The sequence below is a fragment of the Pongo abelii genome, chromosome 12 (genome assembly GCF_028885655.2).
Source record: "Pongo abelii isolate AG06213 chromosome 12, NHGRI_mPonAbe1-v2.0_pri, whole genome shotgun sequence".
NCBI lineage: Eukaryota > Metazoa > Chordata > Mammalia > Primates > Hominidae > Pongo > Pongo abelii.
Genome location: NC_071997.2, coordinates 102,115,938 through 102,354,249, shown reverse-complemented (window position 1 = coordinate 102,354,249; position 238,312 = coordinate 102,115,938). Strand labels below are relative to the sequence as shown.

Here is a 238,312-nt window from a genome sequence, read left to right as displayed (position 1 = left end):
TTTATAAAGGAAAGAGGTTTAACTGGCTCACAGTACTCCATGGCTGGGGAGACCTCAGGAAATTTACAATCATGGTGGAAGGGGAAGCAAACACGTCCTTCTTCACATGGTGCCAGGAAAGAGAAGAAAGACAGTGAAGTGGGTGGGGAGGGAAGTCCCTTATAAAACCATCAGATCTTGTGAGAACTCACTCACTATCACAAGAATAGTATGACAGTAACCGCCCCCATGATTAAATTACCTCCCAGAGGGTCCCTCCCATGACACATGGGGATAATGGGAACTATTAATACAATTCAAGATGAGATTTGGGTGGGGACACAGCCAAACCATATCAAGGTACAATTTAAGTTTTGACCTATGTGTACACCCATGAAACCATCATCCAGTCAAGATAATCCTAACCTTCTCCCCAAAAGTGTTCTACTGCTCCTTTGTAGCCCCTCCGTTTTCCTCCTTCCCACCCCGTTCCCCAGCAACTGCAGGACTGCTTTTGGTCCGTATGCGGTAGGCAGTAATAATGGCCCCCAAACATGTCCATGTCCTAATCCTCTAAATCTGTAAATACGTTACCTTACATGGCAAAAGGGACTTTGCAGGTGAGATTTTCCTCGGTTATTCTAGGCCCAACCTTATAAAGGAAAGAGAGAGGCAGGAGAGTCAGAATTAGTGAAGGCTTGGTGATGACGGAAGCAGAGTTCTCAGTGCAAGATATGAAGATGCGACACAGCTGCCTTCGAAGGCGGAAGAAGGGGCCACACGGCAAGGAACTCAGGTGGCCTCTAGAAGCTGAGACAGGCAAGGAAACGGAATCACCCCTAGAATCTTCAGAAGCAATGCAGCCCTGCAGACACCTTGATTTTAGCCCCGTGAATCCCAGTGCGGGAGGCTGAAGAATAGCTCTCAAAAATATCCAGATCCTAATTCCTAGAACCTATGAATGTTACCATAGATGGCAAAAGGAATTGTGCAATTGTGATTAAATTAAGGATTTTGAGATGGGGAGATTATCCCGGATTATCTGGTGGACCGTAAATGTAATCACAAATGTCCTTCTAAGAGAGAGGCAGAGAGATTTTACTATGGAAGAGGAGAAGGTGAAGTGATGTTGGAAACACAGACTGGAGTGATGTGCTTTACAGATGGTGGAAAAGGCCACAAAACAAGTAGCACTGATACTAGAAGCTGAAAAAGGAAAGGAAATGGATTCTCCCTTTGAATCTCCAGAAGGGACGAATGCTACCAACACCTTGACATTACTCAATAAAACTGATTTTGGACTTTTGACCTCCAGACCTGGAAGATGATGAATTTCTGTTGTTTTGAGCCACTAAATTTATGGTAATTTGTTACAGTAGCAACAGGAAAATAATACACTGAGCCTTGGTTTTACATCTGTAGAATAAGGATAGTATATTATTTCTGGGGTCATAGTAAAATTAAATAACTTAGTTTATAGCATATGGAGTTATTTTCCTACAGTGCCACTTATTTCTTTCTCCTCAACCCTGAAAGAATGTGGTCTTTGGCATAACTTAAGTTATACTTCTAGAGGTGGTGAATATTAGTTGAGAAAGTTTTGTTTGTGCTGTAGAAGCTCTGATGGGAAGACTTTGGGATATATGGGCCCACTCTAGGGAAGGATCGTATTATACAACCAATTGTAGGCTAGGACCAAGATCTCCACAGAGCTGGTCCCTGGGTAGAGACGGCAATGGTTAGAAAACCACCAAGAAAAAGAAGGGGTTTGTTTTTAAAAAATTTTCTTGTTATTCAGGTATGGCGTGGCCAAGAGATGGGGAGATAACTTCCATTGAAAAGATAATTTGTTACAGTCAAGAGGACAGCACATGTCACCCCACGTGGGCCCACAGCGGGGAGCACCAAGGTTGGTCAGAATGCACAAGCAGGCCAAGTGCAGTGGCTCATGCCTGTAATCCCAGTGCTTCTGGAGGCCAAGGCAAGAAGGATTACTTCAGTCCAGGAGTTCGAGACAAGGCTGGGCAACATAGCGAGGTCTCATATCTAAAAATAAAAATTAAAAAAAAAACCTAAAAATACACACAAAGCAGGAGGAAATCATGGGAAAGGTCTTTATTATGGTTTCTATGGGAAGGAATGGGCAAGGCAGGGTACGCAGTCTTAGGATAGGCTAGTTTGATTTCAGCAGGCTCTGAGGTGTAGAAGCTATGCCAAGTTGTCTGGTGCATGGACAGAGGAATATTGGCCTGGAGTGTAAGAACCAGTTAGAGAAGGTGGGGGTTTGTGTGTCTGGATTAGTTGGTTTGCCTATGAAAGGCACACTCCTGGGAGAGTTATTTGCGATCTCAAGAACTTAGCTAACCCTGGTATAGGTAGTTCTTCAAGGAGGCCTCAGATGAGAAAGCATTAAGAACACAGAAAATAAAAAAATACAGCCGGGCGCGGTGGCTCACGCCTATAATTCCAGCACTTTGAGAGGCCAAGGTGGGCGGATCACCTGAGGTTGAGAATTCAAGACCAGCCTGACCAACATGGAGAAATCCTGTCTCTATTAAAAATACAAAATTAGCGGGGGTGGTGGCACATGCCTGAAATCCCAGCTACTTGGGAGGCTGAGGCAGAAGAATTGCTTGAACCTGGGAGGTGGGGGTTGTGGTGAGCCGAGATCGTGCACTGTAGCCTCGGCAACAAGAGCAAAACTCCATCTAAAAAAAAAAAAAGAAAATACGGTCAATATAGGTTTCTGGATGGCCATCTCACAGTGATTATGTGGTCATCAGAGATAATTCAGTGGGGGTCGAAAATAGATGTTGAAGAGATTGGAATTGGGCCTTAAAGGTCGTTACTATTTAGAGAAACAACAGAGAAAAGGTAACGAACATTTCTTTTTTATTTTATTTTATTTTTTTGAGAGGGAGTCTTGCTCTGTTGCCTAGGCTGCAGTGCAGTGGCACGATCTCAGATCACTGCAACTTCCGCCTCCCAGATTCAAGCAAGTCTCCTGCCTCAGCCTTCTGAGTAGCTGGGATTCCAGGCATGCACCATTACAACCAGTTAAGTTTGGTATTTTTAGTAGAGACAGGGTTTCACCATGTTGGCCAGACTGGTCTCGAACTCCTGGCCTCAGGGGATATGCCCGTCTCAGCCTCTTAAAGTGTTGGGATTATAGGTGTGAGCCACTGCGCCTGACCCATTGTTTCTTGCCTTTGGATATGACTGTGTTGTCTGGAGTTGTTGACAACCATCTTGCAGCCATGAGGCAATAAACATAAAAATGTAAGGCCAATATGCTAAGGAAGGCAGGGCAGAAGGAGAGAAAGAACCTGAGTTGGCTGGGTGCTGTGGTTCACGCCTGTAATCCCAAATACTCAAGAAGCGAGAGGATTGCTTGGGGCTGGGAGTTCAAGACCAGTCTGGGCAGCATAGCAATACCCTGTCTCTAAGAAATTAAAAAAGCTTAGCCAGGAGGATCCCTGGGGCCCAGGCTGCAGTGAGCTATCATGAAATCATGCCACTGTACTCTAGCCTGGTCTCAAAAACAAACAAACAACAACAACAAAAAACAAAAAGGAAAAAAAAAGAAATGAAAGAACCTGAGTCCTGGATGTCATCTTTAAGTTAGAGTTAATTCTGAGACTACCTATCTCTACACTTTGAGTTAAGTAACAGTAAATGTTCTTGTGGTTTAAGCCACTGTTAGTTGCACTGTTAGTTGAGTTTGTGATAACTTACAGAGGAAGGTGTTCCTTACTGATACAGAGGGTTTGTATTGAGTAGTAGCAATAGGATAAAATTGTTTTTTTCTGTGTTGGATGAGTGACTCATCACTAGGGTTCTAAACATACTTTCTGGTAGGTGTATCTTTTTAGCCTAAGTGAAATTTTGGTCCATCAATGTTATCAGTTAGGTTTTCACAAGAAACAAGTGACACCCTTGGCACAGAAGGGATGATTAAAGAGAGTTGAAGGCTGACTACAAAAGTACAATCAGGTTTAAGGGAAATTAACAGAGGGCAATGAAGCACCCTGAGGCTAGATACAATAACTTAGGCCATCACACACACTGTGGGCCCTGCCTGAAGGGACAAGGTGGGGAGTGGGTCCCAGAACCCAGTGAGAGCTGGGCTCTAGACAAGGAGCTGTGGCCTTAGGCGAAGTGTTGAAGCCACTGCCACCCTGCAGCCCCACAGGGAGGGAGCCAGGGGAATGCAGCCTTGAGCTGTTTCTCAGCCCACCCTGCAGAGTCCAGCCAGGGCCTCCCATTGGCTAAACCCTGCCAGAGGCAAAAGACCAGGAGTCAGGAGAGGAAAGCAGGACAAGTCAGCATAAAGATGGGGGTGGGGCCGGGCGAGGTGGCTCACGCCTGTAATTCCACCAGTTTGGGAAGCTGAGGAGGGTGGATCACCAGAGGTCAGAAGTTCGAGACCAGCCTGACCAACATGGAGATACTCCGTCTCTACTAAAAATACAAAATTAGCCAGGTGTGGTTAGCACATGCCTGTAATCCCAGTTGCTCGGGAGGATGAGGCGGGAGAATTGCTTGAACCCGGGAGGCGGAGGTTGTGGTGAGCCAGGATGGTGCCATTGCACTCCAGCCTGGGCAACAACAGCGAAACTCTGTCTCAACAACAACAACAAAAAAGATGGGGGTGGGGAACGGGGAAAGGGAGAGATGGAGCAAAAAGAGAATAATCAGAACTATTAATAATTAGACTCCACAGCTGTTTTGTGCTAATGTAAATTTGTCACTACTTCCAAGCTGTACATTCTAGCACTAAAACTCCTCAGCTACCAAAGACATGGCTTACTCCATGTCTCAAGAAATTAAAACATTTAATTTCAAATGCCTTTTGAATTTCAGAATCTCATTGGATGACTGATGATATTAGGTAATGCTAAGTCTCATTCATAGAAATTTTTGCAAAGAGGGAATTGCAAAAGAAATTTTGCAATTCTTGCTTGCAAGCAATAAACTGTAGGCTATAATAAATGGGCCACTCTGGGCCTCCCGTGAAGTATCTGTGGCCTCTGCTGGCACTGGGTTGCATGTTCCTTGTATTCATTACCTTGGGAGAGACTTGCTTCGATTTTATTAGCGGCAATGTACTTGGCTCTTTTCTGAGGTCTGTTATTGAGCACAGATTTTCCCTTATTACTCTCACATTTTGAAGAGGAGGGAGCAATTACATGGGCATAGAGAGTACCCCAATAATGACAAAAGTACAATAAGAACTAGGACTTGAGATTTCCTGTATGTCGTAGTGTGTCCCTGAGCATTACAGAGTGCCCTATTAAATGTGACTATTAAGTCAATGGCTCATGAGGTTCAGCAATTCAGCAGCTGTGATGCTCTGTTATTGGAGTCAGGAAAGATTCAGAAACTTGTCCCTTCGGGACAGTAGAGCACAGATTAACACCACTTTTTAAGTGTTATATACTACAATGTAATAATAATAGAAATAAAGTGCACAATAAATGTAATGTGATTGAATCATCCCGAAATCACCCCCTTCACCCTTCACCCTGTTCATGGAAAAACTGTCTTCCATGAAAGCAGTCCCTGGTGCCAAAAAGGTCGGGGACTACTTCTCTGGATGTCTTGATGAAATACATACATTTCAGACATGGATAAACCCCACAAAAATTCAGGAGCTTGCTACATTGGTGATATTTTAAAATAATTATTTAAAAAACTGGGGGGATAGTTTTAGACTTAGGAGAGATGTAAAGAGAGTACGGAGATTTTTCCATATATTCTTTATCTAGCTTCCCCTTATGTCAACATCTTGTGTAAGCACAGAACATGTATCAAAACAAAGAATGATCCTGGTATAATAGCATTATGTAAACTACACATCATTTTGGATGCTGAAGTGGTCCAATGATCTTGCGCATGTCAAGACATTTTCCCCAGAATGAAAAACATGTTACTACACCTTGCACCTCTGCCAAAAAGAAAGAAGCATGACACTTAGCAGATCTCTCAGAGTTTAGAAATCAGCATATTTTGCCCTTGGGAATTCTGTTCCTATCCCTTTAGCAATTGATGTGGAAGGTGGCTACTGATGAGTAGCTCAGATCAAGAAAGGGCTCAGGGCCGGGCGCGGTGGCTCAAGCCTCTAATCCCAGAGAGGCCGAGGTGGGTGGATAGCTTGAGCTCAGGAGTTCGAGACCAGCCTGGCAACATGGTGAAATCCTGTCTCTACAAAAAACACAAAAATTAGCTGGGCATGGTGGCAGGTGCCTGTAGTTCCAGCTAGTCTGGAGGCTGAGGTGGGAGGATTGCTTGAACCCAGGAGGCAAGGGTTGCAGTGGGCCACAATCATGCATGCCACTGCACTCCAGCCTAGGTGACAGAGCGAGACCCTGTCTCAAAAAAAAAAAAAAAAAAAAAAAGAAAAGAAAAAAGAAAGGGCCCAGCACTGTCCTCTGTGGTTAGGGCGGTTAGGGCAACCTTGCCTCTTGGGCTGTATCACCGGACACACCTCACAACGCTAGAGCTCTCTGCAATGGAGCTGCAGGAGGAACCTCTGGCAAGCCCCCAAAGAACCACAGTAGAGCCCTTGAAGGTTCTGGAGCATAGCCAGGCCAACTCTTAACAACAACAAAAAAGAATTGGGGGATCTTTTATTCCAGTAATCTTATTTTAAAGGTAAAAAGGAGGCCTAAAGTCATAGGCATAATTGGCAGAATTGACTTTTGTTCTGGTGTTTCTCTCTGTAGTCATTCTTCACTTTCTGATGCAATTTTAGCACATCTTAAATACTAAAATGTTTTGGAACAAACTTAGAGAAATTATGAAGCTAATTTAGGAAAAGAGCACAAGAATCTTTGATTTACAGGCAATTTGGGGATATAATTTAGCTATATTGAAGCCATGCAGCCAACATGTAGATGGTCATTATTATTACACCATAAATTTTGTGAGGTCAAGAACCTTGTAATTTTAAAAATATTCACTCCTCTGTGCTTTGTTGAATAAACGGATAAAACGTATAGACATACATGAACTACTGATGAGTGGCTGTGTGTGATGTGTAGCTATGTTTATTATTTTTAAGATTCTTATTGTATTTGTTGAAGGCCAAGTTGAGGAGGGCACTGCTTAAGGGAAATGAAAAGGGGTTTAACCACAGTCCCCACCATTCAGGGGCATGCAATCTAGTAGGTTAGGGGACAGACACACCATGGTAGGTGATCGAGACCTTTTAAGAGCAGTGTGATGAAATTGCTATGGGAACTGGGAGGAAACATTTTCTAGGACTGGGGAAACACTGAGTGTGCTAGAAAAACTCTGTGCTCCTGATCAGGGAACCTGGGTTCTATAACTGCTTTTACTACTGATTTGTCCTGTGACTCGCGCACAAAATTTAGGCTTGTAAATTAAACTCCCAGATTTCTGTTTTCCATTTTGCAGCTCCAGGGGTTGAATGAACCATTAGGTTCCCTCGGACAAACGACCTCCGCTAATTTCCTATTTCGTTGTTTTCTTACCCCTACACCCCACCGTTCCGTGGGTCCCTCCTCTCCAGGAGGCCAGACGAGGAAATAAGCGCGGCCTCTTTAAAGGAGCTCTCAAAGAAAGGTACCCGGGGTATCCCGGGCTGTGGAGCAAGCGCTGGGCGCCGGGGACCCGGGCTTCCCACGCAGCCGGGAACGCCGTTGCGTCACGGCGCCTGCAACCAATCAGGACGTAGCCTTCCGGGACGCATTACTAGGGCGACGGCCGGACGCCTCCGCGTTACGGGATGAATTAACGGCGGGTTTCGCACGGAGGTTGTGACCCCTAGGGAGTCTCAGCTTGCCCACGCACCCCACTCGGCGCCGCGCGGCGTGCCCTGCTTGTCACAGGTGGGAAGCTGGAACTGTCAGGTGGGATTACGGCGCGAGGAAAATGGCGGCGGCCGGGGGCTCTCAGAGGTGCAGGAAGGGGAGCTGCAGCCCAGGCTTTTCCTCCTGAGCCGTGGACCTTCCCCGGGCCGCGACCTCGGGTAACGACCACCGGCCTGGCAGTTGGGGTCCCGGTGCAGGTGGCGGTAGCGTAGCTGGCTCAGGTGGAAGGAGGCACGGGGAGGCGACTCCTGGAGGCTGGCTGAGGCGTCGGGTGCTGACGGGCCGCGCGAGCGGCGAGGGCGAGGTAGCCGCGGGGCGAAGAGTGTCCCGACGGTGTTTACGCTAGGAGCGTCAAAACCTTCCTCCTGCGACCTCAGCGGGTCTGGGAGCTGCACCGTCCCGGAACGCAACCTGAGGTCTGACCCTATCGAATCCCATGCACTAAAACGTCTCAAGTGGTCACCACGTGCAGGGCTTCGACGAGAGCTGTGGAGAGCAGGGGCTGGGGCTGTCTTCCCTGCGAGTCCTGCAGGCGCCGAAGGCCTACCTGTAGGTGCCAGAGTGGCAGTGCCGCGAAAAGAAAGGTAGGCCCTAGCCAGGGCGGATGCCAAACCTGATCTTTAAGGTGTATCTTAGCTTCTAATTGCCCATTTGAAGAAAAGAAGTTGAAAGATAAGGCACTTAGATGTGGTTGTGGAGATGTTTTGCTTTCTTGTACTTCCCTGGTTCAGGTGGCTTCCCTGGAAATATTGCATCTGCCTTTAAAGTTCATTAACTGTGTTTCTTGTGTACATGGCAGTAGATGAGATTAGGGATTGAGAGTCACTTTAAGTCCAAGAAAAGTATTGAAGATATGTGTTGAAGGCATTACCAAGGTGAAATATTCATATCATTAACTTATTTGTTCAAAGAAACGTCATGTCATGAAATATAACTACTTGGGTTAGTTTTCAAAAAACTGACTTGATGAAAGCCCTTTTTGTAAAACATATTTTTTGAGAGTAAGTAAAAATACATCTTATCACCTTTTCGTTTAGGTTTCTGTTGCACATTGTACTTTGATATGCTTGATATGACAGATAAGCATAATCTTAAGTGACTTTTGTTTTTGGTAGTAGGCTTGATTTTATGGAGTAGTGGCTCGTTCTGTAACTGAGAAAAACTTAATAGCGCTTGTGTTTCAGTCATCAATAGCTGCCATCTCTGGAGTGCCAACTATGTGTCAGTTTCTGTGAAAGCTAGGCTTCTTCTACTTTTTAATTTGAACACATGGTCGTCTGCATCTGCCCCCACCAGGTCTTTAGGCTAACTGTTGCTGACAACCAGGAGGAAGCAATGGGGAAAACCCAAAAGATTCTTCCAAACTGGATCCGTGGAGATTTGGTCAGTTTGGCCTGGGGTTGAGGTTATGTGTGGATTCTAGTCCAAACTCTGCCACTTAAAAATATCTTAGGGTAATCATGCAACTTCACTATTGGTGTCTTATCTCTAAAGTGAGTATTTCGTATTCACACAATCTCATTGCACTGTTGGGAGGAAAAAGAAAAGACAGTATGTGTAAAAAGGCTTTAAAAAGTTAAAAAAACAGTGAAAATATTTGAAATTTATTCCTCTTCATTCATGTGCTCTGCCAGGCACTGAATCAGGGGACTTATATGTGCCAACTCAGTCATCTAGCATCACTGTGAGGTGGATACATTTATTATCTTTATTTTGCAGGTGAGGAAACTGAAGCACATTGAAGTTTAAGTAATTTGTCCATATCACACAATTAGCATTGTGTTTCCAGCCTGTGTTCTTACGTCTTACTACCACCATGCATACTATCTTCCTATGACGTACAAATGTGTTATGTATTAAGGGGAAACATTAATTCATGTACAAATTTTTCATTTTTAATATATATATTTTTCTTTTTCAAAGGCTCCAACAATGTCCTAGAATGAACACATATTTCAAGCCAGTAGTTTTGTTTGTGATCTTGTGTATAGATAATAATCATGATTTATTCCATTGGCGTCCAGTAGTGATTTGTGTGGTAACAATTACATTTACCTTGGTTAAGTGGTATATTCTTCTTACTTTTGTTGTCCATTAGTTAAAAAGTTATTTTGAAACAGAGTTATGACTAATTTCTTTTTTTTTTTTTTGAGAGGGAGTTTCGCTCTTGTTGCCAGGGCTGGAGTGCAATGGCACGATCTCGACTCACCACAGCCTCTGCCTCCCGGGTTCAAGTGATTTCTCCTGCCTCAGTCTCCTGAGTAGCTAGGATTACAGACATGTGCCACTACGCCTGGCTAATTTTGTATTGTTAGTAGAGACAGGGTTTCTCCGTGTTGGTCAGGCTGGTCTTGAGCTCCCGACCTCAGGTGATCTGCCTGCCTCAGCCTCCCAAAGTGTTGGGATTACAGGTGTGAGCCACCACGCCTGGCTAGTTATGACTAATTTCTATCAGGAAGCACAAATCAATAATTGGGATTTTTGTTTTTATTACATTTTTTAAAAGAATAATGTGCTGGGGGACTTTTAAAAGAAAACTGATTTTAGTTAAGCTTGTTGTTTTGATATACTTGTGCTAATTTTTCCAGTCTTTATTTATTAAAAAAAATAGGATGAGTAAAAGTGGCTAGGACATTTATTCTTTCATTGAACCTTTATGGAATAGCCCTGCCAAGTCTTTAGGATGTAAATATTAACTCCTGACTCTACCCTTGAGGAGTTCAGGGAGAAGTCCCAGGTCCAGAAGTTTGTAGACAGTTGAGACAAATAAATAAATGATTAACTAATAAAGTGTGATAAGGACTCAAATATAATTGCGGGTACAGAGAGCTGTGAGAGCACATAAAAGGGAACAGTTACTTCTTCTGGGATGGGCCTGGCCAGAAGAGGAAGGGAGCTAACTGGAGGGTAAAGGCATAGGGAGAAACAGAGCAAAGCCAGGACAAGTGAGAGCTCATGGTGTCCAGGGGTCAGACCAGAGTATTGTAGGTGTTGCTGGGAGAGAAGCCAGGAAAGGTTAGAGCCAGGTTGTGAACTCTTAGCTAAGAGAGTGACTTTATCCTGCGAGCAGTGGGAATTGTAGAAGGATTTCAATTAGATGCATAGCCTCAACTTTATGCTACAAAAATGCTAGGATAATGGGTATTAGAATTTTTTTCTTTTTACATTAGGTTTTGAATATATTTGTACAGAAATCATTGTAATATGGAAGTAATCACTGATGATTTCTCTAGTTTTAAAGCTGATCTCCACTTAAACGTGTGTAACACTAAAGTTGTCCAGCACCTCACAACATAACATGAATGCAGTGCAAATAGACTACAAGGTGGGGGGTGCAAATCTTGCAAAAGATGCAGAATTTCATGAAGTCAAAGCAAGGGAGAGAACTGCTGAAACCATAAGCGCAAATAAAGAACTAGTGCCTGGAATAAACAGAGATTCTTAAAAAGGACTCAGAAAGCAATGATCATGAAAATGATTGATAAATTTCTCTTCAGACATCATTAAAATTGGAAACTTCTCTTCATCTGAAGACACCACTAAGAAAATGAAGAGCAAAATATGGACTGGAAGAAGAAATTTGCAATTTATATATCTGACCAGGGACTTATACTGTGTGTGTGTGTGTGTGTGTGTGTGTGTGTGTGTATTTGTGTGTGTGTGTAGCATAAAAAAAATTAATGAGAAAAATCATTTTAAAAATGCTTAGACGTCTTGAACAGGCACTATCTATTAGAGGGTCTCAGAATAGCCAGTATGCACATAAAAAGGTACTTAACATTATTTGTCAGTGGGAAATATAAATTAAAACAATAATGAGATACTGCTATACACCTTCCAGAATAACTAAAATTAAAAAGATGGACAGTGCCAGTGTTGGCAAGGGTGTAGACCAACTAGATCTCTTACATATTGTTGGTGGGGGCCAGTGTTGGCAAGGGTGTAGACCAACTGGATCTCTTACATATTGTTGGTGGGGATGTCAAATGGTACAGTCACTTTGGAAGACTGTGGCTTTGTCTACTCCTACTCATGATCAAATGCTTGCATTCCTAGGTATACTCAAGAGAAACTAATGCATATTAAACTAAAAAACATGTTAACGAATGTTTATAGTGCCTTTATTCATAATCAAAAATTGGATATAACTCAATTGTACATCAGCAGTAGAATGGATGAGTAAATTGTGATATATTTATAAGATGAAACACTGCAGAACCAATTGTACATCAGCAGTAGAATGGATGAGTAAATTGTGATATATTTATAAGATGAAACACTGCAGAACCAGTTGTACATCAGCAGTAGAATGGATGAATAAATTGTGATATATTTATAAGATGAAACACTGCAAAACCAGTAAAAGACAATGAATTATGGATATATATCCATCCATTGTACACTGCATGATTCCATTTAAATGAAGTTCACAAAGAAGTACAATACTTCCCTGGTGACAGAAGTCAGAATAGTGATTACTCTGGGTTGGTGGTGGTGGTGGTAGTGACTGGGAAAGGGCATGAGGGAACCTTCTGGCAACATTTTATATGTTGAGATGTGTGGTGGTTACATGGGTGTATGTATATGTAAAAACTCAGAATATGTAAAAATATGAAGACTTGTGCACTTTATTGTGTATATATACTTTAATAATAAAGAGGCTCTAGTGAGAATATGGCAATGCAAGATCGCTTAACTTTAAATGAGAAAAAACAGCAGGGATAATTATGAAAGAGGTACTTTAAAAGAATTTAAAAGGAGTGTGAGAGGCTCCAGGAGACAAATGATGAAAAGTATAATTTTTTTTTATTTTGCTAAAATGACTTTTATATAATTGTTTTGCAAAAGGCAAATGTGAAATTAAGGCTGTCATATCATGCTGTTTTACAATTTGATCACAAAATTATGCCCCAAGCACTCCACCTATTCATTAGTTTTTGTCCTAAGAATTAATGCACAGTTGCAAAGTGTAATCTAAGTTTTGATCAATACAATACATGATATTTTATGAACATAATAGTTTTTTTGTTTTATTTTTTGGGAAAATTCTAAGCAGGTCTCTTTTTCATCATTATGAAATATGGTCTTTGTTAAAGAGAAATAGCTGTGTGGTCTTCTGCCCGTGAGGCACTAATTGCTATTGGCTAATGAGGACTGCTGTAATTCCTTTGGCTGCAAGATTTTTAATGCAACGAGCTAAGAAAAGCCTTCAATGTGTTCCCTGTGGCTGTGAGGTAATGCCCCAAAAAAGTCTTATAAGTTTTATTCACACCTTTACCTTGTCCTCTCCTTGTGGCAGTAGGGCCATAGGGATCCTACTGTAAAAACTCGGGAGGCAAATGGAAGAGACATATGAGGGGTTGCCATCAGTGAAAGCTGACAACAGAGGATTAGCTGCCTTGTCTGCCGCCTTTCACAGTTGAGTTCTGAAGACTTCAGTTGTTCACTTCCTCAGAGAAAATGGATTACCGTTCTAGGGACAAAGATAAAGGGAAGAGTTATGGTACCCTTAGTTTTTCATCTCAAATAAGAGATCACATCTATTTTATGTAAGTGTATATAGTTAATTCCCTTGGGAGAACTCATGGAGCAGGGGGATAGCATGTTGGTGAGCTGGTGTCTACTGGTGGTGTCATAAAGAGAGGAAATTCTGGATGAAGATAAAAGTAAATGATGAAGAAAGAGGAATGAGTGGTGGCGGCGGTTCTTCCAGCTCTTCCAGCTCCATGTGACTGGGAGCGTGGACTGAGGGGATTGTTTTTAACTCTTGACAGGGACTCTTCCCCCACTGGAATGTTTAGGTATCTTGGGAAAGGCAGCCTTGGCTGTGGCTTTTACCATTTCTGCTTTCATAATGTAAATACTGTCTTAGAATTATTTTTTTCTGTTTGTGTAGCCTTTAAATAAAAATTTACCTGTGTAGAGTTAGGGAGGAAACTGATTGAAAGTTGGGGTGGCTTGAACACCAAAATGTTTCTTGACTAAACTCCATCATTTTTGGACGCACACTGTGAACTTGGTGATGGGGACAGAGTTAAATAAGACACGGTTTCTGTCTTTGAGCTTACTGTGTAGAGGGGGAGATAAACACAAATCAACGCCTTCAGTACAGAGGTCATTGAGATTTCATCATCTGTAGGTTTTCTTTGATTAAAAGTAAACATGACAGCTATGAAACTATTATGAAGATCGTAGGTAGTAATGGTGACCCTCTCTTTTAATAACGTGTGAGTGCCAGGTGTATACTGAGTTCTGTTCTAAGTGCTTTAAGTTTTTAACTCCTTTAACCCTCCCAGCTTCCACTGTGAAGTAAATACAAATACTGTTATTATCCTCATTTTACTTATGAGGAAACAGAAGCCCAAAGAAAGTACGGGGCATGGGTTTGAACCTACGCAGTCTAGTTTCAGAGTCTGTGCTCTTAATTGCTATGCTATAATGCCTGTTTTAATGTACTGTAAATTTAAAATATACTGTACTTGTGTGGCGTTAAGTGTAAGGGATTATTTCAATGAGTATGCCTTGTATTACAAGTTATGTCCAAAGTTTCTGAATATCCATGCTGAATGTAACTTACTGTAGCTACCTAGGGTGAGTCTGTCTATAATGTGGGAGATTTAAATGAGTCATCCTTTTTGCCTTTTCCCCTTTCATGTGTTATAATGATTGTTTTGATAGTCTTGCCTGTTCCATTATATCATTTCGAAATTCAGTAAAATATATTACCAGGTTTATTGTTTGTGTTATAATCATACACATAACGAAATTCTATAATGTAGTGCTCAACCTGGAGAGTTGTGAATTACTGGGTTAACATACTTCTTAATGAGAGTAACTGCAGATTTAAACTTAGGTTTTTTTTATTTTTTATTTTTTATTTTTATTTTTTAATAGAGACAGGGTCTCACTCTGTTGCCCAGGCTGGATTGCAGTAGTCTGATCACAGCTCACTGTAACCTTGAATGTATAGACTCAAGTGATCCTCCCATCTCAAGCTTCCCAGAGTAGCTGGTACTATAGGCATGTGCCACCGCATCTGGCCAATTTTTCTGTTTTTTTTTTTTTTTTTTTGTAGAGATGTTGTTGTGTTGCCTGGGTTGGTCCCGAACTCCTGAGCTCAAGTGATTCTCCCTCTTCGGCCTCCCAAAGTGCTGTGATTACAGGCATGAGCCACTGCACCTGGCCCTGGGTTGTTTACATTTTTAACATGGTGATTCATTAAGACCAGTTGATTAAATTAAACGAAGAATTATGTTTGCTTTGTTCACTAAGAATGGGAAGGCAGTGGAGAAGCAGGATGGAAATAATCTAGAGGACTCCAAGGAGTGCCAGAGTGACCTTATTTTGTTGAATTTATTTATGGTAGTAATGAAACCTATATAATTTAGCTTGTCTTTCCTTCAGAGAATATACTAGAATCAGAGTTAATCAAGATTGAGTCTTCTTTTGCTAGACTACTTGGTAAACAGTTCTTGTCTATTGAGTAGGCTAATCTTCAGGGAACTGAGTATACAGTGGATATAATTGGATCCAGTGGATATAATTGGATATAATTTCTAAAGCTGTATTTATTTCTCTTTTTGTCTATACTTTCTTTAACGGAAAAAAAAATTAGGAGTCTTATATTCTCATTTTGAGTGAGGAACTCTGAAATTGTATCTGATTTTCTCTTTTGCATTTGTACTTCAGACTAGTCAAATATGTATGCCTTTTGCATACATATTTACTTGGAGATGGGGAGATATTTATACTGGTTTCCTGTGGCTGCCATAACAAATTACTGCAGACATGGTGGCTTAAAACGACAGGCATTTATTTCTCAGTGTTCTGGAGGCCAGAATTCTGAAATCAGTATCAGTCAGCCAAGATCACAATGTCAGAGGGCCACGCCACCTCTGGAAGATCTAGGGGAGAATCTGCTCCTTGCCTCTTCTAGCTTCTGGTGGCTGATGGCATTCCTTGGTTTATGGCTACATCATTAATCTCTCCCTCTGTGGTCACATTATGGCCTTCTCCACTTCTGTCTGCAGTTAGATCTCTGTCTTAGGCTGGGTGTGGTGGCCCACGTCTGTAATCCCAGGACTCTGGGAGCCTGAAACCATCCTCTGGGAGGATTGCTTCAGCCCAGAAGTTGAAGACCAGCCTGGGCAACATAGGGAGGCCCTGACTCTATAAAAAAAAATTAAAAAGTTAGCCAGATGTGGTGGCATGCGCCTATAGTCCTAGCTACTTGGGAGGCTGCGGCAGGAGGATCACTTGAGCCTGGGAGGTTGAGGCTGCAGTGAGCTGTGATCATGCCACTGAACTCCAGCCTGGGTGACAGAGTGAGACCCTGTATCAAAAAAAAAAAAAAAAAAAAAAAAAATTGGAAGTGCTCCCTACGCTTCTGTTTTCTGGAAGAGATTGTGTAGAATTGATCTTAGTTCTTCAAACATTGGTAGAATTCTTTAACGAAATGTTCTGGGCCAGATTTCTTTTTTGAAGGCTTTATTCAATTTCTTTAACAGTTATTAGGGCTATTCACATAATCCATTTAATCTTGGCTGAGTTGTGGTAGTTTGTGCTTTTGAGGAACTGATCCATTGACACACAAAGTGGGTGTCCTCATTACTACTGGGCAAGTGTGGGAGTGTCAGCCCCTCTTTAGGACTCTACTGATACCACTGGAAGGGGATGGCCTTCTTACCCCTGGGCGGAGGTGAAAGTTCTGACTCTCTGCTAGGCCTCCTCTGATACCACGCCAGTGGGGATGAGAAGGGGTGTCTTATTACTGCCAGGTGGGAGGAGGAATCCAGGCTCTCCAGGTGGTCTCCACAGATACTCCCTGGCAGGGGAAGGGGGTCTTATTACCACCTGGCAGGGAAGGAAGTCTAGACTTCTCCAATATCACCCCTGAAAGGATAAGGGGTGGAGACACCTGGGAGCCTGAACAACATTGCAGCCTTGTAAGGGTGGAAACTTAGGCTCCCTACATGGCTTTTGCTGTTGTGGGTGGGGGTGGGCCATGGTTTTTTTCTGTGATATTGGCTGGAGGGCATGTTGTTTGTTGCTCAGTTCTTTGGCTTAGGAGAGCAGGGGTTTGTTTTTTGTTTTTTTGTTTTTGTTTTTAAGCTGGTTGTCTGTGGTATATGATGAGGCAAAAAGAAAACCCAGGGAACTCACCACCATATTTTCCATGGGTCCCAAGATCCCTACCTGGTTTGCCTTATCTGTATCTTCAGAGTCCAGAGTCTTCCCATATTTGTTTACGTATAATGGCCAGGATTTTTGGTTGTACTTAGCTAGAGCAGTAGGAAAAACTACATCTACTTGATCTTGCTGGAAGCGAAAGTTGGACAGGGATTACTTCTTTATGGAAGAAAATAACAGGGTGGAAATTGAGATGCATGAATTAGCCAGTAAGACACTGAAGGAGCTAGTTTTGGGTTAGTTACTTGGAAGTGACAGCTTAACTATGTCTTTATTTCTCCAAGAGAATTCTGTGGGTCATTGCTCAGTAAAACCAAACTCTCTTTAGTTTTAGATCTCTTAAGAGGTTTGACAGTATAGTGAATTACTTTATTTCTGAATTGAGATATAAATTAATAATATAATTTCTGGCTTAACACCTGGTAGAGAAAAATTTATCTTTGTGAAAGATTAGTTTTATGGAGGGGATTAACTCCAGTTTTCTCTAGTGGTTGTCAGAGATCTTGGAGCTGTGGATCCTTATCTAAAAGAAAGAAAAGTGTAGCAGTTCAGATCTATGTAAGGAAAATTTGTGAAAGTCTGAAACCTACCAAAAGGATTACTGAATATCTTCAGTGGAACCCAGGTGCTGGCTAGAGCATTTTCATGGTTACTACTCTGGGGTCTGTAGCTTTCATTGTTTTTGATGTATTTTACAACCTTGTAAGTTGTGAATAACAATAATACAAATTATTCTTGCCCTTTTACATGCAAAGGATATTTGTTGGAAGTACAATGGATTTCTTTTTCTCTTTCGTGGAAGAAGCCAGTTTTTTATCTGTTAAGCAAATTCATTTCAGTATTCCCCATTGCCTAAGTATGTGTCTGCTCTTTGGATTCTCATTTAAACCAGTTGGAACATCTTATTTGTTCCCTAATTAGAGTCATAGAGGTGTTGATTTTATATTTGTATGAGAGACACAATGCCACCTTTTTGTTTGTTTTAGTTATCCTTTAACAGCTTGAACTCCAAATTTAGCCTGAGTTTGAATCCCATTTACTGTTGTGATTTGGGTCAGGGAATTTTATTTTTTAACCTAAGCGTGTGTTACTTCCTATAAAAAGGAATTTATAGTATTATCTTCTTTCCATGGTTAGTGTGAGGATTAAAAGAGATGTTGTAAGTTACACACTTCTCATAGTACCTCATATATCATAAGAATTCTTTTTTAAAAACTCTTTATTAGAAGACTGTGGGCAACTAATTTTACCTTCCTGAGACTTCGTTTCATATTCTGTTAAAAAAAAAAAAAAAGAGGCAGCTTTTCACTTGGTTGTTAGGTTGTAAGTTTCACTGGCAATAATTGGAAAGAATAGAGTGTAGTAGCTGACAATAGTTGCCTTTGGAGAAGTAGACATTTCTAATACGCAGTGACCTTGCTGCTCTGAGAAAGGGAAATGTAGAAGTTTTATCTGGTGAGCAGTTAGTTAGAACAGCATCCTGGCAATTCAATTCAGTAAACAGTGGTTGAGAAGACCCTGCTCTATCTGGCTTTGTACTACGAAGAAGCATTAGGGCTGGAAGTGTGCTATGATCTTTTTGCTTTAAAACAGTTTGGAGGGTGGATCTTGATAGATGAAGGCTTTAGTGCTGCCAAGGACCTTGGTAGATTTGGGCATGCTCCTCAGGGAGTAGGAACTGGGAAGGGTTGGATTTTGCCTAATCTAAGAATAGCTGTTGGGAGTTTCAAGAGCAATTTTTGGATGAGTAGGGAGGTAGGGTGATTGAGGAAGAGGGAGGAACTGGAATGATGTCTCAATGATGTTATTTAAATTGACTTTTCCCTCTGACCCTCAGTATTTATTGTTTTCCTTAAGTGTTTTATTGGGAGTAGAGAGTGATGGTGGGTGGGAGTGGAATATACCTGGTGAACTGGTTGAGTCTGAAGAGAGGATACACAGAAACTGAGAATTTAAATTTCCCAAAATCAGTGCTCGTCCAAGGGAAGACCTTGGTCTACTGTGAATAGTGTAATTGGATTGGGTTGGTGGGTCCTTCAAGACAGGGGCATTCCCAGCTACTATGACATTAGGATAATGAAAGTAAGCCTCAATGCAAAGTCTACTGTGTGAATGTAAGAAGCTTACCTATATACCTATAAATGTAGATATGTATATACTTATATTTATAACTGAGTAACATTCATTCTGATATAAGGAAATTACTATAAACAAAAGCAAGAGTTTCTCTACTGCAAATATATTTTAAAGTTTTATGCAAAATAAAATGGTTTTTGTAATTTGGCAGTAGAATCAGGATCCAGGAAATGAGCAGCGTGTGGTCATGCTTGCTTTCGTTCTTTAGGAAGGTCTTTGGGTTCCTCTAGCCATCTTTGAAACTTGAATACCCTATGTGTTACAAAGTGTGGGGGAAAGGAGCTGCCCCTTACCTGTTTCTTCTTGGGTTGGGATCTAGGCTGTGATTTTGCCCTTGCCGTTCACATTCTGGCTCAGGGAGAAGCAGAAGCTCCAAGGACCTGGCCAGTGTTAACATTTCAGCTGCCCTCTCTCTCTGGAACTTTATAGAGGTGGCATGCATATTGGGCTCTCACCTCAGTCTTTTGGCATTCCCTTCCTAAGCACTATGACCCAGCTTCCTGAGTTGCCCTGTGGATTAATCCATTCAGTACTCAGATGTTTCAGGTCCCTGGGCCCGTATTCTGTTTACTCCGTGAACCATCTGATGAGCCCAGTGCACTGTTCCCAAACTCTGCTTTCTCTATTTTCTCCCATTTGTCATGTTCACAGGCTGAAAAACAGAGTGGGTACTGTCTTCTGGGAAGCTGGCAACAAATGGATGATGTGATATATGCATTCCAGGGGAAGGTAAATTGTGATGCTTCTGAACCCATGGTTAAGTTAACGAGGCAGTTTCTAGCTACTGCACATACTTCATAAAGCAGGACTCTAAAAGCTTTGGGTAAGTCTTTGTAATGATTTAGATGCTTGAGGTTTTTGTCTTGCTTCATATATCTGAACACAAAGCTTTTTGAATTGATCATAGTTTGTTCCTGTTTATGTTGTATTGTTGACATATTCTATGCTTGTTCTATAACCTTTTCATTGAAAAATAAGCATTCATTTCTGTTGGAGGGAGATAAATGTCCTTTTATAGAAAATAAAATAACACATTTCTGTGAAAGAACAAACCCAGCATTTCTGTTTGGCATTTGGTTGTGTGATTCTTTTTGGATCTTTATTTTAAAGATTAGTTACCATTTTGTTTAGAGTCGAAAATATTAAATTTTTTGGAGGTTATCCCTTACACTTTCTGCTGCATGCAGTAACTTGATTTTGTTTGACATAGGAGCTTATGTGACACCATTAGCTAGTATCCTCCTTTGGAAACAGTGAGGGTTTGGGGAGTCCAGCGGGGGTTCATCTATGTGGATAACTGACAACTGATTCTGGCCATGTCCTCTCTCATCTCTAGGCTCATAATCTCCATCTGCCCAGTGTTCATCTGTAATCTCTGGCTGCCACCTCAGTCTCAATTTGATTAAAACTAAATTCATTCTCAATCCCATATTCAGTTTCCTGCCAGGTTATGTCTGTCTCTGTTTATTTAATTGTCCAGGCTTGAACCTTCTTAGATAATTTCGACACCCTCCCCCTCAGCCTTTTTCTATTGCTGCTGCTTTTGTAATGCTTTTGATGTTTTTTCTCCTGATCTTTATGCTTGCATTACTTCAGTAGTCTACTAGTCAGTTTCTGGAATAATAGTCTCCATTTCTTGTGTATGTGATATGATGAAGAATCTATTATATCTGGCCTTTGTCTTTGGTTCCTGACAATGAGCTTCAAAAAATCTTGGGATTTCCTTATAGATGTATCTTTTGTTATTCATAACAAGAGTCTCTTTTGACCACACCTGAGTTTATCCTAATAAGGTGACTCTGGGTGGGCCCTTAGATAGTTCAAGAAAGGAGCTGTCCACATCAGAGAGACCTTGGAACTTTTAGCCCCATCCCCTGGTCTCTGGGGAGGGGGCAGTGACTGGATAGCAAAGCCCAGTCATCTGGCTAGTGATTTAATCACTCATGCCTAGGTTATGAAGCCCCATATAAAAACCCTGGAATAGCAGTGAACATGCTGGTTTGCTAGGAGGATGACACCTGGATTTCTTCAGGAGACAGCACGGAAGCTTTGCGTCCCTCTGCCCTCTTGCCTAGACCTTGCCCTTGCTCTGTGCACCTCTTCCATTGGGCTGTTCCTGAGTTGTAGCCTTTATAATGAAACTGTGATTGTTTAAGTATAGTGCTTTCAGTGATTTCTGTGAGAATCGTTGAAACTAAAGGGAGGTTTTGGGAATCTCTGAATTTGTAGCCAAGTTGGACATTAGTGTGGATAGCCTGGAGATAACTGAAGTGAGGGCAGTCTTGTTGGAAACCTTGCTCTTTAACTTGTGGGATCTGATACGAACTCCAGGTAGTGTCAGAATTGAGTTGAATTGTAGGACACCTAGTTGGTGTCAGAGAATTGGTCTCAGAGTGCAGTGTGCTTACCCTTTGACAGGCATTGTGGTATGTGCGCTGCATGCATTATTTCATGTAATGCCCACCATGGTAAGACCTAGGTTTTTTTTTTTATTTGTTTCTAGTTAGTTTTTGGTGTTTTTATTGTTGTTGCTGTTTTGTTTGTTTTTTGAAACGGGGTCTCACTATGTTGCTTCCACTTGTCTTGAACTCCTAGGCTGAAGTGGTCCTCCGGCCTCAGCCTCCTGAGTGGCTGAGACTACAGGTGTGTGCCACCAAGCCTGGCCCACGTCTGATTTTATCATCTTTGTTTTACTGGTAAGGAAAGCCATAACTTGCCCATTGTCACAGAGCAAGGAAGCGTTGGAGAAGTCAGTGCTTTCTGACTTTAAAGCCCTTTACTTAACCCTTTATGTTAGGCCAACTATCTTCCTTGCTGTAGACATTATTACTCTCCTCTAGTCTGGCTGCTGTGGACCACTTTTTCTAAATTAAACTTTTGTCACGTCATTTTTGAACTCAGAACTTTCAGTTACTCTCCATTACTGTAGGATAAAACCCATTATTTGCAGGCAGCCATTCAAGGCCCACTGGAGTCCAATAGGCTCAAATTAATGCTGTCCCAGTCTTTATATACAACAAAAGAAAACAAACACCTATTGTGTTTCTTAGATGGGGCACTCAGTTTGTATCTCCAGTAAGTTGCACTGGAGATGAAACTGTGTATAATTGGAAAGTTAGAGTATATGAAAAGAATGTCTGTATAAAAATAACACATGCTGACCAAGTCAGTAGTACAGGTGATAAGATGCTTCTAGAGTTCAAAAGAGGCACAGCTTCACTGAGCAGGTGTATCTTGAGCTTAGCATTGAAGAGGTGGTAGTATTTTGAGAATTGTGACTGAGGGGAGGACCCTTCTGCTCAGGAAGACCATGAGTGAACTGGAAAGGCAGTGTTGATGACAATGAATACTTAGGGAAACTTCTGAAACCAGGGTCTATTCCTTGTCCCCAGACAAGTTGAAAGTTGCAGCATAGTGTTTTAACTGACAGAGCTTGTGCTAAAGCTTTGTCCTTTGAAGCTAGAGTTGTTTAGAATGAACCAAAATCTATTTCAGGGCTAGCCTACATGATAAGGTTGGGTGATTATGTTATAAGAATTACCTTTTTTTGTGTTACCTGAGCTGATCAAAGGAAATTTTAAACTATAAAAGTTCAAAAATATTTTTGGTAGTAGAACATGAGAATAAACATATTCAAAGTAACCAGTCTGAATAGGGAGCATTCTTCAGCATAGATAAGTTTTGGTAAATAGATAGTTTTAAAAAGTCTTCTTTGTACATGAACTCACATCATTATACCCAATCTCTTGGTATTTTTTAGGGTTAGAATCTCTCCTGACCAGCTACTTGGGAGTGCCAGCTACTTGGGAGGCTGAGGCAGGAGGATTGCTTTAGTTGCTCAGGAGTTCAACACCAGTTTGGGCAACATAGCAACATTGTCTCTCTTAATAAAAAAAAGTCAACTTGAATGCTATATAAGTAATATTTATACATTTATATATTTATACAAATATATATACATTTATATATTTATAAAAAATATATAAAGAACAGATCAGAATTACATTACTCAGAGATAGTTGATAACCATGTTTATTTTTATTGTGCTACTCTTATTTATGTCATTACCTATACAATTTTGTAGCCCACTTTTTTCACTTTATATTATTAGGATTTTCCCGTGTCATAAGATTTTTCGAAAACATGGTTTCTATCAATATACAAACATGTTATCATACATAGAGATTTCTTTTTTTGTTTTCTCCTTTAATTAAAAACAGAGTCATTCATTATTTTGTAAGTTGCTTTCTTCACTTCACTGGTCATGTCTACCTTTCTGAGTGACTGCTTATGTTAATGTATAGTCAGCCCTCTGTATCCACAAGTTTTGCATTCATAGATTCAACCAACCATGGATCAAAAATATTTGAAAAAGAATTGCCTCTGTACTGAACATGTACAGACTTTTTTCTTGTCATTGTTCCCTAAACAGTATAACTATTTATATAGCGGTACATTGTATTAGATATTATGAGTAATTTAGAGATAAAGTATGTTGGAGGATGTGAGCAGGCTATATGCAGATATGATGTCATTTTATATAAGGAACTTGTGCATATGTTGATTTTGATGTCCTCAAGAGGCCCTGGAACAGATCCTCCATGGGTATTGAGATGACTGTGCTTCACTTTTTAAAAACTGGTTGCATAATATTCCAGTTGTATGGCTATGCCCTGATTTAACCATTTCTCTGTTGATGGACATTTATAGTATTTCTAATTTTCACATACAAATAGTGCCTCCGTGAGCATTTTTATCTTGTATTTTCTTACTTTTATGAGTACTTTTGTAGGATAGATTAGAATGAAATTATTGTATAAAAAGGTATATGTGTTTTATAATTTGCCAGCCATGCTGAATTTGCCTTTTAAAAGGGCTCTGTCAGTTGATTCTCTTAGCAATTGTATGTTTGAGGCCTTATTTTCCTATACCCTCACTTTGCTGGATACTATCATTGTCAAATATGAAAAAGTAATTGGAAACATGGTGTCATGTTACATTAGTCTGATTTCTTTCCCTTTTTTTTTAGTGTTCCTTTTGTATGTGACTCTTGATTCTTGGCCCATTTTTCTATTGTAATTCTATAATGTTTTCATATTTTACATGTAACTCTTTAATTCATCTGGAATTTATTTTGATTTTATGGAATGAAACTGCTTGATTCTGGAGGAGATTCAAGGGCTAGTGGGTCTTGAAATTGTGTGTCTGGAAAAATTTAGAGGGTAAAAATAAATTTTGCTGCCTTTGGAAAGTAGTTGTCTCAAATTTATTTAAAAACTTAGTTTATTATTACCCAACTCTATAAAGTATGTTGGGGCAATAAGAAAATCTTGCCAACAAAAAGACCCCTTCTTACCAATATAGAAGAGAAAGAACGCTCTGTTTTTATTTGCATGTCAGATACGTGCAGATAGGTAGTTTGAGACTACAAAATTTGAGCAGAATTTAACTCATACAGTAAAACAGACAAAACTTCTCTTGTATTTTTGGGGTAAATGGATATACCCTGTGATAGTTTCCTGTGCACCTGATGAAATTCCTGAGTTAATTTCAGTGGTGTTTGTTTGCAGTGTCTGGGGTCAGAAGGCCTATGACCTTGTCGTTGTGAATCTGGAGACTAGGATAGTATCTAATTCCTGACGAAAAGGCTTGGCCTATTAGGGTTTTTTTGTTTTTGTTCTTTTTAAATTTTTACTTTTTGTTTGATTTTTTACACAGAGATGGAATTTTGCCATGTTTCCCAGGCTGGTTTCAAACTCCTGAGCTCAAGCAGTCTGCCCACAAAGAGCTGGGATTACAGGCATGAGCCACCATGACTGGCCAGGCCTGTTAGGTTTTAAAGAGATCCTCTGTGGTAGGCTGAAAATGGTTCTCTAAAATATTCAAGTCCTAATCCTGGAACCTGTGAAATGCTACCTTGTATGTTAAAAAAATGGTTTTTGTAATTAAATTGAGGATCTTGATGTCTAGGGCACTTATCCTGGATTATGTGAGTGATCCCTAAAAGCAATCCTGTATATCTTTATCAAAGTGAGGCAGAGGGAGATTATACATACACAGAGGAGGAGGAGGCAGTTGGACCAGGAGGTAGAGATTTGAGTGTTATGGCCACAAGTCAAGGCATTCCCGCAGCCATCAACAGCTGGAATAAGCAAGGAACAGATTCTCCCCTGGAGCCTTTGGAGGGAGTGTGACCTTGCTTTTGTTCTAGTGATACTGCTTTCAGACTTTTTTTGGCCTCTAGGAGTGGAAGAGAATAACTTTCTGTTTTAAGCCACCAAGTAATTTGTTACAGCAGCCATAGGAAACTACTGTACACCCTAAAGACAAAAGGGCTGTGTCCCTTTTATTAAAACAAGAAAAATTCATTCATTATATTTACTGTGTTAATTATTGTGAATGGCACTTAATTCTTATCTACTCTTTGCTAATCACCATTATTTATTGGTTCTCAGTGTTGAATAACAGGCTTAAACACTCTACCAAAATGACATTAAAATGGAAAGTTAACCTCAATAGTAAAGTTAATAGAGAAATATTTTGACTTTTTTTAAGCCTGGAAAGTGAGTAATTTAGAATCATTTATATTATTTTGAGATTTGCTTTTGAATTGAGGACAATAAAGTCTATTTATTTCTCTTATTAGTGAAGTGGCATGAAAGAACAAAAGTCTTCTTTAACAGAAAGAATTTCAAGTCCATTGCATTTTGTTAAAACTTTCCCCCTACTGTACAAATTTTATTTTTTTCAACCAAGTGGTAGATTATATAACTAATGTTACAATTTTTTTCTGATTTTTTAACTGACATATAATTTCTTATATTTTTGATGAAGTAACTCTTTAGAGTTGTCTAGATAAGTTGTATTTTTTCAGTTTGCTGACAAACTTACTATTTTTCTTGCTTTATTAAAAATGATTAATTTCCTAATTCTTCTTTTACCTATTTGATAATTCTTTATTTTATTAGAATTGTTAGGACTTTGTAAAATTTTTCATAAAGAACCAAGCTCATTTTAAAGTTCTGCTGTTTTTTCTGTGTTTTCTTTTTTTCTTTTCTTTCTTTCTTTCTTTTTTTTTTTTGAGACAGGGTCTCACTGCCACCTAGGCTGGGCTCGAGCTCCTGGACTCAAGTGATCCTCCCACCTTGGCTTCCCAAAGTGCTGGGATTGTAAGCATGAGTCAATGTGCCTGACCCTTTCTGTGTGTTGTTATCTAATCAGTCATTTTTACTGTCATCCATATTTCTATTTTTGTTTTTTAATCACACCTTCTATTTTAAAATTTTGACTGCTTGATTTTAAAATTTGGATTGCTTAGTTTTTGTTCTGTTTATTTAAATATTATTTTAGAAAGTATTTCAGTACAGCTTTGTATGAATCCTGTAACTTTTGATATGCGATGTCTTTATGTTTTTTCTAAATATTCTCTTGCACTGGTTCTAAACTTTGGTGAATATCAGTCTCAGCTGGCAGGCTTATTAAAAATGCAGATATTCCAACTCTACTTAACACTCTGGGTATAGGGCCTGAGCTTCTGCATTTTTAACAAGCTCCCCACCCCCCAGTAATCTGGATTAACATCAACATATGGGAACTACAAGTCTTATATATTTTTAATTTTTTCATTAATTCAGCAATTATTTAGGAAGGCTTAAGAATTTCAAATCTTTAGGGTTGTTTGTGTTGAATTACTCTTAGTTTTATTATGTTGTAATCAGAAGCTTGCCCTGCAAAATTTATTTTTTATTTTTTTAAAATTATACTTTAAGTTCTAGGGTACATGTGCACAATGTGCAGGTTTGTTACGTATGTATACATGTGCCATGTTGGTGTGCTGTACCCATTAACTCGTCATTTACATTAGGTATATCTCCTAATGCTGTCCCTCCCCTCTCCCCCGACCCCACAACAGGCCCCGATGTGTGATGTTCCCCTTCCCGTGTCCAAGTGTTCTCATTGTTCAATTCCCACCTATGAGTGAGAATATGTGGTGTTTGGTTTTTTGTCCTTGCGATAGTTTGCTGAGAATGATGGTTTCCAGCTTCATCCATGTCCCTACAAAGGACATGAACTCATCCTTTTTTATGGCTGCATAGTATTCCATGGTGTATATGTGCCACATTTTCTTAATCCGGTTTATCATTGATGGACATTTGGGTTGGTTCCAAGTCTTTGCTATTGTGAATAGTGCCGCAATAAACATACATATGCATGTGTCTTTATAGCAGCATGATTTATAATCCTTTGGGTATATACCCAGTAATGGGATGGCTGGGTCAAATGGTATTTCTAGTTCTAGATCCTTGAGGAATCGCCACACTGTCTTCCACAATGGTTGAACTAGTTTACAGTCCCACCAGCAGTGTAGAAGTGTTCCTGTTTCTCCACATCTTCTCCAGCACCGGTTGTTTCCTGACTTTTTAATGATTGCCATTCTAACAGGTGTGAGATGGTATCTCATTGTGGTTTTGATTTGCATTTCTCTGATGGCCAGTGATGATGAGCGTTTTGTCATGTGTCTTTTGGCTGCATAAATGTCTTCTTTTGAGAAGTGTATGTTCATATCCTTTGCCCACTTTTTGATGGGGTTGTTTGATATTTTTCTTGTAAATTTGTTTGAGTTCTTTGTAGATTCTGGATATTAGCCCTGTGTCAGATGAGTAGATCGCAAAAATTTTCTCCCATTCTGTAGGTTGCCTGTTCACTCTGATGGTAGTTTCTTTTGCTGTGCAGAAGCTCTTTAGTTTAATGAGATCCCATTTGTCAATTTTGGCTTTTGTTGCCATTGCTTTTGGTGTTTTAGACATGAAGTCATTGCCCATGCCTATGTCCCGAATGGTATTGCCTAGGTTTTCTTCTAGGGTTTTTACAGTTTTAGGTCTAACATTTAAGTCTTTAATCCATCTTGAATTAATTTTTGTATAAGGTGTAAGGAAGGGATCCAGTTTCAGCTTTCTACATATGGCTAGCCAGTTTTCCCAGCACCAGCACCATTTATTAAATAGGGAATCCTCTCCCCATTTCTTGTTTTTGTCAGGTTTGTCAAAGATCAGATGGTTGTAGATGTGTGGTATTATTTCTGAGGGCTCTGTTCTGTTCCATTGGTTTCTCTCTCTGTTTTGGTACCAGTACCATGCTGTTTTGGTGACTGTAGCCTTGTAGTATAGTTTGAAGTCAGGTGGCGTGATGCCTCCAGCTTTGTTCTTTTGGCGTAGGATTGACTTGGCAATTGCCCTGCAAAATTAATTGAAATTTCCATGTGGTCATTTGTAAATGACCTCCACTGTGGTTAGTTGGGAACAAATATAGCCATTTGATATATATCTGTTTTTTTTTATTGAGGTGAAATTTACTTTACAAGAAATTAAGCTTCTTAAAGTGGACAAATCAGTGGCATTGCGTACATTCATGTGTTGTGCCACCACCACTGCTGTCTAGTTTCAAAACATTTTTATCACCTCAAAGGAAACTGTGTACCATTAAGCAGTTGCTCCCTTCTCCCCAGCCTCTGGCAACCACCAGTCTGCTTTCATTTCTATGGATTTGCCTATTCTGAATATTTCATATAAATGAAATTATGCAATACGTGACCTTTTGTGTCTTCTTCACTTAGCATAATGTTTTCAAGGTTTATTTAACTCTTTGAGAAACTGCTATTTTACATTCCCACTAGCAATATATGAGGGTTGCAAATTTTCTGCATCCTTACCAATGCTTGTTATTTTCCATTTTTAAAATTGTGCCCGTGCTAGTGGGTATATAGTGATATCTCATTGTGGTTTTGATTTGCATTTCCCCAGTGATGTATGATGTTGAGTAGCTTTTCATATGCTTATCAACCATTTGTATGTTTTCTTTGGAAAAATATCTATTCAAGTCCTTTGCTCATTTAAAAAAGTTATTTGTCTTTTTGTTGTTGAGTTGTAAGAGTTCTTTATATATTCTGGATACCAGACCCTTGACTTGTGAATTTTTCTTCCATTCTGTGGGTTGTCTTTTCATTTTCTTGATGGTGGTCTTTCATGGGCAAAAGTTTTTAATCTGAATGCAGTCCAGTTGATTTTTTTTTTCTTTTGTTGCTCATGTTTCTGGTGTCACATGTAACAATCCCTTGCCAAATCCAAGGTTGTGAAGATTTACCTTTGTTTTCGTATAAGAATTTTATAGTTTAATCTTTTGTGTTTAGGTTGTTGATAGATTTTGAATGAGTTTGAGGACACCTTCATTCTTTTGCCTGTAGCTATCCAGTAGTATCATTTGTTACAGATATTTTTCTCTCTCCATTGAATGGTCTTTGCACCCTTGTTGAAACTCAGTTGGCCATAGATGTGTGGTCATAATTCTGGACTCTCAACTAATTGGGCTACAGATCTCTTCTTTTTTTTTTTTTTTTTTTTTTGAGACGGAGTCTAGCTCTGTCGCCCAGGGTGGAGTGCAGTGGTGTGACCTGGACTCACTACAACCTCCGCCTCTGGGGTTCAAGCGATTCTTCTGCCTCAGTCTGCCGAGTAGCTGGGACTACAGGTGCCCGCCACCACACCCGGCTGAGACTACAGGCACGTGCCACCCGTGCCCAGCTAATTTTTTGTATTTTTAGTAGAGAGCCAGGATGGTCTCGATCTCCTGACCTCATGATCCACCTGCTTTGGCGTCCCAAAGTGCTGAGATTACATGCGTGAGCCACTGCACCTGGCCCTAATTTTTGTATTTTTTAGTAGAGACAGCGTTTCGCTATGTTGGCCAAGCTAGTCTCAAACTTCCGGCCTCAAGTGATCCACCCGCCTCAGCCTCCCAAAGTGCTGGGATTACAGGCATGAGTCACCACGCCCAGCGAGAATCCGCATCTGATTGGTTGGGTCAGGAATGAAATCACATGAGTGTCAAAATGGTCTTGTGTGTCGAGTCAGTTTCGGGTGGGGGTTACAGGGCCAGTTGAGTCAATTTCATGGTATGAGTAACCCAGGTGGCATCAGTTGGTCCACCAGAACACGAGGTCTGAAAAATACCTCAAGAATCAGCCTTGAGTTTTACAATAATGAGGTAATCTATTGGGGTAATCGGGGAAGTTACAAGTCTTATGACCACTGGCTAGTGACTCTTGTCTAGTAAGTAATTACAAAAAAGACAAGTTAGAAAATAGTGTCTTGTTATTATTTAACTATGCTTAAGTCTTAGCAGAATTCAGGCTCCTACTGTAATTCTGACCTTGTGTCCTTTTGTTATTTTTTACGAAGATGGTTTTGGTCTCTAAACAAGGAGGGGGTTAGTTTTGGGAAAGGACTATTATCATATTTGCTTTAAAGTTAAAATATAAACTAAATTCCTCCCATAGTTGGCTTGGCCTATGTGCAGGAATGAGCAAAGACAGCTTATGAGGTTAGAAGCAAGATGGAGTCAGCTACGTTAGGGTTTTCTCACTGTTATAATTTTGCAAAGGCTTAGTACCACACTGTTTTGATTACTGTAGCCTCTTAGTAAGTTTTGAAATTGGGAAGCGTGAGTCCTCCAACTTTGTTCTTTTTCAGTATTGTTTTGGCTACTTGGAACCACTTGCAATTCCATTCATATTTGGTGATTGGCTTTTCCATTTCTGCAAAAGTTATTGGAATTTTGATAGAGATTGAATTGAAACTGTAGATTGCTTTGAGTAGTATTGCCATGTTAACAGTATTGTCTTTTATTTATTTATTCTTTCTTTTTTTTTTTTTTTTTTGAGGCAGAGTTTTGCTCTGTTGCCCAGGCTGGAGTGCAGTGGTGCGATCTTGGCTCACTGCAACCTCTGCCTCCTGGGTTCAGGCAATTCTCTGCCTCAGCCTCCCGAGTAGCTGGGATTACAGGCGCCCACCACCACGCCTGGCTAATTTTTTGTATTTTTAATAGAAACAGAGTTTCACCATTTTGGCCAGGCTGATCTTGAACTCCTGAGCTCGTGATCCACCTGCCTTGGACTCCCAAAGTGCTGGGATTACTGGCACGAGCCACTGCACCTGGCCTATTTATTTATTTTCTAAGACAGAGTCTCACAATGTTGCCCAGGCTGGAGTGCAGTGGTGTGATCTCAGCTCACTGCAACCTCCGCCTCCCAGGTTCAAGCGATTCTTCTGCCTCAGCCTCCTGAGTAGCTGGAACTACAGGTGTGTGCCACCACGCCCGACTAGTTTTTGTATTTTTAGTAGAGACAGGGTTTCGCCATGTTGCCCAGGCTGGCCTTGAACTCCTGACCTCAAGTGATCCACCCGCCTCAGCCTCCCAAAGTGCTGGGATCACAGGCGTGAGCCACTGTGCCTGGCCAGTATTGTCTTTTAATCCCTAAACCTGGTATATCCTTCCATATATTAGATTTTCCTTAATTTGTTAATGTTTTGTGGTTTTCAAAGTGTCTTTTACCTCCTTGGTTAAATTTATTCCTAGGTTTATTCTTTTGATGTTATTGTAAATGGAATTACTCATTTTCCTTTCGGTTTGTTTATTGCTGGTGTATAGAAACATAGTTGATTTTTGTGTGTTGATCTCGTACCTTCAGCTTTGTTGAATTTATTAGCTCTAGTAGTATTTTTGTGGGTTCCTAGGGATTTTCTATACATAGGATCGTGTCACGTGCAGATTCTTCCTTCTGATTTGGATGAATTTTATTTCTTTTTCTTGCCTAATTGTTCTCACTAGAAATTCTAGTACAATGTTGAATAACAATGGTGAAAGCAATCATCCTTGTCTTATTCCTGATTTTAGGGGGAAAGCTTGTAATCACTTTATCCCTGAGTATGAAGTATGAACATCATTGTCATGAACCATTGCTGTGAATTTTTCATACTGCCCTTTTCTTTTAAATCTTTAACATTCTTCTGAGTGGAGTTAACTGGAAAACTTTAAAGAAGCTAATTTAAAATTTTTGCTAGTTTATGGGACATAGTCTCAAAATTGAGAACAGAAGAAGCATCCACATGGTTGTAATTTTTGTCCTTAGGGCTTACATGGGCAAGAATATACAGAAAGCATTTATGGAAAAGGAGTTAAAAGGAGACAGGACTTTCAGAACTCACTGAATAGAAGGTTCCACTTGTTTATTTGGTTTTACTCTCTAAACTGTTGGAGTTGATAATTAAGCCCCTTCTAAGGCTTTACTTTTTGTCACTGGCTTGTAAAACTGGAAAATTTGCCCAGATTAAAACATTAAGCCTTTTAATGTTTTATTTTGTGTTAATTTCTTTCTTGATTTGAGATAAATGTTTATAAACATCAACCAGTTTTTGTTTATGAGGCCTACACTGGAGGAAAGGACTGTAATTACTAATGTTGCATCAGAAGTTGCTCAGACAAATGGAAACTTTTTCTTTTCTTATAAAAGTGGCAGTGCCCCTAGTGTCAGAATGCACATTATTCTTGCATTTGGTAGTGTTCTATTGTCTTTTTGTAGTCATTTTAATGATATTCAGATAGGTTTTATGCAAAATATTTATGATAGGCTGGATCTTAAAAATATTTTTTGCAGGGAGTCAGGAGGTGATTACCTTTCCAGGTAATTTCAGGAATTTTCAGTTTTCCTAAATATTTTTAGGAAGAAACCCAGGTTCTATTAGAATATTTTGTCTCCACAAGTCTTGCCAGTCCCTCCTACCTCCCCCCACAATACCTTGTAATGGGACATTTTGTGCCATGTCTAGCTAATGCATTAGATGAAACTTTTAAGTCACAGTGATGAGGAAGAAAAAAGATTGGCTGTGGATAGTGTGTTGCAACTATTTTTGCATTAAATCATAATTATGCCTTTCTGTCTTCTCTGGAGTTGAAAAAAAAATGATTTGTTGTCTCTGAATATAGTTGATATTTGTGTACCATGTATCCATGGCCTCACCAGTCAGGAGAGAGATTTCCATCTTGGAAAATAGTTTGTCTGGAGTGAATGTTTCTGATTAATTCATTATGTGAGTATGAAAATTACATATGTATGACAATTACATATGGTAGACAATTATATGTGTCTAACTATATTACATATAGAACTACCATATGACAGTTGCATATGCTATATATGAAGACATATATATGTATGTGTGTATACATATATATAAAGTTCTGAACAAGGAGGGCGGGTTGTATGCTTCTTATAGTAAAAGGAATCTGAATCTATTATGATCTTTCTTTTAAGTTAGTGTCCTTGGGATAAGGAGAGCAGGTAGACGGAAGAGAACCTGGTAGGCTTAAAAGCCACCTGATTCTCCTGATTTGGGTCACCCGCATCTGGAACATCCTCTTTAATTTGGTTATCAACATGTTTTTTCATCCCTTTATTTATTCTATAATTCCTTATAATCTTGATAATTTATGAACCTAAACAAAGACTTTTTGTGTTGATTTCTTCAGTGACATAAAAATTAACCTACTTCTGTGGATGGATAGATGAACATGGATGTGTTCTATGGAGCAGAGTCTACCAAAATTATTTTTTTAAATCATCTGAAACAAATTGTGCTATTGGATTGACCATTTTCCTCAGTTGTTTTAACTGTTTACAGGGAATGAATATGAGTGGGCAACAGGTTGTGGTTGCTAGAGTTCATGTCTTCACCATTATCCGCAGTCTGAATATTGGCTCTGAAGGTTCTGAAACCTGGTTTCCTAGTTTTATGCAGTGCAAATTTATACCAGTGAAATTTATAAGGGATTGATTTTCAAAACCCAAAGGCTTGTTGATTAGTTTACATGGGCAGTGGACCTTTCTAGTCCAATTTGCTGTTTGGATTGTTTTTGTGTTGGTATCTGAGTATCAAACAACATGTTACCAATAATAAGAAAACTGTGTAATGTGTTAAAGATAATATAATGACTTATGCAGCTATGAAAATATATGTGTTAAAGAAAAACTCGTAATCAGGGAAGAAGGCAAATGTTATACCTGGTTCAATGGAAAAGTAAAATAACCCACAAATTTATATGGAGTAAAGAAATGTTGAAATGGACCCAAGTGGAGACAAAACTGGTTTGTTGGGGGAGAGGGAGCTGGGGAGAGGCTCAGGAGGACAACTGAACCTGCTCCCTGACAGGATAGAATTTACATGTCCCTCAGTTAACCCATAGTCTACACTGTTGTAAAACAGCTCTCATCAAACAGAATCTGATAAAATGTAGAGGTGTGCTGTATATAAATCATGCCTAGTTTTCCATCAGATTTTTCTCTACATATTACTGTGAATTGCAGTGAGTGGGGGTTAAAAGATTTTTTTTTAATTTAAGAGATAGGGACTTGCTATGTTGCCCAAGCTGGGCTTGAACTCCTTGATCCTCTTGCCTTAGCCTTCTGAGTAGCTGGGAATACAGGCGTGTGCCACAGATATTTGAGTACAGTTCTGGATCCTCTTTGAGCATGATGAGCTTTTAAAATTGTACCATTACCTGGTTAATGCATGAACAGTTTTAATGATTTGGTTTTAAATAATTAAACTTTTTTTTTTTTTTTAAATAGGGCCTCACTCTGTCACCCAGGCTGGAGTGCAATGGCACAATCTTGACTCACAGTAGCCTTGACTTCCTGGGCTCAAGTGATCCTCCTGGCACAGCCTCCTGTGTAGTTGGGACCACAGGTGTGTGCCACCACACACATGGCTAATTTTTAAAAATTTTTTGTAGAGATGAGGTCTCATTTTGTTGCCTAGGCTGGTCTGGAACTCCTAGGCTCAAGCAATTCTCCCCCCTTGTTCTCTCAGAGTGCTAGGATTACAGGCATGAGCCACCACACCTGGCCTTAAATTTGTTAGTTATACGCAGATCCAGGTTCAGATTTACCTTGCTAGTCTTTTTCTGTGTGTGTGAGACAGGGTCTCACTGTTGCCCAGGCTGGAGTGCAGTGGCACAATCATAGCTCATTGTATCCTTGAACTCCTGGGCTCAAGTGATTATTCTGCCTCAGCCTTCCAAGCAGCTGGGATTACAAGCGTGTGCCACCACCACTGGTTAATAAAATTTTTTTTTTTGTAGAGGCAGAGTCTCACTGTGTTGCTCAGGCTGGTCTAGAACTCCTGGGCTCAAGTGATACTTCTGTCTCAGACTCCCACAGTTCTGGGATTACAAAATTGAGTCATGGTCCCTTACTAATCTTATGGAAACTTATAATTTTCTTTTTGGCACTGGATCTTTTTTGGATAGCTGGTGGTGACTTGGCGGCTGGCTGCAAGGGGCAGTATTAAATGTAATCTGGTATTGTATGCTTTTTTTTAATAAACATGTAACCATTAAAATTGCATACAATTATTGGAGGCTATATAATGGGGTTGGAAAGAGTCCCAGCTCTATGATAATCTGGATTACTGACCTGAACAACAACATTTGCAATTACTATGATTTTTGACCTAATTTGTCAGAATCTTCATTTTAATTCATTCTGAACATTTTAATGCATGTTTAAATAGAATAATTTTTTAATTGGCTTGCCTGTTTTATAGAACTCAGCCCAGTATTTTTCTTTTAGCCAGAATAAATGTTGAATGATTCCTTCCTTTTAGCGATTCTTTCTGATACAGTTTCTTCTAATATGTGATGCCCTCTAGTGAATTCAGCCTTTCAGAAATATTTTGAGAAGCAAGATTTTGAGAAGAAGATTTCAGTATAATGAAATCTCAAGGAACATTCTAATAATTAGAACTATTACTTTATGCTTTGTTGAGATGCAAGTTTCTCTCTCTCTAAGTGTTCAAGCAAAGATTTGATAATCCCTTATGAGTCTTATTGTTGAATAGAGTGAAACTTTTCCAGATGACTTCTAAAGTCTTCTTCAGCTTCATGGGTCTAGCTTCCATATAAACCAGTAGTCGTCAGCCAATAAATATTGAACATTCACTGGACCTTAAGCACTGTCCTGGGGGGTTGTGAAGGTTCCAAAGGTAGTACAGGTCATAGATGTGATTTCAAGTAACTAATGCATCAGGAGGATGAAGTAAAGTAGCTAACCTTTATTGAAGATTTACTCTGTTCCTGGAGCTGCTGAAGACAGTTTACTTTGTCATTTAATCCTCACAATAGTCTTTAAGTAGCTACCACTTTTAGTCCAATTTATTTGTGTAGATATCGGGACCCAGAGAGGTTAAATAATTTGCCCAGAGTCACACAGTAAGTGTTGGAATCAGGACCAGTTTATGTAAAATAATAGTGGCTAGGAGGTGAATGGCAGGCCAGTGATCAAAGTTTCATCTGTCTTTACAGCCACTCCACATCACTTGAATTATCTCCTGATTTCCACCTCTGCTCAGATCCGCCACTGCATTCGATTCTTACAGGAACGCAGGCCCTATAACTGTGCATGCAGGGGATCTAGGTTGTGTGTTCCTTAGGAGAATCTAATGCCTGATGATCTGTCACTGTCTCCTGTCACCCCCAGATAGGACCATCTAGTTGCAAGAAAACAAGCTCAGAACGCTTGCCGACTCTACCATTATGGTGAGTTGTATAATTATTTCATTATATATTACAGTGTAGTAGTAATAGTAGAAATAAAGTACACAATAAATGTAATGTGCTTGAATCACCCTGAAACCACCCCTTCCCCTGCCCCTGCCATCCATGGAAAAATTGTCTTCTATGAAACCAGCTCCTGGTGCCAAAAAGGCTGGGGACTGCTGGCTTACAGGCTATCAGCTCTCTGAGGGTGTATTTAGTTGTCTGTATTAAGCTAGCTCAAATTACTTTTGGATACCTCTTTACATTGTCATACTTAAGTGTGTGATTCTCTTATTAGCTTCAGTCACAGAAGTGATAGTTAATAATTTGTACATAAGTTTTGCAGTTCATTTTAATTTTTGGCCCATAAGGTATTTTACTTACTCTAAAGACTTACTTGATAGAATGACACAATCTTACCTTCTTTTTTCTTTAAAACATCCATTCTTTGATGTTTAGTGAATCAACTGCTCATTCCTGTGCCTAAGAATCCTTTGAGGGCATTTATGACCTGTAGGTTTCTTTTGATTTTCAGAGACATTTACCACCCTCTTTATTGGATTTTAAGGCTAGGATAGCTGTTGTCCTTTTCGTTTTTATCACCTACACTAAATAGAAATCGATTTCTCCATTTGTAGGTAAATTAATTTCATCAAATTAGAGCTAGCCTTTTGATGCCTTGGATTGTACCTGTTTGTGTTGTATTCAGGTTAGTGCTTGTTGTATGGAGAAAATATAGAATACATCTTTGGTCTAATTACTGGAAAGATAATGTGAGCCTTAAAGAAGAAAGGAATATTATGTTGTGATATATAAGGTAGATCATTCTCATTTCTGGAAACTTGTTTGGTGTCCATTTATGAAATGGTTTGTTTGCTCCAAAGTATCTGTGTATAGTCTCTAACTGGTATACAACTAAGTCACAGATTGTGACCCTAATGGCCTGAGCACCCCTTAGGCTTCATCTCTCCCTGATTTCACTTCTGCGCGTACCTAAAGACTTGATGTTATCAACATATCACTTTATCTTTCCATTTAGGCTATCCCTGAGTAATGAGAAGGAATGTGAGAAGAAATTAAATTGGAGGCTTTCCTAGTGAAAGGAGAGACACTTAGAGGTGGCCAGCCTAGGATTTTAAGAAGTCTAGAAAGATTGAGCAGGGCTCTCGAGAAGAATATTTTAATGAAAGTAGGAGGTTAGGAAAATCCTACCTGACTCCATGCCCGTTTTGGTAAAAACAGAACAACTTTTTAAGACTTCTTGAAATTTTATGATTTTCCTTCTATTTTTCTAATTGCTCTCTCTCCCCCCTGGAAGTTTTTCTAGCAGTGAAAAATCTCAAAGGTTTACTTAAGGGATAGGAATTAAGGAATTTTGTGGTCTGAATTCTGTGGCCCAGGATTTGGGAACGTAAAGTCAAAAGTGTTAGTGAGGGATTTAAAAAAAAAAAGGCATAAGCCAGTTACAGAAGCATTTGGAACTGGGCCTCCCACAGTTTATGAGTTAACACGAGATTGGGGTGTTAGGAGATAGTTTTATAAATCATTATTTGAAGTTAAGCATTTATTCATAGTGGTTAAAGACTGTGTTGTTATTAGTGCTATTTTCAGGTACATTTTTGTGAAGTTGGCTTTTGTAGGCTGACCTGAAAACCTGATCACTTTGTATAATATAATTTTTATGGGAAAATGCATTCTGAATTCCAAACAGCTGATTTAAATGCAGAGTTTTAGAATGCTACCTGCTCATAAGTTGGGACTGTTTTCTCTGTTCATATTCTGATAGAATTCCCAATTTGGTACATTTCTAATCTGGGAAACAAAATTTTATTTGACTGTAGATGAGGTAAATCGCTATAGAATAGTTATATGTATAAAAATAAGTTACTTCTTAGCTGAGTGTAGTGGTGTGTGCCTATAGTCCTAGTACTTGGGAGGCTGAGACGGGAGGATCACTTGAGCCCAGGAGCGGGAAGCCATGATTGTGCCACTGCACTCCAGCCTGGATGACAGAATGAGAACCTGTCAATAAATAGATAGGTAGGTAGGTAGGTAGGTAGATAGATTTAAAAAACCAGACATAGACACACATACACAAATGAAGTAACTTTCATAACCAGAAACTACAGTAATCTTTGGCATAGTATTTGTAACTTAAGACTTGGTTTTGTATTGTGCAAGATTTTTTAAGATCTTTAGGTTAAGATTCAGATGGACTTGCTGACTTGTGTTACATTGTAAAAGGGGAATCAAGCCTCCTGGGATATACTTGGGTTGCCCAATTGCTGTGTTTCTTTAAGTATTTTTTTCCCTTTTTAGGGCCTTTGTTTCTTCATCTACAAAATAAGAATGTTCATAATGGCATTATTCATATAGCTCAAACTTGAAAAATACACAGATGTCAAAAAGAATAGATAAATACATTTTGGGATATTTATACAGTGAAATACCGTACAGCAATGAACAAGAAGAAGCAATTGTGGCACTTACTTATTTGGGTGAATCTCACAGATTTGTTGAATAAAAGCAGCCAGATGCAGTAGAGTATATACTTGTTTTTTGTTTTTTCTTTTCTTTGGTTTTTTTTGGGACAGGGTCTCATTCAGTCATCCAGGCTGGACTACAATGGTGTGATCATAGCTCTCTGCAGCTTCCAACTCTGGGGTTCAAGTGATCCTCCTGCCTCAGCCTCCCAAGTAGTTGGGACCACAGGCTCATGTCGCCATCCCCATCTATGGAGGATTGCTCAAGCTATCCTCCCATTTTTGTAGAGATGGGATCTCACCATGTTACCCAGGCTGGTCTAGAACTGCTGGACTCAAGCAGTCCTTCTGCCTCAGCCTCCCAAAGTGCTGAGATTATAGGTGTGAGCCACCACGCCTGGCTGTGTATATGTTTGTTAATTCCATTTAGATAAAGTTAAAAGACAGGTAAGACTACTGATGGTCATAGAATTCAAAATTGTGGTTACCAGTGGAGTAGTTAATTATTGGGAAGGGACATGCATGAAGGAGGCTTCTGGGTTGCAGGCAATACTCTGTCTCGATCTGGATACTGACTTTGTAAAAAATTTATTAAGTCATATACTTAGAATTTGTGTATTTTACTGAACACTACAGTTTTAAGAAGGCTGAAAGTATGTACCAAAATGAAACACAAAAAAGGAAAAAGTAAAAGAAACAAAAGATTGACTGGATTGGGAGCCAGGAAAACTGAGTTCGGACCTCAGCTCCACCACTGAACATCTGTGATTTTAGGTAACTCACTGACCTCTTTGCCTTAGTGATTGTATCTCTAAAATGGAAATAATCCCTGCCTTCTGTATTTCAATCAGGTTAAACACTTTCATCCTTTTATACTGTATCTCATTACATCATAGAGATAAACCTTTGAAAGCACATTGGAGGCTATTAAAAATATCCTGGATGTAAAATGACATTATTTTCCTGTTAATACTTTTATATTTGTTGTATTAGTATTCTATTTAATAAAAAGGACCCCATATAAAAGTAGCAAAAGGGCCAAAGACTGATCAGCTGAACTACATTTGTTACACTTACTTTTTTTCTTTTTTCCAGACAGGGTCTTGCTCTGTTGTCCAGGGTGGAGTGCAGTGGCTCGATCTTGGATAGCTCAAGTTATCCTCCCACCTCAGCCTCCTGAGTAGCTGGGACTCAGGTGTACACCACCATGCTTGGCTAATTTTTATATTTTTTCTTTGTAGAGATGGGGTTTTGCCATGTTACCCAGGCTGGTCTCCAACTTGTGAGTTCAAGTAATCTACCTGCCTTGGCTTCCCAAAGTGCCGGGATTACAGATTTGAGCCACTGCGCTGGGCCAATACTAGCTTTTGAATTCCTGGAAAAAATATAAAATGACAGTATCAATTTATCTGACTTTTTCTCTTTTTTATATTAAGCCCTCCATCAAGTAGAAATTGAGCTCTTTCATGCAGGGTATGATGCTTCATGCTTGTAATTCCACCTCTTTGGGAGGCCTAGGTGAGGGGATCAATTGAGGCCTGGAGTTCAAGGCTGCAGTGAGGTGTGATCCCATCACTTCAGTTTTAGCCTGGGCAATAGAGTGAGACCGTTTCTGGGGTCGGGAAAATTCGAGCTCTTTCAAAGTGTGCTGGGGTTTTTTGCTGAGGATGTAATAGTGCACAATATCAATATGGTCCTTACAACTACAGAACTATAGAACTAAGATTCTAGAGGGAATGACAGGTAGAAAACAAGGAAACAGACAAATGAATAAACAACTGCTGGCTGTAATGAGAGCCATAAACGAAGCACTCAGGACTGAGACAGAATCACTATTGAGGGGAACTTGCTTTAAGTAGTGGTCAGCCTTAGTGAGAGCTTGTTTACGGAGTTGACATTAAGTTGATACCTAAAACCTAAAGGAAGAAACAGAGGTAGTGAAACAAAGTCTGAGAAGGTAGCCTGGACAATTTGCACTAAGTCCTGAGGTGGGACGTGGCCTGTTGGAGAACCTGGCAGAAGAGGTTAGTTAGCACGGAGGTAGAAGGGGAGTGGTAATTCGATTTTTACTCTAGGCTCAATGGAAAGCCGTTAAAGGCTTTTAAACTGGGAAATTATGTAACTGGATTTACATTGTAAGATTACACGCAAGTGTTGGGTAAGTAGATGAACCTGTGGGTCTGCAGCTAAGATAATGTGTTGGAGATATTTTGGTAATATCAGCATAAAGATAGCACAAAGGAAGAGGGAGGAGGAAAAGGATAGATAGAAGACAACTGATGTCTGAGTGATAGGAAGCCTCAGCATTTAGAGGTCTGGTAGAGGAGGGGGAGCCAACCAAGCCAACCAGGAGGGAAGGATCACCGATGTCAGAAGAAAACCTGGAGAGTGGTGTCACAAAAGCCAAGAGAGGCTAGCATTTCAAGGAGGAAGTGGCCATGCGTGTGGAATGCTGCCAAGAGGGTAGAGTAAAATGAGGACAGAGAAGCAGCTATTGGATGTGGCTACATGAAAGTGGACTTTTTTGCCAGAGTGGTTTCAGTGGAATGGTAGAGGCAGAAAGCTGACTGAAGAGGGAAGTTGATTGAGGAGGGAATGGGAAGTGAGGAAGCAGAGACTGTGTGTGTAGTTAATGATTCATTTCTCTGGGCAATCAGTTTAGATGTATACTTTGCTACCCCAGAGTATTCAAGGAGTCTTAAAAACCCATTCAGTAAGCCTAGGGGTTTGCATTATCCATAAATGGCTGTAGGAACTTAGTATTGGCCTTTGACTTCCAATAATTTTTCTTTGATTAGCATTTAATTGTTAATTTGAGAGATTCTGAATTTTGTAGGAGGCTTCCATGTATAGTAAAGCTGAGTATTCAATCTGTTAACTTCTAGAGAACTAGTATTATAAATAAATTGAAACTTGGATTATTTACCTTTTCAAGGAAGTAATTATAAGCCTTGAAAGTTATGCAAAAACTATTTCATCTTGAAACACTTAGAAATTCATTTTGGTTTTTGTGATTACAGTGTTCAGTAAGACAGACATCTAAATAGGGCTTGCATTTGGCAGTTATGTACTTGTTCTTGTTCTAAACTAAGCACTGTTTCTGTGGTTTAGATTTTTCCTTTATAAATAGAATTTTAATCAGTGTAGGTTAGATTTTTTTCCAGGCATGTTATAATTAGCACTGGCTACAACTTAATCCTAAAATGTGTATAATAAATCTAATAATATTTTATAAGCACTCCTGCCGTTAAATGAAAGCAGATAGGAATTATTTGAATATTTTTAAAAATCTCTAGTATATATCTTTCCAAAACTGTGTGGAAAGAATGTATGGCTATTTAAAAAAAAAAAAAAAGTTAATACATAACTTGCTTGGTCTTGTCACTGAGAATGCTGTTACTTATATTTTGGAGCCACATGGTCTTATATGCCATGACAGCTCATTCATATATTCTTTTGAATATGCTATGTAGTAATGTAGTTACTGGAAGAAAAAGCATTGCGGTAGGATCTACTTTCCAAATGTCATATGTCTGCCAATTTAAGCCCACTGCTTTAGGAAGCTGAGGCAGGAGTATCGCTTGAGGCTAGTAGTTCAATTAAGAGCAGCCTGGTCAACATTGTGAAACCCTGTCCCTATTAAAAAAAAAAAAGCAAAACCCAAACAAACCTAAGGACAAGCAGTTTGGATTACAGGAAATTATTTAGTAGTATGGTTAAGAAGCACCCTCTCTGGAGTAAGATACACTTGGGGTCCAGTCTCAGCTTTTTAGAATCTTAGATCATCAAAAACAAGGAAAGTCGGAGAAACTGTCATAGCCAAGAGGAGCCAAGGGAGACATGATGGCTAAATGTAATGTGGTATTCTAATGGAACCCTGGTGCAGAAGAACATGAGATAAAAACTAAGCAAATTTAAATAAATTTGGACTTTAGTTAATACAAATGTAATATTGCTTCATTAGTTGTGACAAATGTATCTACTAACGTAAGACATTAATATTAGGGGAAACTGAGCATAGAGTGTATGGAAATTCTGTCCTATCATCACAATTTAAAAATTACTCTAGGCCAAGCACAGTGGCTCACACCTCTAATCCCAGCACTTCAGGAGGCTGAGGTTGGGGGGATCACTTGAGCCCAGGAGTTCGAGACCAGCTTAGGCAACATAGGGATACCCTGTCTCTATAAAAATAAAATAAATAAGATTAAAACTACTCCAAAGTAAAAAAGTTTATTAAGAAAAAGAACATATTTTTATAACCATCTTTAGAAAATACAACCTGCCACGCTTAGTAACTCTCATTATATGATTCAACCTTAGATCTCACTGTCTTTATCTTTAAAGTGAGGATATAATGTGTCTGCCTCCATTGCGTAGTTCTGAGGATTTAATGAAGCACTGCAAGCAAAAGGGCCTGGCAAAGTGTCTGGCATAGTGAATGCTCACCAAATGCTACTGTGATGATGAAAACTCATCTTTAATTTTTTTTTAATGTCTGCATAAGCAAACCCACGTTCATACATTTTGGTTGAGCTATAAGAGATCTGACATTGCAAACCAGACCCAGTTTAGGGCCTAGACCTACCATATCCATTTCCAGTTGTCTTAACTTGAATTTAAAACTAAAACTCCTACTGGATTTTAAAGGCAATTCTACTTTATTCTCAAGCCTTAAATTTTATGGGCAACATAGTGAATGGGAACGAGTACTGAACAGGAATGAGGAGACCTGACTTTTAGGCCCCAGTTTGCCACTAAATAGTTCAGAGATTTGGGGCATTTTTTTTTACCTTTTAGAAACTTCATTTTCTCGTTTGTAAAATGAGAATGTTGAACTGGATGCTATTTAATTTGTGAAATTGAGTTACATTGATATCTGAGAAATGTGCTTCAGAGCAGTCACCTTAGAGGTTTTGTCTTCCCAGGTGGCCTCCCAGGAAAATTAGTCTATTACCCATGTTTACATCTCATTTTGGACCAAATATAGATGGCCCTGCTTGCTGATCCATCATATTCTCTGTATTAGGCCCCATGAGACTCTTTAATTGCTTCAGAAACTCAAATTCGCTTTCAAAGTTCGGAGATTTGTTACCATTCATTGAGGATAATTAATAGAATGTGCTAAAGGTTCTGCAGGGATTTCCCATAAAGGGGTTCTAAAAATATTGTAAGTATTGACAGCATTGTGGGAATAAGTATTGTGGCCTTCCCAAATCAGTCATTTTGAAAGCCACAGGACTCTTTTGGAAATAATTCTGGTATTATTATTATTTTTTAGTGTATTAGCTCAGTGTACCATGTGATTCTAGTTTTGAGACTTTTATTTTAAATTTTTGGGGTTTTCTCAGTTTCATTATAACTTCCTGGCTTTGCCATTAACCAATATTATTTTACTGTAATTTTAAGATAATAGCACTAGAAAAGTACTGTGGGCAAGAGCTATGTTGTGCAGAATAAAATCTCTAATGCAGATCTAGTTTCTGTTTCTTTGTCCAGAGCTTAGAGGAAAGCTTGGCCACACATTCTATAAATGTTAGCCATCAAATTTTAATATGACTAGAACTATTATGATCAGTGTTTAACTGTATGTACATTTGAGAGTGTAACATTTAGTAACATATTTGACAGTTTTAAAAAACTGATTTCATTTTAAAATAAGTTGAACTATTTATCAAATATTTCATTTTCCATATGTGTTTTAAATTGAATTTCAGTGACCTAAAATTCTGTTCGTAGAAATAGCTTTGCACATCTTTTACTATGGTGTGGTGTGGTGTGGTGTGGTGTGGTATGGTATATGTGTGTTAAATTTTTTAAAAACAGTAACTCACTTAAGCAGGAGGGGTGTGGTGTGGTGTGTGTTGTGTGTGGTGTGGTGTGGTGTGGTATGGTATATGTGTGTTAAATTTTTTAAAAACAGTAACTCACTTAAGCAGGAGGTTTATTAAACCCTTACTAATTAAATTATCCAAACATTAACAGACTGCTATATGGTACTAATACTGGTTTTTGTAATATTATTAAGTCACTTAGTGTGATCTTTCATCAGTGAATAATTGCATATTTTCCATGGAAAGCATTGTGATAAGAGATATATACTACTATTAGAAACTATTAACTTTAGAAATTATCAGCAGATGTTTTCCATGCATGGTTGGCTTCATTTGGTTTGGTCCCCGCTTAGCTGAATAGTTTTAACCTGACTAGAAAGATATGTAGCTAACATTTACATGATGTGTTTGGAACTTAATGAAGCACTACACTAGGCTTCCAGTTAATGGAATTTGTACCGTTTTAATTTTTTGGACAGCTTTTTTCTCTATTTTTAAGGCAGTATCGTACAGTGTCATCTTTTTCAATTCTTGCCATTAGTGGTATGTAAGGAAGAAAGGTTGAAGAGGTGATTTTTTTTTATAGAACTATGATTTTATTAGAGGTTAGGAATTAACTTTGTCTTAAATTCACATTTCCATTGTCATAAATAGTTGCTCTTAAGTGTTCATTTTTTTTTAAGATTTAAATTTAACACTTTTATTCCAAATAAAATTTATTTTTATCTCATAGTTGAATGATGACATTTGAATTTCTCTAGCAAAAAGAGCACTTTACTTTCTTCATTGCTATATTTAATGGTAACTAAGCATTTTCCTCTGTAACCTATAGTAAATAGGAAAATAGTAGATTATGCCATTTTTAGGTGAAAAGTAGTTCCTTTAGGAATGGAACTTTGGATTAATGCTATAGGAACATTTGGATTAATGCTATAGCAGATTGTTTTTTAGCATGCTAATTTACTACTTTCTTAAACTCCCTTTTGGGCTTTGTATTTGTCATATATGTTATATGTTTATAGAATAGTTTGAAATTGGGTTCAGAAGAGTCAGATACCTTTCTACTTCAGCATATATTTTGAGTATAGTTTATATATGTGGTCTGGTAAGCCTTTCTGCTCACTCCCTGATAACTCTTGTTTTGTATATTTAAACCCTTATGGCTTTTAGGACTAAATCTTTTCTAATTTCCAAAGCAATACAGGCTTGTTAGAAAATATTAAACCACTAAAAATACATGATAAACTGGAAAGTGACGGTAAGTCCTCATTGCCTATGGGATAAGGATTGACTTTGTTATTGTCAGGAAAGAGCATTATCTTAGAAAGAACTTTTGACAGCCTTAACTGACCTGTTAAAAAAATTTAATATAAGAATTAAAGCATTAAATTTTTATATTATGTTATCACATTATATGTAAGTTACAGAAGTTGAATTATAACATTTAGCATTATTAACAAGATATGAACTTGTATTTATTCTCATTTCATTGTAGAATGGTGGAAAATTTGACATATATTGGGGATTGGTTTTAAGTTTAGCGTTTGAGAACCACTGACCTAACCACCCTTACTTTTCTCTTGCTGCTCCCCAGAATGCAGCCAGACTTGTCCTCTCACTCTTCCAGTGTACTGTTACTTAGCTTTGATTTGCTTGTTTTTGTTCATGTGGTTCCCTCCTTCCCAGTTATGTACCACCCATCCTCCATTCATTTCAAATCATCTGGTGGCAGAGACTACCAAATTCCTACCAGAATTTGTTCTTTTCATCCTGAACCTGGAGCTAGCTAGCTCTTCTGACTGAGTTCTAGCCAATGGAATGTGAGTGGAAAATGATATGTAGTGTTCCTCCACATTCTTTCCTTTCTTGCTGGGTGGATGTGTACCATGATGTGAAACCAGGGAAATGCAGAGCCACAGTGCAAGCAGCCTAGGTCCCTGAATGACTATGTAAGACAATTGCCCCACCAATGTGAGCCTTCCTGCTCCACCCTATGATTATTACATATGCAAGAAGTAAATTACTGTGTTAAACCATTATGTGTTTGGTGCTATTTGTTACTTCAGTTCTACCTACTATAATAACACTACTTTCTCTAGGTAGTTCCTGACTATGCTAGTTCACCTAGATTATCATTTTTTCTCCTAAAATTCTATGATATTTACTAGGTATTGTTAATTCACATTTTTAAGAACCAAAAACAAAGGCAGAAAAAAAGATGGTATGCATTTAATTTGTACATGTCTTGCTCACATAGATGGTAGACCTTTGGAAGAAAGTGACTTTGCCTTATAATTCTTTTGTATTTCCCATGGTACCCAGCTAAGGCACTCAGTAAAGACCTGAAAGAATGCAAAGTTGGGAACCAATCTTTAAAGCATAGATACTGGAGTCTGCAATGGTGGTAAGTTTAGTTAACTTCATTTATTTTAGTTTTCTCTGGTTAGACGTCCTTCATTATAAAGGAGAAAAATGGTATAGAAAATCCATAATTTAATAAATTGAAACAAACATAAAATAGTGACATTTGTAGTAGGGCAGCCATTTCCTTCTTTCCTCTCTCTCCCTTTTTCCCTTCTATAAACATTAAACTTTTACAGTGTGTCATGTTCTGGGCCCTGGGGGGTACAGCAGTTAATAAAACAAACTAAAATCTGCCTTTCAGAGTTAACAGAAAATAAGTAAAACATTTGAAATGCTAAATACAACCAGTTCTGAGAAAAATAAAGTAGAGGTTTAAGGGTGGGTGGGCAGCAATGTGAGTGGTGCTTGAAGTGTGTTAAACGGGGATGAGATGTGTTAGGTGGAGTTGAAGTGTGTTACATGATGCTGGTGTTGTAACTTAAGTTGTACAGTCAGCAAAGTCCTGTCTGAGAGAGTGACTCTTGGGCTAAGTGCCGAACCAGGAGTTGAAGTGTGTTACGTGATGCTGGTGTTATAATTTAAGTTGTACAGTCAGCACAGTCCTGTCTGAGAGGGTGACTCTTGGGCTAAGTGCTGAGCCCAGGTGAACCAGGTAAGGAGAGCAGACCACAAGCACTCCTCAACCCAAGTGAGAGTGATGCAGTGTTCTAAAATTGTGGTGATTATTGCATTCCTCTGAATATACCAAAAACCATGGAGTTGTACACTTTTAAATGTGTGGATTTTATGTTATGTGAATTATGTCTTAATAAAGCTGTTAAAAAGAAAAACCATCAAAGCTTTAAAGGTCTTCAGCATCAACCCAGGGAAAAACCCTGTTTTCCTTACTGCTCTTTTTAGAATGTTTGGCTTTGTAGTAGTTGTAGTTACTACAGTAAATCACATGAATTTTTTTCCAGTTAGGTCTAGAGACTGTGAATCACAGCAATCATTAGGAATATTAGTAAATTTGTATCAGATTACTTTGGCTGTAAGGTTCTAAAATTTCCAACACTAAAATTTGGTCATGTGTGTGCAATCTTCATAGCTTGCTGCTAAAGTAACAGTAGATTATTATCCATTTATAACTTGGAGAAAAAAGGTAATGTTGGCTTCATGCTCAGTAATGACTGATTTGAGATTGAGATTGTGCTGACTTTGCAACCACATCCCTCACCAACATGGCAATTGCCTGATGGCACTGACCTTGGAACTGTCTTTACTTTCTCTTTTCTTTTAATGGTTTATATTCAAAACAGCTTGGTTGTCCCTAGCTCTTGCTTTTTCAGATTAGATATTGACTCTTAGATATTGTCTCTTAGATATTGTCTTTTGTTTTTTCCTCTGGAAATAAATTTTAGCACTCAATAACTCCCACATTCCAGATTCCAGCCACCTAGGCTGCATTGATTTAGACCCCTTTCCCTAGACACTGAGAATTGTAGAGCTAGAGAGGGTCTTGGAGTGCAGAGTTGTGTAACAAGTCAGTGCAAAGCTCGTATTAGGTTCTCAGCAATCCTGAATTCTGTCCTCAATGTCTGTTTCCAATATCATTACTATATTTCCATAAGGAATTAACAAATGATGCTCACTAAAGGCAGTTACCTTGCCCATAAGGAGATTCTTCAGATTCTATTACAATGTTAAAATTATGGACTCTAAATTTGTATAATCTTAAACCATCAAATCATTTCCTCTCTATCTGTAATCATCTTTTGGCCCAGGATCAGTTTTCCATTGTACTGATAGGTTAGCATATGACCTCATCCTGGTTTAGAGTTGAGAATATGCGACTTAGACTATAGATCTAGCCCTAGATCTGCTACAATGTGACCCTGGCAAGTATCTTAATCTTATTACAGACATTTTATATTTCAGGTGTAGTTCTGATAGCATTCCCCTCTCCACCTTTGTACCATACAAGTGAGTGGGCTTGGAGAATACAGTTCTCAAGATGTGAGTACAATGAAAGCATATTTAATGTTATCTTCTTTACCTTCCTAGACTTAGTGGGGAAGAAAGGGAGGAATTTCCACTCCAAGAAGTACAACTTCTTCACAGTTTCTTTCTTTTTTTTTTTTTTTTTTGAGACGGAGTCTCGCTCTGTCACCCAGGCTGGAGTGCAGTGGTGCGATCTCGGCTCACTGCAAGCTCCGCCTCCCGGATTCATGCCATTCTCCTGTCTCAGCCTCCTGGGTAGCTGGGACTACAGGTGCCTGCTGCCACACCCGGCTGATTTTTTGTATTTTTAGTAGAGACGGGGTTTCACCATGTTAGCCAGGATGGTCTCGATCTCCTGACCTCGTGATCTGCCCGCCTCAGCCTCCCAAAGTGCTGGGATTACAGGCGTGAGTCACCGCGCCCGGCCCACAGTTATCTTACTACATAGGCAAGATAAGGTGGGGAAAGAGCCTATTCTGTCCCATCTGGTCAAGGAAGAAAGAGTAATTCTGCTAAGAGGTCTGTGTAAGGCAGGGATCAGGGAGTGCCCTGTGGCCCCACCCCATCCTGAAGAGAGCCAGTCAGGACTCTAGTTGCTTCTGTACAAGCAACCCACCATTACACCATTGCGAAAAACTGGTCACACTCTTAAACTTCATGTGAGACATTTGTGTCTAAATCCAAACTGATGTGTCTTAATCTAGCTATATCAGCTTCCTTTTAATAACTAATAATAACCAGCATTTACTCAGTATGTGTACTCTGCACCAGTTGCTGTTCCAAATACCTTATATGTATTAACTCATCTGATTTTCACAACCCCTTGATTTGTAGGTACTGCTATTATCACCCCTATTTTTTACAACTGAGGAAGTAACAGGTTGGAAATTTCACAGTTATTAAGTGGCCAAGCTAGGATTCAAACCTGGATAGTTTGACCACAGTCTCAGCTAATTTAGGGGCTACTCTGATTTTTTTTTTTTTTTTTTTTTTCTTTTTTTTGAGGCAGAGTCTCACTCTGTTGCCTAGGCTGGAGTGCAGTGGCACAATCTCGGCTCACTGCAAGCTCCGCCTCCCAGGTTCAAGTGATTGTCCTGCCTCAGCCTCCTGAGTAGCTGGGACTACAGGTGCGTGTCACCACGCCTGGCTAATTTTTTGTATTTTTTTTAGTAGAGACTGGGTTTCACCATGTTAGCCAGGATGACCTCATGATCTGCCTGCCTCGGCCTCCCAAAGTGCTGGGATTATAGGCGTGAGCCACTGCACCTGGCCCGGGGCTACCCTGATTTTGAAGAGGAGTTTGATTGTAGGAAGGCCTAGGACTCAAAAAAGGAAATTTTCCTGGTAACTCTTACAATACACTAAATTACTTTACTTCTCTGGGTTTCTTCATCTGTAAAGTAGAGTTTTGAGAAACTAGGCACTTTAAATGCTTCCTGTTGGAGAAGTCTAAGATTTTGAACTCACAAATTATAATACCAAATTGTTACTTGTTTTCAACAAATTTAATACAGCATGGAAATTTTAAAGATTTAATTTTGTAGTCATCAGTATGCAGTATACACACCTATGCGCAGAAGTATATTAAGCAGCACTGTCCAACATGGCATCTACTAGACTAATACATAGCACTGACTATTTGTGATGTGGCTAATCAAATTGAGATGTGTTGTAAGTGTAAAATACACACCAGATTTCAAAGACTTAGTATGAAAAAATAAATGTGCAGTATCTTGTTAATTATTTTGGATTGATTACATGTTGAAATGTTAACATTTTAGACATACTAGGTTAAATACATTATTTACTTTTAAAAAATGTGGGTACTAGAGGAATTAAAATTACAGTTGTGGCTTACATTATATTTCTATTGGGTATTGCTATTGTAGAAAGTCCTAAATGAGAAAGAAGGTATAGTTTATATGGGTAGGAAACTCATCTGGTGAAATAGACAGAAGACAGTATGTATCTGGTAAACCCAAGTACATCTGTAAATATATTGGCCATGGATAAAGTATATGTTTGATAAAATATATTAATTGAAACAATAGATATATTAGTGCCATGTGTAATTCAGTAGTATATTTATTGAGCACTTACCATATACCAGCCACTCTTCTAAGCACTTTACATATATTAACTCAATACTTATCCTAAGGTAGGTACAGTTGTTACTCATGGAGGCACAGTGAGGTTGTTAACTTGCTTTTAAGGCTACACTGTTAGTAGAGTGAATAATGGAGTTAGACAGGGTCTGTATAGTTTGCCTCCAGAGCCTGTTCTGTTAACCATTGTGTGGTATTGCCTCATTAAACTAGGTGGCCTTATGATTTGCTGTATTTCTGACTGTCATGATTTTGTGTGGTAGTATGTGCATAGATAACCCACTAGAATTTAAAAGCTTAAAGCAGGTGGCCTTAGTACCAGCTTGTACTTATATTTTGCTTGTAGATTTATTTTTAATTTCCCAAGAGTGAATATTTATTTATAGCTACCACTTCTAAGGCTGGTTGTTTATGCCTTAATTTTAGCCTATTAATTGCATTTGTGGTAGTACTCCACAACTTTTGTAAGTTATATGTAGATGGTGTAACTGGACTTTCAGGGGGAAATGTACATGGTGAAATAATAACTGATAAACTAATTATAATTTAAATTAGTGATAAGAAAAAGGAATATAGGAATTTGCTGTTGGATTTACTCTGCTTAGAAGCTTTAATTGCAAAAAAGATAAAATGTGTGTTTTAAACGTTTTTATTCCTAAAGGGAAACTGTAATACTGTGTCTAGGTTGAGCATACATTAGGCATTTATATATCATGTCATATGTATCCATACATATATTTAAGTGTCGTCTTATTTAACTTGTAGCCTAAAATTTTAAAAAATACACATTTTCTGGCTACCCACTAGGTGAGGATGATACAAGAATAGACGTAACAGGTCTCTGACATGTTGAAATAAGACATACGTGAAAAAAAGTGAGATAAATATCAGTTTAACACAATAACACTATGTACATTATGAATAGTTAAGTCTTATACTTCTAGGGAAGGAAGGAGACTTTTTTGAACTGATAGTTTGGGTAGGGTTATTGTAGGAGGAGAGAATTGAGCTGGACTTGTAGGATGGGGTTGAATTTCCTTGAGAGGAGTAAAGGGGGTATATGAGCAAATGCTTAGACATGAGGTATAAATTGAGCTTGGGCAATAGAAAGAATTCAGCTGTGGCTTGAGTAGAGTGTGGAAGCTGAATAGTTAGAGGAAATTTCAAAAATTAACTTGGGGCCAGACTGTAGAAGACCTTGAATTTTAACAGTAGGAGTTTGGACTCTAAGAAGTTAAGAGTTGGGGCAGAAAAAAAAAAAAAACCTTTGGGTATATGATACTTTATTCTTGAGTTACTGCTTATGTGATGGACATCACTAATAACTTATGTTCTTGACCTAAAATGCTAGATATTTTTAGTTCTTGGTAATAAGCAATATGAAAGAGCTTGCTTTCTTTGTTACTAGTAAAATCTAGTGCATGAAATTGGCTTGTTAGCATAATCTCAGATTTCTTGGTTGGAAGAATTTTTATCACATAGCAAATAACTTGACAGTTGTTTATTTTTAGAGATGACAAATCAGTATTTTGCACTGACTCTGTGAATTTCATTTATACATTTCCATATACTGTAAATTTATACCCTTATTTTTGGGGCACACTAAAATTAGCCCTTTTTAAAAAAGCTCTGGCTTATTTTGGCACCGCTACCTTATTAGCCCAGACCCGTGGGCTACATTGTTTAACCTGCTGAACCCCGTGTTTTTTCTTTGTAAAATTGGAAAGGCACCTCCCTCCCAGGGGTGGTGAGATTGTCTGGTGAAGCAAGACAGTTGCAGTAATGTCTGGCACACATGTGGAGGTAGATACTCAGTAAATTTTGTCTCCCTCCCTCCTAAGATCCAAATGGTTGTGAGCAGAGACTTAAAATAGACTTTCTTATTATTTAATGTAGACTTTCATATAGTGAAACTCAAGGAAATTTGTAAGGCAGTAACTTTTGTAAAGTCTGACTTTGTTATAACTTGGATTTTTAAAATGTTGATATATCAATATAACTTAGTGATGTTTTTAAAAATAAATTGGCAACTGTTTCATGAGAATGTACATAAAAAAATGAACAATCAAAGGACTGAAGTATTTCTACAAAGTCATTTTATTTCATGAGCTAAAAACTGTGGCATTGAAAGCAAATGAAGTCCAGGAGGAATATTGTTATACCAAGCATGTTCCAGATCATGCTGTTAAAGAAGTGCAGTTAAATTTTTTTAACTGACTTTTTTTTCTTTTGGCATACATCAGTAAATGTTAATATATGTGTAGTTGTGTAACCCCCAACTGTAGTCAAGATACAGAACAGCTCTGTCACGCTAGAAAACTCCTTGTGCTACCCCTTTACTGTCGCATTCTCTCCCTAACCCCTGGCAACCACTGATCTTTTTTCTATTTCTTCCTTTGTGGACTAGAATAATGGGGGCTATCAAATCAGATGAATATCTTAAATATGATACCAATATAAAGATAAAATATTGAAATATCAAATAAGGTAGTGGTCATGAAAGTTCTTAGTACATAGAGGCATTAGTTATTTAAAAAATAGTTTTGACTGGGCGAAGTGGCTCATGCCTATAACCCAACACTTTGAGAGGCCGAGGTGGTAGGATCTCTTGAGGTCAGGCGTTCAAGACCAGCCTGGTCAACATAGTGAGAGCCTCCCTTCTCTACAGTCAGTCCAATAACTAAATAACCAACTAAGTAATTAAAAATAAATAAATAATAAAATAGAAGAATAAAAAAATAATTGGCCAGGTTATGATGGTGTGTGCCTGTTGTCACAGCTGTTCAGGATGATGAGGCAGGAGGATCACTTGAGTCCAGGAGTTTGAGGTTGCAGTAAGCTATGACTGCGCCACTGCACTCCAGCCTGGGCGACAGAGTGAGACCCTGCCTTAAAACCAAAAAACAAAAAGACCAAAACCAAAAACAAAATAGTTTCATATATAATATTAAGTCAGTGGGTGAAGTTTAGCAGAACTCTTCCACAAAGTCAAGTTTGTGTAAACTTCGACAGCTTTTTTCTTCAGAGGCTTTTAGGCTTATTTTTGAAAGACTTGTTTCACATGGTCCCGATAGCTGGAAATCCCTCTGTTGTCTTTTAACTTCATATTCTTTGTAAGTGAAAGTGGACAATAATATCTACCTTGAAAGGTTATGATTATTAAATTCTATTATATACAAAAATATAAACCTATATTTTTGCATACATACATGCATACACACATGCATACGTGCATACACACATACATGCATATGTGCATACATGTACACATGCACACGTATACGCATGTACATGCATGTATGTATACACGTACGTATGCATACATGTATGCATGCACATATGTGTGTATGCATACATGTATGTGTGTGTATGGGGATGCCTAACCTATAGTAGGCATTCTATTACTTTTTTTTTTTTTTAAACGTCTGCAGTAGCTTTGGAATGTTGGCTTGCTCAAGGGATGCCATGTCTTCTTAATTTCTGTATGCTCTCCCCTGCTCATGGAAAAATTGATCAGTTGATCCTCAAAGCTTCATCTTTCTGTTTTAATCATTTTTAATTTTTTTTTGAAATGTATCACTGATTTCTCTGTTTAGGGGGTGGAGGGAAGTATAGTAAATCTATATATTTATCTTAATGATTCCAGGTTTGTTTCACGATATAACCATTTCATGAAGTGTGATTTTTTTTTTTTTTTTTTTTTTGAAATTGATCATTGGGACATATGGGCTGAATCTTTGCCAATCCCAGAGCTTCCTTTTGAACTTGTGTTTGTCAGTTCCTATTATAAGATCGATTTTGCTTTTGACACTTTAATCTTTTCTTAAAAGTAAAGTACACAGTGTTCTGATATATAACATTTTAGGCAGTAAGATGTAATTGCTTTCCTGTGAATTTAATTATTTAATCAAGTGCAGAAACAGATTTAGGATTTTTTGTTCTTGCCCACAAATCATTATGTACATTCTGTTTATCAGTGTTCTTTGTCTCATGATTTGTGTTCAAAATATTCATAGAATCAGTAAATTATGGAACTGGAAAGAACCTTCAAGATCATCTAGTCTATTAATGTTTAATTCTCTCCAATCCAAAGCCCCCCTTTCATAATAAATATTTCTAATACTCTCCTTAGTGTCCTGAAATGAAATTCCTAATGAAAATTTTTACCCCATAAGTAAAATGAATCGATATAGTAACAATTCTCTAATTGCAATATAAAGGAAAAATAAAAGGAGTATAATTTAAAATACAGTATAAGGTATGATTATGCTAGAAGATTAAAAAAAAAAAAGAAGAAGAAAGAAAAAGCACCAACAGATTTCCAAAATGCTCTTAGAGGGGTCGTGCCATTTTGTTGAGAACCACCAACGGAGCCCCAATCTTCTCATTTCATAGGTAAAGAAAGTAAGGGTGGGGGTGAAAGGGCAGAGGAGAGGGTGTTGGATGGATTACACAGGTGTGGTTGTTAGTAGAGTGTGAGTCCTGGAGTGTAAGTCTGAGCAGTCAGTAGGTATCAAACTTCTTTGCCTCATGGTTTTTCTAAAGATTTACATGAAAACATTTTTTGTTTTTTGATGAGGTAGGTGGTTATGTATTATTCTTGACTTGTTTGATGTGGAGATACAGATAATATATTGGGGTCTGTGTTAGTCTGTTCTTGCATTGCTACAAAGAACTATCTGAGACTGGGTAGTTTATAAAGAAAAGAGGTTTAATTGGCTCATGGTGCCACAGGCTGTACAGGAAGCTTGGCTGGGGAGGCCTCAGGAAGCTTACAATGGTGGCAGAAGGCAAAGGGGAAGCTGGATTGTCTTACATGGCTAGAGCAGGAGGAAGAGAGAGAAAGGGGGAAGTGCTACACATTTTTGTAAACAACAAGATCTCATGAGAACTTACTCACTATTATGAGAACAGCAAGGGGGATATCTGCCTTCATGATCCAGTCACCTCCTACCAGGCCCCTCTTCCAACATTGGGGATTGCAATTCAACATGAGATTTGGGTGGGGACACAGACCCAAACCATATCAGAATCCCTCTTTCTGAATTAGTTGGTTGCGGGAATCCTGTAGGGTAGTGCCAGCTCACTGTACCTTTCGCCTCTGATTCTCCCCTTGGCACAGAGTAGCCTCTCAGTTAGTGGAGTTTCTTGGGGTCTTTCTTCCAGGTACTGTATAGGTGGTGGACATGTGGACATGCGTATGATAACTAGAGGACGTTCAGTAGGATCAGAGATATCTCCAGTGCTTCCATTATCTGGCTTTATGACCTTGGGCACAAACCCATTTTTTCATCTGTAAAATTCCTACCTTTTCTTATAGGTTGCCACAAAGGTCAAATGAGAGTGTAATGGAAAGTGATTTGTAAACTCTGTGTAATGTGTCATATGCAAATGCAATAGATTAGTGTTAAGCCTAGCATCCTCCCTCTCTAGAGTTATAAAGATATTATGGTCCTATTTTTTATTATTAAAAATACTTATCTGAATCTCATTTCAGTTCCTTAAACCTAACAAACACCTACCTGCCCAGGGATGTGGGATACCATATACCCTCTGCTTTCTTCAGTCCTGTCTCCACCTAGGCAGCGCCCAGCAAACCCACAAACAAAAGCCCAAAACCAAAACAAAACTTCTCTACTTTAGCTCTGCTACTGTTATTAATTCTGGCCTTTCTAGAAGAGCATACAACTCTTGTTATAGCTTTCATAGCCTTTATTACAATGTCACTGTTTACTTATTTCAGAATTAGATTCCCCTGCTAAGTTTCATGAGACTTTTATGATCTACTTTATGTGCTTGTGTATAAAGGTAAAAGTATTCTTTCCAAAATATAGTAAAATTGATACTTAGGGAAGATGTCCTATGTATATACCCTCTAGACTCAACATTTTCTGATATAAACCAGAAGTGCTTGGAGTAAACACAATACAAGGCAACCCTAATACCAGCTCAAGTTCCTTTTTACTTTCATCCCACTAACTCATTTAATTTCTTGGAGAAGTGCCATCCCCAATAACTTCTAGAATGTTGCTTTTGTAATTATTAATTATGTGGAATTTTAGTAGCTTAACTTTATAAATATTTTTTAGCCTTTACACTGAATTGTTTTTTTATCAGGATTCTAGGTATAATCAAGGATAAAAATCTTTTAGAGAAAAACTGAGTTTTTATTAAAAATGGTAGACTTTGCATTAATAACTATTTTTGTGCCATTTTGTTAAATATCTGAAAAACATTTTACTCTTTTGTAAATAATTTTTGTTGTAAATAAATTGTAATTTACTCATTTGTAGCAGCCTCTGACAAATTTTTTTCTCATTCACTTTTGGACTTAATGCTTTTGCTTAAGTTTAGTGATTCAATTTCTCATTGTTGATTCTCTGAATAGTTATTTTTAAAACTTTTTTTACATTCATAATCTAGGCCTCATTAATTTAAACTGAGCTTTGCTTTGTTGGTCTTCTTGTTACTTTGTTTCTTCTTATTTTTTAATGCATTGTCAGCCATACTCTTCATCACCTCATTTCAGCGATGCCAATAACTTAGGGTATTCATATTAGTAGATAACTGTCACTCTGATACTATTTTGAACAATATATGGTATTTTTCTCTGCCTGCACCATGGAGTCCTCCTTTCTTACATAGCCTGGAATTTGCTCCACAAATGTAAAGTTGTTTATTGGAAACAGTTCAGGATTTGGAGTTAAATGGATGTAGGTTTAAATCCTGACTCTGCTGCTTGCCAGTTATATGGTCTAGATGAAGCAGTCTTTTTTGAGGTGTTACCCAGAGTTCTTTGTCTCACGACCAAGAAAATTAAGGAGCATGGACACTAAGGGTGAGGTTGGAGCAAAAGTTTAATAAGCGAAAGAGAAAAACTCTCTGCAACTGAGAGGGGGCCTGAAAGAGGGTTGCCAGCTATGAGGCTGAGTCCAGGGATTTTATGGACTGGAAAGACAAGGAATGTGCTGACTGGTCTGCAGGCTGTTTTGGAGAAAGCACCACTTAGAGGTATGTTAGTGTAAAGAATTGGAGGCAGAGGTGGAGGCTAGGCCCAGGACCTTGGCCTGGGACCAATCAGGGGCTGAAGTGATGATTCACCCTATATAAATGAAGACGTAGCCCGTGGCTACTTACAGAAAAGTAGACATATGTCAAATAGGTGAAAAGTAAGAGACTAAGGCATGCCAAGGAGAGAGAAATGTATCCAAAGGGTTTTGGGTTCACAGAGTAAGCATTTCCATTGAAGGACATGGGCTCTTTCTTATCTGGGGCCTGCAGTTTGATTTTCAGGCTTCTTTGTTTGAAGGAGTTTTACCAAGGACTCACCCCAATTGCCTGTCTTACGGGTGTCTTACTTTATCCTCTCTCATGGTTTCTTACTTTATCCTCTCTCATGGGCATGTTTGAATGTTTCTGAGCTCACTTTCTGCAGCTGTAAAATGGATATGTGGTTAACCACCTTATAGAGTTGTGAGGATTGGAATATTGTTTGTAAAGTTCTTTATACGGTATTTCTCTTTTGTTCCATGTCTTTTAATGATTTCTGAAAAAATACTCATTTTTAATGCAACCAATTTTAAATACAGGTAGAGTAGACTGGAGAGACCAGACTGAGAGTGGGAAGCCTGCCCTTAGACTCCTTCTATCTCTAAAGTTATATGTTTGTGACTAACTTTAAATGTAGATTATATAAGGTGTAAATCAACTACCAGGCAGTCTGGATAAAAATTTTCTTAGCAGTAAGGAAAATAAACTGTCAAAAGTGAATCTGATCTCTGTTACCTCATCTAGAATAGAAAGGGTTTAGCTGGGCCACTGATTTCGGATGATATTCTTTAACACCTCTAAGAAGGAGAGGTCCTGATAGAGGTGAGGAGTGCGGTTGGGCTCTGAAATAGAGCAGCTGTGTTTTGTTGTTGTTGTTGTTGTTTTTGGAGACGGAGTTTCGCCTTATCACCTAGGCTGGAGTGAAGTGGCGCAGTCTCGGCCCACTGCAAACCTCCGCCTCCTGGGTTTAAGTGATTCTCCTGCCTCAGCCTCCCGAGTAGCTGGGATTACAGGTGCTTGCCATCGCGCCCGGCTAATTTTTTGTATTTTTAGTAGAGACAGGGTTTTGCCATGTTGGCCAGGCTTGTCTCGAACTCCTGACCTCAGGTGATCCACCCACCTCGGCCTCCCAAAGTGCTGGGATTACAGGAGTGAGCCACTGCGCCCAGCATGCTGCTGTGTTTTTATTTGTTGTATATGAGACTTCTTGGGATTTTTGGATAAAGAGTTTTGTGGTCCAGAAGTTTGCAAGCCAGTGGAGTAAGTTATCTCTAAAGCCTATTTGAACTCTGAATTTCCATGATATGTGATTGTATAGGCAATGTGGCTTTTAGATTGATCAGATTTTCAAGGATGTCTTCCGTGGTATTTTAATGATTATACTGTTCTGAAAATAGTCTCTTTTTGTCCATAAAAAAGTTCCATCTGTATATCCTATAAATAATTTTAAAAACATCCTGCGAGTACCAATTGCCTTTGTTAAGCCTTCCTGATATTTTATTACCAAATAAAGTCTTTTTTTGTCACATTAACTACGTTTTTATTTATTAATGGTAAGAATGTGCTACATGAAACACTTTAAGATAAATAGAGTTCTATGGTCATTCTCCATCTGTTACTTACTTTGATTTTTGTAAATCTAGAGAATAAAAGGGTCAGCATTTTAATAGCCAAGCAGATGTTTGAGTAATTGACCCTGTTATTATTTGTACAAAATATACTTTTATATAAAGCCATTGTCTTTGAGAATAAGTGAAAAAAAAACACCCATTTTATTAACATTAGTAACATTTACACAGAATTCCATGCTTGATAGAATTCAATCAGAAATGCTTTGAATAAAAAATTATTTGATTCCATTCATATTATGAGGTGTTAATCATGAAAATATCACAAGTATTTAATAAACAAAACCTAATGCCTATAAGTAGAAACAAAATAATATTACCTATAATATATACATAAGAAATAGATCTCTTATTTCTACCTTTTCTTCAGTACTTCATGGTTTTTTGACTCTCAGGTTAGAATTGTTTTGTAGAATAGTGACTATATATGCTTTATCTGTGGCTCTACCTAGATAAGCTTGTTTCATGAATGAAAATTACACAATATAGTTTTATGAGAGTTAAGCACTTCTCTAGAATTTGTTTCCAGCAGAAGACTATCTTTGGCTGCTGCTGAATTATTTTTCTAAAGCAATAGTGCCTTAACTCTTTCTAGTTACAAAATGTTAGGGAATTTCAAGTTCCCTTGAAAAATGTTAGGGATCCTCTCTGCAGAAAAATACTTATACATAGCAGATAGATTTAGGGGGCTGAACCCTTGAATACATTTCATGAGTCATTGTGGGTAAACTACCCTTTGCTGTGTGAATAACCGATTGTAAGAGGGAAACTGATTTAAATATTTTCATCATTTTGCTTGTATCTATTAAAAGAAAAAATAATATGAATGACAGATGTGAAACTAGCCCACTTGTCCCATAGAACTGACTTTATAATTTCTTTTGAATAAACGTAGAAATTGATCCCCCCAGGCTTAAAACCTGAGACAGTTACTGTTGTCTTATCTGAGTTCCTTTTTCAGGATACCAACCATCAGGCCTCACAGATAGTATCAAGAGAACTGAAACTTACCAAATCATCGTATCTGGACAATGAGACACCAGCCCCTTCACCCATCGTGATTGCCCGACCCAACCACCTGCTGCCTGTTGACCAACTCCTCTTCCTTACCACTCCCTAATTCCGTTTTTTGTTTTGTTTTGTTCCGTGTGTGTGTGTGTGTGTGTGTGTGTGTAGTTACATTTCTTTCCTGCTTATAAAATCCTGATTCTAGTTGGGCAAGAAGGTGAATTTGAGACTGATCTCCCATCTCCTTTGCTGGACACCCAGTTAAAGCCTTTTTCTCTGGCAATACTCATCTCAGTGATTGGCTTTCTGTGCTGCAAGCAGCAGGGACCTAGACCAAACCCCCAGTGCTTTGGTAACAAATGCCTCTGTTTTATTTGACAAAATGGTGGTGTGTTCATTCAGTTTGCATTAATCTGTAACTTTAAAAAAGTCTTTTATTAAAGATAATGATGTAACTATAGATTTTGTAAAGAATATGAGCAGTTTGTGTTTTAAAAATCTGATTGTAGGCTGAATGCGGTGGTCAACATGGTGAAACCTTGTCTCTATCAAAAAATACAAAAAAAAAAATTAGCTGGGCATGGTGCCCCACGCCTGTGGTCCCAGCTACTTGGGAGGCTCAGGTGGGAGGATCAGTTGAACCCGGGAGGTGGAGGTTGCAGTGAGCCAAGATCATACCACTGCCCTCCAACCTGGGTGACAGAGTGAGACTCTGTCTCAAGAAAAAAAATAATTGATACAATATGAAACATGAAGGAAAGCATTTTATTACTTGTCCAGTCAAATCACTTGTTGGATGCCCTCCCCTGAAACAGTGGTATTTTATGCCTTCCAATGAATATCAGTAATTTTATATTAGAAAAAAAGATTAATGTCTGAATATCAACTTTTATATGTATGAAAAACATTGGACCAGTTTAACATTGTATAATTCAAATTTTATACTTTATGTTAGTGGCTGATGCTACCCTCAGTGATATGTATATCAGTGATGGACTTTTGTCCAGTTCTTTAACGTAAGAAATCCCAGCTTCTGATTTTTCTCTTCGAAACAGATGTTGCTGGGATATTTTTTGTTAATATGTAAAAATTATACTAGTTGCACACAATTTGGAAAATAAAAGTAAGGGAGGGAGGAAAAAACCATAGTCTCACTATGCAGGGACAGCCATTGGTAACATTTTGATGTACTTCTGTCTAGTGTTTTTTTGTTCAGTGATTTCACTCTCTAGTTTTTGGTCCCCTTTTGTTCTCTTGCTTTGCTTGTGTTTGTTCTTCTTTCTGATTTGTAAGGTGATAGGTATCCTTACAATTTCTCTTTTTCCTTTGGCATTCATGACTTCCAGGGCAGAAGTGGTTAGTTATTCATGTCTTGATAATCTCTCAGCTAAGTAACATATTATTTTTTTGTTTTGAAATATAATTCACATCTACAATTCACTCATTTAAACTGTACAAGTCAATTGTTTTTAGACTGTTCACAGAGCTGTGCAACCATCACCACTGTCTAATTTTAGAACCCCCCCTTCATAAGCTTTGTACTAATTAGTAGTCACCTCACGTTCCCACTGTCCCCAGCCCCAGCCCTAGGGAACCACTGGTCTGCTCTCTGTCTCTGTAGCTTTGTCTGGTCTGGGCATTTCATGTGAATGAAATCATATACTATGTGGCCATTAGTGATTGGCTTTTTTCACTTAGCATAGTGTTTTCAAAGTCCATCTATGTTGTAGCATGTGTCAGTACCTCATCTCTCTCTCTATTTTTTTTAGTATAATATCTACTGATAGATATACCACTTTGGTTTATCCATTCAACAAGTGAAGGCTATTTGAGTTGTTTCCTCCTTTATTATGAATAGTACTGCTATTGATGCGGACAGGTGAGCCCCCAAATTGGGGCTTAACCCAGGAGGATTCTTGGCTTTACCCAGGAAAGAATTTAAGGGTGAGCCAGTGACAGCAATCATTTATTGAGCAGTACTGTTCCTTGCAGAACAGGGCTAACCCATAGGTAGTGGGCCCAGAGTAGGCAACGTATGGTCTCTTGGCAGCTGCATTTATACTTACTTATACCTACTTTCAATTACATGCAAATTAAGGGGCAGGTTATTTAGAACTTCTAGGAAAGGGGCAGTAACTTCCAGGCCCTTGCCAAGGAGGGGGTTGGTAACATCCAGGTCATTGCCATGGCATTTATAAACTGTCGTGGCACTGGTGGGAGTGTCTTATGCTAATGGACAATGAGGGCAGCTAGGGATTGCTTTCCTTGCCATCTTTAGATGCCTGCCTGTTTTTTCACTTCATCCTATCTGGGCTAGATCCTGTTTTGGCCAGTAGGGTTGTGACCAGAAAACAAGTCCTGCGGGTCTCCTATCTCACTATGAACATTTATGTGCCTGTTTTTGTGTGGACATATGTTTTCATTTCACTTGGATTTGTATATCTAGGACTGGGCTTGCTGGATCATATTGTAACTATGTTTAACATTTTGAGGACTATAGTAAGTAATTTGAAAAGTAGTCCCTTAAATAACAGCTAGGTGGAGTATACTAGAGTTACCCTAATCATTCTGAAATGACTTCACATAGTAGAGTTCCACTAAGTGTGGGTGTATGTGGTTTTAACTTTTACATCTTGAAAGGAAACTTTGTGTAGTAACAGGAAATTGTTGAAATATAGTGTACTTGCTGTTTGAGAAGAAAAAAATGGTGATATTTTTAAAAGTTTGCTGCTAATAATTCAGATTGTTTGAAACAGTTTGGAGGAAACAAAACCAAACAGAAATCTGAAACCATGGAAAAACTTCGTTGTGACTAAACCAATCACTGTGCAGTGTGTACCACAAAAAATAATGTCAGGAAGTCCGCTTCTTTATGTCTTTGCATTTTGTCCTAGCTTGACTGAGCACTGTTCTCCCTCAAGACTCAGGCCTTGGTTGTATCTTAATTTCTTTACTGTGTTTTAGTTGATTTTCCTTAGCCTTCTAAGATTCCCTTCTAATGGAAAGAACGCTTAGCTGGTCACAGGAGATGTGAGGTCTTAGCCTGACTGTCACAACTGGCCTCTATGAGTTGTGAGCAGAGAAAATTTCTGCTAGAACTTTCTTCATGCTTAAGGGACTTACACGTGTGTGTGTGTGTGTGTGTTTATATATGTGTGTGTATATATAAACACATATATATTACACATATATACACAACATAAACATATATACAACATATTACACATAATGTGCATTACATATATAACATATTACATAACATATATAACATATATTACATGTAACATGTATTTATGGGCTCATATTTTGTGTAGATGGATTTAATTTCAGTAAACCTGCTTTCTGACAGTCTATATGCCTTCATCACTTAGTTCTTTTATTATATATTTTTCTGGCTGTGTCTCATGAAGGGAAAACAAAACATGAGCTTAAACTTCAAGTGGGCAGAGATAAATGCTACTCAGTAAACCAAATGATGGTTTTATTAGGCTCAGGATCTTTGGTGGTGCCAATGTACTTTTAGTTTACTAAATACTTTCATCATTCCTATCTCAATTTATGTATTCAGTCTTTCTAACTTGTTTTTGAAAATTTCCTTTGGGCTTAATGTATGGCAAGCAATCATCCGCCTAAGGGGTATGGGTTGTTTCTACCTTAACATTAATCATTTTTGCTTTGATTATGGGATCATGGAAAAATAGCAGTTACTGACAGGCAACTTACTTTGGCTACGGCTAAGCTACTTCTTTTTCCTCTCCCCTTCCTTTTCTCTATCCCCTCTTTCCTTTTTACCCTATAAGTAACAAATGGAAATGTTCTCTATGAAACATTAGAGAAAGGTTTAATTCCCTTTGACCACCATCCTCAGTCACAGCTGTCCCATCCCATAGGGGCAACCGCATGTGTCATTGGCAGGTATTCTTCTAGACAGATCTCTGTGCATTTGTAATTATTTATATAAACCATATGGCATTGAGCCTTTTTGGGGGAGAGTGTGGTTTCCTTCCTTCCAAAAATGGTATTGCATTTTCTCTTAGCAGTACATCTTGGAGAGCAGATCAATTTAGAAAATACAGCTTGACTGCATTCTTTCCAGCTGCTGCATATTGTGTCATAGTATTTGGATGTACCATAGTTAATTTAGCTCTCTCCCCATCAGTGGACATTAATGTTTCTCCTTTTTCTGTTACAGACAATGCTGCAAGGAAACATCTTTGTACATTCAGTTGAATATTTCTCTAGGGTAAATACTAAGAGGGAATTAATGATATTCAGAATAGCAATAGCTACTTATCAGTTTGCCCTCTAAATTGGGTATACCACTTGATACTCCCTCCAGCTGTGAAGGCAAGGACATCAACAATGATTTTTAGAATATCAGGGGCAAAACTTTTTTGTTTGTTTGTTTAACAATCTGCAGGAGAGGGGAATGGAGTTTTATTGTTTTAATTTGCATTTTCTTGAAAATAGTGAAGTTGAACATTTCTTTGTATATTTATTGACCATTTGTATTTTCTTCCTATAAACTGCGTATGTCTAATTAGATGATTTATAAAATATTCAGGTTAAATTATTTTATACAAGTAACATTTTTGGGTGAATATTGTCATAATATAACATACATATAGAGAAGTACATAAATCACAAATTTCAGTTCTAATAAAGTGAATGCACCCTGTGTAACCAGCAACCAGTTAAAGAAACAGTATTACCAAAATCTTAAAAGCTCCCTGGTGCTTTCAGTTCCTATACCTGCTCCACACCTCCCAAGGATAACCATTACTGGTACTTGTAACGTTATAATGTAGCTTATCTGTTTTTGAACTTCAGATAAGAAGAACCATACAGCATATACTCGGCTTCTATGTATTATCTTGAATTTTAAGCAAGATAATTATATCAGGGTTTAGAGAACTGTGAATATTTAATTCACACTAAACCTTTCAGTAAACCTCAAGAGGTAAGTAATAAGAGATAAGTTATGTCATTTTGAGATAATCCTAAACCACCTTTATTCCGGTTTAAGAACTCTCAGAATAGACTCCCCGCAGGGAATTACCAGGCTTGTTTATTAAATCCATTAATGGTTCAGAGTCCTTCCTTGCTTCATTTTGGGTACATATAACTGAAGTTTGACCCCATTCTGCTCTTTAACTCTCCTGTTGTGTTTGCTCAGAATTGGTGAACTGGGCTTTTATTTCTCCTAAGTTCTCCCTAACTAAAAAGCTTGTTATCTTGTAACTTCTTTTTGTTCCTAAGAAAGTATTATTCTTTTGTACTGTTTCCAGAAGAATGAAACTGTGTAGTTTGTTCCTTTCCTGTTATCTGTTTGTTTTTTCCAAACAGATAAAGGTTTTTTCTTTTGATGATTTGTTTATTAAAGGAATATACTTTTCTGTCTTTGGAATATTTTTAACATAAATTTTTAAATATTTCTAATGGTTTCTCAAAATCGTACTATAATAGAGACAATGTTTTAAAATTAATAAGTAAAGATGAGTAAAGTCACTAATGGTGACATTCTATTTATTTTTAATTAATAGTCGCTTCCTAAAGGAATTTAAAGTTTTTTATAATAAAAGACACATGTGATAATGCTATTAAGAATACAAATAAAAGATTGAAAGAGGAGAAAGAGGTAGTAATAGCCATAATCTTTCTTCCTGGAATTGAATGTTAAATTTAGCTATGAGCCTTTGAGATTCAAAAGGAAAACAAATACAGTTCTCATTGGGTGAATAAAGAAGCATACCATTTCTTCAGGCAGGACAGTTTATGTTACTAAGTTCTGAAAGAAAATTTCATGGATCCTTGTAGATTGCACAGAAAGGCTTGCATACACTCTTTAACAGCAGTTAGAAAATGCAGACATGTTCATCAGAATGAGGCTGTGCAAATTAGCATCTATCCATAGATTTAAAAGAAATTAATTAGCTCATAAATATTTCACTAATGTTTATGGAAAAAAACAATCAGTTTGACTGTGGTTGTGAAGCTTACAAGAAGAGTGGTGCATAAATAATAAACATATTTCAGTTCCTTCAGATTGCAGAATAATCTCAGTAATCGGGTTCTGATTATTTTAGCTGTCTTTTAAAATATTTCTATTTTTATTGCTAATGATAATTGTAATAATGACTGTTATTGTATATGCATATACTATATATGCAATAATTGACGTTAGTGTTCACTTTAATTTTATGTATTTGATTTTGTCATTTGAATCAAAATCAATATGTTGCTTATAGTTGTCTTGGAAAAATTATAAAGTTGTCTGATATATTTGTTTTAACTGACTCCCAAGGATTGCTTTTCTAGTAGAGTATTTGATTAGAGATTATAACAAAAAATAATTCTAGCAGGGATTAACTGATGTCTTTTCAAATTTTTTATTAAACATTTTTATTTAAGTTCAGGTTTACATGTGCAAGTTTGTCATGTAGGTAAACTTGTGTCATGGGGATTTGTTAAACAGATTATTTTGTCACCCAGATATTAAGCCTAGTACCTGTTATTTTTCCTGATTCACTCTCACCCTCTACCCTTCAATAGGCCCCAGTGTCTCCTCTGTGTGTCAATGTGTTCTTAGCCTTTAGCTCCCACTCATAAATGAGAGCATGTGGTATTTGGATTTCTGTTTCTGCGTTAGTTTGCTTAGGATAGTGGCCTCCAGCTCCATCCATGTTCCTGCAAAGGACATGATCTTATTCTTTTTTTATGGCTGCATAGTATTCCCTGGTGTATTTGTACCACATTTTCTTTATCCAGTCTACCATTGATGGGCATTTAGGTTGATTCCATGTGTTTGCTATTGTGAATAGCTGCAGTGAACATACACATGCATGTGTCTTTATGATAGAACAATTTATATTTCTTTGGGTATATATCCAGTAAGGGGTTCTGTGGGTTTTTAGGTCTTTGCAGAATTGCCACACCGTTTAACACAATGGTTGAACTAATTTACACTCCCACCAGTAGCATATAAGCATTCATTTTTCTCTGCAACCTCGCCAGCACCTGTTATTTTTTCTTTTTAGTAATAGCCATTCTGACTGGTGTGAAATGGTATCTAATTGTGGTTTTGATTTGCATTTCTGTAATGATCAGTGATGTTCAGCTTTTTCCTCATATGCTCGTTGGCCACATGTATGTCTTCTTTTGAAAAGTGTCTGTTCATGTCTTTTGCCCACTTTTTAATGGGTTTTTTTGCTTGTAAGTTTAAGTTTTTTATAGATGCTGGATATTAGACCTTTGTTAGATGCATAGTTTGAAAAAATTTTTTCCCTTTCCATTAGTTGTCTGTTCACTCTGTTGATAATTTCTTTTGCTGTGCAGAAGTTTTTAGTTTTCTGAAATCCTGTTTGTCAGTTCTTGCTTTTGTTGCAGTTACTTTTGGTATCTTCGTCATGAAATCTTTGCCAGTTCCTATGTCCAGAATAGTATTGCCTTCCAGGTTTTTATAGTTTTGAGTTTTATATTTAAGTGTCTAATCCATCTACACGAAGGGGTCCAGTTTCAATCTTCTTCCAGAACCATTTATTGAATAGGGAGTCCTTTCCCCATTGCTTGTTTTTGTCAGCTTTGTTGAAGATCAGATAGTTGTAGGTGTGATGCCTTATTTCTGGGTTCTCTATTCTGTTCCATTGGTCTGTGTGTCTATTTTTGTACCAGTACCATGCTGTTTTGGTTACTGTAGCCCTGTAATATAGTTTTAAGTTGGGTAGCATGATGTTTCCAACTTTGTTCTTTTTGCTTAGGATTGCCTAAGCAAAAAGCAAAGAGCTCTTTGGGCTCTTTTTTGGTTCCATATGATTTTTAAAATAGTTTTTTTCTAGTTCTGTGAAGAATGTCATTGGTTGTTTAATAGGAATAGCATTGAATCTATAAATTACTTTGTGTAGTATGGCCATTTTAATGATATTGATTCTTTCTATCCATGAGCATGAAATGTTTTTCCATTTGTTTGTGTCATCTCTGATTTCTTTGAGCAGTGTTTTGTAGTTCTCCTTGTAGAACTCTTTTCACCTTAATGATTAACTGTATTCCTAGTTATTTTGTTCTTTTTGTGGCAATTGTGAATGGGATTGTGTTTTTTTATTTGACTTTTGGCTTGACTATTGTTGGTGTATAGGAATATTAGTGATTTTTATACATTGATTTTGTATCCTGAGACTTTGCTAAAGTTGTTTATCAGCTTAAGGAGTTTTTGGGCCAAGACTTTGGGTTTTCTAGATATAGGTTCATGTCGTCTGCAAACAGGGTAGTTTGACTTCCTCTCTTCCTTTTTGGATGTTCTTTATTTCTTTCTCTTGCCTGATTGTTCAGCCAGGATTTCCAATTCTATGTTGAATAGGAGTAGTGAGAGAGGATCTTTGTTTTGTGCCAGTTATCAAGGGGAATGCCTTCACTTTCGTCCATTCAGTATGATACTGGCTGTGGTTTTTGTCATAGACGGTTCTTATTATTTTGAGGTATGTTCCTTCAAAGCCCAGTTATTGAGAGTTTTCAACATGAATGGGGTGTTGAATAGTATAGCTGTCCAGTGGGAATATATTTTGTTTCTAAATTCACCATGTGTTGTCTCCATATTTCAGGATTAGGTCAAAGCAGAATACTGTTCTTTGTTTTTTTTCTTTTTCTTTTTAAGGCAGAGTCTCATTGTGTCCCCCAGGCTGGAGTGCAGTGGCCTGATCACTGCAACCTCCGCCTCCTGGGTTCAAATGATTCTCCTGCCTCAGCTTCCCGAGTAGCTGGGACTATAGATGTGTGCCATCATGCCTGGCTAATTTTTGTATTTTTAGTAGAGCGGGGTTTTGCATGTTGGGCAGGCTGGTCTCAAACTCCTGACCTCGAATGATCCACCCGCCTTGGCCTTTCAAAGTGCTGGGATTCCAGGCATAAGCCACCACGCCCAACAAAGCAGAGTGCTATATGACAGATAAAATCAGTGTCATCAGCTGATGTGGAAGCCAAATGTGGCAGGGAGAGCAGGAATTTTATTAGCACATGGTCAAGAAGACAAGTACAGATTAGGATTTGTGCCAGGTTCACCTGGATGCTCTATTCTTGACTCAAAACAGATGGCTTGTTTAGTAGCAAGGATTTTGGTGATACAACTTTCAGAGAGTCTTCCTCTTGTGCCATCCTCTCAGAATTTGGACTGAATGCCTTCTCTATCTAATGTATAGTTGTCACCCTGAAATCTCCCTTTCAGGATCATCTTTCTTGACCTCTCATCTATGATGATCTCTTACTTGCTGTATTTCAAATCTCCCTTAGTCTTTGTTTACTTCTTTTAGTAGAGCCCATTTTCCAGTAGCTTCTTTTTAAAAGATTGTATGGGAAGTCACTTTTACACCTGACATGTCTGACAGTGTTTTTCTACTAACTACTCTAACACTTTCTACAGGGACGGGTTGGAAATAATTTTCTTTAGAATCTTAAAGTTTTTGTTCTGTTTTTGTCTTGCTCCTGGTATTGGCTGCTGAGATGTTCAAAGCTGGTCTAATTTTTAATCCTTTGTATGTGACCTGTTTTTTCCTCTCTAGAAGGTTTGTGGAACGTTCTTTGTCTCCACTGTTCTGTAAGTTACAGTGGTGTTCCTTGGTGAACATCTGTTTTCATCCATTATCTTTGCTTTTAGTAGGCTCTGTTAATGTGGAATGTCATTTTCTCCGGTTCCGGGGAATTTTTTTTGAGATTGTTGTTGCTGATTTCCCCCTCTCCAATTTCTCACAACTCTTTTTGGCCCTTGTATTACTGGCATATGGGACCTCGTGTCTTGGCCTTTTCATATATTCTTTCTACTTTCCATCTCTTTATCTTCTGCTGGGCTTTTTGGGAGATTTTTTCTCAAGTTTATTTTCTAACTCTTTGGTCGTGTATAGTTTTTGCTAATCATTTTTGCTGTTTTAAACTTTCAGTAGATCTTTTATTCTCTGGATATTTCCTTTCTTCATTTTATTTTCCCACAAGAGCATGTTACTGTTTCCTGATTGCAGTATTTATTGTTTTTTAAAAAATGTTAAAGATAGTTTTCTTTGAAGTTTTCTTTTCCCCTGAATAGTTTGTTTCCTTCAAGTATACTTTTTTTTTCTGTTTAATTTAGTCTCTAATGTCATGTTAGAGTGTTTGCTCAGGAGTCTCATTATCTGTTCCTAATAAAAAATGGGTGATTTAGAAAGCCAGTAGAGGTTTGCACGTAGGTGAGGCTTGTGAACTTTGGGCTTTACTGAGGGGTGATTTATATGGGCTGTTTATTAGGGAATCCCTCAATGTTTCTGTATTTTCGAACTCCTGACCTCAAGTGATCTGACCGCTTCGGCCTCCCAAAGTGCTAGGATTACAGGCATGAGTCGCCGTGCCTGGCCTGTTTCTGTATTTTTGTCTTTCCTCATAGCCTGGTCAGACATCCCAGAGAGTACACTCCTGTCTTCTGCCTAGGACTGTGCTGCTCAATACTGTGGCCACTACCCACATGTAGCTATTTAAATTGAAATATAATTAAGTTAAAAATTCATTTCTTCAATGGCACTAGCCACATTTCAGATGCTCAATAGCTACATGTAGCTAATGGCTGCAGTTTTGGACAGCATAACTAGGGAACATTTCCATCATTGCAGAATATTCTATAGGACAACTGGCATAGGACCCAAAGATCTTGTTGCCAGCCATCTGAGAGCTCATCCAGGGAAGATGGTCTGAGGTTTTAGCATTCAGGATTCAGCGTGTATATGGTCACTTAATCCCACTGTTCTTAGAGTGGTGACCATGCCCTAAACTGTGCATTTCCTAATTGGGAAACTCTGTTTTACCTTCTCTAGAGAATAGACATGCAAGTTTATGCTGGGGTAGGGGAGGGACAGTTACCCAGAGGTGCAGAGAGAGAAGGGTATCTAGGAATCCACCTGCCCCTCACTCATTACCTAATCCTCTTTATTTTGGCAAACTGCCATTCATCTCCATTTGCATCCAGCAGTACCTGATGCTTCCGCTTCCTAGGCCTTAGGAGGATTCTGTGGGTTTGTTTTCAACTTTTTCCTCTGCTAGCTTACACTTTGTCTTTTCAGGTCTGCCAGGATAGTCAACATTTGGCTTTCTGCTTTCCAGCCTTTAAAATGTTGTTCTTTTTTTGATTATTCTTCGTAGGTGTGGGATTTTTAGTGTGTGTTTTGAGAGAGCACAATTAGATATTTCATCTTAATGTGAAACTCTTCAGACCTTTTTAGTTTTGTTTTTAGTTTTTTGGAATTCTTATTTTATTTCATGACACATTTATTTTTGTCAAAATTAACAAATTCATGTAAGCAAAAATATAAAAAATTAACCACTATATAATGTATGTATAAAAGGTTATCATATTCTAGATAATGCTTTGTAACTCCTCATTTTCCTTATGTTCTTATTGTTCTGCTGGATGTCTTCTCTTTGCCCTCTGGACACGCTCTCCATTCTTTTCTTTTGTCTGCCTCAAGAGACCCAGGGGGTGCACTTTTCCCTTATTTCCAGTTGGGTGGGGTCAAGGGGAAGGAAGCCCTCGCAGGAGATAAAAGGGTGGATGGAGATAAAGGAGAGGATGTTTATCTCCAGATAACCTCTTTGTGGCATGATCTTGAGCTTACTATGCCCCTCTGTTGAAATCAGACCTATTAATACACCTAGAAATACATGTACTCACATATACAAATATACATAGATGTACACATTTTAAAAAAATTTGGCTTAAGGCAAAAATGGGATCATGCCATCTATTATATTTTGCAATCGGTTTTATTTACTGAATGTCAAGGATACCCTGTCATATCAGATGATGTGAGTTTCCTTATTCTCTTGAATGCCTGCTTAGTATTTCATAATAAATGTTAAAATAAATGTTCCCCCTTCTCTTATTGGTAGGCTTTATTATTGCCCACTGTTTATTATTACAAATTATACTTACATGAACAATGTTGTACCCATTTCTTTGTGTACTCCTATAAATATTTCTGCATTATAGAGTTCTTGAAATATAATTATTAATTAAAAATGCACATTTCTGTCTTGACAAGTACTGCCTTATTACTAACTTAAAGGGTGGTACTTAATTTACAGTCTTAGTAGCAGGATAGAAAAATACATTTGTATCTATAGCCCTGCTAATGTTAAATATTGTGAATATTTTCAGTTTTTCTAATGAGATAGAAGGAAAATGGTACTTTAATTTATATTTTACTGATTACTAATGAACATATTTCACAAAAGATGTGTTAGGGTTTTTCATTGGAAAATTTGTTGAATCTAAACTGAGTTTAGATTAATTATTAATGTGTAGTTATATATAAATATACAGTTTGCTACATTTAACTATATGTATTTAAATACATAAATATCAATAAATATATGTGTATGTAAGTCAGCACAAGTTAATTTTCATTTTCCTACATTTTTGGAAAAAATGGGGAATTTCTAGGGTTCCCTAGTTACTAGAGTAAAAAATGCAAGAAGTGCAACTTTAGTATAATGTAGTTGGGTGGTTTTGTGTGTACTTTATTGACTCCTAGTCTCATGAATAAATGAGTTTGCATTTGCTTAAACAATATGCTTAATTCATTATGTGCTTTTATTATTCATTATTTACTTTTTGGCCTTTAAACTCTCTGCAGTTTTGGATTCTTTTCTCTGTGAAAGGAAAATATCTTGGGCCCCCCAAATCACTAAGCTAAAGGAAGAAGTCAAGCTGGGAACTGCTTAGAGCAAACCTGCTTCCCATTCTATTCATAGTTGCCCCTCTGCTAACTGAGATAAATACATATCTGATTGCCTCCTGTGGAGGGGCTAATCAGAAACTCAAAAGAATGCAACCATTTGTCTCTTATCTACCTATGACCTGGAAGCCCCCTCTGTGCTTCGAGTTGTCCCACCTTTCCAGATAGAACCAAATGTTCATCTTACATATGTTGATTGATGTCTCATGTCTCTCTGAAATGTATAAAACCAAACTGTGGTCTGACCACCTTGGACACATGCCATCAGGACCTCCTTAGGCTGTGTCACGGGTGCCTGTTCTCAACCTTGGTAAAATAAACTTTCTAAATTAACTGAGACCTGTCTCAAATTTTTGGGGCTCACAACTGTATTTTCTGAGAATCTCCTTGGTTATAGGTTCTCTTACCTCTCTCAATATAAACAGTGTCAGGGACTCGTTAATGGAACTAAATCTTTCATTCCTTTACCTGTAAATACTACTGATAAATCAGCAACTTGCTTTTGAGGCTTTTGTTTGGATGAGGTGAGAATGTGAAGTGCCTATTTTAGGACATACTTGACATTGTCAAGGGACATAACAAGGTCCTTTTGAACCTTCACATTTACAAATCTGTTGTAGCATATCACTTCCCCCAAGAAGTGCATATGAAGTAAGTAGAACAGAATAAAGGCTTTTTGAGATTAGGATACTAGACAGTTGGCCAGAGTCATTAATTACTACCTAAATGGTTTGTTTTTTGACATCAGCCTTGCAGTGTTCACAATTCAGCTTTGAGTTTCAGCAGATTACTTCCATGTTATGACCTTTGGATTATTCATGAATAGTTGAATCTCTAGATGTTAAATATGTAAATACCAAGAGCCCTCTGTAAAGTTCCTGATAAGTATTCGGTGGTCAAAAGGTAGCCTATATTTAGAATTTCTGTGTTAGTAGAGGCCCCAGAGAGGTTTTTCCCTAACCTCCTAACTTTATAAGTGAGGTGTCCAGGTTAAGTAATGTGGTTGTGATCCTTCTGGCTATTGAGTGTTGGAGCTGCATCACAGACCTCTGTGATACCAGCGTCTGTCAGTCCTGGGATTTTTGCCAACAAGTCCCATGCACTCTCTGTTTAGATCCAGAGCAGGCTCTTAACAAAATCAATCTGTATACTGATTGAGTTCATGTTTATATACATTTCACTTTTGAAACATTTATATACATTTCACTTTTAACATTTATCCTAAAACATGACTCATATGCCTTAGATATTTTTCCTCCACCCCTAGTGACCTGGCAAATGTGGTTTTCTTGGCTATCCTGGCCTGAGTGTGTGTACTTTCTCCTTCAGGCCTATGTTCTTGTAACCCTCGCTCCCCCCCGCCCCCATTGTGTACCCTGTACCTCAGTAATATGAGTTTAAAAAGTTTTCTGATTAAGCCATGCTGTTTCAAATTTCTGTGACTCTGTAGGTTATTGCCTGGAGTATTCTCTCCCCTCCCACAACCACTTTTCCTCCAGGAGTCTAAAGCCTTCTTTAATCCCTGTTAGCAGAGTTCATCTTGTCTACTTTGATTTACCCTTAACACCTGTTGCATACCTCCTATCCCTCTATTATAGCATGTATCACAGTGAATTGCAATCATTTATTTTTGTACTTAGCTTCCCCATTAGACTCTGAAAGTAACGCTAGTTTCTAACACTTGACTTGTTATGTGAATAAAATAGCTAAGGAGATTCTATGAAAATGTTTCCTTCCTGATCAAGGAACTATAGGTATCCTTAATGGAGTCCATTAATCTTTGTCAGGGAGTGTCCTCCCACATTGTCGTATGTTAACTTAAAGAATAACATACGCAGTTATTAGTGAGGTTATTAAGATTGTTAATTCACTGAAAGGAAAGTGGTCATTTGGGAAAACTTGTTAGGTTACACTTGAAGTAGGCATAGTTTTTCAGGATTATCTACAGTTCACTTCTCTATCTCTGTTATATCTATCTCTGTTATTTGTCAATAAAATGTTATATGCCCTTTTAAAACTGCACTTAGTTTTCAAATGTCTTTTTTAAAACGGTATCGGTATTATACAAAGAATGCACAAAACATACTAAATTGCAGTGTTTTTAATTACTTTTCAATCATGGCCTTTTTTATTTTAAAGAGTTTTTAAAGATTAAATATTTAATTTGTCAGTTATTTAACCCAATTTTCTTCCAGCAGAAGCTGGCAACTCCCATTCCTTGCCCTTCCCCAAGTTTTGGTGTACTATACATTACATTAGGTATTGAGGGATAGTAATGAGAGACAGGACTAGCTGGATTTCCTAGGCCGACTAAGAATTCCTAACCCGAGCTGGGGAAGGTGACTGCATCCACCTTTAAATACGGGGCTTGTAACTCAGCTCACACCCGACCAATCAGGTAACAAAGAGAGCTCACTAAAATACACATTAAGCTAAAAGCAGGAGGTAAGGAAATAGTCATCTATCTCCTGAGAGCACAGGGGGAGGGACAACGATCAGGATATAAACCTAGGTATTCGAACTGGCAGTGGCAACCACCTTTGGATCCCCTCCCGTTGTATGGGAGCTTTGTTTTCACTCTATTAAATCTTGCAGCTGCACACTCTTCTGGTCTGTGTTTGTTAGGGCTCAAGCTGAGCTTTCACTCGCCTTCCACTACTGTTGAGCGTCGCTGTCGCAGACCCGCCATTGACTTTCACTCCTCTGGATCTGGCAAGGTGTCTGCTGCGCTTCTGATCCAGCAAGGCGCCCACTGCCGCTCCTGATCAGGCTAGAGGTTTGCCATTGTTTCTGCACGGCTGAGTGCATGCATTCATGCTAATCGAGCTGAACACGAGTCGCTGGGTTCCACAGTTCTCTTCTGTGACCCACGGCTTCTAACAGAGCTATAACACTCACCTCATGGCCCAAGGTTTCATTCCTTGGAATCCATGAGGCCAAGAACCCCAGGTCAGAGAGCAAAAGGCTTGCTGCCATCTTGGGAGCAGCCTGCCATCATCTTGGGAGCTCTAAGAACAAAGACCCACCAGTAACATCTGGTGGCCTGTACAGGGATTCTCCAAAGCCCTAAGTAATATTGGACCACTTTCACTTGCTGTTCTGTCCTATCCTTCCTTAGAATCGGAGGAAAATACTGGGCACCTGTCGGCCATTTAAAAATGATTAGCGTGGCTGCTGGACTTAAGACTCAGGTGTGAGGCTTTCTAGGAAAAGGCTAACAGCTCCCATCTGGGTTGGGAGCATTGGTCTGCCTGGAACCAGCTTCTGCTTTTACAATTTTCCTGGGGAAGCCAAGGGCCGACTAGAGGCAGAAAACTGTCATCCTGAATTCCCGGCATTGGCCAGTCAAGATCATGGTGCAGCCAGAAGTCTCTACTCCACAGTCGCCCATGCATGCACCCCTACCTCTCCTTCTGACCCATACCTCCTGGGTCCCGACTACCACTTTCTTGAAAGTGTAGCCCCAGAATTCTCCTTACCTCTGAATCTACTTCCTCCAGTCCCTGCCTCCTAGGTACTAATGCTTCAGACTTTCACTCCCTCTCCCAAGTATTAGAGCAAGTTGTATCTCCAAAGGGATCTAGGGAAGCTCTACACTGCATCCTTAGGCACCTAGGCTATGAACCCAGGGAGTCTTGCCCCTGGTGCCTCTCCCAATTTAGGTATACAGCCCTCGACATGGGTAGTTATGTGGGACCCGTTCCCCACCACCCTTGCCAGGGCCCCAAATTTGTAAATGGCTAGGAGGATTGCTCTCCCATTGTGTAAGATGCTCTCCTCCCCCAATTTCTACCCAGCTTACCCCTGCCTGAAATACAATCTCCAAGCCTAGGCTCCTTGGCCAGGGCCTTAGAACTGATAACCCAGTACTTTAACAACTGGAACTGGGTCTATGACAACATAATGGATCAGGATGAAAGCGAATTGAATAAATTAAAGGGAGGAGCATATTCCTATAGTGGCAAATGGGGGAATGAGCGAATGTCCTTCCGCTGTGTTCCCAAAATCCATCTACCAAAGGGAAGGGAGAAAGAGAGGGGAAAAAGAGAGAAAGAGGTAGAGAGACAAAGGAAGTCAGAGAGAGAGACAGAAAGTCAAAGAGAGAGAAAGAAAGAGAAGTAGTAAAGAAAAAAGTGTACCCTATTCCTTTAAAAGCCAGAGTAAATTTAAAACCTATAATTGATAATTGAAGATCTTCTCCGTGACCCTGTAACACTCCAATACCGCCTTGTTATCAGTGTAAACAAGGGTGTAGCCAAAAGCTCTGAGGCCACTGACAACCCGTAGCCTTCCTATCAAAAATCCTTAACCCAATAACCCGCAGATGGCTCAAATGCATTCAATCTGTAGCAGCAACTGCTTTGATAGCAGAAGAAAGTAGAAGAATAACTTTAGAGGAAACCTCATTATGAGCATACCTCACCAGTTCAGAAATATCTTAAGTAAAAAAGGCAAAAAGGTAGCTTACTAACTCAAAAATCTTAAAGTATCGGGCTATTCTTTAGAAAAAGATGATTTAACATTAACCACTGAAAATTCCCTTAACCCAGCAGATTTCCTAACGGGATTTAAATCTTAATTACTATACAAAGTTCCAACCAGACCTAGGAGGAACTTCCTTGAGGACAGGACAATAAATGCTTCCTCCCGGGTGATTGAGGGAAAAAAACACAATGGGTATTCAGTAATTGATAGGGAAACTCTTGCAGAAGCAGAGTTAGAAAAATTGTCTAATAATTGGTCTGCTCAAACGTGTGAGCTGTTTGCACTCAGCCAAGCCTTAAAGTACTTACAGAACCAGGAAGGAACCATCTATACCAATTCTAAGTTAATTTAGACTAAACAAAGTCTTATTAATAGCAAAGGATAATTGAAATTCCAGACTTAAAAGGTTTTCAACAAAAGTAAAGTTGTTAAAAGTTAATAGTGTAACACGTATTATCCTAACTTCTAATCTTGTGGCCTTAGACAGTCTAGTCCACAGACATGAAGGAAGTTTGCTTTGGAGAAAAATGGTTATCATCATCAAAAAAAAAAAAAAAAAAAAAAAAACAAAAAAAACTATCTCAATCCTGACTCAAAAGGTTATCTACACCCTCTCTGAAACGAAATTTGCATAGGAACTGTTGTTTATGGGAATGCACTTTGATGGGGCAACTGGTTTGTTATGAAATACTCAGGAACCCAGCCCAGCTGTAGAACTCGCCCCTGAGCACAAAGGCAATGTTGGGCACTCTGGTAAAGGACCGTTGGAATCCAGCAGCCCGGACGCCTTTCTGTGTGGTCAAGAAAGGCGGGAAAACAGGTGCAGGACTGCTACATCAGTGAGCGTAATTAATCTAATAAGCAGAGGTCCATGGGTGGTTATGCATTAGGACCATAGAGGACGCTGTCAGACTAATGCTTATCGGAAAATGACTAGGGGTGCTGGCATCCCTATGTTCTTTTTCCAGATGGGAAATGTTTCCCCCAATGCAAAAACGCCCCTAAGGTGTATTCTGGAGAATTGGGACCAATTTGACCCTCAAACACTAAGAGAGAAATGACTTACATTCTTCTGCAGTACCGCCTAGCCACAATATCCTCTTCAAGGGGGAGAAACCTGGCCTCCTGAGGGAACTATAAATTATAACACCGTCTTACAGCTGGACCTCTTTTGTAGAAAAGAGGGCAAATGGATTGAAGTGCCATATGTGCAAACTTTCTTTTCATTAAGAGACAACTCGCAGTTATGTAAAAAGTGTAATTTATGCCCTACAGGAAGCCCCCAGAGTCTACCTCCCTACCCCGGCGTCCCCCTGGCTCCTTCCCCAACTAATAAGGACCTCCCTTCAACCCAAACGGTCCAAAAGGAGGTAGACAAAGGGGTAAACAATGAACCAAAGAGTGCCAGTATTCCCTGATTATGCTCCCTCCAAGCAGTGGGAGGAGGAGAATTCGGCCCAGCCAGCACGCGTGTACCTTTTTCCCTCTCAGACTTGAAGCAAATTAAAAGAGACCTAGGTAAATTCTCAGATAACCCTGATGGCTATACTGACATTTTACAAGGGTTAGGACAATCCTTTGATCTGACATGCAGAGATATAATGTTACTGCTAGATCAGACACTAACCCCAAATGAGAGTTTGGCAATCTCTGGTATCTCAGTCAGGTCAATGATAGGATGACAACAGAGGAAAGAGAACGATTCCCCACAGGCCAGCAGGCAGTTCCCAGTGTAGACCCTCACTGGGACACAGAATCAGAGCATGGAGATTCGTGCCGCAGACATTTGCTAACTTGCATGCTAGGACTAAGGAAAACTAGAAGAAGCCTATGAATTATTCAGTGATGTCCACTATAACACAGGGAAAGGAAGAAGATCCTATTGCCTTTCTGGAGAGACTAAGGGAGGCATTGAGGAAGCATACCTCTCTGTCACCTGATTCTGTTGAAGGCCAACTAATCTTAAAGGATAAGTTTATCACTCAGTTAGCTGCAGACATTAGAAAAAAACTTCAAAAGTCCGCCTTAGGCCCAGAGCAAAACTTAGAAACCCTATTGAACTTGGCAACCTCAGTTTTTTTTGTAATAGTGATGAGGAAGAGCAGGCAGAACGGGACAAATGGGATTAAAAAAGGCCACCACTTTAGTCATGGCCCTCAGGCAAGTGGACTTTGGAGGCTCTGGAAAAGGGAAAGGCTGGGCAAATCGAATGCCTGACAGGGCTTGCTTCCAGTGCGGTCTACAAGGACACTTTAAGAAAGATTGTCCGAATAGAAATAAGCCGCCTCCTTGTCCATGCCCCTTATGTCAGGGGAATCACTGGAAGGCCCACTGCCCCAGGGGACGAAGGTCTTCTGAATCAGAAGCCACTAACCAGATGATCCAGCAGCAGGACTGAGGGTGCCTGGGGCAAGCGCCAGCCCATGCCATCACCCTCACAGAGCCCCAGGTATGCTTGACCATTGAGGGCCAGGACGTTAACTGTCTCCTGGACACTGGCACGGCCTTCTCATTCTTACTCTCTTGTCCCAGACAACTGTCCTCCAGACCTGTCACTATCTGAGGAGTCCTAGGACAGGCAGCCACTAGATACTTCTCCTAGCCACTAAGTTGCGACTGGGTAACCTTACTCTTTTCACATGCCTTTCTAATTATGCCTGGAAGCGCCACTCCCTTGTGAGGGAGAAACATCCTAGCAAAAGCAGGGGCCATTATACACCTGAACATAGGAGAAGGAACACCCGTTTGTTGTCCCCTACTCGAGGAAGGAATTAATCCTGAAGTGTGGGCAACAGAAGGACAATATGGACGAGTGAAGAATGCCCATCCCATTCAAATTAAACTAAAGGATTCTGCCTCCTTTGCCTACCAAAGGCAGTACGCCCTTAGACCTGAGGCCCAACAAAGACTCCAGAAGATTGTTAAGGACCTAAAAGCCCAAGGCCATGCAATAGCCCCTGCAGTACTCCAATTTTAGGAGTACAGAAGCCCAACGGACAGTGGAGGTTAGTGCAAGATCTCAGGATTATCAATGAGGCCGTTGTCCCTCTATACCCAGCTGTACCTAACCCTTATACTCTACTTTCCCAAATACCAGAGGAAGCAGACTGGTTTACAGTCCTGGACCTTAAGGATGCCTTTTTCTGTATCCCTGTACATCCTGACTCTCAATTCTTATTTGCCTTTGACGATCCTTCGAACCAATGTCTCAACTCACCTAGACTGTTTTACCCCAAGGGTTCAGGGCTAGCCCCCATCTATTTGGCCAGGCATTAGCCCAAGACTTGAGCCAGTTCTCATACTTGGACACTCTTGTCCTTTGGTATGTGGGTGATTTAGTTTTAGCTGCCTGTTCAGAAACCTTGTGCCATTAAGCCACCCAAACACTCTTAAAGTTCCTCGCCGCCTGTGGCTACAAGGTTTCCAAACCAAAGGCTCACCTCTACTCACAGCAGGTTAAATACTTAGGGCTAAAATTATCCAAAGGCACCTGGGCCCTCAGTGAAGAACACATCCAGCTTATACTGGCTTATGCTCATCCCAAAACCCTGTTAACTGTTGGATGTGCCTCACCCTGCACTTCAGGCCATACATTTCAATCCCTGTGTCTTTAACCTCCTTGTTAAGTTTGTCTCTTCCAGAATTGATGCTGTAAAACTACAAATGGTTCTTTAAATGGAGCCCCAGACGCAGTCCATGACTAACATCTACCGTGGACCCCTGGACCGTCCTGCTAGCCTATGCTCTGATGTTGATGACATCAAAGGCTCCCCTACTGAGGAAATCTCAACTGCACAACCCCTACTATGCCCGAGTTCAGCAGGAAGCAGTTAGAGTGGTCATCAGCCAACCTCCCCAAACAGCACTTGGGTTTTCCTGTTGAGAGGCGGGACCGAGAGACAGGACTAGCTGGATTTCCTAGGCCGACTAAGAATTCCTAAGCCTAGCTGAGGAAGGTGACCTCACCCACCTTTAAACATGGGGCTTGTAACTCAGCTCACACCTGACCAGTCAGGTAGTAAAGAGAGCTCACTAAAATACCCATTAGGCCATTAGGCTAAAAGCAGGAGGTAAAGAAATAGTCAATCATCTATCACCTGAGAGCACCCGAGGAGGGACAATGATCAGGATATAAACCCAGGCATTCGAACTGGCAGTGGCAAGCACCTTTGGGTCCCCTCCCGTTGTATGGGAGCTTTGTTTTCACTCTATTAAATCTTGGAACCGCACACTCTTCTGGTCCATGTTTGTTACTGCTCGAGCTGAGCTTTTGCTCACCATCCACCACTGCTGAATGCCACCTTCTCAGACTGGCCGTTGACTTTCACCCCTCTGGATCTGGCACCGTGTCCGCTGCGCTTCTGATCCAGGGAGGTGCCCATTGCCGCTCCCGATCAGGTAGAGGCTCGCCATTGTTTCTGCGTGGCTAAGCGCACGGGTTTGTCCTAATTGAGCTGAGCACTTGTCTCTGGGTTCCACAGTTCTCTTCCGGGACCCATGGCTTCTAATGGAGTTGTAACACTCACCGCATGGCCCAAGGTTCCATTCCTTGGAATCCGTGAGGCCAAGAACCCCCCAGGTCAGAGAGCAAAAGGCTTGCTACCATCTTGGGAGTGGCCCACCACCATCTTGGGAGCTCTAAGAACAAAGACCTGCCGGTAACAGTAAGATAAGAAAGACATAAGGCTTTCTCACTAAGTTTGTATAAATTCTAAAATTCAGAATAAGTTTTGTATGAGGTATTAAAAATTTAGTTTATAATTGTAACATCTTTATTTTATAGGCTATATAAAAATAGGTGTATATTTAACTACAGATGTAATACATTCTTGAAAAGGGAGCGTAGTGTAACATTTTAGACTGAGTGTGGACTCTGACACCAAGTTACCTGGCTTAAAGTTCCAGGTTTGCTATTTACTAGCTGTGTAGCCTTAAGTAAGTTCCTTAACCCCTTGCTGCCTCAATATCGTTATATGTAAAAGTAAGGTAATGAAAATACCTACATTATGAGATTGCTGTGACTGGTGAACAGGTCGGCATGTAAAATATATGAAACACTGCCTGACATATTTTAAAAGTTAGATACGTTTTAGGTGTTACTATAGTTGAAATAATCCAGAAAATTAGAATTCCCTGTATTATAAGAGAATAGTAAATATTGTCAGGTTTTTATATACATAGCATAATTTTTAAAAAATTTATTTAAAAATCTACAAACAGTAAAGTTCACTTTTTAAAAAAATATACTTTCTATGGATTTTCACAAATGTGTATAGTCTTGTGACTGTCAGAGATGTGTGAACTGGAACAAACCCATCTTAAATAGGAGCTGGGTAAAATGAGGCTGAAACCTACTGGGCTGCATTTTCAGACAGTTAAGGCATTCTAAGTCACAGGATGAGATAGGAGGTCACCACAAATTTCAGGTCATAACGACCTTGCTGATAAAACAGGTTGCAGTTAAGGAGCTGGCCAAAACCCACCAAAACCAAGATGGCGACAAGAGTGACCTTTGGTGGTCCTCACTGCTACACTCCCACCAGCACCATGACAGTTTACAAATGCCAGGGCAACGTCAAGAAGTTACCCTATAAGGTCTAAAAAGGGAATGCATGAATAATCCATCCCTTGTTTAGCATATCATCAAGAAATAACCATAAAAATGGGCAACCAGCAGCCCTCAGGGCTGCTCTGTCTGTGGAGTAGCCATTCTTTTATTCCTTTACTTTCTTAATAAACTTGGTTTCAGGTTGCACCGTGGACTCACCCTGAATTCTTTCTTGGGCGAGATCCAAGAACTCTCTCTTGGGGTCTGGATCAGGACAGCTTTCCTGTAATGTGACCTAACTAGGAAGTAGAACAGTTTCCTCAACCCCCTAAACTTCTTCTTTTTTTTTTTTTTGAGAAGGAGTCTCACTCTGTCACCAGGCTGGAGTGCAGTGGCGCCATCTTGGCTCACTGCAACCTCCGACTCCAGGTTCAAGCGATTCTCCTACCTCACCCTCCCTAGTAGCTGGGATTACAGGCACGCGTCACCACACCCAGCTAATTTTTGTATTTTTAGTAGAGATGGGGTTTCATCATGTTGGCCAGGATGGTCTCGATCTCCTGACCTCGTGATCTGCTCCCCTTGGCCTCCCGAAGTGCTGGGATTACAGGCATGAGCCACCGCGCCCGACCAACCCCCTAAACTTATATTGTGTTGTTTCTTTGTAGTCAAACCATCTCCCTACTTCTAATCTTTGCCAATCACTGATCTGTTTCCTTATCCTTTGGGTTTGCCTTGTCTGGAATGTCATATAAATGAAATAATCCAGTAAAAGATTTTAAAATCGTATCTTTTGAGTCTGGCCTCTTTCATTCAGCATAATGCATTTGAGATTAACTCAACATGTTGCATGGATCAATAGTTTGTCATTATTCTGAGTAGTATGCCATTGTGTGGATGTACTACAGTTTTGTTTATCCATTCTCCCCCACTGACATTTGGGTGGTTTCCAGTTTTTGGTAATTATGAATAATGCTGCTGTAAATAATTACATATAGGTTTTTGTGTGAATATACATTTTCATTTGTCTTGGATATTCAGTAGAATTTCTGGGTTTTATTGTAAGTGTATATTTAGCATTTTGAGGAACTACCAAACTTTTCCAAAGTGGCCATCCCATTTTGGATTCCCACCAGCAATGTTTGCAAGTTCTGGTTGCTGCATATCCTTGTCAGCTCCTGGTATTGTCAGTGGTTTTATTGTTTTTTAAATTTTTTTTTTTTAGCTATTCCAAATAAGTATATAGCTAGCATAATTTGGAACCAAGTTTGTCCATCAAACTCTTGAGACTTGGAAGAAGATACAGAATAGGGCTAGATTAAATGCAGAGCCACATAGGAGCTCATAAGGAAGAGATGGAGAGACCATTAGATTTGTGAGAGCTTTGCAATTTCTGTCATATTCACTGTTGTAATCCCCAGATGACTAACATAGTGTCTGGCACACAGTAATTGGGATATCTTTGTATGTGTATTGAATCATTGAAAATCAACAAATAATTGAAAGGGAAGGAATAGAAGTAGGATGGAAGTAATTTTGGATTAGATTTGGTCTGAGTAATCCCAATATATTCATGTGACACACACCTTTCTACCTGTTTAAGTCTGAGTTTAGAGACATATTTCAGGGCTAATTTCTGGCCCCTTTGCAGGAGAAAGAGAGCATGATATAGCAGAAGAAGCAGTAAGCAGAAAAGATTTGATGCTACTAATTTGTTGTGTGGATTTAGGAAAGTCTTCTTAACTCTCCTGAGCCTCAGCTTCATCACTGCATAATGAAAATATTTTATTATATGATAGCTAAGTTACTTTATTTTTTTTTCTGTTAATCACATCAAATCAGAAATTGGTGAGGAAGAAGCATGCCAGAGCCTTGATAAGGGAAGCATTATATGTGGATACAACGTTAAGTGTAGCTCTGCAGGGAGTTGAGGGGTGAGTGTTAAACATAGAGCTAGCTAATCACTAATTGGCAGAAAAAAAAACAGTAGATAGAAAAAGGTAGTTACAGGGTTTCAAATAGAGCAGCAGCGTTGCAGGACTGGGGGGCAGGGTGGGTGTATAAAAGGAAGTAGGCATTGACAATACCAAATTAAGATGTTTGTAGGTTTTTTTTGTTTTTTTTTTTCTGGGGAGAAGCTAGCTATAGTGTCATCAATGCAAAGAGGAGGACCTGAGCCTCAGAGAAAGCAAAGTTGAGGATAGGTGGTATCACAGACCACTCCAGGCCCCATGTGTGAGCTCTAGGAATTGTTCAGCCTGCTGCTTTGCAGTGGCCTTTTTCTCTACCATTATTACTCTGTTACCCCACTTCTTTAAAGTTTAGGTCTAGAGTTTAGCAAAAAGCCAGCTCTTAGTTGATATTTATTCAGTTTGTACTTTGAAGGATTTTGTACACGTACTGTCAAGTATCAGTAGAAATTTAAAAATAGTAGTTGGCTGGGCACAGTGGCTTACGCCTGTAATCCCAGCATTTTGGGAGGCTGAGGCGAGCGGATCATGAGATCAAGAGAACCAGACCACCCTGGCCAACATGGTGAAACCCTGTCTTTACTAAAAATACAAAAATCAGATGAGCGTGGTGGCGCGCGTCTGTAATCCTGGCTACTCCAGAGGCTGAGGCAGGGGAATCGCTCGAACCCAGGAGGCAGAGCTTGCAGTGAGCCCAGATCGCACCACTGTACTTCAGCCTGGCGACAGAGTGAGACGCCATCTCAAAACAAACAAACAAACAAAAACTTAGTAGTCATTCTTGATTGTGTGTTTTAAGGGATTTGACCTGTTTTATTGTCTGTCTGACATTTTTCAAAAGCACCATGACGTTTGAAAATGTATTCTGTTTCCTGTTGTGATTCTTTTAAAATATTCAGAGGTCTTGATCTCTCGGATACCTTTTTGCTATATAGATTATAAGGCTATTTTTTTTCATCGTTTTAATGTTTCTAAAAATTTTATTCTGAGGCAAAACACAGTTTTTCTCTAACATAGTTTAGGTTGTAAAATCAAATGTTTATTCATTTTAGACTGTGTGTTTCCAACAAGCATTTATTTTAAAACATCAGTATGTTGTTCTGGTTATGAGGACCCCCTACAGTAATCCTTTGGAAATAGCCAGTGAAGAGTTTAAGTTCTACTTAACCCTTCAACTCATAAAGAGTCAATTAAAGACCAAGTACCCAAGATGTTATTTTCAGATTCTAATATAAAGAATTAATATTTATGGATTTTAAAAAATTTCAATGTACTCTGCTAACTTTACATTGTTTTTAGGTGTATAGTAGTCCCCTCCTTACCCACAGTTTTGCTTTCCGCTGTTTGAGTTACCCAAAGTCAACTGTGGTCTGAATGTTATATGGAAAATTCCAGAAATAAACAACTGATGGGTTTTAAATTTGTGTGCCATTCTGAGTAGCAGGATAAAATCTGATGCCATGCCTCTCTCGTCGCATCCAGGACGTGAATTATCACTTTGTCCAGTGCGTTGATGCAATATATGCTGTGCTACCTGCCTCTTAGTCCCTTAATAGCAGTTTCGGTAATCAGATTGACTGTCGAGGTATAGCAGTGCTTGTGTTCAAGGAACCTTTATTTTACTTAATAATACTTTATTAATAATAGTTATTAATCTCTCACCACGCCTAATTTGTAAGTTAAACTTCATCATGGTATGTGTGTAATGTATATGTAGGGTTTAGTACTATCTGTGATTCAGGCATCTACTGGGGGTCTTGGAATGGATCCAAAGTGGGGACCGTTGTACTCAACTTAGGAAACTCATCTGTAGTTTTTAGTCAATTGCTTCTACTTCTGGGTAGGAAAAAACTCTGGAATATTTTATGAGTTTGTGTTAGATAACACCTTAGAAAAGAAAATACATGGTTTTATGTTAAAAAAAAAAAAAGGCTTCTTAAACTAGATAACTCTTTTTGGAGGTCAGATATTTGCTCTGTTGAGAGTATCAGTTTCTTTTTTTTGAAACAGTCTTACTGTCATCCCAGCTGGAGTGCAGTGGTGCGATCTCGGCTCACTGTAACATCTACCTCAGCCTCCCACGTAGCTGGGATTACAGGCACACTACCACAGCTGGCTAAGTTTTGTATTTTTAGTAGAGATGGGGTTTCACCATGTTGGCCAGGCTGGTCTCGAACTCCTGGCCTCAAGTGATCCACCTGCTTCAGCCTCCTAAAATGCTGGGATTGCAGCGTGAGTCGCTGCACCCGACCAGAGAATATCAATTTCTAATGTACTGGCAACTTGTTAGACCAGTAGAGCATGTAGGAGGGTCACCTCTTTGAAATTCAGGCTCTTATATTGTTTCTTAGAGCCTTTCTGTAGCCCTAAAATTAGTGATCATTTTATGCTCCAACATCCTGAAATTGAATTCGAGCCATTAAATGTATAGTAACAAAATATATCCTTTTTTATATCTTTCAGAATCATGGTGTCATGGAAAGGGATTTACTTTATACTGACTCTGTTTTGGGGAAGCTTTTTTGGAAGCATTTTCATGCTGGGTCCCTTTTTACCTTTGATGTTTGTAAACCCATCTTGGTATCGCTGGATCAACAACCGCCTTGTGGCAACATGGCTCACCCTACCTGTGGTAAGTTACACACCAGAGGAGACTGTCTGCTTGTACTAGAGTGCCCCCCACCCCGATAGATACCTAAATCCATGGATGTTCAAGTCCCTACAGTATTTGCACATATCCTATGCACATCCTTCTGTATGCTTTAAATAATCTCCAGATTGCTTATAATACCGAATACAACGTAAATGCTATGTAAATAGTTATTATTGTTAGGGAATTGTATTGCTTAGGTAATAATGACAGGAAAAAAAAATCTGTGCATCCTCAGTACAGGCTCAACCATCCTTTCTTCCCATGAATATATTTGATCCATGATTGGTGGAATTCACAAATGCAGAATGCAGGGATGTGGAGGGCTGAATGTATTTTGCTGTGTTCCATTGGGCTTCTTAGATATATAGGTTGGTTGGTTTTTATATTTTTTTAACTGGGAAATTTTAGACCATTATTTTTTTCACATTTTTTTCTGTCTTATTCTCTCTCTCCTCATTTTGGGACTACAATTATATGTATGTTAGATTGATTATCTTGTCACGTATGTCACAAAGGTTCTCTTCCTTTTTTCTTCCCCTGTATTTTTTCCCTGTATTTTTCATATTGAATGATTTCTGTGTATCTGTTTTCAAGCTTAATGACCCTTTCTTCTATCATCTTTAATCTGCTGTTTTGTTCATCTAGTGAATTTTTATTTAAAATACTGTAAGTTCTGGAATTTATTTTGGGTTCTTTATTGGTTCTGTTACTTTCTTGAGATTTCTCATCTATTTATTAATTATATAATAATTATTTAAGTCAGCTGGATGATGTCTAGTACCTTTTACTCTGTCAGGGCCAGTCTTTTAGGCAAAATTTCTTCTTCCTTTTTTAATATAAGTATGCTTTGTTTTGTGATTGGATTGCAAGAGTAGTTGGCAGGATCTCTTAATGTTCATCCAGCAATTTTTTATTGTCTACCATGTACCTAGCATTTTGCTAGGATGCAGTGATGAACAGGACAGATATGATCTCTGTCCTTGAGGAGATAATAGTCCTCTACCTAAAATATCTTATCCTAATTGTAGATTTACAGAGCTTGACTAATTTCTTTTCTGGCTTTCATTTGACTAAAAGTCTTTTTCATTTTTTAGAGGACAGAAGTTGACTTCCCAGACCATTAATTTTTAGAGTTACATTTTTAAATTAGCTTAAAAGATATGAAGCCCAGTGTTTCATTGCAACCCTAAACATACCATTTACCATAAAATACTCATTTTTTGTTGTTGCTTAACCACTATCACTCTCTATTTACAAGGTGGGTATTTCTCTATATATGTATATTAAGTAAAATAAAAATACTGTTCAGTTTACATAATATTAATCATCACAGGTAGATACTTCTAAAATGTCATCTACAAACTGTATGTTAAGTAATTTTGCTGTCATAAAATCAGAGACATTTCCTATGGAAACATTTGACTGTTTTCATGTCATTTATGTAACTATTTTTAGTGTTTGTTTCATCATCTGTAAAATAAAGAAATTGGAGTAAATGATCTTTGAGATCTATTCTGGATTCAGAATTATATATCTGATTGTAAAGCAAACATTCAGAGGTAAATGATTTTTTCTAACAGTCATGTGTTGTTACTGTACTCCATTTTCTAAATGTCATCAGTTTTCTATAGTATATAATCTTTTAATTATGAACCACACATTTTTGTTGAATCTTTCTGCCAAAACCTTGAGAGTTCTGAGAATTGGTAAAAATTACTACAATTGTAATGCTTTACAGTGTCTAGTCACTAATTTTTGGAGAGCGAGCATAAGCAGAGTGCTTATTTTCACAGACATTGCAGACAGATATTTGGTTTCACTATTGGCCTTCCCACTTACTAGTCATTTGAACTTGGCTAAGCTCCTTAGCCTCGCTGTAAGCTTTTGTTTCTTCATCTCTATAAAAAGGAGTCTTAATACTACCTACCTACATCAGAAAGTCATTGTAATGACTAAATGAGGTAATAAATATATAGCCTTTTTAGTATAATGCTTGCCATTTGGTAAGTGCATGGTAAATATTTGGTATTATATTAATTTTAGTTTTAGTTTTAGTTTTGCTTTTATATTAATTTTAGGCTAAACTGGTGTTTTGAAGAAAATTCAAAATATAGTGGCTCCAATACGGTAGAACTATATTGACTTACAGGTCCAGGCTGGCAAGGTCCCTACGGTGCCTGATATCATCAAAGGGTTCAGATGTCTTCTATCCTGTTAATCCACCTAGGTTGGCCTCCAGCCTGGTATAATGTCCTCTTGTATTTGGTCAAGACTGGGTCACTGCCACTTCTTTGCCCCGCTCTGGAGGAAGTCCAGAGCAAATGCTTTCTTTCTATACCAGTGACTCACGTGTCTAGTACATAGCAAGTTGCATATATCACTTTTGCTTACTCTATTGGTAAGATCAGCTAAAAGCTGTAATAGAATCTGGGAAATGTCTTTTTTTTCTGGGCAGCCATGCGCACAGTTAAAATTCTTAATCTGGAAGAAATGCTGGTATTTATAGGACAAGTTACCAAACAAATTCTGCAATAGCTATTTCTGCTATTATTACTACTAGTAGCATTACTATTACTGCAGAATTACATTATACACCTACAGTATTTGTACAGTTTCAATTACATGCACTAAGATAGGTAAGGGAAGAGTGGGTAGAGAAGAGAATGAATTTTTTTCTGCTTCATGTGAGATGAAATGGGAAATATGAGTGGTTCTCTGCTGAGTGTGATTCTTGTGTTTAAAGATAGATATTTTTAAACAATATACAAACCAATCACTTTGTCTGATGGTCAGGTAGGGTAATATCAATATAGTACAATTTTGGGAGAAGATTGGCCGAGCTGGACTTACTGATAGTGTGATCTTTTGAGATGCACCATCCTATGAGATTTTCAAAGATAATTTCACCTATTCCTAACTTTTGTCTTATTAGCTGTTTGGACAGTTTAACACATAGGTAAGATTTAACTACCACAGTACTAGTAAAAAATTAGTATACATTTGGAAAACTGCTGTCACTCAGCTGTTTAGTTTACTAGTTACAGCATATCAGACAGAGAAAGTTTTTTTAGTTAAGAAATCTATAGATGTTGAATTCCTTATAGCTAGGTTACAGAAAAATTGATATTCTAGTTTTGAGATAGTGAACATCTCTGTTGAAAGAAACAGAGAAGAACTATCAAGGGTGTCTTTAATCACCTTTTATCTCATACTTGTACAAGGAGCTAAAGGAGTTTTTATTTTTAAGCAATAATAAAATATATTCTTTTAAAATTCAGAGTGAATTTAATCTAAAATTTATTCTTCTATCCCTTATTGATGTACTTTATTTTAAGCAATTCCAAACAGTTAAAAATAATTTTCCACTAAAAATAAATTAGGATAAATGCACTTAAACTAATTATTGCTTCACAAAAATAGTCACAAAATGATCTTCTCTTTCATTAAGTTTCTCTTGTGGATTAAAATGATTTTGTTGGCAAGATTTTTCTTGTCTTACTATTTTTAAGGAGCACATTTTCTGTGCTAAAAGAGGCATAGCAGTGAAATGTTTTAGAATCTTAGATGAGACTTAGAGGTCACTTTGTCTAACCTAACTCTGTGGGCAAGAATCCGTTCTAGAACAATCTGCAGGGTGACTATTCAGTCTTTCTTTGAATGTTTCTATAATTCGGAGTGCATGTCTTTGTTCCTTTTATTTTTGGACCATTCTGTTCAACATAATCAATATTGTAAGGGTCAAACTCAGCATGTGCTCAGAACAGTTTTTGCTTCTCAAAATTCTAACTCTAACCAACAGTCTGATTACTACCTGGGATTATGAAAATTACTTGGAGTTCTGTCCTTTCACCATAAATCATGCCTTAGGAATTTAGAGGTCATTTTCTAACTGTCTACCCAGGGCACAAGTTTCTTCCACAGCCTTCTGATACCATTCCAGTCCTAGCACAAAACAGGTGTTGAATAAACATAGATTGCTGAATGTGATTTTTGTCTACACTGTTGGTCTTAACAAAGTGGGTGCTCAGTGTTTTGAAGAATGAGTTGGGATTGCAAAGCCTCAAGTAGCTAGGGATTTGGAGAACCAGACCTAATCTGAGCCTGAAAAGCAAAAGCAGACGTGGAGATGAGTTGCTATTACCTCAGACTAAGTAAAGATCCATCAGAATGATAAATGAGAGTGAGAGCAGCGGGCATGATGGTAAAACTTTCTCTGTGATCTTGAGAGGAACCACTCTCATCTTTGTGTTTTTATACACAATGGAACACTTGGACATAGTAAGTAGTGGTATATAAAAGATCCTTGGAAAATGCTTCCGTATTTCTATTAAATAATACACAGAGAAATCTTTGACAATTAGGTAAAAATTATCAGAATTGTTACTCTTCAATATAAGAAACAATGCATTATAAAATTTTGTAAGATTTATTACTGTTGACACAATTATCTCCTATGCTAGCAATAAAATAAACATGAGAAATGTGAGAATAGTGTCTTTTTTCCCAGTCTTTTAGTCTGGATTAATTGAATTCTGGAGTTCTGTATAGATATTACAGCTTTATTTCTGTGTAGTATATTTGTTTTTCTGCCTTTGCAGGAGCTGTAAATAAGGTTGACTGGATATGTCTCATCTGGTATTACAACCGATTAATGTGGACTTGAGATCTTGGCTGCCCAAAGGTTATTTATAACTTTCAGGCATATTCTGGTAGAATGCTGGATGTCAAGGGAGAGGATGTCATGTTATATGAGATGTTCCTGGACATACGGTCTTGGTTTTTGTTGTTGTTGCTTTTTTGGAGACGACACTCTTGCCCGGCTGGAGTGTAGTGGTGCAGTCAGATCTCACTGTAACCTGAAATTCCTGGACTCGAGTAATCCTTCTGCCTCAGCCTCCTGTGTAGCTAAGGCTCTGGGCATGTTCCACAATGCCCGGCTTTTAAAAATTTTTTGTAGAGCTGGAGTCTTGCTATGTTGCCTAGGCTAGTTTCGAACTCCTGGCTTCAAGCGATCTTCCTGCCTTAGCCTCCCAAAGTGCTGGGATTACATATGTGAGCCACCACACCCATCCCAGTCTTGGATTTTTTATGTTATTTTTCATAATGAAAAGCAAAGGATTGTTTGGGATCTATAGGTATCATATATTAGAGATTGCATATATAGGGTTAGATTTGAGGTTTGGGATTTATAGGCTTAAGATTTTTAACTCTTGGCCAGGCACGGTGGCTCATGCCTGTAATCCCAGCACTTTGGGAGGCCGAGGCGGGCGAGTCACAAGTTCAGGAGTTCAAGACCAGCCTGGCCAACGTGGTGAAATCCTGTCTCTACTGAAAATACAAAATATTAGCTGGGTGTGGTGGCGGGCACCTGTAATTCCAGCTACTCGGGAGGCTGAGGCAGGAGAATCACTTGAACCCGGGAGGCGGAGGTTGCAGTGAGCCGAGATTGCGCCACTACACTCCAGCCTGGGCGACAGAGTGAGACTCCATCTCAAAAGAAAAAAAAGAAAAAGGGACATTTTTTGCTGTGGATCCACGCCTGTAGGACTCTGCCATGATCCTTTTTACCAGGAGGTCTTCCATGTAGGTATTTCACTTTCAGGGGACTTTTTGGAGTAGGGGTTATAATTAGTTCAGCAGTTATGGACCCTTTTGAAAATTTGATGAAAACTGCAAGCATTTTACCTAGCAAAGTATGTGTACACATTGACATATCTTTATATACAGCTTAAGAGGAATACATTTTTATTGACCTCTTGGAGGCCATCATTCTAGGACATAATAGATACTGGATTAAATACCCATGCTGAAAGTGAACCTCAGGTTTGGGAAAGTAACTTAATGAGGACCTATGGGATATCTGTAGCTACTTAGCCCGAATGATTTTGTATCAGGATGTTAACACTTTGACTCTGTAACAATTTGTACATATAACTTTTCTAACTTCTTTTTACTTTCTAGTATATTTCTTTAGCTAATATTATTTTGAACCTATGTTTTATTGATCCTGTTATGTTTTTCAAAGTCTTACTGTTTCATATTGCTTTTTTTTAAAAATGCTTTTTTGTTTTGAAGTATAGCAAACATACCGAAAAGTTATTAAAACACAAATGTACAATTTAATGAAAAATTTTGCGTGTAACCGTCAACCAGATCAAGAAATACAGCATTGTCAGTTCTCCGGCAAGCTACCTAGACTTCCAATGAAAACACCCTCCTTTTGGTAGAAGTAGTCATTAATCTGACTTTTAAGATAGTTATTTTCTTCTTCTTCTTTATAATTTTAGCATCTATGTAATCATCTTTAAAATATCTTAATCTTTTAGAAAGTCTTATACATTGACATTTATTGTATATATTTTTGTTTGTTTTGCTGTCTCTCAAAATTATGCTTCTGTGTATCTTTCATGTTGCTGTAGGTACTTGTAGTTCATCTGCTTTCATTGTTGTATCATTTTTCCATTATATGAGTATACCACAGTTTGTCTATTGGCTATACCTTGTTCAAGATTATCATGATATTCGCCAAGAGAACTTTTGATTCTGTATCGTATATTTGCCTTTAGATCAATTTCTCTCTTTATTAATAAGTCAAATATTAACTAGTAAATTTGTTACATGTAAATTGAGAATTCAAAGAAGAGTTTGAAATCAATAATCAGCTTTTATTGTAATCTGTTATTTTACTTTCAAGAACTCATAAGTCTATAATATATTGTTTTTCTAAATACTTCATATGTATTGTATACCTGGCCCATCAGAAAAGTGAATTAAGGAAATTCAGCAATTATTTGAACCTTACTATGTTCTAGGTACTAAGGCTTGTAGTATTTTAGTAGATGTATAGTTAATTTATTCTTTACATAGTGTCAAAATAAATAAGATCTATGTTTTTGTTTTTAAAACATCATAGTACAGGAAGCTATAAAGTGAACAGTTTACCTTTCTGGGATTTTTTTTCCCCCTGTACCCAGTGCTAATTCTTTGACTGTTCTTTCTAGAAAAAAAGGTAATAATGTTACATATCTATATCCTTAAAATATTACACAGTAGAATATTGATATTCACCTTTTATACTTTTTACTTAATAAGATATCTTGATTTCAAGGACAATTAGCATTTTTTAATTAGGACATCACAGAAGCTTAAAATAGAAATAGTGCTTGATATTCTCATTCTTCTAGATAACCTCACCACTCAATTTTTTATTATAGAAGCAAAGATCATGGGAAATACTAACTTTTGCATGTTAGAAATCATAAGATTTATTTATAGGGCATGATAAAATTTACCTATGGAAAATCATAACTTTAATTTGCTCTATATCTGTATTGTTTTCTTAGGCATTATTGGAGACCATGTTTGGTGTAAAAGTGATTATAACTGGGGATGCATTTGTTCCTGGAGAAAGAAGTGTCATTATCATGAACCATCGGACAAGAATGGACTGGATGTTCCTGTGGAATTGTCTGATGCGATATAGCTACCTCAGATTGGAGAAAATTTGCCTCAAAGCCAGTCTCAAAGGTGTTCCTGGATTTGGTAGGTTATTCACACATTATTTTAAGTGGTTCATTCATTTTAGATGTAATGCACCCACTGTAAAACTGACTTAAGCATTAAAGCGATTCCATTTTTTTCCTCATTGGGCCAAAAACAATCTCTGGTTCTTTTGTCTTTAGTGGATCTGCTATGGCAGATGACTTTATTTTAATCTGTTTTTAAAAAATATTACTCTGAAAGAGAAAATAAACTGTTCTCAAGGAAATGGATATATAGTATCTGAGGACCACAACATTGAAGGATATGAATTAATAGTTTAGTAACTTTTTATTGCAGGTAGTACTTGTGATTTCAGCCAGAAACTGGTCTGTGCTGATAAAGTACTTGACATTGACTGATTCATTCATACTCATGTAGTAAATATTAATTGAATATGTAGGTTCGAAGCATTCATTATGCTAGGTGCTGGTACTTTCTGAACTTCCCCAATCTATAACTTTTTTAAAAAAATGTTTTTATTGCGCTTGTATAATATAATATTAAAGTTCCTGGAAATGTTTATTTTAAATGGGTAGGAATACAACATGTTCATTGTGTGTTGGAGAAGTAGGGATATTTCAGCATTGCATGTTAAAAATAAATGGCCTCCTTTCTCAACTTGCTGCTTAATGTGAAATAAGGGAGGGGAAAGATTATAAATATATTCAAACCAGTTATTCACATGGGTATATGAAGTACCCACTATATCCTCCTGACAGCCTCATTAATTACATTTATACTTCTGTGGTTTACCTAGGTAACATTTCTTACTTAAACTATGTACCCTCTTAAACCATTCCTCTGTTAGTGTACTGACATGGTTTATGATTTGTGAGGGCAAAGGGCAGGCCCTCACAGGATAGACTAGTAAGGATAGACTAGCAAGGGTGTTTGTAGTTGATTTACTGTTTGTGTGTGTGTGTGTGTGTGTGTGTGTGTGTGTGTGTTTGGGAGACGGAGTCGCTCTCTGTTGCTCAGGCTGGAGTGCAGTGGTGCAATCTGGGCTCACTGCAAGCTCTGGCTCACTGCAAGCTCCACCTCGCAGGTTCACACTATTCTCCTGGCTTAGCCTCCCAAGTAGCTGGGACCACAGGCGCCAGCCACCATGCCTGGCTAATTTTTTTGTATTTTTAGTAGAGACGGGGTTTCACCATGTTAGCCAGGATGGTCTTGATCTCCTGACCTCGTAAGCCGCCTGCGTTGGCCTCCCAAAGTGCTGGAACAGGCGTGAGCCACTGCGCCCGGCCAACTGTTTGTGTTTTAATTGCCTTTGTACTTATAGCTTTATCTTTCTCTTTGCCGCTTTTCCAATATAGTGATCTCAGGGTAGTCAGATTTCTTACATGGCAGCTGGCTTTCCTTAGAGAACACTTTTACTTGAGAACCAGCAAGAAGCTGCAAGGTATTTTATGACCTAGCCTTAGAATTCAAACAGTATCACTCCTACCATATGTTATTGGTGGAAGCAGTTACCATCCTCAAAGATTCTAGAGGAGGGAGCATAGCCCCACAGATTGAAGATGTGTCTAAGATCTCAGTATTTAAAAAACTGCCACATCCCTAAGAGGACTGATAAATAAAAGAGAAGGCACATATTACCAGTAGCAAGATTGATTCTACATGAGATATACTAACAGGATATTAAGAATAACATTATACAAATGACTTTAAAAGTGTATATGAGATTTAAAAAATACAGAAAAATACAACTGACAAAATCTGACGTTAACAGAAAATGAAAAAGCCACAGTTATGTGTCTAATAGAGATTGAATCCATAATTAAAAGTCTTCTTACAGAGGTTTTTGTAGGACAATGGCAGCTGTGTATTTTTCTTCACCCTAATTTTAAAAAAATTATGAAATCAAGCAGGAGAGGAAAGAAAACCATGTATCACCCATCTCTTTTAGTATGAGAGGACAAATAATGCCATAAGCGTTCAATTGATTTATGAAGAGAAATAAATTCCAAAACATTCCCTTCTGCCCTCCTGTCTTTACGAATTTAAGAGTACTAAGGGTAGGGAGAAGAAGATTAAGAGTAGAATGACATGCATCTGGGGCTTGCTGGCAATTCTGTCCCTTCTAATGGTAGAGCATTGTGTGCACATGTGTGTTCGTTCACCCCCCAGGGTCAAAAAAGACTTGCCTTCCCAGCGTTCTTGCTTCCAGTAAAGCCACACCACAGCATCCACAAACAGCTGCAGCCTAGGCCAGTGAGGCACTCAGTAGACACCACTGATGTTGATAAAAGCTGAAGAAGTCATATGGAGTCTATATTACTGTTCTTACCCAACTGAGACTATATGATATATCTACAGGAAAAAGTTTTTCCCTATGAAAGCTGTATCATAAAATTGGAAAAAGTGGCTGTTCCATCATATGCACAGATACCAGTGTAGGAACACAGGAAATGTGAAAAGGCAAGGAAACTTGATACCTCCAAAGGAACACAAGAATTCTCCAGTTAATATACCCCAAAGTAAAGGAAGCCTATCAAATGCCTGAAAAGGAATTCAAAATAAAGATCTTAAGGAAACTCAGCAAAATACAAGAGAACACAGATAAAGGATTCAACACCATCAGGAAACAATTCATGATCTCAATGAGAAATTCAGGAAAATGGTAGATATCATAAAAAAGAATCAAATCTCAAAACTGAAAAATTCAGTAAATGAAATAAAAATAAAATCAAGAGCTTCAACAATAAACTAGATCAAGCAGAAGAATTTCTGAACCTGTAAAACACATGTTTTCAAATAACCCAGCCAGATCAAAAGAAAGAATGAAGAAAGCTTACAGAACATGTGGAACATTATTAAGTGATCAATTTTTGCGTTATGGGAGTTGGAGAAGAAGAGGTGAAAAAAGGCATTGAAACCTACTTAATGAAATAATAGCTGAAAACTTTCCAAGTCTTGGGAGTAATATGGACATCCAGACACAGGAAGCCCAATGATCTTCAAATAGGTTGAACCTGAAAAGGCCTTCTCCAAGGCACTTTATGGTCAAACTCTCAAAAGTCAAGAGAGAATTCTATAAACAGCTAGAGAAAGGTGTCAAATCACATAAAAGGGAATCCCCATCAGACTAATGGCAGATTTCTTAGCAGAAACTTTACAGGCCAGGAGAGAATGGGATGATATATTCAACGTGCTGAAAGAAAAAACTCAGCCGAGGATACTATAACTGGCAATGCTGTTCTTTAGAAATAAAGGAGACATAGTCTTTCCAGACAAGTGAAAGTGAGGGAATTCATCATCACTAGACTGGCCCTAAGAGAAATGATTAATTACTTCTGCATCTGCAGTAAAAAAGTGATGTCTAAGCATTATGAAAACATGCAGATAAAACACACTAATAGAACAGATATATAGATGAAAAAGAGAAGGGACTCAAACGTTAACACTACAGAAAAGTCACCAAATGGCATAGATAAACAATAAGACAGGAAGAAAGATACAAAAGATATACAAAATAACCAGAAATCAATTTAAAAGTAGTGGGGATAAGTCCTCACCTATTAATAACCTTGAATGCAAAGCATTTAAATTCCCCAATTAAATTCCCCAATTGGGGAATTAAAATTAAATTCCCCAATTAAATTCCCCAATTAAAATAAATTCCCCAATGGCTGAATGAATTTTTTAAAAATACAAAGCAGGACCCAACTATATGCTGCCTACAAGAAACTGACTTCACCCATGAAGATACACATCGACTGAAAATGAAGGAATTGAGAGAGAAATTCTATGCACTTGGAAACCAAACATGAGCAGGAGTAGGTATAGTGTATCAGATAAGATAGACTTCAAGTTAAAAAAAAGAAAAAAACCCCACAACATAAAAAGTGACAAAGAAGGCAATTATTAATATATAGTGATAAAGGGATCAATTCAGCAAGAGGATATAACAATTGTAAATATATATATATACACACACACGCACACCAAACACTGGAGCACCCAGATATATAAAGCAAATACTGTTAGATCTAAAGGGAGCGTTAGACCCCAATATAGTAATAGTTGAGGACTTCAGCACCTCACTCTCAGCAACAGATAGATGATCCAGACAGAAAATCAACCAAGACATATACTGGATTTAAACTGCATTATAGACCAAGTGGACCTAACAGATATTTAAATAATATTTCATTTAACAGCCACAGAATATACATTATTTTCATCAATTCATGGAACATTCTCCAGGACAGATCATGTGTTAGGCCACAAAACAAGTCTCAGCAAATTTTAAAAAATTGAAATTATGTTAAGTATCCTGTCAGACCACAATGAAATAAAGTTAGAAATTAATAACAAAAGGAAATTTGGAAACTGTACCAATACTTGGAAATTAAACATGCTTCTGAATGACCAATGAATGGGTCAATGAAGAAATTAAGAAGGAAATAAAAAAAAAATTGAAGCAAATGAAAATAGAAACATAACATACCGAAACCTATAGGATACAGCAAAAGCAGTAGTAAGAGCGCAGCTTATAGCAGTAAATGCCTACATCAAAAAAGTAAAAAGATTTCAAATAAATAACCTAATGCACCTCTATGAGCTAGGAAAGCAAGAACAAACCAAACTGAAAATTAGCAAAAGGAAAGATATAAGAAAGATTAGAGCAGAACTAAACAAAATAGAGACTAAAAAATACAAAGGGTCAATGAAATGGAATGTTGATTTTTTTGGAAAGATAAATAAAACTGATAAACCATTAGTTAGACTAAGTAACAAAAGAGAGAAGATGAAAAAGAAAATTAGGCCAGGTGCAGTAGCTCATGGCTTTAGCACTTTGGGAGGCCAAGGCAGGTGGATCACCTGAGTCAGGAGTTGGAGACCAGCCTGGCCAACATGATGAAACCCCATATCTACTAAAATACAAAGATTAGGCGGGCGTGGTGGTGGGCACCTGTAATCCCAGCTCCTTGGGAGGCTGAGGCAGGAGGATCGCTTGAACCCAGGCGGTGGAGGTTGCAGTGAGCCAAGGTTACGCCACTGCACTGTAGCGTGGGTGACAGAGCCAGACTCCATCTCAAAAAAAAATAAAAAATAAAAAAATTAGAACTGTAATAAAAAAATTAGAAATGTAATATGAGATATTACAACTGATACCACAGAAATACAAAAGATCATTAGAGAATATTACGAATTACTATATGCCAGCCAATTGGAAAACATAGCAGAAATTGATAAATTGCTGAACATACAAACTATCAAGATTGAAATAGGGAAAAACAGAAAACCCAAACAGACCAATAACAAGTAATGAGATTAAATCAATAATTTTAAAAATCTCCCAGCAAAGAAAAGCTCAGGACCAGATAGATGGCTTCACTACTGAATTCTACCAACTTCCCCCAATGTTTTTTTTTTTTTTTTTGAGATGGAGTCTGGCTCTGTCACCCAGGCTGGAGTGCAGTGGTGTGATCTTGGCTCACTCCAACCTCCACCTACCTGGTTCAAGCGATTCTCCTGCCTCAGCCTCTGGAGTAGCTGGGACTACAGGCGCACGCCACCACGCCCAGCTAATTTTTGTATTTTTAGTAGAGATGGGGTTTCACCATTTTGACCAGGATCTCTTGACCTCGTGATCCGCCCACTTCGGCCTCCCAAAGTGCTGGGATTACAGGCTTGAGCCACCGCGCCAGGCCTTTTTTTTTTTTTCTTCTTAGACAGGGTCTCATTCTCACACATGCTAGAGTACAGTGGCATGATCCTAGCTCACTGCAATCTTGAACTGGGCTCAAGTGGTCCTTCCACGTCACCCTCCTCCTGAGTAGCTAAAACTATTAATCCAAGCTCGCACAATGATGCCTGGCTAATTTTTTTAAAAAATGAAACTTTAGAGCCAAGCATGTTTAGTCAGGATCTAGACACCACTAAATGTTCTCTTTTAATGTTATATATACTGTTTTAACAGGCTTGGCTGGTCTACCTTCAACTTATTTAAGAACATGTATTATAAAACTATATAAACAAAAACCTTAGATTACCATGTATGGATCATGCTAAAGTAAACTGTCCGCTAATCATTTTAAGGAATCTTCTCTTGGATAAATGGATTGTACTTCTTAATCATGGTCCATCTTAAATTAGAGATGTCAAAAAAATTTTCAACTTGGGTATAATTTCAGGAGAAGGAAAAGGTAAAAGAATCTCTAATAATTTGTTATTATGTGCTGTGTACAGAATACTGTGTAAGGGACTTTATATACATTATCTTATTTAAAGGTCACAACTGCATATCATAACATAATCCTCTTAAAGAAAATGGAGTTTAAGAATGTTAAATAATTTGCCTTGTTCCACATAGATACTATGGGGTGAATAAATTATGAAACCGGGTCTGTTTAATTCTAGAGTCAAGGCATAAAAATATTTAATTTTAAATACAATGTCTAATTACTTAAATTTTTATGTATTGTAACTAACAGGTACATTGTACAAAATCAAAAGCTACAAAGAGTTGTATATAGAAAATACATTTTTGTCTCATCCTGGCTCTGTAGTCACTCAGTTTCCCCAAAACAGTCCTTAACAGTTGTTTTCAGAGCTATTCCATGCATGGACAAGCAGATTGTTTTCTTGCACTCAATTTTGTTAAATAGCAATGGGTGTAACAAAATATATACACTGTTCTTCATATTTTTAAAAAAGTATTTAGCAATATATGTTGGAGATTATTCCATGTCAGTGTATCTATTGCTGTATTATTTTTAAATGATATCGTAGTATTTAATGATACATGGTATTTTTAACCCATCCACTGTTTAAATTTTTCCAATCTTCAGCAGTTACTAATAATGTTGCAGTGATTTTCTTTGTCTGTGCAGTATTTCACATAAAACTGAATTTATCAGTAAGAGTTGAAACGTAGATCGGAGTATGAGAGGTATTGTCCATATCCATCCATAGGAATTAAATCAATTTATATTTGAAACAACAATATATATGCTGTTTCATTACACTCTCAAAAACATGTTGCTATGAAATACCTGGGTCTTTGTCAAACTTATAGTTAGATAAAGAAGATATTTCAATGTAGGTTTATATTTATTTTTCTTTCTTTTCCTTTCTTTTTTTTGTTGAGACAAAGTCTCCCTCTTGTCCCCCAGGCTAGAGTGCAGTGGCGCAATCTCAGCTCACTGCAATGTCTGCCTCCCGGGTTCAAGCGATTCTCCTGCCTCAGCCTCCCGAGTAGCTGGGATTACAGGCACCTGCCATCACGCCCGGCTACTTTTTGTATTTTAAGTAGAGACAGGGTTTCACCATGTTGGCCAAGCTGGTCTTGAACTCCTGACCTTGTGATTCACCTGCCTTAGCCTGCCAAAGTGCTGAGATTACAGGTGTGAGCCACCACGCCTGGCCACATTTATTTTTCTTAAAGGTGATGAGGCTGGACATTTTTCTATTGGAATGTTAGTCTTTATCCTTTTGGGTTATACAAATTCTTAGTAGAAATATTAACATTTTTTGGGGGGTGAGTTGCTAATATTTTCTCTGTCTTTTGTCCATTTTCTGTGTTTAGGTTATTTTTTTTCTAGTGGAACTACTGTTTTTATACAGTCAAACTGATTAATCTTTTATGTCATCTGGATTTTATAGCAAACTTAGCTTTTCCATCATGCTTTTATGGTTTCACTTGTCATGCTTACTCTGGTCTAAGCTAGGAGAGCTGGGCATGGTAATTCCAGCTTTTTGGTTGGCTGAGGAGTTGAGCCCAGGAGTTTAAGGCTACATTGAGCTATGATTGCACCACTGCCCTCAGCCTGGGTAGCAGAGTGCGACTGTGTCTCTTAAAAAAGAAAAAAAAATTATTAAACAAAAAATCTAGGAGAAAGGGACTTCTTGTTTATCCCCCCAAATAGCTACTAAGCCCAGTACTCTTTTCTGAATAATTAATCTTTTATTGATTAGTTTGAAATGTCACATTTTATCAGGTTTTATTTTATTCTGAATTTCCATTTGTTATAGGGTCTGTTCCCAGACTTCCTGTTCTCTTCTGTTGATCTAATTATGCATAAGTACCATGCTGTTTTATTTACCATACCTTTATATTACTTTTAATGTATTACTTACATTCAATAAAATTAACCAGTTTTAAATTGCATACCGTCATGTAACTCACAACAGTCAAGTTAGTTGTATCCTTGTGCCCTTTTGCACCCAAACCCCTGGATAATATGGTAAATGTGTGTGTAACTTTGTAACTTACTTCCATACAATTTTTCCCCTTTTACATTTTTACCAGTGGTGTAAGAGAGAGTTCCAGGTGTCCCATATCCTTGTCAGCATTAGGTATTATCAGTCTTTCTAACTTCAGCTATTTTTGTGGCTTTGTTGTGGCAACTTACTGTGGTTTCAATTTTCATTTCTCTTAAGACTAGGGATTTTGATCCTCTTCTCCTGTGCTCATTGGCCATTCATATAGCTTGTTTTATGATGTTTCTAGTCATATCTTTTCTCCTTTATTTATGGGTTGTTTCTTCTCTAACTATTGCTCTATAAGAGTTCTTCAAAAATTCTGGATATAGGCTCTTTATAGATATGATTTTTGCAGTTTTTTACCCCAGACTGTGGTTTACCTTTCTACTTTTTTTAAACCTGTCTTTCAAAGAGCAAACTTTATCTTCATGAGGTCTTTTTAAACCATTTCTTCTTATTGTTCTTTCTTTGTCTAACCTTGTGTCACAAATATTTTCCCCTCCCAAGAAGTTTAATGGTCTTACTTAACTTTATATATGACCCATTTTGATTCAGTTTTTATTGTGAGGCAGGGTCAATGTTTATTTTTTTCCTATACAGCTTTCCAGTTTTCCAGCAGCTTTTATTAAAAAGTCTACCCACTGTCCACTCAACTAACTTAACGCCTTTTTTGAAAATTATTTGTCCGGTAAGTGTTATTTCATCAATGTCACTCTGTCATGATACTGTAATTTTATAGCAAGAATTGAAATCATCAATGTCACTCTGTCATGATACTGTAATTTTATAGCAAGAATTGAAATCAGAAGTTCTTTTAAATTTTTTTCAACTATTTGAGTATTTTTCCTCTCCATTAAAATTTTAAAATAAGCTTGGTAATTTCTTCAAAAAATCCTCAGGATTTTTATTGTGATTTCATTCAATCTAATTTCCCTTTGCAGTACTTGTAGTTTTTCATATAAAGGTCTTTCACAACTTGCATTTGATTTGTTTCTGAATATTTTTGATTGATGCTATTTTGGAGTTGTTCTAAATTTTTACCTTCCAATTGTTTGCTGCCAGTTTATAGAAATGCAGTTGGTTTTTGTATCTTGCAACTTTTCTAAATTCAACTATTCTACATGCTTTGTGGGTTCCATAGGGTTTCTGTATACATAATCACATTGCTTGTATGTAAATATTATTTTAATTTTAATATTCAACTTTTATGGCTTTTTTTTTTTGCGTTATTGCCGTGGCTATTCTTTTAGTATAATGTTAAGTAGAAGTGTTGAGGGCAGACATCCTTGCCATGTTCCTGATGTTAGGTAGAAAGCTTTGAGCCTTTCACTGTTGAGTATAATGCTAACTGTAGATTTTTCACAGATACTCTTAATTAGGTTGAGGAGTTCCCTTCTATTCCTGATTTGCTGTGACTTTTATCATAAAATGGTGTCAAATTTGGTTTTAATGCTTTTTCTGTACCTATTAAAATGATAAGATGAATTTTCTCCCTTGTTCTATTAATATGTTAAATTGCGTTGGTTAATCTCTGATGGTAAACTAACCTTACATTTCTAGGATTATCTCCACTTAACCTTTTTTATATATTTTTGGATTCAATATGCTAATAGCTTTAAAGGGTTTTTATATCTGTGTTCATTAGGGATTTTGTTCTTTTTTCTTGTGAGATATTTATCTGTTTGTGACCTCATAAAATGAGATGGTCAGTGTTCTCTCCTTGCATGTTTTCTGTTAAGAGTTTGTATAGGACTGATGTTATTTCCTCTTTAAATGATTAAAGGAATTCACCAGTGAAGCCATCTAAGCATGGAGTTTTCTTTAGTGGGTGTCTTTTTAATTACAAACTCAATTTTTTGAGTTGATATTGAATTCTTTAGTTCATCTGTTTCTTGTAATTTTTCAAGAAATTGTGTTATCTAAGTTGTCAAACTGAGGCATCAAATTGTAATAATATTTTGTTAATTTTTTAATGCTTAAAGAGTCTGTAGTTAATCCCTTCTTTTATTTCTCACTTTTCTTGTTCAATCTGGCTGGAGTTTTGTCAGTTTTATTGATTTGCCCCTCTCCCCTAAAATAATCAGCTTTTGGTTTCATTGATTTCTTTCCCTCCCCTCATCAATCTGTGTTTTTAGTTTTACTGATTTCTATTCTTATCTTTATTATTTCCTAACTTTTATGTTCTTTGGCCTTAATTTGCTTTTTTAAAAATTTTTTAGTTTCTTAACATAGAAGCTTAAGCCATTAATCTAATACCATGTTCCTTTTTTAACACAGGTGTTTAGGACTACATTTTCTTTCAGCACTGCTGTAGTTGTGTGTTGTATTCACATATTTTTCTGTGGACTGCCTTTAGCCTGAGGCTGAAAGCTTTGGAGAAGGGAACATACTCTTAGAGCTTTCCATCTCCCTTCCCACAAGTGAACATGAGCTCCCACCAGTCTGTCTGCTTCTGCTCCCTCTCTAGTACCTTCTGATGATTATCTTATGTCCAAATTTTGTCATTGTTTTCTACAGGGATGATTTGACCGATAGGGTCTTAACTCCATCATGCTAGAAAATGGAAACTGCTTAAGGACTTTTTTTCCTTTTTAACTATTAAGAGAAAGATTCCTGAAGCATAGGATTTTAGAGTTGGCATAGAATTTAGAGATTACTTAGTTTCTCTTTATGCAATACAGGAATCATCCCTGACTCATTCTTTCTTCAATTAGTTACCAAATCCTAGTTTTTCTCAAAATATAAAAATATTCTGTTTCCAATTATGCTGTTAGTAGCTTCCAGGTTGCAGCTGAGCTCCTGATCACTTGGTCCTTTGAATTATCCTTTCTTTCCTTCAGTCCCATCCTTAAAAACCCAGTAGGGCTAGAGTCCTTCTCAACTTCCCCTCTGTGTGTTACTTCTTTCAGCTTTGAATACCTGATGTGTGTCCTGTGCCTAAGGGATTATTCTTGTTTATCCTGAGGCCCACTTTGGATATTGGTTTATGAAGGTGGATACACCCTCCTACCCCTTACCTTACAGAAATCCGTATTAGACTTAAGGTCCATAATCTTTTTCCTTCACCACTGAGTGTTTATTTCTCCTACTCTTTACTGCTATAGTCATTTTTATCATTCCAAACCTGTCCTTCTGCAAGACAAGAGGAAAATTCATCTTGAGCCCCTATTTAAGTATTTCATTCTTAACTTTTCCATTTGTTTATTTTCTTTTCCTTCCTGAGTTATAAGCTACTTATAGAGTATCTTACCCATTGTAGGCTCTTAACTATTTGTAAGCTTGATAGGATTTCATGAAAATGCAAACTACTAATGGGAACAGATTTTGGACTGGAGAAAAAAAGATTTTAGAACTTTGAAAGCAAACAAATACAGAGTAATTTAAGCCAGGCATAAGTGTAAGCAGCAAACAAAACAGCATGTTTGCCAATGAGAGTTAAAAAGGGAATTAAAGTTGGAGTTTGCAGGAGGAAATGATAGGGAAAAGAATGGATGCATCGTAGTGGTCAACTATATACTGTTTGAGACTATACCAGTTTTAGCTTGTTGACAATTTGGTGTAATTTTAGGGAGTATTTAAGATTGCTATGCACATTTTTTTCCAAATAAATGTTTGCTTACCAGATGTTTAGAATATAATTATCTGGTCTATTTAATTCTTGTACAACTGACTAAAGGAAAACACTGTATCTGTAGTGCCAGGTTGGGAAATGGATGAGAGTTTAGAATAGAAAGTTCTTTTCTTAAAGTATAAAAGCAACAGACCTACATAACAGGGTAGGAAATAAATCATTATAAGTATTTAGATTTCAGGTCAAGTTATAAAGAGTTTTGTTAAATTAACTAAACTGTTTAGAATTTATTAAGATATGCAGAATAGATTTTAAGAAAAAATGTTTCATAGAGTTCAGCTGTCTCTGATGGTGGTGCATATGTAGATTTTTACTTTTAGCCAATTTTATGACCACTTAACTAGTGAAATGAAATATTAAACTTAAAACTATCGTAAAGAGTCCATTTGCCTAGTGATTTTGTGCCAGGAAATGCATGTGCCAATTGTACGTACCCAACTCATGGCTTCTTGGTTTCTCTGGATCATGAATCACTCTAGAGTGAGAAAAGAGTTTGAGCCTTTTAGAAAGCATGAAAAGGAGAGTAATATTAAAGAGATAGTGATTTAAAACCTGGCCAAGTCATGGATTAAGCCAGAAATTTTCCTGATATGACCTCATGATTTCATATTAAATTGTTATATAATTCTGGAATTCTAAAGCATTACATTCTGCAATGTAGTGTAGTGGTGAAAACTAGGAAAGGCACACATTGTGATATATCTAGATTATTCAGAGTGAGATCAGCAAGAAGCCAGCAGAAACAGCATGGCCTCTGATGAATGCTTTCATCCATTCTCAGTTTTTCAAGACATACGAAGACCGTTATTGGATATGTAGAAGTTCTTGTAGTGGTCTGCTTTCACAGGATAATGGAAACTGGATAGGAAGCTGTTCAGAAGTTCAGCCTCCCAGAATATAAACTGCCAAATATTAAATAATTTTTTCAGTCAAATCTGATGAAATGATTAGAATTTATTTTACATGCTGTTAGTATTTTTACATATGCATTTTTCTTTTTAAAGATCATGAATAAAAACAACTCAGTTACAATGTGTTGTTTACCTTTTTAGTACACTATAGGAACATGATTATAATGCATGCTGCTGTTAACATGAAAGTGGTTCAATACAGTGATATGGGAATTGGAAAGGCTCATGTGGTCAGATTTTCAGTTTGATCTGTAGTTTATTGATGTATTTATAAACATTACAATTAATTTGTGTAAATAAATGTGCCATTGCTAACACAGTTTTAAGAATTACTAAATTTACTGAAGTCACCTTAATTTTATTTACTATCGCATGTTAACCACAAAGAGTAGATGTCTATTTGACATATTTAAAATTTATAATGCCTAACTTTACCTCCTGTGAGAAGGAAAACTCCCCCTTTCTTACCCAGCTTCCTCCTACTTAAAACAGACATTCACTAAAATTAGAACAAAGTCATGAATATTTTTGACTCTATCCAGTTTGGTGGGTTCTTTTTTTATTTCAACACAATTTCATGCTGCCCTCCTGCTCATAACAAGAAGAATAAGATGAATGGATTCATCTTATTGATGAATCTATTAAGATGAATAGATTCATCTTATTGGTGATTTTGTGCCAGGAAACTCACATGCTAGTTGTCCCTTCCCAAACTGTAGAAGACACCCCACAGGACTCAGTAACACTCCACTCCTGCCAGTTCCTTTAGTGCAATCATAGGCATTAGTTTTGCTACCTACATTAGGTAAATGTGCCTTATTACCCAAAAGTAACAACAGCTCGAGCCTTCCTGGAATGAATCTCTGCAGCTAGTGTGTTTGAAGCTCCACCTGTGACTCTTTCTTCAAAGGGGGCTTCTAGTTGAGGATTCCTGGCTACTTATTAACTATGCTATAGCTATTACTGTCACAGCAAACTTTCTGATGTCCTGGCCTTCTTTATTATATTGATTGGATTATGGTATCCTATTAACTAATCATATAAAGCTTCACAACAGCCTTCTTCCTCTGTGTTATTCCACATATTACTTAATAACTAAAGGCCAGAAGTAGTATTTTACTAATCTTAACAGTGAACCACTGTGATGCACACATCCTATAACAGAGAATGAAAATACCAGATACTGGCTGGAGGTCCTCAGACATCAGGAGGATGGCATAGTAGAGTGGGAGATCCTGGCTCCTGAACCAGCGTTGGGGCCAGACTTTATTTTATGTGAGAAGCGTAAACCCAAATTGTTTATATGACTTTTAGATTGGTATTCTGTTATTTATAGCCAAAAGCATCCTGATGTAACTTGCTTTCCCCTATTTCACCAAGCCATAAGAAATGTATCCATTGTTTGATTTGCTTGTTCAGTAAATTTTATTAATGCTAGTCATGAATGAAAATTTTTATGAAAACCATCAAATAAAGTAGAATATATTAAACATATTTTAGTTCTGTTGCCTGGAAGACACACATACATCTCTGCTTATTTTTAGATATATAACAAATTATTTCATTTTAGCAATTCTATTGGTATTTGAAACATAAAGTTTTGGTAATTGTTGATTTTGTAGTTTTGGTTGCCAGCATTGCTTGGCCGAGATGAGTTTTGATGCATGGCCGGGAGGGTGGTAAGTAGTGGGGATATACTTTTGTTGACGAAAAGAGTCAAACTCTGTAAAATATTTGAAGAGATTTATTCTGAGCCAAATGTGATTGACCATGGCCCATAACACAGCCCTCAAGAAATCCTGAGAACATGTGCCCAAAGTGGTCGGGGTACAGCTTGGGTTTATAATTTTAGGGAGCCATGGGACATCAATCAAATACATTTAAGAAATACATTGGTTTGGTTCGGAAAGGTGGGACAACTTAAAGCAGGGGCTTCCAGGCTATAGGTAAATTTAAACATTTACTGGTTTACAATTGGCCGAGTTTATGTGAAGACCTGGGATTAATGGAAAGGATTGTTTAGGTTAAGGTAAAGGATTGCGGAGACCGGTTTTTTTGTGCAGAGGAATCTCTCAGATAGCAAACTTCAGAGAGAGAGCAGGTTGTAAAATGTTTCTTATCAGATTTAAAAGGGTGCCTGGCGCTTAGCTGATTATCTCCTAGATCTGGAAAGAAAGGAAGGAAAACAAAGGGAGAAGGGGATTCTCTGTAGAATGTGGATTTTTCCCACAAAAAACTTTGCAAGGCAATTTCAAAGTATGGCAAGGTAATATATTTTTATTTTTTCCCTTGTTATGCCTGAGTAAGACTGGAAAGTAAGTCACAATATACAGGGTTAAACAAAGCTCATGTGATGAGAATTTATGGTTTGTAGGGCATGACTCCCTAGATCCCTTAGAAAGGAATTTGGGCAAGATAAAAAATTAGAGCTTAGTCTTCACTTTCTTCCATTGGGAAGAAAAGAAAGGTTCAATTCATTTAAATCATCTGCCAGGCAGTTTACCAGGATTACCCTTCTTTCTAGAATGACATTGAGAACTAAGTAATTTTTTAGGATGGCACTGAAATCTAAGTAACTTAAATGAAGCTTTTGTTTTGAATGTGTTAGCTGACTTCTGAACAGAGCTGAAGCCCTGAGCTGTGTGAAGTTGACAGTTTCTTTGGCCAGGAGAAATGGCTGGGAGCTTTAAGGTTATCTAATCAATCACTTACTGACATTAATGCAATTGGTTACCTAAATTGGATATCCTGTTGATGTGTACTGTTTCTAATACCTCAGCAAATTTACATTGCGTTAGGCTGCTAGATATCCCAGATGTGAGCTAGGAAGTGAATTTCACCTCTAGTACTTTCAGTACCCTTAGGTCTGCTGAAAATTGAGGAATTCCTTTGCTTAAATTAATAATTACATTCTAAAATTATCTAAAAGTTATACTTCTATAATGGTAGCTTCAGTAGAAAGAAATACAGAATTTGGAGGGAGCTTTAGGGTTTTGAATCTGCTTTGTATTTGGTGGAAAAGCACAAATGAAATAAATCACATAATAATCAGTTTTGAACTAACTTTGAAATGGCACTTTGCAATAATAATAGAAAAGATATGCAAGATGAACCCTCTGTATCTCATAGTTGGTAACTTTAATAGATAATTTGACTTCCGTGCCTTCAGTTGTTCTTTGTCTTGGGGCTAAGTATCTGTAAATTGTGCAGGTATTTTAAAAGAGAAAGGCAACATTGTAAGACCTGGGGGAAAATGAATTAGCTGTTGTATTTATTATATATGTCATTTAAAAAAATACGGCTTTTCCCCATTTACTTCTTATAACAAATCTTACAGAAAATATTTTCCTTATGCTTGAAGTCAGATGTTTCTGAGTGTTACACTGTTGTGTAATGAATACCAGGCAGGGACATATTATGTAGCCAAGAATTAAAAATGTTCTTCCACAATGAAAATAATGTCAAAACTATATCTTTAGAAATGCTGTTACTGATAATCTTCAATTATTACAACCAAGTAATATGGTATAGTAAGCGAATTCCAAGTAAGATTATTTAGGCCTTGATTTTGAATGGAAAATGGCCATTATTTGTGTATTTTTTTAGTCAAACAGAAGTTTGCATCAACAAATAGATGTTCTAAAGTAAACTTTTTATATGGAATCATTTTAGATTTATTGAAAATTTGTAATAACAGTACAGAGAATTTTCCTATCTTTTTCACCCAACTTCTCTGATGTTAACATCTTATATGGTATATCTGTCAAAACAAGAGGTTAATTTTGGTACAATACTATTAACAATGGACTTTACTCAGACTTCACCAATTTTCCCACTAATGTCCTTTTGTGGTTCTAGGATCCAATTGAGAATACCACCTTGCTTTTTAGTCATTGTATCTTCGTAGTCTTCCTTCATTTTGTGATAGTCTTTTCTTGCTTTTCATGGTGCCTTTGAAAAGTACTGGTTGGACATTTTGTAGAATGTTCCTCAGTTTAGGTTTGTCTGATGTTTTCTTGTGATTAGACTAGAGCTGTAGGCTTGGGGGAAGAATACTGCAGAGGTGGAGTACCCTTCTCATATCAGAGGTTCATGATATCAGCATGGCTTATCACTGGTGATGTTAATCTTAATCACTTAGTTAAGGTGGTATCTGTCAGGTTTCTTTACTGCAAAGATGCTGTTTTCCCCTTTACATTTACATACTCAATCCAGTAAGCACAGCCCACACTCAAAGGCTGGCTGTTGGGGGAAAGGAATGAAGCTCCACTTCCTGGAGTACAGAGTATTTATATATATTATTCATACTTCTGTGGAAAAAATTTGCCCCTACTCCCCATTTATTTAATTAGTAATTTAATTATATCAATATGGACTCATTGATATTTATTTTATTTTTTGGATTATAATCTGGTACTATCATTATTTTGCTGCTGAAAGTAATGGCCAGCTTTGGCCATTGGGAGTTTTCTTTTCTTGAGACAGGGTCTTGCTCTGTCATCCAGGTTGGTGTGCGGTGGTGCGTTCACAGCTTACTGCATCCTTGACCTCCTGGGCTCAAGCAATCCTTCCGCCTCAGCCTCCTTAATAGCTGGGACTATAGGTACATGCCACCTTGCCTGGCTAATTTAAAATAAATTTAAAAAGACAACAACTTTATTTTTGTAGAGAAGTGGGGGGTCTCGCTATGTTGCCCAGGTTGGTCTTGAACTCCTGTGCTCAAGCCATCCTCCTGCCTTGGCTTCCCAAAGTGCCGAGATTATAGGCATGAATGAGCCACTGCGCCCAGCCTGGGAGTTCCTGAAGGTTGGCTCTTATGTCCTTTTGACATACTACCATCTTTTTTCTTTTAACCACTTATTTTTTTGGCACTTTAAATTCTCCAGGTTCATCTTGTATTTTTCCTTGCCCCATCCCTAGACTCAGCATTTCTCTAAGGAGCCGTAGATCCCTTTTTTTTTTGAAGAATGATGTGAGAAACTAAAATCTAGGCACTTACTATGCTCTGTATGAGTTTCCTATTGCGGCTTATACTACAAATATAGAGTGGTTTAAAGGACACAAATTTATTATATGACAGTTTTAGAGGTTTGATGTGGGTTCTACTGGGCTGAAATCAAGGCATTGGCAGGACTGGTTTCTTCCTGTAGGATTGGTATGGGATCTTTTTCCTAGCCTTTTCTAGCTTCTAATGGATGCCTGCATTCCTTGGCTTGTGGCGCCTTCTTCTGTCTTCAAAGCCAGCATTGGCTGGTTGAGTCCTTCTCACATCAATACTAAGTCATGTTGTGCCTCCCTCTTCCACTTAAAAAAAATTTATTTTTAATTTTCATAGGTACATAGTAGGTATATATTTATGGGGTTTCTCTCCCACCTTTAATGACACTTACGATTACATTGGGCCCACCAGAATAATTGAGGCTAATCTCACTACCTTAAATTCGTCTGATTAGCAATCTTAATTCCCCTTTGCTGTATAACACGGTGCATTCACAGTTCCAGGAATTAAGATGTGGACATCTTTTGGGGGTTGATTATTCTGCCTACCATATGTTAATTGCTACTGGGATGTCTTTGATTATAGGTCCTCTCAGTGTGCAAAGCTAGGAATGTACTTAGGAATCAGTTTTGCAACAGGAAGAAATATCTCAGATAATAGCTCATTTAGAAAATTGGTCAAACTTCCAGTCTCATATAATATGAAAGATGAGTTTGGTCTTTCTCATGTTAACGTGAGCCCCCAAATTGTAACACGACCAAGAAGCCTCAGTGTCAAGCAAGAATTTTTACTGTCTGCATGTGTATATGATTATGTTTGTGGAGTCTAGTGAAATTTGTAGTACAAGTGGTTTCTCCATTTTTCTCCACTTTTTGGTGTGTCAAGTTTGAAATTATATTTAGAATTAAATTTGTTAGAATGTTATGTAATTATTACTTGCTCATATTTTATACTTTGATTTCTATCTTGTATTTTCAGCACAGTCACATTTGAAACCTAATGATACAGGCATACTACAACAGGATTGTTGCTGCAAAAATGTCATAAAATTACCTGTCATCAGAGTTTTTAAAAGCCTTCGTGGAAATTAATCATCTTAGAAGAGGGATGTGGAGAGCATTACCCAGTTTGTAATGTGAGTTCAGAAAAGATAGATCTTCCTTAACTTTATCTATCCAGCATTTAGCACCCTAATAAAAGTTGAAATTCTGAAAAGTATAACTACTTGTTACTTAACTCCCTGATTTATTTGTATAACTACTATTAATTATGGACAGATCCACACTCAGTAAATACAGTGTTTTCTTATGATCTTTGTGATAAAAGTTTATATAAAATTTGCATCTGTTCCTATTGTTCATTCTCATTTAATAGAGGCCTATGGGTAGCATTTCCGTGGTTGCATCCACATCCTTTATTCAGGATTGAAAATAATGTCGAAGGAGCAGTTGTCTATCTTTCTTCCGCCCTGCTTTTTGCTTCTGGTGTCATATTCATAGTGCCATAGTAGATGCCATATTGAGTTACTGCAAGGACAACAGTGATATATTTTACCCTATTGTTGAGATTGAGTTATTAGAGCATTAGGTGAGTAGTGCTGATGTTTTCATTACTCCCTTAACTATATTCATCTACACTGAAATGAAAAAAAAAAGTTGTGAAAAGGCTTACTTTTTATTAAGAATGCATAATGCCAAAATACACATTCAAATAAATGGTTATTTTTTTCTCCCCCTAGGCAACGCTAAAACTTGGTAAAAGGGAATGTAAGTCAAAACTAGGTTCTAAAATGATGAGATAGGTTTGGACAATAGAGTATGCCGAGGGATTATTTACAACTGCTTTGAGAAGGCAATGCTGATAATGTAAGGTAGTGGAGCTATGCCAGTATATATAGATTCTATCTTTATAAACCTGCCAGACTCCCAGCTCTCGTCTGAGAAATTCAGGTTAAAGACAGAATATCCTGCAGTGGAAAAGTATGAAAAAGACAAATTATCTATACTAATTTTAAAGATACAGGTTGCGCTATCATTAGCTCATAGAAATATGAAATAAATGTCATAAAAATGTGTTTTTTGAGGCTCTTAACATTAAGAAAAATTGAGTAACACTTTAAACATGGATACAATTTGCATCGATGACAATGAAATAGAAAAAAACCCAAAACCCTTGCCAGGTATTCCTGTGTTTTTTTAATAGGGAAAAAAAGAGAAAAACATTTAAGCTAAAGGAAGTAAAAAAGATTTAGAAACATTGGCTTGGAGTTTCTAGAAGATATATAACAAAATATTAGAAAAGTTTTATAGCAAAACCTCATGGATATTGCTACCACTTCCATCCCACATGGGGAGCAAGAGGTATTCTCACTTGCAATGCAGAAATACATTTGACCTGTCAGTATTGTTCAGTCTAGAACATCCTTTACAAATACGAGACTCTGCAGAATTAGTAAACATTTAAGGAAAATATTAAACAGTATCTAGTACTAAAAAATGGAAAATCTAGTCTCTGACGAATAAATAATTATCTGAGGAGAATATAAACTATGTGTAATTAATACCTGTGGAAAGATTCAAGTATCTATGCAGAGAGGTTGTTTAGTACAGTGATTTAAAAATATCAAGTCTGGTGTCAGACTGCCTGTGTTTAAAATCTGGTTTTACCACTTGCCATGTCTTTAGCCCTCATGTCTCTCAGTTTCCTCATCCATAAAATAGGGATAATAATTTTACTTAATTCATAAGGTTGTCTTGAGAATGAATTGAATTAATGAAAAATGCTTGGAACAATATTGGACATATAGTAAGCACACAGTAAACCTCAATTTTTCTTTTTTTTTTTTTTTTTGAGATGGAATCTCGCTCTGTCGCCCAGGCTGGAGTGCACTGGCGCGATCTGGGCTCACTGCAAGCTCTGCCTCCTCGTTTCATGCCATTCTCCTGCCTCAGCCTCTGCAATAGCTGGGGCAATAGAGACGGGGTTTCATCGTGTTAGCCAGGATGGTCTCGATCTCCTGACCTTGTGATCCGCCCACCTCAGCCTCCCAAAGTGCTGGGATTTATAGGCGTGAGCCACCGTGACCGGCAACAAATTATTTCTGTAAGGGACTAAGTAAATATTTTAGGTTGTGGTCCATACTATCTCTGTTGTACCTATTTCCTCTGTCATTGTAACAGTGAAGCAGCCATGGGCAATATACATAAACAAATGAGTATGGCTGAGTGCCAATAAAACCTTATTTATAAATAAACACTGAAATTTTAATTTCATGTAATTTTTTCATATCATAAAACATTCTTCTTGTGGGCCATATATACAAAGACAGGCAGCAGAGTGGATTTGGTCCATGGGCCATAGCTTGCTCCTTTCCACATTAGAGAACAAAGGGAGGGAACAAAGGAAATTAATTTCAATTAAGACAGAAAATGGGAGAAAAATGGACCAGGGTAAGGGGAGCAAAAAACCACAAGGGAGTATAACAAACAGGAAACATAAAATGAGATATCAGGAAAAGAAAAAAAAATCCCAATAAATGTGAACAGCATAAACTTTTATCATAAAGACAAGAAATTCTCAGGGTGTAGCCTAAATGATAACAGGGTATTAGATAATCAGGGTGTATCTCTACTGTAGAGCAGTGCTATTAAAGTATGATTTGTATAACAATACCAGTCAGCAAACTGTTAATATTCCTCAATAAGATAAGAACAGAACAGAAATAGAGTAAGTATTTAGAAAGTCTTTTGTTTTTTTGAGACGGAGTTTCACTCTTGTTGCCCAGGCTGGAGTGCAGTGGCACCATCTCGGCTCACTGCAACCTCCGCCTCCTGGGTTCAAGTGATCTCCTGCCTCAGCCTCCCAAATAGTTGGGATTACAGGCATGCCCCACCACGCCCGGCTAATTTTGTATTTTTAGTAGAGATGGGGTTTCTCCATATTGGTCAGGCTGGTCTCGAACTCCCAACCTCATGTGATCTGCCTGTCTCGGCCTCCCAAAGTGCTGGAATTACAGGCATGAGCCACCATGCCCAGCCTAGAAACTCTTATAATAATGTGACATTGTTACCACATCCGTGTGTGAGATTATTTTTCTACTAACTCATTGTATTTCACAAAACTCAGTTCATGCAAGTTTGGAAAATTAAAAAGAGAAAACTGGTTTGAGAATTGCTACTAGAGAATACAATGCAGTTATTTATAAAATGAAGTAATTCCCTATGTATAGACATGGTCAATGAAATAAACACATTGTAGGACAGTGTAGAAGGTATGGTCATGTGTGTGTGTGTGTATGTGTGTGTGTGTGTGTGTGTGTGTGTGTGTACGACCAGTCTTAACTGGAACTAACATGTTTTTTAAAAGCACCAATCATATATGTAACAAATTTTCAAGGAGTGGAAAAATTCACATCAATTTTCTTTTTTTTTGAGGCAAAGTTTCACTCTTGTCGCCCAGCCTGGAGTGCAATGGCAATCTCGGCTCACTGCAACCTCTGCCTCCCAGATTCAAGCGATTCTCCTGCCTCAACCTCCTGAGAAGCTGGGATTACAGGCGTGCACCACCATGCCTGGCTAATTTTTATATTTTTAGTAGAGACGGGGTTTCACCATGTTGGCCAGGCTGGTCTCGAACTCCTGACCTCAGGTGATCCACCTGCCTTGGCCTCCCAAAGTGCTGGGATTACAGGCGTAAGCCACTGTGCCCTGCCCACATCAAATTTTTAATCATGATTACAAATAAGAGATTATGACTGGTAGAGTAGGATTGAGGGAAGTGGTGATAAAGGAGTATTTTTATGTTTTAGTCTACTTAAATTTGTATTATTTGACTTTTTTTTTTTTTTTACAGTACATGTATTTCTTTTATAATGCTTTTAAAATGTTTTATTTAAATTAATAATCTCTTGGCCTTTCAAATAATTGTCACTGGTCAATTGAATATCCATTCGGAAAACAAACAATTTTAACCTCTGCTTCACATAATCCACAAAAATTCATTTGAAATGGATCAGTCATAAACTAGTGAAAGTTATAACAGTAAAGCTAATAGAAGAACACATGGAATAACGTCCTAATGAGTTTGGGATAGGCAGAGATTCCTTAAGCGGGACACAGAAAACACCAAGTACATGGAGAAGATTATATATTTATATTCTGTATATGTGTAAGTGTGTGTCTGTGTTTATACCTGATGGACTTTATATCCTAAAAACTAAGAAAAAGACAAATCAATTAAAAAAATAAACAAAAGGTTTGAAGAGGTACTTTACAATGAAGAAATCTGAATGACTAATTTGAATATGAAAAGGTGCTCATTTGGCCAGGTGTGGTGGCTCATGCCTGTAATCCCAGCACTTTGGGAGGCCTAAGCAGGTGGATCACCTGAGGTCAGGAGTTTGAGACCAGCCTGGCCAACATGGCAAAACCCCATCTCTACTAAAAATACAAAAATTAGCCGCGCATGGTGGCACGTGCCTGTAGTCCCAGCTACTCGGGAGGCTGAGGCTGGAGAATTGCTTGAACCCAGGAGATGGAGGTTGCAGTGAGCCGAGATCACACCACTGCACTCCAGCTTGGGTGACAGAGTGAGACTTCGTCTCAAAAAAAAAAAAAAAAAGGTGTTCAGCATTATTGTATAGGAAATGTGAATCAGAACTACTACACATGAATTCGAATGGCTAAAATGAAAAGAACTCGTAAGATTAAGTGTTGGGGAAAATATAAATAGAGCAATTGGAACGATCATACATTTCCAGTGGGAGTGTCAATTGGTATAATCACTTTGAAGAACTGGTGCTATCTACTGAAGCTGAACAGACATAAACCCTATGAGGCAGCAGTTTCACTGCTGGTTATCTGCTCAACAGAATTGGGTGCTCATGTTCAACGAAAGACAGGTACAAGATTATCTGTATTAACTTTATTCCTAATAGACAAGGAATCTTCATAAGAAGTATAAATAAACTGTGTATTGGTCTACAGTGGTATGTTTATATAATTGACACCAACAATTATATCGATACTGGCATTGCAAAGAAGAAAATACTGCCACACAACATAGATGAATCTCATAGACAAAATATTAGCATAAGAAGCAAAATACATAAGAATATATACTGTGTGATTCTACTTGTATGATTTGTGGTGTTAGAAGTTGGAGTATTGGTTTTCTTTTGGGAGGGGAAGTATTGACTGGGAATGGGACACATGGAAGCATTTGAGTATTTTAGAAATGTTCAATATCTTAATTGGGTGATAGCCAGGCATATATGTATATGTGACAATTTTTTAAGCTCTATACCTATATATACTTACTGTCTGCACACTTCACTGTAAGTTATACCTCTATAAAAATGTTTAAAAAACACCAACTCAGTCATTACCCACTTATCTGAAATACTGTCATTATTATATACCAAATCCTTAACATATTCAAGGACTTTTATCTAAGTCTTGCATTCATTTCCATTCACCTATTTTTGCAGGTGTACTTTTGATTTAATCATTGTTGCTTCATAATACACTTGTTTAATGGTTCATGTCTTTCCTGCTTATTATTCTATTGCAAAGTTATCTTGAATATTCTCACCTTTTTATTATTATAGATAATCTATAGCTTTATTTAATTTTTGGCTTTGTCAGCCAAATTCTCACACACCCTCGTGCTATTGAAATTTTCACTGGAGATCATTGGCATCACTGGTTGAGTTCAAAAACATTGTATAATCTCTCCATCTCTTTCTAGTTAAGTAATTGTTTTCATGTGGCTCTTGCAAGTTAATTAGGTTTATTTCTGCACATTTTGGTTTTGCTGTTGTGAATAGGAACTCTTTTGCTACATTTTACAATCCTTGATGTAATATTCTTGATATTATTGTAACTTGTTAATTATAACAACAATAGCTACCCGTTGAACACTCTGTGCTAAATAATCTTATTTGTTTCTCTCATCAATCCCCCTCAGGTAAATACTGTTGCATTGTGCTCATTTTATATTTGGGTCTGAAGGGTGAACAGCTGGCTTGTAGTGGTTTCACTCCAGAGCTATACTACTTACACACACTGCTCTGTGGGCCTAAGTGTCCTCAGATGAAGGACAGATGTGTGGGAGCGGGCAGTGTGGGGTCATGTCCAATATTGGTGGATGAGACTGACATTATAGTGAGTAGTAACTGGATGCTTATCAGCAAGACCTATACACTGAAGTGAATTTTTTTGTACATGCTTATTTATATATGTAAAATACAGTATTCTAGTTTGGACTTACCCAGGCCAAATAAAGTGTGGTGTGTGTGTGTGTGTGTGTGTGTGTATTTATTTATTTTGACACGAAGTCTTGCTCCATTGCCCAACTATGTTGTTGTATGGCTGGAGTGCAATGATACGATCTCAGCTCACTGCAACCTCTGCCTCCCAGGTTCAAGCAGTTCTCCCCGCTCAGCCTCCCGAGTAGCTGGGATTACAGGCAGCCGCCATCATGCCTGGCTAATTTTTGTATTTTTGTAGAGATGGGGTTTCACCATGTTGGCCAGGCTGGTCTTGAACTCCTGACCTCAGGTGATCCATAGCCTCGGCCCCTCAAAGTGCTGGGATTATAGGCATGAGCCACCATGCCCGGCTATGTGTGTATTTAATCACTGGTAAATAATTTAATGATTATGTATATGTATTCTCAGGGTACTGCTGTATTTACCAAATGATGATAGCTGTTGTCTTAGTTGCGTTCTTTGTTTGCAAGGAACTGCCAGCTGAAATAATAAGAGTATTATTCCTCTATTCCTGCATGGCAGGAAGAGAGGTGGATTCTCATGGATATCCAAGAGGTGGATCCGTAGACTGGCGAGGACTTGTGGAGATTGAAACTGTCTTTTGTTATGAATCATAGTCAGCTTTAGGGGGCTTTTGCCCTTCACTCTCATATGCTTTTATTTATTCTTTTTGAGATGGAGTTTGCTCTTGTTGCCCAGGCTGGAGTGCAATGGTGCAATCTCAGCTTACTGCAACCTCTGCCTCCTGGGTTCAAGCGATTCTCCTGCCTCAGCCTCCTGAGTAGCTGGGATTACAGGCACCTGCTACCACACCTGGCTAATTTTTTGTATTTTTAGTAGAGATAGGGTTTCACCATGTTGGCCAGGCTGGTCTCGAACTCCTGAACTCAGGTGATTCACCCGTCTCAGCCTCCCAAAGTGCTGGGATTACAGGCATGAGCCACCACACGCGGCCTCTTGTATGCTATTTTTATCCTGCCTCAGCCCCTCTGCTCTTTGGTCTGTCCATTTGACTGTATCCAACTTGTCTGGTTTCTCTGTGGTCCTAGGTGAAATTTCTGAGGGGGAACATTTGGTTGGCCTAGGTATTTACTGTGTTTGTCCAGGCTCTTCATGCTTTGTGGGCTATTGGACAGACTATTGGATTGATTGTCTCAGTTAGGTATCTACTGTAGTAGTCTGGTCATTGTGGCCGGGGGAGATGGCTGGTCATCTAAAATATGGCACATCTAGGGCTCCCTCTTCAAAGAGCAAGGGTGATTTGCCCTAAAGAAAAGGAATGTAGTCACAGTGTACACTCTGATTAATGTGTTTAGTACCATTGCACAATTTCCCTTTTCTTTTCAATGACATAGAAAGTGGCTAACATTGAAAATAGCAGTTGGATTTAGAGACTTGAGTAGTATCAGAAGGGAAATGTTACAGAGAATGCTTATATACTTGACGACAGTCTTTTGCTTTCTGCTCTGTAAGCTGTCAGTACATATTCTTTTATCTCCTGTAGATATCTTGGTTAAAATATCTGTTAGTTAGGATTGTTAAAATTTTGGATAAGTTAGTGATAAATACTAAAGAAAAATTCTTTCCTTAATATTTTAATAGCTAGTTTTCACTTGAAAAGATAGTTTTGAGAATTTTGCAAACCTCAGGATTACCAAATCTCTTTTAGGATATTCTCTTATATATATGTTAGTTATTTAACCCAAGATCAGTGCTGAATTTATGGTATATCATGAAATGTTTATGATAATAAGTAATTTATAGTAAAACCAGAAAACTGAAATATTGTATTCAATAATATGTGGATATTGGCAATAAAATTATAGGTAAATTTTATTGTTAAATTGATTCTAGGTTGGGCCATGCAGGCTGCTGCCTATATCTTCATTCATAGGAAATGGAAGGATGACAAGAGCCATTTCGAAGACATGATTGATTACTTTTGTGATATTCACGAACCACTTCAACTCCTCATATTCCCAGAAGGGACTGATCTCACAGGTAAGGTAGCCTGGGTTTGGCAAAGTTAGAAATCATGTAGTCTAAACTTCTCATTTCTCAGATGAAGTAACTGAACATCAACAAGAATAAAGGCTCTTCCAGGTGTGGTGGTCCATGCCTGGAATCCTAGCTACTCAGGAGGCTGAGACTGGAAGATGGATTGAGTCCAGAAGTTTGAGACCAGCCTGAGCTACATAGTGAGACTTCATCTCAAAAAAACAAAACAAAGCAAAACAAAAAAATTAATGGCTCATCCCTAAGGTCACTCAGTTAATCAATAGCATGTCAGGACTCAGAACTCTTGGTTTCTAGCCCATTGAATTTATAGTAGGCAACCCAAGAGATCATATTATTCATACTTGCCATCTTTGAACTTTATATTTTAAGCCTTAGAATATATTTTAATATATCAGGCTTTTATCTTTATGTAAGTGTAATTTTAAAATCATGTTTTAGGTTAATGTTTATCCTCCCCTACCTGTTGTTTATATTCTCTTATCCTCTTCTAAGGTATTTATCCATTAGACCATTCCTACTCCTCAGCGTCTTCCTCATAAGAAAAAGATCTGATAGTAACTAATTTCAGTTATTGTTGATTTACGTTAATAGGTTACCTTTCTCCTGATATTTAAGCCCTATCCTTGCTACAAGCAGGAATAGCTTTGCCCTTCTTCAAGAAAACTCAGCTATCATTGAGTTGTAGCGAGGACACAGGAAGACATGTTTATAACTTTTAGGCCTTCCTAAATATTAAACTTTTTTTTTTCTTTTTTGAGCCTGTCGCCTAGGCTGGAGTGCAGTGGCATGATCATAGTTCACTACAGCCTTGAACTCCTGGGCTCAAGCTTATAGTATCTGGGACTCCACCAGATGCTACCACCACACCTGGCTACCAGATTTTAAACCATATAGGCCAGGAATTGCCAATGGGTTTCAAGAAAGTCTTAAAAAGACTGAAAACAAAATACTCAACAGTCTGTCATCCTTACTAAATCAGTAGTTTTCACACTTTTTAAACCATGGATTATTTTTGCAGATGAAGCCTTCTATCAAGGATATTAGATAATAAGATGGATAAAAGCAGAACTGCTCTGGTTGATACTGGGAGGGGTGACGGTGGGGGCATAGCTTAGACAGAAAGTACTTCTGTAGAATCTTTGGACTCAAAAGACTAAAATTTACCTTTGATAGTCTCGATAACTTCAAGAAAAATACAGCAGAATTTGAGAAGGATTCAGTGGATCTTACAGCTCTGCTGTATAAGGGAAGACAGGCTGAAGCAGGAGAGAACTGAAGTCTAAAATCTGAAGTAGTATGGGCAGGTAGAACATGAACTTAACTTTCACATTTTTGGTAATAGACTAAGAAGGGCAACCCTTACAATTTAAGAGAGGAGAACAGGTAAATGAACATACTATTCACACTGTGCACATAATAATTTATGGAACTCATTATTACAAAAGAGAGTTCAAGATGAAAAATAGACATTACATACATATTTAAGCAAGTGAATAGGTGACTGAGCCATAATAGGTTGTTAAGGGAAATTAAGGTATTTTAGGATTTACTATAGGTAGCAATGAAGAGATCTTTGACACATCTATTGCAGATGGAACTGAGCTAAATGAACAGGGGCACTTTTTTTTATACTAGTCATATCTCTAAAATGTATGCCAACTGTGTAGTATATTTTTGATTTTTTACAGTTGAGATTCTAAAAGTGGTTGGATCACAGAGGATAATACTGAAGATAATAATGGCTGCTTGTTGAAGCTTGAAAATATATTATTGTAAGTTGTAAGTTGATTTCCAGAACTAAATTATCATTAGGAAATTATAAGGGACAGGTGGCCATATTTAAATTTTATAATATTTAGAATGTATAATACCTAAATTTCGATATTGAAATATCAGCTTTATTTAATAGAGTATAGAAAGCCATTCACTGAAATGATAGATTATATTTGTGAATGCAAAAATGTATACCAAAGAATGCCAACTTTGAAAGTTATTTGGTAAATAAAAACCAATGAAAGAAAGGTCATATGTTACTGCTACGTTAGTGTTAATATGTTCATACATTAGACTTTCAGAGTCATAAAATGTATATGTAAAACTTTTTTCATTCTATATTTGTTCTCAGGTTTCTTTTTATAGGTGATGAACTCTACATCTAGTTGCATAATTTTGGAGTCCATAGTGCTCACCATTACATGATGTAGTTGCATATATATTTTAAATGCAAATGATATTTACCTTTGAAGCTAGACTTTGCCAAGGAGAAAAAACAGACTGATCCTGAAGCTTTTAAACATTTTTTTAACAGTATAATACAGATAATTTTATTGAGTTGGTAAAAAAATCATTTTAAAAAATAGGCTAACAAAATATCTCCAGTTTGGAAAAAGTATCTGTTAATTAAAAGGTGTTTAGTTACTACCATACTTAACTTAAACTGGGTTTTTCAGCCCAGTGAGACTGTTTTATAATTTAAGTTCTGAATCTAGCTTGCATGTGCATTTAAATTAGTGCATTTAAATCTAACTTTACATATATTCTATCTTCATATTTTATTGTTGGTTATAACTTTTTAATGGAAGCAATATATGTTAATTTGGGAAAATTTGGAAACATGGAAGTATGCACAAAACTTGCTATAATCCCACTGCCCATAAGTGAACACTACTTTAATTTTGGTCCATTTATTTTGAGTCATTTGGTCACACACAGACATATGTGCACTCATACGTATGTCTTCTTTATTGTTGGGTTAGGGAGTTCTATATTGTATTGGCATATTAGTTAGGGTTCTCTAGAGAAAGAGAACCACTAGGATGTGTATATATAGAAAGAGGTTGAGATTTATTTTAAGGAATTGGCTCTTACAGTTGTGGAGGCTTGGTAAGTCCACGATCTGTAGGGTAGGGTGGCAGAGTGGAGATCTCAGGAAGTAGTTGAAGTTCAAGGCCAAAGGCAGTCTAGAGGCAGAATTCTTTCTTCCTTGTTGGGGAGAGGAGGGCACCTCTGTCTTTTTCTGTTAAGGTCTTCATTCACCTGATTTGATGGGGCCCACTCCCATTGTGGAGGGTCATCTGCTGTACTCAGTCTACTAATTTAAATATTAGTCTCTTCTAAAAAATACCTTCCCAGAAACATCTAGAATAATATTTGACGAGATACCTGAGTATCATGGCCTATTCAAGTTGACATATAAAATTAGCCATCACAATTAGTATATGATAATTTTGAGTTCCATTTCCCTGATTTGGAAAGATTCTAACAATTATGTTATTGCATATAACATAACACCTATATACATAAAACTTATTCTTTTTAATACGTATATGATTGCCTGGATCTTTATCCCTACTTTCATGAAGTTTACGTTCTTTGAGGAAAGACAGATGATAAACTAATAAGTTAATAAAAATATGTCAGTCATAAGTGCTATGCAGAAAAATAAGACAGGATAAGGAGATAGAGAGTCATAGAAGGGGTGTAGGGTGCTGTTTTGTTTAAGGTGGTTAGGGAAAGCCTCTCTGTTAAGTTTCTATTTAAGTAGGGACTAAATGAACAAAGCAGAAAACCATGCAGCTGTATGGGTGAAAGGCATTCTGGGTGAAGGGAGGAGCAGCAACTGCATGGATCCTGAGGTGGGAATATGCCCAGCTGGTTTGAGAATAGCTGCTAGTAGTCCCATGGGTGGAAGGAGTGTAGGAGTGGGAGAGTTACAGGGAGTAACATGACAAGACAGGAGTCAGACAAGACAAGACAAGACAAGCTGTGGTCAGAAAGTGGGATGCTTGTGCAATAACAGAGTCTGGGGATGGGTAGATGAAGTAGGGGGGGTAGATGGAAAAGTCTGCATCTCTAATCTCTCTGTATTTCTGATCATTTTTACCGTCCCACATTGTGACTGTTTGTTTTAGAGCTGTTTATACTTGGACTCACATTCTACAACAGTTCAGTTTTGCTTTCAGAATCCCCAGAGTTTTATAAACTGAAAGACCAAACTAAAAGGTAGTTACTACTCATCTTTGTGGTATCTGTGGGATTCCTAATCCCATTTAAGGTCCTGTCAGCTGTCTATAATATAAATATTGTTTTGTAGCCCCATGCCTAGGATATCCTCAAATGAATGTGAGAGGAACTTACTACTCTTCATGTGTAGGGCCTTTACTTTTGACTTGCCTGGCTCAATTCCTTTATCATAAAATGATGTAATACCCTCTATAGGAGTGTTCTTTGAATATTTCAGTGTTGTGGAAGGCGTCTATGGTTTTTGGAGACTGAGGACTCCGTGATCTTAAATTTACTCCTAGTAAAGTTGTGTCGATATAGGTATTTTTCTTGTGACTTGGAATAATAGTTTATAAATTTCGGAATGCAGCTGAGAATTGCGGGTTCTAACATCTGCTGTCATCAGAAAGTATTTCATGATCTCTCCCAGCAGTTGAGGCCAAATTTCTGAACACTTTACTTTTTCCAAATGTATTTGCTGAATAATGGGTTTGGTTCTTCTTGGAACTTGTAAAGTTACCTCATGGAATGGAAAAAGAAGGTTTTGCCAACAACTGGAACATGTACTTGACTCCGTAACTATATTCAGCCAAACCATGTTCAGATATTTGTACATGATGTGCTAATCATGTGCCCATTTTGTTATGGAGCGGTTTGGGTTAGTAATATTAGCATACTCTGTGCCTGAGCAAGGCAGATATTTCAGTTTACATTGAAGGCCTAAATTATTGGGTTTTAAAGAATGTTGATCTGATATATTTGATTGCTAGTTATTTCTTCTAGATGTCTAGGTCATTATATTTTGTTAGTGTCTTAGTTTTGTTTTATTAGCATTTTATATTTTAATATTTCGATTTTGTTATATAGGGATTGTTTTATAAAAAATTTAGTTATTAGCATTTTAGTTTTCATTGAATGTTGACTTTTATGAAATCTTTTAAAGAAATTAAAAGATTTGAATATGAATTTCAGAAAATGTATAAAAATCTATTTATGCCTTTGTTATAATTTTTTTTAATTCCAGTAAGTATAACCGAGCATCTCAGCTTTGAAATGCATTTTAACACTTTTTTTCTTTAGTCTTAGAATATAGCCTCGAAATGTACTTTGAAACTCTGTTTTCCTTCTGTTTCCACTAGCCACTTCCTTGCACCATGTATGCTTATCTACTATATGCTTGCTTAGAAATTCCAGGGGCTAATTTTGAAACAAACCAGGCATGGAGGCCCTGTGGAATCCTCCCACTTGGGGGAGTCGTGAACAATTAGTCCACTACCATCAGGCTGAAGTCAAAGTAATGCCAAGTGGACCTCCGGATGGCCAGTTACCCAAGATAGCCATCAGAACAAGACACACAGACCCTGTGCCATTCACACATCTCCTATAGCAAGTTTCCTTTTAAAAACACTATGATAAATTTTAAAACTTAAGATGGGACTTTAGAACACTAGTTCACTATCTTCTTAGTTTGCTGGCTCTCTGTTTAAAACCTGCTTTCCCTCCCACCAAACTTGGCCTCTTGTGTTTGGCTTTCGAGCAGCAAATAGCCAAACCTGGGTCTGGTTACATAAGTAGGTCTGGGATCTTGATAATGGACCATCTGCAATGTTTGTGTCTTCTCATTTGACTCAGTATTCAGTAATTATAGAATAATTAACGGCTGTTTTTATCAAAAAAATTCTGCACTTCTTTCCTTACCTCATTTATTTCCCTTTAGTTTATGATTTATAATGGTCCATTGTTTTGTTTAGAAAACAGCAAGTCTCGAAGTAATGCATTTGCTGAAAAAAATGGACTTCAGAAATATGAATATGTTTTACATCCAAGAACTACAGGCTTTACTTTTGTGGTAGACCGTCTAAGAGAAGGTAAGCACCCATTTCAAAATGTACTTTTTAATAAAAGTGGCAAAAATTGCTAAGCTTTATATATAGCCCTTTAGAGTTTATAAAGGATTTTTTACTACTTTATCTCAAGAAATGAGATATTGTATTTTTATTCCAAGTTGACCTACGTACCAAAATGTTTTGCCGTGTATTCATTAGAGATATAGAAGAGATCTCTGTAAAAAATTCTTTCCCCTTTTTTGGAACAGACATACTCTATATTACATATATATATGTTTGTATATAGAGAGTTAGGCTATAATTCCATTTTAGGATGTTTCTCCAAGTGGCAAAAATCTCTTTTTTTTTTTTTTTTTTTTGAGATGGAGTCTTGCTCTGTTGCCCAGGCTGGAGTGCAGTGGTGCTATCTCGGCTCACTGCAAGCTTCGCCTCCCAGGTTCGCCTCAGCCTCCCAAGTAGCTGGGACTACAGGTGCCCACCACCACGCCCAGCTAATTTTTTGTATTTTCAGTAGAGACGGGGTTTCAACATGTTAGCCAGGATGGTCTCGATCTCCTGACCTCGTGATCCACCAGCCTCGGCCTCCCAAACTGCTGGAATTACAGGCGTGAGCCACCGCACCTGGCCAAAAATGTCTTAAGTGTATCTTATCACTTAATCCATTTCTCTAGTACTCATGAATAGCAAAAAAAAAAAAAAAAGAGAGAAAAAAAATCTTATCACTTAAACTAACCATATGTTTGGCTCTTAGGGTTTGAGAATATATCATTCTCTTACTATTTTAAGCTATAGAGAAGTATAACAATCTGAAAAATAATTTTACTTTAATTATTTCACTCAGTCCACCAAGTAACTGGTTGGTAGGAAGGCAAGTGCCACTGCCTCTACTATTTTATAGTTAAATAGAACTGGCATCCAGTGTGGTAAGTACATTTTCACAGGTTACTTGAGTCAGGGATAGAACCTTCTTCTGCTTCCTAATTTGTGGCTCATATCACACTTCTTTCAAACTGTGTCTATTCAGGGGCATATATGAGCAGAAAGTGATTCCGTTGATGATATCGCGCCCATTTAAATGCTTAGGTTTTGATGTAAATAAAAACCAATTGTACTTTTTAATTATAGTTCTGCATATATATGTATACACATTTGTACATACAAATAACACACATATGAAGAAAAGGTAACTATTCGGAAACATACTGAAGTGTTAATTTTATAACAGTTCAAAGCCCACAGTCACCTAACAGAAGAAGTGTGTTTGCACATTTCTGCTCTTCACTCTGATTTCCAGTAAGCCATATTGTGTAATGGTGATCTCTGTGACAAACTGTCACCTTCATCTGGTAACTGATATATTTTCATAAAACTGCTGTGCATAACATGAAAAGTCTTGAACCATTATGTAAGAAAAGGTATGAAGTTCTTCTTTCCCTAAATGGCATCACTGTTGTTCACTTTAGGATTTAATAGACTTTAAGATAAAAAGTATAACCTGCCAAGATGAAGAATATTTATAACCAAGTACCCATGATTTAAAGAAAGGTTCACAATCAATTCAAAATCACATGGTATGGTAAACCAAAAATGTTATTCATATTACTTTGGTTTGCTTTTGCAATTCTGTGATTACAACTAATATAACATGGACTTGTGGAGTTGACATTCATGTTGTATGTGATTAGTGAGTGCCCATCTACCCATAGAAGTTCATGGAGAATACAGTTCTTCATGCCTGTGGAATGGGGTGTAGAGGCACGAAGACATTCAAGCAGTGATGCTTTTTTTTTTTTTTAATTTGATACCATTTACTATGGCATGTAACTTAGACTCACCCTTCTCATTCAACAGTGTTTTTCTATTTTACAGTATTTAATGATTTCTTTAAAGGTATTTCTGACATCATAGAACAATCTATAGAGCTCTCTTTTGAAATCTGCAAAATATTTTGGTAGCAAACTGATTTATAACTTTGGTGAATGTGTATTAGTTATTACTCCAAGCACTAGTCAACAACCACAATATGTAATTTTTCCTGCCAGTTGTGACAGCTGGTCTCCCCAACATCCCTCCTGTATCAGTAAAAAGAAACATAGATGATTCCATTTATTTCAGTTAGAAAACAACAGTTAGATGATTTTATTTATTTGTTAGAAATATAAAATGGGACTTGTATACTATAATAATAAAAATTAAAAATATGAGGATAACTATAATAGTATAGCAGCTAACGTTAACTGAGCATTTACTAGGTACCTGGCATCATGCTCTATGTGTTTTATGCCCATGATCAATTCATCTTCACAACAACTGTACATGGTAGTTATCCTTATAAATGTTTATCTCATTGTGCAAAACTGAAGCAGAAATTGAGGTAAAGAACCTCATCAAAATTATTGGAATAAAGTTTGTCTAACTGAATAGCTTCTTGTTCTTTCTACTGTAACTAGTTGCTGCTTGTGTTTATAGTATGATTTTAGTTAACAAAATCTACAGATCATTAAGCATCCTTCCAACACTAGTGAGCTGGAATATTTTCTTTAAGAAAGAGTTAAATAGGAAAAGAATTTAAAAAGAGGCTAAATGGCCAGAACATGGAGAGATGGTAGTCACCAGGCAGGTGGTTGTGTTGCTGCCTGAGATAACGGGGGAGCAGAGCAGGCAGAGGCTAAGGAAGCATCAGTTGGGGAGTTGAGGGCAACTCTCATTTCTGGGGGTTCAAGTGAATAAAGAGAGAAAAAGTTTCATTAGTGATCGGAGGTGAGGAGGATCTTAGAGGTCATCTAGTCCAGAGTTCCTTTTAGAATGGGAATCTAAGACTCAGAAAGGGGCCCAGCCTGGCTTTCTGATTTTTAAGCTCATGCATTATTAAGACTTGAGATCATCATATAGATTTATTTGAGTTTTAGGTTTGAAATACTTGTTTTTGAATTCAAAGAAAGCAGTTTGTATTTCAATCCATACTTAGCTCATATGCTTAAATTCTAAATATAAAGGAATGAAGGATGTAATCTTTCCACTATTACTCTAGGGGGATACAGGGTTAACCACAAAATAGAAATTAAATTCCCACTGGGTAATTTGGATCAGCACACCTGAACCAAATTCTTCAGTTTGTATTCAGGGAGAGAGAATTGCTGACTTAACATGCAGGTTACATATATAGTGTCAATAGTCTTGTTTGTGGGACTCTCATGTTTGTCTACAATAGTTCTCATGTGCTCTGAGAGTTAATAGCTACCTCGGAAATAAAAGCAGTATACCAATCATAGACAACTTAGTCTTCAGTAGCATTGTTCGACTATTTTAATTTCTTAGATTTTTGCTTAATGCACAACTAGCTAACAGTCCAGTCTGTCTATTGCCTACAGTGGAGGACTAAAGGTGACCAAGAGAAACCCATCTCTGGCTCACATTGCATTTATAATAGTCAGCAAGCCTCTCCCAGGGTGGCATTTCAGTTACCCCTTTGAACAGCCAGCATGTTTTAGGAGGCAAGGAAGAAAGACAGACAAATTATTGAAATATTGGGTGCATTATATATCATGCACTCTGACCTTTTCATACAGCCTTTTATTGCTGGAAACTATGAAATTGGATAAGACCTTCTGTTATGTTAAATAAGATGTGGTTGTACAGTAGACTTTTGACATTTGCTAGAATATTTTCTGAGACAATTTCCATTTCCTCAATTTTGGAAATATTTTTGTAGATTAGTAGCTGACTTTCTTTTGAGGCCATTTTACAAGGAACATGATAGAGTGCAACAAAACCTAAATGAGATTTGTACACTGATGAGTGGATAAGCACCTGGATCACCTAAGTGACCTGGTGACCTGCACATCATGAAGCAGAAATTATTCAAATTTGCCTCAGGAGAAGTACGCATGACCGCATGTCAGAGACCTTTGATGTCTCTTCATGTTGAATTTTCAAATGCCATGGTATCGCTTTAGACCATAAAGGGAATTCATATTGTTTCTTTGTTCCTTTTAGTCACTGCCCACCTCGCCCCCTTTCCCTCCAGCGAAAAATCTGCGCTGCTCATTTAGGACGGATCTTCTTGTGTTTAGTGAAAAAAGTCATGATAGCCTTAATGAAAAAGGATAGAAGCCCTATCTATGTACTTAGAAACAACTATCTAACACTTATCAAGTTCTTCGTATGTGCCAGGTATTGAGTTGTGCACGTTTCTTTTCCTTGCCCATGCAGTAGAATCAACCATAGAGCTTTTTAAAAATACAGATACTGAGGTCCAAGCTCAGACCTATTGAATCAATCTGGTGATGGGGACGTAGACTCATAGCTACTTCTTTCACCATTCATACGTATCCCCTAATTCTCCTAAGAATTAGGAGAATTAAGCTAAGCTAGGTGGTAGTTTGCTTTGTGCTGCACCTGTGGAGCCTGGCTCCGTTTAGCAACTTTCACAGGAGCATACTGCTGCTGAGCAGAGGAACTTTAAACTCAAGTCTTTTTGATTCCAGTGCTCATGTTCTTTCCACTGTATAATAAGCTTACAGTTTTTCAAATGCTAAAAAAAGTTATTCTTTGTAGGTTTTTTTTTCTATTTCCAAGATTTCTCCCTAATATCCTTGGCTCTACTGTGAGTTCTGTTTAAATGAAAAAATATATATAAAGGATTTTCTTTTTGTAAGCCTCTTTTATTTTTCTGATTCCTGCCTTTACCAGTTCCTCCTCCATTTCTCTAATCTTTAAAAAAAACAAAACAAAACATGACATTCAAACTATCTGTCCTTTCAAATTGTGATTTCATTCTCTGGCAGAGCCTGGGTTGAAAGAGGGGAAAAAAAATTGTGGTTCAATCGTTTTCTTTCTTTTTGCCATCAAGTTGCAGAAATAGCTTGATGACTTGATTTTCTCAACACTGGTTCATTTTTTATTAAAAATAGATAATAGTTTTTTAATTGTAAAAACAGAACATCCTTACTGTTAAAAATTGGAAAGTTAATAAAGAAGAAACTGTTGCGCAAGCCAGAAACCTGGGAGTCATTGTTGGCTCACCCCCCTCTGCTTTTCACATGCTGTGAAATCCCAAACAAGGCCTTTTGATTCTACCCCTTAAGGATCTCTCAAATTAATTCTTTTCATTTGCAGTGCCATACTGGTTTGGGCCTTCATTGTATGTTCCCTGAATTATCATACAGCTGCTCAGCTGGTCTTTCTAGCTCTGGTCTTGACTTAACCAGTCCTTTCTCCACTTTGTAGCCAGAGAGTCAAGCCTTTTTCTAAATGAGGGTGGCAGCACACTGAGGTAGATGTCCAGGCACTGGAGTCAGGTCTCAGAATTCCAAGGTTAAATCTACTCTAACATGATTTACCCAGGCCTTCTGTGACCTACCTCCCTGGCTGTATCTCCTGTCTCCCTAGTTGTACCATTTGTTCTAGCCTTACTGAACCACACTTCTTTCCCAGAGTGCACAGTGTGCTGAGCCTTCCCCCACGGTATCCTCTTAAGATGTCACCTTAGATAACAGTTCACCCAGGAAGCCTTCCTGATTTTCTTTGGCTTGGTCGGGTACCTTGCTTTATGTTCCCTATATGAATGCTTTTCCTACTAGCTAATGTAAATTTTTCTTACTGTAGTATCACTTGTTTAGTTGTTTATCTTCTTCACTGTTTTTTCTCAAGCCTTCAGCACAGGGCCTGGCATATAATAGATACCCTTCAAATTTTTTGAGCCAATCAATTAATTGGTCAATGTAATTTTATACCCTGTGTTCCAATAAAGATTTAAAACGGCTAACGTAAATTTGTATCATATAATAATAGCAGTGCCCCAGCCTGGTCAAGATGGCGAAACCCTATCTCTACTAAAAATACGAAAATTAGCCAAGCATTGTGGCACACACCTCTTAATCCCAGATATTTGGGAGGCTGAGGCACGGGAATCGCTTGAACCTGGGAGGTGGAGGTAGCAGTGAGCTGAGATTGCACCACTATACTCCAACCTGGGTGACAGAGCCAAGACTCTGTCTCAAAAAAAAAATAATAATAATAATAATAATAGCACCAAAAGTAAGAGAAGAAATCAAGGTAAGGGAAAATAGGGGTAAATTTTTTTAAAACTAGATGTGAAGTCACATTAAAAAACATGTTATAAGTTTCTACATTCCTATATAATGTGAGTCCAGACATTGGCCCTGAGCTTTCTGTACCTTTTATACAAGGAAACCGAAGTATCATTGACAATGTTTATAAGATCAAAGCAAGCCAGATGATTAGAAGAAGCATTTTTGAAAGACTCGAAATATCTCCCATGGCTCTTCACAAAGAGCACATTGTACATTTCATGACCAAGATCCTGAACAGCATCCTTATGGGAAATATAATGAAATTTTTAGAACTACTCCACATAGCCGCCTCATGGTTGTCCATGTTGGCTAATGGAATAAACACATTCCATTACATGACAAAGAGCAGTCTCATAAAAGCTCAAAACACTCAGACTTTTTATGGATTTAGAGTGTCTCAACTCTAAAGGTATGGATAGACTGCATGTCCTTCAGACGATTCTCCATAAAAAGTCTGTCACTCACTGAGGATTGGATGACAATTAGTTCACACTGAGTTTGATTATTCTTTGTAAGGCATCTGTTCTACAGATACTTTGTGTCATGAAGCACTGCAGAGTCAAGAGCTATAGTAGTAAGTGGATCTAGGAGTTGGACTAAGGGAAATTAAAGAGCTTACTGAGATTTCACACATGAATTGAAGGCCTCCTTCCAAACTGAGGTCTGCCAGCATGTCCTTAGAAAACAATGAGGTGTATGTGTTTTTCGTATCCTCTGCAATGCTTGCACGTAGTAAGTGGACCATTGTTGAAAGCTGAGGTCCTGGTCTGTGTGGCTCTTTTGGTCTTGTTTATTGCTGTGACTTCATGCCCTCTCTTCACTCCAGTCATGTGGGACACATGACTGTGTCTTCTCCCAAACTGTTCCCATTCATCTGGCTAGTTCCCATTGGTTCCTCCAGACAGCTTAAGTGTCTTTTCCACTTCAAACAGTTTTCTGACCTCTCCAGGTTATTGGAGTTCCCTCTTCTTACTCTCATCATACTCTATACGTTTCTGTTAATAACCAATAGTTTTTTGGTGGCCTTTTTTTTTTTTTTGTCCATCTCTCTCATTGGACTTGAGCTCCTTTAGGATAGAGATACTGTGCTGTATTTGTTTTTATATCTGAAGTCCTAATACCATGCCAAGAATATTATAGGTACTCAATAAATTTATAGTTTGGTACAAATTTTTAAAGATGACCTAATTTTAGCATCTCTCTCATACACACATATGCACATCTGATTAGCAATTCTTCCCACCCCCTTCAGTCTAGTGATCAGACACTTACAGATTTTAATTTATATGGAGTCCTTTCATTGCAACAGAGATGAGATTTATGGCAGTGCCAGAGGGCCACCTGAGGCAGATGCACAGCAGATAAAAACTACCTTAAGACACTCTTCTTTTTTTGACTACCGGAGGATAAAAGAGTACATTTTTTTTCTAGATTATGTATACTACTAGAAGAGAATTACAGAAACACGTTATTAGTAACTTAAATGAATAAGGTCTTGGCATGTGATCATGTAAAATTTAATATGGAAATGCGGTTCTTAATTAAATGTTTCCTTTATTTGTATCTCAATGAGTTTCAGATTCTAATATGGTGTTAAACAGATAGTTATTGCAACCTTGTGTCTCTCTATACCACTTGACTTCAATAGGAGAAAAATTTTGCCCTGGGTTTATTATATACTATTTCTCTAACACTAGCCAGCTATAAAAATGCCTACTATTGTGAAAGGTAGGTCGGGTTATAATTACTGCGTGTCTTATGGCACCATTAATAAAAAATTTTGAAAATATATGTTCTTTATTAGATGATTATCATTTTCATAGATGAGTGAAAATTATATACAGTTGTATTTTACTCATTCATAAGGCATGTCTGTGCCTAAATATTGGTGCCCTGTATAATGTTTAATATATTTTTTTAAGAATGACACACTGAAAAATGCTGATAACTGTGACCTTTACAAAATGTGTTTATTTCAAAATTCAGAATTTTGGAAGCAGCTTTTGTGAGTAAAATTTGTGGAATTGCCTTTGAGTGATGACTTTCTGTAGACTTTACACTAACCATAAAGAATATTGTTACATACATTGAAATATTTTTGTCGGTTTCACATTGGAGGGCAAAAGTGAGAGATAGAAAACAACTTCTGAAGGTGTGAGTAGCTGTGTCAATACTATTTACTCACTATGTGGAGATGGGCACTACATGTTTATGTACTTAGAATCTTGTTTGCAGTAAAATAGAGAAGTTTCAGTGAGTATGCAAAATGTATGTAACAATACACTTTAGCTTCCTGTTCATATGAAAATCAAAATTCTCAGCAAAGGTGAGATTTTGACCTGAGTCTAAACCCTGTGGACCTTTGAATCCAGAAATTCATCTTAACAGGAGCTTATGCCTGCCTTTTGGTTTTATATAGTATGCAGTTTCATTGTGAATGCATATGCTTCTTTTTTGGGTTTGTCCAAAAAAGGTTTACCTTGTTTCTTCTTTATTGTTGACATGTATCCATTTCATTATTTATAAAGTCTGTGCCTTTTCTTTTAGCTTTATAGATTTTTTCTTCCTTATTCAAAATATTCTGTCTGCATTTTTCTAATTATTAGAACTTTTTTTTGCGTTTTTTCATAGTTGATATTTGTGTTGAGTATTGCAAAATAATATTAAAACAGTACTCACTTGCTGGAGTATATGTGTGTACAGATGCAAAACCAAATTCATATACCTCACTTGTAAAAAATATGAAACTAAATACAGAAATTTACTTATTAATGTTGAAAATTATTTGCACAGCTCTCTAAATGAAAGTAGTTTTCTCCATTTTATTTTGCATAGGTTATATTTTTATGTTATATAAAATTATATTAATATATCATGTAACAATATCTTATTATATATATTTTGTCACATAGGCTCCCTATACGTATCTGACTGCTAAAAAGCATGCAAACTCACCTTGCCATAGAATCTGGGCTGAGCAAAACTAGTCCAGGTTCATTTATCATAAGTTGGCTACTTGGCACTGCATAAAGTGTAAGACGTTGAAAGAATGTCAGTAACTTCTAAATCAGCAGCCTTCCCCTAATGAAGTTATGTAGGAGAATAAAGCTTAAGTGTTCTCAGAGGCTTTCACTCCCTCCGCACGAGAGTATTGCATTTGGCCACATGGGGTAAATTCCAAGGATTATCCTACTTGGTAAGATTACTGATGTTGAGAATCTATCAGAAGTGCATATGTACACAAAATGCATATTTTTAAGTGTTTTATTTTGTGATAATTAATAACTTAATCCACATAATTTCATTGTGGTTCACTCATCTCTTTTTCATAGGAAATGGTAATTGAAAGGGAAATTAAAATGAAACCACTGATTTACATTTGTTTCTCAATTTTTGTTTTATGAAGTACCTTTTCCAGTGATAGTCTGATTTGATTATAATACACTAACAGACAGTAATCTACAATGTGTTGCATCTTTTCATTTTAATATTTTTCCTTGGGGAAAAAATCACTGTCTTTACTCTCTTGACAGCTAGCTTCATATTTGTGCAATTCTTCTTCTTCTTCTTCTTTGTCTTTGACCATGGCCATTACTGTTGTTCATGCTACCTGCCTGATTTTGATGGCCGAAATGTTTTTCACTAAGAAATATCTGAGTATTGTTAAGTAAACATCTGTCTGTGATTCCTTATTATTTACTATATATAACATTTTTAAATAATCTACATACACTACATGGGTATTTGTAAACTTTTAAACACTTTGCCTTTGAAAGTGTGAGGCTGCCACACAATTTCTTAGACATTAAATGTGAGAAATTTATGTTGATAGTTGTTTGTCTTATCTCTAGGTTCACAACCACTTTCTTTGAAGTGACAGATTTCCTCTCCAAAAACTTTGAATGCTTTGGATTAATTTTGCATTGTATAAATGTAGTCTGAAAGTAATTTGGGGTTCCATGTAGAAATTCTGATAACTTATGAGACTGCAGTACCAAAGTTTTAAATTCCTATTGTATATTCATAGTTTATTTATGACTTAGATCTTCCTTGTTTCATCATAGAATTTTAAATGGCCTTTAGCAGAAGATAAATAAGTGAAATGTGGCCCAGTGTGCCAAAGTTAGGTAATAAAGTATGTGTGTGCATAGGGCTTGAAGGGAAGGCATGTTACCCAAGCTAAGGAAAGCTGCTCCTAGTCAAACATGAGCCTTAGCACTGATCTCCTTAGAAGTCAAGGCAAAACGGTCTTTCCTGTATTTTTCTCATTGCATTAAGTTCTTGGTGACTTACAGTGGTAATGAGCTAACTTACAGTAGAAGAAGTGTTAGTCAGTGCCTTTTCTAGGCACAGTTATCACTCATTGGTAGCAGATCTACGTTCAGTTAACCAGCACCTCTCAAAGCTAAAAAACAAACATTCCTATTTTTGCGGACTGATCTTAGATGTCATTATTATAGAAGATCTACCAACTTGACCATGATATGTTTCAGGAGAGGAACTTCATACTGTTCCTTATGTGAGTACATAGAAATTACTCATAATCTGTAATCCATAGTGCCTAAAAAGAATTGAACACTTTTTGTCTAGCTCATAAGATTTACTTGTTTTCATTCACATTAGTGTCTTAATGACCACAACAGGTTCATAATGTTAAATCCAAATGAAGTTACCAAATAATTTACCAGTTAATTTTAGTTATGGAAATTATTAATAACCTTTTGGATCAGTAAAAAGCATCTTTACCATGTTGGTTCCATTATTCATTCATTCATATTTATTATTTATTTATTTAAATTCATTAGAAAGGGTCTCTCTTGCCACGGCTTCTGGCCTGTTCCTTTTGTAATTCAAGGAGACAGTAGCCATTCTTATATGCCTAGATTAGTTTTAATGAAAGCTTATATTTTAAAACTTTAGGGATGGACATTGGTAAGAACTGAAATTAAGAAAGACTTGACAGGAAATACTGTGACTTTTGTTTAGACTTGATAGATGAATAGAGTTTAGGCAAAGGAGAAACATGTTACAAGAAGCTTGCCCTGTACATATTATCTTTAAAGTTGTATTTATTAAAGGTGTTTATATTTAAGTATTTTTAAGAAAATGTCTTTGTTGTAAATGCATATAATCTGAATCTTCAGTAAGTCCTATGTGTTGTAGTTAATATCATGTGATTAAGGCATACTAGTGACAGTATCAGAATAAAAATGTATAACGAACACATCCTTATGCATAAATTTGGGAGGTTAGTATATGATCCAGTGTCACAGAAACAGCATACAATTGCAGAGTAGAAAACAGTTGTGGTGGCTGGCAGAGTAAGAGAATTTAGGGAATAGGACTTTGAATTTGATCTGGAGGAATGGCAGGATTTGAATTGGTAAAGAAATTGGGAGAGTTTAGTCAGGGTTAGATACTCAGCAGTGGAGACCAGCCTTTTTATGTGGCAAGAACTAAGTTAGAGAAGTAGTCTTAGTTGTCATGAAGTCTCACTTCTAACAAACTGTATAGAAAAGAAAGGGAATTAGAAAGAGTGGGAACTGTGAAAGTTCTAGTATTTATGACTTTATAAATACTCCAAACCTGGTGAGTACATTGTTCCCTTCTTAGTATTCTAAGACAGTTTATTATCTTCCTAAGCAGTTTACTACTTGTTCTAAGATAAAATAAGACCTTTAGAATAAGACTTTAGCATCATCATAGTTATCCCAAAATAGTATCTTATTTTGAGACTTCTGCATGAATTATGTTCAGTTAAAAGAGACTCAGTAAAAGTAATTATACCTCATGTTTTTTACATCTCCTTTGATCCATGAGTGAGGTATTTACAGACTATATGATAGCATATAGTAGGAAAAGGCTATGATTCATCCCAATTACAAAGATGTTTCCTAGGAAAGAAACTCTGGAGAAATGTCTGTGTCTTTACTAATGGTTTTAAGACTTAAACAAATAAATCTTGTCTTTTCTGTGTATGGTTGTAAATGGTCATAATTTTATACTTGCAAATATCAATTTGATCTGAATCAAACTTTTCCAGCGTAGTTGGCCTATTTGTAACGTTGGCTATCCACAGGCTGAAATGGATATATGCTGTCTAAGATATCAGTGGTTTATCTGGATTTTAGGTACTAGTAACGTCTTTGAACGTAAAATCTGAGAAGTATCCTTTGGGTGCAGCAACTATAATGTATTTGGTGACCTTAGAGAGGGGATAGTTTCACAGGAATGGAGGCAACAGGAGCCAGATGTAAGTGAAGAGTGATATAAGTGGAGATAGCTAGTTTAGAAGACTGCTACAGGGAGTTTCCTGATGAAGCGGAGAGGGCTGGGGTGTAGACAACAGAAAGGGGAAGCTGCATCAAGGATGAATAGAAGAGTTTAGCATTTTTAAATGCTGAGAAGATTATGTAGAAGAACAGCTGAACATGAAAGGATTAACAATGGAGCAGTTTTCTGAGAAATCAGGAGAGGATAGGATCAGAAATCAGGTTAAGAGGGACTCCTCATTTTGTAAGGCAGGAGGCAAGGTTCAGCATGAATATATATTTTTGTTTGACTTTATAAATACTCCAAGCCTGGTGAGTAAATTGTTCCCTTCTTAGTATTCTAAGAGAGTTTATTATCTTCCTAAGCAGTTTACTACTTGTTCTAAGATACAATAAGACCTGTTGTAAGCTTTAGCATCATCATAGTTACCCCAAAATAGTATCTTATGGTTGGGAGTAGGTGGTGAGAAGGTGAGGGATGCTTTGCTGGAAGGCCCTGTGCTCTCTGTCAGATCAGAGGTTAGGTAATCTGATGGTGGGGTACAAGGGGATGGAGGTGATTAATGAGAGTTTGGAATAGTTGTTGCGGTAAATGAGAAAAGGAAGCTGACCAAAACCAAGTTAAGAGCATTGCTGAGCTCTCAAACCTCAGGCTACAGAGCCAGTCTGGGCTCTTGCCTCTACTTCAGTTCCATCCAAAGTGGTGACTTCACATGCCTCACAGTGGTCCACTCCTTCCCACCACCTGCAGTACTACCATCTCTTCTGCCTTTGATCAGATACCCCTGTTCCTTTATGCCTATCTCAGGAAGATCATTCTTGATCTCTTCAGCTGGAAGTCCTATCAGTCCCCCTCCAGTCTTCTACAACAGTTGAACCCATCTTAAGACTCACACAGTTTCTGGGTGATTAGGAAATTAGTATGTTGAAGAGACATCTGCACTTCCATGTTAATTGTAGCCCTATTAATAATAGCCAGGATATGCAATCCACCTAAGTGTTCATAATCAGATGAATGGATAAAGAAAATGTGGTGTGTAAATATATACAATGGCGTTCTATTCAGCCATAAAAAAGAATGAAATCTCATCATTACCAGCAACATGGATGACCCTGGAGCACATAATGTTGAGTAAAATAAACCAGGCACAGAAAGATAAATTCTGCATGGTCTCACTTATATGTGGAAGCTTTAAAAGTTGATCTCATAGGAGTAGAGAGTAGAATAGTGGTTACTAGAGGCTGGAAAAGTGAAGGGAAATAGCCAAAGGTTGGTTAATGGATACAACAGCACAGCTAGATAGGAAGAATAAATTATAGTGTTCTATAACACTGTGGGGTGACTATAATTAACAATAATTGATTGTATACTTGTAAATAGCCAAAAGAGCAGCTTTTCAGTGTTCTCAACACAGGAAGTAAGTGTTTGAGGTAATGGATATGCCAGTTACTGATCTGATCATTACACATTGCATACATATCTTAAAATAGCACACTACCTCATAAATAGGTACAATTATTTGTCAATTAAAAATACTAAAAAGCAAGAATAATCACGTAATTAGAAAATATATTTTTTCCTCTTTACTAGAGTGTAAGCTCCTTTGGGTCAAGGAGCTTCTAAAACCAAAGTAAAAGCATTGAATCAGTCAGCCTCTGTTTCTCCTTTTCTCCCTTTCCCCCTCTCCTCACCCCTGCCCCTGCCCCCCTCCCAGGGCAATGGTGCTAAATTGTTCAATAAATATTGAATGAATACATTAATGAATGTAACATATACTACAATCAAATTGTATATGAGATCAGTGAACTTCTACAGGAATATGTCAGAATTGTTTATGAGGCTAATAATCCACAGGCACCACCTTGAAGAATATTATTTTATGAGGATATATAACTCCTCTTCACGATGGCAGTGAAATATATTATATTTGTAAGTGATTATCCTAACTTGGTGGCTCAGGATATTTTGTATTTGGCTTATTTGCTCTCTCCTAGCCGTAAGCAGCTTATGCCAAGCACAATCTCTGTTGTCCAACTTGGCTTATTATGCAGCTTTTACAGCAACTTTTCTAATAGTTTGGATGTAAATGCCATAATGTATCATAAGCCCAGATTCCTTTTAAAAATTTCATCCCCATAGCCTTCCTTTTAAATTTTATTTTAGTTTATTTCTCACTCACTGACTCACTGTGCTATGTTGAAGGAACTTTGTGTACCAAGTGCAACATCATATTCTATTGGCCCTACAAGGTTTGGCTAGGAGAGGAAAATTCAGGATGAAAACATCAAAGAGGCAGCAATTACAGAAAATGGGAATGTTAGATGTCACAGAGTATGATGGAATATGCCTGAGAATTCTCACCTTTTATGCAGCCTTAAGTTCCATTGGCTAATAGCTTGTAACATTTACATAAATTGAAGCAGATTGCTATTCTTTTATAAAGGTCATCTTCTTTTATGACTTCAGAACTTTTAATAATTCAGATCTTTGTATTCTGCTGACCATTTTTCCGCACTATAAACCAGTTCATTTTATTTTATACTCTAGCTCTTTATTTAAAGTGTTTTTATTTAAAGTGTTGGCACACAAGTTTAAGATAAGCTAAATTAGCCAACAGATAGCAACTAGCTATTGGGTATTAATCAAAAGGATGATAGTATGGCTTATTGTTAAAATAAAACTTGGTATATTTAGATCTTAATTTGCAATTTGAGGAGCTAAACCAGAAGTTTCTCAGATGCGTCTGTTGCCTCTTTTGCTATCTTGGGAATAGAGATAGGTAGCAATTACAACTCAAATTTCATTTCTGTAAACTTTAAGATCATTGGTTTCATTAAAGTGCCATCCAAAAATAGTGTTCTACATCACCACAATAGCAGTGTTGTCCTCTGGCTGCCATTGTCCTTACCCAAGGCCTAAAAAGCACATACTTGATTTTTTTTTCTGTTTCAGTATTTTAGTTCATCCACTTGTAAAGAGATTTCCCACCACAACCCCCAATGCAGTTTCTGTCTGGCAAGATAATGCTGAAACATTATACTCTCACCTTGGGGAAGGGTGGTTGGAAAAGATAAAACCCTTAGCTTCCAGGTCCATCTGCTGAAATTGTCCAAATTTGGCGAGTGTATTATATCAAGTGATAGCAAATGGAGAGAAAAGAAGAAAATGAATCTTGACGAATGAGCTGCCATCATTTCTGTGGCAGTCTTTACCAATACTGTTAAATTTCTACCCATGGGATTTTTCAGGCTCCTAATTATTGGTATGTATATTATATGTGGTGTTTGTATAGCCACTCAGGATTTTAAATTTGCTTTGGTTTAGTTTTTTTCCTGTTGAATTAGGTGGGAATGTTTGAAATAAACAAGAAGATAAGGGAAGGGCTCTTTTCTTTCCTTTTAAGTTCCAGGATACCTATGCAGAACGTGCAGGTTTGTTACTTAGGGATACGTGTGCCAAGGTGGTTTGCTGCACCTGTTGACCCTTCCTCTAAGTTCCCTCCCCTCGCCCCCCACCTCTCAGCAGGCCCTGGTGTGTGTTGTTCCCCTCCCTGTGTCCATGTGTTCTCATTGTTCAACTCCCACCTATGAGTGAGAACATGCAGTGTTTGTTTTTATTTCTATTTGTGGCCATCTACCCCGTGAAACTTTCTTGGATCCCATCAGCCAAACTGGTCTTTTCTTTTTCTGAATCCCTGTAGCAGTTTAACTATACATCTATTAAGATTCCTCAGTGTTGTAGTTACATACATGAACCTCTCTTCTCTGCCCTGTTAGCCTGTTGACTACCCTGTTCTTGCTTCCTTTTTTTACCCGCACTCAATGCATCTAGCCAAAAATAGCTTTGTTGTTGTTTCAGTTGTTCTTGTTATTAACTGTTCTGACTGGCTAGAATGGCTTTAATAATAAGGAAGGCTTCTTGTTGACTTTGGTGAATTCATTCAAGATATAATGTGTATGGTAGGTACAGATGTCACAGTCTTAAAGAGGGTTAAAGAATATCACTGCTTTGTATGGTATAGAGCTTGATGGTGTATGGCCACACTCTGACAATATCCGGAAGGTTCTCTGGATTTCTTGCTGTAATTCTTTCTAGTTTATTGTCTGTGTATAATTAGACAGTGCTTTCTAAGTAGCAAAACTTGGTTGTAGATACTGATGCAGCTTAGCAAAAAATGTTCTATGATGGCAGTTAGTCCAACTTTTATCTTCTTCAGGGCCATCAGGCCTCTGTAATAATTAGAATCCGTAAAAACTGGCTATATTCTAGACTAAAAGTTTTATGTTCTTCAGTGATGTCTCAAGCACATCATAAAGCATCAGTGATCTTTCCAACAATGTTCCTTTGTGCCGGTGATTTGGGTGATCGGAAAAGTTTGCCAGTGGAAGAACCACTTGCTGCCCTGATTAGGAACCAATATTACTATATTTCAAAAAAAAAAAAAAAAAACCCTCTAGGCTTACCTAAAGGACATGAGTAGAGGTAAGATTTTATATATCAGAGTGATGTTGTAGCCAGGTTACAGTCTCTATGGGGTAAATGAGAAATAATCTTGATCATCAGGATGATGGGCTCATTTTCCAAACTACTTCTGTGTTGACCATGCTATCTGCCTTATTGCCTTCATTAAAACATAGCTGTCTTCTGACTCCATACCTCTTCCTTGTTTCCCTCTCAAGTAAGAGCTGTTCATTTTCTCATATCTCACTACCATATAATGTTCTTAATTTACCTCTGATTTATCCATCCTGGAGTTAAAAAAAAAAATACCCTGAGTCAAAAAACATATTTTTGGGCCTTTTGTCTCATCTAAATATAGCAACTTTTACCTCTCTCAGATATCAGTCAACCCTTCACTACATCCTCTGTTTCAGCCTTCATTTCACTGGAGAGGGGAGACTTAGCACCTGGCTCAGTCTTCCATTCCCTCCCTAGTCTAGCCACACTCTTAGGTAAGTTCACCGTCTGCATGATAACTCATGCCAGTTCCATGTTCTCCTCATTATTCACACTACTTCATACCTTGGATCTTGTCTTCAGGAATTGCTCCACCTGTTAAACGTTAAATTGCAACATCTCACTCTCTAGGCTGTTTTTACTCTCATTAAGATCTCTCTTCCCTTAATACCCTTATGCTTTTTCCCTATCCATAATCATCCTTCTGTGTTCATGCTTTTCTCTGTTCTCGGTTATACTCTGTGGTCCATTGTTTAAACCAAACTCTTGCTAGTATTTGAACACCTTAGCCCTGTTGCTCTTGGGTGGCACACAGTCGGCAGAAGTGCATTCCTGGGTCTTGCCTGCTGCTTGCCTTCTCTATACCTGTACTGGCTTTTAGCTCTGCTGGAGAAAATCCCCTAAACCATGCAGATTACTGCCAAAATAAACTCTTGGTTGCTGTATTAATTTTCTAGGGTTGCTGTAACAAATTATCATAAACTAGGTTGCTTAAAACAGTAGGAATGGCCGGGCACAGTGGCTCACGCCTGTAATTTGGGAGGCTGAGGCAGGCGGATCACGAGGTCAGGAGATCGAGACCATCCTGGCTAACACGTGAAACCCCATCTCTAATAAAAAAAATACAAAAAATTAGCCAGACGTGATGGCGGGCGTCTGTAGTCCCAGCTACTCCTGAGGCTGAGGCAGGGGAATGGCGTCAACCCGGGAGGCGGAGCTTGCAGTGAGCCGAGATTGCACCACTGCACTCCAGCCTGGGTGACAGAGCAAGACTCCGTCTCAAAAAAAAAAAAACCAGTAGGAATTTATTCTCTCACAGTTTGTAAGCTAGAAACCTGAAATCAAGGTATTGGCAGAGCCACGCTCCCTCTGAAGGCTTTGGGGAAGTCCTTGCCTCTTCTTGGTTGCCATCAGTCTTTGGCATTCCTTGATTTATGGCAGCATGACTCCAGTCTTTATATGGCCTCCATCTTTGTATGGTCTTCTGCCCTGTGACTTCCCACTTCTTTTAAGGATACCACTCATGATACCCACCATAATCTACTATAACATCATTGTGACTTAACTAATTATTTAGAAATAGGTTCTTTGCAGATGTAAAGTCACATTCTGGGGTTCCAGTAAACATTAAATTGGGAGACACTCTTCAACACAGTACGGTTGCTGACTTCAATGCTGGCTGACCATTTTTCTGTTTCCCTAGTCAACCATTCCATTCTCTGCAATAGCAATTTCAAGCGTCCTCTGCCCATCCTCAACACTCTTGCCCCTGTGTCTCTTGTCTTTAAGCTCTAACTTACTAATCCTTCCTTATCGTCAGCATTTAATATTGTTCAAATGTCTTTAGTCTTTAAAAAGGAAAAAAAAGACTTAAAAAAAAAACATATGCAACTACATGGACACTTTTTATAACCCCCTCACCATGCACCCCTACTCCAAGCTTCTACACTACATCTTTCTTTGCTTCAGATATAAGCTTCTTGGAAGAGCTGTTGATGAACTGTCACCACACCCTTATTCCCTAATAACTTCAAAACTTTTTGTGATCAGTCTTTTACCTCTTAGATTCCACTAAACCTGAACACTCTCAAATGACCACCTTGTGGTAAATCCCAGACCTTGTCCTTTCTTGCTCTGTCACTAACACTTGATCCTAATGGACACCCCCTTCCTCTAGAAACATTTCTCTGCCTTGAGACCAGCTTAGGGAGAACTAGTGAAGAGGACAGAACTAGAAGACTTCTGAGATCTCTTTTAATTCTAATATTTGATCATTTTCTGAGATTTCAAGAATCTTCTGTTCTCTTTTTTAATAGAACTTCTAGGCATTTGTGGTTATTTAAACATGGTAGGTTTTTTTTATGATGTTGAGACTGTGGGATGCAACATCTTTCTCATGTGGTTACTGTAATTTCAAAGGGATTATTTTTGGTAACTATTTGTTATTGTTAAATTTCTCAGAAATAGAAAAGCACTCTAGGGAAACTTTAAATAGACATGAGCTCTACTGAATTTAAAATCCTAAGATCTGAAGATATAGACTTTGATGCATTAAATTAGTCTTTTGAAGTTCTGAAGTCTGAGAAGTCCTCTTGTAACATTATAAGGTTTTTATATTTATAAAAATAGGCTTATTATCTAATTTGATTTTTCAAAGACAACAGGATGGTGAAGTTGTAATATAAGAGAAAGAAGAAACTGAACATTGTAAAAGTTAAGCAAAACTTGAATTGTTAATAATTTCCTCTTTCCTAACAATATCTTTAGTATGAATAACTCATTTGTTTATGGTACCTTTTTTTTTTTTTTTAAGAGCTCTCCTCTTAGACAAATAGTTGAACTCTATTGGAAGTAGAACAATTTGATTTTTATCCAGGATCAATGATTAAAAGATAATTGACCAGTCTTTAAGTGTTGTAGTAATTCCAAATGTCCCCAAGTCTTCCTAGCCTAAAGATACAGATGTGATTATAATAATACCAAAAAGTCCTGTCTGGAAGCCTTCTTCAGCCTAGCTGCCAAACTTCAGCATCTCTCCCCAAATATCCAACAATAATTTCCAAGTATTTCTGTCTCCTGAGCTCTGACCCTCCGGTAGAAGCCTTCCTTGCAAAATCCATGTGAGGAAGCCACCTTGATCAGGTCACCTTATAGCTGGCTATATAGGCCAGAAACATTTCTTCGCTGCCTAGGTCATGGCTCTGTGTGCTCCTGACGTTTTCAACCCTCCAAGGGCCAAGTGGTTCTGGCCTCTCTCTGTCCTGAAGGAGATCCCTCCTGGGAAGCACTTCTTCACTTCCTTCAGCTTTTAATTCAAATCTTTCTCTAGGACTCAGACCATATCCTTGGGGATAAACACCTTGCTCTCCTCTCCTGTCCTTTTTACCAGTTTCTGCTCATGTGGCTGTGCCCCCAAACATCCTCTTCAGAGGCCTCTTCCTCACTGCCATATCATTCATGCACATACATGGGGATGAGGAGAGTGGATGAAAATTTATATTGCAGATATCGTTAGAGCAGTTAGGAGCCAAAATTCCTAATCAGACTCTGAGGCCTCAGACTCTCCTCTTCTCTTTGTGCCTTAGTTTGTTTTTGTTATTTTTGTTGTTGTTGTTTTGTTTTTTTGTTTTTTTGAGACGGAATTTCACTATTGTTGCCCAGGCTGGAGTACAATGGCACTATCTCAGCTCACTGCAACCTCCGTCTCCCGGGTTCAAACAATTCTCCTGCCTCAGCCTCCCGAGTAGCTGGGATTACAGGCACGTGCCACCACACCTGGCTAATTTTGTGTTTTTAGTCAAGACAGGGTTTCTTCATGTTGATCAGGCTGATCTTGAACTCCCTACCTCAGGTGATCCACCCGTCTCGGTCTCCTAGAGTGCTGGCATTACAGGCGTGAGCCACAGCGCCCTGCCACTTTCTGCCCTGGTTTTGTTCAGCTGTAATGAAATCCAGTCAAATAAAATTGCAGAAAACTTCAAAGGTTATTGAAAAAAATCTTAACATTATGAATTGCTATAAACTTGATAGACAAGATTTTGGTAAAGAGTACATTTTGTAAATTCTGCAAATTGGTTATTTGGCATTGACCCATTAGCAAATTGGCCTGCTTTCCAGTTCATCAGATATTAAATTCCAGTTAGGTTCACTTGGGACTTCCTACAGCCATAGTTCTTTCATGACAGTAAACTTCACAAAACATTTTTTTAAATATTAAATAATGTCTTCCAGTTGAAATATTGTTCCATGTTTAGTTTTATTGAGAACAAAATGTGTCCTCTTTGGTAGGGGAGTTGTATACAACACAATTACAATAGTTCCTCTAGGATGTTGTGTTAGAGTACTGTCCAACATAGCTGGATGCTGACTTTATTTTCAATTGGATGAATTGAGAAAAAGGTGGATAACGAATATGTTTATCCTAAATCAGGAGAGTGACTGAAGGATGTCATGTTGAGGGGGAAAAAAAAAGGAGAGAAACAGGACAGTGTATTGCTGTCATCCAGAGAGACACTTGCCTACTGAAAATGTAAATTAGACATACAACAGAATAAGAATGTCTTTCTCCTGTTCATCTGATTCCTAAGTTGTAAAACTGTTGATGAGGTGTCTTTAAGCACTAGTGTTATTGGAGTGAATTGAATGTACTTAGTACATAGGGTATCTTCTTGAAAAGCAAATGAAAAACACAAATGTGTATACACACAGATAGCTTTTATTTATAATGTTGTGTATTTTATCTTTGATATTCAAAGCATACTAAAGTATCCAATTATGAGTGGTGAACTTTTACCTACTAATCTTTGAGTTCGTTTTCTTTGGGTCTGCTGCTGCTCCTACTCATGTCTTTGACCAATGTTTAGTAATAGGCCAGGACTTTTTTTCCATTCATCCAGTGTTTGAAAAGGGTAAATCAAAGCATCCAAGAGGTGATTTAGACTAAGTTTTTCTTCCTTCTTTATGGCATTTTAAATTCTATTTTATGGAATTTTGAAAGAGGTGATAATCATGTCTCCTTACTCAAGGACATCTGTCTGCCTTCAGTGTTGCCTTTCTGGTACATTTCATTTTCATTTACATGATCATTCTACTCAGACTTTATCTAGAGAAGTTTTTTAGAATCTGTTATGTCCATAAGAATTCTGGATCCTTCTGCTTAGGAAAGGCCTTCATTTAAATAAACGCCTAGTGATTTCAGAACATTTGTGAGTGAAGGTGTGTCTTGAAATATCACTTAAAAATAATTTTTCCCAGCTATTTAAACTTCCATCATTGACTTTAAAATACTCTAACTAGGGCTTCTGATAGATTTTTTTTTTTGAAATAGGAAACAATAGTTGATTAGTTATTCCCTGGCTGAAACAACTTTATAGATGGCAGGGAAATCACTTGATTTATAAAAAGAAGTGAAGAATTAATTAGAAGGAATAAAAGATTTTATTTACCCTACCAAAAGGCAGTAAACCTATTTATTACCCATTCTTATGTGAAGGTGGACATATAATATATATATATAATATGTATATATATTATTATATTCTGGGAGTGATGAGGCATGGCTTTTACAGGGAGGACGGAAATGAAGAAGCAAATTACATATTTACTTTGGAATGGAAACTTGACATTAAAACAGATCATCTTATGTTTCACTGTTTGAAACTCAGTAAGAGTTTCAGAAACTAATTATTTAGCAACAGATAGTGGCATGGAAATATATTAAATATACATAGAAAACTCTGATACTTGAGCATGGAAAAGGGCCAGGTTACTTTATTTTTACACAAATAAAACAAAGTTCAAAGGCACTAAATATCATTAAAATAAATACTAAGTACTAATAACCAGCAAAGAAATGCCTAGCCAAGACTAGATATCACAAATGAAATACACCGCATGATTTGTAACATCAAAGCTGTTCTGATGTCCTAAATGTTCCCTCTTTTCAATCCTTCAACTTCGAGGTAAAATTGGAGAGCTGATACATGTATTGTGACTTTTGCAGTTTAGGGCATTAGAAAAACAGTTTGTACAACTGAAATTGGAACTAAATGATATAGCTATTGAGGAAAATAATGTTACTTTCCAAACTAGAGTATAGTGATCAACTTGCTAAACTACCCCATCACATCTGTAAAATGAAGATACCTGCTTCGGGATTACTGTCATGAACAAATGACTTCTGCGTGAAGAGCCTAGCTCAGTACCAAGACTACCCTAGTAGTGTTCCATACATCACCAAAATTATTACTAATGAACTGTTTAAGGATAATTTTCAGCTGCTGAGCTTTGAGTTTAGCATTGGCCTTAAGTACAATATTTATGTTGCATCCTTTAAGGTCAACAAATGAAAGAGTGCTTTTAGAATTTATTTTTTTGACTTTAAGTAGTATGTTTAATTTTTAAATTATTGTCTCCAACTCTTAGAAACAACTGTTCTATACATTCATGTTATGTGTGTTACATTACTGATAGAATAATCATTCCTACAAAGTTTTATTGACCACCTGCTGTAACCAGGCTCTGAAAAAACCAAAGTTAATAAAACATAGACATGTCTTCCCTAATAGACTAGAGCCCACAGTCTATTAAGGGAGACAGACATGTGAACAGTTAATAACACCCTGCACACTATTTCAGCTTTCTTTGCTTATCCCTTTGCCTCAAATACTATCTAGTCCAGAGCTGAATACCTATACACCTTGAAAATTGGCTTGGTTATTGCCCTTCTTAGAAACTTTCTTGCCTCACCCCTTCTACCATAGTTAGTCACTCCTTCCTTTGAATGTTCCTATATCTTCTACATTTTTACATTGTTGTCCTCATCACATAGTATAATAATTTGTTTATTTACAAGCTTACCTCCCCTACCAGACTGTTAATGTCATGAGAGGTATTGTTCATCTTTGTGATCCCAGCCCTAGCGCAGGACTTGGTACTTACTAAGCACTCCATAAATGTGAATGAATGGATAGTGTCAACCTTTTTGCCCTCTTCAATCTGTTTCCCATATTCCAACATGCACCTTTGAAGGACACTGACAGAACATCAAAGAAATGAACCAAAACTCGAGCATGGAAAGGAAAATTGAAAAACCAATTCACTTGATAGGAAAGCATATTTTTCTTTCCTAACTTAGATTCATCCAAACTGGGCAACATAGGGAGACCCTGTCTCTACAAATAATAAAATATTAGCCAGGCATGGTGGCACATGCCTGTAATCCCAGCTACACGGGAGGTTGAGGTGAGAGGATGGCTTGAGCTTGCTCGGGAGGTCGAGGCTGCAGTGAGCCGCGATTGCACCACCATACTCCAGCCTGGGTGACAGAGCAAGACCCTGTCTAAAGAAAAAAAAGAGATATATTAATATATAGTAAAGTCCTATTAATGTCAGTTTCTCGATTGAAAATGAATTATGTTGTTTATAAAACTGAACTGAGATATCATATCATTTCAAAGACAGAGTTGCTAAGCAGAGTAACAATTTGATTAAAACTGCTGAAGACTGTTTAATCCATTACATACATTTTAGTAGCATCTATTTAAATATATTTAGTTATACATTGATTACAAATAATCATCTACTTATTAAAGTAGGTCCAATAGGACCTGTTATTCACCAATCTGCTACTAACACTTTTTAAAAATTATTATTGATATGTAACAGTTGTATGTATTTTTGGGGGCACATGTGATATTTTGATAACTGTATACAGTGTAACAATCAACTCAGAATAATTGGACTGTCACCTTAAACATTTATCTTTTCGCATTAGAAACATTTATTAATAATTCTTGCCTTCTAGCTATTTTAAATATATGCAATACATTATTAACTATAATTTCCCTACCATACTAGAACTTACTCCTTCTAACTATTTTTGTACATCTTAACCAACTTCTCTACATCCCTCCTGACCTTCCCCTTCCCTTGCCAGCCTCTGGTAACCATAATTCTGCTCTCTGCCTCCATGAGATCCACCTTTTTAGCACCCACATACAAGTAAGAATGTGAGATATTTTGTCTCTCTGTGCTTGACTTATTTTAATATGATTACTTCCAGTTCCATCTATGTTGCTGCAAATGACAGAATTCCATTCTTTTTTATGGCTGAATAATATTTCATTATATATATGGAATACATTTTCTTTACCCATTCATCCGTTGATAGACAGGTTAAGTCCGTATCTTGGCTGTTGTGAATAGTGCTGCAATAAACATGAGAGTGCAGTCATCTCTTTGACATACTGATTGATCTATGCATCTGTTTTTCTACCAGTACCATGTTGTTTGGGTTACTCTAGCTTTGCAGCATAATTTGAAATCAAGCAGTGTGGTGCCTCCAGCTTTGTTCTTTTTGCTTAGGATTGCTTAGCTATGCAGGGTCTTTTGTGATTCCATACAAATTTTAGTATTGTGTTTTCTATTTCTGTGAAGAATGTTATTTGTATTTTGATAGGGATTATATTAACCTGCAAATTGCTTTGGGTAATACTACTAGCACTTTTCTTTAATAAACTATACTTGAAGTAACATAGATTCTTGTAAAAGTATGAACTGGAAAATAGTTTCTCTTCTTTCTAATTAATCCATTTAAAGAGCTTTTAAATGTCCTATTCTTGGTATTGAATGGCCATAGATTAAAGGTTTAATTAGTAGTCCCTACTACTTGGGAGGCTGAAGCAGGAGGATTGCTTGAGCCCGGGAGGTGGAGGCTGCAGTGAGCTGTGATTGCGCCACTGCACTCCACCTCGAGCAACAGAGAGAGATCCTGTCTCAAAAAAAACAAAAAAAAAGACATGTAAAATTCTAATTCTAAAATTTTATCATTCCACTGACTCCCCAATTCATTTTATTCCATCTATACACTAAAAAAATTACATAAGAAATGTAATATAGGTTTTATGTTTTAATAAAGTTTTCATAGTTTTACACTTGTTTTTAGGGCCTGGAAACTCAGAGATGTGCTAGGAGCCTTTTCTTTTTCATTATAAGCTTTATTGTGCTGTTTGACCTTTTAATCTATGTTATTTTTAGTCTGTATGTTATTCTAATAAAAATTTTTAAAAATCAAGTTTCATAAACTTGTTCCTGCCAGAATACATGTTTTTCTCCATATTCAATTCTACTGATTCATATAGTTTTTTCCGATACTTTAATGGGAAAATTTTCAAACATATAGCAAAGTTCAAAGAGGCTTACAGCAAACACCCATACACCCACCACCTAGAGTCTCCTCCAAGCATTTATTCTACTTCCTTTATCAAGTATCTGTTTCTGTTAGAGAATTGATTAGATGAGTGTGATCCTTGATTAGAGATCTTTTATGAATTCCTTCTTTTTTGGCTTGTTTTCTTAATTTGCATCAAGTTTTATTGCTGTTTCATTTAGCTCTGCGTGACTAAGATTCCTTTAATTGTGTGTATGTGCATGTGTATGTGTGTATACACACATCTTCACAACCAGAGTTTCCAGGTGTTTACACCAAAGTGGCCAGTTACCACTATTGGATTAAGTATTATGTAGGAGGGTCTCTTATATCTCAGCACAATGTATAAAATTGTAGTCTTTTTTTCTCTTCTCCTCTCAGGAGTTCCACGTTAATTTAAATGAAACAATGCATAATTAATACTTCTCTAGGTAACAACAACCAAGCAGATTTTATTGGATATTTTTAAAGGCATCTACAAAGTTTATGCTACATTTAAATCTTGCTGTATAACCCTCAAATATTTTACTAAAGTATAAAATAAGCATTATTTTAATATATACCTATATTTTCCCAGTAAATCATATGCCTAAAGCCTATCCCATTCAGTTATGCTGGTCTCCAGAAATAATTGCCTATTGACTTTATTGGTTTTGTCTTTACCCTTTTCCTTCTCATTTATGTTTTTTAAACATTAATTTTAATCATAGCCTTTTTGTGAATAAGAGATTTATTATGTATCCTTTATTCGTTGAAACTTGAATCAGTTTTCCCTGTGTTGTCTGGTACATACCCGTTTCTTAACACTGAAACTCACTCTCTAGTCTCTTACCTCTTTTCTTTCTAGGGACTGCTCTGTAATATGTTATTACTGGTTTAAAGCAGCCCTCCTGACCACTATCCTTTGTGGGGTTTTTTTTTTTTCCCCCATTCCATGTCTTTATCTTAGATCTGCCCTCTTTTTGATTTTTATAGTGGACCCAGACGTTTTCTTCTCTTAGGCTTTAGTAATTCATTCAAATCACTAATGTCTTGAGTGTAATTATGTGCCAAGCATTATTGAGCTATCAAGACGCCTCCACCTTATTCCTATTCTGCTCAACTTGGATTCTTAGTGCCTCCTGAACACATTATGGCCATTCCCAACCAGAACCTGTGCTCTGGTTTGCAATGCCTTTCTCACCCATTCCTCCCTGTTTCATTCTTAACCAGTATCCTTCAGCACCTAGCTGCTTTGAGCTTTTGCTGAACTTAATAGATACATTGAAAATGTGAGGTTTCTTTATATCAGGGTAATTTTATTTTAAGTTCCAGGGTACATGTGCAGGGTGTGCAGGTTTGTTACATAGGAAAATGTGTGCCATGGTGGTTTGCTGCACCTATCAACCCATCACCTAAGTATTAAGCCCAGCATGCATTAGCTGTTTTTCCTGATGCTTTCCCCACTCCCACCCACGACAGGCCCCAGTGTGTGTTGTGTGTTGTTCCCCTGTGTCCATACGTTCTCGTTGTTCAGCTCCCACTTACAAGTGAGAACATGTAGTGTTTTCTGTTCCTGTGTTAGTTTGCTGAGGATAATGGCTTCCAGCTGTATCCATGTCCCTGCAAAGGACATGATCTCACTCCTATTTATGACAACATAGTATTCCATGGTGTATATTTACCACATTTTCTTTAGTCTATCATTGATGGGAATTTAGGCTGATTCTGTGTCTTTGCTATTGTGACTAGTGCTGCAGTAAATATATGCGTGCATGTATCTTTATAATAGAATGATTTATGGCCCATTGGGTCTATATCGAGTAGTGGGATTGCTGGGTCAAATGGCATTTCTGGTTCTAGGTCTTTGAGGAATCGCCACACTGCCTTCCACAATGGTTGAACTAATTTACATTCCCACCAACAATGTAAAAGCATTCCTCTCACTCCACAGCCCTTGCCAGCATCTGTTGTTTCATGACTTTTAAATAATTGCCATTTGGACTGGTGTGAGATGGTATCTCATTGTGGTTTTGATTTGCATTTCTCTGATGATCAGTGATGTTGAGCTTTTTTTCATAAGTTTATTAGCCATATGAATGTCTTCTTTTGAGAAGTGTCTGTTCATGTCCCTTGCCCACTTTTTTAATGGGTTTTTTTTTTCTTGTAAATTTGTATAAGTTTCTTGTTGACTCTGAATATTAGACCTTTGTCAGATGGATAGATCGCAAAAATTTTCTCCCATTCTGTAGAATGTCTGTTTGCTCTGATGATAGTTTCTTTTGCTGTACAGAAGCCCTTTAGTTTAATCAGATCCCATTTGTCAATTTCTGCTTTTGTTGCAATTGCTTTTGTCATCTTCATCATGAAATCTTTGCCCATGCTTATGTCCTGAATGATATTGCCTAGATTTTTTTCTAGGGGTTTTTATAGTTTTGGGTTTTTCATTTAAGTCTTTAATCCATCTTGAGTTAATTTTTGTATAAGGTGTAAGGAAGGGGTCCAGTTTCAGTTTTCTGCATATGGCTAGCCAGTTCTCCCAGCACCATTTATTAAATAGGGAATCCTTTCCCCATTGCTTGTTTTTGTCAGGTTTGTCAAAGATCAGATGGCTGTAGTTGCGCGGACTTATTCCTGAGTTCTCTATTCTGTTCCATTGGTCTATGTGTCTGTTTTTGTAACAGTACCATGCTATTTTGGTTACTGTAGCCCTGTAGTATAGTTTGAAGTCAGGTAATGTGATGCCTCCAGCTTTGTTCTTTTTGCTTAAGATTGTCTTGGCTATATGGGCTCTTTGTTGGTTCCATATGAATTTTAAAAGAGTTTTTTCTAATTCTATGAAGAATGTCCATGGCAGTTTAATGGGAATAGCATTGAATCTGTAAATTGCTTTGGGCAGTATGGCCATTTTCACAATATTGATTCTTTCAGTCCATGAGCATGGAATGTTTTTCCATTTGTTTGTGTCCTCTCTGATTTCCTTGAGCAGTGATTTGTAGTTCTCCTTGAAGTGATCCTTTACTTCCCTCGCTGGCTGTATTCCTAGGTATTTTGTTCTCTTTGTTATCAGTCGTGAATGGGAATTCATTTATGATTTGGCTCTCTGCTTGTCTATTGTTGGTGTATAGGAATGCTTGTGACTTTTGCACATTGATTTTGTATCCTGAGACTTTGCTGAAGTTGCTTAACAGCTTAAGAAGCTTTTGGGCTGAGGCAGTGGGGTTTTCTAGATACAGGATGATGTCATCTGCAAACAAAGACAATTTGGCTTCCTCTCTTCCTATGTAGATACCCTTTGTTTCTTTCTCTTGCCTGATTGCCTTGGTCAGAACTTCCATTACTAGGTTGAATAGGAGTGGTGAGAGAGGGCATCCTTGTTTATGCTGGTTTTTCAAGGGGAATGCTTCCAGCTTTTGCCTATTCAGTGTAATACTGGCTGTGAGTTTGTCATAAACAGCTATTATTATTTTGAGGTACATTCCTTATCTAGTTTATTGAGAGTTTTGAACATGAAGGAATGTTGAATTTTATCAAAGGCCTTCTCTGAATCTATTGAGATAACTATTTGTCCTTAGTTCTGTTTATGTGATGAATTACATTTGTTGATTTGCATTATGTTGAACCAACCTTGCATCCTGGGGATGAAGTCAACTTGATCATGGTGGATAAGTTTTTTGATAGGCTGCTGGTTTCAGTTTGCCAGTATTTTATTGAGGATTTCTGCATCGATGTTCATCAGGGATATTGGCCTGAAGTTTTCTTTTTTTGATATATCTCTGCCCAGTTTTGGTATCAGGATAATACTGACCTCATAAAATGAGTTAGGGAGGGGTCCCTCCTTTTCAATTATTTGGAATAGTTTTGGAAGAAATGGTACCCAGCTCCTCTTTGTATCTCTGGTAGAATTCAGCTGTAAATCTGTCTGGTCCTGGGTTTTTTTTGGTTGGTAGGTTATTTATTTCTGCCTCAATTTCAGAACTCGTTATTGGTCTATTCAGGGATTCAACTTCTTTCTGGTTCAGTCTTGGGAGGGTGTATGTGTCCAAGAATTTATCCATTTCTTCTAGATTTTCTTTCTTTTTTTTTTTTTTTTAATTTGCAGAGGTGTTTATAGTATTCTCTGATGGTTGTATTTCAGTGGGGTCAGTGGTGATATCCCTGTATCATTTTGTATTGTGTCTATTTGATTCTTCTCGTTTTTCTTCTTGATTAGTCTAGCTAGCAGTCTATTTTATTAACTTTTTCAAAAAACCAGCTTGTGGATTCATTGATTTGTTTTTATTTTTGAAGTGTTTTTCATATCTCTGTGTCCTTCACTTCCGCTCTGATCTTGGCTATTTCTTGTCTTCTGCTAGCTTTGGAGTTTGTTTGCTCTTGGTTCTCTAGTTCTTTTAGTTGTGATGTTAGGATGTTGATTTGAGATCTTTCTAGCTTAATGTGGGCATTTAGTGCTATAAATTTCCCTCTTAACACTGCTTTAGCTGTGTTCGAGATTCTAGTACATTATCTCTTTGTTCTTATTGATTTCAAAGAACTTCTTGATTTCTGCCTCAATTTCATTATTTACCCAGGAGTCATTCAGGAGCAAGTTGTTCAATTTCCATGTAGTTGTATGGTTTTGAGTGAGTTTCTTTTTTTTTCTTTTCTTTTCTTTTCTTTTTTTTTTTTTTTGAGATAAAGTCTCACTCTGAGGCCCAGGCTAGAGTGCAGTGGCGTGATCTCGGCTCACTGCAACCTCCGCCTCCCGGTTCAAGTTATTCTCCTGCCTCAGCCTCCCAAGTAGCTGGGAATACAGACATGCACCAGCATGCCAGGCTAATTTTTGTATTTTTAGTAGAGATGGGGTTTCACCATGTTGGCCAGGCTGGTCTCAAACTCCTGACCTCAAGTGATCTGCCCACCTCAGCCTCCTAAAGTGCTGGGATTACGGACATGAGCCACTGCACCTGGCCTTTGAGTGAGTTTCTTAATCTGAGTTCTAATTTGATTGTGCTGTGGTCTGAGAGACTGTTATGATTTCAGTACTTTTGCACTTGCTGAGGAGTGTTTTACTTCCAATTATGTGGTCTATTTTAGAGCAAGTGCCATGTGGCGCTGAGAAGAATGTATATTCTGTTGTTTTGTGGTGGAGAGTTGTGTAGATATCTATCAGATCCACTTGATCTAGAGCTGAGTTCAAGTCCTAAATATCTTTGTTAATTTTCTCTCTTGATCTGTCAGGGGTGTTAAAGTCTCCCACTATTACTGTGTTGAGAGTCTAAGTCTCTTCGTAGGTCTCTAAGACCTTGTTTTATGAAACTGGGTGCTCCTGTATTGAGTGCATATATATTTAGGATAGTTAGCTCTTCTTGTTAAATTGAACCCTTTATCATTATATAATGCCCTTCTTTGTCTGTTTTGATCTTTGTTGGTTTAAAGTCTGTTTTGTCAGCAACTAGTATTACAAGCCCTGCTTTTTTCTGCTTTCCATTTGCTTGGTAAATTTTCCTCCATCCCTTTATTTTGAGCCTATGTATGTCTTTGCATGTGAGATGGGTCTTGTCTTTTTATCTAGCTTGCCATTTTGTGTCTTTTAATTGGGGCATTTAACCCATTTACATTTAAGGTAATATGTTTGAATTCGACCCTGTCATCATAATGCTGGCTGGTTATTTTGCAGACTTGTTAATGTAGTTGTTTCATAGTGTCATTGCTCTGTGTACTTCAGTGTGTTTTTGTAGTGGTTGGTAACAGTTCCTCCTTTCCATGTTTAGTGCTTCCTTCAGGAGTTCTTGCAAGGCAGGCCTGGTTGTGACAGATTCCCTCAGCATCTGCTTGTCTGTAAAGGGTTTTATTTCTCCTTTGCTTATGAAGCTTAAGTTTGGTCAGATATGAAATTCTGGGTTGGAAATTCTTTTCTTTAAGAATGTTGAATACTGGCCCCAAGTCCCTTCTGGCTTGTAGGGTTTCCGCTGAGAATCTGATGGCCTTCCCCTTAGTAGGTGGCCTGGCCTTTCTCTCTGGCTGCCCTTATCATTTTTTCCTTCATTTTGACCTTAGAGAATCTGATGATTATGTGTCTTGGTCTATGATGTACTTCTAATGGAGTATCTTACTGGGGTTCTCTGGATTTCCTGAGATTTGAATGTTGGCCCGTCTTGCTAGGTCGGGGAAGTTCTCCTGGATTATATCTTAAAGTATGTTTTCCAACTCGGTTCCAGTTCTTAGTCAGTCGTAGGTTCAGTCTTTTTATATAATCCCATAGTTCTTGGAGGTTTTGTTCGTTTCTTTTCATTCTTTTTTCTCTAACCTTAAATGCCTGTCTTATTTCAGCAACATCATAGTCTTCAAGCTCTGAGATCCTTTCCTCCGTTTGATCTGTTCAGCTATGGATACTTGTGGTTGCATTGTGAAGTTTGTGTGTTGTGCTTTTCAGCTCCATCAGATCATTTATGTTCATCTCTAAACTGGTTATTCTGGTTAACAGCTCCTGTAATATTTTATCATGGTTCTTAGCTTCTTTGCATTGGGTTAGAACATACTCCTTTAACTCAGTGAAGTTCATTATTACCCATATTAACAAGGTGATATTTATAACAAGGGTTTCAAATAATCTGTATAGTTTTGCAAAAGAGCTCCTGAATTTTGGGATTCTAAATTTGAATACTGTATGTTATCACTTTTCTACATGCCAAGAGCTGTTGTAATATTTCTAGGCCATTTTTCAACACTAAGTTGCTTTGTAAGTGAACATAATTATTAAAGTGGTAAAACAACGAAGCAGAACACTAACTTCACTTCAGTGTATTAATTATTTTGGTTAAGGACCAATAAGACCAAGATTGTGGGTTTAATCCCATGTGGGCCAGTTAATATCCCACCAACAAATACGTTCAGTATTCACACGAATATGACTAATTTAGTACAGACTCATGGTCAGTAGTGCAAGCTTCAGATCCCAAGATTAATAGATGTAGAAAACAAATATGTTTTAATGAAAGCACTTTTTTGGCAGGTTTACTTTCTTTAATGCAATGCCAGAGATATACCAACAAAGTGACATAAATGTTGCATATAAGTTCTCCATAAATAGTATAATTTAATTGGCATGTCATATATATCTATAGATAGATGTATTTATCTACAACAAAACAAGGATCCTATAGATATATATCAATCAATAGATATATATAGATCGATATGTATAGATTGTTAAACTATAAAAACTTCAAAACAGTCCAATAAAGAAATAGTATAAAATTGAGAACAAATCACATTTGGGACCAACTCCAACACTGGGCTGCCTAGATATGATGAGGGGAAGAGGCATTTGACAGACTTTCCTTTTGTTACGTAGGAGACTTGGTTGTTTTTCACCCAGCTTCTTTCTCAATAGGATTTCAGGTGGCAGGCTATAGTTAGATTTAATCAAATAGACAAGTGGATGAAAGACCTGTAGGGCTTTCATTGGCAAATAATGGGGTGATAAGTGTGTTTGAGAAAGATGCTGCTTGTAGCTGTGTTAACAGTGTAGCAGATAGATTGCTGAGCTTTTAAAACCAGACATTTTCTGCACTGTGTATCTTACTAGATCTTTCCAGCAAATTGGAAGATGCACACTAGGAGGAGTTATAGTTCATTCCTTCTGCCCCAGAATACCAGATCCAAAGTATTTTAACTCTAAGAGTTATAGAGAACTTTGAGAAATTTTCAGGAAGCCAGCCTTTGGTAAAATGGCTACAATGTGAATTTTGTTTCAGAGGTCCCCACCTTACCCTTTCAGTAATTCCCATCATTGACTGAGATCCTGCTGTTGTTTGGCCGTCTTAGACTTCCGCCTAGACACACCTGCACTGGGAATTGTTTTGTACTCTGTCCCATCCAAAATCATCACTTCTCTGTCTCATTTCTTTCAGGTTTTTCATAGATTAATCAGTTCCTTCCTAGTGATTTTTTTTCTTCCTCTCTATATATTATGCACATTTAATATCAGCTTTTATTTTAATGGTGTGAAATAAAGGAGTGTTTCTAATGGTGGAAAGTTTAAGCATCATGACCATTTACTTTGACAGCAGGTTGATCCTGGAGTGCTGCTCTTCACACTAGCTCAGTATTAGCTCAGCCCTGGCTTCCCATCCCTGTCTTTTGATTGAATACATATACATTTAGACAAAGATAAGAAGATGTCTAGAAATGGGGATTGTACAGCTTTCTTCCAGGAACAGTGGAACAGTAATTCACAGCATGGATTTGAGAACTGGAAAGAATTGAGTTAGAATCATAATTCCATGTCTTATTAGCTGTGTGACCTAGGGTGGTATATTTAACATCCCCTTGGTAAATGAGAATAATAAAGCTTTACCTAACATTCTTATTGTGCTGCTTCAGTGAAATAATATATCTAAGAAATTTAGCATTAATATATAATGCAACATATGTAAGAAATTTAAAATATATGTGGCACAGTATCTGGCACAGAACAAACACTCAGAGAATTGTTTTCTCTTTGCCACAGAGAATAAATTAGCAAGAAATTATTCAATGAATAATTTTAGAATTTTTAAAAAACCTAGAGTGTCTAGAGATACAATACAGTGAAAGAAAAAGACCTATCACAGATTATAATCATCATTAAATTTCAGACCAGCAACAAAGCAAGGATCCTAAAAGCTTCCAAAGAGATCAAAACCTAGAATGATGTCACATTGTCCAAGGCAACACTGGTAGAAAAAGTGGAGGAAACCTTCAATTTTTGCTTTTTTTTTTTTTTTGGAAGGAAAATGGTTTCCAACTGAGAATTCTGAGCATACTCAAATTCTCAGTCAAATGAAAGGACAGAATAGGCATTTTCAAACATTCAAGATCTCCTTTGCACCTTTCTTGGGGAACTGTTCAAGGATGTATTGTAACAAAAGAGTAAACCAAAAAGGGTGACAGAGAATTTAGGAAACAAGGAAAACAACATATGAATAGAATCTCCAGGATTATTATGTTGAAGGAGGATCCAAGGATGACAGCTGTGCAACAAGCATGTAAGATTGTAGTCCTGATCAGAGTAGGGACATGAAGGGTTCCAGGAAGAATGGTCCCAAGAAGATGAAAGTGATAGATCATCTGACATATTTGAATGTATGGGAAGGAGATTTGTACTTCTAGCAGAGAGTTTGGGGATGAATTAGTGACAGGTCTCTAGAAAATTAAGCAAAGAGAAAAATAAGGTAATTATTAACCAGGGAAAAATGATTTGTGGAATAAGAAATGTAATTGCTACTACATAATTATACTGTGAATATTTACCTGGCTGTATAATATAAACACTAAATATTGAACTTACCAAGAATTATGATATAACTATATTTGGACCATGGAAGAAAATAGTTCTTCTCTCTTTGCTGGGGACAGCAGAAGCACATGTCCCCAAGTGCCCTTTAGATTAGGGCACAACTAACTCTGGCCAGAGAGCAGATGTAATAAGTGTCATTTTGGGGCTACAACAGTGTGACCCTTCAGCCCCCTCTTCCCATGCCTCAGCAACTTGCAAGGGACAGGGATAATTGGAATGCATCCAGTAGCCTGGAAATCTCTTCTATGTTCTTTGGGACTGTGACTTCTTAGCTTAGAGAAAAGACGACTAAGAGAAGATTTGACAGCTGTCTAGCTGTCTTTTAATCAGCATTGGTAAGTGTTTTCTGTAGATGGCCAGGTAGTAAATATTTTAGGCTGTGCAGGCCATATGGTCACTTTCCAAACTACTTAATTCTGTTGTACTGCAAATGAATGAATGAGTATGTGTTCCAATAAAACTTTATTTATGGACATTGAAATTTAAATTTCATAGGACTTCCAGGTGTATGAAATAAAATTATACTTTTGCTTTTTTTCCCTGGCCATTTAAAAAATGTAAAAATCCAGTGAGCCAAGATGGTACCACTGCACTCCAGCCTGGGCGACAGAGCGAGACTCCGTCTCAAAAAAAAATAAAATATGTAAACATCATTCGTAGCTCTCAAGTTGTACAAACACAGGTGGAACTGGTCCATGGGCTGTACTTTGCTGACCCGTGCTTTAATATTTGAAGGATTGTTACCCACAAAAGTTAAAAGCATCATACTGTTTGTTTTTAGAGGACAAACTAAGGAGTGGGAGTCCCAGAGCGATAAACTTCAGCCTCAAATTTCCTTGGGTAATAAGAGCATTTCTACAAATTAGAGCTGCCTGCCAGGAAAAAGGCCACCTCAAGGCATCTCTGTCCTTGCCGTCCTCACACACAGGTGGGAGGTTGCACTAGATGATCTCCATGCTCCCTTTTAATGGTTACATTACAAGGACCTGTAACACAGTTAACATGGGTCATTCTGATAAAACCATTGTAGTGTTTTCCAAAGTACAGTAACTTCCCACCAGTTTTAGGACAGTGCTTTAGAAAAAAGAGCAAAATGTTTGTGTGTATTGCCTTAACTATTTTAAATTAAGCATTTATAGTGTGGAGATTTACAGAGACTACTTGCTAACCTAAACGTGTTTGCACACAGCCGTATTTTCTAATTTAAATTCAATCATAATATCCAAACAGCCCTTACTTAGACCAGCTAAAGGTATAAACTTCATTTTCATCTCATTAGGCCACCTGGAAGCTGCAATCAGTGAGTAGTCTTGACATCAGTAGTCTGTCTGCTTCATTAAAATGTTAATTTCATGGCTTTAATTCCCTTTGTACAATGTACCAATGCAGGACACTGTATGCAGATTTATTCTAAAGCAGACCAATTTGCATATTGTTTTTAGTTTATTCAGACTTTCTCTTTGTATTGCTGTTAAGAACTGCTTTAGTGTTTAAGAAAGTGTTCAAACATTTAGATATGTAAGGCAATTTCAGCCTAAAATGAATTTTAAAAGAATTCTGAGAAAGCTTAATTTCATCAGTGACATAATTCTCACTAAGAGTGAAATATACATTTCCCCTCCTACAACTCTGAAGCTGCACCTTTAAAGAAAGAAAGGTATAATAGCAGTTGCAGCAAATGATCAGAATGAATCTAGCACCTAATAGAGAAATGGATGAGTAAATCTTTTATGTCAGTGGTCCCCAACCTTTTTGGCACCAGGGACTGGTTTTGCGGAAGACCATTTGTCCACGGATCAGGGAGGGAGTCGGGGGATGGTTTCGGAATGAAACTGTTCCACCTCAGATCATCAGGCATTAGTTAGATTCTTATAAGGAGCACACAACCTAGATCCCTCACTTGCACAGTTCACAGGAGGGTTCTTGCTACCATGAGAATCTAATGCTCCCCACTCCCCACTCTGTTGATCAGGCAGGAGGCAGAGCGAGGGAAGTAAAGGACCACTTCAAGGAGAACTACAAATCACTGCTCAAGGAAATCAGAGAGGACACAAACAAATGGAAAAACATTCCATGCTCATGGATTGAAAGAATCAATATCGTGAAAATGGCCATACTGCCCAAAGCAATTTATAGATTCAATGCTATTCCCATTAAACTGCCATTGACATTCTTCATAGAATTAGAAAAAACTCTTTTAAAATTCATATGGAACCAACAAAGAGCCCATATAGCCAAGACAATCTTAAGCAAAAAGAACAAAGCTGGAGGCATCACATTACCTGACTTCAAACTATATTACAGGGCTACAGTAACCAAAATAGCATGGTACTGTTACAAAAACAGACACATAGACCAATGGAACAGAATAGAGAACTCAGGAATAAGTCCGCGCAACTACAGCCATCTGATCTTTGACAAATTTCCTTGGGTAATAAGAGCATTTCTACAAATTAGAGCTGCCTGCCAGGAAAAAGGCCGCCTCAAGGCATCTCTGTCCTTGCCGCCCTCACACACAGCTGAGAGGTTGCACTAGATGATCTCTATGCTCCCTTTTAATGGTTACATTACATGGACCTGTAACACAGTTAACATGGGTCATTCTGATAAAACCATTGTAGTGTTTTCCAAAGTACAGTAACTTCCCACCAGTTTTAGGACAGTGCTTTAGAAAAAAGAGTAAAATGTTTGTGTGTATTGCCTTAACTATTTTAAATTAAGCATTTGTAGTGCAGAGATTTACAGAGACTACTTGCTAACCTAAACGTGTTTGCACACAGCCATATTTTCTAATTTAAATTCAATCATAATATCCAAACAGCAATGGGGACAAAAACAAGCAATGGGGAAAGGATTCCCTATTTAATAAATGGTGCTGGGAGAACTGGCTAGCCATATGCAGAAAACTGAAACTGGACCCATTCCTTACATCTTATACAAAAATTAACTCAAGATGGATTAAAGACTTAAATGAAAAACCCAAAACTATAAAAACCCTAGAAAAAAATCTAGGCAGTACCATTCAGGACATAAGCATGGGCAAAGATTTCATGATGAAGATGACAAAAGCAATTGCAACAAAAGCAAAAATTGACAAATGGGATCTGATTAAACTAAAGGGCTTCTGTACAGCAAAAGAAACTATCATCAGAGCAAACAGACATTTTTTGCGATCTATCCATCTGACAAAGGTCTAATATTCAGAGTCAACAAGAAACAACACAAACTTACAAGAAAAAAAAACCCCATTAAAAAAGTGGGCAAGGGACATGAACAGACACTTCTCAAAAGAAGACATTTATATGGCTAATAAACATGAAAAAAAGCTCAACATCACTGATCATCAGAGAAATGCAAATCAAAACCACAATGAGATACCATCTCACACCAGTCCAAATGGCAATTATTTAAAAGTCATGAAACAACAGATGCTGGCAAGGCTGTGGAGTGAGAGGAATGCTTTTACATTGTTGGTGGGAATGTATATTAGTTCAACAATTGTGTAGCTGGGACTACAGGCGTCCGCTACCACGCCCGGCTAATTTTTTTGTATTTTTAGTAGAGACGGGGTTTCACCATGTTAGCCAGGATGGTCTCGATCTCCTGACCTCATGATCCACCCACCTCAGCCTCCCAAAGTGCTGGGATTACAGGCGTGAGCCACCACGCCTGGCCAAGGAAATATCCTTATAGATGTCTTCTTGTGTACCTGTGTAAGAATTCCTTTGGGATATACAGTCATGCAACACATAATGACGTTCTAGTTAGTGGCAAACCACATTATGATGGCAGTCTCATAAGATCATAATGGAGCTAGAAAATTCCTATCACCTAGTGACATCATCACAAACCTGGTTGTGCAAACCACTATGCTGCCAGTTGTGTAAAACAGTAGCACATAAAATTATATACTGTAAGTAATGACAATAAATGACTATGTTACTGATTTACATAGTTACTGTACTATACTTTTTATTGTTATTTGAGTGTATTCCTTCTGCTTATAGTAAAAGCAGTGAAACAGCCTCAGGCAGGTCCTTCAGGAGGTATTCCAGAAGAAGGCATTGCTCTCATAGGACGTGACAGCTCCATGCTTGTTATTACCTCTGAAGACCTTGCAGTGGGACAAGATGTGGAGGTGAAGACAGTGATATTAATGATCCTGACCCTGTGTAGGCCTAGGCTTGTGTGTGTGTGTGTGTGTGTGTGTGTGTGTGTGTGTGTGTGTGTCTTAGTTTTTAACAAAATTTTTTTTAAAAAAGTTTTTATAATTAAAGGTTATGGAATCAGGATAGAAAGAAAATCTTTTTGTACAACTGTACAATAGGTTTGTGTTTTAAGCGAAGTGTTATAAAGAGTCAAGTTTTAAACATTTAGAAGTTTACTCACACCTGTAATCCCAGCACTTTGGGAGCCCGAGGTAGGTGGATCACCTGAGGTCGGGAGTTCAAGACTAGCCTGGCCAACAAGTTGAAACCTTGTCTCTACTAAAAATACAAAAATTAGCTGGGCGTGGTGGCAGGCGCCTGTATTCCCATCTCCTTGGGAGGCTGAGGCAGGAGAATAGCTTGAACCCGGGAGGCGGATGTTGCTTGCACTCCAGCTTGGGTGACAGAGTGAGACTCCATCTCAAAAAAAAAAAAAAAATTTAGAAGTTTAGAGTAAAAAAGTTACAGTAAGCTAAGGTTGACTTATTATTGATGAAAGTTTTTAAATAAATTTAGTGTAGCCTAAGTGTACAGTGTTTATAAAGTCTACAGTAGTGTACAGTGATGTCCTAGGCCTTCACATTCACTCACCCTCACTCACTGACTCACCCAGAGCAACTTCCAGTCCTGCAGACTCCATTCATGGTAAGTGCCCTTTAGAGGTATACTATTTTTTATCTTTTATACTGTATTTTTACCATACCTTTTTTATGTTTAGACACACAAATACTTAGCATTATGTTACAACTGCCAACAATATTCAGTACAGTAACATGCTGTACAGGTTTGTAGCCTAGGAGCAATAGGCCATACCATATAGCCTAGGTATGTCGTAGACTATATACTGTCTAGGTTTGTGTGAGTATGCTCTATGATGTTCCCATGACAAAAAAATTACCTAAAGACACATCTCTCAGAACATATCCCCATCAAGTGACACATAGTTGTATGTCCAAGAGTAGAACTGCTGAGTCATAGGGTTTGGTAACCTTAAGTTGACCAGCCCCAAATTATACTAGATAATAGATACTCCCCTCTAAACACCCACTGGCAATGCACAAGGGTGCCTGTTTCCTCTCATTCCTATGAACACTTGGTATTATCCAGCTTTCTACTCTTTGCCAGTCAAATAGGTATATTTTAATTTGGTTTTGTCTGATTACAAAGGATTTTCACATGCCTGACATTTTCTGGGTTTCCTTATCTATTCATTGCCTATTTATATCTTGTCTGTATTTCTATTGGGATTACTATAGTGACTTGTTAATTTGCACTAGTTCTTATGTTCTAGATATAATCCCTTGTTCAATTTTAGACATTGCAGGTATGATCTATTTTATTATGTATTCATTGAACAGAAATTCCTGGTGTAATCAAATTAAAAAGTTTTTGTCTTACGACCTATGCTCTTGAAGTCTGGTTTTTAAAAACCTTCCTTGTTACTTGGTCTCCATTTTCTTTTGTTAATTGTATAATTTTTTACATTTCAGCTTTGTCTATCTGGAGTCCTTTACATGTGTTGTTTGGTGTGAGGATCTGGTTTTATTTTTCTCCAACACTGTGTACTTAATCTGTTATTCTCCATTGATTTGTGATGTTACCTTTATCATATATTAAGTCCCCATATATTCGTGAGAATGGCTTTGAACTCTATTCTGATACTTGTTTTTCCACAACCACTTGATTCTTTTAGAATGTATTTTCCATAGTGAAGACCCAGTTTCTTCTAAATCTCAAGGAACTAGTTTATGCATGTGTTATACCAGGATAGCCTTTTTGTGTGCATAACTGTTTAGGCATTTCAGCCCACAGTGATCCTGTCCTCCTTTGAACTCATAGTGTTCATTCTCTACTACACTCACCTCACTTCTCTTAAAATTTTATATTAACTTGTATTCATTTCCTGTGTTATTACTTAACCTTTCACATGTTTATATCTTGTCCTTCAACTAGATTATAAACTTCTAAAAGGCAAGGATTGCTTCCATGTCTTTAAATCTCCCATGGTAGCTGTAGCTAGCACATGACTTAAAATCATTATCATAAGCATGATTTAGTGAACAATTACTAAACTCTTTATCGATACTTTTGATGTGATGCATGCATGTCTTAACATAATTTTAAGCACATAAGGGCAATGACCAATTTTTGAAGGATATAGGACAAATATGCAGTTTCTACATGTACATATTGAACATAGCCATACCCCCTGCATTTTTTTAATAACTAGACTTTGTCACATATTACTTCCTCTATTTCTTAAAAGGTTTTAGTTTACTAATTTTTTCTTTCCTTCTTTAGTAATTGCATTTTTTTTTTTTTTAGGTTTCCTTAATAAACCCTGTGAAAAGCAATGTGCTAAATAAATTATATGCAGGGCAAAGCCATACATTATAATTAGGATTTCATTATCATTTAATTAGGCATTCCATTATTGAATTGATGCCTCTGGCTTCTCATGGTCTCTGTCTAATCCTGAAACAAATTCTTTTTGTGGACAAATATTAGCCTATAATAATTAGAGTATTCATCTAAGCTAACGCTTTTCATTAAATCTCCTTCTGATTAAGATAGCTCCATAAGTACAGACTGATTTAATTTAATATGATTTATCCACTTGTGTATCAAGGTCTGCTGGAAATTGTTTTTAACACCAGAGGATTGTGAATATTAAGATCATCTTTATATTCACAGATCTCTCAGGTATTTAAGACCTTGTTGTATGAATAGTTATATAAGCCTAGGTCTGATGTCACTCTGCTAAATTCAGGAGTATCGCAAGTGCTGTAACAGGCTGTCATTAAAAGCAATACGGATTCTGTTTTATATTTTAATGTTGGAGATTAGAGTTAGTACATTCTTGTGTTACTTAGGTTTGGGAATCAATTTTCATTCCAACTGGTTGGTCCAACACATTTAATGTCTTTTCTGTTTTACCAGAAGTTCAGTGTTATTAAAAACAAGTAAATCATAGATATATATTCTGAATTAAGGGCCTCCACGGACATGAATATAACTTTTTAAAAAATTTCTTGGACTTAACTGTTATTATTTCCTCACTTGTTACCATCCTTGTGCTTTTCTTCAGTTTTTTTAATGCTGGCCATGTAATAGATACCAAATACTGAGTTTAATTTTTTTTTTTTTCACTTCTTCCTTGATCATCTTTCCCCCAATATTCCTCCCTTAATTTGTTAAATTCTGGCTTCACCACCTGCTCTTCTACTTTTAGCTTTTTTTTTTTTTTTTTTCCTATCAGTAGTCAACAGACTCATTAGCATTTTTCTTCTGACCTTTTTGTCCATTTTTTTTCTTTTTGGTCCTTTTATAGTCTTTCCTCCTTCGTTATATGTGCATGAGAAAGTTTGCATTGCTGTATGTGAACATGATAAAGCTACATGAATTAATTCTATGAAACCAAAGCATGTAATTCTAATTTGCTGCAACCAAAAATTCCTGAAAATAAACTATATAATTTGTCCTAATTATAATTTAGCTCCAGTTTTAAGAAATCCCAGAGAACAGAGAGTGTGTGTGTATACACTCACACTTTCAGTTGAGGGTGAAAGAGAGTGCCATGAAAGCAAAAGGAAAGGCATTCTAGCATGTGGAACTTTCTGAGGTCCCATTTCCAGCCATATCCTCTTTATTTTCAGGTTTCTGAGAGTTGTTAACTGTTCTTTCTCTCTCCCCCTGACTCTGCTCTGCCCCATGTGTGCTGTTCTCAGAAGACAGTGGTGTGTATGGTAGGACCCTGAGTCAGTAGGGTGAAGACTTAACAGAGAGAAGGTACCTTGGAGTCAGGACTGGAAGCTGAGGGATAACAGGCGAAGTCAGGCTGAGATTCTTAACTGGTCTGGGCTCTGGGCATAGCAGCAAAGAAGAGCTTACTTCATCTGGGTCAGCTGAGGGAAGTGATTCATGAACCGCTCAGCAGACCACTTGAACTAATAGGAGGATGGCGCAGAAGTCAAGTGAAGTACTGTGGTCATTTGCAGAAGAGTTTCTCCTGGGAGGAGGTCAGAGTAGAAATGGGAGGATCATGCCCATAAGGCAGCAATTACTGTTTTCAGAGCCGTGTCTGCACTGATGGAAATGCCAGCTCTGTGAAATTTGTTTCAAGCTGGTGGGACTCCCGTGTGTCCTATGGATAGAAAGAAAAAAAATAGCACAGTAGAAAATGAAGCTTTCTTTTCTGTGAGAAAAAGACTTTCTGTGAGGAGGTTGGTGGTTCTATTTAAAGACATAGTCTTGAGAGTTGATTAGGAAACAAATACTTCTACAGTAATACCTCAATTAATGAAGAGGCTATATTTGGGAATGTTTAATGAAGTTTCTGTTGTTATCATAGAGAAAATGAAGCAAGCACAGGGGATTGCATTCCAGAATGTCAGGAAAGAATTTCAGTTTAAAAACAACACTATGTTTAACATCGTCAAATATGCCATAAACTAAAGAGTATTTATATCGGGGTTTGAAGGGAGAGGGAGAGAGGAGCATATCAAACTAACATAAGCTCTTTAAACCTATAAAAGGCACCTATCATCACTGAAGAGGTCTCTAGCTTCCTATCCTTGTGGCGCCCTGTGTCTATTCAGATGTTGGTCAGTTAGTGCCCTTGACCTACTGTTAACACCACACACGTGACCTTGACTTCCCAGTATATCCTCTGAAACATTATTATCTCAGCTTGCCTGACAACTCATGAAGAACCCCAGTGCTTTAACAATAATATAGTGATTGCACAGATAGCGAGTAGCAGAACTACAGAGTATCTAAGGCTTGGCAAAGAATGTCTCATGTCCAGAACAGAAGCACAAATTCCTGTCTGCCTTCTCTGCTTATGGTCTGAGGGATCATTAATCACAATTACCTTCCAGCGACAGTCTCTCGTAATGCACCTTTCTACTGCAGGCTGTTAGGGAAGGCTCTATTCTTAGGCTCTCTGCCAAGAAGTACCCCAGAGACAGAAGCTCAGCTCAGTTTCCCCTTTTTCTGCTTATTCAATTTATATATTTCCTGAGCTCACTGAAGCAGCACAGGAATACACCAATGAATAAAATAAACAAAAATTCAGACAATAAGTAAGTAAAATTTATAGTATGTCAGATGATGGGGCTTACAGAGAAAATAAATCAAGGAAGAGGGAAGACTGAAGTAGGGTAGTCAGGGCTCCCCTGAAAAGAGGAATTTGGGGAAAGAGGATCCATAGTAGAAGGAACAATAATGTGCCTGAGATGAGAATGTGCCTAGTGTGTTCAAAGAAGAACAAGAGATGCAGTGTGGCTAGACCAGATCAAGTCACTTGAGCAGTAGCAGAGAATGAGGGCAGAAAGGTAAATGTTTGTCAGATAGGCCACCATGGGAGTTTGGTGTTCTCTCTGAGATGGGCAGCCACTGGGGAGAAGGGGTGAAGGGGGAGGGGTTATAAGATTGTGACTAACATTATTAAAGGATTACTCTGGCTATAATATTAAGAAAAATCTGTAGGTCGGGCAGGTGGGCAAACAGAGAAACCAATTAGAAAGGTATTTGTAATAATCCAGGAAAGAGAAGTGAAGAGTGAGGTAAAATTAGTGAGGTTGCAAAAAATGGCTGGATTCTAGATATATTTTAAGGTGGAAGCAATAGGATTTTTTTATGGGTTGGGTGTGGAGTATAAGAAAATGAGAGGGAGCTAGTGTGACTGCAAGGTTCTTGACCTGAATTGAAGGAAAGGCAGTTTTGCCTTTTAACTGCAACAAAGACTGTGGTAAGTACAGGTTTTGGGGGAAAGGCCAAAAAGCAGTTCCATTCAAGCCATGTTAAGTTTGAGCTACTTATTAGACATCCATAGGGAGTTATGAAATTAGTAAATATGTGAGTCTAGAAAGGAGAGAGGCAGGAGATACACATTTGGTAGGCATGACCACATATGATATTTAAAGCTGCAAGACTGAAAGAGATCACCTAGGTAATGAGTGTGGATGGAGAAAGTAAGATCCCAGCCTAGTTAATAGTAGGCAGTACAATATTAGGGATCGGAGAACCAGGCCATCCACAAAGAAGACTTCAGAGTGGCCTGTGAAGTTGGGGAAAAGCCAAGAGAGTAAGGTGACCAGGAAGCCAAGAGGGAGGGAGACATTGGATTTGGTACATAAAGCTCACCGAGGACAGTTCTGGTGGAGTGATGAGGGCAGAAGCTTAATTGGCATGGGTTCAAGAGAGAAATGAAAGAGGATTGAAGACAGTGAGTATAGACAGCTCAGGAAGTTTGGCTGTGTAAGTGAGCACAGAGATGAGTGGTCACTAGAAAGAGGTGAGCCAAGAGGGAATGATGGGAGAAGTTATAATATGTTGACGGTCAAGATAGAATGACTGATTAAAGGGGAATTGCTGGGGCTCTGTTCCTGAGTAGGCAAGAGCAAGTGAGATAGAGGACATAGGTGGAGGGATTGGCCCTAAATACGTGCGTGGACAGATCCTCCTTATAAAAAAAAGAAGGCGAAGTGTATGAACTCACACAGTAGTAGGAGAGTATATAGGGTGGTACGAGTTGTGCACATTTCTTTTGATTGATTTTCTCAGTGAAATAGGATGAGAATGAAGGATAGTGAAGTTATTGGAAGTTTTTGAGAAAAGCAAAGTCACGAAGTCCTCAAATCCAAGCAATTGGGACACAGAATGGACTAAGGAAATATGTATGTTGAGCAGTACTAAGGAGCTGCTTTTGGCCAGTGATCAGGAATTTACCAAGGACTCCCACTAGCCTTCATTCCCTGCCGAAAAACTTAAATACTTCCACCAAAACCTGTGCCTAATAGGCTCAAATAAGTTTCTGGGAGAAAAGAGACACCACATATCAAAAAGTCTTTTGCCATAAGACTTATGTAAATGTGTAAAGTGAAAGGAAATAAAGCCTTAGGAACTGGGCATTCAAATCTAGTTTGGCTTATGCACTTTCTGAGTCTGTGGTAAGGAATTTATCTGGGAAAGGTACATTATATACTGCAAAAAATACATCAAGAGTACTAAATCAGATTACTTGCCGGTTATGTCTTAAGACTGATTGAATGATCAAGACTTACGACATCTATTCACATTGGAGTATAATCAGTGAATTGATCAGCTTGTTTAAGGGATTGAAATGAGACCCTTCCCTACCTTGGAAATGCGTAGAGGGCACTAGACAGAGGGAGAGTTGTGGTCTCCACTGAGTTAGTCTTCACAGTTTACCCAGGCCAGTTTCATCTGTAAGAACTGTGCATGAGTAATTAGAAGCTACTCAAAGGTGATTTTGACACAAGCTGTCACACCATGTGCACAGCTGATAGGGAATGTTGCTGTTGAATTGCAATGGTAAGTGAAGGGTTTTTTTGTTGTTGTATTTTGGTTGCTGGTGGAGGGAGTACTTAGCAGGAAAAAGTTGAAATGGATGTTTAAACCAGTTTCCAAATGTGTTGAGTTTCTGAATCATAGTATTGATTAAAAGCAAAAATACATCCTTCAAATCTGAATCAAACAGATTAGATGCCACACTGTCATTGTAATATTTACTCTGAGTTTTACAGGAGGAATTGAAGGGTGCAAGAGTGTGTGTGTGTGTGTTTGTTTTGTTTGATACACCTAAGCCCTGCTACTACTGTAGTAATCTAATAAATTAGAGCTATATGCTTCTAAAATATTGATTGCAAGACACATTGTCTCTCACTTTTCTTCTAATATTTTTATTCTTTTCTCTGTGAATTCTAACTGAACTATTTGTAACTGCTTCAGAAATATGTTGATGCAACCTTTTTCCTTTCTAGATAGTAGCAAGAAAACATGGTAGTTATTATTTGTGACCCTGAAGGAAATTAACGTCCTAGAAATTTTTAAATGTCAGCTTGCACTTAAAGTGATCCCTTAATTAGGGAATTATATCTTGCATTAACCAGGAAAGGAAAAAGGATGCAAAATAATAATGAAAAGCTTGTGGAATATGTTAATGCTTATTTGAATGAATAGGAAAACATCCTGTTTCAAACAAAATGCTAATACCAAAAAAAATTGAAATCATACATGTGAATAAATTTGTTTCAAACTCTAAATAATGTTTTCTAACATTTTGGTTTGACAAGAATCCACGCAGCCTTTTAGAAAGCTCTGTTTAGACTATAGCACATATTACAGATTTGTGATATCACTTAAATTTTTTTAGGGGAAATATTTGAGATGCCTTAAAAAAACAGCTTTTAGAGGTAGAATTTACTTGCTTTAAAATGTACTCATTTTAAGTGTACAGTTAGATGTGTTTTGTTAAATGCATAGAGCCACATATCTACCCACAGTCAAAATATGAAACATGTCCATCACCCCCAAAGGTTTTCTGTGTACCTCTGCAGTCAGGCCCCTTCCCTGAACGTTGGTCCTTGGAACCCACTGATGTGCTTTCTGTCACCGTAGTTTTGCCTTTTCTAGATTTTCATATAAATGGAATTATATAGTATGTGGTCATCTGTGTCTGGTTTAAGTTAGAATAATGCTGTTAAGTTTCATCCATATTGCTGCATGAATCTGTAGTTTATTCCTTTTTATTGCTGATTGGTATTGCATTGTGTGGAATATTCCACAATTTCTTTAGCCATTCATGGACTGATAGACACCTGGGTTATTTACAATTTTGGGATGTTATGTATAAAATTGCTACAAACATTTGTGTATTAATACAAGAATTTGTATGGGCATATATTTTCTTGGGCACATATCTATGATGTCATTCTCTGGTTTTCCAGAGTGTGTAGACTGTTTTACATTTCCATTAGTAGTATTTGAGGGTTCCAGTTGTTCACCATCCTGACCAAAACCTGATATTGTTAGCCTTTTTAACCTAGCCATTCTAGTAAATGTATATTAGAATCTTATTGTGGTTTTGGTTTATGTTTCCCTAATAGTAACTAAAGTGTTAATTTAAGCATCTTTTCCTGGGCTTATTTGTCTTTCATATACCTTCACTGGTGATATGTTAATTCCAATTTTTTATCCAATTTAAAACATTGGGTTGCTTTATTATGGACTTGTAAGAATGTTTTATATTATCTTAGATACAAGTTATTTATAATATATTTGGTTTGCAAACATTATCTTCCAATCTGTGGCTTGCATTTTTATTTCCTTAATACTGTCTTATGAAGAGTAGATGTGTTTAATTTTGACAAAGTACGATTTTTCAGTTTATGATTTGTGCTCTTCAGTGTCCTATGTAAGAAACTGTTGCCTAGTCCAGGTCACAAAGATTTTCTGTGTTCATCTGTTTCTAGACTCTGTTCTATTTCATTGATCTGTATGTCTAACTTTCCTCCAGTACAATATTGTCTTGATTACTGAACCTTTATAGTAAGTCCTGAAATGAGCAGCTAATGCCAAGCCTCCACCTTTTTCTTTTTCAAAATTGTTTTCTTATTCTAGTTCCTTTGCACATCTATATAAAACTTGGAATCAGTTTGTTAATTTATACACAGAAGCAGACTAGTTTTTATTAGGATTGCTTTGAATCTGCAGAGCATTTTAGAGAAATTTCATCTTAATAATATTGAATTTTCCAGTCTATGAACATAGTATATCTCCCATTTATATGGGTCTTTCTTTCAGTCATGTTTTATAGTTTGCATTCTTGCACATATTTTATAAAATTTACTACAAGTGTTTCATAAATTTGATATTGTAAATGGTGTTTTTAAAATTTCAGTGTTCCAAAGAAGGAAACAGCAGACACTGCGGTCTACTTGACAAGGGAGGGTGGGAGAAGAGAGAGGAGCAGAAGAGATAACTATTGGGTACTGGACTTAATACCTGGGTGATGAAATAATATGTACAGCAAACCCTCGTGACATGTGTTTACCTATGTAACCTTCACATGTATACCCAAACCTAAAAGTTAAAAAAATAAAGTTTCAGTGTTCAGTTATTCATTACTAGTATCCAGAAATAGATTTAATAATGAACTTGTATCCTGTAACCTTGCTAAATCTACTTACCAGTTCTAGTAGTTTTGTAGACCCCTAAGGATTCTCTACATCGTAGTTTGTGAATAAAGAGTTTTACTTTTCCTTTTTGATCTGTATGCCCTTTTTTGTTTTTGCCTTATTGCAGTGATTAGAATCTCTAGTGTCAGGTGTCTGGTAACAAGTGCTATCATGTAGATGGTAACAAGTCTGGTAACAAGTGCTATAGTAGAGCTATATGGCTTCTTAATGTTATTTTAGACATGAGGAATTTAGAAGACCAAGAATAGTCCACCTAATGACTTGGGTAATTTTTCAAACACATCTTCCTACGTAATCCCTGGTTGAGCATCTCTGCCCTAGTGAGCTGCTGGGAGTAGGAAAAAGGTTGACAACACTGGTTTTGATTATACATTAACCTTGTACCTTTATATACTACTTATAGACACTAGAACTAGATAGAAATTTCGCTAGTAATTAACAGCCCTAGCTGAGTGAATACTGGTGTTGAAAAGATGGTAATATGAAACTTACTTCCCCACATGGCTCCAACACCAAGACCATAGCATTCTCTTTTGGATTCAGGCTCCAGACCACCAGATCTGCTTTCCAGCTCACCCTGGCATTGGTCAGTAAACCTCTATAAGCTGTCTGCATTCCTTGCCACCTTCACTTTCCATCTTATCCCACCAATAAAGGTTTTTACAAATATGCAACTTTACAAGATATTCTAGTGCTATTAAAAAAGATACTTTACTCATGCACCTATTTTTAAAAGAATTTCTGGTTGTTTTCCTTGTGAATAAAGGATTGGGATTAACTGAAAAACTGGGCTGAATTAGAGGTCAGGAAGGCCACTATTCAACCCAGCCCAGGTAAATAACTTTGTCATTAATAAGCTGAGCATGCCAAATACAGCAAGAATTCATTTTGAGTTCTAAACTTAGAAGCCACCAGGATCTTCAGGCAAAATTACAGTATCGGCAGAGCTTATCTTTGCCTTCTTCCCTTTAAGCTTTTCCCCCCAATCCTTAGTCATTTCGTGACCCAGAGTTATCCAGAATCATATTTAGCAAGATTTATCTCCCAGGTTCCAAAGTGGTAATAAACTATTTTCAATGCCCTAAACAAATCTCCTGCTATATGAGCACAAGTTATGGTAGTTAACTGTTATTACTGAGTAATTCACTCTGTCATGTAAGTTAAAATTGTTGTTGCCTTAAATAAATTTTAAAATAATTTTAATAGGCAACATTCATTGATCACTTACTAAGGATAATCTCAATTAATCCTCCCCAAGGTTATGTATGTTTCTCAGGGCCATACATCAGCAAGGAGTGGAATTAAGCAAAAAAAACCTAGGGTTTTATCTGATTCCAGAACCCAACTCTTGAATACAACTTCTCATGGTCCTCTCTGCTTAAAACTATCCCCATAACCCAGTATTTATTTCCCCAGTGTGGCCTTTCCAGCCCCTGTATGTGATCATAATCTCTTGGAGTGCTTGCTAAAATACAGATTGCCTCATCCCAGCCGTACAAACTAAGGGAGAGTCTTTGGGAATGAAGCCCAGAACTCTTCATTTTCAATTCCCCAAGTATTCTTAGGCCACTAGAGTTTGAGAACTACTGTCATATAGCCTCTCTTCCTCAACTAAGGAACAGATCTCTGTAGTTTGTAGTAACTGCTGTAAAATGGCAGCTCCATAGGAACCTATTTTCCATAGGAACCTGCAGTTCACCTGTTCAGACAGATTTAGAAAACTAAAAGTCTCCATTTTGCATATAGCTATTTCTAATAGTTGGGTGATCATGCTTCCTTCTTTTCAAAATATGCCACTTTATAATTCAAAACTACAATAAAACTTTAGAAGAAATTTCCTTCCCCAAAAATCAAGACTACAAAAAAAGCAATCCTTGTCATTAGATATTTCTTAATGAATATTGTATTAGTTTTCTAGACTGCCATAAAATATTACCACAAACTTCGTGGCTTAAAACAATAAAAAATTCATTTTCTTATAGTTCTGGAGACTAGAAATTCAAAATTAAGATGCTGACAGGTCCACGAACCCCTCCCATGGCTCTAGGGGAGAATCCTTCCTTGCCTTTTCCAGCTTCTAGCAACTCCTAGGATACTTTAGCTTGTCACTGCATAACTCCAACCTTTGCCTCTGTCTTCACTATATTTCTATATGTAAAGACTTTTTTTGGATTTAGAGGACACCTGAATCCACGATGATCTCATCTCAATCCTTATCTTAAATCTGCTATGATCCTATTTCCAAGTAAGGTTACATTCCGAAGTTCTGGTGGCCAGGTATCTTGATAGGACACTATTCAACCCACTAAAAGTCCTTATTTACCCCTTATGTATTGTTATTCTCCCTGCTTAAATTTTAGAATCAGTAACTACTCATCCAGATGTTGACTCTCATGTTCTAATTGAATTTAAACAAAAAGTAACTACTACAATGAATGTTTTGATGTTGCTGTGGAGTGAATGTTTGTGTTCCCCCAAAATTCATATATTGAGGCCTCAATCTCCCATGTGACATATTTATTAGAAGGTGGGGCCTTTGGAGGAAATTAGCTTATAAGAATGGAGCGCCTCATGAAAGAGATTAGTGCCCTTATAAGAAGGGATGGGGAAAAAATGGTGGGTAGGAGGCAGAACTAACTCGCAGCTCCGACTTGGATGGACAGAGCAGCCTGTAGAGACTCACATCATGGGCTTTTGATCCAAGAAATACTGCAGAAACATAAAAGCTGAGAGAATCCACAGACCTTTTGATGGTAGCAGCTTGCTACTGCAGGCTCCATGAGACAGCCAAAAAACTGTGAGCGACCAAAGTGTGAGAAGGGGAACCTGAAGGTCCAGATCTTGTGAGACGGATTTGACCTTACCTGGAGCTGAGATGAATTTAAGAGAGCCCAGCAAAATACAGGGGTAGAGGAAGCAGTAGGGAGAGCCCTGTGGGTACTCTCGTTCCCAGGGAAGCCATTTCTGACTTTGTCTTACAGGGGTCCTTGGGGAGGACTGCCAGTGGAACTGGGGAAAGACCACAGGGAGAAGGAATCTTCCAGCTGAACTTTGTAACGACTTTGATGCAATGTGAAGTTTCCTGGACAGAATCTGGTGAAGGTGGTGAACAGGGAGTGCAGATATGATCACAGAAGATACGGCAGGCTGGGAGGTACAAAACCTGAAAGCCCTGCTTGCTTTCTTAGTGAGGGGGGTTGTAGCCTGGGGCAGGTTCTCAGCCCTGCTCACCGGCTGCCTGGAAATAAACCTGGAGCTATTGAGGGGACACGGCAAGAGTGAGACCAGCCTTTCAGGCTGCATGGGAACCGGGTGAGGCCTGTCACTGTTCCCTGGCGACCTGTGTGACACAGCAGAGGCAGCCATAATCCACCTGAGAACATAAGTGCATTGGCCTGAGAACCACACCCCCATCCCCCACAGCAGCCACAGCAAGCCCTGCCCAAGTAGAGCCTGAGCTCAGACCAGCCTAACCCTGACTTCACTTGATGGTCTTTCTCTGAGACCTGCCCTGATAGCTGAAGACAAAGGACATAAATTTCTTAAGAGCTCTATTGTCCCTCCTACCACCTGAGAAACCCAAATACTTATCCAGACAGCCCTAAGGCAAACTTGTATCCTCCTTATGCTACCACAGCTGATGCTTTCTGGAAAGCGCCACCTCCTGGCTGGAGGTCAACCAACACAAAAAACAGCACACTAAACAAAACTACAACCAAGGACCCTCACAGAGTCCACTTCACTCCCCCAGTACCTCCACCAGAGCAGGTGCTGGTATCCACGACTGAGACACCTGAAAATGGATTACATCACACAACTCTCTGCAAACACTCCCCAGTAACCAGCCGGAAGCCTGGTAGCTCCGCTGGGTGGCTAGACCCAGAAAAGAAATAACAGTCACTGCAATTCAGCTCTCAGGAAGCCTCATCTCTAGGGGAAGGGGGAGAGCACCACATCAAGGGAGCACCCCATGGGACAAAATAATCTGAACAGCAGCTCTTGAGCCCCCAGTGTTTCCTCTGGCATAGTCTATCCAAATGAGAAGGAGCCAGAAAAACTATTCTGGTAATATGACAAACGAAGGTTCTTTATGAGCCCCAAAAGATCACTTTAGCTCACCAGTAATGGATCAAAACCAAGGCAAAATCTCTGAATTGCCAGTAAAAGAATTCAGAAGGTCAACTATTAAGCTATTCAAGGAGGCACCAGAGAAAGGTGAATACCAATTCAAAGAATTTTTTTTTTTTTTTTTTTTTGAGATGGAGTCTCACTCTGTCGCCCAGGCTAGAGTGCAGTGGCACGCTCTCTGCTCACTGCAAGCTCCACTTCCCGGGTTCACGCCATTCTCCTGCCTCAGCCTCCCGAGTAGCTGGGACTACAGGCACCCGCCACCACGCCTGGCTAATTTTTTGTATTTTTAGTAGAGACAGGGTTTCACCTTATTAACCAGGATGGTCTCGATCTCCTGACCTTGTGATCCACCCGCCTTGGCCTCCCAAAGTGCTGGGATTACAGGTGTGAGCCACCACACCTGGCCCTAAGAAATTTTTTAAATGTTACAGGATATGGACAGAAAACCATCCACAGAAATAGATAGCATAGATAAAAAACAATCAACTTCTGGAAATGGACACACTTAGAGAAATGCATAGTACACTGGAAAGTCTCAGCAATAGAATCAAACAGGTAGAAGAAAGAACTTCAGAGCTCAGACAAGGCTTTCGAAATAACCCAGTCCAACAAAGACAAAGGAAAAAGAATGGGGAAAAAAAAAGAAAAAGCATCCCAGAAGTTTGGGATTATGTTAAACAACAAAACCTAAGAAAAATTCGTGTTCCCAAGGAAGGGAAATCTAAAAGTTTGGAAAACATATCTGAGGGAATAATCAAGGAAAACTTCCCTGGCCTTGCTAGAGATCCAGACATCCAAATACAAAAAGCTCAAAGAACACTCGGGAAATTCATTGCAAAAAGATCATCGCCTAGGCACATAGTCATCAGGTTATCTAAAGTCAAGATGAAGGAAAGAATCTTGAGACCTGTAAGGCAAACGCATCAGGAAACCAACCTGTAAAAGAAAACCTATCAGATTAACAGCAGATTTCTCACCAGAAACCCAGCAAGCTAAAAGGGATTAGGGTCCCATCTTTAGCCTTCTTAAAACAATTATCAGCCAAGAATTTTGTATCCAGCAAAACTAAGAAGCTTCATAACTGAAAGAAAAAAACAGTCTTTTTCAGACAAACAAATGCTGAGAGAATTTGCCATTACCAAGCCAGCACTACAAGAACTGCTAAAAGGAGCTCTAAATCTTGAAAAAATCATCAAAATACACCAAAATAGAACCTCCTTAAAGCATAATCTCACAGGACCTATAAAACAATAACACAATGAAGAAAACAAAAAAGGTATTCAGGCAACAACTAGCACAATGAATAGAATAGTACTTCACATCTCAGTACTAACATTGAATGTAAATGGCCTAAATGCTCCACTTAAAAAATACAGAATGGCAGAATGGATAACAATTCACCAACCAAGTATCCGCTGTCTTCAAGAGACTCACCTAACAAATAAGGACTCACGTAAACTTAAGGTAAAGGGGTGGGAAAGATACTCCATGCAAATGGACACCAAAAGTGAGCAGGAGTAGCTATTCCTATATCAGACAAAACAAACTTTAAAGCAACAGCAGTTAAAAAAGACAGTGAGGGACATTATATGATGACAAAAGGACTGGTCCAACATTAAACTATCACAATCCTAAATATATATGCATCTAACACTGGAGCTCCCAAATTTGTAGAACAATTACTACTAGACCTAAGAATGAGATAGATAGCAACACAATAATAGTGGGGGACTTCTGTACTCCACTGACCGCACTAGACAGGTCATCAAGACAGAAAGTCAACAAAGAAACAGTGGACTTAAATTATACCCTAGAACAAATGGACTTAACAGATATTTACAGAACATTCTACCCAACAACTGCAGAATACACATTCTATTCATCAGTACCTGGAACATTCTCCGAGATAGACCATATGATAGGCCACAAAACAAGTCCCAATACATTTGAGAAAATTGAAATTATATCAAGTACTCTTTCAGACCACAACAGAATAAAACTGGAAATCAACTCCAAAAGGAACCCTTAAAACCATGCAAATACATGGACATTAAATAACCTGCTCCGGAATGATTGTTAGGTCAACAATGAAATGAAGATGGAAATTAGAAAATTATTCGAACTGAATGATAATAGTGATACAACCTATCAAAACCTCTGGGATACAATAAAAGCAGTGCTAAGAGGAAAGTTCATAACATTAAATGCCTATATCAAAAAGTCTGAAAGAGCACAGACAATCTAAGGTCACACCTCAAAGAACTAGAGAAACAAGAACCAAACCCAAACCCAGCAGAAGAAAAGAACCGAGATCAGAGCAGAACTAAATGAAATTGAAACAACACAAAATACAAAAGATAAATGAAACAAAAAGCTGGCTATTTGCAAAGTTAAATAAAATCGATAGACCATTAGTGAGATTAACCAAAAAATGAAGAGAGAAGATCCAAATAAGCTCAGTTAGAAACGAAATGAGAGCTATTACAACCAGGGCCATGGAAAAGACAAAACTGCTGTCTGTAACTTACCAGAGACATTCACCTTCTACTCTCTAGTTGTCTTACTCCTGAAGACAGCAGCTTGCCCCCTACCTTACTGGTAATATCCCATCTTCAGCCAAATTAACTTTTCCTCTCAATGGAGAAAAGAAAGAAATTGTAGTAAACTCTGTTATATGCAAAATCACACAGAAAGATGGTAGGGAGATTTATAACATTAGACTTTATATTGGGGCATATTTTTACAGGGTTAATCTGTATTGTTATATATTTTGTAGATTTACAAGAATGTAATTTAAACAGTCTGCTATAGTTTTGATGGGTACAAAACCAGGTCAGTCTGATTCTGTAGCTCCTGTCCTTAATATGCCATTTTTAGAAAGTAAAGTAGCATAGTGGAAAGGCTTTAGAGTCATACATAACTTACCACTAACTGATCTTCAACAAATGACTTCTCTGTGGCTCAGTTTCTACAAGTATAAAAGAAAGATAATCTCTCAAGGGCTCTTACAATACTTAAAAGTGACTGTGTGCACTGATAAACTGTAAGGGCAAGCAATTTTTTTTCTGTTCACCCATGTACCCCAGATGACTACAGCTGTGACTGGCACCGTGAGTGCTCTGTAGATAATTTGTGGCATGAATAATGCCTGGCACATCAGAGGCACTCAATAAATAGTAATAGCCACGTGCATCATTAATCATCTTCAATCCTAACATCAGAGCATAGAAACTATAATAATATGCTGTCTCTGATCTCATTTATTTCAAAGACCAGCAAATTAGTAGATTATGCACATGCTCATGCTTCTTTTAGGCTTTTGTTGTTTCATTTGCAGGGGTTTTGGCAACTTGTAAACAAATTTGTTGGGCCCAACAGTAAGATAAAATATACTTTGTTACTGCTCTTGTTTTCACATTGAATTTTGAATGCCCTGTCTCAAAAATGATAATGAAAACAAAGAAGGTATATGAATGTAAAGGATTATGAGTACATGAATTTACACATGTATATATGTTGTATACAAGTCTTTGTGATTTTATCATGTGTGTAGATTCATGTTTTCATAATCCTTTAAGCTCTTCTGTATTTATGATTTTAGTTTACTATATGTAATCTTAAATATTTATGCTTTTTCCCCTCAGTCAGATCCATAGGGTTTAAGTATCTTATTCATCTTATCAAATAACTAACTTCTGCATTTATTTTTTAGTTTTATTATATTAAGTACTGCTTTTTATCTTTAGTAATTTTCTCTTTCTCTTTCCATTTGTATTCTTTTTTTCTCCCTCTAATTTTCAATATGAGTAGTTTCTCTTTTTCAGTTTTCCTCTTTAGTGATGAAGCATGTGAGGTCATAAATTTTTCTTTTTATTGCAGTCTTCATTGTATCCTATAGATTCTCTTTTTCATTCGTTTTTAGATAATTCATAATTTTCCTTTTGATTTTATCTTTTATCCATGGGTTATCTAAACTTTTTTTTTAAAAAGAGGAATATTTTATTATTTGTTTTTATGGAATCTTGATGTGAGAATGTGCATCATAAAGTCTCAGTTTTTACAAAATGTGTTTAAATTGTCTTGCCACTAGGTAAGTAATCAGATTTTTATAAATGCTCATGGTTACTAATACCTTTAAAATATTTTTGAGTATCAAATGGGTCTGTGAGAAACACACTCACCCATCCAAACCCAAAGAATGAACTTAGAGGCACAAAGAACACCAAAAGTGAGACTTTTTCATAGTGATCTTGCAAGATCGGGTGTCTGGTGGGCAGGCACACCCAGGCCAGCTACAACAGATAATTTATCTCCTAGCACACAAGTCCCTCCCCCAGTTCCCCATTGGTTGAGTACTCTGGGGTTACAGTCTTCTCTGATGTCACCTAAGTCTCATTATCCGCCTTATAAGGTTATACCCTGGTCCCCTTCCCCACTTAAATTTCGATTTCCCAATAACGAAACTTTCTTCCCTTTTATAGGCTGACCCCTCCTCTACATTCTGTTTGCTTATTTTGTGACCTTCTAGGTGCATGAGCCATGCAGTTTGTTATGTTCGCAGGCTGGCTGCCAGTACTTAGACTTACTATGCCTTAAAAATGGACCATTTAAAATGTTTTCTCACAGGTCTGTATAAATCTATTAAGTCACATTTATCAATAGCTATTCAGTTCCTTTATTTAACTAGTTTTTATCTACTGGAGTTGTGCAGTTATGGTAGAAGTAGTGAAGCCTACACTATAATTTTATTATTTTTCCATTTCTCTTTGGATTTCTTTCTTTTTTCCTTTTAACTACAAAGACTGGTTCATACAAGTCTTTGACTAATATTTTCTTTAAAAAAAAAAACATTCTACTCTTAGATGCTGAAAAGATATTTGATAAAGTCAAGCCATTCCTAATAAACACTAGGAAAATAAAATAGAAGTTAACTACTTTAATATGATTTTTACCAAAACTCAGCAGTCAGCATCTTATATGCTAAAGATCTCATTTTAAAACTCACATTTTAAATTCAAAACTTTAAGTAAATGTTAATGAAAGCAATAAAACTACCAAAAAACTGGAAAATTGACCATAAAACTGTTTTTGCTGCAATCTATAAGGTCAAAAAGTCTAGTAAAAGTTCAATTACAATAAAAAAAATTTGTAAGTTGGCTATATATATATACAACAATAGAGTTGTCCCTATTCTAGCAGTGATTACCTAAAAACATAAATAGAAACACATGTTGTATTCACAATTATGTTCTATTCACAATTATGTGATAAAAATTATGAAATTGTTTAGGAATAATTTTTTTAAAAAACATTACAGAAGCTATGTGAAGAAAACTGAAATTTATTAGAAGACATAAAATAAGATTTGAGCAAAAGGAAAGAAAAAGCATACCATTTTCTTGGATGAGAAGAGGATATAAAATTGCCAATTCTTCCAAAACTGTTATGTAAATATAATGCAAATGCAAATGCAATTGCAGGACAGGTTTTTTGGGAGGGATATAAGGTATTTGTTTTGGAATTGAATTAAATGCTCTTCAAGTTTGTATTGCAAAACAGTTGTTCCAGGAGAAGCCAAGTATAGTTTGAAAAAGAATACAGAGGCACACTTGCTTTACCAGATACTGAGTCACTAAGGAAAACAGTGTGGTCTTGAAGCAAGAATACTCACAGATCAGTGGAGTAGAAGAGAGAAGGGAAACTAGATATCTATATATGTGAGAATTTAATAAATGACCAAGTTGGTATTTTAATACAAGAGGAAAGGAGATCGGTGCCATAATTGAAATACCAAGTTGGTATTTCAGTACAAGGAGAAACGAGGAGTTGTTTTGCTTGAAAAACTGATATCTATTTGAAAGAAAGTAAAGCTGGATTATAAAGCTAAAAGAAAAAAACGTATTTCATCTTTCAGAGAAATATAGGATACATGTATATTAAGGACTGACAGACAAAACTAGGAATCCAGAAGCTATAACAGAAATTTTCTTGACTAGACACACACATGAGTTGGAAAAGATGCCATGAAATCAACAGATGGATAATGGATTTATAAAAATACTTGCAACACGGTATACAGAGGACTAATAATCTGTGATAAAGAAGGGACTTTGCAAATTGACTAGACAGAGACAACTTATAGAAAATGGATAAAGAAAATGAAGCTGCATTTACAGAGGAGCAAATCCAACAAAGTAAACTCAAGAGTGGCTATATGGCAAAATTAGTATGTAGAAAACATTTACTATATATATGGTAGAGGGTAAAGAACTCTTGCAAAGTCATAAGAAGATGACAAATAAATTATATTACCACTGTGTTTTTCCAATAAACTTATTTTTTCTCATCAAAGACATAAAAATACAAAATGAGGCTGAGCATGGGGGCTCACCCCTGTAATCTCAGCACTTTGGGAGGCTGAGGCAGGTGGATCACCTCAGGCAGGTCCGGAGTTCGAGACCAGCCTGGCCAACGTGGTGAAACCCTGTCTCTACTAAAAATACAAAAATTAGCCAGACGTGGTGGTACGCGCCTGTAATCTCAGCCACTCGGGAGGCTGAGGCAGGAGAATCACTTGAACCCTGGAAGTGGAAGTTGCAGTGAGCTGAGATCGCGCCATTGCACTCCAGCGTGGGCAACAAGAGCAAAACTCCATCTCAAAAAAAAAAAAAATACAAAATTATATACTTGGGCAATTTTCTTAAAATTACAATACCAAGCATTAGTAAAAGTGTGAAAAGGAAAGCACTATTATACATTTTTGGTGTGCATTTAAATTGATATTTCTGGTCAGTTTCCGATATGTAGCTAAAGCCTATTAAGGTGTTCATATCCTTTTTAGTTAAGGTTATGAAGGTATCTATTTAAACGTGATTTTTGTGGAAACAACTTAGAAATATGAAAACTTTTTTTAATGTGATATCTATATAATCAAATATTCTGCATCTATAACATGTTTTAGAAAGTCTTGAACAGCATTGATGGAAAGATGCACGAAAAATAAATTATACAACAGTATTACAGTATGGTTCCATTTCTAGATCTTTTTTTTTTCAAGGTATATGTTATGTACATATTTGTCTGCTAGAGAGGCCATAGCAAGATAACACAGACTGAGACTGAGTGACTTAAACAAAAGGAATTTATTTCCTCACTGTTCTGGAGGCCAGAAGAGCAAGATCATGTGTTGGCAAGGTCAGTTTTTCCTGAAGACTCTCCTTCATGGCTCGCAGATGGCCACTTTCTCACTGTGTCCTCACGTGATATTCTTTGGACATGAACATTCCTGGTGTCCCCTCCTCTTCTTATGAGGACTCCAGTCATACTGGATCAGGGCCTCACCTTTTTTGCCTCATTTAATCTTAATTACCTCTTTAAAGGCTTATCTCCAAGTATAGTCACATTGGGGGTTAGGGCATCAACATATGAATTTTGAGGATACAATTGTCTATAACAATATCCATTTCCATAGGTGTTTTATGTATACAAGTATCACCTGAACTTTGGGGAGGAAAAAACAAATGGAAGGATATATACCTAAAGGAAATCAGTTGGTATGATTCCAGTTTTTTTCTTCTATAGACTTAACTTGCATTTTCTTCATTTATCTATAGTAACTTCTATTACCTTTTGTAATAAGGGAAATATTTTTTCAAATTCAGAGAAATAAAGTATCACATGAAAAAAGTAAGTGATAATGCTAATATAAAATTACTTTTATATCTAAATATGAAGCACAGAGAAAACAGCCTTCTGCTTTTTTCAAATAATCTTGAAGGCCCACATATAGGACTGTCTGTAGTTTGCTATGAACCCTGACTCTTCACTTGAGAGAAGTCCATTTCTCAGCATTGGCTTTTTAGGATGAATGGTATTGAGTCACCTAAAAGGGACTTGACCTCATATGAGCCAAAATGTACTTTGAAATAAAGTATGAATCTTTAAGGTGATACTGGAGAAATGCTTCCTTAGGGTCCACATATATATCAGTCAGAGATTTGCATGCTGTTAGGGTAACAGTAGAAGGTAAATAGAACACTCAAAAGAAATAGAAAGCCTGTTCAAAAACAGAAAATGCCAAAGTTTCTCCTGTAAGTTGTAATTGATGATTAACTCCCACCAGTTGATACTGTATCAGTTAGAGTACTTTAACTGCTTATAGCCAAAAACCTGATTCAAACCAGGTTGAAAGGTAAGGAAATGCATTGACACAGCCACAACTTTAGCAATAGGGTATGTTTAAAGGTTAGATTTTGGCACCCAGCCATCTGAGCTAGGTCCTGGTACCTTCTGTCTCCATTCTGACCTCTATGGTGTCAGCTGTATGTGTTTTTTTTGTGGCTTTCTCTTGGGAGCAAGACAACTTTCTCTAGAAGCCCTAGACATACTCCTCTCATATCTCATTGTCCCAAATTGAGTGGTGAACTTATTCCTGAACCAGTCCCCAGTAAGGGATATAGGGTTGCCATGATTAGCTCAGGTCAGTATCCTAAAGGCTCTGTTTCTGTGCTATGGGAGAGGAGTAGACTGAATGTTAGAAAATAAACCACAGCATGCCCTACACCACACTTGGCATCTCTCACAAAGGAAATATTCAGGGTGCTGAAGGGCCAGTGTGATTATAATTTATATGATGCCCTTGAAGTATCAAGATGTTGCCAGATCCAGTAGAGGTCAATGTTTATCACACTTGCTAGGAAGCTCGGTGTAGTAGCAAAGTAACTTTTCCTTTTATTTTTAATACATTATGTGAAAAATATTCCTTGCAAATTTCAGATGTTTTCACTGAAGAAGCTTGAAATTAATATGTACTCAGCCTTGACTTTCCACGGTTTTAAATTGTTGAAATTATCAGTAAAATATAGACATAGTAGATAAGTACTGTTAATAGCTAGGCACTTGGGGCTATTCATTTTTTTATATATGAGAGTTCCAAGAGCTGTGATTTAAATTTCACATTGCTTTTTTAACTCCAGCCTCAGCAAGTGCATACTGTTATTCAGATTTTCAGTGATCTATTAATGTATTAAAGTCAAATTTTGGAACATGTTGACATATTTTTATTCTATCTGGAAAATTAAACTTGTTTTGAAGATCCAGAGAACCAGTATTCATTGGGAGAGATAAACAGCACTGAAAAGATTCACCATTTATACAAAACACAAACAGTGCAACAGATTTAGGATAGAAATATGAAAATAGGTGTCTCTAAAAATATCTGTAAAGAATCAAATTGAAGTTGAATAAGCAAGACTGTTCACAAGTATACCATTTTTAGTTTTAACTTTCTAGCTGAAGGTTAACTTTGAAGCTCAAGATGGTTCTTATTTAGAAAAAGATTGAGTACTATCCTTGACTTAATAAAAAACAACAACAACAAAAGATGGGACAGGTGGCCAGTGATCCTAGAGCACAGATCATCAGCTTCTAATTCTGAATGCCATGGGACAATTTAATGTCTACGCTTCACTTAAAATGTCTAAGGAGTGAGTTAGTAGGGATGGAGAGGAATATATGCCAGACATAATAGGGCTCAGAGCCAGAGTCAGTCCTCTAAACAGTTGCTTCTCCCTCTATGCTATGGGAGTGGAGTGGACTGTGTGTTGAGAATAAACCACATCATGCCCTATAACAGACTTCATCTCTCTCAAAGGACAAGGAGAAAGAAGGAAGGTAAAGGATAGCAACCTAAATCTAAATTCACATCAAGTGGTAATGGTGATTATCCCACCTAGAGGAAGAATAATGATGATACAACAAGAACAACCTGTGAAGAGTATGTGCCAGGCACTTCTCTAAGCACTGTAAAGTCCATATCCCATTTGCTCTTCACAAAACCCTATGAGGGTAGGGACTGTTGTGTCCATTTACAGCCAAGGCTTATAGCGAGCATGCCAAGGTCGTAGAGCTGGTAAAAGGCAGGACTGGGAGCTGCCTGACTGCACCTTTCATTCCCCAAGTATTCAACTTATGTAGAAGGGGAAATTAATAATGTTCCTAGTAGGAAACAATAGTATTTTAATACTCAAAGAAAATGGGACTGTTTGAGCCTTAATACCAGTTGGTTTTAAGTGCTTCATGCATACCCTTTTATTTTGAAGCTGAAAGGTATATTATTTATTGGTATTTTTCGTCCAAATATATCTGAATCAGTCCATTCAAGACTGTTCTTCAAAATGTACTGACTAGTGCCAATCTATCATGCTTTATTACTAGCTATGTACTGTTACATGTCCATGTCAACGTGGCACAGTGAATGATTGCTGAGTTACTAAATCCAAATTTTATCTTCTTGGAGTAATTTTTCTTTTTAATTTGAAAAACAATGTACAAAATCAGCAGCCTCAGCATTTCCTTTCATCTCAAATGCATCTTAGATGACAAGCTACTTAACTCAAAACTCTAATCCGTGCAGTTAGATTTATGAATTTAGATCTGGAAAATAGAAAATAGATTTTTATTTTAATTTTTTTAAAGCAGGTGTTAAAATGTAATCTTAAATAAGTTACATGTGGCTGGGCGCAGTGGGTCACACCTGTAATCTCAGCACTTTGGGAGGCCGAGGCGGGCGGATCACGAGGTCAAGAGATCAAGACCATCCTGGCCAACATGGTAAAACCCATCTCTACTAAAAACACAAAAATTAGCTGGGCATAGTGGTGTGTGCCTGTAGTCCCAGCTACTTGGGAGGTTGAGGCAGGAGAATTGCTTGAACCCGGGAGGTTCAAGCTGAGATTCAGTGAGCTGAGATCACGCCACTGCACTCCAGCCTAGGGGACAGAGCGAGACTCCATCTCAAAATAAATAAATAAGTTACATGTTTATATAGTCTGCATATATTTGATTGTGGAATGGAGAAAGAAAAATTTTAGTTGTTACGAGATCACTGAGTTTAAAAAATTGTGTTATTCTGTCATTGAAATGTATAATTGGATCTGATACTTAGGCATGAACAAACCAGGATTTCTTCACTGTACTATGCATGTAGAGACTACAAAAGCCTCTTTCCATTCTTTTGTTTTAAACGTACAGATGTGTAAGGATTTGGGCTCCCTCCCATTCTCAGTGAGCTGGGACTCTTGTAATAGTCATGGGCTCAGCTTGATGTGCTTAGAGACACTTCATGCTGGATATTACATTTGTAAAATTCAGTTATAGCCTTTAAGCTTCTGTTACTTAAACATGAATAAAGTACTCAAGATTTCCTCACTCTGAGACTAAAAATTAAGATTTGAAATATTAAGCAAGTGCTTCATTCTTCCGGGGTATAAACAACCATGGGCCCAAGTGAGTGTGGTTGTTCTAACACAGTGCTGGCTTTATAAAATATTAAAATATGAAACTTTCCAATAGTCATAGTGTCTGAAACAGAACAAACCCATTTTCTAAACCCCATATAGGCAGATGACAGAATAGACAGCATCTAGATTTATAATTTAAACCATCTGGCCATGCGCAGTGGCTCACGCCTGTAATCCCAACACCTTGGGAGGCCTAGGTGGGCCGATCACCTAAGGTCAGGAGTTTGAGACCAGCCTGGCCAACATGGTGAAACCCCATCTCTACTAAAAATACAAAAATTAGCTGGGCATGGTGGTGTGCATTTGTAGTCCCAGCTACTCGGGAGGCTGAGGCAGGAGAATCACTTGAACCCAGGAGTGGAGGTTGCAGTGAGCCGGCGACAAGAGCAAAACTCCATCTCAAAATAAAAATAAATAATAATTTAAAGCATCTAAAAAGCAATGAAATCTTTTAAAAATGGCTTTTACTGGTGACAGCCACCTTAATTTGCCTATTTAAAAGTCTGTTGTTTTCTTGCCAAAAGATTTAAAGGCAGTATAAATCCTTCGTAACTGCAGGAACATTTTTTTCTTTACATATTACAGTATTTTAGCCCAATCATAAATGGTAAATGAAAGAGGCACATCTCAACTTTTGACTATCCATTTCATTATTGTCACTTTCATATGAACCAAGCCCCAAGGCCATGCTAACCTATTTTACCTGTTCCCTATACGGAGAACTTCAGTTGTCTGTTGGTACTGGCTCCCTGTGCCAGAGGCCATGGTGCCAGAAGGTCTTGATAGGATATGAGAAATCAGTTCTTCTACCTGCACAGAATTTGGCTCTTCTACTCAAGAAGTACAGAGTTACATGTGGCTTTGTGGCTTTTGTGTTTGGAGACATTTACTTAATATAAAGCTTTAAAGTTACCAAGACAGGCCAGAAGTGGTGGCTCACATCTTTAATCCAAGGACTTTGGGAGAATGAAGTGGGAGGATCACTTGAGTTCAAGACCAGTCTGAGTGACATAGCAAGACCCCTGTCTCTATATATATACACGAATATATATGTATATATAAAATAAAAGTATCAAGATAGTCAACTCTCTCTCCATGTATAAAAGCCATTCTCCATTTCCTCCTCTCTTGCTTTTGGAGTTAACACATTTACGAGTCTCTATGATGCTTAAGGAAAGCCTAGGCTGCCAGCACTGCTCAGGGAAATGAGTGTCAAGGTGTAAGCTGTCTTTCTTCTCTTCACACCTAGATCCCTTCATCACTTTGTCTTTTTTAGTTTCTAACATTACAGTGTTACTATTTACTTGCTTATAATATAGATGACATTTTAATTAGATTATAATATCATTCTAAAGTTCTAGATTTTAAACAAGCAATTTTAAAAAAACTTTTGGAATATTTACCTTTTTGTAAAGTGAACCCTTTCCCCCTTCACAAGATTGTTATAATTCTTTCAGAACCAAGACTTCATAGAACCCAAGTTGGAAAAAAAAAAACATACCATGGAACAAGTCATAGAAATTGTAGTAGATGCTAACATCCAAGAACTTACTATGTGCCAAGTACTGTCCAAAGAGCTCACTGTACATTAGTTCACCAAATTGTTAACACAACTCAATGGAGAGAGCATTATAATTATCTTCTTTATTTTTAGATGAGAAGATAGCAGACCATACAAATATTGGTCAACTACTCATTTCTAGAGCCTTTTTAGTGGAGGGCATTGTGCTAGGTACTAAGTCTAAAAAAGCAAAGACATGGTCCTTGCCCTTAATGTACTTGAGCATCTAGTAAGGGCACAGGATGGCAACCAGGTACCCAAATGAGGTTATCAGTGTATGTGCTTTAAGCATTCACAGGGGACAAGGCCGCTTTGGGCCTTGGTACTTGAACAAGCTTCTTCTTAGAACCCTTGGCATTTGAACTAGACATTGAAAGGATTTGAGATGAAATACTTCAGGAAAAAAGGCTGAATATTTGAGGCAGAGGGAGTATTTTTGACAATTTTGTGAAATATTCGTTAGAATATTTGTGTTGAGTAGGAAAGTTAAATTAAGAGGTCTCTAATTGGCATTCTCAGGGCCCAGGTGAATAGTGCTGTTGACAGTGGTATAGAGATAGTTTTGAAATGTGATTTACCCTGCATACTATGTTGGTATCAGTGGACTCCAGGAGGTAAAGTTAGAGAAAAAGGGTACAGCCTAGTAAACAGCCTTTATTGAGAATTTGCTATTTAAGCCTCACAACAACCTTCTTAGGTAATTTATAGATATAGGAACTAAGTAAGCCATAGAGAGATTGAGTAACTCAGCAAGAGGCAGAGCCAGGATCCCAGGCCGTCTGTGTCCACAGCCCTCCACACTCGGTGCTGCCATGAATCTAGAATCTTTCATCAAGGAAAGTTTCTCAGTGGTGCCATCAAACTTGCCATCTCAAAACTTGCCATTTCTATACTGAACATAATATTCCCACAGACACACGTGGTACACACACACCTTTACTGTAGATCGTCAAGAAGAAGGAAGAAAGAAAAGGGCATTCTTCTCACCATTTTGATACCAATTTGTAAAAACACATGACTGTATTTGATCCGTAAGCATTAGGAACCACCTGTATGAGAAAGGCTGGGCCATGTGAATGAGCTGTTCCTAAGATTTTAAGATTGACTGTGACAGTCATGTAGAATGACTGAGTAGAGAGGTAGAAGGAGCTACATGGGGAAAGGAGATCAGTCAAGGCTGTTGTGAAAGGTGATATTGATGAAGACCTGTAATCCTGATTGAGGAGAGAAGTATTTATGCAGATGGTAGAAGCAGAAGTATTGATTGCAGAGGAGTTTTGAAAGTAAATGAAATGTGAACATAGTCCTGAATTTGGCTAATTGGCATGACAAGTTACAGGAGGTAAAGACATCTTATTTATCTCCATGTGAGAGAAAGAAAGGGTGAGCGGCACTGAGGAAAGGCAACTAAAACAAGGATTATGGTTGTGGTTGGCAGGCAGAAATGAATGGCCTCTGAGGTCTGCAGATAGAGAGTGCTCTAAAATATTAAACTAGCTTGTACTGTCTAGTCAAGGAAAAGCTTCATCTCTCATGAAGTCATAGAGATGAAAGATTGCCGTTTTTTTTTTTTTAATGCAAGTGAGTTAACAGGTAAGACATATTAACATCTTAAGGAATGTATCATACTCAGTCTATCAGCGATGGAATAGGGTCTTTTTTGGATGCTTGATCAGACAGCCCACCTTTCAGCATGTAAATTCCCACTATAGCATACAAGGCAAGTGGTCAGCACCAGCCCTTTCTCAAATGGTAAATAGATCACCTCTTGATAGCTCAGTCACAAAGCTTTTCCCATGGGCTTCTGACTACTGGCCCAGTTCTTTTTTTTTTGAGACGGAGTTTCACTCTTGTTGCCCAGGCTGGAGTGCATTGGCACGATCTCAGCTCACTGCAACCTCTGCCTCCCGGGTTCAAGCAATTCTCCTGCCTCAGCCTCCCAAGTAGCTGGGATTACAAGCATGCACCACCACGCCCACCTAATTTTTGTATTTTTAATAGAGATGGGGTTTCACCATGTTGGTCAGGCTGGTCTCGAACTCCCAACCTCAGGTGATCCGCCCGCCTCGGCCTCCCAAAGTGCTGGGATTACAGGTGTGAGCCACCACACCCAGCCCCCAGTTCTGTTCTTTGGAGCCAAGCAGGTCTGGCCTAGTCTGTCTTCAAATACAGCTCCACTGAAGCTTTCTTCAGTGAGCCTTTCATTTGCACTTCCTCTACCCCCTATGAACAATATACAGCACTCCTGAAGGGCTGTCATTTCAACTCTGAATCTAAGCCTGTTGATGTAGGCATTTTCATTTATAAAGTAGCTCTCATTAAGTGCTGATTATTTTATAATTCAGTTATGAAACCAAATTGAAGCCTGGTTCTTACCCTAAAGTAAATCACAGAGTAATGGAGACTGACAAACGTTTGCAGAAAACTTGAATAATCATTTTTTAAAAAGTGAATACAACCTAACCTGTTCAGTGGAAAGGGTAAATATGGGATAAGGTGGGGGAATTGCTTCCTATCTTTATTACTGCTATTGAGGTAAATGTAAAGAGTGAAATGCGCATGTCTTAAATGTGCAATCTGATTATTCTGACATATGTAAGCATCATGTAATCCACACCTGAATCTAGAATGTGTCACCCAGAAAATTTCCTTATGCTCCCTGCTCATCGTTTCCCAGCCCCACAGGCAACGACTGTTCTGATTTCTATCAGCACAGATTAGTTTTGTCTGCATCATATGGTTCTGTAAGTAATCAAAGTCCTCATCAAAAGTTTCTCACTGAAGGTAACATGGTTCAGGAGAAAGTAACATTCAGAGACTCCGCACCAACAAGCCGTGTGCCCTTGGGCAAAATTCCAAACTTCTCGGCCTCTTATAAAGAATTGGATTAAGTGATCCCCAAGGTCCCTTACAGGTCCAACACTCCACCTACATTTCTAATCTCTATGGCCCCACCATCTACTCGGTACCCTGAGCCAAAAACAAACGTGGATTCACTCCTCCCTGCTCCTTCTCCCCATTCTCACACATGCAGTTGACCACTGTACAGTATCACATCAGTTCTTCCTTGTAACTTTTTTGGACATGTCTTTTTTGGCCCCTACCTCCTCTCCATTTCTTGCCTGCTGTATTGTAATAGCCATCAAACTACTCTACCCCTTTTGCCCCTGGTCCTCTCCAAACCATTCTGGTCACTGCCCCCAGAGAGTAATCTTTGCTAAAATGAAACATATGGGTTCCTTCTGTCTGAAATCCTTAAGTAGTTCTCCACCATGTAAAATGCTTCTCTGCCACCTACAGAATTGAGTTTAAATTCTGAAGGGTAACATGAGGGCTTGGACCACATGGCTCCTGCCCACTTTTAGTGTTCCCATCTCCACTGTGCTTTTCTGCCGGAACATTTGCTCTGCCACTACCCCACCTCATTCCTCTCCTTTACTAACACCTTATGTGTTCCCATAAGGTCTATTTAGGCCTTTATGCATGCCTGCCTCCCCAGTTATGCTGAGAACATCTTGAGTGAGGTTTAGGACCATGTCTTACTTGACTGTCTATCTCCAGCATCTAGCAATCTGGCCTGTGACTGCTGAAAACACTTCAGTGAAAACACTTAACCCCCTAAGTTAAATTCAGGATGACAGGATACAGGATCAGGGTTTTACTTGAAGTTCAAGTTTATTTATCTATTTATTTGTAAAGACTGAGTCTCACTGTATTGTCCAGGCTGAACTCCTGGGCAATAGTGATTCTCCCACCTCAGCCTCCCAAGTACCTGGGCTACAGGTGTGTGCCCCTGTAGCTCAAGTTGATATTTTTAAAAATAAAAAAGTATATGGTAGTTTTCACATGTTTCTCACCACCTAAGTCTGATTTTAAGTTTTTCTTTTCAGTAGCTATCGTGGTAACATTGGATTAAAGGTGAGAAAGTCTGCTTTTATTTGGAGAGATGGCTATATTAATAGGAGGTATCAAAACTGAATTCTATTGGTGTTTAAGGAGCTAGCCCTGTAATGTTTTTTTTTTTGTTTTTTTTGTTTTTGTTTTTTTTTTTTTGAGATGGAGTCTAGCTCTGTCGCCCAGGCTGGAGTGCAGTGGCACGATCTCAGCTCACTGCAAGCTCCACCTCCTGGGTTCACGCCATTCTCCTGTCTCAGCCTCCCGAGTAGCTGGGACTACAGGCACCCACCACCATGCCCGGCTTATTTTTTGTATTTTTAGTAGAGACGGGGTTTCACCGTGTTAGCCAGGATGGTCTCGATCTCCTGACCTCATGATCCTCCCGCCTTGGCCTCCCAAAGTGCTGGGATTACAGGCATGAGCCACCACGCCCGGCCCTAGCCCTGTAATGTTTAATTCCCATCTCAAATTTGAGTTAATGTGCTTAATAGTTTTAGAATGGCAAATTACTGTTTCTGCAAATGAAGATATTTTCTTTCTAAAGATTTTGTGGTAATTAGCAAGCAGGAAATAAAACTAAAGATGACTGGTAAATATTGACCCAGGTGTCCAGGAACACCAGTATCTCTAACCCTTGTTTGTTCATTGTGGTTCACACTGTCCTGATTTTTCAGTTTCTGGTGCTGCCCTGCAGTGTGAATCAGCATTATCACCCAAATTGAGCACTGCTTAATCTATGTTTTCATCTTTTCAAAACCTAGGTAAGAACCTTGATGCTGTCCATGATATCACTGTGGCGTATCCTCACAACATTCCTCAATCAGAGAAGCACCTCCTCCAAGGAGACTTTCCCAGGGAAATCCACTTTCACGTCCACCGGTATCCAATAGACACCCTCCCCACATCCAAGGAGGACCTTCAACTCTGGTGCCACAAACGGTGGGAAGAGAAAGAAGAGAGGCTGCGTTCCTTCTATCAAGGGGAGAAGAATTTTTATTTTACCGGACAGAGTGTCATTCCACCTTGCAAGTCTGAACTCAGGGTCCTTGTGGTCAAATTGCTTTCCATACTGTATTGGACCCTGTTCAGCCCTGCAATGTGCCTACTCATATGTTTGTACAGTCTGGTTAGGTGGTATTTTATCATCGCCATTGTCATCTTTGTGCTGCAAGAGAGAATTTTTGGTGGACTGGAGATCATAGAACTTGCATGTTACCGACTTTTACACAAACAGCCACATTTAAATTCAAAGAAAAATGAGTAAGATTATAAGATTTACCATGTGAAAACCTAGGGCATATTTTGGAAATGTTCTAAACCTTTCTAAGCTCAGATGCATTTTTGCATGACTATGTCGAATATTTCTTACTGCCATCATTTGTTAAAGATATTTTGCACTTAATTTTGTGGGAAAAATATTGCTACAGTTTTTTTTTAATCTCTGAATGTAATTTCGATACTGTGTACATAGCAGGGAGTGATCGGGGTGAAATAACTTGGGCCAGAATATTATTAAACAATCATCAGGCTTTTAGTGACAAGGAACACACACATTTTTCTTAAAGGCCCAATCCTAACAGACTCCCCATACCAGAGGCGGATCTGGAACTCGTCAACAATGGCCCGGATCACATGCTGTTACTGGACTGCCCAGGTCACCTCACTGAGGTGAGCGCTGTCCCTCCAGGTACTCAGGCAGGTGGTGCCCAGGCTCCCTCCCTTGGCATACTTCTTCCTGCGCCAAACCCATCTCATCCTTAAGATCAGAAAACGGAACCCGCTTGTCGTGAAACCAATCAAGCGTTTTGACAGGAAGCCCTTCATTATTCATAACATCAGTATGCTGACCAAGACGTCAGAAGACCACCTGTGCCCTTTTCTCTCGTGGAAGATAAAACCTGGACTCAGGGAGCAACCACAGGCTCTCCACTTTGAAACTTTAGTATGAATTTTAAAAGATAGGAAGTAATACAGTTTAAGTTCCTTTCTCACACTCAGTAGTGCATGCTTAGTGCTGGTTTTCTTACAACATTTTGGCAGGTGTAGCTTTTTCTGTTAAAAATGGTATACGTGAAGTCACATACTTTTTTAAAGGAACACTCAGAACATTCTGTTATTCCAGTCAGAAACTGTCTTTTGAAATATTTCTTTACAACCTACCAAAAAAGGAAGGTTGTTTTTTCTACATGTGCATGGGTATCTAACATCTACCATTAAAACAACAAATGGCTTGCAGACAGGGCCGGTAATGGTTTATCCTAAATTACTCAACCCCTTGTAGCCTTGACAAATGTTACCTTAAAACCAAAATAAAACACAAAAATTAATCCTTAATAATGATAGCAAGTGATCTTTTAGTTTTAGCCTTCCTTTTTCAATAGTAATATTTAAACCCACTTTTGACCAATTGTTTGCCCAAATATTCTTGTCATTTGGAGTCAGTGGAAAATCCAGCACACCAAGCACCAGTCTCCTTCTGAGGCAAAAGAAAAGTGTTCATTTTCACTCTGTTGGAGCCACACACTTTTTTTTTTTTTTTTTTTTTTTTTTTGGTCACGTAAGAAGGATGCTGGTCAGAGCTGCAGAAAATATGAGGCAATTAAAAGTCTTTAGCTGTTAGCAAACCTGTCAGTTTTACTTCTGCATTGAACCAGCCTCAGAAGCTACTTACTGCTTTATGTACTCTTTTGGCATTAATGCCTTCTCTGTAATTATATCTCGTTTTTGCTTGACAGTGACCTACCCAATAATTGCATCGTGCATTGCCATGAAAGGTAAACACATGGTGAACTGAACTTACCAAGCAGATTCTGTGAGAAAGCACTGGTCGAGGCCGAACACTGTTGACACACCATTTTTATTGGAAGAGTATTAACTGGTGCCTCTTCTGAAACACACCAACCCATATTCCTCTGCTCCCCCAAAGCTGTTTCTGATCCTGCTGGGAGAAACTAACTAGTTATTATGCACATCTGCTCCAGACCCAGCTCTTTAACTTCATGGTTTTACAGCTTGTTTTTTCTTTTTTTTTAAAAGCACCTTTTTTTGTTGTTTCCCCTTAATAAAAGAGGTTTCTAATTTATGTTTCTCTAAGATTTCCTTTGGTTGTATTTAGAAACACAAATAGTTTTATAATCAGGATTGCATTTGTGCTGGGTAAAAGAGGAGAGCTGTGCTTTCTACCCCAAAGTTGTTGGTAATGGAGCCCGTCTGCCCTTCCTACAAACTCAAGGGGCTCATTGTTCAAGGTGTAACAACATTTAATTGCATGTCCTCTAACGCTTTGAAACCTTTAGAGGGAAAATCCTCATTTTTTACAATTTTGTTCCTTTTCATCATAGAAAACATGTTTAAAATACAAACTTTACCTACCCCAAATTCATAAAGTACATTTAGTGCTGTATAGCACTAAAACTTAGAGATACAGACACTGTACTTGCTTTTTAAGAATTAGAGACAGTAACTCCAAAAATAATTGTCCTTTTTTCTTTTTTTTTTTTTACAATAAGGCTCTTGAAAATTGTCATTATTTGTGTTTTCCTATACATTCGTCTGTGTGAAAGACTTTTTCTTCTTTGATTTAAAAAAATTAAAGAACTATACAGTTAATGGTTTAGAACTTAGAACTACTTAGAATTAATACTAAAGTGTCAGGAAGAAATTAATTTAGCTTCAATAATTGTGACTGGCCTCAGGAATTCTCCCTTCCACACCTGCTCCCACCTCACCGCACCGCACCGCACCGCACCAGAGCCAGAGCAGCTGCTTGTCTGCAGCAGGACACAGTTCCTACATATGCACTTTCAGTTCTTTCATGGTAAGCTCAATGGACTTTGAATTGTTTACAGTGCTGTATGTCCAATTGTTAAATGTACCATTCTGAACGATGTTAAAGCAAGTGTGGTTTATTTATGACATGAACCATGCAACTTGAAATATGAACTTACAAGGAGGGGCACTCATTAGGTAACAAGTACTTACACCAAACTTCCTTGATGCAATAAGCCAAAATAATCCTAAAATTCATTAGAAGAACTTGATAAAAGACTCAAATAAATGTTAGAAAGAGCCCGTAATTTTAGGACTCCTATAAAATTCTTCCTTGTTTGTTAATGCTATTAAAACTCACATTCAAGGGAAATACCAGCTTCCACTTGAGTCACTTAGAAATAGTTAATTCAACAGCACCATGTTAGAAATCATATATTGGCAGCCAAGACTCTGAACTCTGCAGAAACATTTGTTTCACCCAGACTTCAAACTCTAGCCCTGACTATGATGCCCCTGTGTGCATTTACAATAAAGACTCCAACGGAGGCAGCCTGTTGGTATTAAATTGTTTACATTTCTTTTTATACAAATAATGTGCTTCCAGTGCCTTAGTTACAGCTCCCTTTCTTTTTCTTGTTCCAAGGATTTTATGTAGTGTGTTTCTTAGGTAAAGTCTCTTTTTGCTACTGAAAGGGAAATGGTCTCTAAACACTGGTCACTGTAGCAGGTAAACACTACTCTAACGTGGAGAAGTGAGCTTCATGCTGAGGTAATGGTTGCCTTAGAGCTGTTATTTATGCTGTAGAAAACGAAAATAGTTTTGCTACCTGATAAGCTTCAGGTTAGATATAGCCCTAAAGTTATCCTGTACCTACATTAAATTTTCATTTCAGAAGAGAATCTTGGTTTTGGTAATTCATTTTTTTTTAAGATCATTATGTGCAAAACACCAAGTTTTAAAAACAACTCACAGAATGGCCTTAGTTTTCAATGTCTGATGGTATATTTGTGAGTTATGTTATCTGTAATATACATCCCAGAATAAAGGAGTGAATTAAATAGTTTACATGTGTGTTACGTTCTGTTTTTGCAGGAATGACAAGTAACGCAGGTTAAGGTGCTACTTTTTTTCCCCACAATGCCTTGCATTGCAGTGTCTAGTGTTAAGGAAAAAGCTGGCCAGTTAGGTCTCTTTTCTCCACAGATGTCAAGAAAAGTGGCCTAATCAAGAAAACGATGTACTACCTCCATAACTGAAAAAGTCCAGGCACCACAATTGAACTAAGGACTCAACGAATGTCATCAGAACTTGATTTTCCTCCGTCTCTTAGCACAGCCTTGCTATTGAGAACAATTTGGTTGTTCCACAAATGTGGGATCTTATATAAATATCAGCATGACCAACTCTTAGCTAAGGTAAGTGGGACTCTGTGCCCTGGTCCCTGACCTCACGTTGGGGAATATATAACTATAAAAGCAAATCTTGGACCAAAATCTGACAAATGTATAAAAATGTGCTTAGCAAACAGACAAGCACATGAGAATCATGGAGCCTCTTGTAATTGCAATGCCCCACTCTGTCTTCTCAAGTGAGCACTTTGTGTGATAGATTCATGTGGAGGGGAGTCCACAACGTTGTTCCCTGGGAAAGGGGAATGCAGGACCAGAAGAGCACAGACCCAGCCCCAAGAGCACCAGTCCCACAGACTGGGACATTGGGCTTTTGGGACTCCTGTCCTCTGTTTAAGCAAAAGGAAGATGAGGGCTTTGTTTCTCACCACGTACTTACCTTCAGCATTATTCATTTCACTGATAAATTATATAAAAGGCTTAAGCAACCCACTCTGGAGGGTGGCTTTCTAGTGAGGGCTTCAAATTCCAGCTAGTATGTCCTGGGATGGACATAAGATACTAATCCACACATACACAGTGCACTCTTCATACTAAAATATTTTAAAACTAAATTACTAAAGAGACAACTTGTGCTGTCCTTGGCTTGATTTGCAGGATCCATGTGGGGTGGCATGGTGCCTGCAGCCACTTCAGCCCTGCATCCTCTCAGGTTCAAGTCCAGTGGGAAAGAACAAGAGAGACTGCTGTCCCTGTGGCGCAACAGCAACCCCGTATTGGGTTTCAGTGCCCATTCCTGAACCAGTCAATTGCCCAGATACATGATGTGTGTTACAGCCCTGGGTTACTTGCGGAGCCTGTTGAGTAATCTGGACAGCATGGATGGGGGAGGGATGAATTTTAAGACAAAAATTAAACACTTGTTATCAAGAACAGGATGAACTGACGCTAGATGGCCAAATTACCACAAATGTCCACCACAACTATCAAATTTCCCAACCTCCCAGTGGAGGGAGGCTGGAGCAAATGACTGTGATTTCCTGTGCAGTGAGAGGCATCAAGAGGCTGAGCAGCCTTGTCCATCCACATCAGGGGTTATTTGGGAACCTAAGGGTTCTCCATAGCTGTATCTGGACAATCTCATCAACAACTGGTCCATCTGAATTATTCAGTCATTGCCTCCACACAGATCAGTATTAAGAGCATTTCCTCATGGGAAATTTCTTGAAGTGTAAATACTACAGCTCTAACGGCTCTCCCTGTTGGCAGAGGCAGTTCACATTCTCCCAATGCTGCAGGTTCAGAATCTTGCAGTGTCCCTCCTTCCTGGACACTCAAGCTGTCACTACCACCCATGTCTTCCTCTTCAGGGCCGTCCTTACTTGTGTTCTGCACACAACTATTGCATCAGACCTGGGCAGGTCTGGCAACATCCAATCAGTTTCCTGCTCCCACATTCTCCCGACGCCAGTCCTGGTGCACTGGACTTGTTCCTTGATCATACTGCAACACCAGTTTTATCATGGAGCTTCCCGTCTCGTAATTCAGTGCTTCCTACCAACTGCTGGACAGTCTAGACACATCTGCCTCCCCTGGGTCCTCTAGCCCAGGCTTAACCTTGTTTCTAGGCATTTTCTCCTGTGCGAACCTTTTCATACGAGCACAGCTGGTTGCCCAAACCTCCTCATGTCCCCTCTCCCTTTCCCAATTTTGCACATATTTCTCATTTGTGAAAGGTGCTTTCTTAACGAGCCCAAGTCTAGTTGAATCCCACTTTTTCTCTGAAGCTTATCCTGTTCAATCAAGCTTGAAACCTCCTCCTCCTATAATGGATGATGTTTCTCTGCAGCTCTCACTTGAGTGTATTACTAGCTGTCTTATGTTACAGTTATTTTTCAATCTTATCACCTCCATTGGATTATAAGCTTTCATTTCTCTTATCCCAAACAGTGTTCAGCCCAGCCATTCTTTTTGCACAATACATTCTTAATGATGTTTGCTTGAAGTCATTCATAAAGCATCCTGTTTGTTCTAAATGAAAGCTGGGTGGAGAAGTTTACAAATTTAAAATTTAAAAAAAAATTAATTTTTTAAATTTAAATTTAAAATAAAATTTAAATTTAAATTTAAATTTTTTTTTTTTAAAAAAAGGCCAGGTGCGGTGGCTCATGCCTGTAATCCCAGCACTTTGGGAGGCTGAGGCAGATGGATCACCTTAGGTCAGGAGTTTGAGATCAGCCTGGCCAATATGGTGAAACCCCGTCTCTACTGAAAATACAAAAATTAGCCAGGTGTGGTGGCGGGCGCCTGTAATCCCAGCTATTCAGGAGACTGAGGCAGGAGAATCGCTTGAATCCAGGAGGCAGAGGTTTCAGTGAGCTGAGATTGTGCCATTGCACTCCAGCCTGGGCAACACAGCAAGACTCTGTCTCAAAAATAATAATAATAATAATAATAATAGAAGTGCAAGTCCATCTACTTCTGGAAAATAGATTTTTTGACAAGAATAAACGTATTTTTCATATGATTCACCAAAATATTAGTATCTGAACTCTTAGAAAAGTGGGCTCAACATGTGTGCCCTCAGGAAGCCTTGCTCAGGTGATTTCGCCATGCCCTCTTCTACACTTGAACAGAGGAGAACTCGCCAAGGTCTAACATAATTGTTACACATTTACCCTTGTCCCACAATCCTGCTTCTAAGAACCTATTCCAACAATACACTGGCCAAAACAAAAACAATAATAAGTGTAAGGTGCACACACAAAACTCCGTAGCCCTCTCCGTAAGAATACTGGAAACAACCTAAATGTCTGTGGTGGGGAACTGATTGAATAGTCCATGGTATAATTATACTGGTTACTGTCTTAGCTGTTCCCATGTTCATAGCAGCATTATTCACAAGTGCCAAAAGGAGTAAGCAACACAAATATCCATCAGTCGATGAATGGATAAACACAATGTGGTGTGTAGAGACACATACACACAGACACTGGAATATTAACCCTTAAAAAGAGGGAACTGTTATTTGTGATGGGGATGAACCTGGAGGATATTATATCTAAGTGAAATCAGTCACCAAAAACACAAGACAATACCTACTTTGGGGTATATTTATGAAGAGTGAAAATGGAAGCTTATCTACCTAATAGTCTGGTAAGTGCTACGTAAGCTTAAGGGTTTTACTACTTACGGTAAGTAGTTTTGAGTCTACTTCTGAAGCAACTGGTGTAGGACTCCACCTAGTCAATGCTGGCAGCAGGTCGGCCGGTCCTGGGCAGTTGTGGTGCTGGCTGAGAGGCCAGTGTATGGGAAAGACCATCTCACCATAGCCATCTGCCTGTGGGAGCTTGTGAGGACTCAGGAACCTTCTGCGGGGGATGCAGGAGGGGGATTGCCACCCCTCTTCCTGTCCTGGGACTTCCAGCCAAAGTGCCAGTCCCTTAGCAGAGCTAGGAAGGGTCCCAGATAAACATTCATCAAATCTGGCCAGCTCTTCTGCCACCAATAGGATCTCCCCAAAGACCTCCCTCTGCAAACTCTCCCCAAAAGCCCCCTTGACATGACCTCTCAAGCTTCCCCACTTGTGGGGAGTAAGCAGGGCACAGACAGGGCTCTCTCCAGCCTGGCTCCAGGCTTTGCCTCCTCCCTCCCAGGCCAGGACTCTTAAACCAGGTGCATTAGAATCACCTGCAGAACTTTAATACCTGCATCCAGGCCCCACCCTCAGGACCCTGACTTCATTGCTCAGGTGTGCAGCCTGAACCTCCAGAGCCATAAAAGCTCCCAGGTGATTCTCATGAGCAGCCAGGGTGCCCGCTCTTCTAAGACCTCAGATTTAGGGCTTCCACGCTCTAGGCCTCTGGTCCCTCATTTGTAAAATGAGCATTTGGTGGTAAGTGTTCTGGAAGCCCGATGTAATTTATAAGTTGATTGCATTCAGTAAATATTAATGATTTACTGGATGTGGGGCCCTGGCTTACGACTGGGGAAGATGCAAAGATAAATACGCTTTATTTGGCTGGGCGCAGTGGCTCACGCCTGTAATCCCAACACTTTGGGATGCTGAGGCGGGCAGATCACTTGAGGTCAAGAGTTCGAGGCCAACATGGCGAAACCCCGTCTCTACTAAAAATACAAAAATTAGCCGGCATGGGGGCACATGCCTGTAGTCTCAACTACTCGGGAGGCTGAGGCAGGAGAATCACTTGAACCCAGGAGGTGGAGGTTGCAGTGAGCCAAGATCACGCCACTGCACCCCAGTCTGGGTGAAAGAGAAAGACTCTATCTCAAAAAATAAATAAGCTTTATTCTTTGCCCTATGCACACGTGTGTATATGTGCACACACACTCTTTTCCTTCCAAAAAAAAAAAAAAAGCACCACTGTTTATGAAGCATTAGCTTCCAGAATGTGAAGCCAACCAGACAGAACTGAAGAGGGCAAATAAACAAGAGAGGGCATCCTGTGCCAAGGCATAGCCTTGTATCTGGTAAAAAAAATTTGGGTACAGGCAGGCCTGAAGGCTTCCCAGACATACCTGGTGAGCACAGGGCACTGACCCTGTTACCATCTTGTCCATTGCCCAGGGGCTAAGTAGGTGTTGTGGACAGTAGCTGACAGTGCAATCTCCAGAAACCATTATGAAATGACAAATGACCACAGCCTGCTCCCTGTAACCATTTATATCCACCTTGCTGACAATGGCAATTTTCTATCCCATGGGCTGGCTGGAGAAAGGGCCCTTCTCTTCAACTCTTCATCCTGTAAGATTGAAACTCCAACCAAGAAATAACCCCTTATACCCAGCGCCTGCCAGGGAAGGGAGCGGCAGACTTGGTTCCTCAGGGTTGGTTCCTTTGGTGGCAGGGAGTGGGCCGAGGAAGGGGGTGGACTGCTCAGGGGGTGCGAGTGCAGTGACAAATGTGAGGCTGGGCCTGCAGCCAGGCGACAGCAGGCATGGGCTTTGAGGAAGCATGAGATCATTCCGAGGAGGAGAAGGGTGCACAGAGCCAAGAAGATGTCCCCCGCCTGCCTCTTCTGGTGGAGATGACTTCACTCATCCTGAGGCTATGATGGCTGGAGAGCCAGCTGCCTTGAGGAGCCAGCCCGGGATTCTGCTCAGGAGAGCCACTGAGGATAAGTCAGCCATGGGTCCTTCTAGGGAAGTTGTGGGGGAAACAGTGGCTGGAGACAGGGTCAGCTTCATGGGTGTGCAACTGGTGCATTTGCATAGGGCCCTGCCCTCAAAAGGGGCCCACACTTGGTTTAATACTCTGCTGTCGCTGTCTTGAAGTTCTTAATAGTTTTTGAACAAAGGACCTCCCATTTTCTTTCTGCAGCAAGCCTTGCAAATTATGCAGCTGGTCCTTGCTGGTGGCTATAGCAGGCTGAGGAAAGTCTGATTTAGAATCATGGTCCTCAGCCCTGGCTGCTCATGGAAATCACCCAGGACACTTTTCAAAACTACAGGCAGCCGGCCTTCCCACCCAACCCCAGAATGAAGACAGGCACCCTCCCTGGTGATTCTCACGCACAGCCAGGCTGGAGAACGTGGATTTCGAGGAATGATGCTCCCTTGCGTGTGGCCTGTAAGAAGCCCTGGCTGAGCTGTGGCACCCGCTCCTGAAGAGGCCTCACTGTGCAGTCTGGCATCATGGAGCCCACTATGCTGTCCTGAAGGCCTCTCCCCTGTCTCCTGGAGACCACACAGACCTGAAGGTTGGGACTAGATCTTATTCATATTTGCACCAGTCACACAGCTGGTGCTCAAGAAACTTATTTTCCCTCTAACTTGTTTGAACTAAACAACAACATGAGCTCCGCATTTTTGTCATTGCCTCCTTAAATTCTGGGACTAAAACATCCCATGACTCACTAGCACAAACTGCTCCTACTAGCCAGAGGAGTGTGGATGCTAAAGAAGGACTTCTCATCTCCGGCTGATATTCCTCTGCTACTCCTGAGCTCCAGCTACTACTTGAGAATTACATTTCTATTACAGCTCCTTCAAAGGCTAATTGCCTTATCAGATATTTCGGTTGTCCTGTTGTTTCTCAGAAACTTTTAAAATAGTTTAATTTTGAAATATCTATTGTTTTCACGTGTGTGAAGTGCACTGTGTTTTGCCTGTGCATTCTGCTAAGTCCTTCTGTGTTTATTTTTGCAGAAGGCATTAGAGATGAGGAGCCTGCTGTTCTCGTGCAGCACATAGCCCAGGTGGAAATAGATTCCATTAGGGCCAGGACAGGTGGTGGTAGGTCAAGGGGTGATGGAGACTTTCCAAGATTCCAGCAGTGCCAAAGGATTTGAAGGTAGTAGAGGGTAGGTCCTGTTTTATTATAAGTTGTTGTGTCCCATTTGGTTAGAATACTCTAGAAAAGCAGAAAACCATTTCTAGAATATTCTAGAAAAACGTTTGGGTCCTGAGACCTCTTTATACACTTACAAATTATTGAGGCCTCTAAAGAACTTTATGTGGATTATATCCATCAATATTTACTGTAACAAATATTCATATGTATATTATGTATATTTATATATTTATGACTATGTTTATAGTCATATTCATGTATATGTATATATTTGTTTGTGAATATATGTGTATATATTTAAAATAAATGTATTATATGTTAAAGTAAATGATTAATTTTTATCAAAAATAACTATTTTCCAAAACAAAAATTTAGTGAGAAGTATAGCATTGTTTTACATTTTGCCCATCTCTTCAATGTCTGGGTTACTAGAGGCTGAATTCTCATACCTGTTCCACAGTCAACCTGCTGAATATCGCATGTCATGTAGCCTCTGGACAACTCCACTGTACACTTTTGAGAAAATGAGAGTAAAAAAGGCAAGTAACATCTTAGTATTTCCCCAAACACTACCCAATCAGAGAGCAGAGAATACCGTTTTGACCTGATGGACCCCCTGAAAAGGTCTTGGGGTATCTCTGGTGTAAGAACCACTTTCTGGAAGTCTGTGTCTGGCATGTGATTTGGCAGCCAGGGCTCTGAAAGACAGGGAGGAGTTGGGGAGAGCCAGGCCTGGTGATCAGGAGACAGGGTTGTGGACCCAGCTCCCCTAACTCCACAGCTATAACACTGAGCACGTCCCTTCCCATCTCTGAGCTCTCTGCATCTTAGTTTCCTTATCTGTAAATTGATGACATTGAGCTACATCAAAGGATTTCACCCAAGCTAAATAACAGAACTACCTGGAGAGCTCTGGGAATGTCCAAAGCCAGGCCTCGCTCCAGAACGATGGTATCAGGATATCGGAAAGTGAAGCTGGGTGTATCTGAAAAAGCTCCCCATGTGGCACATTGAAAGGTCACAGGTGCCAACCTAAAGGCGTCCCCAGACATCAAAGCTGGAACAATTTGAGCAACAAAATAATGATAGAATGGGTAACCCACAGGGTACAGGAAATATTCATAAGTTCATAGTAACAAAAAATTAAATATATAGTAAATGGGGAGAAGGAGACACCCTTACAGTAGCATTCCAATTAATAAATGTTGAAAAATGATGGAGATAGCAAACCACCATTTGGCAAACACCACGGTAATAACTTGCAGACACGAATCATTGATGGATACTGAATTGAGTAAAAATACATGAGAAACGTGATACGTGCATAGCCTTGCAGTATCTCCCCAGGAGCTAGCATTAATTACAAAGGGAAAAATAATCACTTTATAGAGAAGAAGTCTAGCAAACACCATCTTAAGTGATCAAGGCCAACACCACCAGGCCTAAGAGATATCGATGTCAGGTACTCCCTGAGAAAGACACAACATTATTCTTGCAAAAAATACTTAATCTAATCCTGAGAAAACTTCAGACCACCTAAATTGAGAGACATTTACAAATCTGCTGGCCAGCCCTCTTTGAAAGTGTCAAGGTCAAGAAAGACAAAGGCTGAGGAATTGTTGTCGATGGGGGAGACTAAGGAGACATGACAACTACCTGGGATGTGGGATCCTGATTTGGATCCTGGTGAAACGTGAATATGCTCTGTGGATAAGTTAATCATATTGTGTCAGTGTTAATTTCTCGGGCTTGGTAACTGTACTCTGGCTATGTAAGATGGCAGCATTTAGGGGAGCTGAGTGAAGTGTACACTCCTGCCTCAAGATTCTTTGCTCTGTGGTTCCTTCTGCTGGGGGCACTCTTTTCCCAGATATTCATGTGGTTTGCTTATTCATTCTCTTCCCGTCTTTACTCAGATATGCTGAGGCATGAGATGCCATCAATTTTTCCACCAAGGGAGAATGTCATTAAACCAAGCTCTGTGCTCCCCATTCACTTTTTGGAAGCATCCCACAAACTTCCCATTGAGAGGGAGAAGGAAAATATCAAGCAGGGGAGGGGCCGGGCCAGTGCATCATGGTTCTTGGCCGGATGAATAGAAGGTCAGGGGATATAAGCCATGAGAGGGGCCTGCAAATAACCAAATGGGGGTGGTGTTAGGCAGACAAAAGGCAGCTTCTATCCACCATACCTCTGGCCCAGGGCCCAGGGCCAGAGTCAGGCCTGGTCAGGGATGGCCAATAGGACCCTCCATCCTCGGCCAGATGTTTCCAGGCTCTCCCTGATCAGAGGACAGGGCACACAGACCAATTTGTACCCCAGATTGTCCCGTTTGGGATGCACATCTGCTGTAATGATGGGAGGAGGTCAGACCCTGCCAAGGAATTTTACAGAAAACTAATGAAAATCGGCTGGGCATGGTGGTTCACGCCTGTAATCCTAGCACTTTGGGACATCAAGGCAGGTGGATAGCTTGGGCCCAGGAGTTCGAGACCATTCTGGGCAATATAGCAAGACCCTGTCTCTAAAAATATAAAAAAATAAAAAATCCATTACCCTTTTCCACCTATTCTTTGATTCAAATCTCATAGCATTCAGTGATGGAGAAAAGCTGGGCCAAGCATATTATTTCCCTTTCTCAGATGTGGAATTTAAGACTTGGTTAAGTTTTTTCCTAAAATCACATAGTTAGGACGGAATCCCAAGTCAGCTTTTCTGGGGAGCAGCTAAGTCTCTGTACTGTTGCATGTTATCCAAGACCAGTCATTGTGGCCCATGAGGCAGTGTTTGGGGTTCACTCGGGCTATGGAGATGTGTGTTTGAATCTAGCTCAGCCACTTAGGAGTTGTGTAATCTCGGGTACGGCCCTTAACGTTTTCGGGTTTCATGTTGCCATGATACGGATAACGTATGAGAAAGCGACTTGCAAACTGCACAGTATCATGCTTGTTACTTATTAGCATTTGTATAAGGGCAGCAATAAGGGTCACTATTCCACAGCTTGCTATGATGATCAAATGACCACAGTGCAAATAATAGCTGCATATATGGAGTCTTGCTCTACACGAGGCACTGTGCTGTGTACACATGTGAATCATCTTTTTGAGTCCTCGTTATAACTCTATGAGACAGTGTTTGAGTTTTTCTATTGCTGTGTAGGAAACCTCCAAAGCCCTAGTGACTTCATAACAAGAATCACTCATTATCTCACAGCTCTGTGGGTTGCCAAGGCATTTCTTCTGCCTCCTTTGGTGCTGGGTGAGCTCTGCAGTGGCCTCAGTCATGTGGCTGGCAGGCGGTGCTGGCCACTGGTTGGGAGCTCAGCAAGGCTGTTGGCCAGGGTCCTTGACTCTCCTCCCCGCAGGCTTCTCCACGTGCCTGCTTGGGCTTGCTCATGGTGTGGTGGCTGAGTTCTAAGAAGGAATATTCCAAAGGATGAGCTCCGATGTGCAAATGTTCGCCAAACCTCCATTTGCATCACTTTTGGCCAAAGCTTGTCCCAGAGCCAGCATGGTTCACTGGAGCTACCAAAGAACAGCATTCTGCAGATAGGGACTACTGCTATCCCCATTTTACAGGTGAGGAAACTGAGGCTTAGAAGAGGTAAGTGACTTGACCAAGGTCACAGAGTTACTAATTGGCAGAGTTCAAGCTGAGATGGAAAGATTTGGCAGATTTTGCTCCAGGGTCCCTGCTTTCACCCCTTCATGTATGGACTGGTCAGCTGCAAAGGCAACGCTCCCTGCAAAGCTCCAAAGGTTGCTGCATCCCCTTTCCCGGCCCACCCACCCCAGTAACCCCCCTCCCCACCTCCTGCCTCCTTGGCCAACTGTGCAGTGCTGCCGCTGAAACGGTCTTTCTCTCCCACCACACAGTGGGCTTAAGTCCCCTCCCCTCTCCTCCTCTTCAGCTTCCTCCCTACTTTCTCCTTGCTCCCTAGAACCATGAGGTTGTCCTCCTTGGGGCTGCCTCAAGATGTTCTCAGAGGCCCCTGGGAGCAGAGGTTCAAGTTCAGCCAAGAACAGCTATGGGGCAATCAGGGCATTCTGAGACTGGACTTTATCCCATGTGTGGGGTCTCAGCCTTTTGGGTCCCAGGTCCTTTCAGTGGCCCAGAGGAATCATGAGGCCACTGACTCCATCTAGGGACCCCTCTGGGCTGCTGTGAGTCCTGGGACATCCCCTGATTTTACAGCCTAGGCCCTGTGGATACAGGGGCAGTGGGGGCACTTCCCTCCAGCGGGGTAGCCAGCACCAGACCTGGCTGCACCTCCACCAAACTCCATGAAAGACCTTGGCCAAGTTGCTTCCCCTCTCTAGGGCTCAAGTGCTCACTGCATCATGATGGCGGGTGGGCTGGAGAAGCTTCCTAAGAACCTCTTCTAGATGTTGGGAGGAGGAAGCAGGAGCTTGGTTACAGCTAGCAGGAGAATGTGCAGAAGTGGGCGGCTCCAAAGTGAGGTCTTTTGCTCAGCAGGAGAGGATAGGAAGATATCGAGATGGGCAGATACACTCTGATCAGCATCTCAGCTGTACTTGTTCACTCATTCAGCCAGCATCATTGAGTCTCCTCTGTGCCCCGCTGTGGCTGGAGGCCATGAGTGTGGGCACTTCTGCAGCAAAGCCACTGAGCTGAGAGTGGTCGGAGGGGAGGAGGGCACGGCCACTTCACATAGGACCTTGCAGGCAGCTGTGAAAAATGTCCATTGCATATTGTATGTCTATTGGAGAGTTGCCACGAGTAATGACATGACCTGCTTTATGTTTTAAATAAACAGATCACTCCCATGCTGCATGAAGTGTGGGCTATAGAGGCTAGAGTAGAATGGAGGGATCAGCTCATGAATTCAGGACAGTTCCCTGGGCGAAAGCCACTACTCACCACATAACAAGGAGCACCAGCATCTCACATTCCCTATTTCTCTGCCAAACGTGCTCTGGAATCTCTCCCTTGGATTCCTTGTTCTTTGGCCTGGTGACTTCACCCTCCTCCCATCCACCCCACCAGCTCTTGGTGGTGTGTCAAAAACCTGCTGTGTGCAGATCCAGGCAAAGGCAAGCATTGGGCTCTCAGGCCCCAGACCCTGCCCTTGTGGCCACAGCTGGTCTCCATTCCACCCACTGTTTGCAGATACCCAGGGGATAACATGCTCCTATCTCTGAAATTCCAGGCAGCCTTGGAGAATTTCACGAGGAGGAAGTGTCCCACATTTGCAAACTTCCCGTTATGGAGCAAGACCTTCAAGGAGGCCATAGGGTAAGGAATAAAGATGCCTTCTTTCCCCTCCTTTCCTTGGGCCACTGAAGATAGAGAGTGAGGAACCCTCCCCTTGCCTTGGAGCCCCTATCTCAGGGTTCAGTGCTTAGCTGACACCATATAATGAGCTCATCCTGGGTGCTCCTTCTCCCCTTGTGTACTCCTGACCACTTACCACCATGCCTCGACTTCCAGGGACCAACAGCAGCTCTGTCCTGCCTGGTCAGCAAAGCACAAGCCTGAGTTTCCATCTTCAACAGTGATGCAAGTTCACTCCTGTCTGTGGGTGGCACCTTCAACGTCTCCTAAGGCCTTGTCATTAGCACAGGCTGTGGGCAAGACCAGTTTGGACTCAACCCCAATGTCATCATGGGCCCTTGCTTTGAGCTTGGGCAGATCTCAAGGCTGTATAACCTTTCTGAGTCTCAGTTTCCTCAGCTGGAAAATGGAGATAACACTGAGCTCAGGGCCACTGTACAAAAGATAAAATAATGTAAATAAAACACATGATTCATGGTAGGTGATCAAAAAATATCACTGCCTGCCCTTACCTTTTGGTAATTAATGTGGGCTCTGGACTTAACATCTTACATTTCAGATAGATATCTTACAATTAAATTTTGGAGTGAATGTATTGTAGAGGTTAGTTTGAATCATACATATGCAGTGGTCTCATTCTGACCATGAGGTGGAATAACTGGTCCTTACAGAGTGGCCTGAAGTTGTTTTTCCAAACCAGCTCTCTTTGTCATCTCATCCAGAGGTCCCTGTGGAGAACAGCAAAGGAAGGTACCCAGATTCTCTAGTCCAGCTGGATGGGAAGACACAGACTGGTGGCAGATGATGGACTTATCTAAGTTTGCACAGTGAAGAGATGCAGATCTAGGGGTAGAACTCAGGTTTTCTTTCTTTTCTTTTTCTTTCTTTCTTTTTTTTTCTTTTCTTTTCTTTTCTTTTTTTTTTTTTTTTTTTGAGATGGAGTCTCACTCTGTAGCCCAGGCTGGAGTACAGTGGTGTGATCTTGGCTCACTGAAACCTCCGCCTCCTGGGTTCAAGCAATTCTCCTGCCTCAGCTTCCCAAGTAGCTGGGATTACAGCAGCGCACCACCATGCCCAGCTAATTTTTGTATTTTCAGTAGAAGACAGGGTTTCACCATGTTGGCCAGACTGGTCTCAAACTCCTGACCTCAAGTGATCCACTTGCCTTCACCTCCCAAAGTGCTGGGATTACAGGTGTGAGCCACTGTGCCCAGCCGAGAACTGATGTTTTCTGATTCTTGGACAGCTTGGTCTCCTGGGCAGCCTTTATCTGGACTCAGAGGAGCTGAACCGATAGAGGCAGGTGAAATGGGGCTGAGCTCCCTAGCCCAGTCTGATTCTCAGTGCCAGACCACCCAGATGATGTCTAAACAGACATTTTCTAGATTTATTCGGTCACAAGCTTCCCACAAGAAGAAGCTTGGCCCTGAAGTTCTGGCTGGTGACTTATTTCCTGTCCCCTTTATACCTCTCCAAAGAGTTCCAACTCATTCATTCAACAAGCATGTATGAGTTTCTTCTATAATAAGCAAAATAGTATGCATATGTATTAGTCTGTTCTCATGCCTAAAAAAGACATACCCACCACTGGGTAATTTATAAAGGAAAGAGGTTTAATTGACTCATAGTTCAGCATGGCTAAGGAGGCCTCAGGAAACTTATAGTCCTAGTGGAAGGGAAAGCAAACACGTCCTTCACATTGGCAGCAGCAAGAAGTGCAGAGCAAAGTGGGGGGAAGGCTCTTTATAAAACCATCGGATCTTGTGAGAACTCATTCACTATCATGAGAACAGCATGGAGGTAACCGCCCCCATGATTAAATTACCCCCTACTGGTCCCTCCCACCACACGTGGGGATTATGGAAACTACAATTCGAGATGAGATTTGGGTGGAGACACAGCCAAATCGTATCAGCACTGAATACTTAGAATATGCCAGACTATGCATATATTTCTTATTTAATCAATAGCCTGAGTTAGATTATTGTTAGTATTATTTCACCTATTTTACTGAAGAGCAATAAAGACTCAGAGGGAAGTGATTTGCTAAAGTACACTATGTTGGATGGTGTTGTGTTAATTTGGTTAAGCTGGGGGCTATACTCCCAGAATTCTTTTCCCTGTATGGCTCCAGGTTATAGGAGCCATATAGAGTTGGCTAAACAGCAACTAGTATGAGATTTGGAAGACAGAAGTGGAGCAGAGGCCATTACTCTCTGAAGATTGTCATGGTTGCATATGGTGTGAAACAGATGCAAACGTGTCTGGCAGGTCCCACCTTGTCCTCACGGTTTTCTGTTTCCCATCTAGCTTGTCACCCTGACTTCTGGCACTCCTGACTAATAAAGGCTCCAGGTCCTCAACCAGAAAATTGACTGTGGGCCCGCAGAGAAGGTAACTAGATGAAGGCATCAGTTTTCCATAGACCTCTCCATGAACTTCCCCTTTGTTGTCCCACCCCAGTGGCTGGAGAAATGCAAGGGTGCAAGTCATGTTTTTGGTGTATATTGTGACATGGGATCACCTCCGGAAGAAACTTTGGTTTTATAAAGACTCAAATACGAAGAGATTTTGGCATCTTGGTAGCCAAAGCTCCAGGGCCAAGACCTTATACAGGCATGGTATCCCCATACCATAGGAAAAAAACCCTCTGTGGAAGTCCAGCCCTCTGGACACTCAGTGTGGAAGTCTCTGGAACAGTAGGAAAATGGATTCCCCCAGGCCAGGACTGGAAGATGGAAGTCAGGCACACAAAGTGCTGATGAGGCTGGTGTGGAATCCCAAGAGTCACAGCCTAAGGCATATCCTGCAGCCCCCAGGTCAAGCAGAAGGGTACTAGGGGCTCCAGGTTCCTCTACAGTGCCCTGGGAAGGGACAAGTCACAGAGCTTGAAGACAACAGCCATTGTCTTCTTAGAGCTAGAAGACTTCCAGAAACCAAGGGAAGAATCAATGCATCATTCCCTTGACTCAGGACTCAAGACCCAATTTAAGCCACTTTGAGCTCAGCATGGTGCAGAGTTTGCCATAAAGAAGTGGTTCAGCTATGTATTAAGGAGGCAGAATTCAAGACTTGAGCAAGTCAGTTAATCCTGCTGAGCTTCAGCTTCTTGACCTGCAAGATGGGGAAATGACACCCACTTCCCAGGGTGAATTATTGAAAAGGGTCAATGTGGGCATGGCTTGGAAGCCGTCTATGAATGGAAGGGCTGAGCAAAGTTCCTTCATAAGTAGAGGGTGTCAGGAGACAGGATAAAGAACTGGCTGGGGAATCAGGACCCTTAGTGTCCAGTCTAGGCACTGGCTCTTGCCATCAGCATGACCTTGAGGCTCTGATCATTGGAGGGAGGCAGAGGTCAGCACTAAAGGGTGTCTAATCTCTCGCTGCTCTCCCAGGCCAGTTTCCCACACCCTAAATCTCACAAATCCCTCTTCTAGCAAGGTAGAAGGCAATGAGACATGAGAAGACATGCTTGAGACATGATGAGATGTGACCTTTCATGTTTCCAGGAGTGGAAGGAGGGCTTCACTGTTGGGCTTAAGGAAAGACAAGGCTGGGGGATTTTCCTTCCCATGTAGCAAATACTTGGAATCCAGGAGCCCTTTGGTGTAGGGTGCCTGTGGGACTCCTGTGGTCCTGCAGATCTTCCTCTTTGTTATGTTTTGAGGTTGGCTTCTCCATCCCCCTCTCTTTCTTCTTTCTTTTCCCCAACCACTATATCATACACTACATCTTTCATATGTGTCTCTTAGTGTTCTCTTCTTCCTCTTCTTTGTCTTTTTCCTCCATCATCATTATTAGCAAAAATGAGAGCTGATGGTAAAACTGGTGGCCAGGGAGGGCAAGTGACTCATCCAAGGCCACACAACGGCAACTCTTATTGAGCTCCTACTGTGTACCAGGCACCCTGTCCCTTGGGACTGTCATGCCACCCCTGGCTGGGAGAGTATTTATTCCCACCCTGAACATCATAGACAGAACCGTGGAGGCAGGATGAAGGGAGACTTCCAAAGGCCACCCAGGACGCTGAGAGCAAATGCTCACAGAGAACTTCTAATCAGCACCTTATAAACTAGAGAAGTTAGGGCTTTGGTGATGGAAAAGATAGGGGCAAGGGGTAAGATAGCTGAAGTGAAAGAAAAAAAATCATGAAAGCTATGGTTGGATAAGTGGGCATGAACTCACTCCACAGTAGAACCTGAAAAGGAAAGAGGGAGGGAAAATAAAAGGCTACTTTCCATGATCAATAATAAAATTGTAGAAGCCATTCTGCCATATGGTCAGTGAGGCTCAAACTCTGAATGCCCCTGGAAAGCAGGTGTTGGCTCTTTCAGAAAGGAATGGTTCATTTTATTTGAGGTCCCTATGTTGTTTGACAGTCATCCCTTGGTATCATTCTAGAGAAATGTATGGTCCTGGTTCAACTAAATTTCCTTCCTAGACACTGAAAAGTGGCACCTGGCAAAGAATATGCAAACAGCAGGAAGGTGGGGAGGGGCGGCTGATGATGTCCGTGACTCCCTAGGCTCGTGAAATGACCATGGGTGGCATGCTGGTCCTCCCTGAACCTCAGTCATACACAACTCTCCATGGGGAACAGATTCCATGTCACCTTGCTTTTCAGCGGGTACGGGAATCATACCGAAAAGCACTTGGTCTCCCTCAGATGTGAATGTACCATGGGGTTAGTCATTCCAACTGAGTGCTTGTGCAAAAGTATGCAGTTGATCATAGAAGCAGCTAATGGAGATCGATAACATTCTTAGCTTGAAATGAGAAGGCTGCATAGAGTACAGGTCTCATCTGACCTGTCAGCTGTTGTGCTGGGTGTAGTTAGTTCAGGACATGAGGCTTCTCTTTGGGTAAAGCTTTTATTAGCAGCGCTGGGAAGCTGATCAAGTAAAAGCATGTGATGCTGCTTGAACCATGAAGCTGTTCCTCATTAAATGTGTGGCCTTGGGTCAGAGTAGCACCTGATCTACTGACCTGCCCCCAAAAACTTTGGCATAAGGTGAGGGGTAGGGAATTGGAAGGAGGGCTTAATTTGCATAAACCTGCTAGGTCTTATGGGAACTTTAAGGAGTCTTTGAAGCATCATTAAACTCTTAAACGTCAGGATTGAGAATACCATCTCCACCTCCAGCAAAAGTCAGCCCTTCAACTCCTGGGCAAGGGGTACTCCACAGAAGACAAAGAACTCACCACAAGTCAGGGAGAGGGGACAGTAGTTGAAGACTTGTGCCTCAGATGGGCTAAGAAAACAACTCCCACCTTCTTATTGTGCAGCAACGGCCCTGACGTTGAGTAGAAGAATATTAGAACTACCCAGCTTCTGTTAAGAAATAGCAAGACTGTTTGTGAGATTACAGAGGTTGTAGCCATAGAGTTAAAGGTTATTTGCTTGGAGGGAGAACCTTCTACTTCTTGGAGCAGAAAGAGCTGGATCTGGCCTCAACTGTGTGGTCAACATCCCAGTCCCAGGGACCTGGTAAAGTTGGACTCCCACAGAAGATGGTGCTGAGGGGATGAGCCTTTCATCTGTCCATGACTGAGCTGTGACTCCATGCCAGCAACGAAACAGATTCTTGGCCCGAAAGTAAGAGATCTCCATTTCATCAGTCAACTCTTTCATTGGCTGCCAACTACTATCTCTGACTATTCAGGGAATCCCACAAGAGGAGTCTCACCAACTGCTGAAGACACAAAGTCAGTGGCCAGATGTGTTTGAAGAGGCAGCTTTCCTGGACCTTTCTCATGGACTCAAGCTGCCCCTCCACTTTCCGCCATCTCCACTGCTCCCATTCTGCACTCTGCTTGCCAACACCCCTCCCCAGTAGCTGCACAGGAGACTCCAAGCTCCTGTCTGCTGTCCCCACGGGTGTTCTTCTCACACTAACCAGTGCTCCCTCCCTTCCTAGCTCCTTTCTCATTAGCGTAGCACTTGCTCTATCTCTGCTAGCAGGTTTTAAGGGTCTTATGAACAGGACTCTTAACTTGCACTTTTTTCTCCTTCAGAGCTCAGTACCATGCACTGCACATAGTAGGAGCTTAAAAATAGCTTGTTGAATGAAAGATCTGAACAAAGACTTGGAAAAAAAGCATTCCCTAGCAGGGGCTGATCCCTTAGTAAGTTGTGTCTGTCTCTTCCAGACAACTCCTTGGCCTATTAACACTACCACCAATAATCAGTGAGTTGATTGTTTGCATTTGTGTAGTGTTCCCCAGTGCCCAGCAAACCCTCTCACTTGGTCCTTACAATAATCCTTCTCATCTAAATGTTAACCAAACACAGGGGTGAAAGCTCCCACCCCTGCAGCAAGTTGACCAGGCGGAATGGCTCTGTGTCCTCCTGGATGACCAAATGGCCAAGGCCTATGTGGGTGTTCAGGAACCCAGGCCCAGCAGCTGCACACAGTGGCAGGAACTGTGAGACCAGGACTGTGTGCAATGAAACAAACAAAGCTTCCTCAGCTTGAGGGCTTTTCTGGTTCCCCATAAGGAGACTGTTAAAAGCTCAACTTCAAACTTTAGGGGACCTCTCAGCCCACATCTGGAGGCCATTTCACATCCAGCTCACATCTCCGGGAAAAGCAGCCTGCATTTCATCCTGCTCCACGTCCTCCCTTTGCTGGTCTGGCCTTCATTCCCTGCCCTCATTCCCCTGTCAGAATGAGAAGCAGGCACATTGACTTGAGTGAACTCATTTGCTCTCCCATTGCCTCTGCACCTGCTCCCTCCTGGGCTATGAATCCAGCCGTTTCCACAGCAAACAGTCATAAACAGCCGGAAAGGGACCAGGACTTCAGGTGCAGGAGGAGGAATGGGGAGTAGCTGCAAACACTTTGGCAAGGCCCACTTTCATGCAGATGTTTTTAGCCATAAACCGGGGGGAACTGCAAAGCAAGGAGTCGGCCAGGTTACTAATGACAAAGCCTGCAAAGTGCATTAGGCCGAGGCTCAGACAGTGACTCAGAACTTCCTCAGAGTGCTGGGCTCCACCTCACACAAGCTGGGGTGGGAGAGGGGCTGGAGGCTTCAGGGACGTTGGGTGTGCAGATCAGGAAGTTCGTGCCGAGAAGACCCTACTTGTGCAAAGACATGGACACCCCAAATTCCCAAGTCCATGCTCTGTTGTGGCATCAGTCCCCTTTCCTAAATTCTACTTAGCAGCATTCCTGAAATGTCTCTAGTTCACCTACTGTGTGCAGGCTTTGTGACCAAGACACAGTGTCTGCACTCTTGTTTCCAACCATGTGGGTGATGGTGCATGCACAGCTGATGATAAACAGGTCAGATTGTGTCTTGCACTGGAGCAGGGGTACAACATGCAGGGGAAGCACAAAGTAGAGCGGAATGGAGTCATTGGTCTCAGGGCTATATAGGGACAGGTCCTTGGAGGAGGTGGCAGTGAGGTGACCCTTCATAGGCGGGTAGGATTTGGATAGGCATGGAAGGGATAGCACAGTGCAGTACAGGGAACAGCATCTGCAAGGAAGGGGATGGAATGTGCCCGGCAAGACATGTCCTGGGAATGGCAAAGAGCCTAGTGTTCTGGAGCGTGGCATGGTTTTGGCCATAAGCAGGGAGGATGGTGCTGGAAATGTACATAAACCCAGACCAGAGAGGGCCCAAAATGGCAGGAATAAGGAAATTATTGAGAGTATTTTACATGTGAATTAGTTACCAACTTTTATAAATAAAGAGATTTCATAGACAAAGTTGGGTTCTTGCCTCTTGTGAAAGTTAAAAGGTCTGGCAATTTGGGGTCTCCATTCTCTTGCAGCTATACTTAGCTATAGCTGGGTGGTGGCTGCTCCTAAGCAGGACAAGCATCCTCCAATCTGCCCCAGTCCTCCCCACTCCCTGTGGTGGCCCTTTTATCAACTCACCCCGGCCTGCATCCCTTTGGTCATCTACCTGCCCTCCATGGAGTTTGTGGTCTCTACTGTAGACCCTGAGGAGATGCCAGTGATGCCAATGGATGGTGGGAAATTCCTGCCTCATTGTGATTAGGAAAATATTTTGAGCACAGTGAGAAGTCTGTAGCTTGGAGTCAGTAAGGCCAGTGAGGTGTTCTTGAAAGAGTCCTTGTGGAAAACAAGATACCCAGAAGGCTGAAGCAGGGGAAGCAAGGAAAGGGCAGATTGGGAAGAAATTCAGAAGTGTGACTGGCTTTGATCATGGATTAGGTGAGGAGAGTGAAGAAGAGGGAGAAGAAGCTGAAGTGAACTCCAGGATTTCAAGATTAGGATTCAGAGCAAAAGGTAGAGTCCAAGTAGATGTGCGAGGCAGTGCTGGGCTCTGGAAGGGGATGGTTGGCCCTGCTGTGGTGTGTGCAGTTTGAGGTTCTGGACAGAGACTGGAGACTCAGATTTGTGATTCTCTGCAGAGATGACATTCATGGGGACAGGTGTGGTCAGAAGGGCCCTGTTAAGGGAGGAGGTGGAATGGAGCCATAGTTCCTCACAGCTCCACTGGCAAGCTCAGCTCCCACCCTGAGAAATTCATCACAGCTTGTATTGTGAAGATCCCTCTCTGGAGTTGTTTCCTCCCCAAATCTGTATGTTGAAATCCTAACATGGTATTCACTAATGTGATGGTATATAGAGGTGGGAGGTGATTAGGTCGTAAGGGTGGGGTGAACCTTCATGAATAGAATTAGTCCCCTCATAAAGGAGACACCAGCGAAACCCCTCACCCCTTCAGCCGTGTGAGGACACAGTGAGGAGATGGCCACCTCTGAGCCAGGAAGTGTTTCCTCAGCCAACACTGAATCTGCCTGGATCTTGGACTTCCCAGACTCCAAAACTGTAAGAAGTAAATGTGTGTCATTTAAGCCACCCAGTCTGTGGCGTTTTTGTTGTAGCAGCCCAAGCAGGCTAAGACAATCTTCCTAAGCACATTCTTTACCTGAAAAGATGTGTCCTTCAGGGGCATGGTGATGGCCACCACTGCTTCTCGGGCACAGAGGGACAGAGGGTGTGGGCCAGGCTGGGCCTGAGTCACATGGAATAATTTCGTCTCTTGCTCCTCTGAAGCATTCCTGAGGGATGGGGTGGGGTGGGGTGGGGCTGAGTCATTTGAGCCCCTCCTGCAGATGGTGGAGGGCAGTGAGTCACAGCTCTGGTTCTCAATCAGAAGCAGAGTAGAGGCCTGAAGAGAATGCATCTATGGCCAGGTCTGGAATGCCCAGCTTGCTGGTAGCTGTCTCTTAAACAATGACAGTTGTGGCTGCCACTGTGGGAAGCTTCACTGTTGAGAATTTCACATGTGTTTCCTCACTGGATCTCACTTTCTAATTATACCTTCCTTTGTGTGGATATTTGATGGTTGCATCCACGCTGGACTCTGTGGGAGCAAGGACTGGCTCTAGTTTTGCTCATCGTTGGATCTTTGGCATCCAATCCATTTAAAATGGAAGACTGAATGAACACATTAATGAATGGCTCCATTTGGTGTTAAATTTTAATATAATGTATGTGTATGTGTAACCTATTTATAAACATTTACATGCTATTTCATACATGGAATAACTTTGGAAAAATAAGAATACACCAGACCTGAAAACTGAGCTTGCTTCCTAGAAACAGAGGCTGGGGATTTCTGGGTGATAGGAAAATATATTTTCACTTCATGTATTCCTGTCTCTCCCCCATCATCCTGCTTTTACAATGAGCAAAAAAAGTTTACAAACTAGATTATACTAATCGCATTGTTCCACAACTCTCTCTTCCACTGAACCCAATATGGTGGGCACCTTTTGTGTCTGTCAGCCTGGCCTTGATTTTGCAGCCTTATGGGCTGCTGATCCACGTTCCAGCTCTCTTGGAGCCCACTCTCTGTTGGGTGGACTCCACATTTTGGTTTGGGGATGCTGGTTTGCCCTTTACCTCTTGGGTGCTGTATCAGTTTGTTGAGGAGACATGGCCTGCATTACAGCTGGCTGGGATCTGGCTATTAGAAGTGGACGAGGTGGGGAAGTGGCAGAAGTGAGTGCTGTCCTGAGGACCCCAGACAGATGAAACATGCAGTCCAGGCTGAGTCCGGGGAGAGGTCAGAGTCCAGTAGAGCCAGAAAGCTGTAGGGTGGTGTGCACTGTGTGCTGGATGATCCTGGTGGGCAGGCTGGGGCTTCCATAAAGAGGGAGGACTCTGTCTAGCTAGGCCTCTTGGTCCCTGATGCCAATGATGGATTTTTTTTCCCACAGGCTCTACAAATCCAGAGCCAGCCTTTTCTGCCAATTTCCCCTCCTGCAGACCCTAGACAGGATCCAGATCTCCCAGCCTTTGTCCAAGGAAGCTGCAGGCAGGAGACAGTGGACGTGCTTGAGAAACTTTAACTTGGGAGTCACAAGACTGGGATACAGTCTTGGCTCTACCAGTTACTCATGCAACCCCTCTGAGCCCTGTTAAATTCAACTAAATTTGGCCTGAGGCTGCCTTTACTTTGAGTTCCTACATAGCAAACTGCAACTTAACTTTGTATGTAAGCAAACTGCAACTTAACTAAGAGTATAATCCTGTAACAAATAGCTGAGTTTCAGCCAATTAGAGCATCGGAGCTTCAGCCAATCACAGGCTACTAACTGATCAGATCATGTCCTTATAAGGCAAATGCCCAGCTGTAATCAATCAAGCGTTTTCTGTGTGTCACTTCCTTTTTCTATCTGTAAATACTGCCTGCTCACGTTGCCAAATGTAGCTCTCTGAACCTCTCCTGGTTCTGAGGACTGCCCAATTCGTGAATCATTATTTGTTCAAATACACTGCTCAATTTAATTTATGTAATTTTTTTCTCTTATCAGCCCAAATTGACTTCCATTATATCAGGTTTTAGGATATATTCACTTAATAGCATGCAAAGTGGTTTCATATGATTATTTTAATTTTCCTTTCTATGTTTACTCCCCTGTTTCTTTATTTGTGTTTTCTTTTTCATTTCTCAATTTACTCTTTTCAAAGGACCAGCTTTTGGATTTATGTATTGGTCCTATGTTTCTCTGTTATCAAATTAATTACTTTGTTTTTATATTTTCCTTCCTGCTGTTTTTCTCTTTCTGAATTGAATCTTATTCACCTGTTTTATTTTTTTTTACTGATATATCTGTCAAGGATTATTAATTTTCCTAGAGCACTGCTTTATTTATATCCTCATTGGATTTAACATATGTACTTTATTTTTTTAATACACATACTTAATTCTATTTGTTTCTATTTTCCCCTTTACCCTAACAGTAAGGAGTTTATTAATTTAGAAAGGAGTTAATTAATTTTCAGATGAAAGGAATGTTTTTATGATATTGTTATTCATTTTTAATTATTCATAATTCATTGTTATTCATAATTAATAAGTGACTAGAGAACATCACCTATACCATTTATTGAGGTCCTCTTTGTGGGTTAATATAAGGTTTTCATGAGTGTTTATCTTCACTTGGCATTGAAAAGGTGTGTTCTCTATTATTAGGGTACAGTACTTGCCCTGTGATCTTACTAAGGTTGACTATAACTTGACCTATTTCTTTTTGTTTGTTTTCTTAATCTGCCCTAGAGGGAGACATAAATTTAAATCTCTTATTATGTGTGTTTATCAATTTCTCCTGATTTTTTCCCATAATTCTTACTGTATGAAATTTGCTACTATGTTGACTGGCACATTCATAATTCTTACATCTGAGTTGTGAATTACAACCCTTGGCATTATAAAGTGTCTTTGTCTTGTATAGTGATTTCTGAACCCTCCCTTTCCTTACATTAACTTCATGAATCTTGATTTTTTTCTTCTTGGCATTTACCTAGTGTGACATTGCCAGTTCTTTTATTTTCAGCCTTCCTGAATCATTTGGTTGTTAGGTATGCCTTTTGCATGGTGCACAGAGTTGGGTCTTGCTCTATGAGTCTATCTGAAATCTTTTTAAGAGGTGAATTTAGCTCATTAACATTTGTAGATATGACAAATACATTTGTTTAGGGTTTTGTCATATACTTTTTTTTTTTTGAGACAGGGTTTCACTGTTGCCCAGGCTGGAGTATAGTGGCCCAATCTCAGCTCACTACAGCTTCTGCCTCCCAAGTTCAAGCAATTCTCCTGCTTCAGCCTCCCAAGTAGCTGGGATTACAGGTGTGCCCCACCATGCCTAGCTAATTTTTTTTTTTTTTTTTTTTTTTTTTTTTTTTTTTTAGTAGAGACAGAGTTTCACCATGTTGGCCAGGCTGGTCTTGAACTCCTGGTCTCAAGTAACCTGCCTGCCTCAGCTTCCCAAAGTGCTGGGATTATAGGTGTGAGCCACCATGCCTAGCCTTGTCATAAAATTTTCTATCATGTTTCTTGTTTTTACTTTTAATTTTTACTTATCTTTTAGTTTTTTACCCTGTGGCTTTTATTCTTTTATTTATTCTTTTATTCTTTTTCCTTTTGGCCTTGTTTCTTTTTTGTGTATGTTTCTTCTCATGTTAAGAAGGTGAATTGTTGTTGTTTTTCTAGTATTTACCTTTAAGATTAAAGCTTTATGTAATGGCCTTAGCTCTTCTTAGGCAGAATATATTAGTTCTTTTCTATAAACAAGAATAAAACTAGCATGCTTCCTTTTCCCTTTCCTCTACCATGCTCTCCTGGTTAATGAAATTATCCTTTTGCATTTATCTTCACCATGTTAAATATGCACATACTTCTATTGCCTAACCAGTTTTTTCATTATCACATGTTACAGAGAAGGCAATTAGCAAAACTTACTTTGTTTCCAATATTTTTTTACCCTTCTTCTTCACTTAAAATAATTGTATTAACTATATATTGTGAGAACAGATATTTTTATATTTTGCCTTGTGACTCACATCTCCATTTTTCCTTTTGTTTTTATAGTCCTGCTCTCAAATTTACAATAAACAGCTTCAAATAATATTATACCATTAAACATGTAGTGTAAGAAGCTCAGCACAGTATAATCCCATTTTCCCCCCTCCCATTCTTTATGCTGTTTTTGTCATACATTTTACCTCTTGTAAAGAGGAACAAAAAGTCTTTTCTATTTACCCCCATTTTTACCAGTTCCAGCAATCTTCATTTCTTTGTGAAGATCTAAGTTTCCATTTGATATATTCCTTCTATCTGCAAAAGTTCCTTTACAAGTTTTTATAGTGAAGACCTGTGGGTAATGAATTCTCTCAGGTTTCTTTGCCTGGAAAGGTATTTATTTTGCCTTTGTTTTAAAAAGATATTTTTGCTGGGTATAAAATTATGAACTGACAGGTTTTTGGTTTCCTGCCCCTGCCCTCCCCAGCACTTTAAAGATGTTTTTCTAGCTCTGGTTTGCAGAGATTAAAAATCTGCTATAATTCTAATCTTTTACTCCTGTTTGCATGATTACTCTCCTCTTTGGTTGCTTTCAAGGTTTTACCTTTATCTTTGGGTTTCAGTGGTTTGACTATGATGAGCTTAATTTTTGTTTTGTTTTTATTTATTCTTGTTGGGGTTTGCTAACATTCATGGAACTATGGTTTGTGGCTTTTAATTAATTTTGGAAAGTTCTTGGACATTGTATGTTCAAATAGTTCTCTTCTCCCTCTCTTTTTCTTTTTTTTTTCTTTTTAAGCCAGAGTCTCGCTCTGTTGCCCAGGCTGGAGTGCAGTGGCGCAATCTCGGTGCACTGCAAACTCTGCCTCTCCGGTTCAAGCAATTCTTCTGCCTCAGCCTCCTGAGTAGCTGGGATTACAGGTGCCCACCACCACGCTCAGCTAATTTTTGTAGTTTTAGTAGAGACAGAGTTTGACCATGTTGGCCAGGCTGAACTTGAACTCCTGACTTCAGGTGATTCACCTGCCTCAGCCTCCCAAAGTGCTGGGATTACAGGCATGAGCCACTGTGCCTGGCCCTTGCTCTCTTTTTCTTCTAGGATCCCAGTGTTAGATCATTGATATGGATATTGTCCACAGCTTTTGGATGCTCTTCTCAATTGTTATTTTTATTGTTTCCATTTTTTGCCTCTTTGTGTTTCAATTTGGATAATTTCTATTGATTGACCTATCTTTAAGTTCACTGTTTCTTTCCTCTGTTACATACAGTCTGCTTAAAAGCCATCAAAGAAATTCTGTATCTTTTTTTTTATTTTGGCATTTCTATTTGATTCTCGTTTACAGTTCCACCTCTGCTGAAATTCTCCATTTGTTCACATATGTTGTCCACCTTTTCCACTAGACCCCTTTCCACCAAGTAATCATAATTATTTTAAAGCCCCTGATAGTTCCAGCATCTGTGCTGTCTCTGGGTCTGGTTCTGAGAATTGTTTTATCTCTTTACAATAGGTTGTTTATTTTCTGGCTTTTTTGTGTGTCTCGTAAATGTGTGTATGAGGGTGTCTTTGTAGTTTTAAAAATTGTGTTCCAAACACTGTGTGTGAATAACAGTAAAGATTGAGGTAACTTGTGTTTATGCCAGGAAGTAGGTATCCCTCTGTATCTGCCAGGCTGTTAGTGTGGGGGGGTTGAGTCAAGTAAAATCGCTAGTTGTGCTGGGTTTTAGTTTTGTAGTTGTAATAACTTACTTCAGGGCAACACATACTTCAAATTCCTCCAGTGGTGGGTTGCTGCTGTCTTGTATGTAGTATAGGGCCTGGGGAGCCAGAAGAGTTTTCTCAGTGTTTCTACTTCCTGTTCAGCTTTCAGGGGACCCTGCATGCCTCCACCACAGAGGGGAGCCCTCTATGTTTTTCTGTTATTGCTCATCACTCAGCACAAGGCTCATACTGGGGGTAGGTGGGGTTCTTCATTTTTCTCATTTAGTCTTAGTCTTAGGCAGGCTCTGTGCACCTGGCCCTCATTATTCTTGCTTCTTCCTTTTGTGGCATCTATAACTTGCCTCATGCCTGTGGGGTATCTTAGACAGGGGAGAGCTGCCTGCCTCACTATGGTCCCAACTCCAGTGATATCAGTCCTGTGCTTTGTATCAGTGCAGAATCCTGGGAGTGACTGGGTTTCTTGCCACTCACCAGTAGCAGATGAGGAGCAGAAGAGTTTCCAACCCCTCCTCCAATGTCAAATGGCCTTTCCTTTTACCTTCAGCCAGGGAAAGTGATTTTTGCTTGGGCCCTTGATTTCCTGTCCTTCCAGTATCTTAAGGCTTTTTCCTTGTAAAAGAGAAGGGTCTGGGAAGTGGCTGGAGTTTTGTGCCTGTCCTCCAGTGGGAGTGAATTACCCAAGTTTTAAACCTGTTGCCATTAAGAAAGGTCATCTCCTTCCTCCATTCTGTTTCAAAAGTACTTGATGGAAGGTCATGGTAAAGAGTTGTGAGTGAGGGCTTCAAGACAGTAACAGAAATTATCCAAAATTAAATAGACAGAGAATAAGGTCTCTACTTTTCAGTGATACTGGAATAATGGATATGCATTTGCATACAACAAACAAATGAACTTTAATTCATATATGTCATTATATCTAAAAATTAACTCAAAATGGATCATATACCTAAATATAATAATTAAAACTATAAAACCTCTAGAAGAAAACATAGGAGAAAATATTTGTAAATTTGAGTTAGGCAAAGACTTTAAAAAATATGACACCAAAAGCACAACCCATGAAAGGAAGAATTAATACACCTGACTTCAAAATTAAAAACCTCTGCATTTAAAAAGATACTGTGAAAAGGATGAAAAGAAAAGCCACAGGTTGGAGGAAAGTATCTGCAAAGCAAAGATTTGATAAGGGACTTGTATGCAGAATATATACAACTCTCAAAACTCAATAATAAAACTAAAAACCTAATTTAAAATGGGCAAAAATCTTGAACACCTTACCAAAGAAGATAGATAGATGGCAAATAAACACGTGAAAAGATGCTCGGTCGGGCATGGTGGCTCATGCCTGTAATCCTAGCACTTTGGGAGGCTGAGGTGGGTGCATCACGAGGTCAGGAGATCCAGACCATCCTGGCTAACACAGTGAAACCCCATCTCTACTAAAAATATAAAAAATTAGCCGGGCGTGGTGGTGGACGCCTGTAGGCCCAGCTGTTCCGGAGGCTGAGGCTGGAGAATGGCGTGAACCCGGGAGGCGGAGCTTGCAGTGAGCCGAGATTGCGCCACTGCACTCCAGCAGCGGCGACAGAGTGAGACTCCATCTCCAAAAAAAAAACAAAAACAAAAACAAAAAACAACAAAAAAAGAAAAGATGCTCAACATCATTAGTAGTTAGGTAAATGCAAATTAAAATCACTGTATTATAAATGCAAAGTAAAATCATTGCAGTGAAATACCATTAAACATCTATTAGAAAAGAGAAAATTAAAGACTGACCCTACCAAGTTTTAGTAAAAATGTGGAAGAAAGTAGAACTCTTATACACAGCTTATGGGAATATGAAATAGTATAACCACTTTGGGAAACAGCTTGACGATTTCTTAAAATGTTAAGCATATATCTCTTACGTGACTTTGCCATTGCACTCCCAAGTATTTACCAAGAGAAATGAAAACACATGTCTGTAACAAAGACTTGTACACAAATGTGCATAACAGTTTTATCTGTAATAAATGCCCATTAACAAGTGGGCGGATAAACACATTAAAGAATATCTACATAATAGAACACTGCTTAGCAATAAAAACGAATGAACATGGCCGACCACACAGTAATTACGCTGAATGTAAGAAGCTAAACAATATCAAGTACATATTTCATAATTACATATATCTGAAATGCTAGAAAATACCAGCTAATCTATAGTGATAGAAAACAGATCAGTGTTTGCTCAGGGATGGAGCCTGGGGAGAGCAGGAAGGAGAAATCACAATGGGGAATAGGAAAGCCTCAGGAGAATGATAGATATGTTCATTATCTCGGCTGTGCTGGTGGTTCCATGGGTTTATACGTACGTCAGAACTTATCCAATTGTATACTTTAAATCTGTGCAGTTTATTGTATGTCAACCATATCTCAATAAACTCTGAAAAAACAAAACTAAATTAAATTAAAAAGCAATATATAGAGAAACCAACATGCCTTTGCTAGAAATGAATCTGAATTTGTTAATCATCTCAGTAAATGTAAGTGGACTAAACTTTCTAGTTTAAATAGAAATTGTTGGACTATTTGAAACAAAGAAACAACAGTCTATTTTGCTGACAAGAGACATATAAAAAACTTAAGGACTCCAAAAAACATACTAAAAAACCCAAGAACTCCAAAGGGTAAAAGGATGGAAAAATATATACCAATGAAATGCTAACAAAAAGAAATCTTATCTAGCTATAGTACTACAAGAAAAGATAGACATAGCCTAAGTGCACGTAAAAGAGGAATTGAGAAATCTGAATTCACAGCGAGTTCCTTTAGCACTTCAGCATATCTCATCATTGTTAAATCATTAAACTCCTGTAAGGATACTGGGGAATGAACAGCACCAGTAACAAACTTGATTTAAATAGATGCATGAAGAATTTCACATTCACCGATTAGAAAATACACATTTTTCTCAAATTCCCTTATAACAAATTATAGCATTCTCCATTTGTCTGTCTGTCTATGTGTCTGTCTATCTCCATTTATCTATCTATCTATCTACCTACCTACCTACCCATCCATCTATTCATTCATATATCCATTTGTCTACATGGAAAATTTACAAAAATTATCTATGAATGAGGCAAACAAGTCTCAACCACTTTCTTAAGATCAGTATCATACCAACCATATTCTCTGACCAGAACAGAATTAAATTAAAAATCAGTGATAAAAAATAACCAAATCTCCTCACACATTTTTAAATTAAAACACACACACACACACACACCCCTCTAGTAAGTCATGGATTAAAAAATTATAACGGAAAGTAGAAAATTCTTAGAACTGAACTAAGTAAAAATATTATGGTTAAAAAAAGATGTGGAATCCAGCTAAGGTGGAAATGACAGAGATACGAAGTATTGATATTAGCAAGTTAGGAAGACTAAAAATTAATAAGCTAATATCCAACCTAAGAATAAGAAAAGGAACCATAGAGTAAATCCAAATAGAGAGTACAGGGAAGGAAACTATAGCATTAAGAGCAGAAATGAATACAATGAAATTAAAATGTACATTAGAGAAAATCAATCAAGCCCACAGCTGGTTATCTGAACAGATGAATAAGGTGGAAAAGTCTCCAGTAAGACTTATTACGGAAAAAAAAGGAGGAGGCATGAATAAACAATATTAAAAAAAACCAAAAATGTAGAGTTTTTTAAAAAACAGGATAAGTATGGACAATTTTATGGGAATAAATTTAACTTTTAGGCAAAATATACATCTCAGAGAAAATATTAAAAATATCGTTTAGGGAGAAATATAAAATCTGAATATACATTTAAATAAATTAAATAATTACCTAATAAAAGTAAGAAGAAACTCTCACCAGATGGCTTAATAGGCTAGTCATTCTCTCTCCTTTCCCCTATAAAATTTCAGGACTAGATATACACTTTGAAAAATACAAACTGTCCTAAAGATGAGAAACAGATGAGATTAGCTCCTTAAATTAACTCATTTAAAGAAATTAGCAAAAACGTCCTGAAACCAAGAAAACAAGAGAACATAAAATTATAGTTAAACATCACTTATGAACATGAGTGCAAAAATCTTAAACAAGTTATGAGATAAAGAAACGAATTAATGTATAAAAGAAATTCTTCATCACCAAGGTTAGCCTAAGATTGTCAAGATGAGTTAATATTAGATTATCTATTCATTCACTACATGAATGGATGAAAGAGAAAATGTATGTATTATCTCAATAGATGCCGTAAAAGCACTGGCTATAATTCAATATCCATTCATAATAAAAATGATTGGGTACCTAGGAGTAGAAAGAAACTTCCTTAACTCAACAGATGGCATACATCCCTAATCCTGGACAACTTCATACTTAATGATGAAACATGAGAAAGATTACTGTTATACTGGGAAAAGAGAGAAAGGCAGGTCCTGGCCAAAGGATGGAGATGAGAAGAAGAAATACAAGTATATTAAGTGAATAGGAAGAAACAAAGTTACCATTTTCACAGATAGCACGACTCTGTACATAGAATCTGAGAGTAGAAATTATTAGACACTTCAGCATGTTTTATTAATATAAAAATATACAAACGTACACAAAATACATATATATATTTTTGTTTGTTTGTTTGTTTGTTGGAGATGGAGTCTCGCTCTGTCACCCAGGCTGGAGTGCAGTGGCGCAATCTCGGCTCACTGCAGGCTCCGCCTCCGGGGTTCACGCCATTCTCCTGCCTCAGCCTCCCGAGTAGCTGGGACTGCAGGCGCCCACCACCACGCCCGGCTAATTTTTTTGTATTTTTAGTAGAGATGGGGTTTCACTGTGTTAGCCAGGATAGTCTCCATCTCCTGACCTCGTGATCTGCCTGCCTCAGCCTCCCAAAGTGGTGGGGTTACAGGCGTGAGCCACCACACCCGGCCACTTATATGTATTTCTTAAATTCACTGACAACATTGAGTAGAAAAGATAATTTTTTTTTGTTCGTTTGTTTTTTGTTTTTTGGAGACAGAGTCTCACTCTGTTGCCCAGGAGGAGTGCAGTGGCACAATCTTGGCTCACTGCAACCTCCACCTCCCATGATCAAGTGATTCTCCTGCCTCAGCCTCCTGAGTAGCTGGAACTACAGGTTTGCACCACCATGTCTGGCTAGTTTTTGTATTTTTAGTAGAGACGGGGTTTCACCATGTTGGCCAGACTGGTCTTGAACTCCTGACCTCAAGTGATCTGCTTGCCTCAGCCTCCCAAAGTGCTGCGATTACAGGCATGAGCTACTGAGCCCGGCCAGAAAAGATAATTTTTAAGTTAAAACTCAACCCAAATAGTGTATTACTTAGAGAGCCAACTGCCATATCAGACTTCAGTCCGCTGTGTACATAGAAGTTTCAAAGTGGGTGTTCCTGGTTGTTGGTGATTCAGAAACTTAGGTTCTTCTCCCTCTCTTGGCTGCCCTCTAACACTTTGAAGTCTGCTGCAACCATATGGCCATGAGAAGGGCCAGAGGGCAGGACCCATTTGCTTTTCTGATCATGTTCCTCAGGGACCACAAATGCCATGGCCACACTTGGATACCAGGAGGGACGAGGTATTCAGCCTCTGGCTGTGCAGTTGCCTCCAGCAGCAACTTCACATAATCCAAGAAGGTTATAGACTTGTGATGGACAGCTATCCATTCTCTTACAAATGGCATAAAAAATAAGAAAAAAAAGTTTTTACCTAGAAATAAATCTAGTAGAAGTTGTGCAAGATTTTTATGAAAACAAAACAAAACAAAATGTTATTGTAAGGTACCAAAGAAGACATGATAAGTGGGGAGATACATCATGCTCACAGGTGGAAGAAGTACATATATAACAATGTTAATTATCTCCTAATTAGTCTATGTTTTCAATGCAATCCTAATAAAAATCTCATTGTTTTTAATGGAACCTGAAAGTCTATTGTAGAATCTAATTGGATGAACAAAAGACCAAAAATTTCAAAGGTGTTTGGAAGAGGAATGGTGAACTTTTTCCGACTAGATATCAAGACATACAGTAAATTACAGCAGTGTGGTATTGGCACATGGATAGATCAGTAGTCAAGTGGAAACTAAACATATTTCAGAAATGTCACTGTAAGTCAATGGCAAATGATGGTAATATTTGGTTATCTCAATGAAAAAATAATAATGTTTATTTACTGAGGCACGAAGAAATAATTTCCAGATGGATTAGAGATTCAAATGGGAAAAGCAGAGCTTAAAAATGTGTCATAAGATAATTTTATATCAAATTGAGCCAGGAAATAGTTTATTTTATTTTCATTTTTGAGACAGGGTCTTGCTGTGTTGCCCAGGCTGGAGTGCAATGGTGCAATCACAAATCACTGCACCCTTGACCTCCCGAGGCTCAAGCAATCCTCCTACCTCAGCCTCACGAGTACCTGAGACCACAAGTGTGTGCCATGGTTGGCTAATTTTTAAAAAATGTTTTGTAGATATGGGGGTCTCCCCGTGTTGCCTAGGCTGGTCTCAAACTCCTGGGCTCAGGTGATCTTCCTGCCTCAGTTTCCCAAATTGCTAGAATTACAGGCGTCTGCAGGAAATAATCTTTTAGAAGAGACACAGAAGTTATAAACTTTAGCGAAAGGTTGAAAATTGACTACATTAAAATAAAACATTTCTGTTGCTCACAAAACATAAAATCAAAGCAAAACACAAGCCACATGTTGGGAGACGATATTTACAATCCATAAAACTAAAAAAGAATTCATATACAGAATATGTAAAGAATGCCTAGAAATGAATAGCTCCCCAAATGAACAAAAGATATGAACAGAAGAGAAAGCACATCCTTTTTGTGTCTGGACAAATGCAAATTAAGACCATAATGAGATATTCTTTTCACATGATTAGATTAGTAAAAATTCTAAATGCTGACAGTACCAAGTGGAATGAAGACATGGAGTAAAGAGAACTTGAAAATACTAATGGTGGAAGCATAAATTTATACAACATTTTTGGAGAGCAATTTGGCAACAGTTTATAAAGTTGGAGCAGTCTATATTCCCTGACCCAGTAATTCCACCTGTAAGTATATATCTCCAAGAAACTTTACCCAGGGGCACAAGGAGACATGAACAAGAATGTTTCTAGCAGTTTTATAGCAAAAAGTTGAAGGCAACCTAAATATTTATCACTTAGGAAAATGAATAAATAAACTGTAATATATTCACTTATAGTAGTGGTGTCTTAAAAACATAATGCTGAGTGAAAGAAACAAGTGACAGAAGGATTTATATAGAATTTAAAATGTGAATGTTGTACCTTTTTTATAGCTGCACCCGCAGCCAATCAGGCTACAAATAAGGTTGGCAAACTTTTTTGGTAAAGGTCAGATAGTAAATATTTCAAGTGCTGCAGACCACATACTGTCTGTCATCTCTGTCTCTGTCTCTCTGTCTCTCTTTCTCTCCCTGGTATCCTTGGCTTCATTTGGTTCTGGCCATTGCTGGTGGTGCTGATGAGGTGGTCTTCTCTGCATAGATGGTGCACAACGTTTTCTGGGGTTCGTGGTCAGCTCCCCACGGTCCACTCTGTAGCTGAGTCCCACACTCCTCCAGAGGGCAGCTGTGTCTACCTTCAGCCCTGACAGCAAATGATCACCCACAAATCCCATCCTGGGTTGGGAGCGCCGTTACTTGCCCCAGTGGCCTATGTGGCACCTGCTCTGTGCTAACCCCAGGATCCCTTTACATAGACCCCAGGATCCCTTTACATAGACCCCAGGGACC

At 38.6% G+C, this 238,312-nt stretch overlaps 1 protein-coding gene and 1 long non-coding RNA gene across 10 annotated transcripts; one reads left to right on the top strand and one right to left on the bottom strand.

Annotated features, from left to right (window-relative positions):
* Window positions 1-7,616: 7,616 nt before the first annotated feature.
* On the top strand, window positions 7,617-204,125 carry LCLAT1 (lysocardiolipin acyltransferase 1). 9 transcript variants are annotated; one of them, XM_063713741.1, is made up of 8 exons: window positions 7,685-7,832; window positions 36,333-36,566; window positions 47,206-47,287; window positions 88,228-88,396; window positions 95,761-95,959; window positions 122,839-122,985; window positions 128,757-128,873; window positions 200,050-204,125. In XM_063713741.1, the coding sequence occupies exons 4-8, from the start codon at window positions 88,232-88,234 to the stop codon at window positions 200,550-200,552; spliced, it is 1,131 nt and encodes a 376-aa protein (XP_063569811.1). In that variant the 5' UTR covers window positions 7,685-7,832; window positions 36,333-36,566; window positions 47,206-47,287; window positions 88,228-88,231; the 3' UTR covers window positions 200,553-204,125. The 9 variants fall into 9 exon arrangements, with proteins under 9 accessions (XP_024098524.1, XP_054404228.1, XP_063569811.1 ...); XM_063713742.1 differs by lacking the exons at window positions 7,685-7,832; window positions 36,333-36,566 and adding exons at window positions 46,324-47,104; window positions 49,165-49,242; XM_054548253.2 differs by lacking the exon at window positions 47,206-47,287 and having other exon boundaries at window positions 7,670-7,832.
* On the bottom strand, window positions 151,404-181,741 carry LOC129057730 (uncharacterized). Its single transcript, XR_008522469.2, has 4 exons — window positions 181,264-181,741; window positions 172,189-172,539; window positions 168,579-168,815; window positions 151,404-153,017 (listed from the first exon to the last, which is right to left on the bottom strand). It is a non-coding gene; the product is annotated as an uncharacterized LOC129057730 (long non-coding RNA).
* Window positions 204,126-238,312: the final 34,187 nt, after the last annotated feature.

Bases quoted from the DNA above. Each gene is read 5' to 3' on its own strand.
- LCLAT1 (XM_024242756.3), top strand. From the start codon at position 88,232: ATGGTGTCATGGAAAGGGATTTACTTTATACTGACTCTGTTTTGGGGA. The intron at 95,960-122,838 runs GTAGGTTATTCA...AATTGATTCTAG, and splicing joins CAAAGGTGTTCCTGGATTTG to GTTGGGCCATGCAGGCTGCT. The intron at 128,874-200,049 runs GTAAGCACCCAT...TTCAAAACCTAG, and splicing joins GGTAGACCGTCTAAGAGAAG to GTAAGAACCTTGATGCTGTC.